Source organism: Dioscorea cayenensis, chromosome 19 (genome assembly GCF_009730915.1).
Source record: "Dioscorea cayenensis subsp. rotundata cultivar TDr96_F1 chromosome 19, TDr96_F1_v2_PseudoChromosome.rev07_lg8_w22 25.fasta, whole genome shotgun sequence".
Classification (NCBI taxonomy): domain Eukaryota; kingdom Viridiplantae; phylum Streptophyta; class Magnoliopsida; order Dioscoreales; family Dioscoreaceae; genus Dioscorea; species Dioscorea cayenensis.
The window spans coordinates 25,750,246-25,972,682 of NC_052489.1; the positions used below are offsets into that span (position 1 = coordinate 25,750,246).

Genomic DNA, 222,437 nt, shown 5'->3' on the forward strand with positions numbered 1-222,437 from the left:
TTTTTTTTTTGAAATGAAAATTGAGGCTCATTTAATAAATGGAGTTTTTGGTCCTCTTCTTATTCGTGTCATTTATAGCAATGATAATATAAACTAATCTTGGTTAGAACAGTTGGGCATGACGGCCCTTGATCTTCTCAGAAAAATCCTCTGTCATGCACCAAGAGCTTTCAAATTTAAAGTGAGCAGAGATTGACTGGGTGTGGGGCTTTCATCATGGCCAAAAAGTTGCTCGGGCTTAAAAAGCGACTTAAAATCTGGGCCAAACACGTTTTTGGTTCCATCCGGGACCGCAAGAGAGACCTTCGGCTTGCCTTGGACGACCTCGACATCATTCTGGAGTCTAGACCTCTAAACGTTGAGGAGCATGACAAGTCTGTCGCGCTCAAACACGAGCTCTCTTTAACGCTAAAGCAGGAGGAGATCCATTGGAAGCAGAGATCGCGTATCAAGTGGCTTCGTGAAGGTGATGCGAACACTAAATTTTTCCATTCTGTGGCGAATGGTCGTCGTAACCGTAATTTTATCTCTGAGGTGGTGTTCGAGGGCCGTGTCTGGAAGGGTGATACTGAGATTGGCCAGGCTTTCACGTCCTTCTTCCGTGGCCAATTCAGCTCCCAGCGTGATTTTCGTTGTCTCTTTGACTGGAGTACTTTGCTCGTTAACAAGCCTAGAGTTAATCTCGAGAACCTTGAGTTGCCCTTTTCTATTGAGGAAATCAAAGCGGCGACCTTGGAGTTAGGGGCAGAGAAGGCGCCCGGCCCGGATGGGTTTCCAATTCTGTTTTTCCAAAAGTATTGGCACATCCTAGAGCAGGACATGGTTAAGTTATGTAATGATTTTTATAATCACTCCGCCAATATAGAAAAAATCAACTGGGCTAGTATCGTTCTCCTTCCTAAGTCTGATGATCCTGTGGCTGTCTCTGATTTCCGCCCCATTAGTCTTATTAATGCTCCCCTCAAAATCATCTGCAAAATCCTGGCTTCCAGACTCTCCAAAGTCATTGATCGTTTAGTGGACAACTCCCAGTCCGCCTTTATTAAAGGCAGATCTATTTTGGACAATGTCGTGGCTGCTGAAGAAATTATTTTTAGTCTTCAGAATAGGAGGATCGATGGTAACATTGTGAAAGTGGATTTTGCTAAAGCTTTCGATATGGTTGACTGGGACTTCCTTCTCGATCTGTTGGAGGCTAGGGGTTTCTGCCAGCGGTGGAGACGGTGGATTGTCAATCTGTTGTCCACCTCCAAAGCTTCTATCCTAATTAACGGTGCTCCTGAGGGATATGTCAGATATAAGCGTGGTCTGCGTCAGGGGGATCCCCTTTCACCTCTGCTTTTTCTTCTCGCAGCGGATGTTCTTAGTACGATGTTCAACCGTGCCCTGGAATCCCATGTTCTTCATGGGGTCCCTTTGGGCAGGCTCGGTCATGTTTGCCATCTCCAATATGCGGACGACTTGCTTATTTTGTCGGCGGGTGGGATTGAAGTCCTTCGGATCATTAAGTTGATTCTCTACATCTTTGAGGGCATTTCTGGGTTAGCAGTTAATCTTCATAAAACGTGTTTGTTCTCTACCAAATTTGACTGCTTACCTTGCCCTGCTGCTCTGGCCACTCTGAACTGTACTGCTAATGTCCTGCCGATTACTTATCTGGGCATCCCCATTGCCGGCAGGAGGCCTCGTAGACAGGACTGGGAATTCCTTATTTTGAAGATCAAGGAAAGGCTCTCTTCCTGCAAAGCGAACTTCTTATCTTTGGGAGGGAGGCTTATCCTCATCAATTCTGTTCTGTCCGCGTTGCCTACGTACTGGATGTCGATTTTCCGCTTACCTAAGTGGGTGTCTATTCGCATCGACCGGCTGAGGAGAGATTTTCTGTGGAAAGGGCCTGACATCGACCGCCCCAAATGTCGTCTTATCAGTTGGCACAGGCTGTGTCTTCCGAAGGATCAGGACGGCTGGGGTATTATCAACCTGGAGGAATTTAATAGTGCTCTTCTCGGGAAATGGTGGTGGAAAATCTTAGTTGACAATCCTTGGTGCGGCTTGGCCCCTATCCTTCACAATTACTTTCATCAACACCCGAGATGGAACCTTTGGATGTCTCGTAATCGTCATTCCTCCTTTTTCTGGCAGGGTCTCTTTCCATCTCTGGACGCCTTTAGAGCTTGCGTCTGCTCCTCGGTTAAGAACGGCGACTCTACGTTGTTCTGGCTGGATAATTGGTATAACGGTTGTGCACCTAAATACCGTTGGGCGGAGGAATTTCAACTATCCACTTCCCCGTTTGCGACTGTTAGGGAAGTTTTACTCGACCTCCCTTCTGATGACATGAGGACTGACCCTACCTTGACCTTGCTCGGCTCCAATATTTTAGCTGCCACTGGGGACCCTCCCGATAGGAAAACCTGGAAGCTTACGGTCGAGGGATCCTTCATGGTCAAGTCCTTCTATCTTTTCCTTATAGACAGAGGGTTGAGGTGCGATGTTACTCCTGTTATCATCAAGAGCTTCATCCCCCGCAAGATTGCTGCTTTTAACTGGTTGGTCTGGGATAGGAAAATCCTCACGCTCGACACCCTCTTCGCTAGGGGTTGTAATAAACTCCCTCGGCAACCTGTCTTCTGTGTTGTGCTGACATTGAGTCGATTGATTATCTTTTCTTCGGGTGTCCTACTGCTAGGAACCTCTGGGATCGTCTTGCTCTTGTTTTTATCTTTCCTCGTGCCCCTTCGTCCAGCTCGGACATGTGGGGCAGTTGGTACCGTGAGCTTGATCCTCGTCTCAAACTCCCTTGTTCGATTGTTGCGAGAGTGTTTGTGTGGCAAATTTGGCTTGCTAGAAATAACTGTGTATTTAATTCAGTGTTTATTTCTTTGCATGATCTGTTCTTGAAAATTTGTCATATGTATCTCTCCTAGATGACAGCGGCCTCTGCCAAGGAGTATCACAAGTTGGAGGAGTCTATTGCTGCTGTTAGACGCTGCATTCAGTTCTCAGGTCCCCCTTCCCACGAGGACCCTAACGGGCATGAGGATATTTCGGGCTAGTCTCTTCTGCTCTGGTGTGGGATGTATCTAGGAGGAGTTCCTCTCTCCTTCTAGTTTCCTTGTGGTGTTGTTGTATTTTGTTCCCCACTCCTAGTGGTCTTTCCTTCTGTCTTTTGTCCTGTGGTTTTGGTCGTTTTGTATCTGTACTTTGTTTTTTTTCTTTTAATGCATTTATGGTTTATCCACTTTATCAAAAACAGTTGGGCGCTAAAAATAGTTCCCAGTTAAAAAGACCATCACTTAGCCCAGCCCATTAACATCCCGACAAAACAATCTACCTACTAGTTTGATGAATTTTAAATGCTTAACATCATTTCACCACTTCTAAGGTTTTGTTCATGAAGCTATGAAGCACACAATTCATATATATATATATATATATAAAGCACAAGTTATTGATGATAATTTGAGATACTTATAATATAAATCATGATTTCATTCATATCACCACAAATATAAAAGACATTAATATACTGAGATATATTGAGATTATGTAAAATATTGAAATCAGAATCATCTCAGGTTACTTGTGGGGTGATATAATTATCCTAAGATTTTTTTAATAAAGTGGGTAATTCTCGTTATGGACTTGTGTTAACTTTTTAAATATATTACGCGTTTTCATTGTATATATTCGGAATCAATTCTTGGTCTCTGTTAATACATAAAGGTCCCAGTGTCAATAGACTAATGCGTTTTGTTTTTTACGGATTATATTTACAATATAGACTCATTAAATTGTTTAAATTGCATAAGTAATCGTGTTTTAAATAAATTAGAAAACAACAAAAGTAAAAAATACAACATGTCACCACACATGAATATTAGATTGGTAAGACCTATATTTCTTTAATCATCTCAGTTCATTTAAATATATATATAATTAATATCTCATATATGAGCACAAATACAACTCATTTAATTTATCTAAATCATCTGACAAGTCTTTCGTCTGCGGTGGTGAACTAACATGTATTATTAAACATATATAAATTTATTTCTTAAACAAACATATATATATTCATTTCGGTTTTTTATTATCACATCTCATTTAATTTTATTCAGTTATCATAAAAATTTTATTCATGAACCTATAAAGTAGGGATGATGAACAAATGTGAATGAGAATGCCTGACCAAAGAAAAGGCTTCCTTTAAAGTTTGAATGCATGATTTGTCCTTCATTGGCTAGTAAGTCAAAAGAAAGATTTTGATGATCAAGAGAGGAAAAAAGAATAATGTTTCATATTATAAGTGCAAAAAAAGATGATTTGTTAACTGGGGTTGTTGATTAGTCTGAATGAGTTGAATGAACTATTAAGTCTTTCATTAATTTATAAAATTAAGTGTAAATTTTCTATTATTAGATTCCATTATCATCTAGATTGTTTGTGTAGACTTGTCTTTGATGTTGTTAAAACTTTGGACCATGTTGGTGAATTATAGCAATAAAATCACAACAGTAAAAAGACAGATTGAATAAAATAATGACGCAAGCATTCATATAAACAGAGAAGAAGAGATATTTGTGTCAACAGAAGAAGTAAATATCCCCCTAGTAAGCAATGAGAGTACTAGAAAAATAAAAGGATACAGAAAAAGACTAGTTCACTTAGGATTAATTGTAATAGGAATTAAAGGATTAATAAGAAAAGAAATCTCTGGTAAAGTATTAATAAACTTAACAGCTCATGACCCTCAAAAATGGACTACTATTATTGAAATATGGAGCCAAATGGTATGTAGAAAATATGATGAGTTAGATTATACAAAAACACCAGTAGAAATGTATAGTTATCTAGAAAAATTCTTGGGAGAATCAGCTAGAGCAGTATGGGAAGCCTATAAACAAAATTACCCTCAAGATTTTGCAAGAGACCTAGAACTAGGAGATAATCCATATAATTTTGTTGATAAAATAATATATATATTTATATATTTAAGGGTTTATGTGATTCAATAATGTTGCTTGCTATGTGAAACTATGGAAAGATCTCGTACCAGTATTAGTATATGTGCCCGACTTAACTAATTATAAAGAGATTTCAGTTTAAACATACTATCATTATAGTAAATTTGAATACCATATTAGTTTTATAAAACTAAAATTGTTTTTATGAATTTTTTTTATTAAAAAATATTGTCTTTCTACATATGAGAGTGTTTTCCTTCTTTATTTTCAATTTTTTTTATGAATGGTTTATTCATTTTTTTTAAAATAAGAAATTGTAAATAATGAAAAAAAAACACACACACACACACACACATATATATATATATATATATTATCTGTTCCATCAATATAAATGAAATATGATACAATAATTAAGATAATTAAGGAATTGCTTTGTTATCAAGTCTCTATCACCTATATAGTTTATTTGCAACTTGCTCGTGCTCCATGATGAGAATCCTCTGTATGTGTTTAGCATGTCGGTTTATAAATAAATGAATCACATTAAAAACAATATAAGGAAGTGCGTTTTTAAGGTAAGTACTGTTTTTTAATCAAAATATTTGAACTTATTGTTGGCACTACTAATTATCCATCACAAAAGCATTATCTTAATTACTAACACCAAAGTAAACTGATGGGTACAGATGCATGCATCTAAATGCTCAGAAGTTTTTTCTTTTGTTTTCCTGACCAAATGAATAAATTATATTTAAGGATAAAAAAAAATTAAACATATCCGTGAAAAACGTCTAATCTAATGATACTGACTTCAATATGAAAAGTGTTGTATGAAAGTTTTTAGGGAAAAAGTCTGAAAAATCAGTATGGTTTTCAGAGTTTTTGCGAAAATAAGGAATGAGGAATTTTTTTGATTCATGATATGTGGTTTTCAGGATTTGCAAAAAGGGAAAACCGTCGTCAAGCAATTAACGGTGTTAACTCACGAGGGCAAAATCGTCATTTTATTTAAAAAAATCAACTTATATGACATAAAAAAATATTTTTTTAAAAATTTATTTCTCTTCCAAAATTTCACTAAACAAGACTTAAATTCAAAAAATCAAACAAAAATCATGTTGAAAAAAATCTTGTTTTTTTAAAGCCGCATAGTAATTTTTTTACGTAAATAGACAATTTTGCCCTGCTAAAAGCTGGAAAAGTTAACGCAGATTAACGGTTTTTCACTTTTGCAAATCTGGGAAACCACATATCATAGAATCGAAAAAAAAATTCCTCATTCCTTATTTTGCAAAACTCGAAAACCACATGGGTTTTTTTTGTACTTTTCCCAAGTTTTTATTAGTTAAGATTCAGAACTCACTGAGTATATTAGTTTTAAAAAAATTATGATTATAAGAGTTGTTTTATGAGAAGTTTTATTAATTAGGGTTCAAAGCTTACTGGACATATTAGTGTTAAAAAAATTCCAGTTATAAATTATAATTATAAGAGTGAATTTACAATACAATTTTTTAACTATAGGTGAATACATATAAATTGGATAATCAAGTTTTAGTGAGGTTGCCATTTTACTTTTGGTTTGTATAATATTAAAAAAAAAAAAACTTACTAGCATATATGGAGAATGGGATTGCTCTGTGCATGATGATAGAATTCATAGAATTCAATGCAAAGACTGAGAGTTGCTAATAAATAAATGCCTTATAATCATCACAAAATAATACAAAATTTTCTTTTTTTATAAAGAAAATAACTAACCCCAGCACTGTGCTTTTAATTTATCTTTATATAGTGCAAGTTCTTTTAATTAATTGAGGAGCTGTGAGAGATGATGTACAGATGTAGATGCCAAGACACATGCACGTGACAACGTTTGTATGATGGCGTATGCTCAAAAAGCACTTCTCTCGGTTAGCGGAAAATTTTTAATGCGACTCATTTAATAAAATTAAAATAATATTAAACCTGTTAAAAATTAGTTTTATAGTAAATAATAATTTAATAGTTTAACTGAATCTAAACAGAGAGTGTGATCTATATTTATTTTTATTAACTTTTTTTTTGCTAACTTGGCAAGTGTCACGGCCTTCCCGATCGCCCCAACGATCACCGCGCGGCGCTCGTCACACCACCAAGACGCCGAGCCAGCCTTCAATACCTGGAACTAAAAACAGCCAAAGAACTTGCAAGCAACCATGCCCCATCAAGTAAACAAGGCTAGTAAACATGCAAACACAAGCATAGACATCATGAGAAGTCCAGGATAGATCATCCCCACATCACACCAAGGCTACCCGAAGAAATCCACACAAGACAAGGAGCTTGAGAGAAAAAGTGAACTCTCAATATAAATGGATCCGAGATACACCACAAGCCAACAACACAGCCAAGACCTTCTCTCCACCAAGAGGTGAAGGGTGAACAAAGCCCAAAGAGCAAGCTTCTTCTCCCAAGGAAGCTCAGCCCTAGCTTGGTCTCTAGTTGCCCATACGAGAGGAAGGGGAGGGCTATTTATAGCCAAACACCCTCCAAGGATTGAAGGGAACCGGCCCTTCAATTGTGTGGCCAAGAATCACCTAGTTGTCTAATCACAACAAACACAAATGCTAAAGTGCTACAGTACCAAGAAGCACATTAGCTATAGTGTCATAGACTCAGCCGGCCACCATCAGGATTGCGCTACAGTGCCGCCCATCGCCACTGTTCACATGATCGGTAACGGTCTCGGATCACCCGGCCGACGCGCCGCATGCTCTCGGTAGCGCGCGCCTATCGGACCGTGGGTGCCGATCACGCTCGATAGTCAATCAATACTCGACGCTCCTCTCGGAAAAAGACCCTCGATGCGCGCCCATGCGCCTTGTGTCATCTTGGCTCATGGGCGGCTAAGAGTTCCCGCTCACTCTGCCCTATCTGGCGACCAGACCCGTACAAGTCCATATCGGCCGTCTCGCCGATACTAGCAGCGATCTGGCCCCTTTCAGCCCATACTTAGCCAAATATTACCCATCCCGGTTCCTCGGTCATGATCCCATTACCACGCGCATCATGCTCCGCACGTTGCCTAGCGAGCTCTTGGTATTGCGCGGCACCGTGCCTGCGCACCTCTCGCTCGGCACTCCCGGTTGGGATCCCCGGTCATGTGCGGCCGCTACCCGCACAGAGGCCACCGGACGACTAGTGCCTCATTTGGACTCGGATTTTGACCTATCTTGGCTTCATCGGTCATCCTCCCTCGGCATGGAACCATCCACCGCCGAGCGCATAAGGCGAGACCCTTACAATAAGCCACTTGTTAATTTGGTTAGGGATATAGAGATTGGGTTATAAACTCATTTTTACAGGTGAGGATTTTTTTTGGAATTGTTGCATCAGGTATATTTCGATTCTTGGATAATAAAAGCTCCCATAAAATATTTTTTACAATAAAACTAATATTAGTAGGCCAAAGAGCCTTTGATTTTATTTAATTTTAAATATTTTATTAAATTTTTTATGCAAACATCAAATTTTTTTAAAATTAATTATATGGTTCTCTTGTGATTATATGCAGTTCAAAAGAAAAAAAAAACAAAGTTGAAAAATTCAATAGTAACTCTAACTAGTTTAGGGATTTTTCAACTTCAGCTAATTAGGGATTTTTCATACCTCCACTATTTTGGTGGGAACTCTCTTTTTATTCTCACTAGGGTAGTCAATTCTGTCATATTATTTTTTATATTTTTACTATCAATGTATTTGTGTCGGTAAGGTGTTATCTTCTTCGGTGGTTATTTTATTTTATTTTTTCTTATTTTTTTTAAAGGGGTTTATCTATTCAAAAACAATAAAATGTCATTATATGATTTATTTATTTATTTTTTTAGTCCATTTTTTAGTTGTCAATAAAAAAAATATACATATCTTGTTATTCGTTGAACATGAAAGCTGGACTAAGTAACTGGGCATGCCTCCCTCTTTCCTTCTGTGTCTCAGGGTGTCTTTTCTGTCTTTATTGGACTGTTTTTGTCTTGTTTGTTTGTGTTTTTTTTTGTTTTCACTTTTAATGGATGGTATGTTTGGCTTTTGTGTTTTGTACTTGATTTTTTTGTTTAATGTATTTGTGATTTATCCATTTTATAAAATAAAAAAATAAAAAATAACAGGGCATGCACTGACAATGCACGTGGTGGCAAAGATGACTCATTGGTTAGGACATGCATGCGGAGGTGAGCAGATAATGGTTGCTTCCTTATTTAATAGAATATTAATTATACAATTAGCTGGTAAACTTAATTTATAAAATATGAGCTAGAGGGCAAATGGGCACAAGGTATCCTATTAAAGCTGAACTTGATGCAATCACTTGAGCCCTACAAACTTGCTCTATTCACGGATGGCAACCTCACAAAATTTTTTGTGACCGCCCGGCGTTGCCCATTTATTCAAAAAATTTTCTCCATGCATCGCCGGGGGCCTCTGATAAAATTTTCATGATCTCAAACAAGCCCTCCGCCAATTCCCACACTGTCATTCACACGCTTGATCGTGAAGACAACAATATTGTTGATGCTCTCACTGAATTTGGAAGACGCCATCGAGCCACACTCTTCTTTCAAGGACTAGACAAATCAAATTGGCTTGAAGAACTTTGCTTACAGAGAAACCTATTCTTTTGAGTTTCCTTCTTTTACTTTTGTGTAGCCTTCTGGCTCTTGTGTCCAAAAATCTAAGTTATAGTTGATTGGAGACTGTTTCAGGAGAATTTAATTTAAAAGTTCATGATGATTGAGAAGGTTAAAGCATACATCTGGAGTCTAAGTATAACTCCACATGTGTTAATTCGATCTTATATATATATATATATATGATTTTTAGTTTTATATACAAATTTCAACGAGGACCACTAAGACCTAACGTTTTATTTGCTATTACTAGTAAAGGTTAAGATTAAAATAGCACAACTAGCTTGCGGATTCCCGTATGACGGATATGTATAGTTTGATTAATGTATTCATTTAATTTCTTTGTCATAGCTCCAATCCATAGTAATATTTAGCGCCCTCTTAGAGGTTATAAAAAAAATAGACATGAGTTAATTATGGTGGTTTAACGACTTCTAAAAATTTAATATATAAAGTAAGTCAACACGTAAAACAATGGCAACTTGTCATATGCATTTAAGATTATAAAACATTATAAACTATAACTTTACAGTGATAAATTCTCCTGCTCTACAATTTTGGATTGATAGAAAATATGACTTCTCTTATAAATGGTCCAATTAATAATACTGTACAATAATTTTTACAGAGTAATATTTGTGGCATAGGGTTTGATCCTACGTGACTTAATCACCATCAAAGGGCAATACTACTAGGCAACCCATTGATTCACATTTTATTATTGTTTTGCTTAATTAAATAGTTCAATCATGTGAGCATTATCTCATCTATCCTATTTGTGTTCATTTGTGTTGCATGTGAGTAAGTGCGGAACTAATGTGGCAATTTATCGAACATTTGGTGTGCAATATCACAATACCTAGCAATCACACAATGAATGGCCAATGCAAGGATAACATACAACCAATCTCGCAAAAATAAAATAAGCTAATTTAACGTGGTTCGGCTAAAAATAAGCCTATATCCACAGGAGAACAATGCTTCATTATATCATGGGGAATAACAAGAGTATAAGAAATAGGCATAAAGTCACAAGAGGATTACCAAGCCCTAAGAATTAGCCTTATCTCAAAAATAAAGGTCTTACCTTGCTTTAATGAGATCAAGAAAGAATAAGAGCTCTCCTCTACACCTTCACTCTTTCCACTCTCCCAATACAAGAGAACTCACTCTCTATATCTTTTTTTCTTTTTTCTCATTACACAACACCCAACAAAGATAACCCTATATAAATAATAGAGCAATCTAGACCGTTGGATTAAAAAGAGATCAAGATTTGACTTCATCCCAAGAATACCAAGCTAATATTTAACAATTCGGTGTGTTAATAATGCTGTGATGTCTTATATATATATTCAGATCGCCTAATTAATGCATCATTTGTGCATTAAATTTAATGTAAACTTTCATAATTATGTCTTATGTACATTGGCTAGCTAAGGAATCTGGGGGCAACCGTACAAACTTAAGTAATATATGCTGCTGATGAGGGTAATTAATAAGTTGGTCAAACTGATACCTCCATATATATGTTATATCAAAGATTGAATATGTAATACAGTACTGGTCCTCTAAAATTACAGGTGAGTAGTACAGTGAGGAGAAAATTAGAGATCTAGTGGTTTCCAAGATACATGAATAACATATTCTTTATATTATCTTGATCCTTGGCACTAACTTATAATTAGCATATCATTGGTATATATATGTAACTTTAATTACCAAGATTTCATTTTCTATTCCTAGGTTGGAAAGAATATAATGACAAAATAAAGTTTGTTATCTCAGACGACCTTGCTATATATAGAAATTAAACTTCAAGTTAACCTGTTGAAATAATTGTTGAGCATATATGAAAGGTTCTACTTCTTTGATGGACAAACTCATTATAATTATTATCTACATATTTGCTAAGAAGAATTCCATTACACTTTAGAAACTTGAAAACAAAAAACCATCATCAGATCCAAAGGAAGAATTGACCAAGTAGTCCAGACTCATGGCTTCCCAAGGTTCAAGCATAGCCCACAAACAATCTTCAGTGCTCTTTCCCACTGATTCAATTGTTGTTTGATCATTTATGTGCATATTCTGAAGGTCAACTCTTTCTTGTCCATTAATGCTTTGTTGAGTTCCTGATGCTCCGAGGGATGAGAACATATTGTCATTTGATTCAAAGCTAAACAAATTTGGTTCTTTTGGAAGAAGTTGATCCACTTTGATTTCTGGACTGATGATGGGATCATTGCTGACTCTGCAGGTGTGCTTCTCAAAGTAAGTGACCGAGAACAACTGTGGATCATTGCAATCCTTCTCTTCAACATATTTTGTTGCTCGGCATCCTTCATCTCTGTAAGTACATCTGTAATAACTTCTGCAAGATCATATGTATAGAAAACACATATTAGCTTTATGCCAATACAATTAATTGTTATCATAATTAATATCTCTCTTAGAAGAAAAGAAAAACAAGATATCTCATCCTCCAAGAAAAATACACAAGTACTCCAAACAAACCTTGAACTCTTGGACTTCTGTATGTTTTTCTGCCCATACTTCCTCCACTGGTAACCATCATCATGGGGAGCATAAGTAACTTTAGTCCATGGAATCACTTTTCTCCTGTATAATCCAAAAGAAAACAAAGACCGGGAACAATATTGTTATATTCTAATCCAAAATGATGTTAATTAAGACCGGAGAATAGAATTGAAGAAGGAATTCAAAGATCCAAGAGGGAGTAATTAAGCAACTCACACACACCCACCTTTTACGAGATCCACTATTGATCTCATTTGAAGTCTCACTCCCTTGATCATCACTGAGGCAAAAAGAGCTGGTCTCTTTTATGGTCTTTGGATCAGACGTACTGAACTTGAGATTTGTTAAAGCCGTTGTCAGAGCTTGAAGTACCTCTTCAAAGAGGACACCTGCAGGAAGCTCCGAACATGGCTCACCGCAGAACAGTACCATGGACTGAAGCTGTTTAGTAAGCTCATATCCTCTGGTGATATGTTGAATAGCCTTCTCCTTTTCACAGCTCAAAGTGTCCTTTCTCATGATCAAAGGTTTCTCCATAGCTCCCATCATATTCTTGCAAATTAAACTCTATTTAGCTCACTTTAGAATTCTATGTTCTTGATGAGTCTTTCTATGGATAGTGTTCTAGCTCTCTTACATGTGTGTGCAGTGGGGGTATATATATATATATATATATATATGGATTGGTTTGGTTTGGAGTATTCTGGCAAATTACAAGAAAGAGAGCATTTGACCAACTGATGATGCATCGGGGAAGGTGAGGATATACATGGAACCGTGGAGTAACCCTTTTCATTTGATGACATCACTATTATGATGTAAGCATTAATTTCTTTTAAAAACCGTGTTCGGTGATAAATTTTATCCCAAAAAATTAATAGTTTTTGGAGTTGTCATTGTGAGTTTGCATGTGATGGCAAAAAAAAAAAAAAACTTACTAGTGGGGTAATTTAATTATAATATGCGCTGTGTGTTTGATAAAGGCTACTAAATTTATGACTATATTAGGAATATATGGTCTTATTTTTAAATATATTTTAAATTTCACATAACACTAAAGTCCAATCATCATTTCATCTTGTTTAATTTTTTTTTCTTTAAATGAACTTATTAATTTTTTTTTATTTGTGCTTGATATAATTATATTTTGATTGAGTCCGTCCTCTTATTTGAGGTTTTTGTTTTTGTTTTTTTAAAAAAATGGATAAACTACATTCATTGTAAAAAACCCATGAGCTTTTTGTTTTTGTTGCTCATCATGAGCCTTTTGTTTTATTTTTTATTTTAAATATTTTTAATAAAATGAACAAGTCACATTATTTATACTATTTATTATATGCAAGGTGGGATTTGAATACTAGGCCAAATTGGGATTTGAACACCAAATTTTTTAATGGGACTCTCATATTTTATTGTTGAGTTATACCATATATTAATTATACTTTCTTTGATCATTTGGGATTTCATAAAATTTGAATTTAAAATGTATATATGCTACCTCTTTTCTTGTTTTAGGAGGAAGAATAAATGGCTTTGTAAAATTATTTATGAGACCACTCATGAGTATTGTTTTAGTTTTTTTTTTTTAATTTATAAATAAATTACCCTCCAATCATGAATCTTTGTTCTCATATTTGTATCCATAGTAATTTGACAATGAAGACACAAATAATGGTCTAACTCCAAAATTCCATTAAATAATGTAAACAATATAAAAAACAAAACAAAATTAATATTCTTTTGTTAAGTAAACAAAGTCATTGAATTTTTTTTTAAAAAACATGAATTAATAATATTATTGAGAAGTGGTTTAATAAAGTTATGATTTATTATTTATTAATTTAAAAACAAAAAATTATTGAGATATCATTTAAAAAATTTTATAATAAAATTATTTTATAAGTATATATGAAAAAAATCACAAACTCATGTGATGCGTCTCAAAATAAACACCTGTTTTTTTTCTTTTCAGTTTTCCTCACCCCTGGTGGTATCTTAGTTTGTACTCACTGTTTTGTTTTGTTTTTTTCTTTTCAGTATTTGTCTTGGCCTGCTTTTTTTTTTTTCCAAGTTTCACTTCTAAGTGTGTTCAGTTCAATCTTCTATTTCAATAAAATTCTGGTTTATTCATATTTATTAAAAATAAATAAATAAATAAACACCCTATTTAAAAAATTATGTGTTAATAGATTAAGAAGCTGTTAGCTTAATAATATTCTTATCACATGACTTATGGATTAGTTTGGGATATTAAAAAAAAAGTTTATCTATCTATCACTATATATATATATATATATATATAGATATAGATATAGATATATCTATATATAGATAAAAATGAAGGGTTGGTGATCCATCGTGAAAGGAGAAATAACCTAAAAAAAGAATACCCAGTGGTGCAGAAGAGCTAATGGGGGTTGGTGCGGTGTCTCTCTCGTTGGACGTCACCCTTCATGATGTAAGCATTCCTTAGGCCATCTCCAACCCAAAACTCTATATTTGGCGTTTCAATACACAAAAATACAGCTGCTACAGTAAAAAAATTCTCCAACCATCATCTCTATTTTTAACTCTAAAATAGAATATTCTAAGAATATTCTTCTTACTTCACACTTTTATATTCATACTAGTAATAAATTTAATCATCTTTAATTTTGTCACTTTTAACCATTGAATTTAAATATTATATTATTTTAAAATATAAATTTTATTTTTATAATTTTTTATAAATATTTATTAAATATAAAATTTGACTGATAAACTACAAATATAAATACAAACATTACATTACATTAATTACTTAATAAAAACATAACATACAAACAAGCACCATCAGTGAAAATAACACATTATTAAAAACTAAAGTAGCACACAAGCTTTTAATTATCTTCGTTATTTGCATAGCACAACCACAAATGTTCAATCAATGCATTGCGAAGTGCAATATGATCGTCTTTGTCCTTAATTTGCCTGTAACGACCAAGAAATTGTTCAAATCGAGCATCTTCATCTTGTACCAATTCAACTAATGAGATATGAGGACAAAATTTTGATGCGAGACTTGAATTCTATAGCTGATCCAAATATTCGTGCTTGTATACAAGCACAACAACAAGAAATTTTACAGAAAAGAGGACATTTTCAACAACCAACCCCTTCTGGATCTAACATATTTAGTGATATCTTTGGCAATATTGGTGGAAGTGGTGATAACATGCCAGATTATTAGACCGATCTACTTTAGCTTTCATTATAGTTGTATTTTGTGTGTTGTGGTTTTTTTCTTATTGCTATCGATGATAATCTATGTTATGACTATTTTCTATGTTTTTATTTTATTGTTCGTGTAATTTTCGTTAATTTTAATGAAGTTATATTTCGTGTATTATTTTCGTTAAATTTTTATTTTTTATTAATTGAAAAATACAAACTTAAATTATAAATTATTTAATTAAATTGAAATATAAATTATAAATATAAATTTTATAAAAAATAAAAAATAAATAAATAAAGATAAAAAAAAATAAACTGAAAATTAAAACTAAAAAATTATAAAATAATAAAATAAATAAATAATAAACTGAAAAATTAAAAAGATAAACTGAAAATTAAAAAAAAATCAAAAAGGATAAAAAAAGATAAATAATAATCTAAAAAAATAAAAAATAATTAACAAAAAATTAAAACTGAAAAACCAAAAAAAAATAAATAAATGAAAAAAAAAACTGAAAAAAAAACAAAAAATAAAACTAAAAAAAAATTCAAAATAAAAACAGAAAAAATAAAAAAAAATAAAAAAATAAAAAAATAGCGTTGCTACACCACTGTAGCATTATGCAAATTTGGCGCAGAATTTGGCGCTGGATTGGACCAAATTCTGCGCCAAATTTGTTTAAAAACGCCATATATATAGATGGGTTGGAGTTGCACTTAGGCGCAATTTGCACCCAATTGGGTTGACCTGGATCTGTTCTGAAAGTCAATTTTTTTGCTTGATGACGGGTAAAAAGCCAAATTTACCTTGAAGGGAGAGTTCTATGGCTACTGTGTTTTTTTTTACATAAATGTAAATCAAAAACTTCCAGTCATACTAATCTAAATGAATATATAAATAGAGGGAGAGTTAAACCGCTCTCTGAAAATAATATTTTGTGAATAAAATAGATATATGACTATCATTATTGAGTTTTAATTATCACAAAAAAAAAACCTATCATTATTTAGTTTTTTTATTAATTTGTTATGGTTATGGATAACAAATATATTTAAAGAATGCAATATAAATTTTTAGAAATAGAAAAGGTCAAACACACAATAGATATGTAGGTACATCCACGAAGACTTCAATAATTAAGAAATGTTAGGCATAACTTAACATTTAAAGATTATTGTAAATGTAAAATAACATATAGTTGAAGTGTTTTTATGTAGATTGAGTTCAAATATGATTAATTTGTTAGAGTGTTAATTGCATTCAATTCATATAGTATTAGTATATATATAGATGTACATTTTATGCATATATTTGTAGTGGCGGTGTGATCACCCATTCAGTGGAGTATCATTAATTTGTTAGAATTGAATGTTTGCCCTTTATTAGCAAATTTGTGTTATTTTCCTCAAATTCTTCTTCTAATCATACCATGTGGCAAATCTTTCTAATTATTTAATTACTTCTAGGAAAAACAGCAAAAGTAAATCAAAGAGGCAAATTAAATACTGTGGTTGGTGCTTGTAGACATAGGATGATGCAGCATCTCAGAAGGACAAATGTGAGTGCTAATGGTTGATCAAAATGATTCCTTAAACGAAGTCAAATGTTTAACCTTTCAAGGTTGTCAAGGTTCAGTACTCTTAGTCAAATGTTTTGGTGCACAAATGCTCCAGTAAGGAACATATTCTCATTTCATAAAGCTTATTTGTTATTAGGTAGGGTTTTCATGAGTTTCATTTTCAGAGTTGCAATTTATATTTTCTTTTGAGCACATGCGTTGGGAATATCATTAAGCTGTTGGTTGTAATTAAGATTTTGTTCCCTAAAATCAAGACAACTCATTCGTATATATATATATATATATATATATATATATATGAGGCCCATCTTGCTAATTAAATGTAGATGAAGTATATGAGAATGAGACACATCACATGGTCCTATAAGCAAAAACAATAAGTTGTCTAACAGAAGTCAAATCTCTACTTAATTAGCTTCCAATCAAATCACAAAAGAGTCATATGCAGTTCATCAACCAATCTGCAACTTGATTTTTTAGATGCATTAATTAATTGTGGCAATGTTTGTTACTTTATAGGCTCATGAAACACAATAAAGAATATTTAGAAGTGTGTTAAGGTAGTAGAGCTGGTTAAATAATATGTTTGTGTTCTCTCATTCACACTGCTCATGAATAGAAGATTCACATTATTTTGATAATAGTAAACTGAACTTATGAGTAGAGATGCATGTACCTTCGTATATTCATATAGTATTTTTAAGGTCTACAAATGAACAGATATGAACAGGCAAGAGGATCAATGACTCCAAAGTCAAGTGGCAAAAAATAATGCTATATATATTGATAAAATCCTGATCATTAACAATATAAATGTAGCGTGGGACTGATTTATATTTTATAATCATAGAAGTCAATGCAAGGGAAGACTAGACTAATAATGCTTGCCATATCTGTGCATACATATGTATTGAGAAATGTAAACTTTGGCCCCTCCTTTTTTTAAAGGCCAAATAGAAAAAATAAAAATAAAATAGTACTGGAAGACATTTTTTTTTTCATTTTTTTTTAATTTATTCCCCCTCTAATTTTAAGAGTTACTCTTTATGAATTTTAAATTTTGATCTGACAATAATCCCGACAACTATGGTATGTGAATCTAAACTAACCACACTCTATTCATTTACCCCTCTTATTAGCTATTTTTTAGTTCAGATTTCTAGGTGTCCTGTAGAAATAAATAAAGCCTCCCCCATATGCAAGATATATATATATATACACATATATAGATATATACTATAGTTAACTTGCCATGTGACATGTATTACTTAATTAAGAGGATATAGTCCCCATTGCACACGTTGTCAAAGATGGCTTCAATTAATGAGATCATGTAGACGTTTGTGGACAATGATTGCTTCTAGATAACTCTTATTATCACTAAAAAAAATATAATTAAGTAAAAGTTATGTAAGTATATACGTAATACTAATATGACCACATCATGTCTTTCTATGTACGTAGCTTGTAGGTTTGCACTTGTTTGTTCTGCAGTTTATGAAATTAAGAAAAACTTATCTGAATCTAATCTTGGTCCAAAATGGTGGCTTTACGTATCAGGAAAACTACGTATGGTTGATGTTTTCTTGGAATTCTTTGAGCATCGTGTAGGTTACAAAGAAAAGAAGACGCGTTAAACTCTGGATAAATCCAAAGGCCTTCTTGTCTTATTTGTGTGATCACAATCAGACTATTCAAAGATCAACAGTTTTGTACCATACCAACCTCTCACGAATTTTAAACGATGAGAGGTCTTGCCCTTAACTCGTTTATCTGCTAAAGACTTGGTCTTTCCGCAATCAAGACAAAAAATTTTAGTTGCGCAAGCTGCATATGCCTACTACTACTTCCACTAGTTAATCATTAAGTTTACATTGTAATTGAGCTTCAGTACTTATCTGTTGTGGACAACCCCATGGAATTGAATCATTAAGGCATAGTCAATTAATTAATGTTGTTTGCTAGAAGTAGAAGTATATAAGATGAATTTTGTTATGAATTATATATTTATGTAACGCTAGCTATACCTATATATGCATATATGCTCCATGCTAATATAATGAAGTACAAGTTTTTGAGTTGATGAATCTTGAAAAAAATGGTTTGTCCACTGATGAAAGCTTAAATATTAAAAAATTAAATTTGAGGTGAGGTGCATCCTCAACGTACTTGATAGAAGAGTTGCAGAGGAACATTATGTACATGGGCCGAACAATATAGCATGTCACATTCAATTAAGTTCAACTCAGAAGAACGTACTGCATAGCAAAATAATCACTTGAGAGCAGTAGAAAAGAATAAAAAAAAAATATAATAAGCTCCAATATAATTTACATATAAATCTATGAGCCCTTTAGACAATAGTCACAGGTTTTTATCTTGATTGCTTACATATATATTATAAGCATATAATAATAAGTAGGTGGCTTTAATCTCGGATCATCCGATTAATCTTATCAAGCTTTATTTTTTCTATGTAACCATTCTACCGCCAAGCATGCATATATTAATTAATTAATGATTCTTGTATAATGAGGCCTCCAGACAATCTCTTCAGTTTTTGACACTAATTATTTCACTATTGTTTGGGAAGCAGAGTCCCTGCCTTTATTTTGGTCGAATGTCGAAGAAGAATTGGTTGCAGGTTGTTGATTCTTTCATGTTGTGAAGGCTTGTTAGTCTTCTTCTGAGTGGAGTGTTGACAGCATTTGCCTTTCCTTTTTGGAGAACATATTAGGGTTCATTTGATACAAAGCTAAGCAATTATGATTTTTAGGTAGAAGGGGATCACTTCTCTATAAAATTTGTGAATTGGCCATTGCATTATTGATTTTGCATGCATGATACGCATGGTAATTAAGTTACCAAGAACAAAAGTGGGTAATGCATCCTGGTAACTATATATATACACTCCTCTTTGCTAGCTGTACGTGCATCTATAATAACTTCTGCAAAATCATGCGATATATATATATATATATATATATAGAGAGAGAGAGAGAGAGAGAGAGAGAGAGAGCTAGTCTAGATGTTAATCTCTTTCAACAATCAATCTATATATGAAGCATCTATAATTTATGTGTAAATTAATAATCTAAATTAATGACTATATTGATTGATGATCATTTCTCTTATAAGGTGATGCTTTCTCTGCCTATATTCTTTATTTATGTTTTAGTTCATTTTGTTGAAACAAGAGAACACAACAAACAGATGAAGAAGATAGCAAGGAGAAAAGAGGAGATGAAGATGGAACTCTCTATGGAACTATTGCCTGACTTGCTTGAAATTCAAATGAAACTTACAAGAGTCAATATAGACCTATGTGACTGACACAGTACACAAAACATTAATAACATAGTTCCCAATACAAACCAACTATGATAATAAGACGGCCATACACATACATATGCACGTACTAACTATAAAGGGAACTAGAGACCTCTTAGTATCTAGCGGCCTGTCAAATTTGAGAAGCACATCAACATACCTAACATGTTTATCTGAGTAGCACATCAACACTTTTGAGATAGAAGGGACCTGCAAGTATATTATTTAAAATTATATTGGAATTAATAAAAAACCAAGAAGTCAAACAATACCTAAAGAAGGCCAAATTATTGGGTTTTTATAAATATTTTTCCAAAAATATGTTTTTTAAATATATACATTAATTAATTTATAAAAAAGTTAGAGGGGTTTATTGACGTATAATATATGGCGTTCGTCCGTGGTGTTTTTTTTCTCTCTCTAGAAAGATGTGGCAGGGGATCTTTAAGATCCCTAATTTTTGGCCTAAACACATGTTTGTGGTAGTGCCTATTGTGTCACCATACCACAAAACACATCTGCGTAGGAGGTCATGACTCATGACTATGTAAAGGACTGTGAAGAGTATCATAAACAATTTTATAAAAAAACACAAAACGCCACCTAGTTAAAGATGTCATTTTATCTTCACAAGTAGACATAGCTTGTCTTCAGGAATCCAAACTTCTTGATCTCCATTGTTCCACCTGGAGATCGATTGGTGGTAAGCGCCTAGATACCTTTGATTTCTTACCGGCACTTGGTACTGCTGGAGGTATTATTGTTGCCTGGGACAGCTCCCAAGTTTTTGGAACCCTATTTCATAAAGGGTCATTCTCCATCACTATTAAATTTTCCAACAGAGTTAACAACTCTATCTGGGCTTGTACCAGTGTTTATGGCCCAAACTCTCGTTCCACTAGATCTGATTTCTGGAATGAACTCCGTTATTTAAGAAATCTCATCACTATTCCTTGGGTGATCTGTGGAGACTTCAATACTGTGTTCACTCTTGATGATAAAAATAATGGTATTTTCAACCCTAGGGACATCTCCATCTCTCAAAACATACTTTGCGAACTTAATCTCATTGACCCTCCCATTATCGGGAGAAAATTTACCTGGACCAATGGTCAAGCTGATCCCATTTGGATTCGTTTAGACCGATTCTTGTACTCTCATAATTGGCCTTCCTTATTCCCCAGATCTTCTCAACTTGCTCTCCCCAGAATTGGATCCGATCATTCTCCTATTTGTCTCGATTTCGGAGATCATCTTTTGCGATCCCGACTTTTTAGAGTTGAGAAATTCTGGTACACCAACCCTCAATTAGAATCCCTTATTCGGAGTGGTGGATGGAAATTAACCCCTACTGGTGCATGAGCTTACATCCTATCCAAAAACTATCTCATTTAAAAAGCCAATCTTCGCCTTTTGGTCAAAGAATACATTTGATGCTTCAAATCTCCTTAAGAAAAAAATTTACTAGCTGAATTAAACTCCCTTGACACCATTGGCGAAAGTAGAATTCTCTCGGTGGATGAATCCAATCGCCTATCCCAAATTCGATCAGAGCTCTACTCTATTCTAAATCGGAGGAAATTTCTGAGGCAGAGATCCGTAATCACTTGGCTTAAAGAGGGGATCTAAACACAAAAATTCTTTTCACCAATTTGCTAATGGCAAAAAAAACAAAAATCATATTCCTCGCATTCGCCATAACAGCCACTGGACTGAAGGTAATGTGCAAATTGGTAGAATCTTCAATGATTATTATCATACTCTCTTTGGTTCTCCTCTACCTAATAGGTTTCTACTTGATTGGCAACACTTATTTGATTATAAAGAGAGAATTGATCTTTCTCATCTTGAATCACCTTTCTCCTTAGATGAGATAAAACATGCTGTCTTTGACTTAAATCCTGATAAAGCTCCTGGTCCAGATGGATTTCCTTTATTTTTCCAAAAACATCTGGACCACCCTTCGGGACACTTTAGTTAAACTTTTTGACGATTTCTATGTCGGATCCCTCAACTACTGAGCGTCTAAATTGGATTCACATCGCTCTCATTGCAAAAAAACTAATGCACGGGGGAGGTCTCTGACTATCGTCCCATTAGTCTAATTAACTCCACTTGTAAAATCATTTCTAAGATTCTCGCCTCTCGCTTAAGCTCAGTGATTAGCAACTCGGTGGATGATTCCTCAATCGGCTTTATTAAGGGCGGATGTATTGCGGATAATATTATTGGAGCTCAAGAAGTAATTTTCAATCTGCAAAAAACGGAAATCACTTGGCTATGTTTTTCAAAGTTGACTTTGCTAAAAGCCTTTGACTCTCTTGATTGGAATTTCCTTCTTGATGTCCTTCTCGCTAGAGGTTTTTGGACCTAGATGGCTATCTTGGATCCACACTATTCTCCTGCTACGCAAAGACCCAATTCATCATCAATGGTACTACCCAGGGGTATATCCGATGTAGAAGAGGATTGCGACAAGGTGATCCTCTTTCACCTCTTCTATTTGCTTTGGCTGCTGATGTCTTGAGCGCTATGTTCTTTTCATGCTCTTAGATCCAAAGTACTCGTGGGAGTTCCTTTGAACCAATTTGATAGCATCGCCACCTTCAATATCTTTGATGACTCGTTAATTTTCTCTGCCGGGGGTCAAGATGATCTCCGAATCATCAAGCTTATTCTTTATGTTTTTGAAGGTTCCTCTGGCCTGTCAATTAATTTCTCAAAGAGCTGTTTGTATTCGACAAATTATGGTTTCCAACCACATTCCTCAACTGCCAGAATCCTTAACTGCTCTAGAAATTGTTTACCCATCACCTATTTAGGGGTCCCCCTTTCTGGAAAAAGGCCAAGACGCCTAGACTGGGATAAACTCATTGGAGCGGTGCGCTCTAGACTCACCCCTTGGAAAGCAAATTACTTATCCCTAGGTGGTCGTTTAACTCTTATTAATTCAGTGCTCTCAACTGTTCCAGTCTACTGGATGTCAGTATTCAAACTACCCGCCTGGGTGATCAAAGATATTGATCAAATCCGTAGAGATTTCTTATGGAAAGGACCTGATTTGGGTTCCAAAGGTATTAGGTTGGTTGCTTGGAATAGGATCACTAGACCCAAAGACATGGGTGGTCGAGAATTCTCAATCTTCGTGACTTTAATATAGCCTTGCTTGGGAAATGGTGGTGGAAACTATCTTGCAACCCAAATTGTGGGTGAGCCAAAAATCATATACATCAACTACCTAAACAGTAAGCCCAATCGGAGTTTTGTCTTATACTCCACCCAGAAACAAATCTTTCTTCTGGGCGGGTGTTATTCCCGCTCTTTTACCCTTTCGGTCTTGCATAAAATTAAACCAGGACGATTCTCCTAACTGGGTTTTGGAAAAAAATGGGAAGTTCACTGTCAAATCATTTTATAAATTCCTTATTGACGGTGGATTGCGTAGTCCACTCTACTCGCATTTCTGGAAAACTCGTAGTCCTAGCAAAATAACTCTTTTCTGCTGGCTTGCTGGAGAGGATAAAATTCTCACTCTTACAAATCTTTTCAAAAGAAGGTGCAACTTTCAAAACACCTCTGATACTTGTGTTTTATGCCACAATGCCTCAGAGGACCTTGATCATCTTTTTCTTAATTGCACCTTCTCAAACCGAATCTGGGCATTTTTTCTTCAACTCTTTGACCCAATCTTCCCTCCACAATCTATCCCCTCGCTCTGGACTACCTGGTTACCATCCATTAATCTTCAACTCCGATGCATCTGGGATTTCATCTCCCGAGCGATCTTATGGAATATCTGGATTGAACGGAATACCCGTATTTTTCAACTTAATGCTTTACCGTTCTACACTATTATTTTTAAATCTGCTAACATGCTGCTCTCTTGGTTTTCTTTAGCTTCTGACCGTAACCAGCAATCTCTCTCCGAGGCATCCCTATGAATCAAGCGCTCTCTCAATTTTCTTAGTGCCAGAGTCTCCACTCATTCTGGCGATCAAGATCCAGATGTAGCACAGGAGTAGTCCCTACACCTATCTGGCTGGACAGGCCTGATGATCCAGACGGTGTTTTTCGTCTGTCCAGCTTTTATCTTTGGCTTTTCCTCGTTTTCTCGTACGTTGTTGTTATGTTGTACTTAGTTTTGTTCCTCACCTCTGGTGAGAGGACTGTTCTCTATGTTCCTTTTGCTATTTTCAATAAAGTTGTGGTTTATCCACATTTTTCAACTAGTTTCTGAGAGCACCATGGACAACATGCATCATGCCCATGGTGAAGCATAACCATGCCTGCGGTGAGATCACCACGCCCATGCTCTTCACCTGCCATCATGGAAGCAATACAAAATGCGCTACATATGGTGGCTTGTTGCCCAACAGCTTTACCCTACCACTACATTATCCATGTGGTTTTGCTCCACCTAGAGCCATTGATGGTGGTTCCTGATCTCTTTCCATGACAATTGTTTTGATTTTTACTTTTCTTACATATTAACTTTTTCATTTTTTAAATTATATTTTAAATGATTTATCTATATAGTTTTCTCCTTTGGTTTTAACTTTTAACTCGGAGAATATTATAACAAATAGTCAAAATTGTAAGCATTTGGTTTTAGTGCACGTGATTTGAGTTTTTGCCTTTTTATTAAAAGTTAGCTTTAAAATAACAAAGAAAAAGAGAGGCACGAGAGTGGAGTTTGTTCAGAGGTTAGTGGATCCAATGCAGTAAAACATACGTTTTCAAAGTTAGCCTTATAATAATAAAAGAAAGGGCCCGGCTTAATTACTTATTTTTAGATTACGTTAATCTATTGCTCATGTCGGCAAAATTATTTCCATGAGGCCATGCAGACGTGAGGCTAAAATGATTCCTTCCAAAAACCGCAAAACCATTTAAACAGGTGGACGTAACTATATACATATATAATAAGAATAGTAACCACATAATGTCTTCTAATTAATTTGTGGCATGTTGGTTTGCACTTGTGAGTCCTATTAGGAAATTAAGAAAGCCATATTTGAATGTAATTTTGGTCCAAAATGGTGGCTGTTATCAAGTGATCCAATTGTTATTTTCTTAGAATTTGTTTGGAAACATTGGTTTGCAACGTTCACAAAAATAAAATAAATAAAAAGAAGAAGACGTGTTGAAACTAAGAGCTTTTTCCAGAGAGGGCCTTATTGTCTTGTTTATGATGGTCACCCTCAGGCTATATTCAAACTTCAACAGCTTGTTCATTGGCAAACCTTCTTTTTATAAATGAAGATGATGATCATGAAGACCTCTAATTGGGATGGATGTCCTTCAGTCATCTATCATTGACTAGGATTTTTCTATCAAGACAAAACGTCCTGTTTCACAGACATTTCTGCTATGACTGAGTATATATATATTTTGCATGGGGCCAACTATAGGTTTGATATTTCCCTTTGATAAAATGGATAACTCACAGTTCTATTTACTGAAGGAAGAAATAAAAGAATTGGGCACAAGCTCATAATATAATTTATGTTACAGTAAAGAGAAAAAATGATGGAGAAGGTGTTGATCATGATTGAAATGGTTAGTTTAATTAGCCCTAAAAATCAACCCCACAATATTGTCGATCTTCCTCTTCTCTTCTTGTATTCATGGCACATATGTTGTAAATTGCAGATAGTCGAATGTCTTTGAATGGTTAAGCTATAGTCTATTTTAGTTACTATATGCAAAAATTAAGATGCATTTGTTATGATCAAATATGTTTATGTTACTCTACATCCATATATATGAACTATATATGCTATATATGAACACCATCAAAGCTTAAAAATGAAATTAAGGAAGTGAAGAACATTCTTATATATTTTCACTGTATTTAAACTGTTTTAATGGTGCATTATATGTGGCCCCTTGTTCCTCAGTGATGTTGCAAATGGAGCACAACAGTATAGTAGTGTTTTTGTGGCCAGTTTGTAGCTTCTAATTAAAGGGTATTGCTAGTGAGACTTGGGAGGCAAGAAAAAAAACTAGTATTCGATATAATTAATCACTATTATGGTCAAGAGATTTTATCTTGATTGTTTGTAATTAATTATTTATGGGAATATCATCAATTAATTAGTTGATGCATGGCTTTAATATATATGACTAAGATCCATCTAATTATCTCATCTAGCTTCTATTGTCGGTTGGGAAGAATTAACCTAATGACAGTAGAAATTGAATGATGCATGCATGATACTTGTTGAGCGTCTGAAACATTATATTTCTTGGATAAATGCATATGATTGAGCTGGATGAATAATAAGTACAATTAATACCTACATATAAACAAAGAATAACAGCTTCATTTATACATCACACTTAAAATTAATTAAAGCTTAAAAAACAACCTTAGATCCTAATAAAACCTTAATATGTACAAGAAGGTCATGCTGGAATCTCAGGGAAAAGGAACACTTTGTAAAAGTAGACTTCTGAAGAAGACTTATACATGAAATCATACTAAATAATTAAGGCCATCAAAATTATTTTCCTGTCTATTTACTAAATAGTTCACATTTATGTACATGTACAACCTTAATAACTTGATATATGCTGAACAAAATGAAAATTTAACTTCATCGCACTGAATTAAAAACTATGAAAGGCAAAACCCTCATCAGATAAGGAATAATCCATCATGAAAAAATCCATGCTTATTGCAGGAGAAGCTGGTGTGATCTGATCTAAAATGGATGATAAATCCTCGCTGTCATGACTGCCAGGCATAGCTCCCAAAAAGTATTCACACTCAGCCACTGATTTCACTGTTGCTTGATTAATATTGGATGGTGGAACACGGTTTGATATTGAAGTGTTGCCTTTAATTTGCAGGTTACCTCTATCATATTGATCATGAGTTGCAGCTGATACACTTCCTGTTTGATCAAGTGACACCGGCTGGCTGTTCAATACCGAAGAAGAGCTGGTTAGGGTTTGCTGGTTGTTAACCCCTTCATGTTGTGAGACATGTTGAAGGTTCAGAGTTGACAGCAATATTGACCATTCCTGCTGGGAGTTTGCATTTGATTCAAAGCTAACCAATTTTGGTACCATTGGAGTGAGTGGATTAAGTAAGTTAACTTGTGTATTGGTCATGGAATTGGTGTTTTTGCATGAATGATACTTATAGTAAATGACCAAGAAAAAAGGTGGATCATTGCAGTTTTGCTCTTCAACATGCTTTCTTGCTTGGCATCCTTGATCTTTGCTATAAGTGCATCTATAATAGCCTCTGCAAAATCATACCGATGCAGTTTTCCTTTGTTCAGCAAATCAATCGTCTAAATATGAAATATAATTTACCTGAAAGTTATCAAAATAGATTAATCTTATATATATATATATATATATATTGCTTTTATTCCTATCTTCTTCTTCTTCTTTATGGGATTCAAGAGAAGGTTTTGCATGGATCTCATATATATACCTATTTATTTCAAGAAGAGAACACAGTAGTTCTTTTAAGATAGAAAGAACCAAGTATGTATTTTCAGATCATAGCTATTCATCCTCTTCATCATCTCTTCTTATAGCTAATCAAATCTGTAGTACTGCTTATGAAGGACCTACAATACAAAAAAAGCAAACAAAACATATATAAATATTCAAGCAAACCTTGATAGCTTGGTGTTCCCGATCTTCTTCTCCCCATACTTCCTCCACTGATGACCATCAGCATGAGGAGCATAAGTATAAATTTTACTCACTGAATTCATGGTCTCCCTGTGTTAATAGTAGCAAAAAATAATATTAGGATATATAGACCGAACTAACAACTTAAAAAAGCAAACAATATATGCAAAGAAAAAAAAGCTCACAGTCAATTACCTTTTGCAAGATCCATTTGGACAGGAAGCCACAACAGTCCCATGATCACTGAAGCAAATTGACGAGCTGGTCTCCATTGTCATTATTTCTTGGATGCCATTCTCAGACAGATACTTTCTCTTCATCAAAGGTATAATTTTGTCCATACTTTCCATATGAGTATACACACACACACGCACACACACACAATATATAACTCTCTTGTACTTCTTTCTTTTATATCAATAAAATAGATCTATGAGCTCTTTCCCTCAAAATATATATATACATATATATTCTAAGGTTCATGAGTGTTATCTATTCATTGTGTGTGTGTGAGCACTCTAACTCTCTCTTGCGGTGATTTAGAATTATGACTTGGTACACACACACACACACACATATATATATATATAGCCTTCATTGATTTGGGAAGATGATTAGATGAAGGCTGGAAAGTATGCGGAGATGGAGAAGGGGGTGGGTGGAAATACCCTTTCTTTCCATTTGACGTCACCCCCATGACTTAAGCATGCATATATAACTTAGATGAAATTTGGAGGGTGTGTTCTTTTCTTTCATTGCTTGCTAATCTTTTCCAATCAAATTCTGTTTTTGATAGCTAAAAAATCAAACTAATTTGGTGTTTGGTTTTTCTGATAAGGTTTATCTTGACATTTTTCATACAAATACAGCCTTATTTATCATGTTGCATGTGATCAGTCAAGTTTTTAAATTATTTTATATAAATAAGTGTCAATGAAGATAAGCATATATATTGATGATTGAAAATGAAAGAAAGCTCCACGTCCGGGCAGAAATTGGCAAATAAAGAAATAAAACAAACTGTGAAAACAAATGCCCATAATGTGGATAAAAAAAACCACTCTTTTTTTCCATAGCACATTTACATAATGAATAAATCATGAGCTCAAAATATTTGAAGATTTTCTTAAAATTATTAAAAACTTTGGTGATAATTTATTAAAATAAATAATAATAAAATAACACTGTATATATATAGTCCTACTGTATTGCTTGTGTTAATTAGATTGCATGATATATATATATATATATATATAACTAGAACTATTATCATTAATTTTTTTCAAAAATAATTCGTTGTTTTACCAACAATTTTCTTTTATTAACATTAAATAGAAAGGTCTTCTAATCTCAATATGTACATGAACAAGAAATAATTATAAGGAAACTAAATAATTTAATTATAAGCAGAAACTTTGGAATGAGTCAAAAGTACTTGAGGCACTACAAAGATACAACCAAAAATTTAGATTTGCTATCCATTTAACTTTAATTAGAATAGAGAATACACACTCATTGTCCATTAGCTCATCTAAATTTTATTTGTTATAGACGCAAGTGTGGCCACAACTAATAGTTTAATTTAAAGCTATAGAATGGATCTAAGCAAAGACTAATTGGATTACCGTAATGAAATGAGAGGGAATGAAGTAATGAAGGAGGGGGAAAAGAATGGGTAGGAGATGGTAATGAAAAAGGTGTTTGGTTCAAGAGGTAATTTATTGGGAATGAAAAAAGTAGAAGGGTAATTTATTGGGAATTGAAAAAATAATGAAAAGATATGACGTAAAATTACTTTTATGCCCTTAATATAAATAAATCAATTTTGTTGTTTATAAAATATTTTAAACAACAAAATTACTTTTCTTCGGTAGTGGTCAATGGTGAAAAAACTTTATTTTGGTTAGATAGGTGGGTGGATAACTGTGCCCCAAAAAATCTGTGGCCAGATCTTTTCATTGCCTCGAATAGGCAATTCGGTACAGTCAAAGAACTCATCCATCTCACCCAGGAGTCCTGGTTCAAATCTGACCATGTTGAGTTAGCGGAGCGAGTCGCAAATCTTGGACTTGTGGTTCGCGGAGCTGTTGACACCAAGAAGTGAGCCCTTACTTCAAACGGCATCTTTTCTGTCAAATCTCTTTACAGTTTTCTCATTCATGGTGGCGTTACCTGTGGAATCACCAACTCAATTTGGAACTCCCCTTGCCCGAAGAAAATCATCTTGTTTAACTGGCTCGTGTGGGATAATAGTATTCTTACTCTGAGCAATCTCGCTGCTAGAGGCTGCAATAAACTTCCGACAGCTACTTGTGTGTTATGCAATGCGGATATTGAAACTGTGGACCATTTGTTCCTCTTGTGTCCTTTTGTTGTTAGATTGTGGGCTTTCCTTGCAGCTCGCTTTCATTTTCCACCCCCTCCTCGCTCTGTTGAAGAATTGTGGGGGAGCTGGCGAGCTCTTATTCCAAAGCCTATCAACGATGCCGTGGACCTTATTATTAGATCTTTATTGTGGCATGTTTGGCTTGAGAGAAATGCTCGAATTTTTAACAATGCTTATTCTGTTCATCGGTCTGTGCTGTTGAAAGTTATTTATATGTTCTTGTCTTGGATAAATGCAGTGCCATATGCCAAAAAAGCAAAATTGGAAGGGTCTGTGTCTACGGCCAAGCGTAGTCTGCAGTTCCTTGGTGGACAGACTGGGATTGACATGTTTCCTACGGAGTAGTTCGTTTTGACGATGTGGTCTCCAGTTGCTCTTTTTGGGCCTGAGTGACCTGTTCTTCAGTGTTGTTTTGCTTTTGGTCTTTTGTTTGTTTTGTTTCTTTTGTCTCTCTTGTACTTTTCAGTTGCTCTCTCGCCACTTCTCGTGGGGTTTTGTTGTTTTTTTTTTCTGTTTTTTAATGCATGTGGTTAATCCACTTTTATTCAAAAAAAAAAAAATATTTTAAATAAATTTTAATTATTATAATTAATTATTTAAATTACTTATTAATTATTTTATGACTTATATTTGAAATAAATATTTATTTAATAAAAGTATTATATGATTATTATAATTAAATATAAATTTATTTAAATATTAATTAATATAATTTTTATATGATTATTATAATTAACTATTAATTTTTTAAATATTTAATACATTTATATTTAAAATAAATATTTATTATAATTATTAAATGATTATGATAATTAACTATTAATTATTTTAATATTAATACATTTATATTAAATATATTTATTTATTTAATATAATTATATGATTATTTTATATAAGTATTAATTACTTTAATATTAATATATTTATATTTATTTGATATATTAATATATAGTGTAGGGGTAAAATGGGTATTTTATACCCATTACTCTCAATCAATTTTCATTCCCCCAATTTGGGGGGAATAGATTATTACCCATGGGGGATCCCATGGGTAATGATTACTATCCTAAAAAATGGGCCAAACATGGATGAGTAATGGTTCCCACAAGGAGGGAACCATTGTTATCAAACCCGGACCGGCCCGGCGGTTCGACCGGTCGACCCGGTGACCCGGTGACTAAACCGGTTCGGGTCTCTAATTAGACCGGACATGCAATCAACCCGGTGTAACCCGATGTGACCCGGTGTGACCCGGCCAAACCCGGTGACCCGGCCGGGTTTCAATGACCCGAGCGGGTTAATGCTTGTTTATAAAATGACCTTTTTATTTTTTAGTTTTTGTATATTTTTTATATGTTGGAGGGTAAAAATGACCCTTTCATCCTTTAGTTTTGTTATGTATTGGATTAAATTGGTTTGATGTTAAGTTTAAACATGTATTGTAGATTGATTTGGTGTTAAATTTAAATTTGTGTTGTGGAATAATCGATCATGTGAAGCTTGAATTTTTGAAATTTTTGTTATGTATTGATTTTATGCTTGTCATGTATTTTTTTACAATTTATTTTTTTCCCTTCATATTATTTATTTGATAACAAATAATAAATGAATATTATATATTATTATAGAATTAAAAAAACTAATTTATAATTTAAAAAAATAATATAAAAAAATAATTTTTATTAACTCAAACGATTGACCCAAATGACCCGTGCAGTTGAACCAATTGACCCGAGACCCGGAGCCTAGACCGGGTCGATGTCCGGGCCGGGTCTGATAACTATGGAGGGAACCATTACCCCCATCCAAACACTACCTAACTAGAATGAAGTGTGCCAAGTAAAGTTTTTTTTTTTTTTTATTCGTTTCCCAACTACTCAACACAAAAGCATTAACTTTGTTAATATCAAAATGAAGTACTGATGCTTTGAGATGCATGCACACAACAAAAGCATTTTGTTGATATCAAAATGAAATTATGTTTAGAGATGCATGCATACAAAAAAATCAATTGAGTTGGATTGCAAATGATCAAGTATGAACCCACACCAAAGGAACCAAAAGTCTCCTAGTAAAATAGAACAAAATTAATACTCTTCATTTGATCGGGATGATATTAAAGAGTTGACAGATTTTTTATTTTTTATTTAAATGGATAAACCACCAAAATATCTTAAAAGTTTGGAGAGGGTACATGAATCGAGACAATCAAACAATATTTATATAAAAACAAAAATAAAAAAAAATGTTCATTAACTATAATAAAATTAAATTAATGTAAATGCGGACATCAAAGTACTGTTCAAATCTAAAAATTAAAAAAAATGTTCATTAACTATAATAAAATTAATTATAATCCAATGGTATGACATCAAAGTGTAAGGGGGAGGTCATGGGTTCAAATCTCTCCCCCAAACAGTACTGTTCCCGCGTACTGTTCATACAATGTTCACCCGAGTTCCTATATTATTCTCATACTGTATATATACTGTACATCCGGGTTCCAGTACTGTTTAGTACTGTTTCTATTCATAAAAAAGGCGCTTATCGTCTATTATTCAAAAAAAAAAAAATGCGGACATGACAAGACAAGGATTTCCAAAAGCCAAATATAGTATTGTTGATATGTTATTTGGGTCAGTGTCCTGTGCTTAACTATATATATATATATGTGTCCTTCAAAAATGCTCTTGATCCAAGCATAACTATGGAACTATACTTAAAAATAAAATAAAATTAAACCACATTTGATTGCAATAAAAGACGGGACAAACGAGAACAAATAAATGAAGAAAAGAAAAATCAACGAAGATAAAAGTCGAGTCATCAGAAATGTAACACAAGTTACACAACTAGAAAAAAAAAATGGAATGTGCTTGATTATTATTAGTTTTTTATACAGGCTTTTTTTTTATTATGATTAATTAAACATGATGTGATGTAAAAGTGTAAGTTGTGAAAAATCAATACAGAAAAAATAAATATCAGACCATTAATTAATATAAAAAGCTCTTTTATATTATTTATTATATATTATGAAGAAAGAGAAAAGGGTGAAGTTAAGCTTAATTATATTTTTTTAAACTAAAAAATTGATAATAAAAGGATTTTGACAAAATTAGTTACTGAAACATGTTCCAAGAAATTATATATAAAACTCTAGAATATGCTAATGATATTTTGTTTTATTGACAACAAATCCTTTGCATAGGATGTTCGTATGTTTTTATTAAAGAGACAAATTTAAACTTCAATTCACACAAGATGAGACTCATGAGAGTACAAATAGGTTGACACATTAACTCCTCGTCCATACATGTTTCTTACATACCTTGTTCATGTTTATCAAAAAATAAAATTTTTAAATATAAAAAATAATGTTAATACAGTTTAAGTTAAAAATTACAATTTAAATTATATATATTAAATATATTAAATATATTATTTATTTATTTATTTATTTATTTATTTATTTGTACTTTGCCAAAGGGTCGTTTAATTAGCCCTTGAAGAAAAGGAAAGAAATCCTTTTTCCCACAGAGAAGGGGAAAGAAATCTCTCAATTTGTTTAAAAGCATCCCTTGTCTACCGCGTGATCATATTTATTTAGGTCACTCTCAGCTGGTTTTTCAAAACCCAACCTAGAATGCACTTGATCAATCAAAGAGTATAATTTATGAGCAATGAACAGATAAAAAAAAGGTGTCATTCCGAGCATGACAATTACTGACACACCAAGATCTCAATTGTGACGTTTGTTAAGGTACGGTATTCTTTTCATAGACTGGTTTAATTTGAAGATCTATAATAATTTTTTAACAATGTAATGTTTTGCATGGATCAATTGATTATAAGAAATTATTAATGTAGTATATGTTTTGTCTACAAGAAAGAGAGAGAAATTAGGGCACGGCTTCTTCTGTTCTTTCAATATTATATTATATTGAACCAATAAAAGCTTGATTCTCTTCGACCTATGTTGTGTAGTTTATCATCATTCAAAGTCTTTGAGCCCTCCAACTTATACTTTGAGCCATATAAATGATAATCAAACTCATTTGTACTTTAGTTAAAGTAGAAACAGTTCTTAATCAAAATTTTCTAAAATAATTAATGTTATAATATTAATAAATAGCATTCTTTCCAGTTTATCCACTTTCTTCAAAAAAAATATATATATAATTAATGTTATAATATTAATAAATAGCATTCTTTCATATTTATCCACTTTCTTCAATATATATATATATATATATATATGAATGTATGTATTTTTAACCATATCTAATATAATGATATCATAGATATATAAATTATTAGCACGTCATTTATTATATATTTAGCTACATCATGATTAGGATTTAATTATGTATTTGTTAAAATTTAAAAATGTCCGAGTGAGTAGATTTCAAATAGCCTAAATTTATAATTTGAGTGCATTTTTTTTTATAAATCGAAAGTCTATTTTATAGTAAGGTTAGTTAAATTTTTTTTAATCAATTAAAATTTCACATAAATACAAATTTGATTCTGGCCTCAATTTCATTATAAAAATTACAAATGTGGAATTAAAAGATAGAGTTTAGATGTTGAACTTGTCTGTATCATATATAGATGGATGATTGCCATAAATAATTGTTTTTTGCCAACCTCTCTTTTCCTTGATTAACCGTTTTTCTCTTTAATTTGGTTCCTTAATTATTTTTAGTAGTTTAGATTAAATTTTTTAATTATTTTCTTGCCCATTATTAATGTTGATTGTTATTTATTATTACTATCTTCACTTATTTTTTTTATTTTTATTTTTGACAAACCGCCTCACAAGCTGTCTTCACTTATTATTACCATTGCTTTTTCCACTATATATTCATATATATGTGTATATATATATATTATGTATGTATGTATATATGTATGTATATATAATTTTAATTTCTATGTCAAAACTTCTTCCATGCCTTCTCACCTTAGCATAAATGTTCATAGATCTATGATATGTCACTCAAGAACATTGTCTATATATATATATAGATATGTGTGTATCAACAGGAGGAAGGAGGTGGTTGAGATGGGAGATGCAGGCATAAAGCCCTACAAATATTTATCCAAGGCTTTTTTTTTTCATGGTTTCACGTACGTGAAACTGGTTGTTTTAAAGGATAAAAACCTAAGATGCATGGAGCTAGCTAGGGTTTTGAACCATCTTGCATTTCACTAATTCAATTCCATTGTTGTTTGAGATCAATGAAAAGAGGAGATACAGCTCCATTTGAAGTGTGATTGCTTCTGTTTCCAGATAATTAACTCTGTATATGGAGTACATGTGTGTGTGTGTATATATAAATATATATCATGCTGAGAGGCTTGTTGAGCTACTGGAGTAAAAAAGATTGTTTTAAAGCCCACATTCGTTGGTTTGAACTTGTGTCCTGGAGCATTGGAAATTAACTGGTATATGCATTACCAAATCTAGTGACTGGATCAGGAGAATTTCTGGTTGTTGATTTGTGAGTTCTTAATGATTAGGCAGATTCGAGCATAAGCATCCACTGTAACTAAAAGATAACACTAAAGTCCTTGATGAGCTCATCTTATTTAGATGGTCGTTCTGAGACTTGTATTCAAGCTAGTTTGAAAAGGAATTAAATTTTTTTTTTCCCAACGTGACCAATGTCTCAAAGAGATCGGTAGGTATGGAGGAGCACCGGATACGTTGGCTTAATGACTTGAAAAATAAACTCCCCTACCATGCAACTATATAGGAGAGGAAACGACGAAATCAACAAACAGTATTTGATCCTAATATAAAGTAAATGAATAGTATTATAAGATCGTAAAGTTTTGAATCCTCATCTTCTTGCACATATTATGGTGAATTATCACTGAACTATTAATGATTTTTTAACCAAAATAGAAAAAAAAAAGAGTAACTTTTGTTTTCCTCATATCTATATTTATATTTATATGTACCCAATTTCAAAAAAATGATTTGCGTTTAACCTAAAACAAAGTCCCTTGTGAAGTGAAGTCTAACCTCAATCAGAGCAAGGGTGATCCTTGCTCCCACAAAGGTTACTCAGACAACTACTTTAGGTTTTCCGGTCACTTATATATATATATATATATATGATATGTTTATTTTATCTTTATCACGTTCATTAATTTTAATATATATGGTTGTTATTTTATAAAAAAAAAAAAATCATTAAGACAACGTGTTAATTTGTGCTATCAAGACAAAAATCCAGTGTCGCCAATTTGTCAAAAAACAAAAATCCAGCTATACAAGTAGAAGTATGACCGTATGACTGGTAATGAACCAGACTAATATTTAAATCATTTTGCTTGGGGGAGGTAATTGAAGGAGAAAAATGCTCTGCTGTTCCTCTCTCTCCTTCTCTCTTAATTTTTTATTTTACAAATATAACAAAGATAATAATCATAACCTGTGCAAAATAAAAAATTAATTAGCCAACCGTACACATTCACTTCATGGTATCAGAATACTCTCTCTCTCTCTCTCTCTCTCTCTCTCTCTCTGCGCGCGTGTGAAATAAATGTATACTATACTAATCGGCTCCCAACCCATCTGTGTGTGTGTGACAGTGTTTGTGTGTCTGTGTGTGTAAAATAATTGATACTATACTAATGTTGGCTCCCAACCCAAAAGCATTAAAAAAAGTCTTAGTTATCCCAAAAAAAAACCCAAAAGCATTGAGTTCCTAATGTTGGTTCCCAATCAAGCGAGACTCGATCTCAAAAATAAGTCTTCGTAATTAATGTAGGTTTAAAAAGTTTTTCACATCAAATGATAGTAATTAAACCCCCATTATTTTGACTTATATATTTGCTAATCAGAACTCCATTAATATAATTAGAAACACGGAAAGCCAAAAATATCATCGTATCCAAAGGAAGAGTACTGGACCAAGAAATCCATGCTCATAACTTCCCAAGGTGGCGACAGGCATGCACTTGTGGGTATACCTTCACCCTCACTGCAAGCCTCAAAAATAGGCCCCAAGCAATCTTCACTGTTTGCCACTGATTCAATTGATGCTTTATCATTAATATTGTGTATGTTTTGAAGGTCAACTGATCTTTCTTGTTCATTAACGCTTTGTTGAGTTCCTGATACTTTGAGGGATGAGAACATATTGTCATTTGATTCAAAGCTAAACAAGTTTGGCTCTTTTGGAAGAAGTTGATCTAGTTCGATTTCTGGAGTGGTGATGATGGGATCACTATTGGCTCTGCATGTGTGATTCTCATAGTAAGTGACCGAGAACAAATGTGGATCATTGCAATCCTTCTCTTCAACATGCTTTGTTGCTCGGCACCCTTCATCTTTGTAAGTGCATCTGTAATAACTTCTGCAAGATCATATATATAGAAAACACATATAAATTAGCTTTTTGCCAATATAAATAAGTGTTTTCATAATTAATTATTTTCTCCCTTTGAAAAGAAAAAAACAGGAAATGAGAGGGCACTCTGTCCTTCAAGCAAAATGCGAAAGTAATCCAAACAAACCTTGAACTCTTGGACTTCTGTATGTTCTTCTGCCCATACTTCCTCCACTGGTAACCATCATCATGGGGAGCATAAGTAACTTTTGTCCATGGAATCACTTTTCTCCTGTATAATCCAAAAGGAAAACCAAGACAGGGAAATATACTGTTAATTATATTCTAATCCAAAAAGAACAACATGTTAATTAAGATCTGGAGAAGAAAGAATTCAAAGATCCAAGAAGCAGTTCACACCCTTACCTTTTTCTAGATCCACTCTTGATCTCAATTGAAGTGTTAGTCCTGTGATCATCACTGATCAGGCAAACAGAGCTTGAAGTAGTTGACTTGAGATTTGTTAAAGCCATGGTCAAAGCTTGAAGTACCTCATCAAAGAGGACACCGGGAAGCTGCAACGGCGCCGGCTCACCGCCGAGTTTTGAGACCATGGACTGAATTTGTTTAGTAAGCTGGTAGCCTCTAGTGATCTCTTGGATAGCCATCTCTGTTTCACCAAATGCGTTGTTTGCCATGATCAAAGGTTTCTCCATAGCTCCCATCATCATCTTCTTGCAAATTAAACTCTATATAATTAATGCACTTTTCCCAAATTCCACTGATTGATGTTCTTGATCAGTCTTTTCTCTATGGATTGTGTTTGTGCTTGTTGCATGTGTTCGAGTTCTCTCTCTCTCTCTCTCTCTCCGTGGTACTCCATATATATATATATATATATATATATATTTATATACATATGGATTGGTTTGGAACTTAATTTGGATTGATCAAGAGGAGTAGAGTAGTGAACCAGAGATGCATCTCGGAAGGTGACAAACTACGCGGGGTTGTAGAAAAGTTGCTGGCCAACGTCGAATAGTTGAATATATTTACGTTTGATGACGTCACGAAAGTGACGTAAGAATTAATTTCTTATGGTACAACTTGGCCTTGGTGCTTCCTCTTTAATTACTTAGGAGTAGTTTATAGAATATGGACCTAGGCAGTGCTTGGAAGTTTTGTTTTGGTGATAAATTTTTTCCCTTAAATTATAGGATTTGTTTTTGGGTGCTTGTTACTTGAAAATATAAGTCAAATTTACATATTCGCATGGATATAACTGTTATTTTTTATTTTTTTGATTTATTAGTGGTATGACTATTATGATTTGACTTTTTAATTTAAGTTCTGAAATCAATTTCTTTTAGTTTTTAAATTTTTTTTAAAGTATGCGTTTAAAAAGACTTTATTTTGAGCACTCTTTCTTTAAGTTTCTTGATGCCATTCCAAACAAAGGATATGCTTTTAATACACTGCAATTATTTTGTGCGGTCATCGAAAGGAAGATGAAGACTAATTAAACATAAGTTACATATGGTACCACTTACATAAGTGTTGATTTATTTATTTTTTAAAATTTTTTTAGAGTATAAATCTATCCTCCAATCGTTGATTTTTTTTTAAAAAAAAAGAGGTTTACCAATAATATTTTGGTAGTGAGTCTTAAATAATGATCCACTCTAAAATTCATTTGAATAGTCTTTTAAAAGAAAAAAATTATATAAGGATTTTTAATTAAGGGACAAATCAAAATTAGTAATTTCTTTGTTCTTAAAATTTCGAAAACCCAGATATTCATAAATGGTTCTCCCCATGGCTATTTCCGATGCAAAAGAGGTTTGAGACAAGGGGATCCTCTCTCCCCTCTTCTCTTCGCCCTTGCTACTGATGTGCTAAGTGCTATGTTCAAGCATGCTCTGCGTTCCAAAGTCCTAATTGGTATTTGACTTAATGATATTGAAAGCATCAGCCATCTTCAATACGCAGATGACTTAATCATTTTTTTTTTCTGGAAGGCATGAAGACCTTCATATAATCAAGTTAATTCTCTATCTCTTTGAAGGTTCCTCAAGACTCTCGATCAATTATTAGAAAAGCTGTCTCTATTCTATGAATTATGGTTTCCAACCAAATCTTGCCTCTGTTATGATCTTAAACTGTAGTAGAGACTGTATTCCTATAACATACCTTGAGGTCCCGCTTACTGGAAGACGACTGAGGCGCCAAGATTGGTCAAATCTCATAGGACTGATTCAATCTCGACTCACTTCTTGGACAACAATTTACCTATCTCTTGGAGGACGTCTAACTCTTATCAACCCAGTCCTCTCCACAATTCCAATTTACTGGATGTCAGTTTTCAAACTGGTGATTCTTGAAATAGATAAGATCCGCAGAGACTTTCTTTGGAAAGGACCAGATATGGGATCTAAAGGAATTAGATTGGTTGCTTGGAAAAGAATATGTCGTCCTAAAAATTTGGGAGGTTGGGGTATTATCAATCTTAAGGAATTTAATCGCGCACTTCTAGGGAAGTGGTGGTGGAAGATCGCAACAAACCCAATTAGTTGCTGGGCCAAAATAATCAACACCAACTACAACACTTTAATTTTAATCTTCCTGGCGCTCTGTTTCATCCAGCGCCCAGAAATAAATCTTTCTTCTGGCCAGGAGTTTATGACTCCTTATCCTCTTTTCGTTTATGCTTTTCCAAATCTATTAATAACGGATCCAACACTTTTTGGTTTGACAAATGGTACAATGGACACTCGTTGAAGGATCAATGGCCTAATCTCTTCAACGACTGTATCTATCCATGGATTTCTCTAAGGCAATTCTCTCTGAACATTAGTCACCCTCAAAGACTCTTTCACACAGCTTCAATAAATGATCTGTCTCCAATCTTGAGGTCTATATCGGCCAGTTCTTCGGACTAGGAGGACCTAAATATCTGATCTTTGGAAAAAAGTGGATCTTTCTCAGTTAGGTTCTTCTACAAGCTACTTATTGATGGAGGAGCTCGATGTCCACTCTACCCCCAATTTTGGAAAATTCACTCGCCTAGCAAAATCACGCTTTTTTGCTCGCTTGGGAAGATGAAATTCTTACACTCACAAACCTTTCCAAATTTGGACACAATCTTAACGCTATTGACACTTGTGTCCTATGCCACAGTGTAGACCTGTCCATGGGCCGTGCTGGTCCAGGTTTGGGCCGGGCTTCGTCCATAATTACTAAATTATAAGCTTGTCCAAACCCGGCCCGGCCCGGCCTGAAAATCCGAGCCTTAACTTTTGCCAGAACACACCTAAATTTAATAACCTCTATCGAAGGCCCACCCAAATAGGTTTTCATCAAATAATATATAAGTTATAAAAAAATTAACAATAATATTAATATGTGAGTATGGCCAAATATTATTCTACAAAACACTTAAAAATTAAAATACCAAAAACAAATATTTAAAAAAAAATTCAATTACAACAACTAAAATTCAAACCATTATAATCAATGGTAATCAACAATAAATATATATTATATAATATATAGAAAACTAATTAATAAATAATCAATGGCAATTCAAACCATTATATATATAAGTATTATTTGTTGATAAATATCTTTAATAATTCGGGCCGGGCCGGGCTTTTAATAATGAAAACCAAACCCAGCTTGTTTTTAAAATGTGCTTCTTTTTTTGTCCAAGGCCCGGACATCGGGTCTTATATATTTGTCCAAGCCCTCCCATTTTTCAGACGGGCCTTCGGGCTTTGGCGGGTAGCCCGGCCCTTGGACATGTCTACCACAGTGCTTCAAAAACTGCGAACCACTTGTTTATTGATTGAGAATACACGGGCATATCTGGTTGGAAAGAAATATATGCATTTTTAATTTGAATTCTTTACCTTTCTTTACTATTATCCGTAAAGTGTCTAACACACTCCTTTCTTGGTTTTCTACAACTTCTCAGGCTCATCAGCAATCTCTTTCTGAAGCCTCGCAAAGGATTAAGCGCTTTCTCGACTTCATGAACGCTAGAGTTGCAGATACCCCTGGCAATATAGAGCGCAACGCAGATCAAGAGTAGTCCCCTTCTCCTTGTAGTCAAGACAGGTCTGTATCACTAGATGGTTGTTTTTGCCAGTCTTGCCGCCTTTTTCTTCTGTATCTCTTTTTCCTCTTCTTTCTTCCCTAGTATATTACTCACCTCTTATGAGGGTTTTGTTTTTCAGTCTATGATTGTCTATTTTCTTTTCTAATTGTCTCTGTTTGCTATATTGTTTCTACTTTATTTTAATAAATCAGTGGTTTATTCATTTTATTTAAAAAAAATTCATTGTTGAGTTTACTTAGGTTATTGAAAACAATATATTTTAGTAAAATAAAAAAAATAAAAAAAGAAACATTACCAAGATGGTTCAACAATTTAAACTAAGAAATCTATATTTGAAGGTTTTCGGGGGAGACATAAATTTTTAAAAGGCAATCTTTAGAATAGTCTTTTTTTCTTGAGATGATTATAAGGCTTTGGATTATGGAATCATTAGGCTCTAATATGTTCCGGCCAAAAACAATTTTTTTTATTTTTTTTTTACAAAAGGGGGCAAATCTTTGATTGGTCAAAAGTCATGTGCAGAGTTTTCTCGCACACCCTCACCTTGAGTTATTGGGATCCGTATTTCAAATCTAACCTCTGATTGAGTTTTTTCCTCTAGATGAGTTATGAATTCATGATTATCTTTTTCTTCCCCCAAGGGATCCAAGATAGTGCTTCTAACTACCGAACCAAGTGGCTTTGACTCTTTTTTGTTTTTTTTTCCTTAATACTTACTAATAACCCAACAAATAAATTTGCCATGTAAAATAATTTGCTAAAGGAACATGATCAATAAAGAGTATCTTTTAATTATTCAATAAAAACTCCCAATGAAATGCCAATGATGGTAAAATCAAATAAAGTTGTTGGTGGGTTCGAATCCTTCCCTTGATATTATTGCTCATGTACTGTATATGTGGTCAAATACTATTCATTAATACTATTTTTAGACTTGAAATGGATTTTCTGTGGGAGAAATAATGGTTTCATCTCTTCAAAATTGTAAAAGAGGGTGAAGGGATAAATGCATCTCAGAAAACAAATGTGAACGAGAATTATGAATCCTGATGACTTCCTTAACAAAGCCAAAAATATAGTCTAATCTCACCGAGTTGTCAAGATTCAATCTTAGACTTGGTCAAAAGGCTTTGTTGATCATGGGAGAACAAGGCACAATAAAACTCATGTGATACATATGGGTCTCCTTTAATAATTTCTAATTAATTAGATTGTTGGGCATAAATATCATTACGTTGTTGATACTTGTAAATTGGACGGGGAACAGGTTACAAATAATAATTTTGTCGTGAGAGTTCACTATAAACTTGTAGCATAAAATGGCTTGAGATGGCGGCACTTTGTTAAGTGACTATATTTTCACAGCAAAAGGCTTGAATTTGACAGTGAAATGGTGTGTGTATATATATATATATATATATCTTGATTAATTTTGAAAATATTAAAAAATAGACAAACATTTTTAACTGTCTGGTGAATATAATTTTTTAGTTTTTTTTTTTAAAAAAAATGGATAAATTATTTAAATTAAAAACAGAAATTCTTTAGTTTTATTGTATTTTTTCCTAATAAATATATGATTTATTTATTTTTATAAAAAACAAAAGATTGACCTTAATAAATCCGTATTAAGTGTTTGTTTTGTGTGATGGATTAAAGGAAAAAAAATGATTAAAAAGTCAATGAAGTGAAGTGAGTCTTAGTTTTTGGGTACCTTTTTACAATATAAATAAAATTGAGCAAGCAGATGGCACGGTACTACTATTAAAAAATAGTAAAGATGTAAAGAAGTTGCTGCCTAGAATATAACTAATTAGCTAGCTTCCAGTAAGACTATTCTTCTTTAACTGCATGGGTGGCCACGTCTATTAGTTTATAAACTATTAAATCACATTAAAGAGCAATAAGCGTGTTAAGGTTGCGAAGTTTTAACAACATATTTACATTCTTTAATTAGTTTATTCACACAATAAGAAAAAGAGCACATTATCTTAGCTAATATATTGGAAAACCGAACTTATTACCAGAAGCGAATGTATTTAGAGATTCATAAATAATTATAAGGTAAATAAACAGATATGAACATAAACGAAGACCAAATAAATCCTCAGTCAAAGGGAAAATATTGCCACATATTTTGCTGCAATAGGCAAAAGAAGACTAAAACTAGCAATATTCATATGGAACACGCTATATATATATCATTATATGTCTCTCTGCTAGTTGTCTGGTTCTGTTCATTGCATATGTGTTCTGGGATCAGGAGGACTAAATAAATATGTCAGGAAGTCAATTAAGGGATGTAGTACTTGATTGCTTAGGAAAGCGTGTTGAAGAACTCATAATTCGCCCCTCAACTGCGCCAGAGACTTTATGGGATAAATTACAGCCACATGTGGAAATAGAAGATGAATCATCTGAGAATATTCATAGATTTGATAGATTTAAAATATATGTGATGATGAATCATATGCGAACATTCGTAGATATGAAAACCATTGAATTTCAATCTAATAGTTGAGCATTATTTTATGTACAGTATTACTACTAGGCCAACACCAATGAAACTATAAGGGATGCATAGTTATTTAATCTGAACCGTTCAATCAATTTATGTACAGTAACTAAATAAATATGAACCGTCCAACCCTATTTCTACTAGACCAACACCAACGAAACTATAACCCAAACAAAAATTAATTAACCCAACTAACCCTTCATTATGTCTCACTGTAGCAATTAGTTTGGTACTATGCTCACATTGCGGACGTTCAACGAACGTCCGCAAATGATGTTTATTTTATATATGAGGCTAAGCCAAAGCCACTTGGTTCAAATGGTTAGCAACACCAAAATAAGTCTCTGTGTGGCGTGCAGAATGGTGAGGATTCGAATCTTTGTTGGAGGAATTAACTCACAAGTGATGTCGCAACCATCTCACACGGCATAGAGACAGGCGCTTGTCGCCCTTTTAAAAAAAATTTATATGAGGCTAAATCTTTGGTCGTTAATTTTGGGAGGATGTTGGTTCTTTTTGTTCTTTTTTTTCCTTTCTGTAGTGTTCTGCTTTCCGGTGTTTGTTTCAATTGAAGTGATTTATCTATTTAAAAAAAAAAATTCGGGAGAAATGAAAGAAAAAAAAGAGACTGTAAGAGAAGTACCACTTTTTTAAAATGAAGAAAGTAATTTCACTTATAATATTTTTTGTATTCATTTGTCAGACCATGAGAATGAAATTAAAAAATTTAGATGTTTGGTGGATTTCTGTGAGTTTAAAAAAAAAATATTAAAGTAAGAGAAAGTTGGTTTTTATAGAATATCTTATTTCCTCCCACTTCAATAAAAATGTTATTGAAGTAGTTTTAGTTCTAAACTCACTTCACTCAATCGAGGGAAGTCGCATTTTCCCCCACTTCCTCCAAAATGAATGGTCCTTCAATGTCATTAATTAATTCTAACATTGTATGTATAATGTAAGAGGTAACTTTTGACTATAGTGTCAATTTAATCCTAGATATATTTTAGAATGGAATAAAATGAACTTAATTTAAATTTAATATCGATCATAAATGTTAAAACTTATAAAAAAAATTCTGATATTAAAATTTCCTTATGCTTATGCTGATTTGGGAAAAAGGACGACAAGCACATGTCTTTATAGCGTGTGAGTTGGTTGGGATATCACTTGTGAGTTAATTCATCCAACAAAAATTCAAACCCTCACCACTCCGAATACTACATGAAAAACTTATTTTGGTGTCACTAACCACTTAGACCAAGTGGCTTTGGCATGCTGATTCATTTCCCTTCTTCATTAGTTATATATATATATATATATATTAATTTCAGTTCTCATTAATTAATTCCTATGTTAATTATATAAGCTGTATTAAATAAGAAAATGTCTCCAACATCCATGAATGATGCCAGACAAGTAATATAGATAAATAAGTCATTGTACAACGCAATGATTCCTTCCAGAAACTCTTTAGGAAAACAAATATAAACAAGTGGAAGTCATAAATATATATATATAATGCCTACATATTAATTAATAATTTAGTTTGTGATTTGTTGCTTTGCGTTAGTGTCATTGTAAATTAACAAACTCAGGGAAAAAAATGCTTATCAAAATTAATCTAAAGTATTAGTCCAAAATCGTGGCTTTATTAACAGTATAACTACTGATTTGTGTTTTTAATTCATTGAACATTGTTTAGATTCTAGAAGACGTGTTGACCCTAATTAATTAAGATAACTCCGAAGGCTATCTATTGTTCACAACCTTGTCATATTATATATATATATATATATATTGGTTACCCTTCAGAATATTCAGAGTTAAACAGAACATGTTACTATTTATAGAAGTCTCTAAGGTTGAATTATGAGGCTGATCATGAAGACCCAAATTGGATTGCATCCCCTTGATCCATCACGTTTTTGAATTTGCAAACAAGACAATTATTAGCTATATGCATTCTATGTAATTAATTTTTGACTTTTAAATTTTTGTATAAGAGTCAAAAAAGTTAATTACTTGGCTATTGCGATGATGACTTTGTTTTTATAATAATAATAATAATAATAATAATAATAATAATATATATATATATATATATATATATATATATATATATATTTTGAATAGAGTGAATAAGTCACTGCTTTATTAAAAAGAACAAAAGTGAAATAGACAAACCCTGAAACAAATAAAAGATAATAAAAAGAGTTACAAACTAAACGAGAAACTGAGAGCAGTCATTAGAGGTGAAGCAAGAACAAGAACGGTTACCCAAAACAAGTACACAAAGCACATAAACATCAAAACAAGAAAAAGGAACAACTTAGAAAGCGAGGTCCACCCTCTGGTATCTGAGGCTTCCTCAGCTAACATCAGGAATGAATCACTCCTGTGCGGAAGGCGTGGTCAACGCTCCGGCGCGCTCTTCTGATCTAGCGCCCAAGAAGTCAAGTGAGCGTCTGAGGTTCCGAATGGAGTCCTCTGGGAAGCAATGGTTAGGGTCTTTAGCTGCAGAGTGCCAAGCAAGTAACATATGAATAATTTTGGAAATAACAAAAAAGGAGTCACGAGCATGCAAGTTAAAGACAAGACAATTTCGTTCAAGCCATAAATTCCAAAAGATGGTCCTTGAGAAGATCCCAAAAAGAACGAAGTTTGGTTTGTAAGGATGGAATACAGGAAGTCTAGACCTCAGCAAAGGTCTGAGGAAGGAAGTACAAACCTAGAACTTGCTTAAAGAAGTGCCAGATATAGTTGGAGAAATCACACTCAAGCAAGAGGTGTTCCACCAATTCTGAATTTCTATGGCACAAAACGCAGGTGTCCGTTGCACATTGGAAGTTGCAACCTCTTTTGACTAGATTAACCAAGGTTAGGATTTTGTCATCCCAAGCGAACCAACAAAAGAGAGTTATTTTGCTGGGGCAACCCACTTTCCAGAAATGAGAATAGAGGGGACTACGAGTACCACCGTCCAACAGAAATTGATAGAAGGATTTTACTGAAAACTTTCTAGTGCTATCTAAGGACAAGGTTCTCATATCCTCTAATTCACTTTGACAATATGGAATTAAAGACAGGAAGTGTGAGATTTCTTCTAGTGTGGCTGTTTGGAATCAGGAGACTAAATTTCATTAGAGAAGAACCTTACAGTTAACCAAGGGGAACGACAATCATTGTAAAGGCCAGGACATAAATCTCTAGGTGTTCTACCGTTTAGCCAGTTGTCATGCCACAGTAGGGTAGAAGCACCATTCTTGACAATCTTCCAAGAACAAAATTTAAAAGAAGGTAACAAGAGTGTAATTCCAACCGAGAAGAAAGAGTTATTCCTCGGTGGTGTGTGGAATAATAGCCTCAATGAATCTCTACACAATTAATTGAAGTTAATGATTTTGAGCCAACAATAATTACTATCAGAAGTGATTTTCCACCACCACTTTCTTAGGAGAGCCTTATTGAAGTCTTGAATGTTTAGGATGCCCCATGCCCATCCTCCCATGGCACGAGGTCGGCAAATCCTTTTCCAAGCGACAAGTCTCATCCCTTTGGGGCCCAAATCAGATCCTTTCCAAAGAAAGTCTCTACGGATTCTATCGATCTCATTAGAAACGACCAGATTGGTAATTTAAACATTGACATCTAGTAAATTGGAATTGAAGATAGGACCAAGTTTAGAAGAGTGAGTTGTCCGCCTAGAGAGTGATAACTCGCTTTCCAAGAAGTAAGTTTGGAGCGAACCAATAAGATAAGTTTCAACCAATCTTGTCTCCTTGGTCTTCTTCCCGAGAGCTGGACCCCAAGTAGGTAGGAAGACAGTCCCTGAAGCAATTAAGAGTTGCAGCTGATATTACATTAGGGCAGAAGCCAAAATTGGTAGAATATAGACAATTTTTAGAGAAGTTGATAGTGAGTCCTGAGGATCCTTTTAAAGATATAGGATTAGTTTAATAATCTGAAGATCCTCCTGTTCACCTGCCGAAAAAATGATTAAATCATCCGCATATTGAAGATGGCAAATATTTCCAAATTGTCCCAAAGGAACCCCTAATAAAACTCTAAAGCGGAGCGTGTGTGTGAACATTGCACTTAGAGAATCTGCTGCTAAAGAAAATAGCAGGGGGAATAAGGGGCCACCTTGACGTAGACGGCGTTGGCAATGAATATAACCATGTAGAGATCCATTGATTAAGAGTCGGGCTTTGGTAGAACCAAGGATAATACAAATCTAAGAAATCCATCGAGTGTCAAACCCACGAGCAGTTAAGACCTCAAAAAGAAAATTTCAATCAAGGGAGTCAAAAGCTTTTGCAAAATCAACCTTAAAAGCTAACCCTGGCAGTTTGCGCTTTTGAATATTGAAGATAAGCTCTTGCGCTGCAACTATATTATCCGCTATTCATCTCCCTTTAATGAAGGCCGATTGGGAATCATCAACTAAAACATCGATAACTCGGCTCAGTCTGTTATTATTATATTCTCTTTTCAATTTGAACATAATTTTTATAGCAAGAAAAATTTAAACAATAAAAAAAGTTCATCTTACAAAGTCATTATAAAGTCAACTTTAAGATGCGAACTAGTTTGTCTCCCCAATAATTCATCTGGTAACTAAATTTTAATGATTTGAGTACCACTAATATGTATATATATGCTCCAAAGGTTGGGACAATTGTTTATAACCGAGCGACGCCAAGACCAAATTATGAAAATATAGTAAAATTCAATTATAATTAAATGTAAAAAATAGCCAAATCAATCTATTATGAAATATTTTAATTTTATCTCATATCTTTACTCTCATTGAAATGGTAAATACAAGTGAGTCCCAAGTCCCAACTGAAGATAAGGATCTAGAATAATATATATATATATATATATATATATATATATATATATATATATATATATATATATATATATATATATATATATATCGATTTCTTGTTTATATAACTCAATAGATAAAGAAAATACATGTTGATCCATAGAAATAAATATATGATACGCTTTCTTTCTTTTTTATTATTATTACTCCGCAAAGTGTAAAGGTCATAAAAAATAGTAAACTGTATTGTAGGTCGGGTAGCTAGTCAAATCCACATGGATGACGCTCATGGTACTAACCATTCAATTATGTAGCGCCAAAAGATTTGATCGGTGTTGCTAATCCTAATTTAGAAAATTAAGAGTTAAGAAGGGAAAATGATGAATTCAAGGAGATGAAATGAGTATCGCAGACTTAATTTACCAAGAAATCTTTGCACTCAATTTCCTGTATTGGCTATTGCTTAAGCACTCTTAATTAGACTATGGAGATTCCTAAAATATATAGTCTAACCCCCTTGGTCCAAGTAATTAAACTCTAATCCCATACGACAATGATAATTGCCCTATAATTGCATTAAATATCCGGTATTAGGTTTAACCCTAATCTAGAGAATTCAACATTATATACCCTATCTATAGGCATGCACTTAACCTCTATCTCCTTTGTGCAACCTAGTATAATCGATTTCTCTATCCTAATCACATTTATCTAATATGCAATTGGGTCTCTCGCACTAGCAATTACAAACATAAAGAAACATAGGAGATTAATTTACAAGAAAATTCAAAGCCAATAATAGAAGGAAATCAAATACAAGTAGTCTTGAGATTCATGGTTTGAGGCACCAATGAAGGTTTAGCCTCTCATGGTTCCTAATACAATCCATTAGAAGAGAAAATATTGAAAACATAATGAGAAACTCCCTCAAACTTCTCTTCAAGTGGATGATGCTAGTAATTGTATTTCCTAATTGGAGAAGACAATGCCGTCCACTTGAAAAGAAAGTTTGGCACCCAATATTTAAAACTTCTCTTCTAGTTTGGTACCCAATAGGCGCGAAGGAGCAGTGTCTATTCATCGTAGATCGACTATCTTGATTGGAACCCTAGCAGCTGCTTTGAGAGTTTGTCCAAAGATCTTTCATAAAACCTAACTATTGGGTTTTAGGCTCCTTGTAATGGGCTAGTGCATGCTTCAGGTGTGTTTACCCGTGCTAATTGTTGGCGGCACTTGGGCTCAATTTTGAGAAAAATCTGGCATCGAAAGATTTGCGCAACCAAGGAGCACGCCTGAATTTTAAGAGCACGATCGTGCTCTGGGCAACAGAATTGTGTAGAGGGTTGTGCTCTTTAATTAGATTCTTCTATCATGGGTTCTGCACAACCTAAACATGCATGTGCTGAGGCAGTACTCTTGTTTGGATTATTATTATTATTATTTTGTACTCATTCTGCTCAGAATGATAGCAGTTTTTCTTCTTTTTGTCCCAAACCCTATTTACCTGCACATTAAATACAAAATACTTGGCATAGCACTAAAAAAAAAATCATGCAGGATGGCAACAATATGCATGGATTTGCAATATGTAACACATAATACATGCATTTCATGCACTCATCAATATATATATATATATATATCACATGATACATTATTATCTTTAAACTCTAAAAATATTATATTAATGTAACAGTACTCATGAGTTGAAAGATATTGTATATAGCATGAAGATTTTAAAAAAAATCTATTAAGTGTATATAATGAATATATTTTTTGCAATAACTTTGTTATAAATCCATTTTAATAAAAAATGATTATAAAATTTTATCCTGATTTTTTTAATTTACTATTAACGTGAAGCTTTAATTATCAAGATCTCGTAAAACTAATAGAGAGTGAAAGAATCTATTTAATTAGTGGCAAATCCTATTTTTTTTTTCTTAAGAGAAAGAAAATTTGAAAGCGTAGGATTAGAACTCTCAACTTAATTTTATAGAGTACTGTTTACCTTAATTCATTGATTTTTTTATAAATCGAACAAATTGCATTTCATTAAAACAAAACAGTACATCTAATAAATTAAGAGATATAAAGGAAGAGCAAGCCATTAATGAATATGCTAATTGTTGAGCATTTATAATATTCTTTTACTTTGATGTATCCCCACCTCTTTATTTGTATTTTTTTTAAAAAAATAAGCACAAGCTCAAAGTGTGGAGCGCAACTATAAGCTTAATAAGCACTTATGCCCTTGTATTGTGTGGATTTTGATATTCGATCTTGGATTCTCTCCAAAAGAAACACCTTATAATATGTGGGACACTAGCTAGGTCAAGAGGCCAATGCATATGTATAAGCCTGATATTTATAATTCATTGATATTACATGTAATCAAAAGATGATCAAAATTAAAACTTCATGCTTTACATTTGCGAAATCAAAGCTTAAAAACCCCTAAAATCTATCATTGCGGCCTAGTCTTGCAGTCAAGTAGCCCATGCTCAAGTGAAGGAAAAGATTTCTCTATATAAAGTGTTCTTACTATGAACAAGCTCAACATATCAAATCATGCTAATTAATTAAGGTCATTAAAAACTCCATTGATGCACTTAGAAACGTGGAAAGCCAAATCATCATCAGTTGCTGATGGATCCATCATGGAGTAGTCCATGTTCATTCCATGCCAAGGTGGAGAGAGACATGAATAGGAAAATATATCCTCAATGTCAGTCCCAGGATTAGGCTCCCAAAACTCTTCATTATTTACCATTGACTCCACTGTTCTTTGATGATCAATGGATACTAGAGAGTTCTTATAATTTCCATCATGGTTATCATCAGTTGGTTCTGATCCCATAAATGATATCTGATAAGGTGCAGACACATGTTGGTAGTTCAATGTTGAAGAAGAGCTGGCTGGGGTTTGCATCTTATGAACTTCTTCATGGTGATTGGCTTGCTGATGTGCTGAGTAAAGGGATGACAGCATTGGCCATTCCTTTTTGAAGATCATATTGGAATTTGATTCAAAGCTAAGCAAGTTTGCTTCAATGGGGAGAAGGGGAACTTGTGGATTTATTATGGGATTAGTCATGGGTTTGCATGTATGATGCCCAGTGTAAGTGGCCAGGAACAGAGGTTGGTCAATATTGCAGACCTTCTCTTCAACCTGCTTGGTTGCTTGACATCCTTGATCTTTGTAAGTGCATCTATAATAGCTTCTGCAAAACAATACACACCATCAATTAGTTTTCCCTTAAAGAACATATGTTTATGACTAATTTTCATTAAATAAAATTTTGTATTGGCTATCTAATTAACAACCTCTATATATGAAGCATGATATATATATATATATACACAGTATTATATATATATATATATATATATGGATGCTCATTTCTCTTTTGAAGGGCTTAATTGATATGCATATATCCTGGTGTGTTCTTCTTATTTTCAATAAACAGTGGTTTATCCACTTTTTTTTTGGAATAATAGACGACAAGCGCCCTTTTTTATGAATAGAAACAAAATACTAAACAGTATTGGAATCCGGATGTACATTATATGTACAGTATGAAAATAATATAGGAATCCCGGATGAACAGTGGTCTATCCACTTTTTTCCAAAAAAAAAATTGATATGCATATATATTCCAACCAAACCTTGAGAGTTTGGTTTTCTGGATGTTCTTCTGGCCATACTTCCTCCATTGGTAACCATCATCATGTGGAGAATAAGTGACATTAGTACATGAATTCATACTCTTCCTGTAATTAAAAGAAAAGAAATTACAAATAGCCAGCCACATGCAGTGTTAATTGTACTCTAGTTTTAATTACTATATATCTAAGAGCTCCCCCATGACATATATTCATATATATATATATATATACATATATCTATGCTATATATAAAAAAGACAGCAAGAGATCAAAGATGATCCATCAGAAAAACTCACAATTCTTTATTACAAGATCCAGTTGCAGCTGGTAGAGTACTCTTAATCTCATCTGAAACCACAGTACTCCCTTGATCACTGAAACTGCAACCTGATGAGCTTGCCTCGTGATCATGATTAAAATCATTGGGGTACTTGAGGATGGACAGACTCATTTCTAAAGCTTGCAGTCCCTTCTCAAAAAGGACCTCAGGAGGCTCTCCCTGCGGTTCACCACCGAACAAGAACATGAACTGAAGCAGTTTCATGATCTCATATCCTCTGGTGACCTCATATATGGCCATCTCATCTTTGTTACAACTCATGTTCTTTCTCTTCATCATGGCTACTTTCTCCATGGCAAACTCACTGTGGTTTCCACTCAAGGTCATGTACTATATTAATTATAAGTCTCTCAACTTACTTTGCACTTTTATCTATATATATATATATATGAGTGTTGGAATATATAAATACATATGATAGTAGTGATGCCTCCAGGATGGAGAAAGATAGGGGAGAATTATGAGGGAGATGGGAAAGAGATCGGTGGAAAAGCCCTTACACTTGACTTCACGCTCTTGACCTAAGCATTATTGAGGTACAATTTACTGCTTCTATACTTGTAAATATGTTTAATAGTCAAATCCGTGTGATAAATTCACCAATTTTTTTTTCTTTGTGGTTGGTTTGGTTAATGGAGTTTGATTTGTTATCTGATATTTTTTTTTATTGGTTTTGTCATTTTTTATGTAAATATAAACTAAAAATGTCAAAGGTCATAATAGATGATGGATGTAACTAATTAAAATAATAGTTCTTTCTGTAGCATTTGCTATCTATTCTTGAACTTTGATTAAAATATATAAGACAACAGGTTTAATAAAGTCATCTAATTAGAACTTTTGGGTGGCCACATGAAATAGATTATAGAAGAAAAAAATTATCTAGATGGACTGTGCCAATTAAGTCTAGCATTTTTATCCCCTTCCCACTCCAAGCTTAACAAAACAAAAGCATGAGCTTAATTAGCTAATTAATAGATAAGTACTGAACTTATTAATGCATACAAATATGAATGGTTTGCACATGGTGAAAGTATGAACACGCGTGGAGGACCGAATGACTCCTGACTTGTCAAACAAGGCATAATACTGTTGATTCATTAATCTTGATAACATTAAAGGAGGATCATTATGAGCCAAGTGTAGACTTGAGAGGATACTATTTCATCATAGAAAAGAATATAGTTCACACAAGATCAAAAACATATCACTTTTGAGAATGACTTGTATAATTGTTTTCGATCATACAAGTTTGATTCTTCAAAGATTGGTTTTGAACAGCTGCACGCACGCATGCATGCATGCATGCATGTGTATAATCTCTGAAACACTGTCATGCATGTTGTGAATGCATCTATTGATGATATGATACTTGCCGCATTTTGGTGTCCAAGTAGAAAAAGAAAATACTTAATTAATGCATGGGTGCTTCTATTCTTTCAATATTTGAGTCAATAAAAAGTTTGATTCCATTCCATAGTACTTGTCATCATCGTTCAAAGTCTTTGAGCATAGTTTGACCCATAATATTAATGATAATCTAACTCATTTCTAGTTTAGTTAACCAGGTACATGTAAAACCAGCTCAAATTTGTCAAATTTATTTGAAGCGTTTGACAAGAGAATTTTAGCTGCCACCTAGAAAAATAACAAAATTGCCTGCCGACCTTCATTTTTTTAAAATAAATATTATTAATTACCATTTTCTTTAATTTTATTTATTTTTTATTATCTTAGTATCATTTGGATGTTTTCAAAAATTTCCCATATTCTTTATTTTTAGCTAAATATTTATTAAAATTCATTAAATATTTGCCATGAAATAAAGGTTATGTGAAAGATGACGAGTTCTGTGTTTGTATAGTCTGTTTAATAACAAGGATCCTGATTTTTTTATTCACCACATTAAATTTTTGGTAAAATTTTTTAAATAGTCTTTATATTAATTATAAAAGTTTTTTTATCTACTTCCTCTTTTATTTTAATTGGGCAAATCAAGTCCAATCAAAAACTGCCGTGAGCTTTTCTATTCAAAATTACTGGCGTGGCTTAAAATAATACCAAAAAATTATTAAATATTATTAAAAATTCAAAAAAAAATTATTATAATATTATTAAAAATTTTAAAAAACTCAAAAAATTATGAAAACATTATTTAATTTTCCAAAAAAAAAAAATGTTGCGTTAACTTCTTTAGTTGAGTTTATAATAATGGATAGCTATAAAATTAATAAAATAAATGAAATATGATATAATATCAAACCTTAGTTAAGACAAATAAATTAAGACATAAATTATTTTGTAATATATAAGCGCACCTATATAAAGATTTATATCTAAAATAATAAATTCTTTTGTGATATAATGTATAATAAAAGAAATCATTTAATACAATAAATAAAGATAAATATACAAAAAATACTCATTGTAAATTATCATTTATGAAATTATTATTTTATGTTAAATTTAATGAAATATTTATATTTATATAAATATAAATATGCTTGTCATTCGGGAAACCTATTTGATAAAAACAGCATCGCTTTATCTTAAAAATCAAAATTAGTCAACCATTTTCTCAACGCGGAGCTCCCTGTGCACGCCCCTGATGTATATATGCTTCAAGAGTCAAAGTAGTTAATGTTGGGAAACTTCGAAATAGTAATCAAACGAACTCTCAACCTCCTGTGTACTTCTTTGCCGATAACTCGATAAGGGAACTCCGCTTCGAGAAAATGGTTGACTAATTTTGATATTTAAGATAAAGCGATGCTATTTTTATCAATGACGTGGAGGCCCAACTTGTCATCCACATCCTTATCCACATCTTTATATAAACTTCAAATTTAAACCTTAAAAATCCTTAAATTCTTTAAAAATATTTTAATTTTTTTAAACTATATCTAAAATCTAAAACCCAAATACTACAAAATCTATACCCTAAAAATCTAAAAACTGAAACTCTAAATAATAAATACTAAACCCTAAACCTTAAATCCTAAGCCCTAAACTCTGAACCCTATATCCTTTGCCCTAAACCCTAAACTGGAAATCACAAACCCAAATTTTCACAAACCCCCTATGGGGTTTGTGATTTCCAGTTTAGGGTTTAGAGAAAGGGTTTTCAGTTTATCAGTTTATCTTTTACGATTAAATATTTAAATTTAGGATTTAGATAATAAAGGGAAATTAATTTTTTTAAAAAAAATAATAAAGAAAGAAAGAATGATGTGTGATAGATAAGAGAAGAGACAATAGAATGAATGTGTGTTCATTAGAATGAAACCAACCCATATAAATACAAGAAGAATGTATACAATAGTATGTATAATCAAAGGTATATATGTATAGGTATACAGTATATGTACAAGTAATATATTACTCTAACAACGTGGATGCTGATATGGATGCCAATTTAGCATTCACGTCATTCGGGAAACCTATTCGGAAAATTTATTCAGTAAAAATATCATTACTCCTCTTAACCTTTTCTAGCCACTATTATCTTGATATATGTGAGTGTTTTATCCACTTCATTAATATATATATATATTGTTTCATTTTTTTTAAAGGAAAAAACCAAGATTTATGATTTGTAACTTAAATTTTTTTTAAAAGAAAACTTTTACATTCAAGAGAGCGTTATTATGAACTAAAGAAAGGAATTTTTTTTAAAAAAAAAAAAACTTCGAAAGAAAAAGCTAAGAGCAACTACAAAGCTAAAATCTTGATCAAAGGAATTAATTAGAATTGACTGTCATCCACCATTTCAAACCCTAAAATTAAAATATAGATGAAGATGTATGTCAACGTATTTATGGACAAAAACATTAAAAATGACAAATGTAAACATTCCTAGTTAATTTCCAAGTAGTTTTAATTAGAACAAGGACTGTGGACTACTGCATTAATGAGACATTAATAGGAGAAGAATGATCATATATATTCTTCTTTAATATCATACACAAGATAGTCTTGCATCAAGAGTGTTTAAGGACTCTATAGATAATATTAATTAACCAAATTAGGTTTGGGTTGAGTCTCATGGAGAATATTTTACTTTGAAAACCTATTATAAATAGCTGGGTAGGTGACTTTTAATTCAACTGAAACCTAGACTTGTATTTTCAATACTTTTTTCAGAGCATATAATAATTAAATTGGAATGTGTTTTGGAAACCTAAGTTATACTTTAATTTTCTTTAGTTGCTCTTTTCATTGAACTCCATGAAGATTGGGAAGGTTCAAAGTTCAAAGCAAATGTAAATGTTAATAAATTGGATTCTTGTTTAAAAGCGTGTTGAATTCCCTTTCTATCTTTCTTCAGGCGCGTTGTGGCGACCTGTTTGTTGTTGTTTCTTTTTTTTTATTTGTCTGTTTCCCTATTGCTCTTCCTTTTGTTTCCACTTCTTGTGGTGTGTTACTCGTAGTCTCGGTACTGCATTTTGCATGTTTGCGTGGCTTTTTATAGGTATGTCAGACGGGCTTTTCTTTTTAATTGAAGTGGTTTATCCATCTTTTTCCAAAAAGCAGTGTTGACATTGCGTAAGAACTTCTTCTGTTCTTTGTTTAGTAGCATGTCTACATTTCGATGTGATTTTTTTCCCTATTTTTTCCTTAGTTAAAGTTCAGTTCTGTTAATTTCAGCTTGTGACAATAAACAATTACAAGTTAATTCCTTGAAAGTCAGACATGAGACTTGGTCAGTATTCCTGAAAAAGTAAGATTAGAAAACCTAACCATGGTTTTAATAAAATAATCAAGGTTTTTGGATTTGTAACTTGTCCTATAGCTTCACAATTGACTGACTATGCAAATGTTGAATAATTACAGATTCATGAACTGGATTGCATTGTTATATAATTTAATACATAAGACAAGAACTTGCCTGCATTAACAATCAAGGCATCTTATTAAATTATTTAAAGCAATCTAGTTAAGATTGAATCTTCAATAACTTCTAAGTTACATCCCGAGTGATTAGTCTTGATGACAATTCAAAGTCAGCGGTACATCCTAATCACTGATTAATTTATTGTATAGTTTTATTTCTATCTCATCAGCATTATCTCACCTTATGTTTTAACTGCTATGTCAGCAATCCTTACTCACAAAATGACAACTTATGTTTTGGATAAAATTAAGAGATAAAATGGATAAATAATATTCCCTAAAAATATGCACTAAAGAGTTATTTAATTAAAAAATTAAGAGGAGTTACTAATTCCAATAAAAATTAGATAATAGTAAACATCTCTTTTAAAGTTTCAGTTGGAGCATGCATTATCAAGTAGGTCTTAATTCAGTCTATCACACTTAATTTACTTGATAATTTACTTGATGATTATAAGAAACTTGTCGGTTTAATCCATGCTCTTATCATGCCTAAACATTTTGCCATTTGTGAAGATCAATACCCCCCACTTGTCAACTAGTAACTGGATTCATGTGAGTAATTTTCTCAAAGCTAAAGTAATAAGTTAAGGCTTTTATAATTCATAACTTCATTAATTAGAGAACAAGGAAATAAACTTCACAAGACCATCACAGCATGTAGATGAAGGTAATTAATATATATTAATATATATATATTCCATTAGGTCTCAATAATTTAAGCATGGTTTAATTGTCCACCAAAGTGAAGTGACAGAAACACCAGAGGGCATTAATAAAGCATGGGCCTGGAAATGGACCTATCCACCGGTCATAAATAACAAGTTATATGATCTACCCTCCAATTTATTATGTTTCTTAGGTTGTCTAAACCAAATAACAGTGAGAAAATCCCATGATCAACCAACACATGTTACCACAATTGGATGAAGAAGAATAATAGTGTAATTAAATTGTTAATATTTAAAACATATTAAATAAATAAAGATAAAAACTCCATAAACAAAATACGCATGGTATTTGTAGTTTAATCTCTTGTTAATATGTTTTATAGTTTATCTATTTTTTTTAACATATGCATAAGATAATTAGTATGATGTAAAATTATTATGATATAGATATTTCTAATAAAGTTTAGTTGTGATTGCATTATGGATCAAGGTATAAAAAGTTTTTTAAAGAAATATATATTAAGAAAAAAAATTGTGAGAATTGAATATCCAAAGTATCTAAAGATGACAGAAATAGTATTAAAAATATACATAAATGTGTTCAGAGACCCTTGGGACATAATTAGAGGCCCCAAGTCACTATAGAATGAGATAAGAGGCAAAATTATGCTGGCCCAATCCAACTGACAATGTTGATTATTTAAAGTTAAACACCTTTGATCTAAAATAATATGAATGCATATATATCATGTGTAGTTGTCATTAGGATTTTTTTAAGGTGGATAGATGGCGACATGAAATTATTTACAAGTAAAAATAAGGTCACCAGAAAGATGCCTCATTGGCATTCTAAAATTTAACTAGCAGAAAGTCTAACCAGTACCTCAACTCTTCTATTTCTAGAATATAGCTTCATTAATTTACCAATATATATAGAATGCGAATTTTTATCACCTAATTTAATTAATAATCTAGAAAATGATGTTCTCTTTTTCTCTGAGCCAGGCAGGTTCCCATTCCTCTTAAAGTCAAGTAATTATATTTAAGATTTACAAATTAAGAAAATATCAGTGATGATCTTTAATGATATAAATTCTCATGGCATGATATGGCTACTCTTTCGATACACATACATTAATCATTACCCTAAAATAGACGTCTTACATTTCATATATATATATCTATATATATACATAAAGGAATGATTTCATTCTTTACCGGCTTGCCGCTTTTGGTTACCTCATTCCTTATGCCTAATTAATTTGATATATATATATATATATATATATATATAGACAAAAGAAAAAAAGGAGAAGTCGAGCCCATCAAGTAGCTAGACTAAGGATTTAGAAGCTTGGAAAGCCTTCATGAAGGGGATCAAATCCAAAGGAATCCATCTGCAAGTAGTCCAAGCTCATCACTTCCCAAGGGGGTGACATACATGCACTCAATGAGAAATCCTCAATGGTAGAGTTAGGTACGGCCTCCAAACAGTACTGTTCATTGTTTACCACTGATCCTATTGCTGTTTGATCAATGATCACATTTTGAAGGTCAACTCTTTCTAGGTCAGAGTCTTGTTGATCAGTTGTTGAGGCCTTGAGCATTGCCCTCTCATGGTAGCAGAAGAACTTATTGGCATTTGATTCAAAGCTAAACAAGTTTGGTTCTACTGGAAGAAGGGGATCTTGTGTGATTTGTGGAGTGATGATCATGGGATTATTATTAGTTTTGCAGATGTGCTGCTCATAGTAAGTGACCAAGAACAAAGGTGGATCATTGTTGTCCTTCTGTTGAACATGCTTCGTTGCTGGGCACCCTTCATCTTTGTAAGTGCATCTATAATAGCTCCTAATTAAAAAGAAACACATTCATATTATAAACTGTTAAAGCATAAGAAAAATAAAAAATAATTACAAAAACCAAACCAATATTGAATGCTATATGATCCATTTCTCTTGTAATATGGGACTAAAAACCCTTCCATATTTATCATGTTCTTCTGTACTGCTTAAGAGGGGATTGATATAGATCTATACATTCATAACAAACCTTGCAAGCTTGGACTTTTGGAGGTTCTTCTGCCCATACTTCCTCCACTGGTGACCATCATCATGAGGAGCATAAGTAACTTTAGTCCATGGATCCATGGTCTTCCTAAATATCATGATTAATAAAGGAAAAAAAAAAGAATTAAGCAGTGTAATTAATTAAGCAAATATAACTGATCATCTAAATAAAGATCAAAGAATTAAACAACTTACAATCTCTGTTGACGTTCCCTTTTACCACATACAATACTAGCACTTGTGGGAATCTTGACCTCTTCTGGAGCCTCAGTACTCCCTTGATCACTGAAAGAAGCTGAGCTGGTCTCGGAGATAATCTGCTCTCTAGAAGCCTGTGTCTGTGTGCATGTATTGCCGGACTTCTTCAACATGGACAAAGCCATTGATAAAGCTTGCAAGACCTCCTCCAAGAGAATTCCAACCAACTCCAACTGTGGTTCGCCTTTTGGTATGAAAGTTTGAAGCCTTGCAGCAAGCTTATATCCTCTGGTGATCTCTTGAATGGCAAGCTCTTGATATAGAACTGATCTCTCTATGATTTCATGCATGATATTCTTGCAAGTCTAGCTAGCTAGCTCCTTGTATAAATGGATGAATGATCTCTTTACTTGGTTCTTATATATATATATATATATATATATATATTAATATATAGTCAAGTGGGTGAAATTTATATCCAAATTAATGTTTCGGAAAAGTAGGAGGATAGTGCTGAGGAAGCTGGGAAGGTGAGTGAAACACATGGCGGTTGTCTTTATTATGGGCACGCGGATATGAAGAAGTAGTTGCTGAAATAAGCCTTTCATGTTGGCTTGTCAAACATACTGTGGAAATGATGGATTGATTATTATGTACAAGTTGCTATTTCTCGTCTTCTAAGTCTTTGTCCATCCTTAGATCGGTCCTCATTGTGGCAAAATTTCCCATGTGAAATTAAGGGTGTGTATCAAAGCAAAATATTCAACTTTATAATTAAAAAATTAAGGATTTAGAAGAGTAACATTTAAATAAGTATCTAAATTATTGCTACAGTAAAAAAGCTAATTTATTTATCGGTGGAAGATTGAAAATTCAATTTTTTTTTTAACACAATAGGTGAGAATTTATAGTTTAATTAAAAGAATTTGAGTTCGAAACTTCTCAAACACAATGCAAAAAAATAAATAAATAAATAAATATTTGTTGCCAATTTGTCAAAAAAAATTATAGTTATTCAAATAAATAAATAAATATAAATATCTAAAGTTAATTAGAGATGGTAAATAATTGTTAATACAATGCAAATTTTCACATGATGAGCTGATGTGGAGAAGAATGAGACGATGGCAATCAACTCTGCAAACATTTTTCCCTGATAATTTTCTCTTGCAAGTTGAAGGATATTGAAGAGACTGTCAAGAGAAATTTAATTTTCTATCCAAATAAAATGGAACAATGATCAAACAAATAAGAATGTGAAAAACGTTGAGCGGTATGGAGACAATCTTTCCATCCCTTTATCTTTTCAATTCTTTTTTCTAGTTAAAATACAATGCCATGATGATTAAGCCATCCCCTTACTTTTGCCTTCCCCTTCAAATAAAGTACAGTGACATGATCATTAGAATAAATTAATCTAGTCTTTACCTTGCTTTTTATTTTCTTATAAAATAAATAAACCAAAATTTAAATTAAAATGAAAACTTAAAGTGGTCGTTGTTGAAGTGTGCTTCATCCCTAATAATTGCTTTCTGTATGGGTTTGTTCTTTTCTTTTGTCTTCTTGTTTGTTTTTTTGTTTGGTTTGTACATATATTTTTTTTTAATAAATCAGTGATTTATCTATTTTATTAAAAAAAAATTAAATGAGAATAGTACAAAAACTCTCAATAAAATAAAAACAAAATAAAATATAAAAGGAGCCATTCTAATCACCAAAAATGCTTAAATAATCAGATAAATAGAGGATGAAAAAAAAATAGACTCATAAGAATTAATTCAAATTAAGAATTATCCGTTTGTGGAAACAACTACAAGATAATTTTAATATTTTAAGGTCTTAGATGGTCACGACCAACCCAAAAGAAGAGCCTAACAAAGTTCATGCTGCAGTTGATGTAGACACAGTAACCTCTACCATTTTTATTTAATGGCTATAGTTCTTACATTTAATTCAAATATAAATAAATAAATAAATAAAGTATAACGTCTACTACAATTAAATTTGTAGTGTATGTTCAATGGTATGACATTAAAGTGTAAGGGGAGGTCATGGGTTCAAATCTCTCCCACCACAGATCGCTTCTATATCGTTTCACATACATCGCTTACTCGGGATTTCTATATTATTCTCATCATCGTATATATATCAGATATCCAGGGCTCAAGATCTTTGTTTAATCTTATTTCTATTCATAAAAAAGGCGTTTATCGTTTATTATTAAAATTGGTGGTAGTGTAGCTGGCAGAGGAGAGGAGAATGATAATTACATTGAGGGGCTCATGATTAGATGTCTTCTCTCTTGGACTGAAACAAGTAATTTGACGTTGTTAATTTGTTATTAATTGATCATTACTCTAGTAGGCTTAGCTTTTTACACCATCTATATTTTAATTAATTTTGAATAAATAATTTTGGAAACACACGACATTATTTGGTATTGTAAAGATTGCATGATTATATATATATACATATTTTAGAACCATCCTTATTACAACAGAAGAGTGGTAATCATTTTTCTCTTAAATAAAAAATTAAGAATTTAACTTTATCCCAGTGTCATGGTTGAAGATTCATTGCTTTTTCACACACACACACACATATATATATATACCCAATGCCATGGTTGAGGGTTCATTGCTTATCCATATATATATATATATATATATATTCTTTATATAGAATATATATATATATATATTATACTCCGTCATGCAAATGAAGTCCAAAAGAAATAAAAATTCTTAAAAGGAATATCAAAATTTAAACCCTTATTTTTTTTTATATATTAATATAAACAGGTGAAGGAATGAAACCCTTAACTTTATAATAATAAATAAATAAAATACCAACTCTATTATTGAAGAAATAGTCAACCCCTTAATAAATTTATTATATTTTTTTCCCATTTGTATCATCTCCTATTTCATTAGATTAAAAAATATAATTTGACATTTAACCTACATGGTTTAAGATATATACAATGATCTACACATTTCATTTCCATGTCTTTTGGTTTAATGGTCTTTATTAGTTAGGTTTAATGGTCTTCATAACTAATAAAGTACCAATAGAGTTCAAAATTAAAAAAACTGTTAATAAGATTTTTTTTTTTTTTTTCCAAAGCAACAAGCACTATATACATTAGAGGTGTGCGCACAAAGTAGGAATTAATCGTCCAATCCACACACCCTCAGCCGAAAACGAGGGGATTACACTGCTAGCCGACACTCATAACTAGTGACCCGTTATCATTATTATTTCTAATGAGTCTTGAACTCAAAACCTTTTAAATATTTCGCTATTATTTTTCATAATAAGACTAAATACCTTTAGACAGTTAGCCCTTTGGTAGTAAGTATTTTTACAACTATTTGGTTGAACTATAACTATTAACTATTTGGCTGAACTGTAACTATTAACATACACACATAATATATACACTAATCATGCAAAGGAACAACATGTTGAATGGGACTTGAGGTTTATCATCTATATAAAATACATAAGAAATGGTGATCACCAAACTTTGAAGAGATTGGCGAACAAAGCATCCAGAAACCATCCAAAGATAGCTGAAGTCAGCAGCCATTTTAATTTTCATTTACTTCATTAATTTGAGGACCCCAAACAATTAAAAGAAAAGGATTTTCAAAAAAGAATAGCTGGCACTCTGCAATTCTTTGTTAGTGGGAATTGGTGGAACTAGTCTTGAGCTTAAAAAGCAAAAAAAACAAAAAAGCAGGGGGGAATAAAAAGGGTAAAAATATATATACAGGCATATGTGGATAGCATCCAAGAGAACAAATGTGAATGCACAAGGTGGACAAAAATAACTTCCTTGACCAAGTCGAAAGTATTTTCCATGATTAGATTGCATGGGTTCAAACTTGATCAATAAATCTTGGTGACCAAGAAAGAAAGCACACACTTTTTCGTACATGCGGTATATACCTCTATAAAAGTTTAGTTGCATGACTGTTATCTCTATATTTAATGTTTTAGTGGTTTAACTTTTTTATTTAAAAAAACTACTTTAATTTTAAAAAATCATGAAAACTTAAAAAAAAAAAAAAAGAGATCAAATACATATGAACCTTTAGGGGCATTCATATGTTATAACTTCAACACCGTTGTTCAAAACTCAAAAGCCTTCATATGTACATCAATAACATTAGCACCTACTTCGTCAACACGGATCTCATTGATGGTAATATCTAGTTGACTGATTTGGTTGACGATATGAACTGGAATTTCAATCATTTTCAGTCCCTCCTAAGTCATCAACTTTGTCTTCCCAACATAACTATGAGCCACATTGATCCTTGATCATAATAATACTTGGGTGTGGCAGCTAGGATCCAGCAGTAACAGTATTGTTACTAAGTTTACATCTTTCTAAGCAATGCAACTCTGCTGAGTATAATTGGCAAGGATGGAAAAATCTTTGGAAATTGGATGCTGCAATTAGAGCTAAGTTCTTTATGTAGCTTTTACTTCATGGTAAGGTTAAAACCTTAGACTTTCTAAAGGCTCTAAACATGGTCTCCAATGCTTGCAATGTCTTATGTGGAATGCACAGGGAAAATATCAATCATCTCTTTAACACATGCTCCAAAATTCAATTGTTTTGGAGAAAAATTGAAGAGATCACAAAAACTCAATTTACTTCGGGGCATAGCATCAATACTGGTATATAGTTGGAAAATATTGGCACTACTAAGAATCAATGGGTGGCCTCTATAATTGTTACTAATGTGTGGAATATATGGAAGGCTAAATGTAATCTCGTCTTCAAAGACCGACGGTTGACCCTCTTTGGATTTCCACCTCCGTTGCGAATTCAGTGAACGAATACACCAAAGATCCAAATTATCAAAGGGAGGTCTTCTTTCTCAATATTTTTGACAGTTACTCCTGTCAATGCTACCTCTTTACTGATGCATCTTGGATTCCAGATAGTCAAACTGGAGATAGTGGCTTCTTTTTTGTTAATGCTCACAAAAAACATTGTGGTTGCAGGAAGCTCAAGAATTGTTGCACGATATGCTCTTGAAGCTGAACTAATTGCTATGGATGTTAGGCTCAAAATTGCTACGGATTACCAAAGAGTAGCTGATTTGAAGCAGACCTATAGCTTAAGTATTACTGACGTTGAAGCTATTCCCCGTGATTGGCACATCCTTGCGCTAGCAATGCATGGGAGAACTTGTCATGTGATTTCTTTGTTTCACTAAGGGAGAGACCTTCCCAGATGGCTGATGAAATGTGCCAAAGCATCTGGTTTTTGCTTTTATTAATTTCTTTGTAGCAGGCTCTTACATCCTTCTTTACTTTCTTGTCAAGTTATTTTAGTCTAGTTTCTTTTTCCTGATAAAATAGCTACATGGTAGCTCTTTTTTTTTTAAAAAAAAAGAGAGAATAAATCTCAAATTTATTAAAATAAATAAATAACAATACAAAGAGAAAAACGCATGTCCACTAGGGATGAAAATATAAACCAACAACTATAAAAGTACAGGGCCTGGAACATGCCAACACAAATAGAGAAAAAATGACAACGAAACTGAGATCACGACCCAGGACTTAGGGAAGCACTCTTTCTCGAGTGAGAAAGATAGTGTGAAGTCACATGCTTGCAATCGAGTCTAAAACCTATGTATCAAGGTCGTGTTTGTCTCGCATAGAAGACCCTGAGAAATGAATGCTTCTTTTCACTACTTCAGCTGCTTACTCCATCTTTTGCCTTTTGGCTGCAGGAACAGCAAAAACCCAAAAAAGAAACATATGACTAATTTTCAAAATAACAAAAGCAAGAGGTAATGATTTGAAATTGAAATTGCATTCATTTTTTGCTAGCCAAATGTGCCACATGATTGCTTTGGCTACGATAGTCCATGCGGCTCTATTCGCCGAACTTAGGTTACAAACCCAGTATTTCCACAATTCCTCCAAGAACAATGGGGTTTTAGGTTATCTAAGGATTCTTGCAAAGTGAAGCCAAATGTTCCTTGCTAAGGAATAGTGGATAAAGACGTGGTTTGAAGTCTTTGTGTCAATATGACATAGGACATAGGTAGATGTTAGTAGCCGGTTGCATCTCCTCAAAGACAGGTTCTCGAGTGTGAGGATTTCGTTGTTCCAGGTCAACCAGTTGAAAAGATTAACCTTTAGAGGGCAACCTTTTTGAGCAAGGTTGTAGTTATAGCATAAAGGAAACCCCCATCAATCAAGAAGAGGTAAAATGAGGACACTGTGGACTTACCATTCGGAGTTAGACCAAACTTTGCTATCCTGTCTAGAAGGGTTCATTGACAAGATACAATTGCAAGTGTTAGTCAAGAAGGGTCTTGCTCAAACGGATTTAGTTACAGAAAAGGTGGAAGAAGGCCTTTGACTAAACCTCGTGGACATTGCGATTGAGTGAAGAGCTCAAGCCAAAGATCCTTTGATGCTCGTCCAAGGAACCATTTATCGTGCCAGAAAAGGATAAAGGTGTTGTAACCGATAACATAAGTGATACATATCCTGGATGCAACGACCGAACACTGGATGCCTTGCCAAAAGAAGGATTTCTTGTTGTGGTGCAAGTGATGGAAGTTCCAGATTGGGGTATTGATAAGTGAATGTTATTTAATATCATTTTATACACTTATTTGGCGTGTATTAAAGTATTCTTATGGAAGATGATACTAAACATGGTGAAAATTGTATTTTTCAGGTATCGGGAAACGCTAAAGGACGAGAGAGAGAGAGAGAGAGAGAAAAGAAGCAATCAAGAGCCAAAACAAGGAAGATGGAATTCTCTCGGCATCAACAAATGAAGAACATGCGAGACTGAACCACTTACGGGCACTTTATGGTTGTGCTTACAGCCATAAGCCTCTTCCAGAGAATTTATGGGCATGTTGATGCTTGTAAGAAGGAGTATAAGAATCAACAGAAGGACTTGCGGGCATGATTTACGCCTGTAAGTCAGACTATAAGGGTTGTCCCAAGGAGCTTACGAGGAGCAACATACACTCAAAAGGTGGTCACAAGCACAATCCAAAGAAGATTACGGCCCATCGCTTACGGCCGTAAGCTAGGCCACAACACTAAGACAAAAGACCTTACGGACAGAACTTACAGTCGTAAGGTGTCCTGTAAGGCACATGATCCATCATTTTCAGGTCCTTACGACCTCGTTCTTACTCCCATAAACAATCCGTAAGTGGCTAGGTATAAAAGATTATGAGGGTTTTGAATCTATCTTTAGACGATCAAGCTTTGGGAAAGAAAAAGGGGTTTTCTACAGATCTTTGAGGGTGAATCATCAAGGAAAAAAAGCTAATCCACTTTAGAGGAAGAAGACTAGAGCCGTCGAGGAGCACCATGGCGACATTTGTGGAAGATAAGGGGGAAGTCCTTCAGCAATCTCAAGAAGCGCAATTGGAAAGGGGTTTTAATGCTTTTAATGATTCTTGTAATCTCTTTTGAATTATATGATTGTTCTCGCTTAATGGAGAACTAATTTTGTAAGTGTTTGGGCATAAATGAACTCTAGGGTTAAATTTGATTAACATTGGTTGTGGATCTTTCATGCTTTACTTTGATTATTAATTGCAATTCTTTACTTTTTAATTCAATCGCTTATCCTTATTGTCTTGAATGCTATTGAAGCGAAAGCACTAGTTTCATGTATGATGTGCTTGTGTGACAAGTCGAGAGACCCACTTAGCATAAGCAAACTGCAATTGTAAGGGATTTGTCATTTGTGAGTAAGCCTAGAGATATGGTACTTTAGAGTCAAGAATTCTCCTCCCACAATCCTACCAAGTGAATTGGCAAGCAATTCCGTACTCTATGCAATCATAAGGAGTTGATCTAAAGAGTGATCTTATTTCTACTTTGTATGGGATTAGGGGTAATCACATTAACAGAAGGGTTGTCTACACTTTGAATTCTTGTTGATTCTTGTTAAGATTTCATAAAATGCAATACGATCGTGGGATTATCTGTATCAGCAATGTAACAAATAAGTTACTATTCATCTTGAGAGAGAGGATAGTATTCTTTAGGATTTCTCTCGGTTCAATTAGGATTGCTAACTTACAACCGTTGTCCAGTAAGACACCCCGTCTATACCCAAGCACCCCATCTCTCTCTCTCTCTCTCTTACTTATCCATATTCATTTCAGTGCTTTTGATTTTTATTTTCTTTTATTTTGTTTTCACATCACACAATTTCGAATAAACTAGTTTTCGGACTAAGGACTAGTACTAATAGACTCAATTTTCCTAAAAGTTATTACAAGATTGGCACATACACTTGCGTCCCTATCAAGTATCCTAAAAGTTGTTAAACTAGTTGATTTTAGAATCGCACTAGTCACCACTTGATAGGAACTTCCACCACCACTTACCAAGGAGAGCATTGTTAAAACCCTTAAGGTTAACTATCCCCCAACAACCTTGTTCACGAGGCTTACAAATTCTATCCCAACACAGATGCATTTGGGTTTCTCTATTTCGAGGTCATGCCATAGAAAATCTCTTCTAATTTAGACGATTGGCTTTCTGACCCAAGTGGCGAGTTTATAAATGGGCATCCAGTGGGTGAGAATGGATGTTAGCGCTGAGTTAATCAAAGTGATTCTACCACTTAAAAAGAGAAAATTCGTTTTCCAGGATAGCAGTCTTGCTCTAATGCCTAAGATGAGAATTCTCTAGTCTTGGCATCTAGGCCTTCTACCAAAGATGGGGATGCCAAGGTAGGTTAGGGGAAGACTGCCCGCAAAGCAATTAAGAGTGGTTAGGGATACTAGGTCTGGAGATTGTCCCCCACTTTATTGAGTAAAATTTGGTTTTATGAAAGTTGATGGACAACCCAAAAATGCCTTCGAATAAACTAAATATCAGTTTGATTATTCTCAAGTCATCAATGCCCCCAATTGACAAAATGATTAGGTTATCCACGTACTATTGGTGACAGTGTTTCTAGTATTGTTCTAAGAGTACCCTATAAAAGATCCCAGAAGATAGGGCATGGGTGAACATTGAGCTTAAGGTAACAGCAACTAGAACAAAAAGCAAGAGGGAGAGACCTTGTATGAGCCCTCGTTGATATCGAACATATCCGGAAAGGGTTATGTTGATAAGAATATTTACTCTAAAGGTTTCTAGAAGGTTTTTGACCTAGCTAATCCAGCGGGGACCAAAACCTTAGCTTGAGAGGCATTAGAGCAAGAACTCACAATCGACCAAATTGAAAGCCTTTGTAAAATTGACCTTTATGATGTTGCATGTAACACCTTTTTTTTGCAAGTTGAAAATTAGTTCCTCCACTACAACTATGTTGTCCATTATTTGTCTGGCCCTTATAAATGCCAATTACGGGGCATCTATAAGAAGGTTGATTTGCTTTCCTAGCTTATTAGCTAGGCCCTGCTTTTACCTTTAACGTTCGGCCTATTAGCCGAATTAAAACCTCCCTCAAAATCATCTCCAAGGTCCCCTCATAAAAGTCCTTAGAGAGATTGAAAAGATCTTAACCCACCACATTCCAGTATTTTTGGAAGAAGAAAACAAGGAAACCATCTGGCTTGAGTGTTGTGTCTACTTCTAGTTCGAAAGTGGTTGTTTTAACTTCTTCCAATGTGAATAGTGCCTCTAGTGGGGGTAGGTTTGGCCTGGTTTTGTAAGAGAGGAAAGACCAATTAAATTTGAATCTGAATGGTTTTTCGGTTCTAGATCAGAAGTAAGAAGTAAAAGCTTTTTCGATCTCCTTGTCACCGGTAAAGTCGGTATTATCGTGTTTAACTTGGTGGATGTAATTTCAGTTTTGTCGCATGTTTGCCACTAAGTGAAAAATTTTGGTATTTCCATCTCCTTCCTTCAACCAAATTGCACAAACTCTTTGCTTCTAGTAAATTTCTTCTTAGCGCATCAGGGTGTCTAGAGACTGTGAAAGTTCTATCGCTTGTGCCTGCTCATCTGGGGAGAAGACTCAGTGCTCATGGATTTGATCCAAGCTATCTAATTTTTGCTAGATCTCTAGTTTGCACTCTTTGATGGACCTAAAGCTTATTTTAGCCCAATTGGATAGCTTTTGTTTAAGTTAGGCACCACTCCTGAATGAGCATATCAAAGTTCTCAAAAGAACACCATGGTCGCTCAAATTTGAAGTATCACTGTTTAGGGGTGTGAATTCCAACCTCCAAACGAACGGGGGGCATTGTCTAAGTTAAACTTGGGAAGAGAGATTTGTTGGACTCTAGGAAAATGGGCTAGCCAATCCATATTCACTAAAAACCTATCCAACCAAACCCAAGTAGGGTCCGATTAGCAGTTACTCTAGGTGAATCTTCTACCTTGCAAGGGTGGTTCTAGTAAATGTAGGTCTCTAAGTATGTCTTGAGCATTTTGAATGTCTTCTAAGTTAGGGGCTCTTGTGTTTTATTTTGAGGTGAGAAAATCGCGTTAAAATCATCATAGATTATCCACGGGAGTGATTTGGAGGCATTACTGTCTCAGATTTCCTTCTAAAACTTTTCCTTAAGCGACCTAGCATTGGGGCTATATACTGAGGTGCAAAGCCGTTGTAATTGATCATGCACGTTAGTGAATTCTATGATCATGCAAAATTGTCTTGAATGGATAATGTTGCCTATGACTAGTAAATTTTTTCACCCTATAATCATTTCTCCAAATGAACCTTGAGAATGACAAAAATAGTAACTGTCTAAGTGGGGACCACCAATTGAATTCTAGGTTTGTTTATTAACCTTAGGTAATTTGGATTCCTGAAGGCAACAAATATCTATTTTGTGAAGGTCTAAGAAGACTAACAAAGAATTTCTTGTTGGGCCTTCTAAGGCCCCTAACATTCCATAAAATAATATTCATTGGGTCATATCATTATTCTGGTTAGGTCTGCTAATTGGACCTTGAGGGTGCCTTTAATTGGCTGGACCACCTAGACTCTAAGTGACGAACGTGTTTTAAACACTCAGTCTCATTATTGCCAGAGACATTTAAAACAATACCACAAGCTTTGAAATACAAATTGAATATATACCATTTATTCAAGGATGGGGGTGTAGAATGTGTACCTTTAGATGAGGGTGTTGCAGCCCCCTTATTCTTTGAAGATTGTGGAGGAGCTAAGTAGCCATCATCATCATTCCAGTGGGCAGAGGGTTTCTTTTATATGTTGTTGCAGCGGCTGGCTTGAGGGGTTGCTGATGGATTGAGCTCTTTCTTGCCCTCGAGAAGCTGTCATACTCTCTCAGTGAAGTCCAACCTTAAATTGTATGATTGAGAAGTAGGCCATGAAGGACTACTTGGGGTCTTGCTTACTTTTCCAGGGAGTGGCGGGTCTTCAATCTCCACTAGTTCATCAATATGTGACCTCTCTTCTCCCGCTTACTTTCAAGTGGCACTTTATTTTGGGTATCTAATCCTAAAAGAGAATTCAGACTTGATTGGCTCATTCCTCCGTGGACCAGATAATCCACAAAATGAATCAGCAATCAAATCCCCTGGCCCAGATGAAAAGTTGTTAAGGATTGCCTTAGGATCAACCATGGAGCCCATATTGGATTTTGTAGGCTTTGGTGAAATTAGGGTTGGAATCTTTATAGAGATAGGTTGTATATGAGTAGAAATTGCATTTGAAGTGGGTATTGTTCAAAGGGCGTGTTGATAAAATTTGGAGTAGTTGAATAAATTCCAAATTCATCCAAACCTTCATTAATAATTAGATCAAGCCCAGTTTTTACACTTGGTTGAGTTGAATCACAACTAGTTACTATAGCTAACCTAATGATCCTGGTCTTGGTGCCCTCATATGGAATGGGCTCATCTTTCTCAACCGGACCCAACCCAATTGAAGGTGGTCAGGATTGGTCATAGATGTCCTCCTCGCATGGGTTAATCACACCCAATAATGGATCTCGAGTCGGCATGATAGTTTCATGCTTGCCCTCAGGTGCTATTTGTATGTCAAGGGTGTTTGAATCCCGACGTGACACGCTAGCATCCTAGGAATTGTGCACGAACATGGTGTCAGCCACCAGTGGATAGCTTGAGGCTCATACAACTGGAGCGACTGGCTTTGAGGGCGTTGTCTTTGCATGAAGCACTAAGAGCTGAGGATGATAAAGCTTTGACGACATCATCTGGACAATCTTGGGATTGTCGGATTGCTCTAGAAGAGTCATCCTTGTCGGAGTTGCTAAAATTGCTCGAGGCTTGATGTGCATAGACGAGGAGGCCTTCAACTCTATTTTCCTTTAAACTGTGTTAGGATCTCATGCATGAATATGTGGCTAGAACAGGTATTGGCTCCAAAGGAGAGTTTGACTTCCTATGGTTTCCGGGAGAAGATAGCACCTGCACTATTAAATTATTGCTATCTTTCTTGTTCCTTTGTTTTTTTTACAAAATAGATAAGCCACTTATTAACGACGTGCGCACCACCGGGAATTGATTGTCTAGTTCGTGCACACTCATCTAGTGGACTTAAAAATTAGGTTGCAAACCTGCTCTCACAACCGGGGATCCTTTTTGACACCACTGTATTGAATCATAAGCAATGCAAATCCCTACAAGACACCTTTCATAGTGGAATAGACAGACAGTACCATTAGACCAAAAGCCCTCTTGTATTATTGCTATCTCTTGAGTCTTAGGTTCATCACAAATATACCTTTAAAAAAAAATCCATCAGAACACAATCCGTTTACGTGATGATCAGAATAACTCGGTTTATTATTCTTTGGAATGTTTAAGCAATAATCTAACTGGCTTGGCCTCAAGGTCACATTAGTTTTTTATAATAACCATGTGCAATAAACCCTTGGCCCATATATTATATATAAATGTATATATCCCCCACCTATCTATCCTAAAACAATAACAACTTGTTGTCTGGCTTGATTTCAAGCCTCTTCTTTGGGCAACTCAAATGTCACCGGTTATAATTAAAACAGAAATAAGAAAATCCACTTAACGAAATGGTTGAAAAAAAAGTAATTTTAAGATGGTAATTTTTTGACAATATTGCAAATGACTAAAGATGAAGAATTCTATTCTCATTAAACAATGCTCTGATCTATTCTTACCGAACAAGTCCTAAGTGTTAGATGTATGTTAGATATATGTATGTATGTATATACGTACAGTTATTGTTTGGTATACTTATACCATTATCTTCTATATATACCCAATGTCATACTTGTTTACTCACACATTGAATGAGAATCTATGCTTCCCTATCTTCAATCTTCTAACATGGTATCATACTAGGTTAGATTTCTCCGGCCATCTTCCGGCCATCCTCTTTGGTCCTCTCTCTGGTCATCCTCATCAGTCCTCCTCCTCTACAGGCCATCCTCTTTGGGCCTCTCTCCGGTCATCCTCTTTATCTACTTTCTTCTTCCTTCTTCATTCATTTAAAAAAAAAAATCCCATTATCACCACAGCCAGCATCATCCCATCATCAACATCACCACTTTCATCATCCCATCATTAACACTATAGCCACGGACAGCATCATTATTATCCTATTATCACCATCCACACCACTATCATCCCATTATCACCATCCACACCACCACCACCATCATCATCATCCCATCATCACCATCAACATATTCTCATCACAGCCGCCATTCTCATCAACGCCACCATCATCACGCCATCAACATATCCTCATCACGGCTGCCATTCTCATCAACGCCACCATCATCACGCCATCATTCTTGCAGCTATCATCATCAACGTCTCCATTATCATCACAATTGCCATTTTCCACACCACCACCGGCCGTCACCTCCACCAATTCATTCTCACAAGACCCAATGCATTTTCACAAGATCCAATGTATTTTCACATGTGAATTTTTGTCTGGCCAACACCAAGACATGAGTGGTGTTACTGTTACCTTGTGAACTTTTGTTTGGTAAAAGAAAAGCACTGATAAAAAAAATAGAATATGGGCTCAATGGTCCCCGCAATCTCCACATTCTGACGTGGTGCTTGATGGCACTAATTACATTCCTTGGCGACTTACTGTCAAGCGAATTCTCGATGGCGCGCTCGTGTTCTTCGCCATGTTGATGGCACCGGTACTGCCCCTACTGTACCTTCCTTACCTGACACCCTCGTCTCTTCAGAGGCCATTGTTCTTCTCACGGCATTTGAGCAGCAGCTTGACAAGTAGGCTGCTGAGGAATCTACATCCAAGATGATGATTTGTCAGACGGTCACTCTTGAGATTCGTACCCAGATTGCCGATCTTCCCACTGCCCGTGAGATGTGGGAATATCTTGAGCATCGCTACTGTGGTTCCAGTCAGGCGCAGCTTTATACCCTATACCAAGCCCTCACCAGTCTCCAGCAAGGCGATGACACAGTTGATCAGTTCTACACTCGATATTGTGCTCTATGGCGTCAGATTAATGCCCTCACACCTCCATATTGTGTTGTTCATGCTGCCCAGATTTTCACCTGTTCTGAGTCTTGCTCTTGTCGCCGTAGCCATGATGAGACACGGCGTATGTATGAGTTCATTATGCGCCTTCACCCCGAGTTTGAGCCAACTCGGGCTCAGTTACTTCATGCTCCGTCAGCTTATTCTTTGGATAAGGCCTTCACTCTTGTTCGTGCTGAGGAAACCCGCCTCCGAGCTTCCTTTCCAGGGGGGTAATGCTCTTGCTGTCTCTCGCCTTCCTTCTGGCTCTTCGACTTCCTCATCTACTCGACCTCCTACTCCCTCTACTGTCTCCTCCCGGTCTTTTTCATGACCGAAACGAACTGAGACTTGTCACTAATGTGGCATGCTTGGTCATCTCGAGCGTGATTCCCGGAAGAAGCAACGTGGGCTTCCGCGTACTACTTCCTATGGTTCTTCACCGGCTCCACCTCTACTTCCACTGCCTCATTCTCCCAGGCACATTCTGTGCAGACATATCCTACTCCACCGTCTCCTACTCCATCATCTCCTACTCTGCTGTCTGTTGCTGATCAGCAGTTATTAGTGATGTCCCGACAGTTCCAGCAATCCCACTTAGCAGACTCTACTGGACATGCGCGGTCGGCTCAGGTTCCTCCCTCCGCTCAAGGTAGTTCCTGTCCTCTTTGGCTTCTTGATTCTGGTGCTTTTCTTCACATGACTCCTGATCCCACTTATCTGCATCATTCCCGCCCACCACTGCATATTACTCGTGTTTGCACTGTTGATGGCACACTAGCTCCTATTTCATCCACTAGTCATCTTTCCTCCAATGCCTTCTCTGTCCTTTCTGTTTCCTATGTTCCTCGTTTATCCATGAACCTTATGTCTGTTAGTCAGCTTACCGATTATGACTGTCAGGTTATTTTTTGACCGTACATCGTGTCATGTGCAGGATCACAGTGGGAAAGTGATTGGAGCTGGCCGCCGCCATAGTGGAGTCTATGTGTTGGATACCCTTCACCTCTCATCTTCTACTAGGCCACTTCATCAATGTCATGCTACAGTTTTGTCTCCTCATATGTGACACTATCGTCTAGGTCATTTGTGTCTGTCTCATCTGTCATCTCTTGTTCGTCGTGGTGTCTTAGGAGCTGTCTCTCCTTCCTCTGATGTTGTCTATATTGGTTGTAAGCTTGGTAAACAGCTACAACGTCCTTATCCTATAAGTGTATCTCAGACCACTGCTCCTTTTGAGCTTATTCATTCTGATGTTTGGGGTCCTGCTCCCTTTGTTTCCAAAGGAGGTAACCGTTATTATGTTATTTTTATTGATGACTACACTCGCTACACTTGGATTTATTTCATACATCATCGTAGTCAGTTATTGTCAATCTATCGATGTTTTACAACTATGATTCACACCCATTTTGCTGCCTCGGTCAAGAACTTTCGATCTGACTCTGGTGGTGAATACACTTCTCAGGCCTTTCGTGCCTTTTTATCTTCTGAGGGCACCTTGCCTCAATTATCTTGTCCTGGGGCTCATCCTCAGAATGAGGTTGCTGAACGCAAGCATCGTCATATTTTAGAGACGGCTCGTGCTCTTCTTCTTGGTGCTTTTCTTCCTCCTCATTTCTGGGTTGATGTTGTTAGTACCGTTGTTTGTCTCACTAATCTTCAACCTTCATCTCATCTTCATGGTCGCAGCCCTGGAGAGTCTCTTCATGGGACACCTCCTCGTTATGATCATCTTCGTGTTTTTGGTTGTCGTTGTTTTGTTTTGCTTGCACCTCAGGAGCGAACCAAACTCACTGCCCAATCTGTTTCTTGTGTTTTCCTGGGATATAGCCTTGAGCATAAAGGTTATTGTTGCTATGATCCAGTTACTCGTCGTATACGTATCTCTCGTGATGTCACGTTTGATGAGACCACCCCCTTTTATGCTTCTCCTTCTTCTACTGAGTCTTCCTCTTCATCGATTCCTCCATCTTTCCTTTTCCCTACCAATTCTCCTAAGGATGCTTCCCCTGTACCTTCCTCTCCTCCGTTACTTGCTCCTCCAGAGCTTATTAGTCACTCCCCTTTTGACCCCCCTTCTCCTTTATCTACTGAGCCTCCTACCTAGGGGTGGCAAAATTCGGGTCCGGACAAAACCAAGTCCGGATAACTACTAATATAAATAGAAAAACTTGTGTCCGGACCCGGCCCGGTTTTAAATCCGGACAAACTTGGCATGTCCAAACCCGGTTTATTTTAAAATCGGGTTGTCCGAATGTCCAAATTTGTCCGAATTCTATAAGCTATTTTTAAGTTCGCTCAAATATTAAATTATACAAAAATAATTTAATTCACATTAAATGCAAAAAAAAAAAACATCAATAATCCAAAACTCAACTCAAATTATAGAAAAATCTAAGTCTTAATAGAAAAAACAATAAATGTTTAAAGTTTTTAGAAGAAAGGGCTTAAAAAAACAAATGGGCCTAAGGTTGTGGGCTTTTAAAGTTTTAGGAGTTAAAAGGGCCCGGTTGTCCGAATTTCTATGTCCGGACCTGGCCCGGATTTAAATCCGGACAACCAAGCCATGTCTGGACCCGGTCCGCATTTGCAAACCTTATGTCTAAACCTTTTTTATTCCGGGCCGGACAAAACCGGACCGGCAGGTCCGGACAGATTATTGCCACCCCTACTCCTACCGTGTCTTCCCCTTTTTCTTCACTTCCTCCTGCTCACCCACCAGTTCATTTATTTTACCATCGTCGGGATCCCACCATGACTCTACTTGGGCAGGTACCCTCTGACACCTCTCGCGTCTTGTTGCTCGCGGTTTTTAGCAAGAGTATGGCCGGAACTATGAGGAGACCTTTGCCCCAGTGGCTCACATGCACACTGTGCGTACATTAGTTGCTGTCGCGGCTATTCGCCGATGGGTTCTTCATCAGCTTGATGTGAAGAACGTATTTCTTCATGGGGACCTGAAGGAGGAGGTCTATATGACTCCTCCCCCTGGCCTTCAGGTGCCTCCAGGGTCTGTTTATCGTCTTCGCTCACTCCCCGATGGGGGTTCTTTTCACCTTTCCCTCACGGTACTACTTCGCTATCGGTCACCCAGGAGTATTTAGCGAGCTCTCTATGGTCTCAAACAGGCCCCACGTGCCTGGTTTGAGAGGTTCAGCACAATCATTGAGGCTGTTAGGTTTACTCCAAGCATACATGATCCGGCAGTCTTCATTCATTCTTCACCTCGTGGCCGGACCATCCTTCTTCTGTATGTGGATGATATGATCCTTACTGGTGATGATTCTGCTCATATTATATTTGTGAAGCAGAAACTGTGTGAGACTTTCTTGATGACTGATCTCGGTCCGCTTCGTTACTTTCTGGGTATCGAGATCACATCTCATCCTGATGGCTATCGACTATCTCAGGAGCGTTACACTTTAGATCTACTTGCTCGCTCTGGTTTGACAGATACCCGTACTACCGCTACACCAATGGAGTTACATCTACAGCTTTGCGCTTCTGACGGGATTCCCTTATCTAATCCTTCTCGCTATCGACATCTTGTTGGTAGCTTGGTATATTTGGTCGTCACACGCCCTGACATCTCTCATGCTGTGCATATTCTCAGTTAGTTTGTTACGGCCCCCACCTCTGTTCATTATGGGCATCTTCTACGAGTGTTGCGATATCTTCGTGGCACTGCCTCACGTGGTTTGTTCTACTCTCACCAGTCCACACTTCAGTTACAGGCCTATTCTGATGCTACTTGGGCCAGCTCTCCTGATGATTAGGTCTCTGTCACTAGCTACTGTATTTTTCTTGGGTCTTCACTTGTTGTTTGGAAGACTAAGAAACAACAGACTGTTGCCAAGTCTAGTGCTGAGGCTGAGCACTGACATCTCTCATGCTGTGCATATTCTCAGTCAGTTTGTTGCGGCCCCCACCTCTGTTCATTATGGGCATCTTCTACGAGTGTTGCGATATCTTCGTGGCACTGCCTCACGTGGTTTGTTCTACTCTCACCAGTCCACACTTCAATTACAGACCTATTCTGATGCTACTTGGGCCAGCTCTCCTGATGATCAGGTCTCTGTCACTGGCTACTGTATTTTTCTTGGGTCTTCACTTGTTGTTTGGAAGACTAAAAAATAACAGACTGTTGCCAAGTCTAGTGCTGAGGCTGAGGTTCGTGCTCTAGCTTCTACAATACAGGAGTTGGATTCATTCAATTTTACAGGATTTTGGTGTACCACTTGCTTCTCCTATTCCTATTCACTGCGACAGTATGGGAGCCCTTCAGATTGCTGCTAATCCGGTCAAGCATGAGCTGACCAAACACATTGGTGTGGATGCTCATTTCACCCGCCGTCATGTATGTGCCCATACAGAGTCCCTTCATTATCTTCCTACAGAGGTACAGGTAGCTGATTTTTTCACTAAGGCACAGACACGTGATCAACATCTATTCATGTTATCCAAACTCAAGACGCATGATCCGCCTTGAGTTTAGGGGGGTGTTAAATGTATGTTAGATATATGAATGTATGTATGTATGTATATACATATAGTTATTGTTGGGTATACTTATACCATTATCTTCTATATGTACCCAATGTCATACTTGTTTACACACACATTGAATGAGAATCTATGCTTCCCTATCTTCAATCTTCTAACACTAAGAAACACAAAAAAATATAGAATCCGTGAAAGCTTTATACATAATGTATACTTTAGATGTTATGTGTATACAGGGGTATAATTGTCCATTGGGTTGTGTTTTGTTCCTATATGTAGGCCATACATGTGATGTTGTACAGGTAAGATGGTTCCATATATTCTCCCTTCTATCACATTACACCCTAGAAAACCAACTGATTCTATTAAAACAATATTACGATTTCGATAATATTAGGTTTCCACTGTATTAACAAAGATTCTTAATTTCTTATTTTCTCTCAAACTAGTTACTCTAATTTTCACAAAGATAACATAAAAAACGCAAGAGTGCCCATCTTTCATGGTCCACTTGTCCTTTTTTGTATGTTGAGGGCATAACAGAACCTTATTCCTATTATATCAACAAGTTGTTGATCAGATAACCTAGTTATGGTTATAACTGCATTAGGTAATATAAGAACAGAATGGTTGCGAGAGAAAGAGAAATCCTTGTAATACAAGGAAAGACAATTGTGCATTTCGAGATAGTGGCTGTCGCATCAAATTCTTTTATAGATATTGTCACTACTAATATGAACTTTAAAACATCTACTTTCCTATAATGAAGTAAAGTGAGAAGTCACATGTAAAGCCAGATAGAAAGGCATGCAAATCACATGATTCAAAGGTTGTTTGCAGTCAAACAAATATGGATGCACAAAGAAGACTAGCTGATCAGGTGGAATATGGAACATTGAGCATGGAGAGTGGACTGCAAGTCCATTCCAAACGCACAGTATGGTTGTTTTGGGTTGGGGATTCTATCTATGATAATTATTAATAGAAACTATATCACATAATTGTTTTATATTATATAATATAAAGTGATGCTACTGATTAATTTTTGTATTGCATGTTTAAGTGATGTATATAAAGACCATACTGTGATGAATCATATAAACGCACAGTATGTTCAATTTTTGTATTGGATGATGAAACTCTGCTGCATGCGCAGCACCTTGGAGAGGGAAGAAATAGAAGAAAGAATAGAAGGAATAATAAAATCAACTTATTCATGAGTGATAGAAGACAAACCATGTAGAAATCTTCATCTGAGAACTTCACCAATGTGGTTACCTTTTAGATCCATGTCCTATGAAACAATGAGACAAAAGAACACAAAACAATTAGTGAAAGTTACACACAAGCAAAAACCCTTATAAAATCCCATACATAACCAGAGCTAAATTATACCGTATTCAAAATCTTTTAAACAAATAAGAAAGTGGAGGGAGCTTAAAAAGCAAGTGAGGAGAACATGAGTATGTTGTTCTGGGTGTTTAATTCCAAAGGGGTATCATGCAGAACCATGTACATGAGCCTACTAGGGAATAATACAATAAACATGACAAATTTTTTGAGTTTATGTTACGACCAACTAATGTACAAGGCTATTTAAGATTAAGGAGAAGCAAAAATAATAAATCACAAATTAAAAGACGATCCCATGACCCTTATAGCAACTTGATAAGAGCATTCAAATTGGTCATAAGCTTGGGTAAGGCTAATAACATATGGATCAAATTATGGCAAAGGAATGAACATTAATAAATGGAAAGCTTGATACTGTACCCTTTCGATAAGATAAGTACAGGATGCAGTAAGTTTGATAAGAAGGTTGAATTGAATTCATTTAACACAACAGAAGCAGCAAAATGTGGTGAGCATGATTGCTGCTATTCAATCTGAAATACATATCATGATCTCTCTAAAGAAAACTTACCTAAAGCTTCATTAAATATGTAGATATGAAGTCAACACACCCCTGGCTAGTGGCTGAAATAAATCGCATGAACTCCTCTGGCATTAATGACATAAAATAGATAATCTAATAGCTAACAAAAGAAAAAGAAAAATTTCAAACAGATTCAGCAGTATCACCTTCTCCAATATCATTAAATTCATGTTAAACTCATTGAATTGCCTTCTTGAAAAACTCCTCAATGAACTACAGTAGGAACAATATAGCAACAAGGAAAAGTTCAAGCAACTTCTTCCAGTAGTGTAGAAATAAAGTCAGCATACACCAGGCTAGAGGTGGAAATAAGTCACATGAGCTCCTCTGCCATTAATGACATAAAATAGATAATCTAATACCTAACAAAAAAAAATCCAGAAAATCAGAAACTTCAAACAAATTAAGCAGCATCACCTTCTCAAAGATCATTAAATTCATGTTAAACTCATTGAATTGCACCCTTGAAGAGCTCCTTAATGAACTACAGTAGGAACAATATGGCAAAAGGAAAAGGTCAAGCAACTTCTTCCGGTATGTCTCCAAGTCAAAAATGTATATGATTTCCATAAAATGGTTATTCTTAGATGTTGTGAATTAATTATCTTCTGCATAAAGCAACACAAAATCCTGGATTCACAATAAGCAAAAAAAATTACATTTTTTTCAAGTGTAAAGAAAAAATGAAAATCAAAGGACTCATAGGGAAGGAAAATGCTGTAATATGAAAAATAACAGGGATGGGTTCAAATAAGGAAGAATGCTTTCAATGTAGAGGGAAAGAACTTCTCAAAAGATCATCACTAACATCATTATTGACATTCTGAACAAAACCTTAAAAAACCAATGATACTTGCGACTAGAAATGCATGGCAAGATGTAATCAAGTTAACTTCCATTTTTGTTAAACTGCAACATCTAAAAGCAAGCATAATGGAAACAAAATATACAGAGATAAAAATAATTATATCAGAAATGAAAAAGATTATCAACATGTCAAATGAAAATGGCCATCCCTTCAAAATATCAAATCAAATGGAAAGAGAACATAAATTAAGTTCCTAATCAGAACTTTTAAGACAAATAGTGACCAGAATCCAAGCAAATTAACTAGCTTTACATCATTGTAACAAACAGAAAAAGGTTAAACAAGTATGCGCATAAGGCCTACAAGAAAAACTTTCACAGACAGTGGGGAAATATATTAAAATAGATGATCTAATTGACAAAGTGCTAATTGTGAGAATCATGACATTCAGTACGCCTTTGCAGCACATAATTAGACATGTTTGCTTTGCTATCCAATCTGAGGTAAATAGCATGATTTTTATAAAGAAACCTTACCAGAAACTTCATTAGAGACGTAGATATAAAGCCAGACTCTCTTGGCTAGTGTTTGAAATAAATCCCATGAGCACCTCCAGCATTATTGGCATAAATAGATAATTTAATAACTAAAAAGAGAAATGAGAAAAATGTGAAGTTTCAAAAAGTTCAGCAGTATCACCTTCTCCAAGGTAATTAAATTCATGCCAAACTCACTTGAATCACCCTCTGAAAAGCTCCTCAAGTACCTAAGGTAGGAAAAAAAATATAGTAACAAGAAAAAATTCGAGAAAATTATTCAAGTAGCATGTGCATTTTCAAAAAAATGCTTACCCTGATATGTTGTCCACAGTTTCTTCTATATAGAGTAACAGTTTCAAGCCACCAAAAATCTTCATGCTAAAATCAAGACACCTTAAGTGTAAAGAACAGGACACCTAAACAAAATACTACAAAAGACAACAACATCAAAGATTGTAAAGCCTATCCATAGACCTTAGTCACAAAATGAAAAAAAAAAAGTTACTTTCAAGACATTATTCAAGAAATCAGCAGATGAGAATTTGCAAATAAATTCCTGAACAAAATACATTTCAAAAATATGAAACAATAAACTGTGAAGTTAATTACACCCGAAAACTGCCATTAGCTTTATGGAAGTAACAACTGGTCACCAAGCAAGAAAAGAGGCTTCAAACTGGTTATGAGAATAAGAAAGGAAGGAAATGAACAGAGCATTCAAAGTAGGAAAAGATTGGAAGTTGATATACAAGGACAAATATAAAATGTGAATGACTGAAAAGAAAGTACTGCATCCTTTTGTCCATCTTATCATTGCAGCATGAATGTGGAAATCAATTGCTACAAGGCAAAATGACAAAATTGCAAATTTATTTAATTAATTTTTCAAGTGACCCAAACGAATGATAAAGAAAATTCAAATTTTGTAGAGAAACAATGGACATCCTAAACATGCAAAAGGTCTGAATATAAATGCATTAACATTCTAGAAAGGAAATAGCACCATGGAACTAATATAGCAAAGTAAGAGCAATAATACAAGACAGAAAACAAGTTCCATGGTAAAATACGCATGTAACCAAAACCACATTCTCAGTATATCAAGCAACACTAATGTCTGATACCATTTGCGTGGAAGTTGTAAATCAATAACTCAAAGAAAAAGATACAGATGTAACTACAAACTAATTTTGCGAATTGATGAGAGAATTTAATCACAATAGATGCACAAGAAAAAAAAATGCTTCCCATGTTCTCAAAGCCAAGTATTACCTAGAAGGTTAATGAAGACTTACAGGCTCAAACTGCCCAAGGCTGAGAATGTCTCTTGACAATGTCATCATTATATTTGACTCCCGAAGACTAACAAAATCAGCATAAAATCATCCACTAGATTCCTAAATAAGAAACCAATAACCAGTATAAGTCTAACAAGTTATAAAGGAATACCAATAAAATAAAGTCAAGAAAAATCAGGCAACCCACTTTCATGTCTCCAGTTAAGCAAGCCTAATCATTTGTTGTGAGCATGAAGTAAGTTTTGATAAGAGGGTTAACTTGAATTCATTTAACGAAGCAGAAGCAGCAAAATGTTGTGAGCATGAATGCTGCTATTCAGTCTGAAATAAATATCATGATCTTTCTACAAAAAATTACCTGAAGCTTTATTAAAAATGTAGATATGAAGTCAGCACACCCCTGGCCAGTGGCTGAACTAAATTGCATGAGCTCCTCTGCCATTAATGACATAAAATAGATAACCTAATAGCTAACAAAAGAACATGAGAAAATGAGAAATTTCAAACAAATTCAGCAGTATCACCTTCTCCAATATCATTAAATTCATGTTAAACTCATTGAATTGCCCTCTTGAAAAGCTTCAATGAACTACAGTAGGAACAATATAGCAACAAGGAAAAGGTTGAGCAACTCCTGGCTAATGGTGGAAATAAATCGCTTGAGCTCCTCTGGTGTTTATGACATAAAATAGATAATCTAATGCCTAATAAAAACAAAAAAACAAAACAAAACAAAACAAAAAAGAAAATAAGAAACTTCAAACAAATTGAGCAGCATCACCTTCTCAAAGATCATTAAATTCATGTTAAACTCATTGAATTGCACCCTTGAAGAACTCCTCAATGAACTACAGTAGGAATGATATAGCAAAAGGAAAAGTTCAAGCAGCTTCTTCCAGTATGTCGTTAAGTAAAATATTTATATGATTTCCATAAAATGTTATTCTTAGATGTTATCTAAAGTTAATTATCCTCTGCATGTAGCAATACGAAATTCTGGTTTACAGTCTTCCAGACAATTTCACAATAAGCAAAAGAAATTACATTTTTTTCAAAAATAAAGAAAAAATGAAAATCAAAGGACACATAGGGAAGGAAAATGCTACAATATTAAAAATAACAGGGATGGGTTCAATAAGGAAAAATTATTTTCAATGTAAAGGGAACGAAATTGTTTAAAGATCATCACTAACATGATTAACATTCTGAACCATGAAAAAATAATGATACCTGCAACCAGAAATGCACGCCAAGATATAATCCACTAAACTCCCCTTTATGTCAAACTGCAAATCTAAAAGCAAGCATGATGGAAATATACAGAGAAAAAAAATAATTATCTCATAAATGCAAAAGATTATCAGTAAGCTGTTAGTCTAGAACTGAGAAACCTGGAAAAAGCATAGAGCATATACTCAGAATTACAAATAAAGAAATTCCATATATTATCAAGAAAGTACAATACCTCCGTTTGAGAGAATTCTGAACCTTAAATAAAAAAACCTCAATACTATCTGGAAAATTGCGAGTTTCCAAGATCCAGAATTTTGACTGACAATTCATGAGCATGTTTAATTACTATCAATAGCATCCCTATGGTTCAAACATAATATTACATTGATCATTAATTAAAAAAGACAATGTAATCGTATAAAAAAATTACTCTTGTAACTAAAATTTATTTTCAGTTACCAGACCAAAATCACTATGGTACACGTAAATGTTCTTCACATATATATCTTCATAATTGGATCCTAAAAATTAATAGATCATTAAAAAAACTCAGAAATATAATAAAAAATGGAAATACAGACAAAATAGATAGTACACTGAATTAGATATATACACTATGGTGAGAGAGAAGCTACATCTTTTCACCCATCTCATCATTACTGCATGAAAGTGGAAATCTATTTCTATGAGGCATAATGACAAAATTGCAAATATCTGTAACTAAAATTTCAAGTGGACCAGAGGAACAATAAAGAAAATTTGAAATTTGTAGGATCATCCCAACACGCAAAGTAATCTAAATATCATCACTGCATTAATGTTGTAGGAAGGAAATAGCACCATGGAACTAATACTACCAAAGTAGGAGCAATAATTCAAGTTAGAAAACAAGTTCCACGGTAAAAAGTGCATGTCACCCAATCTATAAAGCCACATTCTCACTATATCATGCAACACTAATGCCTAAAACCATTTTCTACGGAAGTTATTAATCATTCACTCAAAGAAAAAGATACAAATGGAAATACAAACTAATTTCACCAATTTGATGAGAGAAAGTAAATCACAATAGATGCAAACGAGAAAAAAAAAATTTCTTTCCCATTTTCAAAGTCAAGTATCAACTAGAAGATTAATGAAGACTCACAGGCTCAAACTGCCCAAGGCTGAGAATGTCTCTTGGAAATGTCATCATGTTATTTGCGTCCTAATGATACCCTCACGACCAAAATCAACATAAAATTATCTACTTGATTCCTAAATAAGAAATTAATAACCAGTATAAGTTTGAAAAGTTGCAAATAAATGTCAATGAAATAAAGTCAAGAGAAATCGAGCAACACCTCCTTTAATGTCTCCAGTTAAGCAAGCCTAATCATTTGTCTCATCTACAAAGAAAAGAGCAAATTCATTAGTAATTTAAAGTAAAATGTCTAATTGTTTAGAATTCTACAAATGAAAGCTAATCTGAATTAAGTGATAGGGACTTTGATGGGCTAAGATTCACGAAATAAATAGTGATTAACCACTTGACATCTTGTTGTTCCTCATATGAAGATAAATTATTTATGAGACTTTGTCCTGCGTGCTTCTTTGATTGTGCTTAGAGCGGCTATTTGATAAAGGTAGAAACTAAACAACCTATTTTCTGTTAAAAAAATGAAAAAGATACAATATCAGACTTAAGCACAATAATTTGGAGAAGCACTATTAACAAGTAGAATGCATCATTTTAAAAAAGTTCGATAAAAGCTTCCCTGCCAGTAGAATAATCCCTCTCAAAGAAGCATAACATGTGCTCTATGGACACCACAGGCTTAATGCTGAAACACCAAATTGTTATCTCAAAATTGGAATTATTCAGAAAAATGGGAAGAAAGAAAAGGTGCATAACATCAGAAATGATAGTACCTTGAAGAAAAGAATGTATCTGGTGATGTATTTCAGCGGACACTCTACTCGGAACATAGAATTCAGATGAATGCCGTGAATGTATCTTCATGCAAGTTCATATAAAGGAGAAAGGAATTTGTGTGGCTGGGTGAACAACTCATAATCCACATCTCTTAGAGAATTAACAATGCCAACAAACCAACATATACATGACTACAAATAATTAAGCCATTCATGATATAGAAATGCCAAATATTGACAGTGACAGTAGACTTTTCTGAGTAAAGAACCATCACAGTCCATACTAGTGTAATGATTGAAGAAGTACATGATGTTCTCGAAAAATGGGTTGATCAAAGATCAAATGTCCACGAATCAGTATCATGTTGTCTTAACCAAATAACACAATTATCTGAATCTTCTAGCAAGCCAAATTCTCATTTCTTCATCAATAGGTAACCAAGGGAAGAGATGATATTCCCAAAAGGGAAGCAAATACTTAAAATAAAAGGCCTAAGAGTTAATATCATGCTATTATTAAGATCTTCTTTTGCTCCTTTAAAAGAAAACCTGGAAAAAAGAAAAAGAGCTACTATTAAAAGGAAAAATTAAGTGGAGTAAACTTAGAATTGATAAATAAAGCAATCTACATCTTAAACAGCACTAGTTGCTGCAAATCACTGCTGATGATCCAAAAAACATGCAAGATAATCAGATAAATCACAAATTAAAAAAACATAGAAAGAACCAGCTACATGAACATAAGATCTAACTCCTCCAAAGCAATCTAGGGTTTTATCCCTGTTTCTACATCTTAACCAGCACTACTGGCCACAAATCACCAGTGATGATCCAGAAAAACATGCAAGATAATCAGATGAATCACATTAAAATAACAATAGAAAGAATCAGCTACAAGATTATGAACATAAGACCTAACTCCTTCAAAGCAATCTAGGGTTTTATCCCCGTTTCTGCATCTTAACCAACACTAGTGGCCACAAATCGCCAGTGGTGATCCAGAAAAACATGCAAGATAATAAGATAATCAGATAAATCACAAATTAAAATTTAAAAAGAACCAGCTACAAGATTATGAACATAGGACCTCGCTCCTCCAAAGCAATCTAGGGTTTTATCCCTGTTTCTACATCTTAAACAGCACTAGTTGCCTAGAAATCACCATTGATCATCCTGAAAAGCACGCAAGAATCAGTTAATTAGAGAATTAACACAAATACAACAAAGAAGAAAACAGCCATAATATTATGAACATCAAACAACCAGAGCAATCCAGGGTTTCATCTTTGCTTTCCGGCGAGGAGGGTTTGGAACCTAGAAATCTGGGTATATGGCTAGAACTCACCATTGAAACCAACTCTCGAAGCGCTCCATCGTCGTCCCCGGCGAGCCGAAGAAAAGGCATTTTGAATCAAAGGAAGCGACCAGCCATCGTCGTCCCAAGAAAAGGCGTTTTGAATCAAAGGAAGCGCGAATGGCCCTATTTGTAGGAATCCAATCAGCTGCGCAATGACCAAGATACCCTCCAACGGTCAGATAAAATCTAAAGAAATCAGATTTTAGCTTGAGCTCCAAGCATCTATTTTAAGAAGGATATAAAGAAATTATTATGGAAATATTTGAATTTTAAATTCTTCTAACGGATCAGTTTTTTCATTAAGGAAATATATTCAAAATAATGATGATGACAATAATATAGTATCTAAAACTCATTTTAGCAAAGGGAACTGTTTAATCATGGTCATATTAACAAAAATAGATATTAAACTGAAGCTTTTTCAAATGGATTAATGAGGTGGCTTTTTATTTTAGCTTTGGATTGTTTATGAAATTGAACTTGCTTGAGGAATTCATTATTTGCTATTGTATTGAAAATTTAAAACAATTGCCTCAAGTATTGGCACGGATTTATATTTATAACTAAAATTTTCTTGTGGGAAAATGGTAGGAAAAAAAAACAGATACTTAATTTCATTTATTTATGTCCTGACTTCTGTAGCCATGCATAACCATCAAATATTTGACCTTATAAATATCACCTGATGCGACTAAACTTTTGATTTATATAAAAAAGTAATTATGATCTAGATATGATTAAATGTGCTATTTTTCAAAGTTAATTCAATATAAACAGGTACTTATGTTTTTTTGCAAAAATGAAGAAGATAAAATTTATTTTTAAAAATTAAAAGCATAATATTTTGGTGTTAGATTTTGGTGCTGATTTAGAGTTTAGGGTTTAGCCCAGAGTTTCTAAAACATAAAAGAAATGGAGTTAAAAATAAACAAAAAAGATGAAATAAGTATGAGAGGGTATTTAGCAAAGTTTAATCATGGCCATTAAAAACATATAAGACACATGCCAAACATCTATGACTGTATTGAAAAGCACTGGATGATGGATGGGGATAGTACTGGACTAGAGCCAAAACCTACATCCTTTAGTAATTTGTGGGTAAATAATGTGGGTAGCTCTCACCTGGAAATTACCCACGATATATCCAAAGAATATTTGTGTGGGAGAACTTTTCATGGGTAATTCGTCGATAAATATAATATTCCCATATATTACCTAGCGAAGTAGTTTGTGGGTGTTACAATTGTGGGTAATCATTGATTGGGTAAATTAAAAAAAAATTTAACATTTGCAAGAACACCCATAAATTACCCATACATGTTATCAGTGAGTAATATTTGTAGGTGATCTCTAGGTAATTAAATATGTGAACTTTTTGCTTAAATTTTACCCATGGATTATCTAGAGAAATGTTTATAAGTAAAGAGATCATGAGTAATCTTATTTACCCATAATTTACCCAAGATTTATTTTCATAGCTAATTAATTTGAAAATAATATTTTAAACTTTCTCTTAATATATATTTTAAATTTTATTTTATTTTTATTTTTATATTTGGTAAATCCTAATTTTATCAAAACTGAATTTGAGATTTATATTACAAATCACAATTATATTAAAAAATAAAACATTATAAAATAAATATAAAAAATAATGTCATGATTATTTATTCTACAAATTATAAGTACATGTTGGAAAATAAAATGCTAATGAAAATCAATTGGATATATAAATTAATCAATTAAATTTCAAACTTATAAGAATTATTTAATTTACAAATGAATAAGAGTATTACTTGCACTCTTATTCAAAATATCACTAGCGATTTATAAATTTTGAAACTATATAAAATATAAATAGTATATATATATGAAAAAATTTTAAAATAAAAACTAAGATTCTATAACCAATAAGTATAGTATATATATATATATATATATATATATATATATATATATGCTTGCATAATAACTTTTTGCAGCCTTTTAAATATAGTAGTATATATATACATATATGTTGGTTTTGCATCGAAATATATGTGGTTATATATGTACATACATGCATGCATTGACCTGCCACTTGTACTTAGGGACCTAATTCCATCTTTGTTTCTCTCACCTCCTGTTCTTGTTTTGTTATTCATCTGCTTCTTCATATTCATGCTTCACATCATTGTTATTACCACTATTATTAGTATTGTGCTAGACCTGCTTGTAGACCCCTTTCAAATTGTTGTTTGCTTTAATTAGAGACTTAGATATAGTTCGATATTTTTATGATAGGACCATTACAGAAAGTTAACTGTTATTGTCGGGTGAAGTTCTAAATCTTGAAGATTTTTTTTTCATGTTGGTAATCCCTTGAACTCTTGTATTTAAAATTTTGTTGTTTTGATTTATTTTTATAAAAAAATTCTAAAATTTATTTATGATTATTCTTTAAAGTTTATTTTCTTTTATCAATTAATTTTGCATACTAATATTTTTGCTAACCATTCTGGCTTCTTTTAAGCCTTAAGTATGATTTATGGATTATTATTGTTATTTTTATCTTTCCATCCAATCATGCAACATGGTGATTTTGAAATGCTGTCATAGTTATTCAAGCAATTTGAAAAGTTGGCATATTCATGATATTTATTCATTATTATTATTGTTATTATTATTTTTGTCGTGATATATTTGTTATAGTGGAAACTTACTATTTCTTATTTCTTAATGTGAGAATCTGGCTAAAGCTGGAAGATTGGCACATTTTTGTATATTTATTTATTTATTTATTTAAGTAATGATTTAATTGTTTTTTTATTATTACATAAATTTTTGGCAAAATATTTGTGAATATTCTGTATTTTGGTTATGGAGTTTTGTCTAAATGTGTTGGTCTTCAAATGAGCGATGTGCAACCCTGTCAGTGGAGGGTTAAATTTTGACCTTGTCGACAAGAAGCCCTGGAAAAATAAGATTGCAGTTTCGCACTGTGTTCGTTCGATGAAATAATTAACGACTATCTGATATTCAGTCTTGGATCACTGAGGGTAAATAAATGGGCTATGTTATTCTGGCTTGGGTCACTGAGGGTAAACAAATGACCTCTAGCATCTATAGTGAATTTGGAGACATACTCAGAAATTTGTTACATTTTGCTTCGCCTTTTGATTTTTATTACACTATTTTGTGTTATTGATTTTTGTGCAAGTTTTAGATTTGAACTTTTGTTTTTAGTTTATTTTTAGATTATTTACTGAGCTAGTGAGCTCATGGATTTGTTTTAAATCATTTTCAGATCAGGAGTAGTGCACCCATGGATCTTAAAAAGCTTCCAGTTGTGTTATTGATTTTTGTGCAAGTTTCATATTTGAATGTTTGTTTTTATTTTTGGATTACTTACTGAGCTAGTGAGCTCATGGATTTGTTTTAAATCATTTTCAGATCAGGAGTAGTGCACCCATGGATCTTAGAAAGCTTCTAGTAGATGCTTTTCTTTGAAGTTGTGTTTTATATCTTTTTATTAGTTGTATGGTTGTTTAAGAACCTCTTTGTGGGTCATTCTGTATTTTTATTTGCTCTATATTTGAACTTGGTTGTAACCCCTAAGTTGTACTTGTATTTTGTATTCCTGTTAGTTTATCTTCTATTTCCATTATGTGTTAGATTTTGAGACATTGCAGGTTTACTGGGCTCCTGCCCTGTGGGTTTGCGGCTGTTTGTCAGTGCACTGGGTTTGCCTAGGCCGGGTTCGGGCCGTGACAATTAACATCAATGGAATAAGTGGAGGTGAGGCTTATATATACTTGGTTGCTTGGATCATCCGCACACAATCATTACTCACGCTCCCAAAAATATACCCTCATCTATGATTTGAACTCTCACCACTTGTGAAAGTCTTAATGGAGACCAGTAATTATTTTTGCTGCATAGAGAACTTAGCTAGAGAAGGATGAAGATAGAAAAATTAAAGAGTAGAAGAAACAATAAAATACAATTATTAATTCATGAGTGGTAGAAGACAAGCCATGTAGAAATCATCATATGTGAAAGTGAATGGAGGTTAAAATCCCTTATAAAATCTCATACATACATAAATTAATTATGGGGCACGTGTCTTATAAAATCATCCTGTACTTATCATGCTGAACTCTGTACATGAACCTTCTAAGGAATAATACAATGTTGGCACACGAATAAACATGAGATTTTTATTGAGTTTGTTTTACAATATATACCGGCAGTTAACATACAAGGCTGTTTAAGGTTAAGGAGAAGAAGCAAGATCAATACATCACAAATAAAAAGACGAGCCCATGACCCACATAGAGCAACTTGAAATAAATTAAGAACATTCAAATTGGGCATAAGCTTGGTAACATATGGATCAAATTATGGGGAAGGAACATGAATACTAGTAGATGGAAAGATTGATGCAATAAGATAAGTACAGATGATGCATGTAGTAAGTTTTGATAAGAGGGTTAACATGAGAATTCATTTAACGCAGCAGAAGCAGCAGAATGTGGTGACCAGCATGATTGCTTCTTTTCAATCTGAGATAAATATCATGAATATTTTCTAAAGGAACATTGCCTCAAACTTCATTAAAGATGCAGATATGAAGTCAGCGCACCCCGGCATTGATGGGCCCTGGCTAGTGGTTAAATAGAGTATATGAGCCCCTCCGGCATTGATGACATAAATACATGATTTAATAGCTAAAAAAAGAAATGAGAAAATGAGAAACTTCAATTTCCTCTAGTGTAACCTACTTAATTATTCTTTTTTCTTAATATATGTTGTTGATGTACTTAATTTATTTTTTAAAAAAAGGAAAAGAAACTTTAAACAAATTCAGCATTATCACCCCTTCTCGGAGATTATTAAATTCAGGTTAAACTCATCCAATTGCCCTCTTGAAAAGCTCCCGGATTAACTACAGCAGGAACAATAGAGCAACTAGTAAAAGGTCAAATAACTTCTTCCAGTAGTAGTGTCTCCAAGTCAAAAATGCATATGATTTAATATCATAAATGGTTATTCTTTAATGTTGTCTAAAGTTAATTATCTTTTGCAAAAAAGAATACAAAATCCTAGTTTTAAGTCTTCCAAACAAATTCACAATACACAATAGACATTACATTTTTCAAGTGTAAAGAAAAAAAAATGAAAATCAAAGGACTCATAGGGTAGGAAAATGCAACAATATTAAAAACAACAGGGATGGGTTTAAATAAGGAAGAATACTTTCAATGTAGAGGAGGGAAAGAACTTCACGAAAGATCATCATTAACATCATTAACATTCTAAACAAAACCTTGAAAAAAAAAAAACAATGATACCTGCAAACTAGAAATTCATGCCAAGATGTATACAGTAAACTCCAATTTATGTTAAACTGCAACATCTAAAAGCAAGAATAAGCATGATGCATGGGAAATAGAAATTTCAGAGATAAAAATTATAATCTCAGAAATGAAAAAGATTATCTGTATGCCAAATGAAAGAGGCCATCCATTCAAGATATCAAATCAAATGGTAAGAGAACAATAGTTTAGTTTCTTGTTGGAACTTTTATAACATATATAGTGACCAACATCGATCCAAACTATTTAACAAGCCTCACATTAGCATAGCAAAAAGGCTAAACAAGTATGCACCTAAGGCCTACATGATGAACTGTTAACAGACAGCAGTAATCTATCAAAATAGATGATCTAATTAACAAAATGTTAAGTGTAAGAATCATGTAAATCTATGTTGGACTTGTCTGCTTTAAAGAAAGAAAAAGAATTTTCTTGGTACTCCACAAAACCAGCATCAATTCTTCGAGTTCAAAGCAGCTTTAATATGTTCTTCTAAGCTTTTGGCCTGGCTCAACAAATTTTGAGCTGCCTGACTTGCTTTATTTAATTTCAACTCCACTCCCTCCCTCAATTTATCCAAATTTGACTTGAAACTAAGCATCCTACTCCTCTGATATTCAAGTCTGGTTATTGCTGGATGATCTAGTAAAGTGGCATGCATCTTCTTGTATTCCTCTTCATAAGCCGCCTCCATTGTCTTAAACACTAGCTTAATCAAGGAAAAATCATCAATCTTTACACTTAGAATTCTTGCATGCATTACTTTCAATTCATGCAGCATATCAGCTGCCATCTTTCTTTCAATTCCAAGATTCGCACGCATTCTTTCTTTCAGAGAATTCAGCCTCTCCTCAGAACTAAGATTTTCAGTTTCTGCAGAAATGTCCTTGTGTGCCGCATTGAGATTCTCTGGATTGTCTTCAACAATACTTAGAACTTCATTTCTCAAGTTTTCCAGCTCCATTTGCAGGGCTTCAACCTCTTGCAGCAAAACAGCCTTGCTTACATTTGCACCTGCAGGTGGTTGTGTATCACTAGATGAGCCTTCCATTTCGTTGTCCACACTGTTTAACAGCAAACAGATAACAATTTTCTTGGATGTTGAAAAAAAACTTTGTTGTTTCAGATCAACCAAGAACTATAAATTGAAGAACTAATGAAGGAATGAAGTATTTATTCCAACAACTCTAAGGGCTTCCTTAAAAAATCGGAGTAGTTTGGGTCATTTTTTTTTTTTCTTTTTTCAGAAAAACCCAACATTTTAAAACTTTACTCCTTTTTGTAAGGGTTGGACAATAACTAAAGTCTGTGTCATTATTTACAAAAAGCGCCTAGTAATTTCAAAATGTCATTTTTGATTTTGTTAGGGGTGTTCTCATAAAAGTTCACATGTCGTCCAATGTCAATGCCATTTTGTTTTTGAAAATCCCCCCTTGTTTATTAATAATTATTTGGAAAATTAGTTTGTAAAAATTTCTAAAAAAGTATGTTTTTTTACGACAAACACCCTCTATTATATTATTATTATTATAAAATTTACAACATAACTTGACAGCAGCTCATTCATCACCTGCATTCGAATCTGGGTTGATTTCTCGTCTGTTCATACTTCCTCCGGATCGGAAAAAGGAGAAAGGCCAGCCTTCTCTCCTTCGTCTTGGCTCCAGCGACTCCATCCTATAGGGGCGCAAGGAGATGCTCAAATTCCTCAAAGGTGTCGTTGCCGGATCCGGCGCTGGCGTCAAGGACCTCCCCTATACCATCGGCGAGCCATACTCCACCGCATGGGGCTCCTGGACTCACTACCGTGGCACCTCCAAGGTCCCCTCTTTATCACCCTAATTACTCCTTGTTTTTCTTTTCATTCAATTATGTTCTGGATTTAATGAAAGATCTTGGAGTTTGAATTGCTCGGAGCCTCCCGGATCTTGATCATTAGCCCAGCCTTTGATCTTGTATCAGTTTATATTCTGCAAAATTTGGATTTTATGGATGGCATAAATTGGATGATGTAGGGAGTAGTCCCTCCAGATGTACATCTGTTAGATCTTTTCATGGTTTCTTGATTTGTTTATGATGGATATGGTTGGGATCCTGATTCCCTCTTGATCCTTGAATGCAGCCCAAACCTGGTTTAAGATGCTATAAGGTTCTTGTGTCCTTTCTAGTTTGAGGTATCTACACTTCTTGTTCCGATCCCAGATGCATATTTCCTCCCAGCTCACTATGTTTCAAGAGAAAATGTTTGGAGAATAAATTTTCAAGAAATTTTTGGAGAATAAACACAAACAGTTTGGAAGGAAAACAATATAAAAGAAATTATCAAGAAAATTGGGAGCTAACAAAACCGTCTGACCTGAAATGTTCTTTTTTTTCTGTTTTTGATAAATATGTTTCCATCTTCTGCTATATGTGATTTGTTACAGCAGAAGGGATGACATAAAAGCAAGAGAGAGGATGGAAACATGAGTTAATGAAAATATTAAGGTTTCCCCTTTTTTCTTTTTCTTTTCTCATTATTGTAGGTCTAAACGAGCAATTTATTCTCAGAAAATTCTTATATTAAATTCCTAGAATATGCTAACACTATATGCATTTATTGTTTAAAGATCTTCTTCTTCTTATTATTTTGCATTTTACGCTTGAAGTTCACTTTTTCTCAACCTTTTAATTGATTGACAGCTAAATTTGTGATAGTTTGGTGCATCTTGTGTTCATGAAATAAGAAACCATGCTGGTTGGATTTGCTATGTCTATTTGGTTAGATTTTGGATGAGAAATGCTCTGCAATAATTGTTTGCATTTTTGCTTGTTTTTACCAGGATGATGGGTCGGCTGTTTCCATATTTTCTCTTTCAGGGAGTAATGCTCAAGATGGCCACTTGTCTGCTGGTCGCAATTGTGTTAAACGATTACGTACTGTAAGTTACCAAATTCTTGAATTTTGACTGGTTACAGTTACAACTCTTGTCTAAGACATTCCCTGCATAATTAGTGAATAATACAGCTTACCTACATACATTACTCGGTTTTCCATTGTCTGTCCCCTTCTCATTTTTCTTCCCTTTGTTTTTGCCATTGTGCCTTTCTTATGTTTGTTTTCAAATCCATTTTACTCTTATTGTAGTCTGTGCTTTTTATCAATTTCTACCCTTTAGGAAAAAAAAACTTGTGTATCTTCAACTGTTTTATGTTTCTTATATTCAAGTAGATATAAGTACGTAGTGTATCTTTTTCTAGGGAAATGATTTGTTACATGTATCTTCACCTAAATTGTTTAGTTAATACCTTATAATCTGAATGTAAAACTTATGTAATTAAAGAAATACATGAAAAACTTCTAGTATTATTTACTTAAAAAGCTTTTACTTGCATGTGATGAAAAGTTTTGGTGTTGGATCTTTACCTTCCAAGTCAGGTTGTCAAACTGTCACATTTACGTAAGAAAGAAATTGGTTGCCAAGTTTGTCATTCTTATTGCATAATCAAACAGAAAGCAGGATTACTTGAGATGGTTGTCTCATCAATTTTGACACTTTGAGGGTTCATTCTTTCCATTTCCCATTTAAAGTACATTTTACTCAGATTGACTGAATGCATGTCCTTGCTTTTTTCACTCTCTTAAACATTGTTAAGAAACTTTAGCTTATGTTGTGCAGGTCAGACATCCAAATATCTTATCCTACCTTCATAGTACGGAGACTGAAGCTTTTGATGGGTCCTCCACCAAAATTACAATTTATATTGTAACTGAGCCTGTTATGCCACTCTCTGAAAAGATAAAGGAACTAAAATTGGAAGGTACACAGAGGTATATGTACTATCTTTTGGGTGTTTCTATTGTACTCAGGTGCTTCCTACTAACATTTGCAATTGCAGTTCTCTGTAAAATGTATCTGGAAGGCTGTTTTGCACCCTCTAATATCTTTTCTATGCATGCTAGCTTTCTGAGATCTTGTGACTGATCACTGCCTTCTCTGCGTTATTCACCTGTCACTTCTTCTTTGCTTTTGAACTTGCTCATTGATTGCCTAAAAGATAAGATTGTCATTGCAACTGCATGATAATGTAGTGTTGCTATTTCTCATTGAACCTTAAGCGGTATCTTTAGCATGTGATGTAGCTGATAAACCTGTTTTAAACTTTTTGAGTTTGTTTGATTTAGAATCCAAGTTTGGAATCAATCATTAATTTTATCATCTTAATGTATGCTCTTAGTAGTTATGACTATCTACTTCATGGTATGCCTAATGTTTAATGCAGGGATGAGTATTATGCATGGGGACTCCATCAAATCTCTAAAGCTGTGAGCTTTTTAAATAATGACTGCAAACTTGTACGGAATTCCTCTCCAAGACTCCGATGCGACATCTGATTCCATTTAGTACTGGCTTTTCAAAACATAATTGTTAATATGGCATGTGTACTCTCCAATATCTTTGTTAATTCATCTTGTCTGTTGATGTTTTGTATTATAATTGGGCATATGAGGAAATATAGTAGGCACTGAAATGATCAGAAATTCAGCCAAAAATGGATAAGAGAATGAAAACCAGTTTATCTAGATCCATGGTAGATCAGATATGACAAAAAATAAAGTATTATAAAGACTTCCAAATTGTTTATTGCTACTTTTGATATTTGCCAGCAAATGTTTAAGTTCTTAGCAAACTCTGCAGCCTCTGTTGACATTGTCACTATTACAAAATCATCATTGTAGCAGTATGTGATCAGCTATATTAGTTAAACATAAATTTGATGGATGATTGCATGATATAGGTGTCATTTTACATGCTTTTATTTTTGGACAATCACTTATGAAAATCTAAAATGGAGAGAAGATGCTAATGAGAGAATGAAAGAGTTATGTTGCGACATATGCGCAACTTCAAATTTAAGAATGTCACTTGTACAACCCAATTATTCTAAACAGATTGATTTGCAAGAAAACCTTTTTTTTTGTTATTATTTTCTGTGGTACATTCATGTCAAATTTCCAGTACATGCTGATGAGCATTGTTTCTGTTGAACTGTACCTTGTTGTCAACCAAATTAATTATGTTATTCTTGTAGCATATTGCTGACAAGATGGGATCACCATGTCGTTTAAAAGTATGCACTGACAATCTATAACCTCAGGTCCACGGTAATGTGTGCTTGGCCAGTGTCGTTGTAACACAAACATTGGACTGGAAGCTGCATGCCTTTGATGTCCTCTCAGAGTTTGATCAGAATAATGAAGCTTCAAACAGGCCAATGCTGGTATCTATTCTCTTAATGCATGCTTGTTCCTTTCCTGTGGTCCTTTTCCTTTTTATTGTTTAATTTTGATTCACAATAGTTATCAAGTTTCTACCATTATATTTAGTTATCATGATATTTTATTCATGTTAGAATATTCAAGAGGCTCTTTGAGCCAATATTTTGATTGATTTCAAAATGACAAGTTAGTATTATAGAATGAGATTTCATAGAAGAAATCTTTATCATTTTACAGCCTTCTGTGTGCATAACACCAGCTCTCAAATAGCGTTGTTTTTACACGGTGAAGAACATTTCAACACACCTAAGAAAGTTAGAAGGTACTATGCATTATTGGTCCTCCCACTGGTGGTAAATGAAATTGTTAATCACCCTCTAAGTTCTGCTTGAAACCATGTTAATGCTACTGAACATTTTTCGAGTGGGGAGTTGTTTTTGTGTAATATGAAAGGATGAAAAATGAATTCTTATACTCACAAGTTTCTTTGAAATTATTAGTTGAAGGTAAAACTTATCCTGATTTTGGTTGGCGTCAATATGGTAAGATGCAAGCCGCTCATCATACGTAGGCATAGCAACCAAGTTTTTGATTCCTTTTTCGTTTGTAATAACTTCAAATGTCCAAGACACACGTGTGTTATCGCGTGCCTACACTGTAGGCCCACCTAAGAATTTTTGGTGAGATATGGAATTTGTTGAATATGGATGGAAAGCTTGATCGCTTGGAATATTGTAATTCACTATTGGCATTAGCCATTAGTGTAGCATCCCTATGAGTGTTCATTTAATATACACCTTTTAGACAACTTTTTTTCATTTGACAATTCAACGCCCAATTATAAATGAGGGTGTCAAGATCATCTATCTGCTGGAGTTATTTCTTTATAAAAATAGTGAGTATTTCATACTTATTGTTTATTATGTTATGGGATCTTGCACCCCTATATATTCTATGCAAAGGCCTGCATACTATATTCTCTACAGGTAATTTTAATGAGTTTCTTTTGCTTTATTTCATATATTTGTCATATGCTTTGTGCATTTTGCTTGGTCACAAAAAAGTGATATCTCAGCTTCTCATTCCTTTTCATCTTGCTTGCTCACAAAATGGTGATATCTTGACTTCACATACTTTTCATTTTGGAAATTAATTCAGCAATTTGAGTGGCTTGTGGGGTCACAATACAAACCTATGGAGTTAGCAAAGTCAGACTGGGCTGCAATTAGAAAATCACCTCCATGGGCTATTGATTCATGGGGGCTGGGTGAGTTGTTCTATTATTGTGTTTCTTAATTATACTGTATTTTTCCTCAATCTTGAGGCCGTTTTTACGACCGCAATTCTATGGCCACCATATGCTGTCTTAGATTTTTGTTCTGTTTTCTAATTGTATCTTGCAAGAACTTGGCTAACAATTCTCATCTAATAAAAGCTGTGTGGATTAAGTTTATGCGCTGTATATATATATATATATATATATATATATCAGAGGCATAATGTTCTTTCATTTCCGAACATCATCAACCATGCTTCTCGAGTGGGGTTGTTTTAATTGAAATCTTGAGGTTTTGGGAAACTAAGTAAGAGTTCCCAGTAGGCTTATCTATAACAAAACATTCATTTAACTACTAAACAAGCTGAAGTTTTGTTTCCATGTATTGTAAATTCTTTTATTTGTTATGGATGTATTTTATCATTTTGCGGTATTGGTGTTGGCTAATGGTTTTAAAATGTTTTATCAGGCTGCTTAATTTATGAGCTCTTTACTGGTTTGAAGTTAACCAAAACAGAGGAGCTACGTAATACAGCTCACATTCCAAAGGTTATTCCTCCTCATTTACTGCAATGACTTAGTGATACATGTTTAATGATTTTATAGTTAATGTTTTTCTGCTATGCTCTCTCTCTCTCTCTCTCTCTCTCTCTCTCTCTCTCTCTCTTTTTATATATATATATATATATATAAGCCAATTATCTGCACTATTAATAAATCTGATGTCCATGTGTTTGTCTGCAATATGGTTCATATATATATATATATGAGTAGCTTAATGATATTAATAAATCTAAAATCCATATCTCAATTGCCATTAGTTGAATAAAATAATCTTCTAAACTCGCTTTTAATTCTTTGTATTTTATAAAGAATGTTTGCATTTTGCTAAATGAGCCATATGATCGTTTGCAATTATTCATTTTTTGTCTCACAGTCTTTGCTTCCAGATTATCAGAGACTTTTGAGTTCTATGCCTTCACGCAGATTAAATTCTTCAAAGCTAGATAACAGTGGTAAGAGTTATATGCTATCTTTTGTTGAGTACTTATATCAAACTCTCTTTATTCATAATGGGAAAACTTATTTCTTGTGATTTAGTGCTGAATGGTCCAAGCATATACCTATTACTCCTGTAAATTTCCTTTGGTCGTTGTTTGGTTGGGGGATATCCTGGAGATCCTAGGTTAGCCATCCCACCACATCCAACCAAGCACCCCAAGTTGGGTTAAAGTTCATCTCACCTGTTTTTTTTATAAGATTTAATAATTTAAATAAATTTAAATAGTAAGCAATTTAAAAATATTAATATTTGTGAACACCCATCATTAATTAAACCAATCCTTTTGATCTCGGCATATTTATTTTAATTAATATTAATTAAGTGAAAGTTTGATCAACTTCAGGTAGAAGTTTCCCACCAAAAACAAATTCAATCAATTTATTGCAACCCAAACCAAACAAGACTTAGATTCTGTTTCATGTTCATAATTTATCTATAGTATCAGTTTTTTTTAGAATAATAATAAATTTTATGTACTAATTATCATTTCTTATAAGGAGATGGGTAGATATAACAACAATGGAGCATAATTTCTAGAGGTATGTGGGGTTTAGGAGACCAAGTCAAGCATAGAATTTATGAAAGTATTTGGAAAATAGTCAAAATACTTACCTTATAAAATCCTGAACATCTTTGTCTTTGATATGACTTGTGATTCTACTTTATATGTGGCCATTATGTGGATGGTACGGCAAAATCCGATGCAATTTTCTCTTGGATTGATCTTTCCATGGTAGATTCCTTATTTGTCTTGGCTCTTACTTTCTGATTAAGTCTGGGAAGAAAGAGTAATAAAGTGATGGTGAAACTATCCTCAGTATACAAATAATAACCGCTGGGTATCCTCATTTGACGCTGGGTAATCTGGTTAGCTGTGTTTTTCCTATGATGGTTGTTAATATTCATTCTGATCTGCAATGTTAAAATCACTCCCCTCCATCCCCCTCCACCATCACCCTGGGCGTTTCTTTCAGGACCTTGGTTTGTCACATGAGTCTGAATTTCATATTACATGCGATTCCACCAGTTGACTGGAGACTTTATTATTGGTATATCGATAGGTCCAGTACGGATTGGGAAAAAACCAGAAGCAAAAAAATTCCCTTTTGTTTGATCTCCTCTTACTGATGGTCTAAAATATTCACAATTACTAATTCATATTTTTTTTTTCAGAATACTTTCAAAATAAATTAGTTGAAACCATACAGTTCATGGAAGTATTGAACTTAAAAGACAGTGTTGAGAAAGACGCCTTTTTCCGTAAGCTGCCAAACTTAGCTGAGCAGCTTCCCCGGCAGATAGTGTTGAAAAAGGTATATGAAATCTGCCTTTTAATGTGTTTATTCTGACACAATCTCTTTACACGCTCTGTATCTTCTTGTTATAGTTGCTTCCATTGTTGGCTTCTGCCCTAGAATTTGGGTCAGCTACTGCTCTTGCCTTAACAGCTTTGTTGAAACTGGGTTCCTGGCTTTCAACTGATGAATTCAATGCCAAGGTAATGTTAGCTCTTTATCATCAATTTCTGTTTTAGCTAGAGTCAGTGCTGCTATTTCCCTAGTTGACAGCAATTTAGTACTGATTCACACTAAATATTTCCTGGGTTTTGATAGTTATTGCCAGCTATTGTGAAACTTTTTGCCTCTAATGACCGAGCAATTCGAGTTGGACTTTTGCAACATATAGATCAATTTGGAGAATCATTAACAGCCCAAATTGTAGATGAGCAGGTATGTTATTGATTGCGACCATCTCCATAGCAATTTTGAATCTTTTATCCTCATTGTCTCGTTTTGATTTTTTCCCTGGGTGACGTACTTTTGCAATTCTAATATATGTGAGAAACCTTTTAATAGGTTTTCCCTCATGTTGCCACTGGTTTTTCTGATACATCTGCCTTTCTTCGAGAACTGACACTGAAGTCCATGCTTGTTTTAGCACCAAAGGTATGCAACTTCATCAAAGATCTAAGTTAACTGGTGTATTCCCTTCAAAGATCTGAGTTTACTGATGTCTTCCCTTCAATTTTTCTGGACCAATTAGTTTTTGATGGTCCAAAAAATACTTTAGAAATTTGCAATTCTCATCTAGAAAATGTAACTTTCATTCATGTCTCCAACTTTACCACATTTAAATTATTGGCCATCATGTTTGAGTTTCTTTTGTTTTAAAATTGGCTTGTTAGGCTGAAGTAAAAATGGCACTTTAAGATCCATTTCTCCTAATTAAAATACATTATTTGTAATTAAATTATATATACTTTTTTAATTAGTGATTTGTTTATTGATAGTTAATTATTATATGTGTGTTTTTGTAAAGCTGTTTCTCAACATTGAAGTTTTTCCTGCACTACAGTTGTCCCAGCGTACAATTTCAGGATCTCTGTTGAAGTATCTGTCGAAGTTACAGGTATATTTTATACTTTCTCCATCAAACCTGAGAAATCCTTTTGTTTTTGTATATTCTGTTTCCATCATGCATGCTCTATTGGTGGTCTAATGATGGTTTGTAGTCTTTATATTGGCAATATACATTTATGCTTATGTGCTTAGGTGATTTAACAGTTTATGTGATCATCATGTATACAGGTGGATGAAGAACCAGCTATTAGGACAAACACCACAATCCTTCTTGGGAATATAGCAAGCTATTTGAATGAAGGGGTCAGTTTTCAAGCTGTGATTATGGTCATTGTTAAGAAATGTCTATATTATGTTTTCAGCTATATAGCGTAAGGATTTTCAGACAAATGTCATCCATAATTTATATGCTTATAATTCTGGAACGGCAAACCATTTTGGGCTTTCAGAACTGTGGCCTTATGTATCTATTTTTCTGTGACCTGCTCATGCCAATGGTTTATGTTGATTAATGCATGATACAGACTAGGAAAAGAGTATTGATCAACGCGTTCACTGTGCGTGCATTAAGAGACAATTTTTCTCCAGCACGAGCTGCAGGTATTCAACCTTCCTAGTTCGTGAGCTTCACCACTTGGCTCCTTTTTTGTGGTGTCCCCATGTCTTGGATTAATTGTGTCTTCCTTTAAGTCATGTTATCAAGTGAAATAGATTTATATGTCACTGTTTATGTTGTTTAATTATTATCTGCATCATGCCATTATGGCAGGAATTATGGCTCTGACTGCTACGAGTTCATATTATGACATGACTGAAATAGCAACTCGCATCCTGCCGAACATTGTTGTACTTTCCATAGATCCAGACAGGTAAATTCACATGACTTTTTTCTTTTCAAGCTTAAGAACTAATGGAATCAATTGTTGTGTACGTTTTGGGCATGGAAGTTATATTGCCAGATAAGACTGGATGCAATAGATTGTGTTGTCTCACAAATCAAAGAAATAGGTATAATTGGTACATCCCATTCACATATATTTGAGTGGGGCCTCTATGATTTTGCCAGATATTTAATGCATCTCATGATCATGTATCTCAAAATGCATCAAATGCACTTCAATAAAGTTCTTTGGCAGACCCAATTAACATTGTGGTTTCATGAGGTATCTAAATGGCATAAATATGCATCTGTCTATGTGCCATTGACTTGTGAGCATATTTATAAGATAAAGGAATATAGCTACATATAAGGATTTTTGCATCATTATTTGTTAGTAAATTTACTCAATTTACCAGATGAGAAATATATATGATGTAAACTTATCTAGAGGATTTTTCACCTGTTTCTAGGGTTAGAAGAGGAATTCTAATGAACATATGTTATCACTTATTTGTTAATATTTTCTGAAACTCATACACAATACTCACCATATTTGACGGCATCTTTTTCTATACCGATTCAGTGGTGGAGGCAGAAAAAAGTATGTTTAGATTTTATTTTATTTTTAAATTGAAATGGAAAAAGTATGTTTTAATTTACCATTTATTATTTTCTGATAAGTATTGAATTAATTGCTTCCTGATTTTGTTGTTCTCCAGTTTAGCTTTGATCTACCATTGAAAGCATCGTTCTTTTATTTTTCTAGAAGAGGTTAGAAGATTATTAATTTAACAATAGCCACAAAAATGCTGTTGATGTCTTCATTTTTTTTTTTTGTTATGAAATTTCAGATGAGCATGAGTATTGAGAACATCTACAAATAGCGTAAGTAGGGAGAAAAAACTCTTCAGTGTTTGCTTCTTTAAATTAAAAAAAATCTATGTTTTAGTCCTTAGAAAGAACTGATAATAGTTCTGTTATATCACAGTTGAACAACACATGCATTTATCCATAAAGCTATTTTACCATCTTGGGCATGATATACTAAAGGATGGGTTGTCCAGGGAATATGGCAACATAAGCCATTCTTGCTTATGTTTTTTTGATAAGGTGATGCAAATTTCTCCCAGTTTCTCCAGGTTTGGGGTGAACACATTTTGTCATTGAGGATGAGAAGAGGAGAGTGGTAGAAGAAGTCAAGATAGGGGAGAAATGCAGTTTAGAAAATTTAGTGGAAAATTAATTTGAAAAGTTAGGATCTTATCTGTATTTTTTTTCTTGGTGTAGAGGACACTTAGGACAGGTGGTCAAGTGATGGAGGATTAATTCATCATAGACATTTTTTTAGTACATTTTTGGAGACCTAATGTCGGTTTTAATTCTGTGAAGTCAGCCTTACAAATTTTAATTTTAGTATTTATTAATTTGCCTGTATAAAAATAAAAATCTGGTTAAAGTAATATGTGCCATTTTCAATCAAACAATTTATTTATCAAATTTGTTTGTGTAATTTTAAGTATTTCTGTGCGTTAAAGATTCATTCTTTCCACCTTTATAAATTCAAGTGTCCTTCTTCAGTGATGTAAGAACAAAGGCGTTTCAGGCTATTGATCAATTTTTGCTTATAGCAAAGCAATATCATGAAAAGGTAGGCACCTGTTACTTTATTTTTTTTTTGTTTTGAATTCTCCACCAAGTTTCCTCTTTTTTTTTTTCTTTTGTGAATTGCAAAATTTAGATGTTCTATTATATAGATTGGAGATAGCTTTTAGTGGCTTTTTACCTCTTTCCATCTTTTTAAAGTTGCATGATAGTGTACAACAACATCTTACTGTTTTATATTTTTTCTTTTGTGAATTGCAAAATTTAGATGTTCTATTATATAGATTGGAGATAGCTTTTAGTGGCTTTTTACCTCTTTCCATCTTTTTAAAGTTGCATGATAGTGTACAACAACATCTTACTGTTTCATATATGCTGTCAGCAGGTGTGCTTAGTAAAGCTGTCCAAACATGTTATTCTTATTTATGCCCATTCTGATTTTGAATTATAGCCCTATGATAACATTCTAAGAGTAATTCATATGATGCTTTAGTTTCCTGTTTGACTTAATGTTTGCTCTTAAAATCAAGAGTAATATAAGATGCAGTGGTTCATTCTCAAGTTCAGGTCTTGTTTAAGCAGTACTGTTGTTAATTAGGAGCATTTCATGCACATGTATTTATTTATTATGCATGAATTTCTGAAAGATTTCATATACTTTTGAGTATTAAGTTACAGTGCAGTAGTGAATTTCTATATATAATGATTCTGGTTGATTATTTTATTTATTTAGTTATTTTTGGTCTTACTGTATTCATATTTTATGCACTTTTTCTTTGGTTAGCTTAATACTGGAGATACCAGTGGAAGTGCAAATGATGGAGCATCATTAATACCTGGAAATGCCAGTCTACTTGGGTGAGTCTGATCATCCCTCATTATTTGTTATCCATGAATTTATGAGGCAACTGTGAAAATAGTAATAATAATTAATAATAATAATAATAATAATAATAATAATAATTATTATTATTATTATAACAAACTACTATATTTTACTGGATCTTCCACAACCCTACATCCTTAAACAGAAAATTGGCATGAAAAAAAAAATTCAGAAACTCAGTTGCAAACATTCAAGCAGTCATGCTGTTGTTTACACATTAATTCTCTATAGTATTGTTTCAATGGTGTTACCTGGCTAAATTTCACACCTTATGTTGTTTATATAATTGATTGATTTTGAATAGTTGAAGTCTTGTGAACTAGAATTAATGCTTGCTAACAAAATTATTTGTATGACCCTTCTATGAAAGAAAACTTTGTGATATTATGATAAAAAGCTCATAATTAATATGGTCTCTAGTTTAAGGCAACAAAGAATGCCTGGGTTGTATGTCGTAGGCATTTGTCCTTCAAAGCTCCAGGTTTCGTTCTTAGGTATCATGTTGGTTGTAAATCCTTCTTTACATCTGGGGCAGGTTAACAAATCGGATGAAAAAAAGTAGCTATATTAGTTCCAATATATGTTAGGTCAGGTCTCCTTATGTAACAAACAATTTTCTAGAATCAATGTTTACTTCCATTGATTTATGATACAGTAATAATCAGATAACCAACTAAATTGTGTGCAGGTGGGCCATGAGTTCTTTGACACTGAAGGGAAAAGCTTCTGAACATGCTCCAGTTGCATCTGCAAATTCTAATACACCCATTTCTGCCTCAAATAACAGTTCAGGTGCTTGTTTAAATGTTTCCATTACAGTAATGCATTCTTTCAGAGTGTAACTTAATTTTTACCTCTTTTTTTTTTATGTGATATAAATAATAGTTATAATTTTATGCACCAATTTTTGCCTTGGTTAAGGTAGATAATTCTCTAAGTTTTGGAAAAGGGTAGGTTCATTCTACAATGATTGCATCCCTAAGTATGACGACTCTAAAAAAAAACGTGATGGCAAATTTAAGAGGTCTCTCTTTTCTTTTAGAAGTATGTATTTCTATTCATCTTAACATTTCATACAAGTTCTCCCTTCAATAAATTCTTATTAAATGCTCAGACAGTGTCGGCAGTGTCCATGTGAAATTAGTACCCAGTAGTTCTTGTGTGCGTGAACTGTCAGTTAGGACATAACATCATAGGTGCAATGCCCAGTTATAAATGAGCTGAACTTGAGCAAGTTGGTTTGAGCTGATAGAACTGAGCTCAAACTTAAGCTTAGTGAGCCTCATTATCACAACTGCTCCAGCGGTCAGGTTTGCTGAGGCTGTCATGGTGTGTGGGTGTGTATACGAGCCATATTAAAATAAAATTTAGTATATGGTGCATTTATATAATACAGAATGCTAAACCCCTTTGTTAATGAAACTTGCAAATGAGTAATTCAATGAATTATTATAAATTATTAACAAAAATAAATTGTTTTTATAAATATTATACAACTACAACCAAACTATATTTATAATTATATGTATTTTTAATGGAGCCTTATTGAGCTATATCAAACAATCCAAGGTGTGTTTTGAGTTCAGTCTGTTTACTTATAGAGCTTGAAATCTTGGCTGAAGTTTGGGTTGATTATAATTGGAAAAACTTGAATGAGCAAGACCTGAGACCCTCATTTGATTGGTGTAATGTAGTAGGAGTTTCTGAAACAGAGATTAATAAATTATTTTCATGGATATTAACATTGTAACTGAGCCAAGTTATGTGTTGCAGTGATAGGGTCTAGCAGTAAAAATATACACTACCATATAGGCCTCTATTAAAGTGAACGTACGTGTATATCAAATAAGCTTCTCAGTTAATCATATTGACAAGGTAAAATGCATTCAAGATTCAGACGCCTCATTGTGTCCTTTTTATTGAAGTCAATTTCCACTGACACTGACAATCTGGGGCATTGGAATTCCAAATTGAAGACTTTTAGGCATCCATATTGAGTTAGTTGAGTTATACTAACATTTTGTCAATGTCAATGCTCAGCCAGAGCAGGTCAATTTTAGCACACTAGATTGAAATTAGGGTCTGGCTCCTCTAATATTATCGATTGAAAACATTTAATTTTTTAGGCCTTCATGACTTCATTGGTTTTCCCATTTTGTGTAATGAATGATGTTTTTGCATTTGAGGAATGTTCTTTAGAATCTTAATAGATTGGTTTCTTAGCTTCAAGATTTTACTAGATTTTTTTTTTAAATTTCTGGATTGTCAGAAGATAGTAGAGTTTTTTGGTATAAGAGGCATATTCCATGTTAAGGTTACTTTTGTTGATCCATTTGACTTCTCTCTTGTTTTGACTAGAAGCAATTTGGTTTTTGTGAATGTTTCCTTTTATTGATTAGCCTGTACTTTTGATGAAAATGTTATGTCATTAGATTGTAATGAGGTTATGCAAGCCATACACTTTAACCTTTTGTTCTTATGTCATTTTTATTATAGATACTCAAAACAACATAGTGCCTGTGAGTTCCAGCAGTGACCCACTTGATCAGCCTAGCCCTCCATCTCCAACATCTGTTGATGGTTGGGGTGAACTTGAAAATGGGCTTCATGAAGATCATGATAGTGATAAGGAAGGATGGGATGACATTGATCCACTTGAGGAGCAGAAGCCACCTCCATCACTTGCAAGCATACAAGCTGCTCAAAAGAGGCCGGTCTTGCAACCAAAGCGATGTAAGTTCATATAAAATTCTAATCCTAATAATTGTCCTGGATATGTATTGCAGCTTTGTGGATGTTTTTGATATATCTGGTGAAATGTTTTGTCCTCTCTCTCAATGGGCTGACAATATATCAAATAACTTTCTGAATTTACTTAAGTATACAATATTCATTGTCCTGGCCATTAGTTTTTGGTGACTTTTCCGATTTCACTTCTTCGCAGCTACAACCTCAGCAAAACCTAAAACTACTTTGAAGACATCAAATGCGGAAGATGATGATTTGTGGGGTTCTATTTCTGCACCAGAACCAAAAACTGCTGCAAAATCACTGAATGTCAAGCCTGCATCTTCACAGAATGACGATGATCTTTGGGACACTATTGCTGCACCACCGCCAAAATCAGCCTCCAAGCCTCTGACTGCAAAGTCCAGTGCGGCTTTTGATGACAATGACCCTTGGGCAGCCATTGCTGCTCCTCCTCCGACCACGAAAGCCAAGCCATTGTCTTTAGGCAGAGGCCGTGGAGCGAAACCTGCTGTCCAAAAACTAGGCGCACAGCGAATCGATAGGACTTCCTCTTCTGGAATGTAAATTTGTCCCAAAACTTATGTTGAGAGAGACACACTCTTTAAGAGAAGGTATAGGTTTTTTGTTATTGCCTCCAAATTGGGCAACCTCTGTAATATTCTTTCAAAACATCTATTATGATCATTAATTGTATGGGTGTATTTTAGGTTTCTCAAAGATACTCATCGACCTTTTTTGAGGAAAGGTGTAATTTTATGTTTGGTGTGAAAAATGTTCAATAAATAGTTGGATTTTGGAATATACTTGGGAGAACTTTGATAAATCCTTCTCTTTGTTAGGTGTGTATGTTTGCATTTTAACTGTAGCAAAGATGGTTAAAGTTAAAAGGGCAATTCTGATGTGACGTGAACTTTCAAAGTCATCCGAGGATGTCATATGTGCACTTGGGCCAGCCTGAAACGTAATTGATGTTAATTTCTTCAATTAATATCTGTGAGTGTTTATTAGTAAAATTATTAGTGTTAAATAATAAGTTTTTAATTCTATAAAATTTACAAATAAAGTTGTAATTTGTCATCAATTTTTAAATTTTTTTTTATCATTACTTACTGTTTATATTTTGAAAATAGAAAGTTTTCCTTCTCTGATAAAGGTAAGCCAGTACCAGCAGCCCAAATTTCGCATCGGAGTTGTTGGCTGAAAGGATGATGATACGTGTCAAAATCTAGTCCGTGAGATTTTAATCTTTCTCTCGTAGAATTCGTACCGTATTATATAAATTCATAAACAAGGCCTAGATTTCCTTCCTTCTCTTTCTCCATTCGACTCTTCTCTTGTTGTTTGCTAGGGTTTCTCTGCCCTTCCGTTGATCTCCTCTCGCTCTTCTCCCTCGATCGTATTTTTGGATCGATCTATCATTTTCTTTTCTGCTGTTCTTTGAGGTTTCGCCGCGTTGAATCCATGGAAAAGGAGCTCCTTGACACTTTCGCGGCCGTCAAAAAGGCGGCCGATGCTGCCGCTGGCGATGGTAGCCCCGCTGCGGCCGATCGCTGTGTCGATGCGCTTAATGAGCTTAGAAGGATTCCTGTTACCATGAAGGATCTCGTGAACACGCAGGTGCTTACTAATTTCTCTTTTACTTCAATCCGATTAAAGTTCATTTTTTTTGGTCTATTTATTGGTTAATTTTGATTGTAATTTCTTGCGGTGTTTGGTTTTCCTAGAAACTCTGAAAGAAAAGGGTTCTGTTATTATGATTGTCATGCTCATCTAATCAAGATGAGTTTTTGGATCTGATAAAAGGAAAATTTCTTGAAAATTTCTTGTTATCTAATGATAATTTTTCCTGCGATGGTCGATGATCCATGTATGTTGGTTCCGAATAAGTATCTCCTGATTTTCTCTCTTCCTGTTATTTTCAATTGTGTGTATTTCTGTTTGATGTGTGGTTTTATTTTGGGTCCCGGTGGATGGTAGGAAAGGTAAAGCTCAACTCTTGCTGGGAGAGCAAGCAAGTGTCTCTACTTTCAGATGCATCACTTTAGATTCCTTCTTGCTTTTTGGTAACCTTTTTAGAATATATATATATATATATATATATATATATTTTACTTGCAAGTTTATTGCTTTCTCTCCATACATTCATGGGCAATGTTGTGCATTTTCTTTATTTAATCTTACATTTCTATGGTGGAATCTTGTTGAAAATTAGTTTACCAATAATGAAGTTTTTTTGGTGGTTAGATGAAGTGACAGCTTTAACAAATCAAGACTAGTCCTTTTTGATACATGAATATGATATATTTTTCTACTTGCTCTTGAGACAGTCTATTTGCGTACATTCATTTTTTTATTTTTTTGTGACAAATGACTATTGATTTTACGTTAAAGTCGTACATTGCCTTTTTGTACAAGATTGTTTTGTTGTCATTTTATATAGAGTCATGATGGAAGGAGTTAACTAGATAAGAGTATTATGCGCTAATTGACTCTTTGTATCATATCTATTGCCTCTGAACTGGTTGAGCTTGTATAAGAGCTTACATTATCCTTTTATGGATTTTTTGAGCATATCATGCCATTTTTGTCTCAATCTTCTGTTTGGGCTGCCTTCAGTTTATAAAATTTTTAGATGTTTTCATACCTGTCTCTTGTCTATCTTTTATGTTCTTTTTAATTTGAATATGTTTCGGTGTTATATCATTGGAACACTTGATGATTCCACACCTGAATTGCTTTCATGCACTTGCTTGTTTTGAATTATTGAGTGACAACGGGGAAATTGAATTTTTTAAATCACAAATGCAAACTCATAGCATCAAACATAGATGAAAAGGGTATGCTTTTATAGGGCATTGCTAATTTTATCAGCAAGTTATATTTTAAAAAAAAATACATGCTGTTCATGAGCATTAGTAATTTTTTGTTCATCATGTGGCACATCTTGGAACCAAAGTATAAGTTGCATGACATACCTTTAAGGACCACCTGCAGTTGAAATGCGATATTATAACAACTTCGAGCCTTCAAATGTCCAAATATCAGGTACATAATAGAACTTTTTGGGATAACCGAAATAAATGTTACATACCATCTACTTTAGAATTATTAGAGAATTAAAAACTGAAGTTTGATTACTTCAAACATGCAAATATGATGGATATGCATAGGACATCCCTCTTTGTCGTTTAATATTGATGGACAGTTTTTGTTCTGGCTGGCAAGTCTCTGCATGTGTTATATCAGTGTGTTGATTTGATTTTAGGTATTTTTCAGGAACAACAAGAAGTTGTTGAACAATAAATGATTTGACTCTTGGATTCCTTGATTATTCTGAGACTGGATTCTTCTAATCCAATTTTCCAATTTGCTTTTACAATAAATTTTGTAGTTTTTTTTTAAAAATTTGGAATATGTGATGGTTCTTTTTGGCAAATGAATTTTTTTGTATTGTATCTTATATTTTGCTTTGGCACATACTGTGAAAACATGACCTTCTCATACCTTGTTCTTGCAAAGTTGCAGTTTTATTGTCTTCCTCTTCAAGAAATTTTTTCATTTATATTGCAAATACTTTGAGTCACTGCACACCTATTTTGACGTATTTTTCTCTCTCCAGTATGCTTACATGATCCATTTTTATTTGGAAATTTTGTATTTATCCTTTTTTTTTCTTTGTCATGTTGATGGAAGCTTATTTACCCACTATTACCTAGAAATCTTAAAGAGGTATACAAAAAAAATTTGCCACAAATCTGACACTGTGTTAGGGTCAGAAACATTTTGTGTCACATTGTAAGCCTTCAGTGAAATTAGGTTGGCTGATTTATGTGGTTAATTGGTAACCAGTAAGTTTGGTCCCGCCACACGTTTTCTCTTATTTTTTTTCCTGTTAAATATGTTAATGAATATGTGAGTATGGGTTACATTGGAGCATCTGTATGTTAAAACTGCAAGGTTGTCCTGAAACTTTTACATGTCGTTTTAGTGGGAATTAATTTTCATTGTTCTTTTTATTGTGAGCACAAGACGAACAGAGTTTCAAAAAGTTATTTTTAGGAACTGTTCTGGCTAGATATTAAAGTTTTTGTTGTTTCTCTAGTCACAATATTTTAAGCAAGCAGTTGGAAGGTCATACCTGCCTGCAAGATGGGTGAAATTTCTTTAAAGTGGGCTTTCCTCTAAAATTGCATATTGTTTCCATACATGTTTTTCCTTGATAATTCTTGCCTTATTAATTTGGATATTACTGTGAATCTGTTCTAATATTTGCCTTCTACAAGTGCCTTTTGAAATGGAAGCAATGACATCCTGTTGGTCATTTTCATTGAACATAAAAGGTTATCTTAGATTTCATATGCTTTTATTGTTGTGCTTGCATGTTTTTGCTTGCACGCGCACAATGTGGAATTGTTGTTGCTCGTTTTTGCTCCTGCTATGTTTGTGAAAGTGATCCTCTTTCTCACATGTTCTCCATTACATGTTCAGGTTGGCAAACGCCTTCGTGCTCTCAAAAAACATCCGAATGCAAGGATTCAAGCTGTTGCTACTGATGTATTGGAGTACTGGAAAACCAAAGTTATTGAAGAATCAAGTGATAAGAAACTTGGTGTTTCAGATAATAAGAATGATTCAAGAACTGAAGCCAAGCCTGAAAGATCAGAGCAGAGGAAGGATGTGAAGACTTCAAATGCTGCAACCGTGAAAGCTGATATGTCTTCAAAATCAGAAGGTAAGGCAGAAAAGACTACAAAGCCGGGGCCTATTAAAACCGAGAAGAATGCCAGGAGCGCAGTTGAACAAGCAAATGATGGTGAAAGAACACCGATTGGTGAGAAACATGCTTCTGTTGCAAAGAAGCCGTTACCATCCACTGTTGAACCTCCGAGGCTCACGAAGATGATCAAATGCAATGACCCTCAGCGTGATAAGGTTCGGGATCTTCTGGCCCAGTCGTTTGCAAAAGTTTCTGACGAGACCACCAAGAGCAATCGGGAGGAAGTGAGAAACATTCTGGATGAAGTAGATGCTTGTGATCCCATCCGTGTAGCGGTTACAGTAGAGTCTGTGTTGTTTGAAAAGTTGGGCCACTTCAACGGCGCCCAGAGAGTGAAACTTCGATCTATAATGTTCAATCTGAGGGATGATAAAAACCCTGATCTGAGAAGAAGAGTTCTCATCGGCGATGTTAAACCAGAGAGACTGATTGATATGCCAGCTGAAGAGATGGCCAGTGATGAGCGGAAACTCTCGAACAAACAGATCAAAGAGAAGGCTTTGTTCGAATGTGAGCGTGCAGGAGCTCCAAAAGCTTCAACTGATCAGTTTAAATGCGGTCGCTGCGGGCAGAGGCAGACAACATACTATCAATTACAAACTCGGAGTGCAGATGAACCCATGACAACCTTTGTTACCTGTGTGAACTGCAATAATCATTGGAAGTTCTGTTAATTGCTCTTTTGACAGGGTAGGTAGCAATCTTCTTTATTGGGTATTTTCTTTCTTTTTTTTTCTTGCTCTTTTTGTTAGAAATTCAGATTTATGAACTAGTTTTTGTTGTAATTCCCTTTGCTCCTTGTGGACAAACAGTTGGAGGATTTAATTGGAAGTCAAATTTAAGATTTTCAAAATGTTTAATGTTATCTTTAAGATGGGCAAATTTTTGCATGATACCATTGTTTATTGTATTGCTGCAATATTGATTATAAGATGACATTGATAATCTGGTCCTGTTGTTCAACGAGTGCACTATGCACCGTGCTAGATTATTTAAAAAGTTGTAAAACAAAGAACTTAGCCTAGTAAATGGCTCTATGAATAACTCTTCTTTCTTTGAAATTATTTTAGTATGTTACTATAACTCTGCTATTAAATTGAAAATAATAAAATTTGAATTTATTCAGAAAGGATAATTAAAGGCCATTTTGTGTATACCTCTATGAGATTTTCTTTGTTTTGCATGACATTTAAATTTCATTATATTTACACATGACTCCTCCAAGGCTTTGTATTCTTAAAACCCATGACATTAGGTAAAAGCCTCTAACTCATAGTTAAGATTGATTTTAGCCAATTTTGTGTAGTATTTTAGTTATCTCCACACAAATAAAACCATGAGAGACTTTTCTTTAAGATGAAGGGCTTTTCTCAAAGTGAGAGTGAAGGGCTTCTATAGTTTTTTTCAATAAATTTTTAAATTAAAAAAATCTAAACATTAGGTTTAAGTCATATACACTTGTAAGTAGATTACTATTTTTTAAAAATGTTTATTTACAGCTATTGAATGATGATCCAACAGCTATTATTTATATAGATACTGTACAGATTTATTGTTCATGATTACTATGCATGATTGTATAATATTATTTGATACTGTTTATCACTGTTTATGAATAAATTTTAACTCTCTGGATGATGGAACACCTCTAGATTTTAAAAAATTTATATATATTTTGTTTGCCTCCTTTCAATCTTACTAATCTAAAGATTATATACCAAAAAAACAGTTTAAGGAGTTGTGTAAGATTATGGAAAGTCAATGAGGTTTCCAAAAATAAATAAATAAATAAAATCTTAATTAATTAGTGAACAAATCAATAAGTCTAATCAACAAAATTTGTATTTAATTTTTTTTAAAAAAAAAAAAGATAAACCACGGTAGCATTAGCATACTGGCATTAAAAACAAATTAGGCAAAATTTGAATTTAATTAATGTTAATAAACTAAGTTTAAAATAAAAAAGGAACAAAACGGGGGCTGAATCATATTCATATTAATATATATATATATATATATATATATATATATATATATATATATATATATGGGAAAACATCATCTAGGAACGTTTTTAGATTTTAAATCTATGGATGTTTTTAAATCTAAGCCGTTGGATTATCCGATGGTTGATTGATTATATAAACATTGTACACTTTTTTACTGATCACTGTACAACACTGTAGAACGCGGTTTCTACAGTTCATAATGATAAGAGCCGTCAGATTTTCATCCGATGATTACTATGGACATTCCTAGATTTGAAATACAGGGATGTCCCTAGATGATGGGTTATATATATATATATATATATATATATATATATATAGATTGTGAATTGATTGTGTTTCTGGTGGTCTGTGAGAGATTTCCTCGTTGAGGGAGGGTGTGCCCTAGGACTACGTTCTTAACCATCGCCGGCGAACCGGAGGCCGGTGGCGGAGAGGGAGCCATTAGCGGCTCTAGCTTTGTGAAGCGGCGGAGGCTGAGACGCAGAGGACTCTATCGAGCATCTGTTTTCTCTCTTAAGCTGCATAAAGTTCCGATCTTTGGAGAATAGGGGCCATGAAGGCTGGGAGAAAGAACCTGAAGAAGGCCGTGGAAGAAGACGGGCTCGCTCTCCAGGAAGGTCAGAGCATCATGCAAGTCGTATCTCTTCGAGGTTCCAATCTCATTGAGGTCTAACATCTGCTTCCTAGATTCATGCAGAGGAGTATTTTTGTTCCTTATCCGTGATAAAAATACAGAATTTCATATGCTTGTTCTTATGTGGAGTATTATGAATTTGTCACCTATTTTTGCTGATTGAATTGGTAGAAGTATTCGGAGAGGTTTCTTTTCCTTGGTTGAACTCCAAAAGCTTTTTTTGCCAACTGGGACTGTTCTCTTTTACTATGGTCTTGTTTTGATAAATTTGATTGATTGATTGATTGATTGTTAATGCGTATTCTTTTTATTGTTCATCTCTTAGGTCATGGATGCAAAAGGTGTAAAATCTTTGGCTCTATTCCCAGCCAAATTTCAGAAAAGCTTCTGGATTAAGAGAGGTTATTTCTTAACACGAAAGTTTCTTGTTTTGCTATCCAGTTTTAGAACATTCACATTTGTGGGTTGATGGTGTATGTTTATCTAGGAGAATTATACTCCCATGAATTTGTTGTAACAGAGACTTGATTTTTTATTGTGAAATGATGATGTTTCAATTTTTGTTTAGGGAGTTATGTTGTGGTAGATGACAGTGGGAGGGAGAAGGCTCTTGAATCTGGTAGCAAAATAGCATGTGTGGTTTCGCAAGTTCTTTTTCATGAGCAAGTTCGGGCCCTTGAAAAATCTTCCCAGTGGTGAGATTCCTGATGCTTTCTTCTTCTTCTTATCATTTCTTTTACTTGTCATTTTGTCATAACATAGTATCAAATAGTTCATGTCTCCTATGATGCTAATGACTCGAAAATTTCAACTAGTTTTTATGTTTCTGCATTTAGACCCAGAAATGTTTTCTTTAAAGAAGGACAAAATATATATATATATATATATATATTTGGACAAGCAGTTGGAGTAATCAATCACTAGAAGGCATTTATTCTTTAGGTAGTCAGTGCTCTCTTTTGTTGAGGAGATTTTACTAATTTGATTGACCTCGAGATATTGGTGATGTTTAAACATTGAGGGAATACTTTAATATGAAATTGTGGCTTTGGCCATGGAAAATCTAGTCCCAATTTGTTCTGGTATGGTTTCCTGTATGTTTAATAATGGGCTCATGCAGTTCTCATGTATTTGAATAACTTCTGTTCTTTGTCTATGTAATAATATGTTTGATGTGATCATCACAGGCCAACAATCTTTCAAACAAAAACTGCCAATGAATGTAAGGACCTTCCAGAACCGTCAAGATCAGAGATTGATCACGAATTAAGTTCTGACGATGAGGATGGCCTTCCTCCACTTGAGGCAAATTTGAACAGAAACAATCCTTTAGAGCTATACTCAGATTCTGATTCTTGCGTAGATTCAGATGGCTCCTAAGTAGCCGAAAATTTGATTGTCGATGGGTCTGACTGATCTTGGAGTAATCTTGGAGAGGGGAAGAGGTATACCAGGGAGTTCAATCTGAACCAGAATGAGAGTCATATCATTTGAACAGAAGCACAAAGCACTGGTTCATCTGTGATTGTTGTTTTACTTTTCAACTGTGACCTATTTAAGGGCCTTTTTTTGTTCTTGTCATTCTTTTACTCTATTTTGAATGGATATCTTGTTTTCGTAGGGGACTCCTTGAACCATGCTGAGGTTCACTTGTGTGTCCACTGAAAGGCAAAGTGACAGTTAGCTATGTTGTTCTTATTAGCAAATCATGCAAGGTTCTGGATTTTGTTGGAATAAGTGGTTTGGTTTTTCTCAATGCTTGTGTAAAATTGAGAGTCTATTTATCAAAATTAACACAATCCATTTCTGTTTGGGTTACCGAGTCTCCTTTACAACTGCCAATGAAATGTGATCTTTAGATATCTCATAAGTGCAACAGAAGTATCATAATTTATTTGCACAACAAATTACAGAAATAATAATAATAAAAATAATAAACAATAGTTTCTTAATAACTACATGAACAGCTGGTTTTCAAGCAATCGTGTGAAAGGAAAACAACATGAACAAAAGCCATCTTTATCATCTATACATCATAAAGTGTAAGAACTATAAACAAACCAATCAATGCCAATTACCATCTGTCTGCAATTGATTTTTTTGAGGAGCAGGAGCAGTTCTTCTACTGGCATTAATTTTGATCTTCAAATTCTCCAATCCATGATTCAATTCCCTCACTCCCCTCTTCATTATTCCTTGCAGTGGAGCACCAGCCTTTCTAGTTTTAAACTTCTTTGGAGACTGATCTTCCTCATATTTTTGCATGAAACTTGGAGAAGCTTCATCTGCAGAATGCCTGTTCAGAATTGATGCTCCCTTCCCTCTATGTCTCTCCTGCAGATTTCCATAGACATCTTGCATCGGTTGTTCGAACAATCGCGTTTTCAGTAACTCCCTCGCTGAATGGTACCCCATGAGCCTATGAAGAGGCGAAGCAGCCCTTTGCTTATCACTACCAGTGCTCCTCCGATCAGTATTCTGCACAATCTCAATCTCAGTCGAACAGCTATTATCCAAAGAGAGATCATACTCTTCGGTATAAGAAATCGGGTCTCCCTGAAGAACATCATCATTATTGTCAATTTCACTTGGTGGATGGATTGCCTCAGCAGAAGTCAGAGGATCAGTATAAGCTCTCCTGTTAAACAGAAACACAATAACTTCAGAGCAGTCACCACACCGCAGCTTCTGCTTGCTTCCTGAAACAAGAATATCTGCTGGCAGCTGAAGCAATCTTGAACAATTTGTACAAACAACAAATGGTGCACCTCCCAACATCGGAAGGCAATGGCGCTTGGCCCGTGGCTTCTTGTCCTTGCCATGAGTCTTCTCCGACTCATAGCCATCACCTCTCTGTGAATTGTGATAGCATGGAACCTCTGAAGATTGGCTACTCATACTGTGAGAACTAGAGTAACATGGTCCACTATGGCAGCAGGACTGAGGGGGTAAACAATGGAGGCAGGAACTGCAGGGCTGACCGGAGAACGGTATTCTTGAGAACTGGCACTGTTGTGGCATGCAACACACTTGATGTCCAGAATAATGGGGGTGCATCATCGGCTGACTATGTGCATTGCTGCTGAGATGAGCACTGTGTTTCATTTTCTGATCATACAATCCACCCAGTTGATATCTTAGCTTACTAACTTTCCATAGTAACTCCTCTCGTTCATTTTTGACACTCTTCAACTTGGTGCCAGAAATGCCATTCTGATATTGGAGTGAATCAGGATAGAAGTTTGAACCTCTTGAAGTCGATCGAGAAGGCCCACCATTTTCTGATTCAAGCCAATTCCGGACGGAATAAAATTCATCTGAGTCAAATGAACTTCTCCACCCTTGTCCATGAGTTCTGATTTCTGAAGATAATTCATCTGCATTTGAATCAGAGGTACCATCAATAGCTGAGTCAGGACCGTCTTTTAATGGGTTTGATGCAAGGCTTTTGCCTTCAAGATGCCGTTCAGAACTGCTAGACATGTGCCGTTTGTGATGGACATCCGAAGTGCTAGTCATGCCATTTGTTCCTGTGGCATCATCTCCTTTGTGATGTTCATCCAAAGTACTAGTCATGACACTCGCTCCTATCAAACTGTCCCCTTCACAATGTTTATGGAAAGTGCTACTCATATAATTTGCTCCTATGGCATTGCCGTCATTGTGACGTTCATCAAAAGTACTAATCATGTCATTTGCTCCTATGAAACTGTCATTGTTATCGCAATGTCCACGGGAAGGGCTACTCATATCATTTGTACTTATGACATTGTTGCCTTTGTGATGTTCATCCAAAATTCTGTTCATGCCATTTGCTGCTATGAAATTGTCCCCTTCACAACGTTCATAAAAAATGCTACTCATATTATTTGCTCCTACGACAGTGTCCCCTTTGCGATGTTCATCAAAAGTGCTACTCATGCCATTCAATTCTCTGGCATTGTCAACTTTGCAATGTTCATTGAAGGTGCTAACAATGGCATTTGAGTCTATGACACAACCCCCTTGAAGATGTTCTTCAGAACCACTAGCCGTGTCATTTGATTCAATAGCATTCTCTTGTTCCTCCTCTTTAGCATTAGCAGAATGCAGAATTCTTCGTCTTCTGTAAGCTCTTCGGGAAATTACTTCAAGGTTCTCTTCAGCATCATTAGTCATACCATTTGTTCCCAAGGCATCAGCTCCTTCCCTTCCTTCAATATCAGATGAATAAAGAAATCTTCGGTCTCTGTAAGTAGTAACATTTGTTACCACGGCGTCTGCCTTTTCTTCCTCATCAGCTGAATCAAGAACAATCTGGTGCCCAATAGTTCTTCGAGATAAGCTCGAATGTCTATTCCAAACACGATCACTGTATCCATCATCTGAGGAAGAGACACTACCATCATAAGTTTGATAGCTTCTAGCAGATGGGGATCTTGAGCCACCAGTAAGCTCATCATGAACTGCTGTTTTGCCAACCTTATTCTGCTCTGATGAAACACTTGGGCTATCAGAGCCTTGCTTTCCAGGTTTCAGAGACTTCTCCAATTCTTCATTCAAAGAAGAATCAGGACCAGTATTATTTCTCATGCTATGATTTTGTCCAACATACTCTGAATCATCCTTCTGAACATTTTGTCCAGCGTTTGTGGAAGTGGACTTGAGATTTGAAACTATTATCTCTTCTTCTACTTGGCCTTCTTCAACCTCTGATGACTCTGCATTCGAAGAGCAAGGTACTGATTGTTTCACAGAACTTATGGACACATCATTTGAAGATTCAATTCTCGGTCTGGTATGAGCCTGATTTGCATCAACTGATCCAGAGATGACATTACCCCCATTAACATTGTACAACTTTGCTGCGCACCAGAAGACATTAATTGTGTAAATTTCATATCTAACAAGACCATCAAAACATGAAGGAAAACTAAAACTATGATATGTTGTTTACATTGAAGAACTTTCCCGCATCCACCACACTTGTATACTGGAATATGATCAAATTCCATGAGAAGCTTGAGACATTTTGGGCATTTGACGTAGCGAAATTTAGTGGCATAACTGCCCATGGCTGCCCGATGTAACTAGAATATGATGATGCCAAGGTCTGTAACTAAAACAAAAGACACTATTGAACAATTAGAAAGCACTTATTGCTTGCAAACCTATATACATCTTTGGTAAAGAAAAATTAAAAGATAAAAAACCATGCCAGCCATTAGATAAGCCATTTAGAAATAAACTTCTCATTGAACATGGAATAGTTAATGGAAATTCAGTGGGATCTTTGTAAATTGGTTGAAAATATTACAAAAAGCATCCAAATTGAATCCAAATGCATTCAACCGATAAGCTCCCTCTGTTCTCTAATCACAGAAATTGTTAGAAACTTGTACAAATGAATTCTCAGTTCAAAGATCCAAGCTTTTCATGCAAGGAAAGAAGAAGATAGACCAAAGAAATTGAACAATTACTAAATTAGAAACTACAATCAGACACCCATCAAATCAGATCAACAAAATTAGCAAACTACAACCAAAAAGACCCCCCAAATGAACCGAATGGCATCTAAAACCCCAACGTTTCCAACAAATTCATCAATTCCATCAAAAACATCAAATCAGATCCAACACCACATCCAGCAACACCAGAAACAGTAATCAAAGGCCAAAAACAACACCAAAAAAAGTCATAAGAAAACAAACCTCAGAGAATGAAGCCTTCTATTCCATTACAAAACAGAGGCATAAACATTCAAAAAGGAAAACCCAAAAAGAACAATGTCAGCTCAAAATGATGAGTTGAAAGGGAAAGAAGAAATTTTAGGAAAAATAAAACAAGCACATAAATGGAATTAGCTGCAAATTTTGTTCACTCATTACCTGCCAAGAACTCTGACCAACTCCTCCTCCTCCTCCTCCTCCAGTCAATGCCGCGGATTTCAAGCTGCTTTGTTCCAAACTTCCAATGAACACTTCGATCCTTTCCTCTCCTTCTGTCTCTGTTCTTATTTATTGTTCTTATTTTTCCGTATGCCTCTTTAGTCAACGCTGTTGACTTTGAACCCAACCACACAACAATATGAGTTAATTATTTTTAGTGATAATAATTAGCATGAATGATACGCGAAAAGAATCGTTGACATTCTCATTTATCATCCTCTATTTTCTTAATTTCGTTGTATGCAATGCTCTGAATCTCTAATTCTATCACTTTTTAGAAAATTCTGAACTCAGAATGCAATTTTATATTTTTTGTACTTGAAAATAGTTATCAAGTTGAAATGTTTGAAGATAAGTGTCACACTGTCTTTTTATTGTTAATAATATGGCAATATCTACTAGATTAGTCCATATATAACAATAATATGATTGGTATGTTCTTTCCCTATTGATGTCATATATATATATATATACATTAAAGAGCAATTTTAATTTATAATTCCAACTGCCAACTCTCCCGGGCGTTTACTTTAAAAAGAGCAATTTTTCAGAGCCAGATTAATTACAATTAATTTTAAATCATAGTATGAAATGGAGTAACAAAATTGGTTTATTGGTGAGCATTTAAGTTCCCTCAGCAGCACGGATGGAGATCTTTACAAGCATCACGTGTCAATGGGGCCCACGAACACAACTGCTATGTCTGGATTCCACAAGTCCCAGTTGTTGAAAGGTTGCACGCCCACGTGTCAGAGATTCACCCGCGTAACGCGTGGCCACAGCCCGCTACTAAACGGCGTGAAATGTTAGGATGAAGACCAAACTGCAACCAATGACATCATGCCATGTCATCACTTTGAAAGTAATGATGTCATGTCAAAAGTTTGACTTTGACCTTTGGTGAGTGAGAGGTTGGAACGGTGGAACTTCATTGACCAAAAGGGACACGCGTACTTTAGGATTCGTGCGATTAACACCCGTGATAGATGTGGATGAATATTATGGTAAGTTATGTTATTGCCAATTGGTGTGTACGTATAAATGTAGTTTATGTTTAATCCAATTCTTCAAAGTTCTATTTTAACTGTAATAATAATTAAATTATGATTAGATCAACACATTGCCTGCCTTCTGATTAAAGATGTAGAATAGCTAGAATGCATACTATATACATATGCAAGGCCAAATGGCAAAATTCACATATATATATATATATATATATATATATATATATTGGAATAATAAAGAATTCACCAACTAGCGTGAAATGTATAGAAATAATATTATAATGCATGGTTTGCTTCATTCTAAAAGCTGCATGCATGGAGGCAAAAACTATAAGATGAAGTACTACTATGCTGTAGGCTATACCCATCTGATCAGAAAAAGAACACGCAAGTCAGTCTAAATCAACATTGGGAAATTCACCATGACTTGGTTCAAAATCTTCAAAAAACTATGCAAATTCCCCATTAATTTAAAAAGAATTATGCGACAAAACATCATTCTCATGTTAAACAAAGTGAACATGCTTGTGAATATCCTCCCTGAAGACTCGTTCTACTGTCATGTTCTTTCAGTTAACAAGTTAGTGGCTAAAATTAAGGATATGTAAAACTTCCATGAAGAATTCTCACTTGTAACCGTCAATATTAGACTTATATAAAGAAATATAGGCCAGTATGGCTGTATGTGTGGAAAACATTAATTCTTTCATGGTATCAGAGCCTTTATCTCTTAATTCTTCATCATGGCATCCTCCACGAACACAGTAGTTTCCGCATCCACACAAAATTCCACTGTTGGCCTTCTTCCAACACCATCTTTTAGTCATGCCATCAGTGTTAAGTTAAACCGAGAGAATTATCTTATGTGGAAGGCACAGATGATGCCTTATCTCAAAGGGCAATCCCTACTTCAGTTTGTTGATGGTTCGTATCCGTGTCCAAAGGATACTATTATTTCCTTGAGTGAAGAAGGGGCATCACAAGAGCCTAATCCAGAGTATCATGCATGGTGCCAGCGTGATCAACAGGTGCTGAGTGCCATTCTATCCTCTCTGTCTGAAGAAGTTCTGGCACATGTACTTTTTCTTTCGACTTCAGCCGAAGTATGGAACGCACTGGACAAGATGTTTTCTTCAAGATCAAGAGCAAGAATCATGCAGATTCGTCTCCAACTAACTAATCTGCAGAAGAAAGAAACAACAGTGTCTGATTATTTTCGCCGGGTTAAGAATCTGGTGGACACTCTCTCAGCTATCGGACAACCTCTCCAGGATGAAGAGGTAATTTCATATATGTTGGCAGGTCTAGGATCTGAATTTGATCCTCTGGTTACTTCGATCTCTACTAGAAGTGAGCCAATTACTTTAAATGACCTGTATGCTCATCTGCTAAGCTTTGAAATGAGACTTGAGCATCATAGCTCAGTTCTTCAGATGAATTCCTCTGCAAATATTGTCTCTAGAAATCAAGGTGGAAATTCAAGGGGGAGAGGCCGTGGTAGAGGTGGCAGAGGACCACCTCAAAGAGGCAACAACAATTTCTACAACTCCTCTAGCAACCTTGGAAGAAGAGGCAATTATCAAGGGTCAAGACCCAAATGCCAAGTTTGTGGCAAAGATGGACACTCAGCTCTCAAGTGTTATCATCGTTTTGACCATTCTTATCAAGCTGAGGACACAAATTTTGCTGGTGTAGCAACTACAACATCATACCAAGTTGATCCAAACTGGTACATGGACTCGGGAGCAACAGATCATATCACAAGTGATCTTGATCGACTCACAATCAAGGACAAATATGGAGGAGGAGACCAGGTTCAAGTCGGCAATGGTTCAGGTTTGCATATTTCTCATGTTGGTCATTCTAGTATTCACACTCCTCAAACTACTCTTTTGTTAAACAATGTGCTTCATGTTCCTAAGATTTCCAAACATCTTGTGTCTGTCCATAAATTCACTAAAGATAACAATGTTTTCTTGGAATTTCACCCTTACCATTTTGTTGTGAAGGAACAAGCAACGAGGAGAAAACTTTATCAAGGCAAATGTGAAGGAGGGTTGTATCCACTCAAGTTTAGTTACAATGCCCAAAAGACTGCCTTCTTAGGAAATAGAAACTCTCAAGACTTTTGGCACCAAAGACTTGGTCATCCCTCAAAATCAGTTGTTCAGCTTGTTCTTCAGCAAAACAATCTTCCTTTTCTTAAGAATGATGTTGAAAATGTTTGTAATGCTTGTCAATTAGCTAAAAGTCATCAACTTCCCTACTCCAAGTCTACACATATTTCTGAAGCTCCTCTCCAACTCATCTTTTCAGATGTTTGGGGACCAGCTTTTCAATCCTCTAGTGGTGCAAAGTACTATGTAAGCTTCATTGATGATTATAGCAAATTCACTCGGATCTATCTCTTAAACAACAAATCGATGTTTATACCACATTTTTTTCAATTCAAAAAAATCATGTTGAAAGACTTCTAGGCAAGGAAATTAAAAAGTGTTCAAAGCCCGATCGGGGGCGAATATCGAAACTTCATAAGTTCTTTAATCAAATTGGCATTCAACATAAAATCTCTTGTCCTCACACACATCAACAAAATGGTTCAGCAGAAAGAAAACATAGACACATTGTAGAAGTTGGATTAGCACTTTTAGCTCAAGCTTCTCTACCAATTAAATTCTGGGGTGAAGCCTTCCTGACATCTTGCTATCTTATAAATAGAATACCCAGTCGTGTGATCAATAACAAAACTCCTCTAGAACAACTTCTTAGTAAGAAACCTAATTACTCTCTACTTAAAGTTTTTGGTTGTGCTTGTTGGCCAAATCTGAGACCCTACAATGCCCACAAACTTTCATTTAGATCCAAACAATGTGTCTTTATTGGTTACAGTTCTCATCATAAAGGATACAAATGCCTTCACATTGAAAGTGGTAGAGTTTATATTTCCAGAGATGTAATCTTTGATGAAAATGTGTTTCCCTTCACTTCAAAACAACCCACTACTAAACAACAATCTGATTCCTCAACTCTTTTACCCTCTTTTATTAATACTAGCACTATTTCAGAAACTCAACTGCACCCAAACATTGTTCCTTATAATCTCTCTAACTCATCTATTAGCAGTGACCAACTAGAGAATTATGAACAAAACCTTGTCCAGTCTGACTTTTCTCCCTGCAGATACTTTCGAATTTTCAACTCCCCGGTATAGCTTCCGAGACATATTTGGAGCAACAAACAAAAATTTCGAGTCGAACAAGCACCAAGACACTCAATGAAAACCGGACTAAAAAGATAACATTAGAAAACCCAAGATTTTTCGGTGATGGCACTGCTTTATTCCGAGCACGCTCATGGCATCTTCCCGAACCTTCCACTCATCATCGAAGCTCTTCAAGTACCTTCTTTCGGAGACAAGCCATGGACATTGAGTTTGAAGCTCTTACGACGAATCAAACATGGGATCTGGTTCCCCAGAAGAAGGGTCTTAATCTTATTGATTGCAGATGGATTTTCAAACTCAAAAAGAAAGCAGATGGTTCTATTGATAGATATAAAGCTAGACTAGTGGCAAAAGGGTTCAAACAAAGGCATGGAGTGGATTATGATGACACATTTAGTCCTGTTGTCAAGTTTTCAACAGTCGGACTAATTACGTCTCTAGCGATGATCAAGGAACCGGATAATGAAAGCAGTTGATATCCAAAATGCCTTTTTACATGGGTTTCTGGAAGAAGAAGTATATATGAGGCAGCCTCCAGGGTTTGAAAGTAAAACACAGCCTCATCATGTGTGTAAACTGAAGAAAGCTCTCTACGGACTCAAACAAGCACCCAGAGCTTGGTTTTCACGGTTGAGTACTAAACTGCAAGAATTAGGCTTCTCTCCCTCAAAAACAGACACTTCTCTCTTCATATACAATCAGAATGAAATCATTGTGTATATACTGGTGTATGTAGATGACATCATTATAGTCAGCTCATCAGATGATATGATCAAAACCTTGATTGACAAGTTAAAATTATCATTTCCTGTCAAGGATCTTGGTGAACTGAGCTATTTTCTGGGCATCAGTGTCAACAAAACACAAAGGGGAATAGTTTTAAATCAAAGAAAGTATATTTCTGAACTTCTTCATAAGGCACATATGTCTAATTGCAAGCCCTGTCATACACCCATGTCGGTTTCTGAGAAGATATCTAGAACCACTGGTACTCCTTTACCAGATGCAGAGATTACTAAGTACAGAAGCATTGTTGGTGCCCTTCAGTACTTAACCTTAACTAGACCAGACATCTCTTTTTCTGTGAACAAAGTATGTCAGTACATGCACTGTCCTACAGAGACTCACTGGTGTGCAGTAAAAAGGATTTTAAGATATTTGCAACACACTCTCAACTATGGGATAGCAATCAACAAATCTTCCTCAACTTTGATCAGTGCTTTTACTGATTCTGATTGGGCCGGATGTGCAGATGACAGAAGATCTACAGGAGGCTATGCAGTTTTCTTCGGAGAAAATCTTGTATCTTGGAGCTCTAAGAAACAACCTACAGTATCAAGGTCAAGCACTGAAGCTGAATATAAGGCTCTGGCAAATGCAGCTGCTGAAATAATCTGGTTCCAGTCATTGTTAAAGGAATTGAATATATTTCAGTCAAGATCCCCTGTCCTTTGGTGTGATAATATTGGAGCAACATATCTTTCTGCCAACCCCGTTTTTCATGCCAGAACAAAACACATTGAAGTAGATTTTCATTTTGTAAGAGAAAGAGTTGCTCGAAAACTTCTGGATGTTCGATTCATATCTTCTCAAGATCAACTGGCGGACATTCTGACCAAGCCTCTTTCAGTCCAAGTCTTTCATTCACTTTGCAACAATCTCAATATAGTATCTACACCATTGAGATTGAAGGGGACTGTTAAACAAAGTGAACATGCTTGTGAATATCCTCCCTGAAGACTCGTTCTACTGTCATGTTCTTTCAGTTAACAAGTTAGTGGCTAAAATTAAGGATATGTAAAACTTCCATGAAGAATTCTCACTTGTAACCGTCAATATTAGACTTATATAAAGAAATATAGGCCAGTATGGCTGTATGTGTGGAAAACATTAATTCTTTCATCTCAATGCATTGGAATATTCACTGTTTGAACAATCTTAATTTGCTCATCTTTTTCTTTCTGAATTCTAAGCTTAAACAACTTACCACCTTTGTGAGAACCGCCATTTGTCAAACTCCCTGAATCTCAAGAAGGCTAGATTGTATTGTATAAAAAGAGGAAGACCCCAGAGGAAGCCTAGAAAGAAGGATGAGTAATAAAATAGGTAGAAGAAATCAGTAAGAATACTAGTTTTTCAGAGAAGAAATAATGGATAAGAAGAAGCAGCACTTTGTTATGGTGCATGGGGTGGGGCATGGTGCATGGTGTTGGTTCAAACTGCAGCATCTCCTGGATAGCTCCGGCCACAAAGTATCTTGCTTAGACCTCGCTGGGGCCGGAATCAGCACCAAGGATCCAAACTCCATTCTTTCCTTTGATGAATACCATCAACCTCTCTATGATTTCATGTCTGCTTTGCCACTTGATGAAAAGGTAAATTATCTAGATAGATAAGGAACTTTCTATATGAAGAGAACTGTATATAATCAGTTTAGTAACTACGTAAGTAATTCGCGCGTATTCAACTCTTAATTTGATATATAAGATAATAATCTCATATGTAATGTGTGTACATATATATATGCGGTGATTTCTAACTCTAAAAGAGTGAATATTAATTACTTATAATTTTTATTTAAAGGCTAACTTTGAATGAACATAATTAATTAGATATATGTAAATAACTGTTTCAGGTGGTTTTAGTGGCGCATAGTGCAGGAGGGCTTAATGTTACAAAGGCCATGCATGAATTCAGCAACAAGATCTCACTTGCCATCTTCATTGCTGCAACAATGCTCCCATCAGGCTTTGTATCTGATCAAGACCTCATTGATGTATATCTCTGTCTTCACTAAACAAATGCATCTAACGTGGTATCAGAGCTGATACTGATTGCCGACTATTTTTTAACTGCAGGGAATACCAAACTTATCTGAATTCGGAGATGTATATAAACTAGAATTCAGTTTAGGACCTGAGAATCCCCCAACAAGCATCGGTCTGAAGAAGGAATTCCAGAGAAGAATCTTATATCAAATGAGCCCGAAAGAGGTAATATTTTTATATACATATATATAGCATCCTAATTATTTACAAAGTTTATAATAATCAGTAGTTATTAATAAATTAATTAAGACTGCAAGATTTGGCTTAATTATAATTAGGATTCATCACTGGCATCTATGCTGTTGAGGCCATGGCCATATGCAATATCAAAAGCAAGATTCGGAAGAGACAAAGAAATTGATGTGAAGAATGTGAGAAGAGTGTATATAAAGACAATGTATGATAATATGATGAAGCCTGAACAACAGGATGCAATGATCAGAAGATGGCCTCCAAATGAAGTGATGATCATCAACACTGATCACAGCCCTTTCTTCTCTGCTTCTCATGAGCTCTTCAATCTGATAATCAAAGCTTCAAGCTCTTGTTAATTAAGTTGTTTCGGATGATATTGATTTGAGTTCTTATCAACATTGTTAATTTGATGATATACATTTGCTCAAATAATTGAAATGCACAAGATGTTATTTCTGCAAAATCTTTTCTTTTTTGCTGGAATGAATCAGTAGCAGTGAATGTGGATTTGTGACTCCTATTCCTTTGCATTTATTTATTTATTTAATTTTCACAAAACTCCTTTGTAATTTTGCAATTTTTGTAAAGTACTAAGATATAACATATATATATTTAAACTTTCAACGGAAATATATATATATATATATATACATATATTTCTGAAACAAAAATTTCTTTTATACACACCATTGCAAAGCCTTTGCACACACAAACCAAAAAAAAATAGTTTAATGCTTACATTTATGTTGCATATTATTACCTTTGATATCTGATTTTTTCCTTAATTATTTATACTCTATTCTAAATTTAAATTTACATATACATACTTTAAAAAAAAATAGATAAACCACTTAAAAAAAAAAAAAGCTATTGTTGATAGTTGCACACATTCACATACATACACACACAAAATTATGCACATTATAGTTTGGGTTTTGCATAAGGTTTGAAAGAATCTATAGGTTTTGCAGTGATATTTATATATACAATTTGTCAAATAAATATATAATCAATTATAGATATCTTATATAAAATATACTATCAAATAATTAAAATTTTTATAAAATGTTATGATTTAAAGTTGAATGGACTAAAATTTATATTATAACATTAGAATAATTAAAAAAAAATATATTAATAATATATATAAATATATAATAAAGAAACACCAATAAATTGGCCTATTAGCTCAGTTGGTTAGAGCGTCGTGCTAATAACGCGAAGGTCGCAGGTTCGAGACCTGCATGGGCCAAAGTTTTTTATTATTTTTTCCAAATTTTATATTCTAAAACCAAGAAATTATTATTTATAGTTTCAAGTACCAAAATGCAAAAACAGCCGGATAACAAACCCAGATTCGCGGCGTGGCTCCATGGCAACCTCTGCTGACTTACATACACATCTTTCTCCTTTGAACTCACTCAGAACAAACTAAACCAACAAGCCTCACTCAACATTCCCAAGCTCATCCATGGCTTCTTCTCTCCTCCCTCCAACCCCTGCACCCACTACACCCAACAACAAGCACTCCACACTCCCATGGATCACCTCTTCTTCAAAACCAACTTCACTCATCCACTTCAACCCACCTTCATACAAATCCAAAAGAAACAGACCAACTTCATGCTGCAATGCCATCCTTGGCACTGAATTCCCTGAAGATTTCCTCACCAACACTCTCCATTTGGATGAATCCAGTCCTCTGTTTCCAGTTTTGCAGTATGGTTTCTCTCAGTTTGAAGAAACATCTTCAACCAATTGGGGGGTCCTTCTTCTTCTTGGACTGAGTTGGGTGTACTTGACTGCAAGGCCAGGAGTTCTGATTGGTGCCATTGATACCTATGTTTTTGCTCCATTGCAGCAGGGCCTTGATAGCTTGTTAGGGAGGAGGAATTTGAAGATGAGTGATTTTGTTGTTGGGGAGAGATTGGGTGAGGGATCATTTGGAGTTGTTTATGCAGGAGCCATTGTTCCCAAGAATGTCATTGTGGAGGATAGGATTAAGAAGAGTGCTAGAAGATTGCAAATGGATGGCAGGTTCAAAGAGAAAGTTATTCTCAAAAAGGCAACTTTGTTTTGCTTGATCAATTCAATGCCATTTTTTTCTTTTATAAATACCTGTATGTCAAAATTTTAATTTAGATTCTTTGATTTCATCAGGTGAAGGTTGGAATAATTGGAGCTGAGGAATGTGGAGATTATGAGGAGTGGTTTAATTACAGAGTATCGCGAGCAGCTCCGGATTCATGTGCTGAGTTTCTTGGGAGTTTTATTGCTGATGAGAATAGTATGCAGTTTACTAAAGGTGGTAAATGGCTTGTGTGGAAGTTTGAGGTAAATTTAACAGAGTTTTATTAGATAAATTTTTGTTGTAGTTTCACATGTAACTATCTATAATTGAAATGAATAGGTGAATATCTATGAATATATTTGATTTGCAATGAAACAGAAAAAGAAAATATATGCTTACTGTCATATCGAATTATATCTTCACAAACTTTGGTAGTACATTAAGTACCGCAGGAACAATATAATTAATCATCATCTCTTTTATTAATTATTGCAAACCTATGTAAAATTATAGAATTAAGCCATTGGTATCATACCTTGTGTTCATCAATGGTGACTCATGTTACTGACTGGTTCCAATTTGATAATATAGGGAGATAGAGACCTGGCTGATTACATGAATGATCGCAGCTTCCCATTGAACTTGGAAAAGATCATGTTCGGACAAACACTTCAAGGATTAGATTCAGTTAAAAGGAATGCGCTTATCATTAAACAAATCATGAGACAAATAGTAACTTCACTTAAGAAGATCCATGACACTGGAATAGTCCATCGAGACATTAAGCCGGCCAATTTAGTTGTGACAAGGAAGGGACAAATCAAACTCATAGATTTTGGAGCTGCCACAGATCTTCGTATCGGCAAAAATTATGTCCCTAATCGTGGTTTGCTCGATCCCGACTATTGCCCCCCTGAGCTTTATGTTCTTCCTGAGGAAACACCCACTCCTCCACCTGAACCTATTGCTGCAATTCTTTCTCCAATCCTTTGGCAGGTTTGAGACTCCATGCCATTTGTCTTTTAATTTAATAATTTTTGAAAAGCTAATAGGCACATTTGATGCTGACATTTAGTCTTCCTTGTTGGTTTTCTGTGTCTGATGCTGCAGTTAAACAGTCCTGATCTATTTGATATGTATTCAGCTGGAATTGTGCTCATGCAAATGGCAGTTCCAAACTTGAGGTCTGCTGCAGGTCTGAAGAATTTCAACACACAATTAAAGGGTGTTGGTTATGATCTGAAAAAATGGCGGGAATTTACGCGTACGAAACCAGATTTAAGCCTGTTAGATCTTGACTATGGTAGAGGATGGGATTTAGCAACAAAGCTAATAGCAAAAAGAGGAATTCTCGGAAAGGGCCGGTTATCGGCATCTGCCGCTCTTCGGCATCCGTATTTCTTGCTTGGTGGTGATCAAGCAGCAGCCATTCTCTCAAAGTTGAGCTTGTCTAAATACTAGTCCCTCAGGTACTCCACCTTTATTTATTTATTTTTTTATCCCAAATTCTATTTATTCATATATTCTTGATCAGTGGAAAGATGACTGACTGATATATGTTCATCTGAAATGCAGCAGAAGATCAGGGAGGTCAAAGTTTCATCGGAAGAACAAAGAAATAATTAAGTTCTGTATAGAGTAATTCACTGAATATGTGATTTATGATGACATTTTTATCTGGACATCCTTGACACATAAATATATATTTCATACGACTAATAACAAACTTCAGAGTTTGAAGTATATATACATCTCCAACAAGTGCAGATGCTCAGTTCCACCAAATAATTTTGGCAGATTGAATCTATAAACTAATTTTATACTATATACTTCCCAAACAGAAGGGAAGAATTAATAAATACATTTATAGAGTGGCCTTTAGCAAGCTAATAAATACTTAAAGGCCAACAACATATATATAGTATATATTTCACTGTAAAACTATATCTATTTATCTTGCACTTATTTCTGCGGCTCTTCATGATTGGTGGTAAACTTGTTCAACAGGTTTTTATTTTTGCCACTCCAAAACCATTTCCTGGAACTCTTGGTAACCAAGTTTTTTAGCCTCTTTGACTGGAGTGCAAGCATGTGTGATACTGATGGAGCTTTGGCAAGGTTCACAGCATAACCATCATCCATGTTCTCAGTACCTTCAGTAAATAGCTGCCAAAGGAGGGATCCTGCTCCACTCCCTCCTTTCTTTGTCGAACGCAACAGTGTCTGATGTACCATATTAATGAAAGTATCACGGAAGGAGAAACTGAACCCTTCATGCTTCCTAGACACACCAAATTCTCCAAACACAACAGGCATTCCAAGTACATTATCTGCGTCGTCGATGTGGCTCTGCATCCATGTCCGGCCGAAGTTTAGGCGTGCTTTGGAATCTGGCTGCTTAATCCTTTCGAACATGAAATAGTATTATACGTGTTATGAATCTATTGATGATGGAATGACTGAATTGAATGTGCAAGAATCTGAACTCACCAAGAATCAGGATACATGTGAACAGAAGCGAAATCGATTCCTGAAGCTTGATGGTTTCTGATGAAATCAGTGCCTCCTTCTCCTGCACATCGACTGGGATTCAGAAGCATCTTGTCTGGGTTTGAATAACCATAGAATCCCTCTTCTCCAATCTCAAGCAAATGAACTGGATCAATGGATTTCACATATGATGCCATTTCTTCTATCCATGCCTGCAAAATGTTCAGAAAGATATTCTGATTGATTTAATGTTCATTCATGCATTCTAGCAGTACTGATAATCAGATACCGAGAATTTAAAAATTGCAATGCAGTGGTGGCAAGTCAAATTATATTTCTTACATGTTATGTTTTATTATTATCAACTCTATCTAAGGATTTATAAGGTACTTCTTTTTTCAGGGAACTTTTGAAGGTAAACATCATCCATATATCATGAAGATTGTATATGATGACTAAAATGCACCACTGTTCCAAGACTATGAAGATTGTAGTCATCTTGCAGTGTGACAAATAAACCTCGGTTGATGTATCAGTAACATGCTAAAAAGCAAGCCAGATATTAATCTGATGATGATGAAAAGAAATAATATCACACACACACATATCAAAGATATGCTAACCTGCAATTTATCACCCGAAGGATCAGAAGGGCATCGAGGTTCATTAATCAATTCCCATGCAAAAATAGTCGGATCATCTTTATACATCACATTGGTGATTGTGTTGACTCTGTTAAGGATTGCCTGCAAAAGCAATTGCGAGAGAACACAATCAACACATTTACTTAATACATAAGAAACAATAAAACTAAAAGCAACGAAAGGATTACCTTAACATGAGCTTTATAGTAGCCCTTGATGGTTGGATCAGAGAAGAAGTCATCGTCACAAGTTATACTCAGGCCGGCATCTCTCCCCCAATTTACATACTGAGCCTTGCCTCCAAATGCATTCCAATTATTAACAAAAGACAGTATCAGCCTGATTCCGAACCTCTTCGCCTCACTCAGTACGAAATCTAGTCCCTAGATGAAACATAAATATTTTCTCATTCACCAAAAACAATAGCTCTGATACCATATGTTAAGATACAACTATATAAAGCAACAATCTAATATGAATCATACAGATACATACAGATATAAAAAAATAAAAATAAAAATAAAAAGGTGAATACCTCAAACACTTTTTCATTGTAAACTCCAGGAGTTATCTGAAGAGCCCTAGAACCAGCATCATAGAAAGCCCAAGTTCGACAAACATTTAGACCAACAGAAGAAGCTTGGTGAAGAACTTTAGTGACCTCCTTCTTACGCTCATAAGCCGAAAGAACCATCAACCAGTAAGTATTGAATCCATTAATAAAGAAAGGCTTGTCTTCAACTACAAACTGGCATCCTCTCTTCCCCACCATTCCCCACTCCTTTTCCTCCATTATTTCCATTGCATGTGTCCTACCAGAATTCATTTAAAAACTAGAATTATACATCAATTGGCATAAGCATATATAATTCCTGAACTATAAAAGCTTTTAACAAATTCATACAATCTTTAGAATCATATTTCATGCCAATTACAAAGAAAACATTGTATACTTCCTCTTAACAAAGTTTAGAAAAAGAAAATGACTGATTGATAACATGCTGCAGAAATTCCATTACCTCAAGGGGTGGACATGGGCCGGGCGACCCATGGGCTGGCCCGAACCCAGCCCAAAAAATACAGGGCTTGGGTTTAGAAAGTTGGCCCAAAAAACTGGGTTGGGCTCAAATGTTTTGGCCCGATTGAATTTCGGGCTGGGTTTGGGTCAGATGAATTTTGACCCGACCCGACCCGGCCCGACCCGAATAAATAAATAATATATATCATATATTATTTATAATATATATAATTATATACATATAATAGTAATAGGCTTGAAAAGAGTAAACATTTATAATACTTGTGTTGTATTTTTTTTTAAATGTTTGAAAAAAATTTAGGGGTTGTAGTAGTAGTTTTATTTAGTTATTTCAATTATTTCATAAAAAAATTAATTATTTTTTGGGTCGGGTCGGGCTGGACCTGGGCCTAATAACAATCAAATGGGTCGGGTTTGGATCAAAACAATTTGGCCCGAACATGGCCCGGCCCAACCCAAATATATGGGTTGTATATTTGAGTCTAACCCAGCCCAGACCCGACCCAGCCCGGCCCATGTCCACCCTTACCTCAAAGTGGAGCAAAATGAAGATCAGATTTAAGGTACATAGGATTCCAGGATGCACAAGGTCAAGATAACAACTTGACTTTTTAATTTTTTTAATTTTGGTGTGTGTAATTTAGTTATATACCACCACCTATGAATTGTTCACACACTTTGGAACCGTTTGTGATCAGGTCTTGGCTGTTGCTTCAACTCGAAGTATGTTATAACTTCGGTGGATCATGTAGTTGGCCACGTGGATAATTTTTTTTGTCAAATAATTTACATTTTTAAACAGTACCCAATTTTTGTCTGTAGTACAAGTTGGTATATTTTAAAAAGTAAAATTTATGAAATTTGAAAATTAGTTCCTTACAACTTTTTGTTTTTTACATTTCTCAATTCAAAATTCAAAATGGTTTGAATTTGCAACGCAATTTCTCTTTTATATGATTTTCATATTTTATTTAACAAAAAAAAAAAGTTTATCAAATTTGATCAGTTATTTATATTTATTTTTGCTTCATATATTAATTTTGTAGCCATATTATGTTTAATTGGCTATAATAATTTTTTAAAATTTATAATAAATAAATAAACCACAAATTCATCTTTTTATGTTTTATTTAATAAAATTATAATTTATTTATTTATATTAAAAATATATATAGAAGGACATCTTCTACAACAGCTTTATCAAAAGCAATTATTAATGTAATAAATAATGTTTTATGAAGTACTGCGCTACTCCTACGGGCCAAAACGCCTACTTTATAGCACTTGTATGATAAATGATAATATAATAAGAAAACAACAGAAGTAAATAGAAAAAAGCTTCGCTAATGACCAGATCGTTGTATAGTCCTAGTACTAATTATTATCATGTGAATAGTGCTTTCTTATAATGCAACTTGAAAGAACAAGAAAGGTTCAAGAAAGGGAATCAAAATGCATTCAAGAAATATACAATAATACCTGTTTCTCCCCTTGCTATTTGAAAAACAGCTGAGCATATTCATACAACAACACCTAAAAGCACAAAAAATAAAATAAAATAAAATAAAAACACATTTTGATTTGATAATATATATATATATATATATAAGTAAACTAATTTGAAAGAAAAAAGAAAGCTTACATGAAAGAGCTGATTGCCATTGTTGAGCAGAGAGGCAGCCACTTCTCCTCTTTCACTGCTTTTTAGAGGTGAATGCAGTGAATGGAGAAATAAATAAACACATGCATATGTATATATAGCAATATAACTTTGTCTCTATATGAAATTTCCCTGTAAGAAATGATTTTGAATTATAGGGGACGTCTCAAAAGACAGACGCTCCATTGGATGACAAAAGGAGAAACATTCCATTATTTGATTTGAATTGAGAGAGGGCGCCAGAAAATGGTAACAAGAAAGTAAGAGACGGTGAATTCTTTGGAGAATTGTCTTCGATGGAGGCATTCACATTTTCATAGAAGAGGAAAGATGAGCTAGCTGACAAAACGGTACAATAAGTTTAAGAAAGATGGCTAAGTTCATTTAAATTTTCAAAATTCAAATGTGTCCATAGATGATGAGCACGTGGTAGTTTTTATTTATTTATTTATTTATTTTTTTAACATTATACCTCTTGTTGGATCATCCAATTTATGGAATAAATAAATGATGGTTATGAACATGGTAATGGAGAAATTACATGAAAAGTTGTCAATGATTGTACTTTGTATTGCAAAGCAAATGAATTATTAAAGCAAAAAAAATAATATTTAAATACATTAAAACTGAAAGAAAATCTTTCAAGGATATATATTACATGGGTAAAAATTGAGCAAAAATGCAATTATTTTAATATGTTTATAACAATGAGAACATATACAGATTGGAAATTTCGCCTTGATAAATAACACTTGGAGAGTCTTAAAATCATCAGAAATTTACAACTGCGTTAAAACTTTATCTTGTGCACTTTCTGTGTACAAGTGTAACATCCCCAAATACCAGATGAAGGCCCTGAGGGACAACAACTCTGCAAGTGGTTATTGAAGCTCCCTTAAACAAGATGGCCTGGACCAAGTCTAAGAATAAGCATACAATAACATATATAACAGGCAAAACAATTTGGATGATGACAAAGGAAAATATCTTGACACAAAAATATTGCAATTGATATGTACGGAAATAAATTTTCCCATATAACTAAATAATTAAGGGCAACAAAAAAAAGTTATTACGATATTCATGCAAAGAGGCCTCAGAATCATAGCAGATCATTATCATGGAAAGCATTCATGCAATGTAGGCAATATTTTGATCGTCACAGGCCTCTAGTATTGCTAACAAATGCACATACTGATCCAGTTCAAAAAGAATCTCTTGATCTCAGAGAAAAACCAGTTGAGATGAGAACTAGGAAAACAAACGCAATAAACCATAATCTGTAAATATTAAAAGGGCAGGAGAAAACTCTGCATCCAAGCAAAAGGGCTTCAGAATATTTGCAGAATCATATCATGAGACGGCATCAAGCAATGTAGGCAATATTCTGATCATCCCAGGCCACTGTTATTGTTATTCAAATATTTATTGTGATCAAGTTCCTCATAAACAAAACAAAGCAAAACAGAACAACAAACAGAAAACAAAAACTTTGGCATCCAAGCAAAAGGCCTCAGAAGAGCAATGTCTTATCACGAAAACATATCAAGCAATGTAGGCAATAAGCTGATCATCACAGGCTTGAAATAGAACATAATAAATAAATATAAAAAACCCAGGAAAACAACAACCGACTAATAAGCGCTATGCAACAACATAACTGCTTGTTAAGAAGATTAGAGAAAAAAATGGTTTTCATGACAGGAGATAGCTACTGGTGTGGATTAAAGCATAATTCATAAGTAGCCACCTTACTCAGACACCAGATGAAAACAAAATCAAGCATGAAAAGATCACAAGGTCCCAGGACAAACAGCAACCTCAAAATAATCAGTAATCAGAATTAAATAGCACAAGAGAATGTCACCCAACTATAATTTTCTTCAAAGCCAGGGACAAATATTTTATATGGAATTCCATCAAGGCATATTTCTAATCATCATAACCCTCCCTGTCTTAAAAAAAATACAAAAGATGGTAGCAAAGGCAACAAATCAATTTGAGGATAGGGAACCGGGCCCTAATTTGCTTTTCATGAAAAACAAACCTAGTCATTAACAACAAAATCTACCTACACGCATACGAGAAATGAATGGGTTTATTCATTTGCAGACATGCATACTTCAAGATAAATGCACAACCAAATTATGACATAACCCAACAGAAAAAATCCACACGCATAGGACGATCATTCAAATTCAATGATAAGAAATTACTCAGGACAGTTCTGTCAATGAAAATCTGAGAAAGTGCAAGTGAAAGTGGTAATATATTCACTGGCATAACTCATAGAGTTGCCTCAAATTGTTTGCAAGCAAACCTTCCCTTAACTACAAACTCTGTTGCCCATCAGCGAATCTACAGGTTCACATTTCATCATCTGAAACCAAAGTTAAAAAAACTTCACCACACAAAACATGATCTAGGTCAGCATGTTATTATAGGAAGGCATAGATCACGCATGCATACATTTTGTCAATAAAAAAAATCTGTCAAGGGAAGCATAAATTACCTAAGCATTGGAGTGGAAAAAAAAAACATAGACCACTAAAAGTGAAAAACTTTAACCATATCTTTTCAATGGGATCTATCGATCCTGTCAAATAAGAGGAATTGTTGTGAACATAGCTAGGCATCAGAAGAATCATCAACAACCATTACTTGACAATAAAAAGATTTAACAAGAATATATTGGAACACGACATGTATAACACTAAACCACATCCCTCTTCAAACAGATAATTCAGGCTTTGTTCTTCTCAATGATGATTCGCACAAGTCCAAGCACAATACCCTCTCCCAATTCTTCCTCTTGTATATAGAGAGCGTATTGTGCTAGTTTCCACCTAAACAACAAAAAAAACAGCAGCAGCAGCAGCAGAAGCAAAAATTAAAATCAACCTTTATGAATGTCCATACACAACCAAGACATTATATTATAATCACCGTGAAATTTACCAAATCAAGGTTGCCTATGTTAAGAAAACTACTCTCAAGCACATCACCCACTGCAGGACATGTGCACTGATAAGCATGGAAATCAAATGCCAACAAGAAATCCACCAAAAGTTTCAATCTTGGCCCTATAAACAACGATCATTTTGATGGCATAAGCTCTCAAACTTCTGAACCAGCTAAATAAACCTTCTCCACGGATTCCTTAACAACCAACTTCTTCTTTTAGCTTCAATGAAGATCAAAGGAAACAAACTAGCAAGGCAAAGAAGAGAAACATGAAACCACTTCCTCAGAAGAGAGCCAATACCTTCGCGGCCTCATCCTTCGTCCCAGCAATGACAATGAGATCTTCTCTTCCATATTGATGAAAAACAGAGGACTAAACCCTAGCAAGCAAGCACGCATCATAGTAACAAGACTGGACTAGAGTGGCGGCGTGTCCGCGAGATCGAGGATTTTTAAAACAAAACCCTAATTTTCGGTTTGAAATTTTGCAAAAACATTTATATATATATATATATATATATATATATATATATTTGCCGCCTTCCACGGACACAACTCAACAACATAAAACTTAAAAACAAAACCCTAATCCTCAATTTGAAATTTGAAATTCTGTAATAATATATATATTTAGCACCGTTGGGTTATCCGGTTATGATCCCTAATATAAAATCTTGGGTGCATATAATATAATAGATCTTCATTATTCCATGTGTTACTCTGCCCTACATATTAAATTCGTATTCATATACGTAATAAAATAAATGCATTTGTAGAGCATGATAACACGTGGAATAATGAAAACCTATAAATAATTTATTCACTCTCGTTGTCTTGCATGCTGCCTTGCTTTTAAATAAGTGTATCTCAGTATTTTACCTTGTCTTACTTATTGACATTCTTAAAATAGTAGGTGCTTGTCGCCACTCATTAAAAAAAAGGTTTGAAAGGAGCTTTCACATAATCTGTTACTTAATGTTGTTAAAAATCTAGTGGATTTGTATTTACAAAACTTTGTGTTTAAAAATTTAGGAGAGTCAAATCTAATATTTGATTAAATGTATTTGTAATGCTGGATCATAGAATTTTGTGTTTGATCGGAGGGATTTGTAAATTTGGATTTTGAAAACATGTATTTGGTTTGATGTGTTTTTACCAGAATTACATGTTATTATAAATAATTAATATTTATTATAAAATATACAATTTTTTTTAATATAAATATGAATTCAAATTTCAAATATTACGAGTAATTAATATAATTAATATATCCTTAATTTATTATAATAAAATACAATATATTAATTATTTATTAAATTAATTAATATAATATACTGATTATATATTATATTACTAATATTAATTACACTATAATTATATTTATAAAATATTTTATAAAATATAATTATAGTGTAATTAATATAATTAATATAATATATTAATTATATTATATTAAGTCATGGGAGGGATTTACTATATGGAATTTTAGAATTCGGTCATTTTAGTCTAATTCCATAATCCCATGATTATTGGATTTAAAAATACAAAAAAAAAAAATTCAAATTTTTTGATACAAACAAAAAAATTCTCAAATCCATGAAAGTTTTAAATTCAGTCACACAAACACCTCCTAAATTGACAGCATTGGCACCGGAAATGAACACACTATAGTAACTTTTCAATCAAACTCCATGGGTTTGAACTTTGAAGCATCAGGCCATTTCTCAAGGATTTCTCCATAAAATATCTCCACTTGCCTAGATGTTTTTTTTTTTTGGTCAAATATTGTTGCTGGACGGTATTTAGAAACAGTGAAAACTGCAGAAAGTACTGTAGCAATGCACAGGTCACTAACACTGTATTTAGAAACAATCAAATATTGGTTACTGTTCACGCACGGGCAGTGTGCGGCCCGCAAAACTTCACTGGCAATTCTACGCGGCCCGCGCGGTTCACTGGCGATCCGCTGTGGTTCACAAAGAGGCTTGCTGCGGCTGCGTGCGACCAGCGCACTTCATTGGCGATCGGCACACTCCACTAACAACCTTGCGGCCGCGTGCGGCCGCGAACTCGGAAAAACACCTTCAATAGCTTCCTCGAGGCTTCAATGCTCCTCCCAAGGGTTCTCAAGGCTTCAAAGCTCCAACTCAAGCATAAAACACTACCAAACCCCTCAATTCTTGTTAGAATGGGATAAACAAACATACAACAATGCAAGACAACGATTTAGCGTGGAATACCCTAGAGGGAAAAACCACGGGACTCCTTAGTCCTTAGAGCCTCTTAAACATGCTTCACTACATTAACAATGGGATACAATGAGGTCTCTCTAGATACAACTAGAGGATAACAAAGAAGAAGGCACAATAACTCGAGAGCAAGCTCTTGGCACACATACATCATCAACACACATGATGGATAACAAAGAGAGACATCAAGAAGAGATTAAGGAAGATCAAACCAGTAGGCTGGGAGAGCTACCCGCAAGGATTGACTACCCGAAGTTGGGGTGAAATCCGGCACTGATTTGCCGACCGATCATCTTGCTTTGCTTAACCCTAGCCTCCTTTGTCTTCCTCTTCTTCTTGGTTTCCTTGCCTTCAAACCCTCACATTTTTTTTTTTTCTTTTTTTTTCTTTCAACTTGGGCCAAGCCCAATTATTTCTTCTAGCCCAAATGGGCTGAAACCCAACAAATATTTATATACATGCATTAATATATATATATATATATAGGTAGATAAAGATGAAGATAAAGATATATATCACAATGAGATTTATGCATCAGAATGTTATGCTTGCGGGTGAAACAGAATAATCAGTACTAAAGTCCCTTTTGGTGGAAATTTTCATAATTCAACTCAAGAAGATATGTACTCAATAATGTGAATATGCCTCTATGAAAACAACTTTCTTGATTACATCTTTTGGTCTTTGATTGCTCAGTTCAACCTACTTAGTCGTCTCCAGCACTTGCTATATCTTTTCTTGCACATGTTATTAGATAGATATTCAAAGACAGGAAGAAACTGAACCTTTTTTCTTTTTCCTGTTTATATTCAATGCAAATACTAAATACTCATCAATCAAATCACAACACAATTAGCAGATAATTTAACATAAATTAAAATTCTTGAGATTATGGCTTTTTTTTGTTGGTGGTAATTCAGGTTTCCAGCTCATCTATCATTCAACTGGTTGGAAGGGAGGAACTTTACTCATTGATGCATTCATTCAGGCACTGTTATTTGGATGTGATTATAAGTGGATACAGGGTAAGTATGAAGCAATGTAACTAGACAATCTTCAGGTCTTATCAGCAGAAAAGGTGAGAATTCTGTGGCTCTTCAGTTACTTGGGAAGTTTTGCCTTTTTATATCTAAATTAATTGTTTGCGCTACTTTTCTAATATATACATGTGTGTTTTCAAAATATAATTTTATATATGAGATTTTTTTTTTAATTAAACTTTTTATGTGTATCACATCGATGTCCCATTCGCTGATGTTACTGGTATTTGTAATAATGGTTTGGCTGGATTTGAAGCCGAAGGATTTAGTTGAGTGAAATTGGATCTTGGAGGTTTGGTGAATAATTGAGTTATTAACTCTCTCAGTGGATAAAACATCACCAATTGCAAATTTAATCTACTCGAACTTCATTTTAATCAGGTGATAGGCTTCCAACAAGTACTCATATATCCATCCTAAATTGACAAGAGAATCCATCCAATTTGTGAGGCTTATCTACAAAATTTCATTTTGTTTTTATAAAAAATATTATGTGCAAACATGTCGCATCCAAGATGGCTCCCCCCACTTATAGTTTTTTTTTATATAAATTAAATCACGAAATATTATGTCTATTTCTACACATTATTTTTGTTTTTACATGAATAAATCATATGTCAGATATTTACGCTCTCGTCCTAGATGAGCTGAAACTCGAATATAACACTTCAGTAGGACGTAAACATTCTATTAAAAAACTTGAGTACCAATAGACCAAAAAATTATTGCGACATATTATCTTTTAATAAATATATTATTTTTTTAAAATAAATAAATAATGAATCAACTCATATATAACGTCAAATATATATATACATACACAAAATAAATTAGCTGGACCAAGAACACAACATCAAATCATTCGAGATCTACAGCAACAGCGACAGTCACAATGTTCAATAAACCATGCTTTAACATGAAAATGCATAACTAGCTTATATTTCAATCCAACCAGATACACATTAAAGTCAATTGGAATAAACACATAGGGACGGCAAACTCAGGCTCAGGTAAATACTAGGCTCCACTTCATCCATCCATTCAGACTTGTCTTTAGATCAAGAAAAAAACCAACACAACATTTAGAAGCTGACATTTGAACAAATGTCTACCTTGAGTTTACAACAACGTGTGTATGTGTGCTTCCTGTAAATTATGTGATTAGTGCATTTAATATGTCATTAAAATAAAGTGTCACAAGATTATTCTCACTGACAACTGCGTGCACTGATAGTTACCGTAAGGTTGCACAACTTTGCACTTTGCACAGAGTACATGTAGAGGGTGACAACAGCTGGGTTTTTTTTGGACAAAGTACCCCATAAAATGCCAGGGCAGCCCAACATGTTTTGTTCCCTTGGTTTTCTTTCTACTTTATAATTTTACAGAACATATCAATGTTATTTTTCATTGTTATTTATCGTTTAAGCAACAGTTGTGCATTTACAAGAATATATATATATATATATACCTTAACTTTAGTTTGCACAACCACTTTTAATTAAAAACACTTCAAATAGAGAGACAAAAAAATCATAAAGATTCAAACTTTGTTACAGAATTTCCCAGAAAACACAGAAGCATATCCATATATTTGCAAAGCATGAATACACATACTCAAACACTTGTATCTTTCATCAGGCTTCACTTCACCATCTCATTTTCTTTATACAACCAACTACAAGGAATTCCATTTGGTTTTATTCCTTTCAGACTATTGAATCAACACAAACAAGAAAAAACATAGCAAATTCTGGACTTTGACTACAACCAACCTATCTTTCAAAAAGAAGAAAACACATGTACACATCATCACAAGTTCTTGTATTACCTTCTTTTATGATATATATTATCTTCATGCCTACATCACCCGCCATAGTCCAGACCTTTCTCCCTTCCATCATCTGCCACGTGGCAATATCTTTCAAACAAAAAAATCACAGTAAACGCCATTTCAACAGATCCCCCCAACTTTATTTTTATTTTTTAATATTTCTTTTTTTATTTAATATCAAACTTCCACATGATATTATTTATTGTCTTACATGGGCTAGATTACATATTTAATTTTCCCATCAAAAGGGAAAAAAAAAAAAGGAAAACAAATACAAAATAAAAATAAAAGAAAGAAATCTCAAAACATTTTTTCCACGCCAAAGCCTTGGAGCTTACGGAAAGCTCTCTTATACCCCGCCCTTATTAATCCCCACTCATTACCCAAAAGTACCCTCTCCCCAAGATTTCTCTTTTCCGCCCATTTTTTTTTAAAATAAACCAATAAATATAACCCCTATTATTATAATAATAATTTTAACACATAATAATAATAATAATAATAATAATAATAATAATAATAATGATGTAAAGATCCCGCCACTCACACTCACCGGTAAACCCAAAACCCCGCCTTACCACTAGGCGGAAAAACGACCGAGAAAACAAAAAACAAGAGTCGAGGGTATTCACGTCTTTTCGTCTCAGAAGGTAACGACTTCCAGCGAAAAATCGGCGGCATCGAACTCGCTGAACTCGACCTCGCCCCAGCACTGTGATTTGGGCCACCCAAAGTTCGTCAAACTTAACGGCATCAGCATATCTTCTTCATCCAAGCTCAGCCCGAAAGCATCCACGTCTCCGAACGCCAGATAATCGAACGGCGCCTGATCGCCGCCGCTCCGGAGCACCGACGTCGGCGATGTGAACAGTAAGGACACATCCTCGTTGATTAGGTTCACTATGCTCTCCGCCGTTGTTGTTGTTGTCGTCGTCGTCGTCGTCATCGTCGCCGGCGTTACTGCCTTCGAGGTGGGGAAGTTGGTGATCGCCTTATCACCCTTGAGCCTCAAGGCAGCGCTATCGTAAACGACAGCGGCTTCCTCGGCGGTGTCGAAAGTCCCGAGCCAGACTCGTTTTCGCTGGTACGGATCCCGGATCTCTGCCGCCCACCGTCCCCACGGCCTCCGACGGACCCCACGGAACCTTTTTTTCTCGACCGGCCTCGTCGGAACCCTCTTTGACACCGGCCGCCGCCGCGGTTCTGAGGGGACAGAGGCCTGGATCCCGATCTCGTGCACACATCTCTTCACTCTCCGCCTCGGGGGGAAGACTCGACCCTCGTCGTCGCTGGAGGACGAGTCCGTAGCTTCCGGATCCACGAAGGAGATGCGCACGAGCCTCGACTTCGCTAGACCTTTGCCGGAAATCATGCTCCTCGGGGATAACACCTGCTGGGAGAGTTCGCCGGAGATACAACCGTGGCCCTTGCGGTTCATCAGGCAAGGCCACAGATCGAACGGCTCCGGGTGATCCGAGGTATCATCTAACGGTGAAGATTCGAGGTTTAGGGTTTTTGCACGATTCGAAGGGAAAACAGAGAGGGAGAAAGAAGAGGGTAGAAAAGCATAGAAGGTGGTGAAATGAAGCGCAGAAGGAAAGTATGAGAGGGAGTGAAGGGTATATATGGGATATCAGATGGCATTTGGTACCATCATTTTGAATTACCATAATACCCCTCTTTCTTCGCATCCAGCTGGCTTCCTCTGACGCGTACCGGGTCCTTCTCCCAATTATACCCCTGAAACGCCTCACATTTCGCGAATCACAAGGAGGATCTTAACAAGATAAACGGTCGAGATCCCTCGTCTTTTGTTTTTCCAGGACTGAGATTTGACCGACTGTTTCCCTTTGGTGAAATCCGAGACCTGGCAGTAAAAATTCTAATAATCATAATTTATTTATATACTTTAAAAAAAAAAAAAAAAGGTTTAAGTCTGTTTTTGATGAGATAAGTGAGGGGGGTGTTTTGGTACTTTTGGTAGCTCACTCATATCGTGGCTGATTTCCCACTCACAGCCGCCTTTGCGGGTCCCCCACCAACGCTAGGCACGCGTCCGTCCCGCCCCATTATCTCGTAGACTTCTCTTGCTGGCACAGTTTAAGTCACCGAAATCTCCTCCGTGCGCAAAGGATTCACCCATTCGCCTTTTTACGTGCTTTTTCCACCGTCCAAATTCCCTACTTGTTCGCGGATCACTCGCGGGTGAGTTTAACGCTATCCTATGCCCCGGGCAATGTGAAATTCCTCGGCGAGGATAATGGCAATAGCGTCATTCACCACACTGGTCGTTACGGTCGTCCACGTCAGCTACTATGTCAGCGCTCACAGCTTGTTGCTTGGACAGAGAAGATGCTGCGGATGGTTGACACGTGTTAATAAAAATTCCTGACCGTTGGATCGGCGAGAGTTTGAGAGAAAGTTAAAAAGAAAGCGAGTGGGAAACCAAAGCCCGCCACAAAGCAGAGGAAGGGGGTGGGGTCCCTTGTCGGGCCTGGTACATGCTTTGCCGACCGCACGTGTGAGATCGCAAGCGGCAAATCAACGAAGATTGATCATAGCCGTCCATTTAGTGTACAGACAACAAGATCGTATGGGTCCTACTGAGTAAGCCTTGTGGGGCCCGGAGGGTTTTCACTGAAGAGTCACAGGAGTGGCCATGTGAATCAATGTAGTAATGTTCTATGGCGGACCGTGGTGGTGGATGTAGGATAAATAGAATTTTTTATTTTATTTTATTTTATTTTATTTTGGTTTAGTGTGAGATTAGGAATTGTTTCTTTTGGTGCTCTTAATTGGTGTTATTTAATAGTAAAACTAATAAAACAAGCTTTTTGGTGATCTCTATTGTACCTTAGCTTTATCTTTTTTATGGAATCCCAACCTACCCTTGATATCTCAACCAGGTTTTCTTTTCATATGATCCCTTGAAACATGTATATTTATATAATATATATACTGTCACATTTTTTACAAAGCATAACATAGCATCACATTTTACACTAGTTTGAATGTTTTCACAACTTTCAGTAAAAAATCAAAATATCTTTAATGAGCAAGAATATTAACTTCTCCTTCTATTTCAAAATAGTAAAAATAAATAAATAAAAAATAACACTATTAATTTCTCTATTTTATAGTTATATAAACCAGTTAAAACTCTAGTAGCTCATGCAAAAGTATAAATTAGTTGTATGAGCTATAAACAAAATTATCATTCTTTTTAAAATAAAAAAATAAAAAATAAAATTTAGGTTTAGTTCAATTTGATAATTTGAAGTAACAAAGGCACCATAACAAGGTTTGAACTCTTTCAACCCAATAAAACATCGCTATCATGTCATGTGATTAATTTATAAAGATAGTGTGTATAAAAAACACAAAGCTTGTTATTCATTAATGCCACGTATGAACTTTGGCTCATGAGAAGTGGAAGAGACGAGAAGCTAATTAATTAATGGAACTCGGAGAAAAGGAATCCAAAATGATGATCCAAATTAAATTGGGTTGGATTCGAATCTATTTGCTGGTTTTTGTGACTTCGGCTGCTTCTAGGCTCGCTCATCTCCCTGATTATGACCGCTTTATTTCTTTCTTTTTTATTTTTATTTTTAAATATGAAAACCCAGATGTACAACTGTAAAATTAATACCTTAATATATTTGTATTTTCATTTTATATGATCTAAAGTTTGAAACCACTTTCTCAACACATAAACAAACACTTTAAATAAAAAATTTAATATCAATAGATCATGAAGTTATTGATCAATCAAATATCCAATAATTTTTTTTTAATTTTTCTCAAAAAAAAATTTATATCTAATTTCATCTATCATAAATCCTATGTGTTTGAATTTTTTGGTGATTAGGATATTTAATTTTTACCAATATTAATAAAAAATTATTCAATTTCCATATGATGAGCGAATTTTATATATACACATATTATTATAAATTTTAATACACTAATTATTTTAAAATATGTAACTATCTCCAAATTAGAAAAACAGTAATTTTTTCCATTATCACGTAAGAGCACTGATGACTGATGAGGTTAAAAATTAATTATTTCTCAAAATATTAATTGAGGTTGGTACTGAGTTATTCATCTCCACAAACAAATCTAGTATGTACAAAGAATACTATAATATGCACAGGTAATTATCAAAATATATACAGGGGAGATGCGGAAATCAATATCCACCACTAATAAAAAGAACTATAAAAAAATTTAATAATTATATTATATATTACATGAATTTAAGAATATAATTTTTATATCAATTAAAAGTCAATCTCTTTAAGAATATTTATTTATTAATAGATATTCCCTTTTTGTTAACTCCTGCCTTGAAAGAACCATCAATCAATAACTTATTTTTTTTTCTATACGGACTTATTACTCTTTTTTTCGCTGTTTTTCTTTCATGTATTTTCTTTATCTTATTTACATTATCAAGAGCTTCTTTTGCTCTTCTTCATTACTTTTGATGGGAAAAAGATAAGAATAATTAAAAGATGGTGGATGGATTAGGAAAATGAAAATGTCAACTGATGTGTGAGAGAAGCTATAACCTTTATTTGGTGAATCAAATCTATTCAACTTGTCTTCTTTATGACCATTTATTATTCTAAGTTTCCAACTCATTTAATTTGTCACATAATAATATGATCTCATCCAATTAACTCTTCTTTTATCTAAGTTTTCAACCTTGGTTTTATATTTATAAATCTTAATTTTGTGACTTGTTTAGAGTCCTGGTCATGCCTTGGTCCCCAAGTTTTGGGAATTTCTTGCCCTTCAATCTTATACACTTACTAGACAAGGGAGTCTAACATGTATAGTAACTTTGTATAGAGAGTTATTTGGTCATTTCAAGGCAAATAAATAAATAAATAAATTTTGAAAAACCACATAAAAAAGCCATTGTTGTATATGCTTTTAAAAATATCTATTTCCATTCATTTACATATTTATACATTTTAAACAGTATGTTTTGTTTTATTAATTTTTATATATCTAAAAAATTTTATATATGAAAAACACAAAAAAAAAAAAATCATTAAACATTATAAAAACAAAATTCTAACATAAATAGAATAAAGATTTGTTCAACAGGAAACCACTAATAATCTATTGCTAACTCACAAAAAAAATCACAAAAAGACAAAGGGTTCCAAATTTGACTCCGACAATATTATTTACTAATAATATAAACACTAAAATATATTGCTGTTCATAATATTGCTATTTCTGATGAAGTGTCTTATTAGATGAATAATATATTTTTTTTATTTTTATAATTACATAATAGAATAATTTATCTTTATAGAGTTGTTCTTTTGTCAATTAAAAAAAAATTCACAAATGACCTTTTCATTTTCTCTTATCTAGAGCTTTCAGGCAATTTAATTAGCCAAAATTAACTCACCATCTTTTCCAGGAAATATTTGAATTAATTTAATAGAATATATATATATATATTTAATTGGGCAATGTTTTACTTTGGCCTTGAAAATGATATAAGAAAATTCAGTATCAATCATGTTACTTTCATGTAGTAAACATCAAGTTGGCGACCAAACTCAATAAGAGAATGAATTAAGTATTGCCACGTGTATCACTTTTGTATGCATGGGGCCTTCATTAAAGTCACCTTTCAATGTCCCGATTTGTTTGCGTGATAGTCCATGATGAACAAACATTTCATTCAACTTTTGTTTTCTTCCATTTTAATAAATTTATGTGATGTTATAACTATTTTTTATGTTTAATTTAAACTTTTTTTATATTATTGTTGATTTAAAAAAATTGATTTTTTTCTTTATAGAATTTAATTATTTTTTAAGTTTGAAAATACCATTTTGTAAAATAAGATATTAATTATTTGGAAAAACAACATGTAAAAGAAACTAACAGTGAAAGTTATTCTTAAAAAAGCATGATACATGCATTTGAGAGACTAATATATGTATTAATAAAAATCCCAAATTTAAACCCACAGAAGTTAATTTACTTTTATAATAAATTTATCAGTCATAAATATCAATATAATATTTAAAAATTATTAACAAATAATCAAATTTTTATCATACGTATATAATTATTAAAGTTAACTTATGTGGGATGAAAATTAGATTGAAAAGTCAACTTATTTTCAAGTGGAAGAATATTAAGGACCTAAGAAATCACTTTCATTTACTAATTAATTAATTAATTAATTAGTTTATGGTCTTTTTCACAAGAAGAATTGGCCATATGTAACTTGACGTTCAAGGGAAAAGGAATTTTGATGCTTTCACTAGAACTGATCCATTAATTGAACAATAAACCAATTGTAGTTTGAATTAGCTAGTTATAAAACAAATAAGTACATAAATATATATTTTAGTTTGAAATTGGAGACTTGGGTACACTGTTGGGCATTATTATGAGTTGCTACTTTTATTTTTTATTTTTTAATTATATAATAAAGTACAAGGTGTTGGATATATATGTGAAGCTCTTTCCTATATTAAATGCAATTAAATATAGTAAAGTTTTCAGCTTTAGACTATATATGCCAAACTATGCATGCTTATATAATTATTTTTTTTTTTCATCCTTGCTTAATGTGTTTATATGTTATCTCAAGTTAATTCTAACCAAGTTATTTTGAATTTCAATTCAATTAATATAAATAAAAATAAAATATAACTCAAATTATATTATTATTGTTATAATTAAGTAATTATTTGATACGGTAGGATAATTTAATAGGGAAAATATCATAATTAAAATGAAAGATACAAAATAATTTTCCAAAACCAGGACACTAATATTCACAAACTAAATAACTAATAAAAAATTCAATCATTGTTTAAAAAAAATCATAGTATTGGTCTTATGCAATTAAAAGTTTGATTTGGACCATGTTTAAACTCTAAATTTGTTAACATAAAAAAAATTAGGAAATTAATATATACATGGTAAATTACCAAAAGACCAAGTGAAGATAAAGACAAATATTGAACTCAATACAACATGCTATGATTTAAACTATTTCATTTTATCTATTTTTACTTTTCATCAAATCAAAACCTTAAAAGTTACTAATCTCTCATGGTCATAAACATACTCTTGCTTGCAAGAACCAACTCCTTGTTTTAGTGAAGCTTAAATGAATGACAACCATGAACCATCTCAAGTGATCAAAAGACTTAAAAATTTAAATGAAGGAATCCATGCTTGAAAGTGAAGCAAGTCCCCATTGGTCCCAAAATTATTGAAGTGTTAGTGATTGCAATCATGATGAAAAGAAGGGAAAGGATATTAATAAAAACATATATATATATATATATATATAAGATATTCTATAATCAAAGCTTAACCTCTCATTCCATGGCACATCATAAATGCAAGCCTTATCTAAATATCTGTATCATCAATACCAAACAAAGATCCTTTTCCCAACTTTATGACTATTTCCTCTTTTTTTTTTTTTCTTTTTTTCTGAATATCAGTCAATTCATGATGTGCTACTTTCTTTATAATGGATTTTTTTTTTTTTCTTTTTTTGGATTTTGAAGTGATTATTGGAGCAACTTAATAACACCATTGCCATAAAAAATATGTTACCACTAACCATACATTAACTTATCTAATGCTAGTGCTTGGGTGTAGTTGCTAAATATCTTGATTAATTGTTGAAAGGTGATATATTTATTTATTTATTTACAATTAGTGCTGTGTTGATTGTTACTAATTATTTTAATTTTATGGAGGAAATGGTTTTATTAGAATGAGAAATAGTTTGTTATAGGGAAGTATTAAAAAAGGTTCAATGGGTTTTTGGTCTAGTGATATTAGCCCCAATATGAAAGGTTTTGGGGTGAGAAATTCAAGTTCCATTGGACATGGTTATGACAGTGGATTTTCGATTGTGAGTGTAGATTTATAGCATAAATCCTATATTGGTTAAGTAGAAATATACAATTAAACGTTAAATTCCCAACCATATGCATGTCTACATGTGTTTGTCACATTTGCCCAAAAAAAAAAATAATAATAATGATTTGATATAATTATATGAAATAATGAGGTAATATAAGGAAAAAAAAACTTTTTGACATTGTAGACATACTCCACAAAGTTAATTATATGCTAATGTTTGAAGCTTCAAGTACAAACTAATTAAATTAACAATGATTAGAACATAGCTTTTCAAATTTAACACTAATAGACATTTCACATTATTACCTCCTGTATAATAGTTTTGATGTGAATTCAATAAAGTTAATATATAATATTTAATTTAGTTTAATTCTTTCCAAGTTTTAGATTCATCTCCAAAAGTTAAGGGAGAAATGAAAGTAGGATGGTTAGTCTAAAAAGATAAAAGAAGCTTCCTAACAAATCACAAGTGGATGGTTTAGCTCCTTGTGCTTATCATAAACACAGTAAAAGCAGTATTGTCATAATATTTTCATAAAATATTAACAATAGATAATCTCTTTCCATATTCCACTCATGTTTTTTATTTGTTTTTTTTTTCTAACATATTCCATAGACCTTATCTTTTATGACAAGTGTAAAACAATTAACTAAATTAACTAGGAAAAAAAATCTCACTATAAGTCTAATGATATTGACTAGTTTGATGTTCAATCATGCAGATGGTTTTATATTTTCCTTTATTTATTTATTCCTTCAAAAATTAAGGTTTTTGAGGTTTTGGAAGGGAGATTTGAACAACAAATAAGTTTATGTTCATGATGATTAAGATTGAAAATCATGTATAATAATGTATTTGATGGGAATACTTCTTCCAAACTGTGGTAGAAGCATAGGATATTTAAATACAAATGCAAATGAATATGACCGTACTACCTTTAAGAATATATATATGACTCATATGTACAGGAGTATTTTGGTAAATTACACCGATATGGTTTATATATATATTTATGTAATATGTAATCCTAATTCAATTCTAATATAAAAATCGATAGCAGCTCCGCATATGAGGACACATACATACTTTATCAAATTCTGTTAAATCTCGTATTTTTGTGTGATTGCTTTCGGATTTTTCTTTTTCATCATTGTTCTATTTATAAACATATATAAATGTATATATATATATATATAAAATAAGAAAAAACCACTAGTGCACAGTATACTGCCCAAGTAGATGTGTTTGTTGTACTTGTATCAATGATCAGTATTTTGCATGCATGAAAAGGCCCAAACTTCTAATGAACAAAAAATAAAATTTGCATTAAAAAATTTGCTGAAAATCAATCTCAAACATCAACAAGCAGCAATTCAAGCTAAAATAGAAAAACATTGTCAATCTTGAAAGCAAAGCTCTCTTTGCTTCTCTGCATTTGAGATAATGAATCTCAGAACATGCATGCAAATTAAAGCCTACAAATCTAGTGCAACAAAGTGATAGATTAATGAAAACCAGTAACATTTTCGGTAGTAGCACTCATCATCTCTATCTTCTACCTTCAATCTTCTCTTCGGAAGCTGAGCGATTTCCGGAATTCGATTGCCTGATCTCCTCGATCAAATTAATCACTTCGTCGATATTTGGCCTTTGATCTGGATTTCTAGCAACACATGACATTGCAATTTGAAGCATTTGAACCATCTCTTCTTCAATGTTTGGAAATCTCATCAATTCTGCATCAAACACCTCTGAAGTCCACTCTTCGCGTACAACAGATTGGACCCATCTCGGCAAATCCAGTATTTCATCTTGTCTTGCAGATTGAAGTGGAGATTTTCCAGTTAGCATTTCAAGCAGCATTACACCAAAGCTGTAAACATCAGACTTCTGTGTGAATTTCCGGGTTTCGACGACTTCAGGAGCTCTGTAGCCTACCATTATACGAGAACGAGTCACAGGGAAGTTCATCAGTGAACTCAGGCCGAAATCAGAGACACATGCTTCGTAGTTCCGGCCAACAAGAACATTGGAGGATTTTATGTTGCCATGAACAAACTTCCCATTGGATTCAGAGTGGATGTGTTTTATGCCATGTGCTGCTTCAAGTGAGATCTTTACTCTTGTGTCCCAGTCTAGTGGAGTTCTTCCACTTCCTCTATTTCCTGTTGATCAAATATGAAAGGAGGTAGCAAAGATGCATCAGCAATTAACAATTTCTAACATGGAAAATGGCAATCTGAAAACAGTGAAAAATCTGATGCTTAAAATGTGCGTTTAGAAAGATATTTGATTTCAAAATAATAATTGCTCAAAGATATCTTCGGAAGTTGTTAATTTTGCAGATGTTTATTGGAGCATGGAAGCGTTAATGTTTTGTCACAGTTGCTGTATCTCAGAAAAGGAGTTTTTAACTCTGATACTAAATTTGTCAGTCATCAAGATGAATTCTAAATTTCTAAACAACCTAAACAACAATGTGTTTAATGAATGAATAAATCATTATTACAAAGTATGCAATTAGATTGGACAAAAGAAGCAGAGCATGACATCTTAGCAATTGAAAATAAAATTTCTGTTTTTACATGATACAAACATGTCAGTCTTGCAAACAGATGGACACATATCAAGCAAGAATATAAAAGTTTTATAAATTGAGAAATCTGAAACATAAAACAATAGACAATCTGTTCCTACAACAACCATTCCTAATTTTACATAGTGATGCAAATAACATTAGAACTCATAACAGGCGAAAAACTGCTGAACTAATTGAGAGAAGCAAACACAAGTATGTTTTATCAATGAATTTTTGGCAAGAACATACCATGCAAGAGAGCTGAGAAGCTGCCATCAGGAACAAAATCAGAAACCACAAGCTTCTCATCCTTGGAGTAGTAATAAGCACGAAGCGCTGCGACATTAGGATGCTTCCCTAGCCTCCCTATTATCTCCATTTGTTGTTCAAACTCTCTCTTTCCTGAGATCACCTCCTTTAATCTCTTCACCACAACCATAGTACCATCCTCAAGAACAGCCTTGTAAGACGTTCCACAACTTCCTTTTCCTAGTACTTCAGCAGAAGCTCTCAATAGATCTTCTAAATCAAAATTATCAAGAAAGCCCTCAAAAAATGTCAACTTATTCTTTTCTGCACCTTGAACACCACTAGTGGACTCATCTTTAGGCTTCACATTTTTACCAGCATAAGAACTCTTCTCCTTTGATGCTCCACCACCTTTACCACCCTTCTTCTTGAAAATGAATAAAAAGAGAAGCATGATTAACATCAAGAAACCTGCCAGACCTCCGGCAATGGTTCCAATTGCGGCCCATGAACCTATTTTTTTGGCGAAATGTTTGTGCTTTGGAGGAAATGCTGATAGGTTTGCGACAGGTGGAAAAATGGGAGATGGTGAAGGAACTACTGAGCATTGCAGTAAAGGAGGTCCACACAAAAGAGAGTTTCCAGTGAATGACAAAGTAGGGAACTTTTGTAGAGATGAAGGAATGGAACCATCAAGATTGTTGTAACTCAAATTCAAATGTTTCAACTTTGAAAGTTTCAGGTCAGGAATAGGTCCAACGAGAGAATTGTTCTGCATATTCAATATGCTAAGTCTATCAAGCTTTTGAATTCCCACAGGAATTTTTCCAGTGAAGGAGTTGTAGGAAAAGTCAAGAACAATGAGGCCAGAAGAGAACAATGCAGGTAAATTTCCAGTAAGCTTGTTCTGTTGAAGATAGAGATATCGAAGAGAAGGAAGTGAGGAAATGTCAGCAGGAAGATTACCGATGAGGAGGTTCGATCTTAGGCTCAAGACTTGAAGTGAATCTAGCTTTCCTAGACTGTTTGTAGCAATTGAACCGAAAAGGCCTTTTGCCGGTAGTCGAACAGCAAGAACATGAGACTGGCCTGCTGAACATTTGACACCAATCCAAGAGGAACACACTGAAGTGTTAGCCTCCCAATTCAGTCTATGACCATGGTGAAGTGCAGCAGCAAAGGCAAGCAGAGCTTGTTTGTCAGAATTCAAGTCAGCATCAATAACTAGAGCCTGAACACATAGGAGAAGGAAGAGGAAAGAAAGCAAAGAACACATCTTGTAGTCAAAATCAAAATGATTGATACTTTGGGTGTCTCTATAAATGGTTCTTCTTCTTCTTCTTCTTCTTCTTCTTCTTCTTCTTCTTCTTCTTCTTCTCCTCTTTGTCCTCCTGTAAATGTTTTAGTATTAGAAAGAAGAAGAGTAAGTTGCAAGAGTTGTGAGAATCAGAAATTAGTGTAAAGAAAAGCAAATGAGGTAATCAGATAGCATGAAATTCAAATGCTGAAGAATCACTTTCTCAACAAAAACAAAAGTATAGTACCAGAAAAGCAGAGATGGAGGAGAGAGCCTTCATTTTTACAAAAGCAAAGAGCAGAGAATGACCCCACTCTCTCTATATCATTCAAAAAGGAACTTATCTTCATTCCAAAAACAAAGCTTGAATTAAGCAAGACAATGCATTCCACTTCACAAGTCCCTTGATTTACACTAATTACAATTTGAACACATCCTTAGCTAACATGTTCATTTATGAGCAGGCAAACTTAAACACCTTTTTCACGTAATGAGGTTGATATGCTTAAACACTGTGTTTATAAATAAAGACAAACAAAACTTTAGACAAACAATGAAGCACTGTTCAACAATATAATTAATGGAAGAGACCTGAAAACAGCCACGCAGAAAAGCAAAAAAGCAAAAAAGCAAAAGCAGCAGCAATGATTCTACCCACCAGAGTAAGAAAACCTACACCACCAAATTTCTCAAAAATATACTAAATCTTTTTTTTTTTTTATAATTTTTTCTTCTTAAAAAGAGAAAAAAGAAAACCAGAAATTCAAACCTGCACTATAACTGAGATGAAGAAGCTATATACTCCATAGCTTCAGTGAGAACCGAAGGCGTAGGAAACAAAGCAAAGGAAATGGAACTGAGGTGAAGGAAGTGGAGAGAAGGTTGAGAAGAAGCAGAAGCTCAGATCTCAAGAGAGGGTGAAAGCGCCGAGAGCTCCATTGAAAAGCTGGAAGCTTTGGAGGAGGTGCGCTATCCTCATACTACGGAGTTCGGTCCGCACAAGTGAAGGAAATATATCTGATTCATCTCCTTCTCTACGAAATTACCGAAATGTCCCGAGAGAGATTTTTATATAGTTTAATATATGTATTTTTTTAATATATATATTTTTTGTACTGAAGTCAGAAAGGGTATGGAACTTTTAACCAATAATTGATTTACATTGTTGTAATTTTCAAAAAAAACTTTTAAATAATAATTTAAGAAAATAAAAAAAATGTAGATAAAAAATAGTCCTTAACTTTAATAAAGAAGAGTTGTCTCTTTTGTTCTGGTCTTGGGACCATTTTTTTTTTAAAAAAAAACAAAATACTGTGACCATATGTCGCACAAGTAAAAAATAAAATATAACATTTAGGAAACACCACATATAAGTCACTTTAATTCAATATTTTAAATATTGTTTGTGAGCCCCTGTTTAATCCTAGGTGTTTGATGTTATATTTAGTCTTAGTCATTGAATTTTTTGTTTTAAGTTTTTTGAAATTCTAACCATCGCTTTGCTTACTTTTGATTTAGTCTCACCATTTAAAAAAAAAAATTAAAATCTATTCCCTTGTCACAACGTGATTCCGATAACAAAAAACGAGGAACTCACTTTCATATGTACTTGATTTCGACTGTTTGAGGGCATTTTGAAAAAACTTATTCGAGTTGGAATTTAAAATTTTTAGGTGTTAATTAGATAAATACATACATATAAATTACATTATATATAACTTGAAATTTGTGGATTTTTGGACTTCAAAATATCTTTAAAAGAAAAAAATATGTGCAATTATTACAATTATTATTGATACATTTGTACATATGATATATAATTATTGAAATATTATTATTATTTTTATATATTTAATTATTTTATGTTGAAAATTTTGCGCAGAATGATGTAGTTGTTAATGAATTATTTTTTTTTGATTTATTTAATTATATATTATTTGAATTACACTGTTAAATATTTTATTTTTGAAATAATTAAATATATTTTTATTAAAAATGGGATCACCTAAATTTTTGTATTTTGACTTTGTCAAATGTTTCAAACGGGAAATATTTTGACACAATACTTGTAGTCTCCAAATTAACTTTGTAATAACACCACTACTTTTGATTAAACATTGACCGTGTCAATATGTACTCCGATATAAAAATTATAGTTTCCCACCGTTTTCCATCGATGAAAAATAACGGCCTCTATAACTCTAGCTGGGGTCACCGAGGGTAAAAATATAACATATGATAATTCTGGCTCAGATTACCGAGGGTAAATATATGAATTTTGCTATTTTGTTTTGACAATAGTTGTTTGGGGACCTATATGCTCAGTTTTTGACATTTGTGTTCATTTGAAATAAATTTAATTTTTGATTTTGATAAATTATGAATTTTGCACAGAATGATGTAGTTTTTAATGAATTATTTTCTTTTTGATTTATTTAATTATATATTATTTGAATTACACTGTTAAATATTTTATTTTTGAAATAATTAGATATATTTTTATTGAAAATGGGATCACCTAAATTTTTGTATTTTGACTTTGTCAAATGTTTCAAACGGGAAATATTTTGACACAATACTTGTAGTCTCCAAATTAACTTTGTAATAACACCACTACTTTTGATTAAACATTGACCGTGTCAACATGTACTCTGATATAAAAACTATAGTTTCCCACCGCTTTCCATCGATGAAAAATAACGGCCTCTATAACTCTAGCTGGGGTCACCGAGGGTAAAAATATAACATATGATAATTCTGGCTCAGATTACCGAGGGTAAATATATGAATTTTGCTATTTTGTTTTGACAATAGTTGTTTGGGGACCTATATGCTCAGTTTTTGACATTTGTGTTCATTTGAAATAAATTTAATTTTTGATTTTGATAAATTATGATTTTTGTAAATGATCCCAATATTTTTAGTGGGTGCTTACTGACTTGTCAAGCTCATAAATACAGTTGATATCTTTTTCAAATCAGAAGTAGAGTTGAGCGGCGGATAGCTTAGCGGGGATCGTTGGGCAATCACCAAATAATTAGTATGTAATAAATCCCATTTATTGTGGGCCTATGTTTTATTTGAATATGTTTGTATTGTTTTTGCAAAACATTAATTTGGTCTGTTTTTTTGTTCAGTTTTAGTCTTAGATCAGATTTTTAAAGCCTTGTATGTCTACTTGATTTTGGTTTTGTAGGTGTACGGGTTTGTCGGTGTCCCATGTTAGGATGATTGAAGAATTCAGCAGGTTTGATAGTGCTAATGTTCAAATAAATGCAATAGAAGTTGTGATTTCAGTCAGTGTGCAGGAGAATTCAATCTGCAGGTGTTTTGTTATGAGTAGAGGACAATATAGTCATTTTCAGTATTCAAACGGTTGTTATGTTAGTTGAACTTTGGCAGGAAACGAATCAAGGGTTGAGATTGATTTAATCAAGAGAAGTGCAGCCGTTCTAGGCAAAAGGAGGCGAGGATTGTGCTTTGAATGAACGAACGGTTGTTGTGATTAGAGCATCAAGGAAAAGCTTTAAGTTCGAGGCAAATGAGACTGAGTGGACCTAAGGCGGTCAAGTGGGTTAAACGCAGACGCGTGTTAGATGACTCAGCGGTTTGTTTCATTTTGGTGGCCAAAGTTTCTGTAAAGTATACGAGTATTCTGTTTTATGGTTAAGTTATGTTGATAGAGTTTTACTGTTTTTCTTGAGTTCTCTGTGATTGTATAAATAATCCTGAATGATTTAAAGAGTTTTGGTTATTGATGTCAATATGAATCTTGTTCCTTATGTGATCCTTTATCTACCTAGTGATTAACCCAGGATCCATTGAGCCGGGTTCAGAACGTGACATTATTAAAGACATGATAAACTTTTATAATTAGCGTTAGAAAACACCTCATATAAGCCACTTTAAATTCAATATTTTAAATATTATTAAAGACATGATAAACTTTTATTAGCGGACATACGAAATTAATAAAACATATGCCACCTTGCCCATCATTCAAGTAGCTGCTATATATTTTACAAGATTTCAGCCCAATATGGCAGCCCAATCTAATGCAAGTTATTTTTCATCACTATTGCTTGGTGAAGTACTCAAGTGCATGCCTTTCAGTGAAAACAGTTACGAGGATGTCTTACTAATGATTCCAATCATCACAACACTTGGTAATATATATATATATATATATATATATAGAGAGAGAGAGAGAGAGAGAGAGAGAGAGAGAGCTTCATGAAAGTCCAAGATCATCGGTATCCCTTGCCAATTAATTTACAGGAATACCAAATATTACAAAATACAACAATAGACAAACCCAAACATATTAGACTGATCAGAAGAAACATAATTACAATAAATATTACAACAAATCAGATTGAATCAAGCAAACACTATGCATACATATATAGATGTATATATATATCCTCACAAAAGAAATGATAAACCAAGTAAAACAAACACCTAGTATGAGCATGCATGACAGACCTTTATACTAAGAAATAGAAAACCTCCTCCTTCTAGGTTGTTTGGGAACCACTTCACTAAGGCCATCATCAATATGAGAAGTATCCTTAGAGCCCTGTTTGAATGGGTTGAGCTTCCCCAAAGTCCTAGTGACAGAGGAGAAGAAGGTACCACCTTTCTTAACACCAGTACCCTTTCCTGCAGACCCAGTACTGCATGCACTCCCTTGGCCTTTCTGCATGTCAGTCACGTACATTCTCATCTTGGCCAGCTCCGTCCTCAGTGCTGCATTCTCACGAGCAAGCTCAGCGTCTCCGACTGCGGAGACTTGGCGCTTGACGGCGGCCAGGGGATCGTCTCCGGCGGGGAAGGGGCCACTTCTAATCTTGAGCTGGTCGTAGTAAAGAGCGTGAAGGACAATTTGGAGAGGAAGGCGTTTGTTCTGGGAGGCATGCAGCCTGGCTTCGTAGCTTAGTCTTAGTGGATCCATCACGCTGCATACCTTCTCCCTTTCTATCTCGTCTAGCCCTGGATGTGCCTGTTCAAATTAACACGAACATTAACCATCATTTTCTTTTTTCTTTTTTTTTTCTTCTTTTTTTTAAAAAAAATATATTTTCTTTATAAAAAAAAGTTAAAATACTTCATAATGTAATAGTATAAGGGTAAAAATTTAATTATTTAAATATAATATTTTTTTTAAAAAAAAATTGTTTTTATAGATTTAGCATCTTTTATCTATCCATCATCCATGTGATGTGAAAAAAGTTTTAAAATTACAAAAATATTTAATATAAATCTAATATGAGAAATGCTACTATTATGAATATTAATTAAATAAATATACGTAGAACCTTATTTTTTAATTCCAATATTTATTTATTTATGTTATACTTAAACATAAAGCCTAACATACATGTTCTTGTTACTAATGATAAATACAAGAAAGATTTTTAAATATATATATATATATATTTTATACTCAAAATCTCATTGCACGGTGGGTGGTCAAACTAAAAGAAATATGATGTAAATATCAAAATGGTTCTTCTATTTTTGATTTTTGTTTTTTTAATCATTCTAATATAAAATCTGTCTTTTTGTCCTTATATTTACACATTTTCATCATTTAGTAAAATATACTTTTAGATCTCGAATTTACATTTTTTTTTTTCTGATTCATTAACTAAAAGAACAAAAAAAACAGATCTTCAATTAGATGCAAAAAAAAACAAAAATAAAAATAAAATATGATTATAAATTTTTTTTTTTTCCTATTATAGAGATTTTGGAAACAATCAAATAGAGTGATCATTTTAATATTTTAAAAAAAATATATATATATATATACTTAACCGCCATTAAAAAAATGAAAAGAAAAAAAAAACCTTGAGATAAATGTCGACGGCGCGGTAGAGATCATCATCAAGCCTCCGTGCTGATTTCGGTAGGGCGCCGGGGATCGCCGCGAACTTCGACACCGGCAAGTCCTCATCCGTCGCGATCTCCGCCGCGAATAAGTCCAGAGTCCTCGCCACCTTCTGCATCGCCACCGAGCATGAGTTACTCACCCCGCCGTACAGCAACCCACCTCCACCCGCCGCCGCCGACTCCTTCTCGACGAAGTAGGCGATAATCCGGCGGACGCTGTCGAGATCGGCGATGCGATCACCGGCGTGATCTAGGGCAACGGCGAGGAGGTCGCCAGAGGAGGCTCGGTCGAGGGCGCCGGCAACCCGGCGTTCGAGCTCACGGCGGCAGGCGATGGAAGCGGAGAGGGAGTTGGCGGCGCGAAGGAGGCAGCAAAGGAAGCCGGCGGGGAGGGGGGCGTCGCGGTCGGGAGGGAGAAGGGCGGCGAGGGATTCGAGGAGTGCGCGTTGGTGGGAGAGGGCGTCGCCGGAGTCGGAGGTGGGGGAGTTGGTGGGGAGAGAGAGGAGGACGGGAAGGGACTTCTCGGCGTAGGCGGAGACGGTGGTGGCTAGGGTTTTGGGGGTGGCGCCGCGGGATTTCATGGCGGCGAGGACCTTGCGGAGCGAGTTAGGGCTTAGGGGTGCCAACTCAGTGGCCCACCACTCTGGTGGAGACCGAGTTGGAAAGTTTGACTCGTTGCATGCCTGGAGAGTGGAGAGAGAAAGAGGATAAAGAATCGGTGGCCAGGAGTGGAGGAGTAGGTGTTAACTGGAAATTAAATTATTAAATAATAAATATACTTCACTAATTTAGAAATAAATTTTAACGTTTTTACTTGTATAGCTTCTTTTTGATTTATTAATTAAAATCGTTTTTAATAATTGTCGAATAACCCCAAAAAAAAAATTCTTTTATATGCATTTAAAGTTGTATGATTATGGAAAATAAATAAAATAATTTAAAAAAAGAACATGCATTTCATATAATATGAGTTTAAAAATCATTATAAGATAATAAAAAGAAACAAATTACTTAATTTACTGTTATTATTTGCAAGATTTTTTTTAGAGAAATTGTTAAAAAAAAAGAAAAGAATAAAAGACAATAATATAGGTATAGTAGTACCTTCAAGGCAATAACATCCACACATCTCTGAACGAGTCCAATATCTTCAGCCATAGGAAGAAGACTCTCACAAGATTTGAGCACAAGGACAGCTCCGGGCAAAGTCTTCAACGCCACCTGAGCCAAGAAATCCTCTGACCTCCCTGCCAAATTCCCTTCATAATACTTATCAGTCATCTCAAGGTACTCCGCCGCACACCGGAGGGCTGCTATATTATTCACTGAGATCTCAAAGTTCACTCCATAACAAAACTTCGCCGCCTTCTCAAACGTCTCGGCGCCGCCCGGCACGCCGGACAGATCCACACGTGTCAGATCCGACCTTTCACATTCCAGTACTCTTCTTCTTACGTACCCACTCTTGGAAACCAGCATAAACTGAGATCATATATAATATAGATACATGCATACGTGCATGCATGCAAGCAATCAAAACACAGTGATCAGGCCATTAATTGATGCAATTAATAAGGGATAAAAAAAAAAAGCTGCATATCGGAAAGTAACATCAAGAGATCATTAATACCTTGTGAAGAGGGAACTTGGCTTCTCCTATTTCAACTATGATATCAGTTGGTACTTCTTGAGAGAAAACCCTGAAAAATTCATCAAAAAATAAAACTAAGTTTTTTTTTTCCTATATGAATATGAGAGAGGGAGAAGTTGATCAAACTCATCAAAGAGATGCACCATTGGTTGGTTCTCTCCATGGCTGAGGAGAAACGAGTACTGGAGGAGGCTGCAGCCATGAATAGTGGCTGCTAAGGATCAACCCTCCTACCGCGCGCTAAAAATGGTAACTAAGTTTGGAATATATAGAACATAGGGGAGGGGCCTTAATTATATAATTTTATTTTTAAGAAACCCTTGGTTTTGTGGGGAAAAAATTATCTGTCAAGAATTGGTGTGTGGGTCCCCTTGGCTTAAAGTTAGCCACTGTTTGGATACAGTGCACTAATAGCTCATATTGTCTCACCGGCTTGGCCTTGTTTGAATAGCTTTATTTCTATCTATCTTTTGACTATAGATATCTTGGCCTTTTTGAGGAAGATGGATAAAAAAAAAATCGTTAGATATTATTATCCTTACATTATTATCACACCTTTTACCTATAGAATGCAAAATTATACATAATTCTGCTTTAATTGAAGTGATTTCACCATTTTTTTTTAATATATATATATATACAAAAAAAAACTATTTTCCAGTAGTTAAAATTTAAAAGCTCATTTTAATATTTAAAGTTTTGAAGGGAATGTAAGGGAAGTGTAGAAATGAACAGAAGTATCATTTTATTTATTTGTAGTGAATGGGGAAAAAATTGGAAAACATGGTGGTTCAAATTAATTGTTAAGCAACTTTCATCAAATATAAACATTAAATGCATGATATGCTCGTTCATGATCAATCAGCTTCTGCAAATGTTTAACATTAAATGCTATAGGCAATTTGCTGGTAGAACATCTAATTCAAGTGTCTTAAGTACCAAATTATCATGTATCACAATCATAATAAATTAGCACTCAATTAAACATCATAGTTATTCCAATATATATATATATATATATATATTTATGTAAACAAGAGTACTTGTATGTATAATTCTATTTTGTCATTTTATGTCGGCTTGGCTGAATGAAAGCTGGCTAAAAGAAACACTGGGCTCAGCGAATCTTAGCCGTCCCTCCAAGTCTAGGACGGGGTCGAACATGTGGCTGAAATTCTTCCATATGTGGGTCCCACAAACACAAGGTAATGGTTGGAGAAATGACACATCACCATGCCGAGCTGGCAGACACGGTAGATAGCGTGAGTGGGTCCCATGGGAATCTGTGAGGAGACTCTTATCCAACTGCGCCTTTCCACGTGTCCCAATCGTTGCTCAGCTTAATGCATTCATGCAACTAGACGGGAAGAAAAGATACGCCATCCAATAAAACAAGGATATGTCATGTGCAATGACAACCATACCCTTGCATTAGTTCTAATTAGTACAGTGGAGTGGTGGTTGTAGGGTCAATTCTGTCATTTGAACTACAAAGCCAAATTAGAGTTTGAAGTTGTACGAAGTAGTGAAAGAATTTTATATTCACATGTAACTAATTATCTTGGTTATTTTATTATTGAAAATTAAGTATAAGATCAATCTATTTATGTTTTGTTAATAACTTGATTGTGAAGGAGAAACTATATAAGTTAAGGTCATCATAAATACAGGTGGGATAAAGTGGCGACCAAAATAACTTAACACTCTCTGACATATACATATCAAAGGAGGAAATGTCTAGCTCTTCTCATCCATGTGACCAAGTTGGTGGTTGGGATGGAATACATCAATTTGTGAACAGTGAATATGGTTATGGTTTTCAAGATGAAGACATAAGATTGGGACAGTCTTTGGGAGTAATGCATTGTGTGGGGAGAGGGATTATGATGTTCATGGTGAGGGTTGGAAGAACCACACAATGGTTTTGTATTACTTGTGAAGAACTTGTGGTTTAAGATCACAGAAGGACCACATCAATTGAGAAAACACAGCTAACTTCTTGTTTTGAATCATGTGGAGAAGAAGATTAGAGTTTATCCTTTATTCTTATTTATATGTGTATTTCACACTTTATCCAAAACGGCACGGGAGGGCCATGAGAAGTATAACACTGACCAGAATGTTTTATTGTTTATCAAAGCAAGTTATTTTCCTGGAAGGTGGCAAGTGTGACTATTTTGTGGACTTTGTGAAATTGTTTAAATGAATTATATATTGAGAATTTTAATTGCATTAGTTCAACAAATTTTTTTTTCTTGACAAGATGAGCGATTATCCGCTACGAAAGACAGGGTGTGCACAAATCTTAGCAAAGCAAGTGGGAATGGAGCTCGTGCACACTTGGACACTTGAACTATCCACACACAACCACCACTTACACTCCCAGAAATATATCTTCACCCATCGTTTGAACTCTTATCACTTATGAAAAATTCTAATGAGGACACTACTAGCAATATACCACTTGGTTATCTGTTTGGGTTGAACATGTTCTTAAGCATATGATAAAAAAATAAAACACAAAGTTAATTATATATTCATAGTAAAGGATCTCAAGAAATGCAAACAATTCCCTTAAAATATCCTAATTAATATGAATTCAAATTCAACTTCTGCAAAGTATAATAGGTAGGTAAACAAACTTCTTTCGAAAGCGATCCACTATCATCTTCATTACCATAACTTATAACTCATCACCTTAATGTTACATCTCCGTGTACTGTCAGCTACAAGCTCAAATTGTATTTCTGACAAATTATTACATTCATCAAACTGATCGCCTTTGTCGTCTTCTATGCTTACCTTCAAATCCTTATGACTTCCTTGTGCTTTTTTGTTGTTGTCCATCGCCTTGACTGAAGATCCCAATTCGGCCAATACCTTTGGGTAGGGATGCGAAGAATGCCCAACCATGCTCACCAAACTTATTGTGCCTCATTCCTTGTTTCATGAATGCCTGCTCTTTTTCAAGTTCACTTAGTCTAACCCGCATTCTCGAGATTTCAATCTTTAGTTCACGATTCTCTCTTCTTAAAGACGCATAGTTGTTTCTAAGAGATACAGCGAGGCATGGAGCATCACTCCTATTGATTTTTCTTTGAGAGAAGAAGCCATCAACTGAGCTTCCTGAGAGTGAGGACTTGAGGCGGACTTGTTCGAAGTAGAGGACACGCACAACCATTTGAACCGGGAGGCGATCATTTTGAGCGGCATGTTTAAAGGCTTTTTGGGACGAGAAAAAATCAACAATATCTCCAAATCCACCGGCTGACGTTGAAACATCAGTAGCACCACCAACGGTTGATTGGCCGTATACAAGGGCAGTATCTAAGTAAATTGCCCGAATATTAGCTTTACCTGCAGTGGACCAGCTTCCAACAGATGTGTCTCTAGTTGATGAAGTCATCACGACCAATGTTGACAGGATCATTGAATCTCTTGCTAATGAAATCCCTGTCTCAGTGGAACTGGCAGACGATAGTGCTGCATCGAAGAAAGACACAATCCCACAACAACACGAAGTAGCAACTACTCGCGGTGAACCATTGTTGGACCAACAGGAAACAACTTGTGCACCAAGCATAGAACTCCAACAACCATTAACAACATCACCCAAAGGACCGGTATCGGGAGTCGAAGATGTCTCGGCTATTCATAGTGATGAACCCTCTGATAATACCTCAAAACCGAAAGATGTCTCGGCTCACCTAGGTCCATTAGGAATGAACCTAGGTTGAGTGTCGGCCCTAATAAGAGATTTCCTTCTGTGTATTGCAATAGTAGGAGGATTTGGCCGGAAGAGATTCCGTGTCAATACTCGTATGGGATTAGGGAGTGTCGTCATGACCATTGGTACAATTTATTTTCGGATTTCTCTTGGCATAAACTACCATGTGCTTAGCAATTCTAGCATTCTTCTAATACTTAGTAACCCCAAGGGAATCCACATCCGTGACTACCCTCATCTCTTGATGTACACATTCTCACTCGGCGTGTTGACATTTGCTCACTCAGTTTCATTCTTACTAGTAGTTATAGTCCTCAAGAGAATTGTTAGGATAGACAGCGAGTAAAGAGGAAGTAAGGGTAGCTCCCTGGGCCCAAGGAATACGACCTTCTCGTTCTTGCACGAGAGATATTACTTGACGACCCCGTGCACTTGCGGGACTCTCATCAAGTTTTTGGCGCCGTTGCCAGGGAGCCACAAGGAATACTAGAAAAACTTATAGCTTCTTAATTTAACCAGTTTTTATTTTGTTTACTTGTTTTCTCTTTCGTTCATTGTATATATTTCTGTCCTTGTAATTGCTTTTATATCTCTTTTGTGGCTACTTTGCATTCCCGAGCTCAATAATTTCCGAGAGTCCGTGCGCTTGTAGATTGATCCTCATCAGGATAGTTCACCACTGCACCACAGCATTACGACTATCGCTGCTGCTTCTGCCACTGCCATCACCTTGGTGTCGAATCTTAGATGCTGGTGGAGACATTAAAGAAGATCATGCCCTATGCTCCGACATCTCGGTAGAGTCAAACGTAACACTGGCGCTAAAACCACTTGTAGGATCTAATCAAAACGTATAAACATAATCTTCGTTATCGTATATGTTTTACATACAACTTGAGAAACAAAGTTATTCTTTTATGCTACAAAACTTCACAGCTTTTCTATTTTTTTTTCTTCCTATATATATATATTAACTATCTAGTAGTTACATAACTAATAATGTGCCCTACATTCGTTTCACGTCCAACTTTTACCACACTATCTTATAACCAACAGAACATGGCTTACACTAACTCATTCAATTTTTTTTTATATGGCCCCTAACGTGGATGCACACAAAGTCATGCGGAAAGATAAAAAACATGAACTACACTAAATAATCCAAGATGATTAATTCAAACAAGCTATTCAGCCTGTAGAAACACAACCGTCATGCACTATGTGCCTCCGACTCCTCCTTCCCAATTAAGCGAGAGAAAACCCGGCGGATGCGATCATCGGGGTCATCTTGGGTAACGGCTAGGAGGTTGTCAGAAGTGGCTTGGATGATGGCGTGGGAAAGCCGGCGCTGGAGCACATAGTGGCAGGCGTTGGAAGCGGATAGGAAGTTGGAGGCGTAAAGAAGGCACAAAATTAAGCTGGTGTGGAGGGGGGCGTCGCTGTCAGGAGGGAGAATGGCGACGAATGATTCGAGAAGTCCGCGTTGGTGGGAGAGGGTGTCGCCGGAGAGGGAGGTGGGGAAGTTGCTGGGAAGGTAGAGGAGGACGGTCATGGACTTCTTGCCGTAGGTGGAGACGGTGGTGGCTAGGGTTTTGGGGGTGGCGCCGTGGGATTTCATGGCGGCGAGGATCTTGTGGAGCGAGTTAGGGCTTAGAGGGGCCAACTCAAAGGCCCACCACTCGGCTTGAGACCGAGTTGGAAAGTTTGACTCGTTGCATGCCTGGAGAGTGGATAAAGAAAGAAGATAAGTAATCAGTGGCCAGGAGTGGAGTAGGTGTTAATTGGGAATTATATTGCTAAATAATAAATATACTTCACTAATTTGGAAATAAAGTTTTACGTTTTTACATGTGTACCTCCTCATATCTTATTGATCTATTTTTTTAAATCGTTTTTAATAATTGTCGAATAACCAAATAAACTAAAGTTTCATGATTTGGAAATAATCGTTTTTTATAAACGTTTAATTTTAATAAGATTCTGATTAGCTAAATTATATAATGGTTAAATTTAAACATACTTTTTTTTGGTCAAACCAAAGTAAAATATTTATTAGCTCAACTTTTAACAAAAAAACAAAGGTGGAGGTTTTCTCATATATTACAATAACACCAGACAACCTCACTTCCAAAACAGGCAAAACCATTATCAAAAACACCATAACGCCCATCTAAACTCACCTCCCAACCATGAAACCCATCTATCCACCAATCAGAGCATGTATTCCTGATACATATCTCGCCAATCAAACCTTCATCCTGCCACTATCAGCACCTACCAAGCACTTCCTTTTCCCTCCACTTGAACCCAATACCCAGTCATCCTTCCAACAACTTTAAACTAAAACTTCCAAGATAGAATTCATTCCCACTACCAGAGATCGCATACTACACACATTTAGTACTAGCTTCTCAGTAAATTAGCCCCACTTCCATCATCTTTTGAAGCTTCTCCCATGTACTTCATTATCATAATTTCTCTCACCTGCTGAAAAATCATTTCAGAAGTTACATGTTTTTGCTGAAAAATAGAACAATTCCTGGCCATCCAAATATAATAGACACTAGAAGTTAAAGTTGTCCTCCTCATCCTTGCTAACAAAGATTTCCCTTTGGTTTTCCTTGCAAACCAGCTAACTTCTCTTCTCCAACAAAATGGCATCCTATACACCCTGAGAGCCCTTAACACTCTCACCCAAATTGCTTTAGAAATGCCACACTCAAAGAATAGATGCTCAACCTTTTCAACAACAAAGCACAGACATTTGAATTTGCAACCCCCCAATCAAATAACTTCTCTCTAGTCATCAATCGATTATGTAAAGCCAACCATATAATAAAGGAATGTCTTGGTAAGTTGCTTGGTAACCAAACTATTTTTGTCCAACTCATTTGTTGTTCTGGTTTCATCAAACCTCTCAATGCACCCTTAACAGTAAACTCCCCTCTTTTTTCTAGTCCCCAAGATATCAAATCCTGTCTAGCATTAGTGACAGTAAAGTTACCATTCAAAAACTCCATCACTCTTAGCATAGTAGGATTCCATCTTTTGGGAATATACCAACAATTATTCCTCTAGAAATCACAGACGGCAGCTTTTTTTAGATCGCATATCTCTTTCAAATTGATTTCAGGAAATAATTCTACCAAAGAATATACATGGCACCATGGGTCAAACCAAAAGGAAAACCTTTTCCCATCCCCAAGCTTATACACAAACATAGCTTTAGCTAACTTCCTTAATTTGAGCAAATTCCTCCAATTCCAATTACATTCAGTTGGCTTTGTAATTCCCCAAAAATTGAGCCTTCTTAACTTTATTTTTATCACCCACAAAGCCCACAAAGTATTTTTCTCCTTAACTAACTCCCATATATACCTTATAAGAGTTGCTTGGTTCCATTTCTGCGCTGGTTTAATTCTCAAACCCCCACATACTTTGCTCTGACATACCATAGACCAAGCCACCATTCCTCCTTTCTTTCCCTTATCAATGCCATGCCACAAAAATGATCTACACATCTTCTCAACTTCAGTAATTACAGATTTTGGTAACATGAATATAGAAGTCCAGTAAATGTGCATACTTGTCAATACAGATTTCACCAACTGTAATCTGCCTGCATAGGACAATGACTTCGCAGTCCAATTAAGGATTCTCGCATCAATTCTAGTTACTAAATCATGGCAATGCTCTTTTGTAAGTCTTGTTGAGACTAGAGGCAATCCCAAGTATTTTACAGGTAACTTTCCTTCCTTGAACCCCATTATCTCAATTATATGCTCCTTGATGTCAGGTTGTACTCCCGAAAAGAATACCAAACTTTTCTGCAGATTAGGCTTTAGACCAGACACACCTTGAAAATGTTTAATGGTCTTCTTAATAATCTCAATCGACTTCACATCTCCATTAGAAAAGACAATCAGATCATCAGCAAAGCAAAGATGAGTTAGTTTTAGCACCTTGCAATCCTTATGAAACAAAAACCCATCCCTTGTCATCTTTTGCAACATTCTGGACAAATAATCCATACAGAGTACAAACAATAAAGGAGATATTAGATCCCTTTGTCGCAAACCTTTTCTCCCAGGGAAAAAACCCTCAAGTTTCCCATTAACCAGAATAGAAAAACTGCAAGACCTGACAACACCCATTACCAATTTGATGAAATGGTCAGGAAATCGAAATGCCATCATCACTTCTTCCAAAAAATCCAAAGATACAGAATCATATGCCTTTTGCAAATCCACTTTCATAGCACAACACCCATACTTATCCCTATGATATCCTTTTAATAATTCATGAGCTAGAAGGATATTGTCAGCTATCTTCCTACCAGGGATAAAAGCAGACTGGTTCAGTTGAACTACACTTCCCAACATTCTTCTCAACCTTCCTGCCAGGATTTTTGATATCATTTTATAAACCACATTGCAGCAAGATATAGGTCTGAATTCATTCAGTGACAAAGGACAATCAACTTTAGGAATCAAAGTTATAGATGTGGAATTCACTTGCTTCAGCATCTTACCATTTACAAAGTAATCTTGAATAGCTAGGCATATTTCCTTACCGATAATTTTCCATGTTTTCTTGAAAAAATAGCCATTAAACCCATCAGATCTTGGGCTTTTGTCATCTTTAATGCTCCATAATGCATCCTTAATTTCTTGTTTAGTTGCCATGCTACATAGAGACTCCCATTCACTTTCTGGAATAGTCATTTCTTGGAAAGTAGTGCTATCAAACATATCATCTCTCATCTGAGCAGTACCAAGCACATCTTTAAAGTAGTTCACAACAGCCTCTTCGATACCCTCCTGATCAGTACATATCTTCCCATTTGCTTGAATTAGCTGTGAGATAACATTCCTAGTCTTCCTTTGCTGCAATATATTGAAGAAAAATCTTGAATTCTGATCTCCCAAATTGACCTATTGACATCTTGACTTTTGCTTCAACAAACTCTCCTCCTATAGTAACATTCTCTGCAGTTCAGTTAATAAATTTTTTTCTTTCCTTTGTAAATCACCATTAAAAGGGTCATTAAGCAAACTTCTCTGAGATTCCTTCAGAGATTCTCGGGTTTGGCTAATTCTCTCAGATATTAAACCAAAATCCCTTCTGTTTAAGACCTTCAACTCAGCATGCAGTAATTTTAATTTTTGATACACTTTGAACATATTACTTCCAATGATAGGCGTACACCAAATCCTCTCAACAATATTGAAAAAAACTGGGTGCTCACACCACATATTAAAAAACCGAAATGGACTCTTCACACTCTTACTAGTTCTTTTTATTTCAATCAGCAAGCTACAGTGATCTGACAAACTCCATGGGATGACACTACATACTGGTTCTCCAATTTTTTTAAACCAAACATTAACAAAGCTCCAATCCAAGCTTCTATAAATCCTCTTATCCCCCTCCTGAAAGTTTGTCCAAGTGAATTTAGGTCCAACAAACTGCACCTCCACCAAATCCAAATCCAATATCCAATCTTGAAATTCACCTGCAGCTTCTGAATTAATGGGGATCCCTCCTCTTCTATCTCCACCATTACTTACTGCATTGAAGTCCCCTTGAATTAGCCAAGGTTCAGTTATTACCTTGCCTATCCTTCTTAGCTCCGTCCACAGCTAAATTTAAAAATACTTATAACCTCAAAACGCTAGTATACATATATATATATATATATATATATATAAACTTTATGCATTTAAAGTTGCATGATTATGGAAAATAAATAAAATAAATATTCATATAATATGAGTTTTAAATCATAATAAGATACTAAAAATAAAAATATTATAAAAATATTAATTTATCAGATTTTAGCTTATCATAGAAGATTTTTCTTTTTTATTAGTATACAAAAAATAAAAAATAAAAATAAAAGACAAAAGAATAAATGACAATGATATAGGTATAGTGGTACCTTCAAGGCAATAACATCCACACATCTCTGAACGAGTCCAATATCTTCAGCCATAGGAAGAAGACTCTCACAAGATTTGAGCACAAGGACAGCTCCGGGCAAAGTCTTCAACGCCACCTGAGCCAAGAAATCTTCTGACCTCCCTGCCAAATTCCCTTCATAATACTTATCAGTCATCTCAAGGTACTCCGCCGCACACCGGAGGGCTGCTATATTATTCACTGAGATCTCAAAGTTCACTCCATAACAAAACTTTGCCGCCTTCTCAAACGTCTCTGCGCCGCCCGGCACGCCGGACAGATCCACACGTGTCAGATCCGACCTTTCACATTCCAATACTCTTCTCCTCACGTACTGTTAGATTTTATATTTTGGTACATGTGGGCTCTATATGGGCTTTATATGGGCTTAGGGGTCTTACACCAAAAAGTCTCAAGACTTAGTGGCTCAACCTCTATACCTATATATAAACCCATTACAATTCTATTACACAACCGATGTGGTACTATATTTCCAACACGTACCCACTCTTGGAAACCAGCATAAACTGAGATCATATATAATATATATCATGATATATATATATATACACACATGGAATTACACGCGCACGCATGCAGCAATCAAAACATAGTGATCAGGTCATAAATTGATGCAATTAAAAAGGGATAAAAAAAAACTAGCTGCATATTGCAAAGTAACATCAAGAGATCGTTGATACCTTGTGAAGAGGGAACTTGGCTTCTCCTATTTCAACTATGATATCAGTTGGTACTTCTTGAGAGAAAACCCTGAAAAATTCATCAAAAAATAAAACTAAGTTTTTTTTTTCCTATATGAATATGAGAGAGGGAGAAGTTGATCAAAGAGATGCACCGTTGGTCGGTTCTCTCCATGGCTGAGAAGAAACAGGCTGTAGCCATGAATAGTGGCTGCTAAGGAACTCAACCCTCCTACCCCTAAAAATAGTAACTAAGAAGAACAATAATTTTGATGCGGTATACAAACTCGCGTCGTTAATAATTGAATTCAAACTAAATTGCTTAGCTACTAAGAAACTAAACAAATTCAAACTAATAAACTTATCTAAATATAACCTTAACATAATTTTAAATGTAAAAATAATTTATAAAATAAGAAGGGTTATAATTGCAATGATAAATACATAAATGTAATAATGCGTATATGTAATATATAACTAACATAGGGTTCTAAATGTAATAACAAGATTAATTCAATATCCCCAACCTTAATCTTGTTGTGTGTTCTTCTGTTCTTCATGTCCTTCAGGCTGATCTTATATTGCATTTGGATGAAAGACTTTGTCAAGACATCTGCAAGTTGTTCCTTCGTTTTCTCGTGCTCAATTTTGATGTCACCCTTCTGAACACAATCACAAATGAGGTGATATTTAATATCGATGTGCTTACTTCTTTCTTGATGTACTGGATTTTTTTTGTCTCAATGCGAAAATTCAAATGATAATATCAGGTATACCACAACCATGCCACATCTGACATCTCCATGTTCTCCAATCAAACACATAAGATGTGCCTTAACACTTAGTATATATATAATATGTTCTTTGATCTCTTGACAAAGCTAACTTGTTGTTTTGAATCATTTGGAGAAGAAGATTAGAGTTTATCCTCTATATATATATATATATATATATATATATATATATATATATAATTATATATATATATGTATGCATGTATATTTTACACTATCTAAAACGGCACGAAGGGCCATGAAAAGTATAACACTAACCAGAATTTTTTATTGTTTATCAAAGAAATTAATTTTCCCTGGAAAGCGAAAGTGCGACTATTTTGTGGACCCCGTCAAATTGTTTCAACGAATTATATATTGAGAAATTTTATTAAATTGGTCAAATATTGATCCGCAAATATAAGCATTGGGGCAGTCACACACAACCACCACTTTCACTCTAAAAAATATACACTTACTCATAGTTCGAACTCTAGACCACTAATAGACCACTTAATCACTGGTATAAATTAAACATGTTCTGATGCATATAATAAAATAAACGCAAGATAATTATATATTCATAGTGAAGGATCTCAAGAATTGCAAACAATTCCCTTGCAAACAATTCCCTAAAGATATCCTAATATGAATTCAAATTCAACTTAGGAGTATAATAGGTAGGTAAACAAACTTCTTTTGGAAGCGATTCACTATCATCTTCATTACCGGAACTTATAACTCATCACCTTAATGTTACATCTCCGTGTACTGTCACCTGCAAGCTCAAACTGTATTTCTGACAAATTATTACATTAATCAAACTGATCGCCTTTGCCGTCTTCTATGCTTGCCTTCAGATCCCTGTGACTTCCTTGTGCTCTTTTGTTGTTGTCCATGGCCTTGACCGAAGATCCCAATTCGACCAATACCTCTGGATAGGGATGCGAAGAATGCCCGACCATGCTCACCAGACTTATTGTCCCTCATTCCTTGTTTCATGAATGCCTGCTCTTTTTCCAGTTCACTTAGCCTAACCCGCATTCTTGAGATTTCAAGCTTGAGTTCACGGTTCTCTCTTCTCAGAGATGCATAGTTGTCTCTAGGAGATACAGCAAGGCTTGGAGCACCGCTACTGCTGATCATTCTTTGAGAGAAGAAGCCATCAGCTGAGCTTCCTGAGAGTGAGGACTTGAGGCGGAGTTGTTCGAAGTAGAGGACACGCACAGCCATTTGAACCGGGAGGCGATCGTTTTGAGCGGCATGGTTCGAGGCTTCTTGGGAGAGCTTTGAGCAGTCTATCAACTTACAGAGTCTTTTGCACTCAGACTCCGTCAGGGATGGATGGGCCTATAAAAAAAAGATCAAGTTAGGACATTAATGTTATTTGCGAGTCTGTCACAGTTATGCAGGGAGAGCTACTCGATTAGCTATGAGGTAGATTCATTAGATGTAACAAGAGCATAGCTAGGATGTATAGATAAATTAAAATGCAGCAAAGTTTGTGTCTTATATACCTTCAAATATATGTCAACAGCCCTGTACAATCCATCCTCAATTAGACGTGCATAATCTGGCAATAATTCGATGATTGCCATAAATTTTGGTAGTTTTAGATATGGATCAGGTGCAATTTCTGCAAGATATCCATCCATGAGCCTCCCCACCTTCAAAATTGCATCATGACTTGGAGATTTAAGGCCATCCGATTCATATCCACATTTTGATGACTCCTCCGAGTCTTCCTCTTCAACCCTTTGCAAGAAATTCACCAGTATCCGATGGACAGTATCCACATCAAATACAGAATCACTGTTCTGCAATGATGGAATAAGCAGGTCATCTAATGAAGCCATATCCAACTGGAAACCGATCCTCCTCTCAAGTTCAAGTTTACAACCAAGAGCAGCATCAACTACTATGGCCATCCTTAGCATACCGAACAGAAAGGAGAGTGGAACTGAAGTGATTTTCTCAGTTGATAAGAGGCCGACAAGAGTCTCAATTACCAGCCTTTGTTCATCGCCAATAACCATACTAGAGTCCCAAGCCTGCCGTTTCTCAATACCTTTGAGAGACATTTGCGCATAGTGTATAATCGATGCAGTGATGCTATCTGATCTCACACCTGTTCTCCTCATGGCAGCAATAACTCGTTGATAGATATCAATTTTCAATACTGAAAGATCCTCCAACCACCAGTCTTGGCAACCCAGCTTCAGCTTCCCGGTTTCACCATCACACTCTAATCGTGCTAAACCAGAAACCAACTGCTCCTTGCTAGCATTAATGGCAATTGCATCTATGCATCTGTCTAGAATACCGATATCCTCAGCCATGGAATTAAGTCCCTCACATGAACATAGAACTTCCACAGATTTCTCTAGGCCCTGCACCACAATCTCATTCAAATAGGTCTCCGTCCTGGAAATAAGATTTTCTTCCCTGTAATCATCTGTCATTTCCAGATACTCGGCAATGCAACGAAGGTGGGCAACGTTCCTAGTGGTTATCTCAAAGTTTGTCCCATAACAAAATTTTGCAGCAAGTTCAAAGGTTTCAGCCCCTCCAGGCACATTATGAAGCTCTAACTTGGAGAGATCTGGATCCTTGGAATCAACAACCATTTTGCGAATTTTTCCACTCCGAGAAACCAATGGAAACTGAACACCAGATCAAATTGGGTTTAGTCAGTCAACCAGCTATTTGAAAGCTGGAGAATATAAAACTAGTTGCTATCATGTAATTGGAGAATGAATTATTAAATTTTTATTTTATTTCAAGAAGCACTATCAGAATTTGAGACACATGGTGCTGATTGAACATATCTCAAGAAAACTAATGATCAGCATAGAAGAAGAATGCAGTCAGAAATACAGATCATACGTGAATTAAATGGAGCATACTAGAACCAAGACATTTATGACTAAAAGGTGCAGGCAGATCAAATAAAACATATGAAAATAAAGGATAATGCTAAAGCAAAATCAAAATATAAGCATCCTATCTCTACACAAATTAGGGAGCCTACTACTCCAGGTATGGAAAGACAATCTCCACGGCAGAGTTCCAGTTTCCAGGTTTATAGGCTAAATAGAAGAAAGAAAGGTATATATACATCTAAACAAAATGCAATATACAAATCAACTAGCTACCAAAATGAAGCACTGAGGCTGTAAAACATCCTTCTACAAACATCTAACTTTAATGCTTCCAAAAGGCATGTTTTTCTCCTTCCTACCCTCATTTCAAATTTTCAGCATCAAGAATAAGTGTTTGGAGGTAACATATGAGGTAGTCCACTCCAAAAACATGTACTACCTATGTATTAATTGCCAGTTGCATTTATTGGTTGGAACATCACTGTATAAAAGAATTTGGTTAATAAAAGGGACAGGCAATAAGCAGCATAATAAAGAACTAAGGAAAGAAATTGAATATATAACAAAATACAGATTTTCCAAATCGATGCACATAATGCATGGATCACTGTATTTCCCACCAAATATATTTACACAGGGCGACATCGGATTTGTGAAAGTAGATCTTTTTTTTTCCCTGAGCAGAGAATCAAGATTAATGAACCCTCTAGAAACACATAGATATTACTAAAACCATTAAAAAAAAAATTTAATGCAGAACAAGGTCTGAGTGCTGTAGTTGGTTATCACGCTAGTCTCACACATTCGAGGTCCCCGGTTTAAACCCAGGCTCAGACATATCAAAGAAGCTTATATTATTATTTGATTTATTATGGTTGGGTTTTTGGGTTACCCATTTTTTTTTGTTCTTTACTCAAGAGAATTTTTGACTATCAAATATGTCCTAGATTGGAACATAACAATAATGCCAAGTAATTAATTTATACATACAACATAGAAAGAATGTACATTTCCAAGTGCAAGACAAACAGTAAAAAAATCACAGAACCAAACCTCACAGATTCACCACACTAAAGCAGTCACCATTCAAGCACTTCAATAATTGATATTCTCTACCTATCCCCATCTAATCATATAAATATTTTCAAGATGCTAAATCCTCATATATGACATTATAATGCAAAAAATAAACAAATACTACTGATAAAACCTTAGAAACAAGTAAAAAATCAACCTTCCTCAATAAGATATATCGAAAAAAAAAAAATCTTCACTACCTTGTGCAACAGAAACGGTTGCCCATCAACATAAATAGTGATATCCCCAACCACATCTGAAAATATCCTGTCATAGATCAAATTCACACCTTTCAGAACCCAAAAAATCAATAAAACACCAAGAAAAATCCCTACATTTCAACATCACCCAAAAAGCTCAAACTAAAAACCTAAAATATGAAAAGACACAAAACAAGAAGAAAAACTCTCACCATTCCTTCGAAAAACACGAAACAAAACAAATCACAAGATAAACATCATACCAAACCAAAAAAAATGAGAAAAAAAAAGGTGGATCACCTCTTGCTGATAGAGCTATGGAAGCGAGGCGAAGATGAGAGCTTGGGAAAAGCGGAAGGGAAAGAGGGCTCGGACGCCAGCACCATCGTTGCCAGCCTCTTCGCCAACACACTCTGAAGAAAAAGGAAACTGAAGAGCGAGAGCGAGAGAGAGAAAGCGATATAAAGATTGAGAAGCGGAGCTACATCAAAGCCCTCAAATTTAGGCATTATTTACGAGAAGACCACTACGACAATTGTACGACGAGTTTGAGGCCGTTGGATTTGGAATGGGGAGATGGGGCCCAGTGTCCCAACGGTTGGGGTGGGCTTGATGGCTTGATGCGGGTGTGGAGTACGATTGAGGAACGGATCACGTGACAGCGGGCCATGGTTTGTTACATGAGTCCCACTTCATTTTTATTTTTATTTTATTTTTAATAACTAAATTTTGTTGTGATTTATCATGATTCTTATGAGGATATATTTGAAGTTGTTTATTTAGTTATAATTTATATATGTATGATAGGAATTGAGTTTTACTTGTTCTTTTGTTAATTTTTTTCAAATAATAAAATTGAATTATATTTTTATAAAGTTAAATCTAATTGAAGTCGTTTTGAATTTTAATACACCTGCTTTTAAGGAGTCACTAGTTTTAAACTAGTTAAAACAAAATATTAAAAACCCTATTAAAAAAATAGACCTCAAACAACTCAAGTTTTTATCAATTGGACCAATTTTTTTTGCTAAATAAAATTTTTTTTATTGCGGCTAGATAAGAACAAAAGCATAATAAATTTATTAAAATAATTCAATGAATATTAAGAAATCAATAAATTTAAAATATTAAAGTTTAATGATTTGGATTTCAATTAATCATTCCTCTAATTTAAGATTTTTTGAAAATTATAAATTTGAACACTTAATCTATATGTTGAACTATTTTATGGTAACTATCAGTCTATCACTGAGGCAAGACGTGGAGGATACCTCAAATCTCAGTCATTTTCACAGTTAACCCATATTATTTGTAATAATAATAATAATAATAATAATAATAATAATAATAATACTCTGCAAGAAAGTGTTGCAGTAAATCCAAATGGCCAAGCTACAATGAGAGCTACTATTCTTGTATCTTTTATATGAAAGTGAGCAGATCCATTGATGGGATTTGACCCTTTTTTTTTTTTTCTTTTTTTTTGATTTTAAGGCAAAGGGAAAGAGAAAGGGACATATTCATTAGAGAGCCCCTTCCCTTCAATAATGTTTGGAAAACACTAGACTTTGCTCACCAACCTGATTATTATTAGATTAGGGAGACTTAGCTTTTCCAATCAATGCACAATTTCAGGGATTTTTTTTTTTACTCATTTAATCACTTTTGTTGCTCTAGTTAGGATAATGTGATTATGTATTTAAACTGTATATATTTGAATTACATTGCTTCTCCACCACTTCACTTCATGGTGTTATGTGAAGCCACATAGCACAATGGCATTCATTAATCAAGCCATCATCTTCTTTTTTTTTTAATATAATTTATTTATTTATAAAATAAGTTAAAATGATCACTTTAACTTTTGCAATACTTTTTTTTTTGGCAGGAGACTGAATAAATAAATAAAAAGAAAAGCAAACCAAAGCATCATAAGAACAGTAGTGTTCTCGGACTTTGACCAAGACCTCCATATCCAAGATTTCACACATAAGATTTGAAAATCTCGAAAAAAAAAATAAATTAAATTAAAAAAAAATAAGTAAAAAATAAAAAGTGGGAGTGGTAGGAATGTAATATGTTGAGTTTTATGGGGGTTAATTTGGGAATGAGAGGCATGAGAATATTGGCAGTGAGGAATGATGGGGACACATAGTGACCCGGAGCTCGAGGATTAGGAAGAGGAAGTAATCATGGAAAACCACTTCCACTTCTTCACTCACTGTCTTTATTGGGCTGTTAATTCCTTTTAATATTCCGGAAAAGCGTTTCCAAACCGGAAGTGGCCCTGGATTTTCGGGAACTCAAGAACCATTCCCGGGGGAATTTATTCGGATCCGGGCTTGCGGGTTTGGAACCCGACATCACTCTTTAATTGGTTAGTAAAAATTAATACTCCTTCCCTTTCTTTTTTAAATACATGTATAAAATAGTTATCATTTTATAATATCAAAGTAATATTTATTTATTTTTTTTAATATTATTTATTTTTAATTTTTTAAGTTATATAAATAAAGAGAGTAATATTTATAGTCCCCAAAAAAATATATGATTTCAAGAGATTGATAGTCTTTAGGAGTCGTTTGGCATTGTTGTCAATTTCTGTTTTTTGTTTTCAATTTCATATTTTGAAAACAAAACTAAAAAAAAATGTTTGACACCTTGTTTTTGTTTTCAAAAATTTGACAACAATCCTCGTGTTTTCAAAAAAAGAATGACTTTGGTGAAATTAGATAGGTGTAGTTAGTGTAGTTTACCATTGGATGTTTGACACGTGGCATAAGATGAATAATTTTTTAAAAAATGTAAGGATATTATAGGAAAATTATTATATTTTTATATATATTTGGGACACGTGTCACAATGTCAACGATAAAATACACTAACTACACCTATATAATTTCACCTAAATCATATATTTTTATGTTTTCAACTTTTTTGAAAACGTGTTCAAAATTATTCCTCCCAACTCTTCATTTTCTACTCTCTCTCTCTCTCTCTCTCTCTCTCTCTCTCTTCCCTTTTAATTTTTAATTCCTTTTATTTTTTATTTATTTTATTATTTTATTATTTTATTTTTTAGAATATCAAATTTTTATTACAAATCACTACTAATAATTTTAAAAAATACATTTTTAAGAAAATATTTAAAAAATTTATTATTTGGACTTGATATTTTACAAATTAGTTTATATAGTATAAAAAATTATATTTTTATAATGTATTTATAAAAATTATTGGTTTACCTTTGATTTTTAAAAACTAGGATAAAACATATAATATATATATATAACTTTATTTTTTTAAAAAAAATATGATAGATCCAATTTTAATATATATATATATATTAAATTTTTTAAGGCAAACCCCAAATTGTGCAATTTTTATGAGATATTTTTTACCCATAAAATACCAGTCTATATTATTAATTTTATTTAATAGTACAATCAAGTAAACTAATATAAAAAATAAAGTTTTATAAAAAAAAAATAAAAATATGAATATGAAAAAATGATAAAAAAATCATGATATTATAATAACTTTGTGCTAACCAAACGTGTTTTTGTTTTCATTTTTTAAAATACTCAATACTTAGTGTATTTTGTTTTTGTTTTCAAAAAAATCAAAAGCAGAAACGATGCCAAACGACCCCTCAGTAATTTGGTTGTTTTTATGTTAAAATTTAGATAATTTAATGCTATTTTTAATTCTTGTGCAACATCCTTAAATGACATATACTTAGGAATGGAGGGAGTAACAATAATAATTTTCTTAATAATATACTCCCTAAGGTTCTTTTTTACTTGCGAGATATTTTTTATTTTTTTACTTATCAGTTTAAAAAATTGTAAAATATTAAATATTATTTTTTAAAATTTTAATAAATTATATTCAACTATATATTTTTTAAAATATTATTTCAAGAAAAATAATTTTAAAAATTAATGTAATTTTGATAAATTTTATATTATCAATTAATTTTGATTAATTTTTTTAATCAGCTTCATTTAGTTAAATGGACAAGTAAAAAAAATTGAGAGAGTACCATTCAAATGGGAAAAAAAAATATAATGAATATGGGACTGATTGACCTCCTTGTGCATTAAGAAAGAACACTAACATTATTATTATTATTATTCTTATTATTATTATTATTATTATTATTATTGAGCTTTCAGTATTTCCCTTGGGAATAATTTAGAACTGTGACTGACAAAACAAAACAGGAGGATGAAAGGCCAAAAAAAGCAATCTTACCTTTTCTATATTTAAAAAATTATTTAAGTTTTATTTTTAAGATAAGGAAAAGTAAAAAGTAAAAACAAATGACAGACTAACTGGCATGACTTGGACTAGCATGGTTGGCCGAAGTAACCAAGGCCAAAATTTGGGTTGGGCCTTTCAAGATTCCTTTGAAAAAAAACCCACCGTTTTGAGTTTGAAATCACCCAATGTTGTTGCTATTATGTCTATAAAACTTTATTTTTTTTAAAAAAAAAAAATTGAGAATGTAAGAAGGTGGTGATCAAGTTCCACGCAGGTGGTATTTAGAAGGATATCACCCATATTATGAGTCACTTAATTGTATTAATTACAGTTGTTTATAGAATTTGTATTTCCACAATAGAATCATAATATTCTCCAGAAAGTATAATATGGGAATCAGGTAAATATGAATCTCATATTCTGATGAATGGTTTAAATTGAAGGATGAATGAATGTAATATCAACCTTTAGATATATAGTTAGAGACGAATCTTGACTTTCATCATTTATATATGTACCCAAAACTCAAATCCGTTTAGCTTTCGACGTTTAGTGGCAGTTAGGTTCAGTGAATTGGTTGCAATTATTTGGTTTCATGTAACAATTAGAATGCACTTCTAATAACATGTAACGAATATATATATATATATATATATATATAATGTAATGTAATATTTTTATCAGTTCGTTCTAAGCTATAATTTATTTATTTAAATTCCATAATTAATCCCTCAATGATAATAAAAGGCTAAAAAAGCAAAATAATTTTTTTTTTATATTTTTTTTACAATGCGCAACGCACAGGAAATAATAAAAGTCTCTCTATGTGTTTTCACTCGGACGACACAGGATTTAGCTTATAAGTCCGCACCCACAGTTAAGAACCCTTCACACCACTGTATCCAGCGCCAATTCGAACCGCAAGTAGGGGTGTATTTGAGCCGAGCCGTTCGTGAGTAGCTCGGTGTTCGGCTCGATAAAGGCTCGTTCGTGTTTAGCTCATATTGTAAACGAGCCAAGTTTGAACATCATTTTCAAGCTCGATTAATAAACGAGCCAAGCTTGAGCAGTCAAAAGCTCGGCTCGTTTTGGCTCGCGAACACAGCTCGTGACCAAGCTCATGAACAAGCTCGTTTATAAGCTCGATTGTGAGCTCGTTTATATATATATATATATATATATATATATATGTGTGTGTATATGTATATGTATATGTATATGTATATGTATATGTATATTAAGGTGTATATGTGACTATGTCATTGTTGTCAATTTGAGTTACACATATAGGGCTATAAACTACTATTCGAAGGCTCAGCTCATTAAAAGCTCAGGTCAACTAGTTCATTAAGTTAAATGAACTCATAAGATAAACAAGCCAAGCTTGAACACCACCAAACTCGGCTCATTAAATCGTGTGAAGAACTCGTTTATTGTATAATTAAAAGCTCGTTTATAATATCATTTACAATTTTATTTGTAACAATCATTAATATAATCAAACTCAAATCGAGTTGAGTCACACTTGATAATGATTCATTAAATAAGTTTACTAAATAAAAAAATAAAATATAAAAAAAATAGTCAAGCCTTAATCAAGTTAGCTAGCTAAGTCTAAGCTTCGAATTTTCTTAACAAGTTGAGCTCGGGCATGAAGCTCGAAAAAAGCTCGATTAGAGCTCGAGCTCGGTTAAAATAGTGACGAGCCAAGCTTGAACATAAAAAATGAAACTCGAAGAAAGCTCGGCTCGAGGTCAAGCTCAATTAAATAGTAACGAGCCAAATTTGAACAAGGCAAACCTTGGCTCGGCTCATTTACAGCGGTCCGCAAGGAATAAGCGGCCCACAAATCAAGCTTTTCGTAATGGGATCGTGCCCGTTAGACTAAAGGCTCTTTGTCTGATTAAGTATAGTTTGGTGGCCAATTGCGAACTTTATGTGAGGCTTGTTTCCAGACAAGAGAAGTAGCCTTCAAGCTAAGCATTTAATCATTGTGCTCACTAAACAATTGTACATAACTAGAAAGAGTGAAAACATAAGAAACTCATTCCCCTATTCAGCTAACATTCAATGCCAGGTTGTTCCAGGGCCACATACAATTACAAATCATTGATGATAAATCTCAGATTCTTGGATTTCATAGAGCAATATATCTATCTATACGTCCAGGTTAAATTACAGCCATATATACTTTTACTACAAAATCAATGTACTTCCATAGTTTGGTCAGCAGGAAAAGAAAGAAAGCTTCCCTCTCTTCATGGAGAGAGAGGCTTGATACATAGACAGCTCCAGCAAATAAATCAGAAATGCATGTTATTATAATAGATCTTCAGATATTCCATGCACACTGAGTGAGAATTTTCCATTTGCTCCTACAGTTCATTGAGTCCTCATCCCCCACCAAACAGCTAAGCCATTAATACATGAGTCCAAATCACAGATTTGTATCTCTGTTTGCCAATCTTTCGCCTTAAAAGCTGAATCATGAATCAGACAGATCAATCAAGGACTGAAGAAAAAAAAATGACTTGAATCTAAATATTATCTTCCTCCATTGATAGCAGAGGTGGAGAAGTAAGTATTTTCATCAGATTTCACCAACAAATCAAGAGGTACACTTGTTATTGAAGGCATGCAGCTTCTGACCCATGCTGTGATAACATAGTGTGCCCGGTGCCATTAAGAACAGCCTGCCTGTTTGTGTCTTATTTGCAGTGAATTTACATGCTTGTATCTTAGTTTCAACAATTCTATGCATCTAGTTATGGGCTGACCATATTCTTTCATGAAAAACAGAGAGAATCTTTCAAAAGGAAAACATGCAACTCATACATGACCAAGACCTGTATTGATATTAGGCAGTAAAAAAAGTCATTAGATATCATAAACAATTCTGTCTCGACTGCAAGCTTTCAGATGAATATGAAGAAATCATATTGATCTAAGAAGGAAGTATAAAACTAATTTCCATGACTAGTAAACACAAAGCAGAAATATAGAAGAAGAGGAATGCATACCAGGGAAAATTAGATATAAGAAATAAATCAAATATCAGCTTTATTTGCAAATCCAACGTGAATACAGCAACCAAAGAAACAATAATCCAAACAATTCCAGGCCAAAACATAGCAGGAAGTACCTTCTCCCTAGTATGCCTCCATGGCAAATGGATTTCCTTCCAAGAATGAGAAGTTACAATTGTTAGTTAGAAGGACTGGAATAATCCAAACAGATCAAAGAACATCCACAAAAGAATACATGGTCTGATATTGAGCAATTTCCACAACCAAAGTCTAAATCTACAATGTGCAAAAATCCATCTGAAAATGATTGTTGACCAGAAAAGAGAGCGATGGCACTCTTATCAATTCTGTACACATCAGGCATTTGAAGGAATACAGCACCCGGGGGCTTGTGCATCTTCAGTTATCAACGAGGAAGGGACCATGTTCATGTTCGTGTTCATTGTTCATCAGATGCCAATGATTTATGCAACATATTCATTCTCAAGCATTGGTTGGGTGCGTGTACCATATGCCACAGGTGCCTGAGCATTCCCAACCCTCGCCATCCGTAAAGTTTCCCCTACTTCAGCATGCTGCTCCATCTTTGCCACCTTCTTCTTTTGCGTGTATCTGAGTAACAGTCCCAAAAGCCAAGCAGCCAATACTAGAATGACAAAGCCTCCCAGCACACCACCAACAATCTTCCACACCGTTGAATTGTGACTCTTGTGACGCACAGGAATAGGACCTACATTTGGCCCGGCACTTGGTGCTGGAGAAGGAGCAAGCCCAGTAGAATTGACAACAATGGAGAAGTGCCCCTGCCGATAAGTCGAACATACATTGTCCGTCACCAATTCTCGAAACTCCGGTGAGCCATCCAAATTAAACCACACACACTTTGGAGTAAGCCCACTGGGCACTGGAGCCACATTTGTGAAGTTTATCGAAATAGGCAATTTTGAAGCCACAAAATCAATCTCTGGCAAGTTGGTTGCTGATAAATTTGCTGCATCATAGATTAGAAGGCTGAGTACAGGAGCCAGATACCTGAAACCAGGCAATGGGTAGTAAACTGAAGACCAGTTACCCAAATTCTGGTAAACAAACACAAGCCTCTCAACATAGGGATGAACCCAAACCCCAACAGGTATATCAAATTCCTTGAAGCTGTGAACCCCTCTGCCCAACAAACTCCCACTTCGAAGTCTAAGAACGGAAACCTTGATACCAGTGAGATTGACAGGCACATTGGCATCATATATCACTCCAGTGTGAGGACGAACAAAAGCACTGAAACCATAGCCTTGGAGAACTGAATCCAGTTGTTTGGCAGGAATAGTAGAAGAGCCTGGCGACTGAGCTTTGTACTGATAAGCAGAGAGAAGCACGACAAATGTGATAAAGATAATGAAGCCCTGGAAAGACTCCATCGATGCAGAGAACCTCAACCAATGCTTGATTATTTAAAGAACGACAACTGGAGCCCCAGATCCCCTCCTTCAAGATAATTGCGAAAGGGATCTGGGCAACAGAGCGCGAGAAGAAGAGAAACCCCAATGGAGCTAAAAGAGAAGGGCTACAACCTTTGTAACCAAACCATGAGATCCCTGCTCCATTTTTCTCCGAAAAACTTCAAAAGAAAAATATAAAAAAATCTCAGCTTTCAGCGATGCATTGATACAAAACCACCAAAAGAACGAATTTTTATCTTCTCCACACTCTCTGCTTCAAGCCTTCAACAATGCCGCTGATTCTCATCAATTTTCCACACAAAAATCCTACAAAAACCTACCAAATTCAACACAAAACTCGAATAAATCCCTTGGTTGAAGCTCCCCACAAACCAAATCCAACAGAAAACTCTACACCAAGCGCAATAAAAGCAATAAAAAAAAAAACCCTGAAAAACATCCGCAAATTACCTCAATCCGCACGGATCAAAACAGGAAATCTCACCCTAATCACTCCAGAACCGCAGCAACAATCGACCACCGCCGCATTCCCACAAACAGCAGATCCCACGGAACCGAAAAATCCGAACGGAATCCACCCAAATCTCCAACGAAAGAACCAAGATTTCCAGCAATTCAGACTCCCAAAATTCCTAAAAAATCACTCACACTCATTATAAATCACTGAAAAAAATAAAAAAATCTTCGAAAAATAAAAAAATAAATTAAAAAGAAAGATCACGAGGGGGTTACGGAGAATAAGAACACACTGATAAACCCCACTGTCATACATGAAATGACTATAATACCCCTCTTGCTTTAACGGCGCTCACCTTCCCTTCTCTCTTTACCTCTGGGAATTTTGCTTTTAGTCCTCTTTCCCAACGTCTGGATTCCATTCTGAAACTTTTTCTTTTGAGGATGTTTTTGCAAAGAAGTACTGGTCGGGTGGACTTTGACCTTTACCAACTACGAGATCTTGACCGTTGGATATCAATCGTCCGGCTTGATGAGAAGCCACTGAGATATTTATCTTATTAAAAGATTTAGATGCTTATTGAGGTGCAAGCTCATACTTTTTGAAACTTTTTTTATTTATAAATAAATTTTAATTAAAAAAAAAAAGGCCATACCCAACTTTTTCCGCCAGAAATTACAATATAAAAATTATATTTTTTTTACAAAAATAAAAAGAAAAATTAAGTGGAAGCATTGCGTTTCGTGTTCGCAAAGGGATGGTCCAGTGATTGGACGGTGGTGATCATTCACGTCGGTTAGGTCATGGACGCACTCTTCTCAAGTGCACCCGTGAACATGCGCTACTGTTGCAACGAATCCAGCCGCACGATCAACCTCGAGATAAGACTTCAGATCTGATCGGCAGACAGCTGGTTGTTAGGAGTTGTTTTTTGTCGTGTAGTTGTCGCCACGTGGCATCCATTACTGGTCGGCTCGTGTCCTAGCTGGAGAACATTGGACTCTTTTGAGTTTTTGGCGTCTTCTGCCACGTGGAATATTGTAGCTTTTCACGGTGGACAAACGTGTCAGTATATGATTGGCAACTTCCAAAGATAAACTTAAATTACTATTTAATTTAAGGTTTTTTAATTAAAAAAAATAAATCATGATTATAGGTTTCGATACTGTTTCGATTTCATTTGTTACAATTAGAATATATTATGTTATATCAATCATATCATGAAAAAAATTGGTTTTTGTTGAGGGCCTAACCACTAATGTTAGTTATGTACTTATGTTACTTAGCTTTTGAGTTTTGAGCTCAATAAACAAAAATGAATAAAATTTTATTTGTTTTATTAATAAATTACAGACAATGACACATGAAGGTGCCACGCCATTTGCACATATACAGGGGATCTTGTACACTATGCATTAGATGAAATTTAAAACTCTCAACGGGGACGAATGTCTTAACTATTAGACTAACTAAATCAGAGTGAAAACATATTTAAAAATAATAATTTTATTTTAAATTAATTATTAATGATATAAAATAGTAAAATTTTAAAATAAATAAAGCTAAAAAGACTTGGGTGATTTGACCCTAGGATTCTTTTATTTTCTTAATTCCTCAATTTATGAAGGATCTATTAAAAGTTAGATGGACTAGGTTGTGGTCTGATCCAGATATTGATCACCCGGGGTGCCGATTAGTGAGCTGAAAAATTCTTAATCTTCCCACCTTTGACCTAGCTTTGCTAGGGAAATGGTGGTGGAAGTGTTTGGTAGACCCTGAGTGGTATGGTGCTGTTGTCATTCACTTTAATTATGGGACTGATTGTTGGAATTTGTTTAAAAGGCATACTGGCCGTATTTCTTTCTTTTGGCGAGGTGTGATCAATTGTCTTCCGGCCTTCCGCAAGTGTGTTTCACATAAAATCAATTTAGGCACTGAGACTCTTTTTTGGAAAGATAATTGGATTGAGGGAAGGGCACCTATGTACCTGTGGCCTGAGGATTTTCAGGCCTCTTGTGCTTCTAACAGTATTGTTAGTGAGCTTGCTAATGTGCTGGAGAGATTGTCTTTCAGCACTTTCCCTGATTTGCGGCTGCTGAGGGATCAACTGCATTCTTCGAGCAGGTTGGTGAGGGACCAAAAAAGGTGGTGTCTTACGGGGAATAGCATCTTCTCAGTTAAATCATTCTATAACTTTTAAATTGATGGCTGCTTGCGTTGCGCGGTCACTAGGCTTTTTTGGAAGAATGCGTGTCCTAAGAAGATCAACTTGTTCAACTGGTTGGTGTGGAAGAACAAAATCCTATCTTTGGATGTGCTTGAGAGAAAACTTTGCAATCGGTTGCCTACGGCTACTTGTGTCTTGTGCCATTCGGACGTTGAATCTGTGGAGCATTTGTTTTTGTTGTGTCCTATTTCTATTCAAGTGTGGAGGTACTTTGTGAATCTTCTACAGTTACCGGATGTGCCTTGCTCTATGGATTTGGTCTGGGGTGCATGGAGACTGGGGTTAAGGCCCTCGGTTAGGGACTTGGGTGTGTTATTGATTAAGGCTCTTGTGTGGAACATTTGGCTTGCTAGGAATGATTGTATTTTTAATGCTAATGTGGTTCCTGTTCATGTTCTTATCCTAAAGATTAATCGTATGATTTTATCCTGGTTCTCAACAGCTTCTGAGGATTCTTAAGCGAAGCTTGAAGATTCGATCGATAGCATTCGGCGCAATCTGTTATTCACGACCAGGGCACAGGCTAAACTTTCATTTGCGCGGTGCTTTGAGGAAGTATTTTGCTTTCTGTTTGGGCTTTCTTGTGTGGGGTTCTGTGTTGTTGAACCACATCTAGTGGTGTTTTTGTAATGTTGTTGTCTTTTGTTCTGACTATAATCACTTTTTTGGTGGGCGCTTTTGTACTTTTTAGTTATTAATAGTAGTGGTTTATCCATCTTTTAAAAAAAAAAAGTTCGTTCGAAAAACATTTTCTTAAGTTTATTTTTTTATAAAAAAAAAAATAGATATTTAGAAGATGTACAGATTTTTCTTTTTCTTTTAAAAATTAAAACGGGTTTTGTGGGAAAATTGAAATAGTTTCTAAAATATAGAATTTCTTTAGAAGGGAAAAGAAATAATTAAAATTTATGATATTTTCGTATAAGAAATGCTAAATTATGAAAGTACTTGTGGAGCTACTTTAAATAACTATTACTTTTGTTTAGTTAAAAATTAAGTAAATCAAATCATCATTGAAGTAAAATAAATTTTTTCGCCAATGATATCTGAGTCTATTAACACTAAATCTAATACATAGAGTGTTTATATCTTGCCAAAAGAATGAATCCTAATCTTTACAAAATAAAAGCACGTATATGTAAGTTATTAACTCCACACCGCAAAAGATGAAAATTCTAAACTCTTAGATTAGTTTTATGTCAAAAATATTTTTAAAATTTGAAAAATAAAAAAATAGTATCTCCATCAATTGGATAGTGTTCAAAGATCAAACAAATTTTTTTCTTTAATAGGTGAAAAAATCACTTTCCTCAAGTAATATTCATCCACCTTGGTGAAAGAAAGAATTGCCACCATCCTAGTTGTTTAAGTAAAAGTAAATATATGTAAAAATAAAATGTGCAATGATTGAAACATGCTGTTAATGTGAACTACTTCTCTCAATCATGGTTGTCAAAATTGGACCGACCCGGCCGGTTTGATCGTAAAAACCGAGAACCGGCCATAAGGCCGGTCCAATTACCCCCTTTGACTCGGCCTTATAATAACCCGGACAAAAACCCGATGAACCGGCCGGTTTGCTCGAAAACCGGTGACCCAGCCGGATCAAACGGGTTAAAAAAATAAAATGAGGGAGCCGAAAGTGACGGCAAGAGAGGAAAAATAGGAAGAGAATGACAGTGGGAGAAGCCGATGATGAGAGGAAGTGAGGCAGCGGGGGTGAAAGGAAAATAAAACAAAAGAAAAGACCGATGGCGGTGAAATGAAATGAAGTGCGGCCGAAGAGATAAGGAGAAGCCAGTTAGAGAGAGAGAAGATTGAATACTAGAATAGTGGAAGATGAAATTTTAATTTATTTATTTATTTATTTATTTCCTGTTTTTAGTCACTAGAAAGGATGAGAGTCCCGAGAGGATTATTTAGTTTTTTTATTAATATTTTATATTTTAAAAAATTTATAATATTATATTAAATTAAAATTCTAAATATTAAATTTAATTGTATTTCTAATATTTTAAAAATAATATATATATAATTATAGTTTTAAATATATTTAATTAATTGTGTCTTTAATTATTATAATATAAGTTATATTATTTTTATCATTATTAATTATTATAATATTTTTTAATATTTTATTATTGACCCCGGTTCAACCGCGGTTCGACTCGGTTGAACCCATCGACCCCTGACCCCTGGATTTGGCCGGGTCAATGCCCGGACCAGGTCTGACAACCTTGCTCTCAATACTGCAAAGTGGATAAATGTGCTTTTAATTAAAAACAAAAAAATTCGAGATGAATGATATAGAATACCTTTATATTATTATCATTGATAAAATGTAATAAAATTTAAAAAATAATAATAAAAAATACTAGGAAATAATAACAAAATATGAAAATAAAATAAAACAATAAACACTTCGAATTATCAAAAGAATAATGCTACATAGAACGAAAAGATCACAAGAAACCAGCCACACGAATGATGTGGCTGGTGACGTGTATTTTTTTTTAATTAAAAAAAATTAAAAAGAGAAGAACAAACACGTGATCTCTCTTCTCTAGGGCACGACCGCACAACTCTGTCCTAGTTTATGTGTCTCTCTCTCTCGTGTGAGTCTCGGCCGCTGCTCCTGGCCTTCGCTTCCTCCCCGTGATCTCTCTTCTCTCTCTCTCTCGTTTGAATGTGTGCTCCCGGTCGCCGTTTGTCTCCCCCGCTCCCGGCCCCCGTCTCGACCGTCGCTTCCCTCCCCCACTCTCGGCCACCGCTCCCGGTTGTTGCCTCTCTCTTGTTTGGCTTTGAAGAGAAACTAGGGCAAATGTTAGTGGTACACAAGAGATAGAGAGCGGCGGCCGGCCCGGTGGTGCACGAGAAGCTAGTGCACAGCTCGGCTCGCCTTGAAATCAGGTATAGATGCAATGATGATGCCCTAAATTTCTCTCCTTCCCTCGTTTCTCTATAATGATGGCATAGTAGCTTGAATGGCCTAGTAGGCAATCGCTACTATTATTGTTGTAGAGGGAGGGGGAAGGATGGGAGAAAATCATGTATGTCGAATCTGAGCCTCTGTTTTGATTTTATTGCTTGATATTTTATATAAATTCAGCATGAATCATTTTGTTACATCGTGTATTTTTTTTTGTCGATGTGGCTGGTTCGTGTGATCTCTCTTCGCTCTATATAGCATTACTCTTACTCTTTAGTAATTATGTTCTTGTGGCCATGATGATATGCTCTATAAAAGAGTATATAGATTGGGTGGCGTGGCAACTTTAGTTGCAGCCCTTGATACATGTTTATCCATGCGAAAGAATAGAGGGAAAGATCTGAGCCTTTGATGAATTATAGAGAATTATCCTATTGGTTTGGTGAATTCTAACTTGATTTCAAAGTTTGACATTAGTGCATCAATGAATGAAAAAAAAAAAACCATTGGAACTCCCCGCTCATTGGATCTAAATGACTGACTTGAATTGCCATTTGTTTTTGTTTCTCTTGAAGGTTGATAACTGTTGCATTTATCCTAGATACATCTAATACTATTTCTTCTTGCAATTGATTCTTTCTTGCATCATAAAGCATGGGCTACAAAGAATTTATTGTGTGCTTATTTTGATTATTTATTATTTACAGTATCTTTTGTTCATTACTAGTGATCAATTGATAGACCTAAAGGTTCTGATCTTCTGATTTCAGGTCAGAGATATATAAAGGTTGCAAAGCCCCCATTTTCGTCAACTATTTACAATATCTTTTGTTCAGTACCAGTGATCAATTGATAGACCTAAAGGTTCTGATCTTCTGATTTCAGGTCAGAGATATATAAAAATACATTTTTCTTGTTTATGATTATTATTTCTTCAACTTTTGACTTCTTCCTTTTTGATGGTGGACGACCCTTACTCCGCACCTTCAAAGGAGTGAGAAATTATTGGTGTGGCACAATAGTCGCCTCCGACAACGTAGGTGTAAACTTTTCCTTACAAGTTGTGTTGTCCATCAACTTCTCAATTGCCTCATTCACATATTTCATCAACAAGTTGTATTTGTCATTTGACTCCGCTCCAAGTTCTACGGCTTTAGTAAAATGAGAGCACAATTTATTGTACCACAGTTTCTCCTCACTTGTTTGTGGGTCATCGTAACAGTTTTGTACATATGTATGCATGCGTTTGATGTCTTTCCTCCATCGTGGTAAAATATACCTAGAAGGAATGTCTTTCACATTCTTTTCAATAAGCACATTGCAAATGTGCCTACAAATAATCCCCTTGAACTCAAACAACTGACACGAGCATTTAATGTCAAATTCTTCCTCGTTAGTTTAGACATTGTATACCACTTGCTTTCTAAATGCACCTTCCTTCCCCTTGATAATGTCGGACACCTGAAATGAACAGACTGCCCTATGTGAACCAATGAGAGTAAGATTGCAATATATCATGCCTCGCAACTCATCTTCAAACAATTTAAAATTTTCATTTGTGTATGCTTCTTGTAGTTGCTTCTCAAAATAGCAATCGGTGATTAATGGAAAGCACGAGTTAAATGAAGCAAAATGAGCTTTGTTCTCCTTCTCAATCTTGCTTTTCAAGGCATTATCATATTGCTCAACAAACTGCTTCAATGAAGTCGGCGGACCAATATAACCATAAAAAATGCATTTACGCTTTCACTTCTTTGAGTAGTAGACATTCCAGCCCAAAATATGCCTTTGACATATACAGGAGCCCAACGATCACGAATTTTGAATAGAGAATTTAGCCATTCATTTTTCTCAATTTTATAGTTCGCCATCATCTTCAAGTATGTGTCTTCAAACTCTTGAGAATCAACTGCTTCATACGTGATATGTTTCAAAATCTTCTTCATTGCTTTGTATTCATTTAAACCTCCAAGCTTCTCGGGAACATTCTTCATGATATGCCAAAGGCAAAGGCGATGATGTGAATTTGGAAAAACCAATCGAACTACATCCTGAATAGTCATACACTGATCTGTAATAATTGATTTAGGAGCCTTGCCTGACATACACTCTAGCCAAGTTTTGAAGAGCCAAAGATATGTTTCTGTATCCTCTCTGGACAATAAGCCACACCGAAACAATACCGTCTGCCGATGATATTTTCACCGACAAACGGAACAAATGGCATGTCATACTTATTTGTCAAGTATGTTGTATCAAAGGAAATTACATCACCAAAAGCTTCATAAGCCGCTATAGACCTCGCATCTGCCCAGAAAACATTTTTCAAACGACCTTCTTTATCCATGTCAATCAAATGGAAAAATTTTGTGTTTCTTTGTTGCATGCGAGAAAAATATTTTCCAAGTGCCACGACATCTCCAACGCCAAGCCTAAATTGTCTTGCTTTCGCAATATAATTCCGACAATCTTTTTCAGTGTATGTTAAATTTTCATAACCCCACTTTCAACTGCTAGGGAATGAAAATTTTTGCTCAGGCTTATCCCTGTTTGGTCGTTTAATTCAAACCTTCTTTTGACATATGCATCAAATTTTTTATTGTACTTTTGGAAACGAGCTTTTTGTAGGCTAAGTGCATGATTGTACTCCAAATTAACACTAGAAATGGTAAATCGGCCATCATTGCCAACAATGACATTAATTCTTGCCGAACAATTTACTTTGGCGGATAGTCTTGGGTTGAAGGAGTTTTTTGAAGTAGATATTCTTTTGCCACCTCTTGCAAATGCTAGCGTGTAATATTTTAATTTTCCATCATCATCTAATCTCGTGCTTTTTTTGGTGATGCCAACCCTTCACGCCGCGCATATTGGACATACAACTTATAAACTTCTTCTTCAGAATCAAGGATCATACCGGCCCCTGATACAATAATTTCAACTAAATTCTTTTCTACCGATTTTTCTTTGGCATGTATTTCATAATTTGAACATCCAACTTCTACATTATCTTTTTCTTGCTCATAACACCCAAGTACCACTTCTTCCATGTTCTTGCTTTAGGTATATGTCTAAAAACAAAGTATACAAATATTTAGAAAACATGAAGCAAAGCAATGGTTTATAATCCTAAATAACTCCATCATTAAAAAAATAAAGATGATGCCTAAATAACTCCAAAAATAATTCAGATACATTGCCAACAAATAAAAATAATCCATATAATGCCTAAATAACTCCATGAAATTTTTGGTTTATAATCATAAAGAGAAATCCACCATAAAAAAACAAAAATCCTTAAAAACCACAAAAACCACAAAAAATGTCGACACACACATCTATATATGTATTTTAGCAGTACATACACCAAATCAACATGGATTAATCCATTCATAACTATGGTTCAATGGAGTGGATTATTTAGCTACAAGAATCAGTTATAAGTAACACAACCTAAGCCATAATTAATTAAATGTGTAAACTATTAAATCATATATAATGCTGTTAAACACATTCCAACAAACAAGGAATTGGTTTTCCCAAACCATTGTGCTCCCATAACAATGCCAAATAACAAGGGAATCAACACCGTAAAACGAACAAAAATTCTATATAACTCAGACAAATCAAACAAATTATTACAAATCATGAAAAAAAAATCACACCTTTGATATAGCGGAGGCAAGAAGCAGGGAATGGAAGCCTCGGCCTGAACAGGGCCAAGAGCTGAGGAGGAAGCCGCTGCCGGGAGCGGGGGCGGGACATGACGGCCGAGACGAGGGCCGAGAGCGGGGGAGGGAAGCGACGGCCGGGACAGGAGCCAGGAGCGGGGGAGACGGACCGGGGCCGGGAGCGGGGGAGACGGCCGGCGGCCGGGAACGGGGGAGACAGACGGGGGCCGGGAACAGGGGAGACGGACGGCGGCCGGGAGCACACACTCAAACAAGAGAGAGAAAGAGCCAAACGAGAGAGAGAAGAGAGATCATGTGTTTGTTCTTCTCTTTTTAATTTTTTTAATTAAAAAAAATACATGTCACCAGCCACATCATTCGTGTGGCTAGTTTCGTGTGATCTTTTCGTTCTATATAGCATTACTCTTATCAAAAGGAGTTTCAACTTGCTAAAAATAGCGGTAGGTAGTGGTGTCAACCAGGCTAACATAAACCTGAGTTGACACAATCATTGTGTAAGTTTAGATCAACTCAACCTCCTTACTAAACGCACCGGGATGACACAACCCCGCTGACGTTCAAGAAGTCGCCCTAATACAAGACATGACCAAGACCAGGTGAATTTGTGTTGTGTTTATTAGTCCGGTATTTTTAAAAATAAAAGATAAAAATTCCAACAGTCCATAATTTTTTATTTCAAAACATTCCATAATTTTTGTTTTAAGAAAAAAATAAATTAAACAATTAAATTACACGAAAACAAAAAACCACAGAATTGAAAATCCATAAAATCCTGGCTCTAATAGTGAAATCAAGGCTGTCTTGATAGCAAGAATTAAAAATTGATTTATCTCTATTTAATCAATTCACATTAAATCTTTTGCGTAGTTTGTAGGGCGTTTGTCTTACTAACAAGATGGTTTCAAACTTTAACTCTCTTAAGATGAAAACCCAGTTATTATAAAGCTTGTGTTTGCATTGCACACATGTGCTCTCTAACGTGTAGCGTGTACCCATATTTGTCAAATGAAAAAATACACTTACTCCACTTACGCCAAATGTTCATAAAGATTATACAGATATAAAGAAAATCCCAAGTTGCCAAATACTACTACCTAGATTATTTCTCAAGAGGAACAGAACTCCATCATAGTGATGAGGAAGCTAACCAGTCCAAATATAGATTAATAGTATAAAGTTCAATATCCAGCCGGCCGGACGTAGGCATTGTAGAAAAAAGTAACATGGCATTTCAACAACAATGCTACGAAACACAAATGTGGTGGCTAGTAGGTCATTTGCCTTATCTTTTTCTCAAGTTATTTATAATGAAAATTTTATTGTTTCAAATGAATCAATCGAAATATTTGTTTTTTTTTTTAAAAAAAAAGACATACTTCTAAAGAATGCTAGTTCTAGTTTGAATCTAATTAGTCCTTTGTCATTAAGAAAATTATAAAAGTTGGCTCAACTTAATGTTTAGGTTCCAAGATTTAAAGTCAACCAAACAAGGAGAGAGAGAGAGAGAGAGAGAGAGAGAGAGCGCCACCAAAAATACATTAAATTCCTCAAATTATGAATTGCAGTAAAATTCTATATAAATTTTTTTTACCAATAAGTTAAATAGCTGAAGAATAATAGTACCATTGTCTCTCATACAAAGTTTAAAAGTTTAATTATTTTTTATAACAAAACAGTAATAATAATAATACTAATAAATTAAATATTTTTATAAAAAGTACATGTTTCCATTATTAAATTGGGAATTTGGCTTTACATATTAATAAATTTAATCTAATTTTTTTTAAAGCAAAACATCATAAATTCATTTACTAAACAAATAGAATCATGTAGCACATGGTCCCAAAAAAAAAAAAAGTCACTTAAAGCTACAAACTTACAAGAAGTTATTGCCAATATATTATTAGACCAGATAAATCAAATCCATTCCCGTTATCGAAGTACACACATATATATAGAATTTACATCCACTATGGACATTCATAGACAACAAAATATAGGGATGTTTAATTATCATCCGTTGGATCATATGATCCAACGACTGACATCAATGAACAGTATTACTATTTATTTTACTATTTCAAACAATAATTACTATATATATATTACTATAGTAGATACTGTATATATATCATTGTTAGCCATTGGATCGAAATTCAATCGTTGATAATGAACATCCATAGAGAATTAGTCCTCATATATATAGATAAATCAAGGACACGGATTTTAATCTTTTGAATTAAGAAAGAAATAAAATATCTCTTACTCTATGAATACTAAATTCAATTCTAATTAAGTAAAATTATTTAGTTTATTAATAAAAAAACCTTATTGAAAATCAATAGAGATCAAATAAATAAATAAAAATCAAAACTAGAAGAATTAGAAATACCAGAGATCAAATAAATAAATAAAAATCAAAACTAGAAGAATTAGAAATACCAGTGAATAACACCCTTGGTCAGGCAATAGAATCTCTCTCAAGTCAATGATGGAAAGTTTAACATTTATCCATATTTACCTAAAAATAAAAAAATCACTCTTCTCCATACTGTCTTGAGATTATTTTTGAAATTAGTGAAATATAATACAAATTATAACTTGGTTAAACTAAATTTAAATCCAAATTATAAATTTATTTGATATTTATTAGTGTCTTCGATCATCTTCTAAGTCAAATATATGTAATTAAATGCTGAAACATCATCTTGGATGTATCATTTGAAAGACTAATCAACCAATTAATATAAAAAGTAATTCATGAACTACAAAAAGAATGAGATATACATAAAAAAAAAAACAATGAAATACGCATATATAAAATACTACTTCTCCATGGAAGTAAAATATATCAAGAAACCCTAGCTACAACTTACAAGGCTATTTAAAAGCAGACTAATTTTAACTTTTAACTTATTCCCATAAACGGAATACATATATTCACTCCAGACACAAACAACCATATTTGGCAGGCAGACTTTATACTCAATAATATTATAGTCCAAATCAAATATAAATAACCATATTTGGCAGGCATGACTTCAAGGAAAATCACACAGCTTAATTAATTATTCCTAATTAATAATATAATAAGGCAGCGAGAAAAAAAAAACCAGGAGATCAGCAGATATAAAAAAAACTACATGATAAATTACTGAAGATTTGAGTACTTTCACCGCAGTTTTCAATAAAGGAATTTAACTATAGGTCAAAAGATGGAATCCAATGGCAAAGCTCAACCATTTATATATATATATATATATAACGGTATATATGATGAGAAAAACAAGTTGTCTCAGCTGTTAACCATCAACTCCCCAGGAACAACTCAGACAGCATTGTAGCCATTGCTGCTGGAGCTTTTCAGATGAGTATCAGTAGTACAGGCAGAGAAATCAAAGCTAGATATCCTTTTGATATCTGGCAGAGTAGCTAGTGAGTGTGGTTCAAAGTTCCAACAGGCAACAGGCAACAGGCCACATGCATGTGTGAAACAATGTATAGTGGAGACTAAAGACACTTATTATTAATACTTTCATCAGACTTCACTTGGAGCTAGATTCCCAACAAAAGAAAGAACAAAAAAAAAAACAAAGAGATACAAAAGGTAACACAAATCACATGGAACTAACTTCATGCATAAAATAAAGATCCAAATACACAAAATAACTAGCTCTTTGAATGTGTGTTGAAAAAAGTAAAATAAAATAAAATACAGAAAATTAAAGGATAAGAAGAATAAGGAAAATTAAAGAGAGGGAGCTCCCTTCAGTCCAAGCATGGGGAGGAAGGGGTGGAATCATCTCCCGCATCATTCATTCATTCACAGAGTACTTTGAGTTTGATTCAGTTTGGTGTCCATCTTTATAGTGTTTCTACCGAGTGTTTGAATGAATGAGTCGGCAGCGAATTCAATCCCCTAGACCGACCATGAGTGGACTGAAGGAAGCTCCCTCTCTATAACCGTTGTCTCAAATATATATATATTGATATTCATTTATGAATCTTCAATAGCCATTTGTTTGGTATGTATATATATAGTTGCTAAATGAAGAAAAACGAAAAATTGGTGGAAAACTTAAATCCAATTCTGTAGAAAGAAGTGACCATGTGTGTATATATATATTTATATATTCATTGGAATAGTTGCTAGACTAAGAAAGACAAAGATCAAGTATTTAGGTAGAAAAAAGTGATCAGACATATCTGCCTATCAAGTCTTATCTGATGTATTTTGATCACATACAACTAGGATTTTTCATCTTGAATAAAAAGAAAAAAAAAAAATATATGTAGTCCATTAAGGTCCCCTCTAATAAAACTAAGCTCAGATACACAAATTCAGAGTCAAACTCAGACAAACACTTTCAGAAACACACACACACACACACAAAAAATATCTTGCATACCTTTTTAGAGTTTCCTCAAGAGTAATACAAGTTCTAAGACAAACACAAAGAAGAAAGTCCCTAAGAGAAAGCAATTAGAGTATGTCTATCTATACATGCTTTCCATATTAACAAGTAGAGTTATGAACACATCACAAGAGAAAAGCCCTTATATAAAGCCATCAACAGACTCCACAATTGGAAAAGAAAAAGAAAAAGTTCAAGTGGTGATGCAAAGGTAGCAAGCACAAATCACAAGAGAGTCCAAAGAACCAAAACTAAATAAATAAATATAAAAAAAGTAACTAGCTAGAAAAGGCTGTCTTTCTCCAAGAAACACAACTACCAAGACTCACCCACAGAAGATGGAAAAAAGATACGCTTTGGTTTCTAGCTTTTTCTTCCCCTTCTTTTTTCTTCTGAAAAAACCAGTAGAATAACTCATCAGAAAGACAAGAGAAATACAGTTGAGAGGAAATGAAGGAAAGCGACAGAAGATATAGAAAAAAAAATCTAGAGAAAAGATGAAGGTGAGATGGAGAAAGGCTTGAAGGTTATCTGGCTATCCATGAGATAGAAGAAGTTCCACATGTTGGAAAGAGTCATAGCCATCACATACATAGGAAACAGTGAAGATATAGATATAGAGATAGAGATAGAGGTGGAGAGAGAGATGGTAGTGAAAGGCAAGGTCAGAAGCACAGACAAACTCTTGATCTGGGACTGGGTGGTGTACTGATCATCTTTGTTTGACCGTGACTGTGAACAGTACCAACATTATAGGAATTCGGTATTTAATAAGAACTGGTACATTACATTCTTCAGAGTGCTTGTGACTTTATATCATGTATGCTAGTGTATTGGACTTTTTGTAAAATTCAATGTATAATTCTCAAAATATTATAATTATATATATATATATATATTTTTTTTTTTTTGGAGTGTTTGGTTGTCAGGAGTGTGAAGGGGAGGAGTTAAATACCTCCTTATTTTATGAGGTTCAAATTTGTTTTATGTAAATATATATTATTTATCCTTCAGTCACATCTTATAAGGGAGTCAAACTTTTGATTTTTCATTGAGAGTCAAATATCTTATCATTCAATCATTGTAATGATGACAATGTCACAGTCTATGTAGCTAACTTCTCTATCTCTCAATTATGCATTGTCGAATCCTTGAGTTCTCTAATGGGAATCATGTATCTTATCATTTGGATATTGTGGTGGTAAATATAATGATCTTGTCTATTGTATAAAATAAAATTCTTAAATTAAATTATTATTATTTAATTTTTGATAAAAAATATATTAGTTCATTATAAATACAAAAGTTATGTATTTATTTATTTTATTTTATATTTTGAGTCTTAATCATTTATAAAATTAATTTTTAACATTATTGTAACATCTTATCAGTTTTTTATTTAATTTAGATTTTAATTATTAATTAAAATATTTGTTTATTTTTAAAAATATAAATATCTCCTGCACCTGTTATGTACATATGCATGCTTAATTTAAAATTAAGTACATAAGACACGGTAGAATATTGGATGCGATATGCATGATGAGCATAACTCATAACAAACAATATCATAAATATTTTTTAAATTATCATTGCTATGGATTTTCAGTGCTTATTACTCTTTTAGAGAAATAAATGTTTATAATTAAAATACATATATACCCATATATATAAACATAGTTTGAATTATTAATTATAAAAAAATATACTTTAAACCCAACACCATTGATTTGTAGCGAAAGACGTGGTGTGGAGATTTAAGAACTTATCCTCAATTATAGGTTTTGAATTTGTTGCTCACATGCAGTATCATGGAATGACTTGTGATCCATTAATATGCCTCATGACTAAAGTACATTTGTCATATTTGTTAAATATATATATATATATATATATATATTTCAAGATACTTGACAATGCTGAGAAGAACCACACATTAACAAATAAAAAAAAAGAAATAAATTCTGAGAAGAACCACACATTAACAAATAATTAAAAAAAAAAAGAAAGAAATAATAGTCAAACATATCATCAGGTGAGAACAAGCTGATGAAAAAGAATCTTTCCAAAGAGCATTCTAGCTATGATATATATTAATATATAAATATATATATATATATATATAATAATGTTAAGAATATATGTTATAAATGTAAAGATAGTAATAAGAATAGAGAACCAGAGTATTTACCAAAAACCCTGAAGAATTAAGTTCTTCTTCTTTCTTCTTTTATTTCTCTCTTTTCATTCTCTTCTCTATATCCCAAAGTATACAAAATGAGGGGGTATTTATAGGGTTACAAGAGTTGAATGAACGGCCAGGATCGATTCGATCCGACGGTCCAAAATACCCTGGTTGGTGGAATAGTAATAGTACCGGCGGCTGCTACAGTACCACATGGGCAGTGCTACAGATGTTGCTGACGATCACAGAATCTCTAGAAGTTGCTATAATAATGTCGATCATTACGAGTGAAATTGCTACAGTGAGGGCATCCATTAAAAATATTTGTTTATAACACTCCCCTGGATGCCTACGACCAAAATGATATGCCTCGTTAAAACCTTGCTAGGGAAAAACCCGATAGGGATAAAAACCCTAGCTAAGGAAAAAGAGTACACTATCCTTGATACATTTGAGGGTTACTGCCTCATTAAAAACCTTGCCTCGGAAAAACCCATTGGGACAAAAACCTTGGCGAAGGGAAAAAGAGTACAGTCTCCCCCTCAAATAAATAACTTTTAACTTACATCGGAAGTACTTAATCCTTAAGTCTTCTCATCCCGATTTTGTATATAAGTCTTTGGTGAATGCACTTAGGAATTGATTTTGTGAATAGATCAGCTTGATTCTCACTGGATTGAATCTTTTGAACTTCAATAACGCCTTCTTTCTGGAGATCATGAGTGTAGAAAAATTTTGGTGATATATGTTTCGTTCTATAACCTTTAATATAACCTCCTTGTATTTGAGAAATACAAGCACTATTGTCTTCATAAATTATTGTAGCATTTGTTGTTACTGATGGTAATTTGTAGGATGACTGTATATGCCCAATCATAGATCGTAACCATTGGCATTCACGACTTGCTTCATGAAGAGCTAGAATTTCACGATGATTTGATGAAGTAGTCGTAAGAGTTTGTTTTGTGGAACGCCATGAGATAGTCGTACTCATTGTAAGAAAAACATGTATCCAGATCCCGAGATCGCCTTTTGTGAGGATCGGACGGATACCCAAACGATCAACAAAACCCGTGAGGTTGGATGAAGATTCTTGTCGATAGAATAAACCCATATCTCGTAGTTCCTCGTAAAATAACGTAGCACATCTTTTACTCCTTTCCAGTGTCTTCGTGTCGGTGTAGAACTATATCTTGCTAGAAGATTTACTGCAAAAGCTATATCCGGTTCGGTATTATTTGCAAGGTACATTAATGCACCGATTGCACTTAAATATGGAGTTTCGGACCAAGAATGATCTCTCCTTCTTCCGTGGGCTGAAATGGATCTTTCTCGAACATCAAGAGTTCGGACGACCATCTAGCGTGCTTTCGATGGATAAGCCTTCTCCATATTGAATCTCTTCAAAGACCTTTTTCACGTATAGGGTTGATTGATGCACAAATATTCCCGAGGATAAGTGCTCGATTTGTATACCTAGACGTAATTTGGTCTTTCCCAAATCTTTCATTTCAAATTCTTTTTCGAGATATGATGCTGCAGTTTGCAATTTCGTAAGGAGTGCCTACAAGATTTAAATCATCCACATATAATGCTATCACAACAAAACCGTTAGTATAACTTTTAATAAACACACATGGACATATATTATCATTTTGGTACCCTTCTTTTATAAGATATTCACTGAGACGGTTATACCACATCCGTCCGCATTGTTTTTAACCCATAAAGAGATCTCGTAATTTAATAGAGTATAAGTGATGATTATTTGTAATGTTTGTTTTTCTATATCCTTCGTGGATTTTCATATATATGTCATTTTCAAGTAATCCATACGAGATATCTTTGTGACAACATCCATCAACCTGCATATCTAATTTATTACTATTTGTCATGGCAATTAAAAAAATCGAAAAAGTAATTCCATCCATTACGGAGAGTATGTTTCTTCATAATCAATACCATGCATTTGAGAAAAACCTTGAGCAACCAGTCTTGCTTTGTATCTCATAATTTGATTATTTTCATTTCTTTTTCTCACAAACACCCATTTATAACCGATCGGTTTTTATCCCTTCCGTGTTGGCACTATCGGCCCAAACACCTCACGCTTTTGATAGGGAATTTAGCTCGACTGGATGGCTTCTTTCCATTTTGGCCAATCATTTCTTTGTCGACATTCTTCAATGGATCGTGGCTCGGATCATTATCGGTGATTTATTTCTATATCTCAGTAGCCACATTGTAGATGAATATATCATTTATTTCGGTCTCATGCCGATTCAATCTTTGACCATCATCTACATAGCAAATTGAATTTTCAACATTTTCAGAAATATCATCCCTCATTGATTCTTCATTAACTTGTTCTGAGGGTTTTATAATTTCCTCTCCCTTTTCACATGGGAGATCCTTATCTTTATTTTTCTGCTTCCTTTTTCTAGGAGCTGAATCTTTGGCACCAATTGGTCTTCCACATTTTTGTCGTGGTTTATTTTCTACTTGATTTTCTTTTAATGAATTCTTAGGAATCTCAATTCTTGCAGGGGAGCATCGATACTGGTATATATGATTTAGTTACCATTTTAGTATCAATGAATGCATCGTATTTCATTTTGCAATATTTTTGCAATTTAATGATCCTTTGAACTTCAAGTTCACATTCATTGAGTACGAGGATCATATGTATGTAATCGTGATGCATTCCATTCAATTTCTTTTGGCTCATTTTGAGTAATCATTTCTCCCCCTAATGCAGGGAAGACAGATTCATCAAAATGACAATCGCAAATCTTCGCAGAAATACATCCCCCGTTAATGGTTCTAAATATCGTATAATTAAGGGGAATCATAACCAACATATATACCAAGTCTGCATATGGACCCATTTTTTGTACTGATCTGGTGGTGGTATTGGCACATATATCGCACTAACCAAATATTCTTATATATGAAATACCGTGCTCTTTACCCATAACAAGTTGGTGTGGTGAATATAAATTACATGCAGATGGGTCGGATCCAGATAAAAGTCATGAAAGATACAAAATAGCACTGACCCCACGCACTTGTAGGCAGCTTTCGTCCCTTAATAACATCGATCGGCAATAATCTGGAGACTTTTAATTAACGACTCCGCTAACCCATTTTTGGGTACGGACACGAGCCACTCGGACGCTCAACATGTATTCCAATCCCGCCATACAATAATCATAAAATGATTTTGATGAAAAATTCACCGAAAGCATTATCAAGACGAATTGTCTTTTATGGGATAATCTGAAATTGTGCTTTAAGCCCCGATAATTTGTGCCAATAACCTCGCAAATGCTACATTCCTTGTAGATGAAGTGTAAACATGGGACCATCTAGTCGATGCATCGATTAAAACCATAAAAATACTTAAATGGTCCACACGACTGATGTATCGTCCACAAATGTCTCCTCGTATTCTTTCTAAAAAAATTTAGGGAGATTCACCAACTACCTTTGTTATGAAGGTCCGGGTTATTAGCTTTCCCATCGAACATGCTCGAACATGCATATTCATTATGTGTTAGGATTTTATAATCCTTCGATAAGTGTCCATGAGAACTAGTAATAATCCGCAAGCAACATAATAGCAATCCCGGATGTCCAAGTCTTTCATGCCATATTTTAAATATCTCCTGGGTCATTAACCTTCCCAAGTTAATACCGTGATGTGATTCCATCACTTTAATACGGTAAAAATATAATCCCGAGGATATACAGGAAAGCTTTCAAGTACACGCTTTTGGCATGAAATAACTTGTGTAATATAAAGATATTCTTTTCCTTCCTTATCAACCGTCTCTAAATGATATCCATTGAGACGTATATCTTTAAAGCTTAAAAGGTTCCTCCTAGACTTAGGGGAATAGAGAGCATTTTTTATCTGCAAGGATGTTCCATTTGGCAACATCAACGCCGCTTTCTCCGTAATCCTTCAACCGGTCCGATGACCCTACTATCGTGCTATATATGCCTTTTCTCATTGATAAGGATATAAAATATATTTTTTTCTTGTCAAAAATAGTATGCGTTGTCCCGCGAATCAATAATGCATTCATCATCGACCATATTCTAACAAAACAAAAGAAAAAACATAATTTAATAAAACATAAAGACATATTACAAACTAGTCTAAAAGGAAATCTTACATATCTAAATATGTATTTTCAGCTACATTTAAATTATTTATGGAATTATCCTCAATTGGATCAACTATGGGGTTGCTCAAGAAAATTTGTCTCAATATCTTTACCTTCTTGTTTTTAAGTCGATTCTTGGTAAAGATGGATAAAAATGTTTTTGGGGTCCCGCAAATTCTGGACCAACGACCTTCCAGTGCCACAACGATAGAGATGTATCTTTCTTTTGTCTCTAACCCCATCTGTGGCTTTTGTTGCTTTCGCTGATGTACATCAATTCATATCGCTGGTCCGATATTATTTCGCCCCCACCACGACCGCAGTAGTCCTCGACCACCATACTTTCCTCGTCCCACCGCGGTTTTTAAAACCAAGACCGCGACAACGCCATCTTCTTTCGCCCAAAATTAATTTCCGCGCAAAGCGGGTCCGATCCGTATGGTCGAGATCGATGATTCTCGCGATCAACACTTTCATTGTTTTGCTCCGCCACAAGGAGACAAGAAATTAATTCAGTAGAATTTTGTAAAAATTCTTTTCTCTATATTGTTGTTGTAATATAACATTTCGCAGGTGAAATGTTGTAGAATGTTTTCTCGAAAGCATCATTTCTTCCGCAATCGCTTTCTCCACGTAGACGTAGTACTCGAAACAATTTTAAATAGCTCGAATTATATTCTTGACGCTTTTAAAATCTTGAAACCCCGAGGCTCGACCAATCATTGCGTGCTTTGGGCAAGTAGACCATTCCGAGATGTTCAAATCTCTCTTTCGTGGGATAACCACAATTCCCCGTGGATCCTCAATGGTCAAGTATTCATTCTTCGTGCCATCATCAATATGATGCCTTATAAATATTAAGGCCTTCGCTTTATTATCACTAGGCTCATTGTTATTAGCCCTCAATAGTTTTACTCGTGTTTCTTGCTTCGGATGGAGCTTGATATCGAGGCTCCGGGATATATAATCGCTCCCCGAGATTTGAAGGGCCTCAAATTCTCTTTTTGCAATATTTGTCATTTTCTTCAAAATAATAATACAAAGATGTAATTAGAATAGAGAGCATGTAATAAAAATATAAAGCATTTATACTCGCTCATGTATACTGAGATCGCTCACGTATCGATACTATTCATGTATATGGTAATCTGCTCATGTATACCAGATCGCTTTATACGATACAATTATCGCAAAGATTGGGAATTAAAAATTTGTTTGAAAGTGATTATAATTTAAAAAGGGAAGAAGAAGTAAAAATAGGGGAGAGAAGAAAAATAGGGGGTCGACTTTTGGAGAAAAAGCCGACCGAGTTGCCGACTGGAGAAAAGTCTCGCCGAGTTGCCGACTTTCGGAGAAACCTCGAAGGGGCCTGGGCAAAGTAGTGAGAAGGGCGTCGGAGAAGAGAAAAAGAGGTCTGACGGATCTTTACCGTGTTTTGTCAACGATCGACGAGAGAGGGTTCACGTGAAAACTTAGGGAAAAGATGATGCTTGATAATTTGATTTGATGGAAAAACCCTCATTGTAATAATAATATTATTGTTTTTTTCTTGTTTATTTTAAAAAGTATCGCAATATTAGCCTTAGTGGCTTTAGTATCAGTATGTTTTTTTATGTATGCTTATAAGAAAATCTTATGTATTGTCGATCGAATAAAATGTATGGTTTGCTAGTATTATATTACTCGTCGATCCTTCCTCGCGATTCATAGTTAGAAATGGATTCCACATATATAACATATATATTAGATGAGTCAAAGAAAATTAAAAATCATATGAGCAAATTCGTATCGATAACGTGTTAAGAATATATGTTATAAATGTAAAGATAGTAATAAGAATAGAGAACCAGAGTATTTACCAAAAACCCTGAAGAATTAAGTTCTTCTTCTTCTTTTCTTCTTTATTTCTCTCTTTTTCATTCTCTCTCTATATCCCAAAGTATACAAAATGAGGGGTATTTATAGGGTTACTAAGAGTCGAATGAACCGGGCGTGATCGATTCGATCCGACGGTCCAAAAATACCTCGGCTAGTGGAATAAGTAATAGACACGGCTACTGCTACAAGACCATATCTGGCTACGCTACACATGTTGTTGCATTGATACAAGAATATCTCAGAAGTTGCTATAATAATGTCGACTGTTACATGTTGAAATCAAGCTACGAAAGAGATCCATTAAAAATATTTGTTTATAATATATAACTAGTTTTTTTATATATATATATAAAATCTATCAGTCATAAAATGATATTGTTACTGTTTTTACTTTTGAAGATGAAGTTGAAGTCGTACTGATTTTTCCAACACGTGTGTCCACCATATCTTAATTAATGATTTTGCCTATCACTGACATATCAATATATAATATATATACATTCATGAAGACTGAATAAAGTGAAACCTACTTTTTGAAGTCTTGGCCACACTCAAAGCCTTTTCCCTCACAAATCACAATCTATTTCAATTTGATTTTCTTGCATGTTTGCCCTAAATATTTATGTTATATTCTACACTTGTAACTTTATAAAATTTTTTAAACCACATAAAAATTTGCATATTCATAAACCACAATGTTTGACCTTGGGTAGGGAAAAATAACTTATTTTATATTTTAAAAAAAAAAAAATGGATGAACCAACATTTATTAAGTTGAAAAAAAAACAACAACTAATAAGTTCATCAAAAATAAAAAAAATAAAAATATTAAAAACATCAAACGAGACATCAACTGAAAAAGAAATAACTAAAAATGAATAATAAGAGACACACATAAGTAAAACAAAATATTGTAAATAGTGGACTTTTTTCGAACATCAGAATCACTTGAGTTGCTTTAAAGTTTAAACCGAATCTCTAGAATGGATTGCAAAATTTCTATTAAATTCAAATTTTTTATATATATAATTAGGATTAGCTCCTCTGACTAAGTTTTTTTTTTTTAACATCTAGAGATTGTGGGTGTTCCGGCAATTGAAATAAAATAAAAGCAACAATTGAAATAAAAGTTTGATTGTAATAAAATAAAAGCAACAATTGTAATAAAAGTTTGAAGATAATGCTAATGGTGAGAATAAAGTTCATAACTTCAGTTATTATATATATTTCTAGTGCAAAAGTCATTTTGACGTAATTTGTTCTGATGCTTGTTCTATTATTATATATATTTTATATTTTTTTTATTTATTTTAATATGCTCCATATCAAATATTCTATAAATTATTTTAAAATAATAATAATAATAGTAATAATAAATTTTTACTATTATATATATATATATATATATATTGAGATGCTAATATAGAGTAAAATTTTGCCACTAAACTTAAGACCATCATCGACCCTAGCTTTTATATTATATCAGAAAGTAATTAATTAAGATAATAATTTTCGATCATAAGTCAATGGGGTATTTCTTTTTTTTTTTTAAGAATAAAAATAAACAACTTTAATAAAAAAATGAAAAGGAATAATTATGTGTAAAGTATGCCAATCAACATTATATTTTTTATTATTTTCAACTCTATATCTAGGCACTTTTTTTTTAATTATGAAATTTTACCACATTTAATGACCATATCTATGTTTGTTTGGCTAGCTTGTACTCCACCCAAAAGAGAAACTAAAGAGAGCAAAGTAATGTTATTTTCAAGGTCAACCGAATGAAATTCTCCAAACAAGCATATAAGAAGATAACGATAAATAAAACACTTTATATATGATCTAAAATCAAGCACATAAGATTTGATAAATTCTAAAACAAGAGCCAAATATTATAATGCAATAATCTTTTATTGTATATATTTATACAAATTGGATCAAGGAAGGGTGGAATATTATACCAACACAACTCACTACTGTGGAGATTATATATATATATATATATATATTAAAAAAATTAACATCTTAAAAATCAAACAAAATAAAAAACCCTAGTAGTTAAGGTTAACAAGGCGAGTGAAGTAGTTGAATAAGTTATCAATGAAATCCATTAGATAATCACACACACACACACACACAAAGCATCAATTCAGAAACTTGAACTCACGTACATAATCAATCTCCAAACATTCCTGCATGCACATGCAACGTACGTAGTTAATTACAACCTCGACTCTCAATCAAGTACACAAATACCTACATACATAAATCTAATCTCACCGGCGACCAATCAGCTCCGGGGCACTCCCGGAGGCGACGTGATCTCTGGTATAGTCTTCAACTGCGGTGTCCAAGAACAAGATTTCCTAAACTCACAAACATTATCATGACCTTTGATCATTATCATCATTGCTGCCACTGTTACTACTCCCATTTACATCTCTCTTCACTTGCACCAATCCCTTAGCCAAAACACATCTTCCACATCTTCTCATACATCTCCGGCGATGTCGAAACTGCCTCCGGCACCATGAAATAAAAGCTCTTTTGCTCTCAAGCTCCGACGAGCTTGGCATCACCGTCCTCTGAGAACAACATCTCACTAACTTATACCCTTTATTGGCTGCCATGATTTCTTTTGCATGAATTCCATTGTTGAACTTGAGAAGTTTCCCATCTTCTCTGATTACAAGGACTAGTCCTTCTTTGGATGGAGAGTCAGAACATGGGCATGTCATGTTGTTGCCCATTTTGGTTGCTTGATTTTTTTTTTTTTGAATTGTGTGTGTTTTCTTGTTGTGTGTTTAATTTGTATGTTCTTATATTTAAATTTGGAGTGTGTTTTTTTCATTGATTTTATCATAAAGAATGAAAATTAAAAAAGAGCTCATTTTGTCTAATTCCTATGCTTTGGAATTGGCTTAACAAGGCTTGCTTCTTGTTGTTGACCAATTACTTCTACTGCTCTCTTGTTTTGTTTTCTATATATAAATATACACACACACACATATTTGATGAATAACACAAACAAAAAAACAGAAAGGATTCATCTTAGACCTAATTTGTCATCTTTCAAACAATAAAAAAGAGATAAATATATGCATGTCAAATCAATAAGACACATATATAACACAACATGAGAAAGAACAAATTAAACTGGTTGAGAAAATAAGAATGATATATATATGATACAAATTAATTATGGTTTCTTTCTTGTGGTGTGTGATATTCACCATTAGAGACTTTCCCATACCAAGATCAAGAAAACAAAACTAAACGGCAAAATACTGCTGCTCTTGAATTCAAGACAAAAAATTAATTAAATAACCAATTTTGCAGATTCTTTGTAGTTTGTAACATGGCAAAATAATAACGATGATATATGCGCTATTTTCTTAATTTACAAAAAAAACATAATGACGTTATATATAATGCCTTTTTTGCTACATAGTTAAATTTTTTTTCTATAAAATTAATATGATATCATAAAAACCATTGTGATTTTGCGAGAACTTAATTACTAGCCACATAAGCATCAAAAATAAAAATAAACAAAAATATAAAATATGCATAAAGATAAAATATATATATATATATAATTTTAAACTATAGAATAATTAAAATTATCATTTGGGCAAATACATAGATCTAAATGACTTTATCCATATGACAATAATTGGAACAAGTATAATTAGAGCCATCGTTAACCACATATGAATAATAGGCAATGGCACTTTTATAAATATAAAAAGCAGACAAAGAAAGACGATCTTTGGGCAGGATATCTGATATATATCGCAGTTATATGATAATAGTAAAGAATCCAGATTCGTTAACTCCGTGACCTGCTATCTTGCATAATTTTACATAATAAATAGAACAAATGAATAATATCTTATTATGCATGTATATAAGTATATGCAAAAACTATGGCAGCAAAGTTAGATTGAAATTTAGTTATAAATCAATTATTGAAATTAAAAATATAAATTTCAGAATAACTTGTACCCACATATGCAAAAATTCAGGCTGAGCTCACATCATTTGTCACTAATAATAGTGACCCATTTATACAATACAGTGGATTATTTATATTGGCTATGATTTGGATTAAAACTACTCAAAATTTTAAAATTAAAAAATAATAATTGACATCACATCACTAACGCAATACATGGGTGGCACCCAAAGCTGCGCTCATGTCATATCATTGATCAATTGGATGTTAACATAATTTAATAAACTAAAAGCTTTCCACAATGATACTAATACAGACAAGAAAAATGACAAACTAAATCAATGGCCAATCTATCATTTTAAATTAAGTTTCCACCATGATTTTGTGATGAGTATTTTATAGAGAATATTGGATGAGTGTGGTGTTAAAATTTTGTATAAAAGATAAATCACAATTTTATTACAAATATATATAAACCAAAAAGAAGCAAACAATTAAGGCCCAACAGGACAAAAACGAAACATAATTTGTTACAAAATTTTGGTTTGCGAAACTTGTTTGATTAATAAATAAGTCACATGCAATTTAGTTGAAGCATTAAAATTGAATTATTAAAATTAATTGAGTTCCACCAATAAATCTCCATATATATATATTATAAATTTTTAATTTTAATGCATCCAAATAATAAATTTTAATTTTCTAATAATTTTGCTTTTAAGAGGTAAATTGGCTTGTAAAGCTTTATAACAATGAGTTAGTAATTTGTGTTAGACATTCTACTTCAAAACAAATAACTTCTAGATCCAAATCTTGCATAACATTTACAATGTCAATTTAATTTTCATTTTATTCATAATCAAGATGGCATGATATATTAATTAATTTTTATAAATTAAATCATCATTCAATATAGAAAAATACAAAATGGCTGCAATAAAATGGCGAAAAGTCCCAATTATGAAAAGACACCAGCCAAGGTGGTGCAAAAGAAACTTTTCACGATCATACAAACAAATGGATCAGAGAACAACTAGCTGCTCTTAGGGATGCTTTTTCACATGAGCGTATATTTTAATTTTCTCTTATTCAGGTTTAGCTAGAAACAAAATTATTATTTAAAAATTATAAAAATGAATGAGACTATATAACTTTATTTAAAAATTTAAAATTATTCCATCCAGTTATTCATTTATCAAGAAATATATATATATATATATATATATATTAATCCATAGTTGGTTTTCACTGTAATGAAACAGAAGCAGTAGCTAGTGAATATTTAGCAACGATGATCTTGGAATCCTCTCCTTGTTTGATTAGGTCTCTCATTCTCTGTTCAGTGATCTTGGTGCGTGGTGATTTCTCTCGGTGACGAGAGTTCATGACTTTTATCTCTTTTGGTATTGTTTTCATTTTATGTTATTTTGATGAATTTCTTTGAGCTGGATGCTGAATTGTGTGATTTCGGTGTTTGGTTTGATAAGATTGATGGTGTTTGGTAAATTTGTGGGTATTGAGTTAGTTTTTCCTACAAATTATCTCATCTCTGTGTGAGTTTTTGATTTGTCTGTTTGATGCATCGGGGTGGGGATGGAGGTTTGGTCTTTGAGTTGATGTGTTAGTCTTTGTGGGTAATCTAGGGTTTGTAAATGGGGAGGTTGGTGTGATGTGTGATTGATGTTTGCATTCTGAGGGTTTGTAAAATGGGAGAGTAGTAGTTAGAGTAAATGTGATGGAATGGCTCGCTGGATGTATTGTTGGATCATGAATTTGCTTTTGTTCTTCTGGAAGGATTAAAATGAGTTTTTTTAGCTGGATCTGTCGAGTGCCGAAGGACCAGAGGCAGCAGCGAAACAAATGCAATTTTTCATCACAGTAAAGTGGGGTTGCGAGATTAGTAGGTTCTTACTTGTAAGCCTCCTAAATGTGGGACTCATGTAGTCCTGGAGTTTTGCGCATCGAGTCTCGATGAATCCATTCTAATGGCCAGATAGCTATTTGCAAATTAAAAGAAACGCAGCTCAGTAAGGCTGATGAGAGTGATCTGGAGTATCAGCAACTCTTTTTATTTTGCCCTGGAATCAAGCTCGAGTGGAGACTTGAATCCAGAGATGGAGCATAGTGCGTGATTTCGGCCTTTTACAAGTGGCATGGGTCTTAAATATTTTTAAGTATGGACTTACTGTAATTTCTCTATATTTGACTAGTGCAGCAACTGACTCCATTTTTGTGTCATGTCAGTTTGAGGCCGTATCAGGTTTGATTTCAGTGTCTCAAGCACTCAATCGCTGCATATCTTGGATGTATTTGGAAATTGACTGCACTCTAAGAAAGTGCACCCGCTCTACTGGACCAGTGTCTGCACCTGTGAACCAAATCGAGAATGCCAGCACCAATCCACTTTGCTGCTAATACGAAATTTTGCCAAAACAGTGTTCAAGAAAATTTGTTTTTCTACTAATTTTCTTTCCTCTTTATCTTTAACTGTGATGTCTGTCCAAGAAAGGGGTTGAAGCCTATGATCAAATTAAAAGTGGATGTGAATTTGTGGATGAGATACTCATGGGCCTAAGCAAATGGTTTTCTGACTCTAGTAATTGTTAGGTTGTATTTAATTTCTATGTGGTAATTGGATTTGTTCAGTGCAAAATACTTTTGATATGTATCTTGAAATGTGATCTAATTTCTTGTTTGTTATAATATACATATTTACTTACAGGGTGGAATTTGCTGTAGGTTCTACCATGTGGGTTAAAGCAGTCATTGAGGGAGCTACATAAATCCAAGGAACTGTGACTCCTCACGTGCCTTAAATTTTGTTACTGCTCTTTTACCTTCATGAGCTCAGTCAGTTTCAACATCCCAGGGATACATCCACCATAATGAGTCTCGGTGTCGCTTAAAATCATCACTTCCATCACTATCATCTGTCACTATTTGTCAAACCTGAACCACCTGGCAGTCATGGTGAAGAAATTAAGCTACCATCAGTTTCTTTGGACCAGACTATGGATGTTTTTCCGCTGGCATAGCATGGTTTCCGCATCTATAATTGCGAACCTCTCAGGGAATCCTTTAGAAGGGATCTGAAAAGGTGGGGCTTTGGAATAGTTGAGATGCTATTCCGTTGCAATATCTTAGCCCTGGTTGGTGGTGGCACCAATCCACACTGCCTGCCAACAAAGTTATGATCTGGGATGATCATCAAAGCCGTCTCGCTGGGGAATTTGCATACAGATCTAATGTCCGTCATGTGAAATTAAGGCAGGATCGCATAATTGTAGTTCTTGAATACAGAGTATATATGTCTACAACTTTTACAGATTTGAAACTACTTCACCAAATTGAGACTCTGTCTAATCCAAAGGGACTCGCTTGCCTTACACATGATCCACATACATTGAGTCTTAGTATGCCCTGGTCTGCACCAGGGGACAGGTTCGGGTTGAACATTTTAGTCTTAAGGTGACTAAGTTCATCAATGCGCATGATTCTACCATTGCCTGCTTCACCTTGACTATGGATGGACTTCTTCTTGCAACTGCTAGCATGAAGGGAACATTAATCAGGATATTTAACACAATGATGGAACTCTGCCCTGCAAGAGGGTACTTGTCTCTTCCAGTTATGGTAAGTTAGCTGGGACTGTATTCACATTTGCTGCATCACATTATCTTTTCGTTTTAGCTATACTCGTATTTCTGTTCTCTATCATGGGACTCAGACAATAAAGACATAAACATATAATGAAATAATGTTTGTTTCCGCCACCTTTTTAGTATTATGTTAGTTCCTACTGATTTTCTTTCATTATGTTTGTTAACAGTATTATTATACTCTTTTCTATAATGATAAACATGTAGGTAAGGAGAGGTGTTGACAGAGCTGAAATACAGGCACAGCCTTTTTCCATCTGTAAAATGGCTTGCAGTTTCAGTGACAAAGGGTACTGTTCACCATATTCAGCCTGAGATCCTGCGATTGTAGGAGAAGATCCGCCCGACCATAATGTTTCTGGTGAAGCCCAGGAATGATACCTCAAAAACTCTTCTAGTTCTCTTGAAGTTTTATACCTTCGAATGCAGGTGCCAATCCAAGCTCATCTCCGTCTTTTCATGAAAGGTGAGAACATGAAATATTTTTGCTAGCATAATACCAAGTTCCTTTTATCCCTATTGATTGAAGAAATAAATAATAATTGAATTATATTCTCTAATGATTTCTGTTGTACCCATTGATTTCATTATTAAGCTATTGTACCGAGATGCATAAATTCATTCAATACCCTCATATATTGGGAAAACATAAATGGATAAATCATAACTTATTAAGAAAATAAAATGAGTTAGCATACAATATTCATCAATAAAATGTTTTTCATTTTCCCAAGTTTTAGTCATTTTGACACTCAATAAAGTTACTATTGATGATCATAGACGCATGGATTGGGCTAGTTTATTTCACCTTTTTGTTTGACCCTGACCCACGAGGAATACTACTTCAAAATGCACATTTTGCCTTACAGGGTGTATTTATGTCATGAAGAGACCAACGAGGGTCTCGTATCAGCCGCGGTGTTACGCTGCTAAGATTAGCAGGCAAATTCTTTTCTGGGCAACCATGTGTTTGCTTGGATCTCTCTTTACCTGCCGCGTTTCTGCAGGCCAGATTTGGTCAGTCGAGTGGAAGTTTAATTCCAACTCTCTTACTGAGACAAAGGGCAAGCAAGACTCATTATTCAAGATATTGAAAGATATGAGCAAATGGGTTGAATACCAATTTCTTTTTATTATTTATATATAATCAAAGCACTGGTGGTCCATCAAGACCTACTAAGATTAAGGTTTCAATGACTTGTTTGGGAGCATTATCAATTCCAGAATACCATGAATGCTCCGATTCGGTATCAGTACTAAGAAGTCCTTTATTTTGTATTGAAATCATCAGATGAATGTTTAATGCACGAGAGAATTGTGCTCTCCACGGGGTTTGCTAATTGCAATTGCCCACAGTCACAAATTTCTTCCCAACCTATCCACGCAATTTTGTCTCAGTTGAACTCACTGGAGATTATTGAGGGGCTCTTGGGTCATTTTCGAACCATTGTTTGCTTTAATATGTGTAATAATAATATGCAAGCTTTGAGAAATTTGATGTATATTTGCTTATACTGGTTCTGCTCCTTTGTCCTTCTTTCAAAAGAAAGAATAATCCTTTCACATGGTGTTCTACTCTTCAGGAGTAACTGCCGAAGCTATTTTAGTTCTGAGTGGTCATTTTGCTCTAGTTCCACTTGCAGAAATCACACGATATGATATTGCATTTGAAAGCCAAAACTTGCTGTTATGATTGCTGTGGCATGTGGATGACAGGTAGAGTCTTCTGTTCATTCTCCAATTTTTCTTTGATTAAAGATTCTTACATACCTATTTGTAGCATGTCTTTATTTGCAAGGCCCATAGTGAATTCAAATTTCATCTCCCAAAGTTGTCAGTTGACATCGGATATGAAAATTAACCCATACTCCAGGATGCATTTAATTGAAGGGCCAACCATGATTGATTTTGGATTTTGTACAACTATGAGTGTGAGTCCTAACTAATTGTTAGAACATGTTTAATGACTTTTGTCTCATGACTTCTGCAAGAAATTCACTATAGTCAGCTTTCAATAACTTAGAGATTTAACATCATTACTTGAATTTCTCATAACATAATTTGGTTTCTTGATAAAATACACCAATCTTATACATTTCCCAATCTACAACTA

The 222,437-nt window shown here is 34.4% G+C and overlaps 18 protein-coding genes, 4 long non-coding RNA genes, 4 other non-coding genes and 1 pseudogene across 36 annotated transcripts; 8 read left to right on the forward strand and 19 right to left on the reverse strand.

The window, feature by feature from the left end:
• Nucleotides 1-11,491: 11,491 nt before the first annotated feature.
• Nucleotides 11,492-12,800, reverse strand: LOC120250261 (probable WRKY transcription factor 67). Its single transcript, XM_039259057.1, has 3 exons — nucleotides 12,405-12,800; nucleotides 12,155-12,259; nucleotides 11,492-12,011 (listed from the first exon to the last, which is right to left on the reverse strand). The coding sequence occupies exons 1-3, from the start codon at nucleotides 12,725-12,727 to the stop codon at nucleotides 11,570-11,572; spliced, it is 870 nt and encodes a 289-aa protein (XP_039114991.1). The 5' UTR covers nucleotides 12,728-12,800; the 3' UTR covers nucleotides 11,492-11,569.
• A 14,020-nt stretch (nucleotides 12,801-26,820) lies between these two features.
• Nucleotides 26,821-28,475, reverse strand: LOC120250545 (probable WRKY transcription factor 38). The gene is made up of 3 exons (XM_039259370.1): nucleotides 28,153-28,475; nucleotides 27,940-28,047; nucleotides 26,821-27,556 (listed from the first exon to the last, which is right to left on the reverse strand). The coding sequence occupies exons 1-3, from the start codon at nucleotides 28,305-28,307 to the stop codon at nucleotides 26,914-26,916; spliced, it is 906 nt and encodes a 301-aa protein (XP_039115304.1). The 5' UTR covers nucleotides 28,308-28,475; the 3' UTR covers nucleotides 26,821-26,913.
• Nucleotides 28,476-36,681: 8,206 nt separating this feature from the next.
• LOC120250211 (probable WRKY transcription factor 38) lies at nucleotides 36,682-38,555 on the reverse strand. The gene is made up of 3 exons (XM_039259004.1): nucleotides 38,116-38,555; nucleotides 37,877-37,981; nucleotides 36,682-37,716 (listed from the first exon to the last, which is right to left on the reverse strand). The coding sequence occupies exons 1-3, from the start codon at nucleotides 38,418-38,420 to the stop codon at nucleotides 37,218-37,220; spliced, it is 909 nt and encodes a 302-aa protein (XP_039114938.1). The 5' UTR covers nucleotides 38,421-38,555; the 3' UTR covers nucleotides 36,682-37,217.
• Nucleotides 38,556-51,736: 13,181 nt separating this feature from the next.
• On the reverse strand, nucleotides 51,737-53,494 carry LOC120249284 (probable WRKY transcription factor 30). Its single transcript, XM_039257790.1, has 3 exons — nucleotides 53,124-53,494; nucleotides 52,828-52,932; nucleotides 51,737-52,382 (listed from the first exon to the last, which is right to left on the reverse strand). Exons 1-3 carry the CDS (start codon nucleotides 53,492-53,494, stop codon nucleotides 51,737-51,739), a joined length of 1,122 nt encoding a protein of 373 aa, XP_039113724.1.
• Nucleotides 53,495-60,047: 6,553 nt separating this feature from the next.
• LOC120250376 (probable WRKY transcription factor 67) lies at nucleotides 60,048-61,376 on the reverse strand. The gene is made up of 3 exons (XM_039259182.1): nucleotides 60,996-61,376; nucleotides 60,784-60,888; nucleotides 60,048-60,582 (listed from the first exon to the last, which is right to left on the reverse strand). The coding sequence occupies exons 1-3, from the start codon at nucleotides 61,346-61,348 to the stop codon at nucleotides 60,078-60,080; spliced, it is 963 nt and encodes a 320-aa protein (XP_039115116.1). The 5' UTR covers nucleotides 61,349-61,376; the 3' UTR covers nucleotides 60,048-60,077.
• A 5,147-nt stretch (nucleotides 61,377-66,523) lies between these two features.
• Nucleotides 66,524-81,938, reverse strand: LOC120250519. The gene is made up of 3 exons (XR_005533029.1): nucleotides 81,884-81,938; nucleotides 81,196-81,253; nucleotides 66,524-66,751 (listed from the first exon to the last, which is right to left on the reverse strand). It is a non-coding gene; the product is annotated as an uncharacterized LOC120250519 (long non-coding RNA).
• Nucleotides 81,939-83,238: 1,300 nt separating this feature from the next.
• Nucleotides 83,239-83,625, reverse strand: LOC120250520. Its single transcript, XR_005533030.1, has 3 exons — nucleotides 83,555-83,625; nucleotides 83,403-83,469; nucleotides 83,239-83,313 (listed from the first exon to the last, which is right to left on the reverse strand). It is a non-coding gene; the product is annotated as an uncharacterized LOC120250520 (long non-coding RNA).
• A 4,065-nt stretch (nucleotides 83,626-87,690) lies between these two features.
• LOC120250697 lies at nucleotides 87,691-89,124 on the reverse strand. Its single transcript, XR_005533062.1, has 3 exons — nucleotides 89,033-89,124; nucleotides 88,775-88,860; nucleotides 87,691-88,236 (listed from the first exon to the last, which is right to left on the reverse strand). It is a non-coding gene; the product is annotated as an uncharacterized LOC120250697 (long non-coding RNA).
• Nucleotides 89,125-95,964: 6,840 nt separating this feature from the next.
• On the forward strand, nucleotides 95,965-111,125 carry LOC120283362 (probable inactive serine/threonine-protein kinase scy1). 2 transcript variants are annotated; one of them, XM_039290030.1, is made up of 21 exons: nucleotides 95,965-96,222; nucleotides 97,224-97,322; nucleotides 98,061-98,212; nucleotides 98,665-98,737; nucleotides 99,541-99,663; nucleotides 100,820-100,928; nucleotides 101,407-101,486; nucleotides 101,875-101,953; nucleotides 103,174-103,313; nucleotides 103,388-103,498; nucleotides 103,614-103,730; nucleotides 103,857-103,946; nucleotides 104,356-104,409; nucleotides 104,589-104,663; nucleotides 104,885-104,960; nucleotides 105,130-105,229; nucleotides 106,819-106,888; nucleotides 107,627-107,700; nucleotides 108,417-108,520; nucleotides 110,225-110,461; nucleotides 110,673-111,125. In XM_039290030.1, the coding sequence occupies exons 1-21, from the start codon at nucleotides 96,097-96,099 to the stop codon at nucleotides 111,041-111,043; spliced, it is 2,460 nt and encodes an 819-aa protein (XP_039145964.1). In that variant the 5' UTR covers nucleotides 95,965-96,096; the 3' UTR covers nucleotides 111,044-111,125. The 2 variants fall into 2 exon arrangements, with proteins under 2 accessions (XP_039145964.1, XP_039145965.1); XM_039290031.1 differs by lacking the exons at nucleotides 95,965-96,222; nucleotides 97,224-97,322; nucleotides 98,061-98,212; nucleotides 98,665-98,737 and adding an exon at nucleotides 98,740-98,818.
• Nucleotides 111,126-111,783: 658 nt separating this feature from the next.
• On the forward strand, nucleotides 111,784-116,101 carry LOC120283347 (transcription elongation factor TFIIS). The gene is made up of 2 exons (XM_039290004.1): nucleotides 111,784-112,096; nucleotides 114,968-116,101. Exons 1-2 carry the CDS (start codon nucleotides 111,941-111,943, stop codon nucleotides 115,928-115,930), a joined length of 1,119 nt encoding a protein of 372 aa, XP_039145938.1. The 5' UTR covers nucleotides 111,784-111,940; the 3' UTR covers nucleotides 115,931-116,101.
• A 1,500-nt stretch (nucleotides 116,102-117,601) lies between these two features.
• LOC120283348 (probable RNA-binding protein EIF1AD) lies at nucleotides 117,602-119,658 on the forward strand. The gene is made up of 4 exons (XM_039290005.1): nucleotides 117,602-117,935; nucleotides 118,228-118,303; nucleotides 118,471-118,597; nucleotides 119,090-119,658. The coding sequence occupies exons 1-4, from the start codon at nucleotides 117,822-117,824 to the stop codon at nucleotides 119,280-119,282; spliced, it is 510 nt and encodes a 169-aa protein (XP_039145939.1). The 5' UTR covers nucleotides 117,602-117,821; the 3' UTR covers nucleotides 119,283-119,658.
• Nucleotides 119,659-119,786: 128 nt separating this feature from the next.
• LOC120283345 lies at nucleotides 119,787-123,870 on the reverse strand. 5 transcript variants are annotated; one of them, XM_039289999.1, is made up of 3 exons: nucleotides 123,770-123,870; nucleotides 122,839-123,000; nucleotides 119,787-122,746 (listed from the first exon to the last, which is right to left on the reverse strand). In XM_039289999.1, the coding sequence occupies exons 2-3, from the start codon at nucleotides 122,954-122,956 to the stop codon at nucleotides 119,967-119,969; spliced, it is 2,898 nt and encodes a 965-aa protein (XP_039145933.1). In that variant the 5' UTR covers nucleotides 122,957-123,000; nucleotides 123,770-123,870; the 3' UTR covers nucleotides 119,787-119,966. The 5 variants fall into 5 exon arrangements, with proteins under 5 accessions (XP_039145933.1, XP_039145932.1, XP_039145935.1 ...); XM_039289998.1 differs by having other exon boundaries at nucleotides 122,839-122,994; nucleotides 123,770-123,860; XM_039290001.1 differs by having other exon boundaries at nucleotides 122,839-123,015; nucleotides 123,770-123,854.
• Nucleotides 123,871-126,098: 2,228 nt separating this feature from the next.
• LOC120250976 lies at nucleotides 126,099-126,237 on the forward strand. The gene has a single exon (XR_005533302.1). It is a non-coding gene; the product is annotated as a small nucleolar RNA Z247 (small nucleolar RNA).
• Nucleotides 126,238-130,209: 3,972 nt separating this feature from the next.
• LOC120249285 (methylesterase 17-like) lies at nucleotides 130,210-131,438 on the forward strand. Its single transcript, XM_039257791.1, has 4 exons — nucleotides 130,210-130,434; nucleotides 130,695-130,835; nucleotides 130,918-131,052; nucleotides 131,166-131,438. Exons 1-4 carry the CDS (start codon nucleotides 130,210-130,212, stop codon nucleotides 131,436-131,438), a joined length of 774 nt encoding a protein of 257 aa, XP_039113725.1.
• An 822-nt stretch (nucleotides 131,439-132,260) lies between these two features.
• Nucleotides 132,261-132,334, forward strand: TRNAI-AAU. Its single transcript has one exon. It is a non-coding gene; the product is annotated as a tRNA-Ile (tRNA).
• Nucleotides 132,335-132,464: 130 nt separating this feature from the next.
• LOC120249743 (serine/threonine-protein kinase STN8, chloroplastic) lies at nucleotides 132,465-134,896 on the forward strand. Of its 2 annotated transcripts, none has more exons than XM_039258368.1 (5): nucleotides 132,465-133,147; nucleotides 133,243-133,416; nucleotides 133,745-134,149; nucleotides 134,264-134,622; nucleotides 134,732-134,896. In XM_039258368.1, exons 1-4 carry the CDS (start codon nucleotides 132,554-132,556, stop codon nucleotides 134,612-134,614), a joined length of 1,524 nt encoding a protein of 507 aa, XP_039114302.1. In that variant the 5' UTR covers nucleotides 132,465-132,553; the 3' UTR covers nucleotides 134,615-134,622; nucleotides 134,732-134,896. The 2 variants fall into 2 exon arrangements, with proteins under 2 accessions (XP_039114302.1, XP_039114301.1); XM_039258367.1 differs by having other exon boundaries at nucleotides 132,466-133,147; nucleotides 134,729-134,896.
• Nucleotides 134,870-139,284, reverse strand: LOC120249744 (mannan endo-1,4-beta-mannosidase 8-like). Of its 3 annotated transcripts, XM_039258369.1 has the most exons (7): nucleotides 138,969-139,284; nucleotides 138,806-138,859; nucleotides 136,823-137,099; nucleotides 136,476-136,670; nucleotides 136,267-136,389; nucleotides 135,644-135,855; nucleotides 134,870-135,557 (listed from the first exon to the last, which is right to left on the reverse strand). In XM_039258369.1, the coding sequence occupies exons 1-7, from the start codon at nucleotides 138,986-138,988 to the stop codon at nucleotides 135,116-135,118; spliced, it is 1,323 nt and encodes a 440-aa protein (XP_039114303.1). In that variant the 5' UTR covers nucleotides 138,989-139,284; the 3' UTR covers nucleotides 134,870-135,115. The 3 variants fall into 3 exon arrangements, with proteins under 3 accessions (XP_039114303.1, XP_039114304.1, XP_039114305.1); XM_039258370.1 differs by lacking the exons at nucleotides 138,806-138,859; nucleotides 138,969-139,284 and adding an exon at nucleotides 137,856-137,939; XM_039258371.1 differs by lacking the exons at nucleotides 138,806-138,859; nucleotides 138,969-139,284 and adding an exon at nucleotides 137,192-137,296.
• A 791-nt stretch (nucleotides 139,285-140,075) lies between these two features.
• LOC120250967 lies at nucleotides 140,076-140,157 on the reverse strand. Its single transcript, XR_005533294.1, has one exon. It is a non-coding gene; the product is annotated as a small nucleolar RNA SNORD34 (small nucleolar RNA).
• A 336-nt stretch (nucleotides 140,158-140,493) lies between these two features.
• On the reverse strand, nucleotides 140,494-140,569 carry LOC120250970. The gene has a single exon (XR_005533296.1). It is a non-coding gene; the product is annotated as a small nucleolar RNA SNORD34 (small nucleolar RNA).
• Nucleotides 140,570-141,540: 971 nt separating this feature from the next.
• Nucleotides 141,541-142,458, reverse strand: LOC120283265. The gene is made up of 2 exons (XR_005543237.1): nucleotides 141,945-142,458; nucleotides 141,541-141,832 (listed from the first exon to the last, which is right to left on the reverse strand). It is a non-coding gene; the product is annotated as an uncharacterized LOC120283265 (long non-coding RNA).
• A 4,616-nt stretch (nucleotides 142,459-147,074) lies between these two features.
• LOC120250679 (pathogenesis-related genes transcriptional activator PTI6-like) lies at nucleotides 147,075-148,660 on the reverse strand. The gene has a single exon (XM_039259510.1). It carries the CDS (start codon nucleotides 148,509-148,511, stop codon nucleotides 147,717-147,719), a length of 795 nt encoding a protein of 264 aa, XP_039115444.1. The 5' UTR covers nucleotides 148,512-148,660; the 3' UTR covers nucleotides 147,075-147,716.
• Nucleotides 148,661-156,313: 7,653 nt separating this feature from the next.
• LOC120249943 (probable inactive receptor kinase At5g58300) lies at nucleotides 156,314-160,150 on the reverse strand. The gene is made up of 3 exons (XM_039258657.1): nucleotides 159,903-160,150; nucleotides 157,837-159,227; nucleotides 156,314-157,174 (listed from the first exon to the last, which is right to left on the reverse strand). Exons 2-3 carry the CDS (start codon nucleotides 159,110-159,112, stop codon nucleotides 156,558-156,560), a joined length of 1,893 nt encoding a protein of 630 aa, XP_039114591.1. The 5' UTR covers nucleotides 159,113-159,227; nucleotides 159,903-160,150; the 3' UTR covers nucleotides 156,314-156,557.
• Nucleotides 160,151-163,363: 3,213 nt separating this feature from the next.
• Nucleotides 163,364-166,960, reverse strand: LOC120250018 (root phototropism protein 2-like). Its single transcript, XM_039258753.1, has 5 exons — nucleotides 166,823-166,960; nucleotides 166,659-166,728; nucleotides 166,133-166,510; nucleotides 164,986-165,711; nucleotides 163,364-164,135 (listed from the first exon to the last, which is right to left on the reverse strand). The coding sequence occupies exons 1-5, from the start codon at nucleotides 166,879-166,881 to the stop codon at nucleotides 163,626-163,628; spliced, it is 1,743 nt and encodes a 580-aa protein (XP_039114687.1). The 5' UTR covers nucleotides 166,882-166,960; the 3' UTR covers nucleotides 163,364-163,625.
• A 4,356-nt stretch (nucleotides 166,961-171,316) lies between these two features.
• Nucleotides 171,317-176,696, reverse strand: LOC120283671 (root phototropism protein 2-like). The gene is made up of 2 exons (XM_039290384.1): nucleotides 176,348-176,696; nucleotides 171,317-172,126 (listed from the first exon to the last, which is right to left on the reverse strand). The coding sequence occupies exons 1-2, from the start codon at nucleotides 176,522-176,524 to the stop codon at nucleotides 171,617-171,619; spliced, it is 687 nt and encodes a 228-aa protein (XP_039146318.1). The 5' UTR covers nucleotides 176,525-176,696; the 3' UTR covers nucleotides 171,317-171,616.
• A 1,696-nt stretch (nucleotides 176,697-178,392) lies between these two features.
• LOC120250384 (BTB/POZ domain-containing protein At3g08570-like) lies at nucleotides 178,393-182,417 on the reverse strand. Of its 2 annotated transcripts, none has more exons than XM_039259195.1 (4): nucleotides 182,301-182,417; nucleotides 182,001-182,056; nucleotides 179,359-180,504; nucleotides 178,393-179,191 (listed from the first exon to the last, which is right to left on the reverse strand). In XM_039259195.1, the coding sequence occupies exons 3-4, from the start codon at nucleotides 180,466-180,468 to the stop codon at nucleotides 178,661-178,663; spliced, it is 1,641 nt and encodes a 546-aa protein (XP_039115129.1). In that variant the 5' UTR covers nucleotides 180,469-180,504; nucleotides 182,001-182,056; nucleotides 182,301-182,417; the 3' UTR covers nucleotides 178,393-178,660. The 2 variants fall into 2 exon arrangements, with proteins under 2 accessions (XP_039115129.1, XP_039115128.1); XM_039259194.1 differs by having other exon boundaries at nucleotides 182,001-182,067.
• A 6,892-nt stretch (nucleotides 182,418-189,309) lies between these two features.
• LOC120250338 lies at nucleotides 189,310-191,454 on the reverse strand. 2 transcript variants are annotated; one of them, XM_039259143.1, is made up of 2 exons: nucleotides 191,200-191,454; nucleotides 189,310-191,055 (listed from the first exon to the last, which is right to left on the reverse strand). In XM_039259143.1, the coding sequence occupies exon 2, from the start codon at nucleotides 190,705-190,707 to the stop codon at nucleotides 189,757-189,759; it is 951 nt and encodes a 316-aa protein (XP_039115077.1). In that variant the 5' UTR covers nucleotides 190,708-191,055; nucleotides 191,200-191,454; the 3' UTR covers nucleotides 189,310-189,756. The 2 variants fall into 2 exon arrangements, with proteins under 2 accessions (XP_039115077.1, XP_039115076.1); XM_039259142.1 differs by having other exon boundaries at nucleotides 189,310-191,065.
• Nucleotides 191,455-218,095: 26,641 nt separating this feature from the next.
• LOC120249286 lies at nucleotides 218,096-222,017 on the forward strand (annotated as a pseudogene).
• The last annotated feature ends 420 nt before the right edge of the window (nucleotides 222,018-222,437 follow it).

What these genes read in the sequence shown, in the direction of transcription:
- LOC120250261 (XM_039259057.1), bottom strand. Translation starts at nt 12,727, where the DNA reads ATGATGGGAGCTATGGAGAAACCTTTGATCATGAGAAAGGACACTTTG. An exon ending in AATAGTGGATCTCGTAAAAG is followed by an intron (nt 12,260 to 12,404) that starts GTGGGTGTGTGT and finishes TGGATTATACAG; the next exon opens with GAGAAAAGTGATTCCATGGA. An exon ending in CAGAAGTCCAAGAGTTCAAG is followed by an intron (nt 12,012 to 12,154) that starts GTTTGTTTGGAG and finishes ATGATCTTGCAG; the next exon opens with AAGTTATTACAGATGTACTT.
- LOC120250545 (XM_039259370.1), bottom strand. Translation starts at nt 28,307, where the DNA reads ATGGAAAGTATGGACAAAATTATACCTTTGATGAAGAGAAAGTATCTG. An exon ending in CCAAATGGATCTTGCAAAAG is followed by an intron (nt 28,048 to 28,152) that starts GTAATTGACTGT and finishes CTATTAACACAG; the next exon opens with GGAGACCATGAATTCAGTGA. An exon ending in GGGAACACCAAGCTATCAAG is followed by an intron (nt 27,557 to 27,939) that starts GTTTGCTTGAAT and finishes ATGATTTTGCAG; the next exon opens with AGGCTATTATAGATGCACTT.
- LOC120250211 (XM_039259004.1), bottom strand. Translation starts at nt 38,420, where the DNA reads ATGATGATGGGAGCTATGGAGAAACCTTTGATCATGGCAAACAACGCA. An exon ending in AAGAGTGGATCTAGAAAAAG is followed by an intron (nt 37,982 to 38,115) that starts GTAAGGGTGTGA and finishes TGGATTATACAG; the next exon opens with GAGAAAAGTGATTCCATGGA. An exon ending in CAGAAGTCCAAGAGTTCAAG is followed by an intron (nt 37,717 to 37,876) that starts GTTTGTTTGGAT and finishes ATGATCTTGCAG; the next exon opens with AAGTTATTACAGATGCACTT.
- LOC120249284 (XM_039257790.1), bottom strand. Translation starts at nt 53,494, where the DNA reads ATGACCTTGAGTGGAAACCACAGTGAGTTTGCCATGGAGAAAGTAGCC. An exon ending in GGATCTTGTAATAAAGAATT is followed by an intron (nt 52,933 to 53,123) that starts GTGAGTTTTTCT and finishes TTTTAATTACAG; the next exon opens with GAAGAGTATGAATTCATGTA. An exon ending in CAGAAAACCAAACTCTCAAG is followed by an intron (nt 52,383 to 52,827) that starts GTTTGGTTGGAA and finishes ATTGTTTTGCAG; the next exon opens with AAGCTATTATAGATGCACTT.
- LOC120250376 (XM_039259182.1), bottom strand. Translation starts at nt 61,348, where the DNA reads ATGCATGAAATCATAGAGAGATCAGTTCTATATCAAGAGCTTGCCATT. An exon ending in AGGGAACGTCAACAGAGATT is followed by an intron (nt 60,889 to 60,995) that starts GTAAGTTGTTTA and finishes CATGATATTTAG; the next exon opens with GAAGACCATGGATCCATGGA. An exon ending in CAAAAGTCCAAGCTTGCAAG is followed by an intron (nt 60,583 to 60,783) that starts GTTTGTTATGAA and finishes CTTTTTAATTAG; the next exon opens with GAGCTATTATAGATGCACTT.
- LOC120283362 (XM_039290030.1), top strand. Translation starts at nt 96,097, where the DNA reads ATGCTCAAATTCCTCAAAGGTGTCGTTGCCGGATCCGGCGCTGGCGTC. An exon ending in TAAATAATGACTGCAAACTT is followed by an intron (nt 98,738 to 99,540) that starts GTACGGAATTCC and finishes CTATAACCTCAG; the next exon opens with GTCCACGGTAATGTGTGCTT. An exon ending in TATTGATTCATGGGGGCTGG is followed by an intron (nt 100,929 to 101,406) that starts GTGAGTTGTTCT and finishes ATGTTTTATCAG; the next exon opens with GCTGCTTAATTTATGAGCTC.
- LOC120283347 (XM_039290004.1), top strand. Translation starts at nt 111,941, where the DNA reads ATGGAAAAGGAGCTCCTTGACACTTTCGCGGCCGTCAAAAAGGCGGCC. An exon ending in AGGATCTCGTGAACACGCAG is followed by an intron (nt 112,097 to 114,967) that starts GTGCTTACTAAT and finishes TTACATGTTCAG; the next exon opens with GTTGGCAAACGCCTTCGTGC.
- LOC120283348 (XM_039290005.1), top strand. Translation starts at nt 117,822, where the DNA reads ATGAAGGCTGGGAGAAAGAACCTGAAGAAGGCCGTGGAAGAAGACGGG. An exon ending in GAGGTTCCAATCTCATTGAG is followed by an intron (nt 117,936 to 118,227) that starts GTCTAACATCTG and finishes TTCATCTCTTAG; the next exon opens with GTCATGGATGCAAAAGGTGT. An exon ending in AAGCTTCTGGATTAAGAGAG is followed by an intron (nt 118,304 to 118,470) that starts GTTATTTCTTAA and finishes ATTTTTGTTTAG; the next exon opens with GGAGTTATGTTGTGGTAGAT.
- LOC120283345 (XM_039289999.1), bottom strand. Translation starts at nt 122,956, where the DNA reads ATGGGCAGTTATGCCACTAAATTTCGCTACGTCAAATGCCCAAAATGT. An exon ending in ATGCGGGAAAGTTCTTCAAT is followed by an intron (nt 122,747 to 122,838) that starts GTAAACAACATA and finishes TCTGGTGCGCAG; the next exon opens with CAAAGTTGTACAATGTTAAT.
- LOC120249285 (XM_039257791.1), top strand. Translation starts at nt 130,210, where the DNA reads ATGGATAAGAAGAAGCAGCACTTTGTTATGGTGCATGGGGTGGGGCAT. An exon ending in CTTTGCCACTTGATGAAAAG is followed by an intron (nt 130,435 to 130,694) that starts GTAAATTATCTA and finishes TAACTGTTTCAG; the next exon opens with GTGGTTTTAGTGGCGCATAG. An exon ending in ATCAAATGAGCCCGAAAGAG is followed by an intron (nt 131,053 to 131,165) that starts GTAATATTTTTA and finishes AATTATAATTAG; the next exon opens with GATTCATCACTGGCATCTAT.
- LOC120249743 (XM_039258368.1), top strand. Translation starts at nt 132,554, where the DNA reads ATGGCTTCTTCTCTCCTCCCTCCAACCCCTGCACCCACTACACCCAAC. An exon ending in AGAAAGTTATTCTCAAAAAG is followed by an intron (nt 133,148 to 133,242) that starts GCAACTTTGTTT and finishes TGATTTCATCAG; the next exon opens with GTGAAGGTTGGAATAATTGG. An exon ending in GGCTTGTGTGGAAGTTTGAG is followed by an intron (nt 133,417 to 133,744) that starts GTAAATTTAACA and finishes TTGATAATATAG; the next exon opens with GGAGATAGAGACCTGGCTGA.
- LOC120249744 (XM_039258369.1), bottom strand. Translation starts at nt 138,988, where the DNA reads ATGGCAATCAGCTCTTTCAT. An exon ending in ACAATGAAAAAGTGTTTGAG is followed by an intron (nt 136,671 to 136,822) that starts GTATTCACCTTT and finishes TGTTTCATCTAG; the next exon opens with GGACTAGATTTCGTACTGAG. An exon ending in CACATGTATCCTGATTCTTG is followed by an intron (nt 135,558 to 135,643) that starts GTGAGTTCAGAT and finishes CATGTTCGAAAG; the next exon opens with GATTAAGCAGCCAGATTCCA.
- LOC120250679 (XM_039259510.1), bottom strand. Translation starts at nt 148,511, where the DNA reads ATGAACCGCAAGGGCCACGGTTGTATCTCCGGCGAACTCTCCCAGCAG.
- LOC120249943 (XM_039258657.1), bottom strand. Translation starts at nt 159,112, where the DNA reads ATGTGTTCTTTGCTTTCTTTCCTCTTCCTTCTCCTATGTGTTCAGGCT. An exon ending in CTTCTCAGCTCTCTTGCATG is followed by an intron (nt 157,175 to 157,836) that starts GTATGTTCTTGC and finishes TTTGATCAACAG; the next exon opens with GAAATAGAGGAAGTGGAAGA.
- LOC120250018 (XM_039258753.1), bottom strand. Translation starts at nt 166,881, where the DNA reads ATGGCTGCAGCCTCCTCCAGTACTCGTTTCTCCTCAGCCATGGAGAGA. An exon ending in CCAAGTTCCCTCTTCACAAG is followed by an intron (nt 166,511 to 166,658) that starts GTATTAATGATC and finishes ATATGATCTCAG; the next exon opens with TTTATGCTGGTTTCCAAGAG. An exon ending in CCGTCGACATTTATCTCAAG is followed by an intron (nt 164,136 to 164,985) that starts GTTTTTTTTTTC and finishes TAATTTGAACAG; the next exon opens with GCACATCCAGGGCTAGACGA.
- LOC120283671 (XM_039290384.1), bottom strand. Translation starts at nt 176,524, where the DNA reads ATGACTGATAAGTATTATGAAGGGAATTTGGCAGGGAGGTCAGAAGAT. An exon ending in TGGATGTTATTGCCTTGAAG is followed by an intron (nt 172,127 to 176,347) that starts GTACCACTATAC and finishes TCCACTCTCCAG; the next exon opens with GCATGCAACGAGTCAAACTT.
- LOC120250384 (XM_039259194.1), bottom strand. Translation starts at nt 182,386, where the DNA reads ATGGTGCTGGCGTCCGAGCCCTCTTTCCCTTCCGCTTTTCCCAAGCTC. An exon ending in AACCGTTTCTGTTGCACAAG is followed by an intron (nt 180,505 to 182,000) that starts GTAGTGAAGATT and finishes TCTGGTGTTCAG; the next exon opens with TTTCCATTGGTTTCTCGGAG. An exon ending in CTGTTGACATATATTTGAAG is followed by an intron (nt 179,192 to 179,358) that starts GTATATAAGACA and finishes TTTTTTTTATAG; the next exon opens with GCCCATCCATCCCTGACGGA.
- LOC120250338 (XM_039259143.1), bottom strand. Translation starts at nt 190,707, where the DNA reads ATGGAGTCTTTCCAGGGCTTCATTATCTTTATCACATTTGTCGTGCTT.